At 50.3% G+C, this 276779-nt stretch overlaps 10 protein-coding genes, 2 long non-coding RNA genes, 3 other non-coding genes and 1 pseudogene across 35 annotated transcripts in view; 10 read left to right on the top strand and 6 right to left on the bottom strand.

Annotated features, from left to right (window-relative positions):
* TRUB2 (TruB pseudouridine synthase family member 2) overlaps positions 1-3408 on the bottom strand; it is a 9831-nt gene extending 6423 nt beyond the window's left edge. The window contains exons 1-3 of one of the 2 annotated variants that reach the window (XM_057724159.1): positions 3263-3408; positions 2753-2884; positions 935-1009 (exon numbers count right to left, since the gene is read on the bottom strand). In XM_057724159.1, the coding sequence (XP_057580142.1) occupies positions 935-1009; positions 2753-2884; positions 3263-3371 (316 nt within the window). In that variant the 5' untranslated portion in view covers positions 3372-3408. Of the gene's footprint in view, positions 1-110; positions 336-934; positions 1010-2752; positions 2885-3262 lie in introns of those variants that run through there. The other variant, XM_057724160.1, reaches the window with a different exon arrangement.
* Positions 3409-3499: 91 nt separating this feature from the next.
* On the top strand, positions 3500-14173 carry COQ4 (coenzyme Q4). Of its 2 annotated transcripts, XM_057724107.1 has the most exons (7): positions 3512-3907; positions 3991-4122; positions 5174-5270; positions 5788-5890; positions 10759-10888; positions 11514-11607; positions 12121-14173. In XM_057724107.1, exons 1-7 carry the CDS (start codon positions 3838-3840, stop codon positions 12290-12292), a joined length of 798 nt encoding a protein of 265 aa, XP_057580090.1. In that variant the 5' UTR covers positions 3512-3837; the 3' UTR covers positions 12293-14173. The 2 variants fall into 2 exon arrangements, with proteins under 2 accessions (XP_057580091.1, XP_057580090.1); XM_057724108.1 differs by lacking the exons at positions 5174-5270; positions 10759-10888; positions 11514-11607; positions 12121-14173 and having other exon boundaries at positions 3500-3907; positions 5788-5888.
* A 3082-nt stretch (positions 14174-17255) lies between these two features.
* On the bottom strand, positions 17256-17346 carry TRNAR-UCU (transfer RNA arginine (anticodon UCU)). The gene is given in 2 exon segments: positions 17256-17291; positions 17310-17346. It is a non-coding gene; the product is annotated as a tRNA-Arg (tRNA).
* A 486-nt stretch (positions 17347-17832) lies between these two features.
* Positions 17833-30911, top strand: SLC27A4 (solute carrier family 27 member 4). 3 transcript variants are annotated; one of them, XM_057721418.1, is made up of 14 exons: positions 17833-18006; positions 18247-18331; positions 19318-19484; positions 21043-21437; positions 22706-22864; positions 24424-24493; positions 24600-24691; positions 25506-25615; positions 25885-26094; positions 26230-26356; positions 26895-27032; positions 27172-27336; positions 27427-27573; positions 30056-30911. In XM_057721418.1, exons 3-14 carry the CDS (start codon positions 19324-19326, stop codon positions 30211-30213), a joined length of 1932 nt encoding a protein of 643 aa, XP_057577401.1. In that variant the 5' UTR covers positions 17833-18006; positions 18247-18331; positions 19318-19323; the 3' UTR covers positions 30214-30911. The 3 variants fall into 3 exon arrangements, with proteins under 3 accessions (XP_057577401.1, XP_057577400.1, XP_057577402.1); XM_057721417.1 differs by lacking the exon at positions 18247-18331; XM_057721419.1 differs by lacking the exons at positions 18247-18331; positions 19318-19484.
* On the bottom strand, positions 26290-37072 carry LOC130844967 (uncharacterized). 2 transcript variants are annotated; one of them, XR_009051298.1, is made up of 5 exons: positions 36436-37072; positions 30721-30851; positions 28804-28981; positions 26622-26792; positions 26290-26375 (listed from the first exon to the last, which is right to left on the bottom strand). It is a non-coding gene; the product is annotated as an uncharacterized LOC130844967 (long non-coding RNA). The 2 variants fall into 2 exon arrangements; XR_009051297.1 differs by having other exon boundaries at positions 26351-26792.
* Positions 37073-37150: 78 nt separating this feature from the next.
* On the top strand, positions 37151-53358 carry URM1 (ubiquitin related modifier 1). Of its 2 annotated transcripts, none has more exons than XM_057721421.1 (5): positions 37151-37339; positions 41418-41488; positions 50222-50303; positions 51818-51866; positions 52637-53358. In XM_057721421.1, the coding sequence occupies exons 1-5, from the start codon at positions 37305-37307 to the stop codon at positions 52646-52648; spliced, it is 249 nt and encodes an 82-aa protein (XP_057577404.1). In that variant the 5' UTR covers positions 37151-37304; the 3' UTR covers positions 52649-53358. The 2 variants fall into 2 exon arrangements, with proteins under 2 accessions (XP_057577404.1, XP_057577403.1); XM_057721420.1 differs by having other exon boundaries at positions 37226-37339; positions 52231-53358.
* Positions 53359-63926: 10568 nt separating this feature from the next.
* On the top strand, positions 63927-64137 carry LOC130847526 (small nucleolar RNA U3). The gene has a single exon (XR_009052281.1). It is a non-coding gene; the product is annotated as a small nucleolar RNA U3 (small nucleolar RNA).
* An 8217-nt stretch (positions 64138-72354) lies between these two features.
* On the top strand, positions 72355-83445 carry CERCAM (cerebral endothelial cell adhesion molecule). Of its 4 annotated transcripts, none has more exons than XM_057724356.1 (13): positions 72355-73483; positions 74921-75031; positions 75187-75304; positions 75863-75997; positions 76170-76374; positions 78435-78554; positions 78806-78882; positions 79949-80081; positions 80845-80918; positions 81562-81689; positions 81868-82071; positions 82433-82685; positions 82953-83283. In XM_057724356.1, exons 1-12 carry the CDS (start codon positions 73104-73106, stop codon positions 82683-82685), a joined length of 1938 nt encoding a protein of 645 aa, XP_057580339.1. In that variant the 5' UTR covers positions 72355-73103; the 3' UTR covers positions 82953-83283. The 4 variants fall into 4 exon arrangements, with proteins under 4 accessions (XP_057580339.1, XP_057580337.1, XP_057580338.1 ...); XM_057724355.1 differs by lacking the exon at positions 80845-80918 and adding an exon at positions 78974-79080 and having other exon boundaries at positions 72360-73483; positions 82948-83283; XM_057724353.1 differs by lacking the exon at positions 80845-80918 and adding an exon at positions 78974-79080 and having other exon boundaries at positions 72361-73483.
* Positions 83446-87756: 4311 nt separating this feature from the next.
* On the bottom strand, positions 87757-88776 carry LOC130845760 (heterogeneous nuclear ribonucleoprotein C-like; annotated as a pseudogene).
* A 6086-nt stretch (positions 88777-94862) lies between these two features.
* ODF2 (outer dense fiber of sperm tails 2) lies at positions 94863-125351 on the top strand. Of its 6 annotated transcripts, none has more exons than XM_057722518.1 (22): positions 94929-95026; positions 96072-96306; positions 97696-97786; positions 98635-98751; positions 99033-99101; positions 103500-103670; positions 104584-104744; positions 105546-105675; positions 106211-106342; positions 109699-109770; positions 110826-110897; positions 111022-111138; positions 111795-111980; positions 112485-112594; positions 114270-114405; positions 117137-117247; positions 117377-117481; positions 118499-118657; positions 119993-120093; positions 121582-121744; positions 122169-122294; positions 122737-125351. In XM_057722518.1, the coding sequence occupies exons 2-22, from the start codon at positions 96275-96277 to the stop codon at positions 122923-122925; spliced, it is 2550 nt and encodes an 849-aa protein (XP_057578501.1). In that variant the 5' UTR covers positions 94929-95026; positions 96072-96274; the 3' UTR covers positions 122926-125351. The 6 variants fall into 6 exon arrangements, with proteins under 6 accessions (XP_057578498.1, XP_057578497.1, XP_057578496.1 ...); XM_057722516.1 differs by having other exon boundaries at positions 99033-99158; XM_057722515.1 differs by lacking the exon at positions 96072-96306 and having other exon boundaries at positions 94863-95026.
* A 400-nt stretch (positions 125352-125751) lies between these two features.
* On the top strand, positions 125752-160145 carry GLE1 (GLE1 RNA export mediator). Its single transcript, XM_057723969.1, has 16 exons — positions 125752-125909; positions 132917-133138; positions 139537-139647; positions 141968-142116; positions 142374-142434; positions 142670-142924; positions 149806-150037; positions 150643-150755; positions 150912-150981; positions 154190-154332; positions 154435-154625; positions 155169-155298; positions 156065-156169; positions 157607-157689; positions 158512-158575; positions 159801-160145. The coding sequence occupies exons 1-16, from the start codon at positions 125811-125813 to the stop codon at positions 159867-159869; spliced, it is 2097 nt and encodes a 698-aa protein (XP_057579952.1). The 5' UTR covers positions 125752-125810; the 3' UTR covers positions 159870-160145.
* On the bottom strand, positions 159973-167922 carry LOC130846019 (uncharacterized). The gene is made up of 3 exons (XR_009051496.1): positions 167869-167922; positions 161751-161890; positions 159973-160098 (listed from the first exon to the last, which is right to left on the bottom strand). It is a non-coding gene; the product is annotated as an uncharacterized LOC130846019 (long non-coding RNA).
* A 1693-nt stretch (positions 167923-169615) lies between these two features.
* On the top strand, positions 169616-227291 carry SPTAN1 (spectrin alpha, non-erythrocytic 1). Of its 4 annotated transcripts, XM_057724682.1 has the most exons (56): positions 169616-169738; positions 179533-179772; positions 180779-180904; positions 184508-184648; positions 185017-185163; positions 186491-186624; positions 186758-186902; positions 186980-187134; positions 187971-188106; positions 189280-189381; positions 190248-190385; positions 190890-191000; positions 191566-191643; positions 191759-191914; positions 192146-192350; positions 192853-193034; positions 193392-193635; positions 193836-193958; positions 194518-194735; positions 195490-195582; positions 195885-196019; positions 197502-197650; positions 198734-198793; positions 199909-200107; positions 201255-201359; positions 201798-201821; positions 202735-202770; positions 204888-204935; positions 205657-205748; positions 206022-206166; positions 206258-206439; positions 206982-207081; positions 207203-207400; positions 207490-207636; positions 208347-208450; positions 208556-208718; positions 210776-210907; positions 211157-211294; positions 212227-212331; positions 214178-214386; positions 215437-215557; positions 215752-215873; positions 216165-216297; positions 217908-218006; positions 219510-219669; positions 220309-220385; positions 220983-221192; positions 221563-221859; positions 222247-222359; positions 222720-222737; positions 225158-225212; positions 225665-225861; positions 225995-226048; positions 226130-226276; positions 226360-226507; positions 226819-227291. In XM_057724682.1, the coding sequence occupies exons 2-56, from the start codon at positions 179536-179538 to the stop codon at positions 226942-226944; spliced, it is 7419 nt and encodes a 2472-aa protein (XP_057580665.1). In that variant the 5' UTR covers positions 169616-169738; positions 179533-179535; the 3' UTR covers positions 226945-227291. The 4 variants fall into 4 exon arrangements, with proteins under 4 accessions (XP_057580665.1, XP_057580667.1, XP_057580666.1 ...); XM_057724684.1 differs by lacking the exon at positions 198734-198793; XM_057724683.1 differs by lacking the exon at positions 222720-222737.
* DYNC2I2 (dynein 2 intermediate chain 2) lies at positions 227289-244921 on the bottom strand. Of its 3 annotated transcripts, none has more exons than XM_057724686.1 (9): positions 244722-244921; positions 235311-235559; positions 230708-230817; positions 230029-230186; positions 229359-229468; positions 228725-228940; positions 228325-228557; positions 227848-228005; positions 227289-227626 (listed from the first exon to the last, which is right to left on the bottom strand). In XM_057724686.1, exons 1-9 carry the CDS (start codon positions 244905-244907, stop codon positions 227388-227390), a joined length of 1659 nt encoding a protein of 552 aa, XP_057580669.1. In that variant the 5' UTR covers positions 244908-244921; the 3' UTR covers positions 227289-227387. The 3 variants fall into 3 exon arrangements, with proteins under 3 accessions (XP_057580669.1, XP_057580671.1, XP_057580670.1); XM_057724688.1 differs by having other exon boundaries at positions 228725-228892; XM_057724687.1 differs by having other exon boundaries at positions 235338-235559.
* Positions 241066-241137, top strand: TRNAE-UUC (transfer RNA glutamic acid (anticodon UUC)). Its single transcript has one exon. It is a non-coding gene; the product is annotated as a tRNA-Glu (tRNA).
* Positions 244922-263531: 18610 nt separating the features above from the next.
* Positions 263532-276498, top strand: SET (SET nuclear proto-oncogene). Of its 2 annotated transcripts, none has more exons than XM_057720935.1 (8): positions 263532-263706; positions 269929-269986; positions 270630-270772; positions 271127-271230; positions 271328-271441; positions 272023-272193; positions 272308-272454; positions 273661-276498. In XM_057720935.1, the coding sequence occupies exons 1-8, from the start codon at positions 263589-263591 to the stop codon at positions 273682-273684; spliced, it is 879 nt and encodes a 292-aa protein (XP_057576918.1). In that variant the 5' UTR covers positions 263532-263588; the 3' UTR covers positions 273685-276498. The 2 variants fall into 2 exon arrangements, with proteins under 2 accessions (XP_057576918.1, XP_057576919.1); XM_057720936.1 differs by lacking the exon at positions 263532-263706 and adding an exon at positions 267951-268389 and having other exon boundaries at positions 273661-276494.
* Positions 276499-276779: the final 281 nt, after the last annotated feature.

Raw genomic sequence — 276779 nt, 5'->3', positions numbered from 1 at the left:
TGTCACTCATGTTGGGGAGGGGGCCTAGGATCCTTGGCAAGCTCCCCAGGGGTCCCAATGCACTCAAAAGTAAGAGACCACTGGCCCCTCACACACATCTGCACTCACACCTGGGGTGGCTCTAAGCATGTCCTTGAAGCTCCCTGGGTCTCAGATCCCCATCAGGAAAACGGGGATAAAAATACTGTCTGCTCCCTGTGGGTGTTGTGGTGATCGGGGCAATGCACCGGAAGGAAGCAGTCGGCAAATCAACGGGGGCATTGTGGCCACTCCCTGCCTTTCCCTGGGTCTGTTTCTCCCTCTGGCTGAAGGAAAGAATGACCCTCCATTCACTCCTGGAGAGAGAGAATGGGGAGAGCGGCATGAGATCACGTCCGCCGGCCTGGGTCCCAGGAAGCAAGACAAGCTGCTGTGACTGTTGTGCATGGAGGATGTGGCCACTGCCTGACCCTGGGGACACAGATGGCTCATGACTCAGGGCTTTGTGTGTCCAGCTCCAGCGACATCCAGAGACTGGCCAGCGGAGCCAGGGTCACGCGCTTGGCTACCCCACGCAAGCGATGATGGTTTTCCCTCTCCGGTCCAGAGACATTCACTAGCCACGTGACCCAGCACAAGTTACCTATGCTCCTGGAGCCTTACTTTCGTCCTAAAATCATATGGTATCTGCCAAATAAGGTTGTTATGGTGAATGCATGTGCACAAAGGGTTTCAAACCACATGTCATGGGCAGGAATCACTTGATAAATGTGGGCGATCGTGACTTCCCCCTTTCTACCAGTCATCTCCCCAGAGGACCAGACTGGCAGGAATCAGGGGAGGAAGGCAGTAGGGGGAAGTGGCTGTCAGATTAGAAGTGGGCTGGGCTGCTCGAAGCTCCCTGATCCTCCCCCAAGCCTCTACCACTGCACCCCGGGCTCACCACACCACCTACCAAGCACCCCAGATGCCTGGGCATCCAGTCGGTGTCCCACGCCAACCTTCAGGCTGGTGAATGCTGGTCCGCGTACTGGAAAGAAACAAACAAGGTCCTCTTCCTCAACGAATCCAGCCTCCAGGATGGCTTTGGGCTGCATAGTGACCTCATTCTTAGACTGCAGCCTCATGAAGTCCCAACCAGCCTCAGGTTGGACTTTCAGGCTTCCCCACCATGGAATCTGAGGCCAAAAACTACTTCTTTAGTTTCATGGGCCCAGAGAAAGGGCAACCCAAGAGGCCTGTTAAGTCTGCCCATCACCACTCCCCCAGTGAGAGGCTGCGAGTGGACTGGAATCAAGACTGGGAGGATTCCCTATCCAGCTCCTGTAGAAGGAGAGTCCTGGACATTCTTCCAGGGCAAATACGGAGGCTGTGAGCTCCTCAGGGCAGGGCCTGGGTCTGTGTATTCACATTTGTGCCCCCAGAGCCCAGAACCCACTGACTGCTCGGGAAATAACCCATTTCCCCAAAGAATGAATGATCCATCAAATTAGTATACGTTAAGTATGTAGAGTTTTTTTGTATATCAGTTATACCTCCAGAAAGCTGTAAAAAAAAATAAAAAAAAAAAAAGAATGAATGCAGGAAGGCGCTAGATGCTTTTACACTTCTGTAGATCAAGAGGAACCTAGGAGAATGGTGCGGGGTGCTTAAGGGCCTACTGAATCCAGGCTACAGGACTAAACATTAGTCAACACTGAGCATCAGTTTCCTCATTTGTGAAATGGGAATAGGACCCACCTCACAGGATTCAGTGGGATGGTATCTGGGAAAGCTTAACACAGTACCCAGTACAGAGTAGGTCCTCAACACATCATACCTGTTACTGCTGTTATACTGTAGACTCGCTGATTATTTCTGTCCAAGGGGTTTTAGAGGTTTCTGGTCAAGCTCCTTAGCCTTCCTATAGCCTCCCCAACATATGCCTTAATCACATCTAATGACGGGGGCTCATTATCAGAACTAGTTTCACTGTTGGGCAACTTTGCTGACTATAGAAAGTCACTCTTCACAGACATAAAGAACACACTTGCGGTTGCCGAGGGGGAGTAGGGGAAGCTTGGATTGGGAGTTTGGGATTAGCAGATGCAAACTATTACATACAGAATGGTAAACAACAAGGTCCTATTGTGTACCACAGGGAACTATAGTCAACATCCTGTGATAAACCATAACGGAAAAGAATATGAGAAAGAATGTGCATATATGTATATCTGAATCACTTTGCTGTATACCAGAAACTAACACAACATTGTAAATCAACTATACTTCAGTAAAATAAATTAAAAAAAAAAAAAAAAGTCCCTTTTTCTGCAGGATCCCACAACTCCCTCCTTAGGACTCCTACCTGAGGGTCTCAATTGCTAGCTGAAATCCCAGAATAATAAAGGGGCCAGCAAACTACAGTCCACAGGTCAAATCCTCAGGCCTGTTTTAATAGTTTTTACATTTTTCAACAAATTATATGAAATTCAAATGTCAGCATCCACCAGTAAAGTTTCACTGGAACACATCCAGGCTCATTGCTCTCCCTACTGTCTATAGCTGCTGCTGCTTCCGCACTACAATGGCAGAAGTGAGCCTGCAAAGTCTAAAATACTGACTATCTGGCCCTTTCCAGAAATTTTTGCCAACCTCTGGTCAAATATTTCATCCCCACCGTGGCACTACACTGGTTTGGGACAGAAGGAATCTGAGCACCAGCTAGGACACTGACTCTGGGCAGGCACTTGCTGGGAAGTGACACCCAGGCCCCTTTATGAATGTGCTTTACCCAGCGGATGGTCGATGAGGGTGGGCACACTGGTGGCTGTGAGGGTCAGCTCCTTCTCTTGGCTGCCTTCCACGGGGCCCAGCAGGAAGCGAACACGCTGTTCAGGGGCAGGACGCTTCCCAGCATTGAGACCTGAGCACACACAAGTAAAGAACATCTTGTCGACTCTGTCTGAACACCTCCGGAGGGGGAGGGGGCGCGGGACAGGTAAGTGTGGAGATGTAGAAAACAGATGAAAGCCCATGGTGTAAAGAACAGCAGAAGTTAAGAAACAGACTCGAGTTCAAATCCTCACTTTACTACTTATTAACTATTTATGACAACGGACAATACTGAGTCAGTTTACCCATTTGATCACAGGGGAAAGCGAGGAGTGTGCAGAACCGTGGATTAAGAAACCGCTCTGCCCAGACTAGGTCACATGACTTTATTTTGCAGCAAGGATCAGAAACGGAGATAGACTCCCGGGAAAACGGGAGCGGGAGGGTGGGTCTCACTCGAGGCACTCACCTTTCAAAAGCTGCAGCTCCACGGTATCCCGCAGATGCTTCCATTTTAGCCCCGGAGGCTTGTAGACGGCGAAGAGCCCATGCAGCCGCCCCAGGCCGGCAGACGCCATGCCCGAAGCCAGCCGCCCGGGCTCGCCAAACAGCGGATCCCGGAAGGAAGTGCCCCATGGCCCCGCCCCCAAATGAGCCCCTTCCATTGGGCGCCGCCATGTTTCATAGCCGGAAGAGGTTCGTTGCTTATTGTCCTCGGAGAAAACGTGCTGCGGAGAAAGAAGTAGGGTCCGGAGCTGAACCCCCAAAGCTAGCGGGGCTTACTTGGAGACCCTTTTTGGGGTTAGGTGAAATGGGGAGAATTTTATATCCGTGGAAGTAGGTGGTAAACAGGTTGCCTGGGTCTCCTCGTACTAAGCGATAGAGACCTTTCCTGTCCGTGCTATCTTTCCCCGCAAAATGCCCTCCTCACCGCAGTAGGGATCGAGACCTTTTGACTTCTCCCGCGCGCCGTCGCCGGAGAAGTTTGGGGAGTCGGCCTTGCCCCGCCCATCCTCCCAGGGACATCCTACAGTGCCCGCTGCCATGGCGACGCTGCTGCGCGGGGTCCTGCGCCCGGTCCGTGCCTTCCAAGGCCGACCAGGGCCTGCTGCAGGCAAGTGGCGGGGGCGGGAAGGAGTGCTTGGGGGCCTTCCCCCGCTCCGCTCCTTTGACCTCGGCTTTTTTCTTGCCCCGTAGATGTGCCCCTCCGAGCCACGAGCCATGGCGCCGGCTTGCTTTATCCCGAACACATCCGCACCTCGCCGCTGCAGAAGGCGCTGCTGGCCGCTGGCTCTGCGGGCATGGCACTCTGTGACCCGTATCGCCACGGTAAGGCAGCCCGCGCCGGCGCTTTCTTGGGGCAGCTAGGGGTCCCGGCGCGCCCTTGCTTTGAAAGCCCGGGGAGGTCCCGTCCACTGCCAAAGCCTACGTTTGCTTTGAGTAACTGGAGACTAGACTAGGCCAGGGTACCCAAACCTGGCTGCACCTCGTAATCACCCGCAACATTGATAAAAATGCAGATCCCTGGGTCCCACCCTAAACTTACTCAATTCGAATCTGCGGGGAGTGGGGAGGGAAGGGAGGAAGGGGCGTGGAATCTGAGCTTCTGCCTTTTTAAACTGCTTCCCTGGAGATTCTGTCATCCCGCCACACTGAGAACCTCTGGACTAGATGATTTACGAGCGCCCATCAAATTATAACATCCCATTGGCATTTTAAATAGTGCATGACACGTAATAAATGCTCGATAAATGTTTGCTGTATGTTTTAATGGAGCGTTCTGGGATCCTACAGTACTTTTCTCATCCCCTCCAGAATTCTTAAGTCTGGAAAGTACTATTACGCCTTCTGGTAAAAACGATAGTGCTAACTGCTCACTGAGCCCTTATTTTGCTTGGTTCCTATGCTAAGTGTTTTATATGTGTGATGTTCTTGATTTTCGCATTAACCCTATAAGAAAGGTATTACCTGTACTTTATGAATTAGGACCCTGAGGGGTGGAAATGTGAAGCAGTTTGCATACAGTCACCTAGATAGTGATGGCACCGGTCCTCAGACACAGCGCTCTCTTATACCAAAGCCTATACCCATCCACGGAGACAGGATATTCTGTCATGATGATGGCTGTGAAAGTGATTTCTAAGGTCTTAGAGCACTGTGCTAACCAGAGCCACCCCATTAGACTAATAGCTTTAACAAAAAACTGTAGATACATTGAGCTTTTACTGCATGCCAGGTGATTCACTAAGTGTTTAACTTGAATCTTCATAGTTAAAAGGTTAATATCCTGTTTTATCATGTAGGAAATTAAGGCTCAGACTAGGTCCGGTAACTTACCTAAGATCATATCCTCCATTTGTCCCCATTTCTTTCCTTTCAGACATGGTTGCAGTTCTAGGGGAGACCACAGGACGCCGTACCCTGAAGGTCCTCAGGGACCAGATGAGGAGGGATCCAGAGGGTGCCCAGATCCTGCAGTAGGTCCCAGCTCTGTCTGGGGGATTGAGGGCATTCTTTGGGGATTCTGATCTCTCTGGAATCACATTATGTTCCTCTAGGGAGCTCTGTTTGATACCCTGGCCATGGATGGTTGCACAGGGTGGGCACTGCCCAGCCCTATGGGTGCCATTCACATAGACACTCTGATGGGCCCTGGGTATTGCAGTGTGGAGGCCTCAGCCCAGTTCCAGCAACAGGGCTCTTGCACCTTCACTAAGGTCCCGTAAAATGTGCTGCCGTTCCCTGCAGTGCCCTTTGTGAATACCCTGATCACTTCTGAGGCCTGTTTCCCTATGGCAGGAACCACGGATTTAGCTAGTGGTAGTCTCCTCAGTGCCTGCCACCCGCCTGGCCAGTAATAGGTGCTCTGTTAGGACTTGTGGCCCCATTGCTGTTCTCTGCTGCTTTACCTCTCACACCCTTGACCTAGCTGGACCTTCCACCTGCCTTTGCTGGTGCCTTCCCAACACCTGCGTCCTGCCTTCTGCCTCACAGGGAGCGTCCCCGGATCTCGCTGTCCACCCTCGACATGGGCAAGCTCCGGAGTCTGCCGGAGGGCTCCCTTGGCTGCGAGTATCTCCGATTCCTGGATGTGAATGTGAGTTTCCAGCTCCCATGCATTTGGCAGTCACCAGGGAGGGCAGAGGAGTGGCACGGCAGTAACGTCCTGAGGAGGGAGGACCCTGAGCTACCACCACGAGCAGCAGTGCCTTACAGTCTTTTGTGCCAAGGCTTTGTCGTTCTCTATGGTACAGACAAGCGGGCCGGCAACATTGCTCGGCTTATACTGGCAAGCACTGATTAACCTCTTCCTGCGTGCCAGATGCCAGGCTCATGCATGATCTCGCTGAGTCCTCCCAACAACTCTGCCAAGTATGTTCTATTATCAGCTGCTTTTAATAGATGAGGAAACTCAGGCCCAGAGCAGTTACACAACTTGCTGATTTCACAAGCCAGTATTAGTGAAGGCGGTATTCAAACCCAGATTACGTTCTCAACTGCCGCCTTGTGTCCCCTGTTCTACAGACAGTGTTTTCCCTGCATGTGACAAGTTGTGGCACTCTCCAACCTCAGGCAGAGAGGACAGAGACTGGGGGTGGAGTCCCAGCTACTTGAGGAACTTATTCATTTGTTCAGAATCAGCCATGTGCTATCCATTGTTTCAGGTGCTGGGGACACAGTGGCAAACTAGACAGACAAGGTCCTGCCCTCATGGAGCTCATATTCTAGGTGGGGAGGTAGACTGCAAAGCAGTAAAAGAAGAAAATCTTCATATAAAAATTCAGGCAAAATATTTATTTAGTACTTAGAACATACCAGACACTGTCCTCTTCAACTGGGATACAGTGAATTAAACCAGCAAAGAGCCTGCCCTCGTGGGGCTTCTGTTCTAACAGGTGGTGCTGTGAGGACAACTGTCATGTGATAGAGGACAGGGGCGGGGTGGGGGTGGCATGTGGCCACTTCTAACAGGTGGTCACAGGAGGCCCTGCTGAGGAGACTTGGAAGATGAGGAGGAGCCGGTTCTGAGGAGAGATGGAGGAGAGCATTCCAAGCAGAGGAACTGGCAAGTGCGAGGCTCTGGGCATTTAGAAAAAGGAAGACTGACCAATGTGGCCAGTGTGCCCTTAGAGGAGTGAGTTGAGGGGAGGCAGCCAGTGGGCTGGGAGGTCAGCCCAGCCCAGCCAGGCCCTGCCTGCTTCAGGAGGTGCTACCCAGAAACCGGGTTCAACTCTTGGTGGGTGTTGAGTCAAAAGATACAGCCGAGCCAAAGATCAGGGGAAAGAAGGATTTATTACTTGCAGCAAGTAAGGCGAACACCAGGAATCTTTCCCAAAGCAATGTCTGTAACAGCAAAATTGGGGAAGTTTTAAGCTAAGGGTATATGCATATTCATAAAGGGGCTTGAGCAGAGGAGAATTCAGCATAGAATGGGGGCAAAGGTCTACAGAGTCCAAGTCTTAGTTGATTGAAGTCAAGAGGGTCAGAAAAGGTCAACATCACCATTTCTTAGGTTCTGACTCATCTGGGATCTTAGCGTGTAGTTACCATCCTCCGCGTGGGTGGGGGCCTTAGTTCCTACAGAAAAGCTTAAAGATACATATCAGCTTGTTATGTATATTCTTTGAGGAGGAACTAGGACTCTTTTATCACTGAACTATTGTCTCTTGACTGGTTTTCCTCTATTCCTGCATTCTTTTATTCCTTTAAGATCATTAATTACCAAGACCGGTTCAAGGGCAAGCATTGTGTCTAGGCTTCAATCACAAAATGGCTTAGGCCAACATGGCTTCTCTAATGTCAAGAATGCCATGCCTGGTTCTCTTTCTCCAGGGATGCCCTACCCTATCTGCTTAGAGACAGAGTCTTTATTTTGTAATAGAAGCGATAGGAAACCACTGAGGTTTCAAGCAGGATAGTGTCATGATTTAATTTATAGAAGAACCTTAGGATACAGCAGGGCACCTTCCCTGTCGCTATCCCTCCCTGCCCCTCAACACGTACACATCCTATCAAAGCACCTCTGTCAAGTGGCTATCCAGTCCAGCTGCAGGAGCCAGCCAGGCTGGAGTGTCATGGTCCAAGAGCAGGTTGGAAAAGAATTTCCAGACACAAAGCATTTCAGAAGACAGTGAGTTTATTGAGAACAAAGAGCAGGGTTTAGTGAGGGACACTGTAAAGACAGCGGGACGACTTCCTGGCAGACCAGAGAGAGCTGACCCTCTCGTGGGCTTGCAGCCAATTTTTATAAATAACCCCAAGACAAGGAAAATTCCTGCTAAGAGTGTGGCGTTAATCGATTGGTCAGTGCACCATAAGGTGATAGGCCAGAGTCCTATATGGTGAATACCTTCCCTGATATGGGGTCCGGTGATCAGCTAGCCCAAGTCATGAGTCAGAGATTGCTATGGGGGGTCGAGATCACGCCAGCATTTTGCCTTGTATAATTTGGTATAGGGCTTCACGTGGAGAAGGTTGAAGGAGTGAGCAAAGGTTGCTCTAGAACTGGGCTTCTCAGCCTTGGCACTGCTGACTTTGGGGGCTGGGTAATCTTTGCTGTAGGGCTGCCCCGTGTGCTGTAAGATGTTTAGCAGCAGCCCTGGCCTCTACACACTAGATGCCGGTGGCACTTGCCCTGCTAAGTGGTAGCAACCATAAATGTCTCCAGACATTGCAGATGTCCCCTGGTAGACAGCTGAGAACCTCTGCTTTAGGAGATTATTGTCCCTGAGAAAATACTCTGCTCCCCATACTCTCCTAACAGTTGCCCCTGACCATTTTATACCATCACCCAGAGATTTCACCAAGATATACATTTATTTCATCAGTGGGAAACCGACCAGGGTGACCTGCTCCAAGTGCCACCCAGGAATGGAGAGTCTTCTCCTGAAGTCCCCCAGAGCCTTTAGTCCTGTTGTGGAGGGGACTGGGACTGCCAGGGCCTCCCTGGGCACCTTGCTCAGCCTCAGCCTCAGTTGTCATAACAGCTCTAGAGACTCTGACACTTCTAGAGCCTGGAAACCCGCAGCCCGTGAACTGTAAAGGAACACCTTTGTCCCAGCAGAGGTTCAGATCAAAGTTCAAGGTGAGGCCACCTTCCCTGAGGCTGACTGGTGGGGGGTGTGGTTGTCCTTGTGGCATCAAGATTAAGATCTTGGGCTCTGGAATTAAGAGTAGCCAGAGTTAGAATTCTGCCTTTCTTACCAGCTTTAAAGCCCTGGGCAAATCACTTGACCTCTGAGCCTCAGACTCCTTATCTGAGGTAAGGAAACCTCATGTTTATCTTCCAAGGCATTTATATGGCTGATTAATAGTGGATGTTAAGGCTTTTGGCTTTGGAATCCAGCAGGCTTTGTTTGGAATCCTGACTCAGCCACTTGATTAGTTAGCTGTGTGATCTTAGGCAAGTTACCTGATCTCTCTGAGCCTTATTTTTCATACCTGTATCTGAGGCTCATAAGAGTATCTACCCCCAGGTGGTCTTGAGGATGCAGCATGACACTGTGCAAAGTGCTGGCACATAGTAGGTACTCAGTAAATGTAGGCCGCCACTGACCACCTTCAGCGTCACACAGCAGGTAGAACTCTGGAGAAGAAATTAGGACCGGGGACCCAATGAAATTATAGACACAGACCATGGCACTGGGCCAGCAGCCCCAAGCAATAAAGGCATCAAATCCCTTGGCCTCTGGACAGGCTGAGGCCATGCTTTGGAACTAGGAAGACCAGGGTGTCCCTACTCCGCCTGGATGCTGCTGAGGCTCAGGCAGTGGGTGGGTAAAGGAGGACAGTTGCCATCCCGACCTGGGGTCAGAAAAGTGCCTGGGGCTTGCTTTTCACTCCTGCATTTAAGAGATGGTTATTCATCCAGGCCCTGGAGATAGAACAGTGAGCCCCACTCCTGTGCTGCTGACAGGCTGCTGTAACACAGTTCATAGCAGTAGCGTGCAGGCCACATAGGTGATTTAGAATGTGCTGCTCGCAGATAAATAACAGCAAGTAGAAACAGGTGGAATTCATTTCAGTAACATATTTTGTTTAATCCAGTGTACTAAAATGTCATTTCAACATGTAATCAATATTATAAAATTATTGAGATTTCACATTTTTCTCTTCATACCAAGCCTTCGAAATCCAGTGTGTTTTACATGTACAGCGCATCTCAGTTGGAATTTGTCACGTTTCAAGGCTCAGTGGCTGCTGTGATTGGCTGCTGTACTGGACAGTGCAGGTCTAGACAAGAGACATTAACAATGACATGCACTAAACATCACAGTACAAGCATGTTGAATGCCACAAACAGGTACAGGATGCTGCAAGAGACCATAACATGGATCTGATCTGTCTGAAGGCCAGGGACAGCCTCCCCGCAGAGGGCACACTTAAGCCAGGTTGTAAAGGATAGGTAGGCATTGTCAAGGTGAAGATGAGGGTGGCAGGAAAGAGCACCCTAGGCTGGGAGCAGCTCATCTGAAGAATTGGGAGCCTTGGGTGCTTCTTTTTTTCTCCCATTTTATTTCCAATTGTGGTTTAAAAATACATATATACACACACATATATATAAGATTTACTATCTTAACCATCTCTAAATGGGTGGTTCAACTGTGTTAAGTATTTAGTCACATTGTTGTGAAACCAATCTCCAGAGCCTTTTCATTTTGTAAAACTGAAACTATATCATTAAACAGCAACCCTCACTTCCCCTTACCCCCAGGGGTTTCTTTGCCCTGGATTCCAACAGGGTGTGTACATTCTGTGTGAGTTGGGATAGGCCAGAGGGGCGCCAGTTCACCATATTCCCTGCCGGAGGACTCCCCCGTCAGCAGGGATGGACAGAAACAAAGTCCCCAGAGATTTTTGGTGGGGTATGAATTTGGTGGGCATGATTAAGACTCAAGGAGAGGCTGGTAAATTGGACCCTGGGAACCATCCGGAAGGGGTCTAGGGGAGGTTCATGGTTGTCAGAGGGTCTCCCCAGACACCCGAGCACCCACCCGATTCGTGGACGATGAGGAGCTAGCGTACGTGATCCAGCGGTACCGGGAGGTGCACGACATGCTCCACACCCTGCTGGGGATGCCCACCAACATCCTGGGTGAGTGCCAGCCAGCCAGCTGCTGGGTGCATCCGGGGTGGGGGTGGGTGCTAGGTGTACCCAGAGTGGGGCATGAGCAGGGTGGGACGCTCCAGCCAGCCTGTCTCTGGGGTCTGTCTGCAGGGCCAGGGCAGGGCACACCTGTCTCAGCCACCCACCAATTAGCTGGCCCAGTGCCTCATTTTTTGCTTTACCTGAGCATCTTGGTGCATGTGCACCAGGCCTCGCCTGTCCTCCATCCCCACTGCTTCTTATGGCTCCTACACCAATGTAACAGCGTCCAAACACCAGGGCTCCCCTCCCTGTTCTGGTTGTTAGCTCTCTGCACTCTGAAACCCCCAGCAATTCCCTAAGGCCTGGACTCATCGGCCTGGCTTTTGGAGTCCTCTGCATTCTGACCCCAGGCTTCCTTCCCAGCCCTATTTCCTTCAGCTCTTTCTTGGACCCTCTCCCCAACCCCAAGCCAAGTGCCCCAGGGCCTAGCATAGGCCAGGACTGGGCACCACTGATCCCTGGTAGAGATCGGAGCAGAGCAGATGCCTCCCTGTGTCCTGCCCTGAGCATCCCTGGCCTCTCCTCCTGGCCCCTGCTCACCTGCCACCCTATTCCCCACCCTTCCTGCCAGGGGAGATCGTGGTGAAGTGGTTTGAGGCTGTTCAGACCGGCCTGCCCATGTGCATCCTGAGTGCACTCTTCGGACCCATCCGACTCAGTGCCCAGTAAGTTCTCAAGTGGTGAGGGGTTGGCGGAAGGCTCAGAGGGGCCAGGGCTCCAAGAAACAGGAAGAGCCTACAGGCTTTCTGAGCATCCCCAGTGGTTCTCAGGAAGCCAGAACGAGAAGAGTTGGGCAGAGAGGTGAAACTGGCCTGGCACAGGGGCTCCAGGATGAAGCCTAGACGTCTCAAGACTCTGGGGTCTCCTAGGCCAGGCCTCAGTACCACATGAGAACAGTAGAGTCAGGGACCTGGAGGGCCGGGGGGGATGCAATCTGGCATTAGTTTCTGGAGTGAGGTAGCCCTCGATTTAAAGCTGGACTTTGGCATGTTCAAAATGTGTGGCTTTGGGCACACGGCTTTACCTCACTGAGCTTCTGAAAAGTGGGGATGGTAACTACCTCCCTGGGGCTGTGTGAGGATTAACTGAGGAAATGCACGTCCACTGCAGGGCACATGGCGTGCCCAGCACTCAGGACCTTACATGTTTTGTCTTTGTCTTCCTCTGCTGCCCCACAGGAGCCTGCAAGTGCTGGTCTCGGAGCTGATCCCATGGGCAGTTCAGAATGGGCGCAGAGCCCCGTGTGTCCTCAACCTGTACTACGAGCGGCGCTGGGAGCAGCCCCTGAAGGCTCTGCGGCAGGAGCTGGGCATCACAGAGCCCCCCATGCGCGTCGAGGGCCTGGACTAGACCCCGAGCCGCTGAGCCCGAAGGGCCTGGCCTGGCTCCCAACCCCCAGCCTCACTTCCCTTGGGGGCAGAGCGCTCCTTTGCCATCACCTTTGTTCCTTTGCTTTGAACACTGACCCTTGGACATCACTAATCATAATTTATCATAAGCACTGCTGAGTGGCTTTGAGGGCCAACTCGGGAGGGAGCAGGCAGCGCACTGGAGCTCATAGGGGAGCCTGGAGCGGCCCAAAGAGAACCGCGTGTGAATCCCTGAACCCAGAGAATCAATCGTCTAGGCTCAGGCCAGGATGGCTCAGGTCCGCAACCTCTGTTCCCAACCCCTCCCTGCCAGCCAGGGTTCTCTGGGTGCCAGGCTGGGGGTCTTCACTGGAGGGAGGACTGTACCCAATTCCAAAGCCCTGAGAAGAGGGAGGCAGAAAGGGAGGCGAGTCTCTGCTGTCTGAATAAAAGCTCCCATCAGGTCAAGTCTGCTTCTCCTGCCTTCACCCGATGCTGCCCATGACCATGGCAGACTTGGGCCTTCGAGCACGAAGGGCAGACATTCCCTCCAGCCTGAGCTCTACTGCTTGTGCCTTCTCTGGTCTGAAGTCGGGCAGACTGGGATGCAAATTCCCCACTCCTCCTCTGCTTCTAGCAGAGGGACTTGGGGCAAGTCCCTTCCCCTCTGTGGGCCTGTTTCATCATCAGTAAAAGCAGGATGAAACAGCACCACCTCCTAGGGTTACTTGGGGGTTTGTGAGGTGATGCCCAGAGAAAGGGCCCAAGCAGGAGCTGTTTTATTCTTGCCGTGTTTGCAGGGGGAAGAGGCAGCTGTGAGGCTGTGGTTTGTCACTTCGGAGTGGCAACCAGGCATTTTCCTTGAGTTACAGCCAAGTGGGGACGGGCAGGGTGAAAAGTATTGTTGGAAGAGTAGGCGGCCCTGTCTTGGGATTTAGAGCCAGAAAGATTCCCAAGGTGGCAGAGCCTTTAGAGTTTCTGGAGGCCAGCTCCTCGCTGTGTGGGTAGGGCAGCTAAGGCCCAGAGCTGGGCAGGGAGTTGTCTGAAGTAACTAGAACACAGGCCACACAGCCTGGCTGGTTTTCCTATGCCTCAGTTTCCCTGTGGGTAATAAGGGCTACAGTTTATAGCTGTACCATGTGCCTAGGCATCTAGATGCATTATTACATCGACACTTCCAACAACCCAGGGATGGAGGTGGTACTATTACTTGTATTTTACTGAGGCTGTAGGAGCAGAGCTGGGGCTGGAATCAGGGATCGTCTGAAGACCTGTCTGGCACTGCTGCGCGGGTGCCTCGGCCTTCCTCGCACCCACCACATCCCAGTCCAGGGCTCCCCGCAGCAGAGGGAGAGTGTGGGAGGCTGGAGGCCTATGTTGGAGCTGTGGCCTTTTCAAGAGGGAAGCCTTGTCCTGAGCTCTTCCAGTTTCTGCAGAAAGAGGAGGGGGTTGGGGTGAGCTCCCTGTACCTCTCATCCATCTTTGTAGTATAGGTCACCTTTCCAGACCCGCCAGCTGTTTGCACAGCTTCCCAGGGTCCCGGGCACCTCTACCCTGAGGTCTGTAAAAGTCAACAGTGCCAAGGTCGTGGGGGAAGGTCAGACCCTCTGATGGACTTCTCTGCCCAGCTGGTGAGCTCACCTGCTCCAGCTACTCGGTGCCTGATGACCCTGGGCCTTTACAGCCCTCAAGAGATGGGTCCCTGGGCCTCAGGATCAGCTGGGGAGGGAGCCTGGTCTCCAGCTCACGATGGGAGAAAAGTCACAGTGGCAATAGCTACCCCTTACTGAGTTCCTACCACAGCCTGTGAGGCTCGCCAACTTCTGCCCAGAAACTTCATTCTTCATCTGAATAAACCATGTTGGTCTTCTTCCCACCTTTGGGGACACCATGTCCTAGGTCTTTACGTGGTCAGCTCCTTGCCATTCACACCTGTGCTCAAATGTCACCTTAGAGAGGCTTTCCTGGACCACCCTGTCTGAAGCAGTCCCCTCGCCCTCATGCCCTCGCATCACCTGACTTTCTTTGCAGTGCCTGCCACTCCCTGAAATCATCTTGTTTATTTATGAGTTCCCGGTGCTCCCAGAGGGCAGGGACCTTGTTCTTTCCCTTCACTGTTGGGGACAGTGCCTGGCGCACACTAGGGGCTTCCTGCTTTTGTGGCTGAAGGAATGGGTGCCAAGCCCCATGCTGAGCACCCTGCCTGCAAGATCTCCTTCGGTCCCCACAACGACCTCATTTCACAGTGAGGGGCTCAGGTTTGGTAGTGCCCTAGGGTCACACAGCTGGGGTGTGATGGAGCCTGTCCTGGGACACACAGGCCCTAGGTCCTCTCCCAATAGTCAAGGGGAGGCTCCCTTTCCCTCTGCACAGGGAGCACAGGCTCTTAAGGCAGAGAGACCTGGCCCTGCCACTGACCAGGCCTACACCCTTGCAGTAATCACATCACCCCTTCGAGCCTCTATTTTCTCATCTGTAAAATGGAGAGAGTATATATCTATCTCACAACAGAGCCATTGTGCAAGTGTCATGCTTTAGCACCAAGTAAGAATTTAGGAAATGGAAGCTGTCATTTACTGTGAAGGCCCTTCGAGGCCTCTGAAGTCACAGTGTACACAGACCAGCCAGAGGTATTTATTTTGCATACACCCAGAGTGGGAGGACTTATATAGCTCAGAGGTCCTAATGCCCAATGTAACTGAATATCTATTGGGTTAGCACCTACTTCAGTCCCCTGGGGAGATTTAACTCAAGTGAGTCCCAATGTCAGTCTCTGTTAAGTCTGAAGATTTAAGTGCTGACGATAGTTCCATAATGCAGAGCAGATGGGGGTCGTGTCAGTGGAAAGGAGCCCACTGTGAGGTCAGCCTCAGTTCAGCCGGTCCCACGAATGACAGCACCCAGCTTGCCCTTCTTAAGAACCCTCAGTGGCTCTTCACTGCCCCGGCATAAACCTCCTCAGCCAAGCACACCACGGCTTTTCCAATCACTCTTCCCACTATGTGGCCATCCCCTCTCCTCATAGTCTGGTGCACAAGCCCACTAGTCTTCAATCATGTCATCAAGATCTTCTAAGCGTTTGCCAAGTGCCGGGGTGCAGCCCCGGCCTCTTGGAGCTGAGCAGTTGTGGCAGCTGAGGGCCTTGGATGTGCCAGGCCTGTGCTGAAACCCTGGCGTGCATCATCTCACTGAATCCACGCTCAGCCCGAGGGAGGAGACAGGCAGAGACAGTGATGACTGTAGTCCCATTCTACTAACGAGGAGACTGAGGCTCCAGGGGGAGAGATTCACCCAACGTCTCACAGCAGGGGCTGGGAGGGCAACCCAGATGTGTCTGACTGGAAAGCAAAGAAGACAAATCACAGTAACACGTGGTGGGTGTTGACAGAAGTACAATGAGTGCTTGGTGACAGACAACCTATTCCAGTACCTTAATCTCCACCCACCCTCTTGCTGTGTCCAGTGAGGCTACAAGCAACTTGAAGGCAGGGTGTCTTGTTCCCTCTACGTCTGCTTGCATCTCCCCCTCAGGCCAGGTCCAGCGTCTGGTGGGGTACTGCTTTGGCTTCCCCATTATGTCCTGAGTAGAGGACAGCAGGAGGGCTGCTCACCACCACCTCTTCTTCCAAATTCTCACTCACCCACTTTGCGTAGGACCTCAGCAGTCAATGTGGCAATGATCATTGCTTATACCTATGGATCCTGGTGTGGGTAAAGTCAGGGCCTCCAGTTCACTCTCACTGTCATTTATTCAACAAGCATTTATTGAGCTTGTGTTACTTGCTAAGCCCTGGGGATACAATCAGGGATAATCTTCGTGCCTACACGTTGTACGTGCTTTGTAGTCAGTGAGCCTGTAAGCTCCAGTGATAAAAATGTCCAGTGCTGATTCAAATGCTCCCCGTGGCTCTCCATCCCAATGCTGTGCGGTAAACACTATTAGTATGTCCTCATTTTTTAAAAATTTAATTAATTAATTTATTTATTGACTGTGTTAGGTCTTTGTTGCTGCATGTGGGCTTTCTCTATTTGCAGCGAGAGGCGGCTTCTCTTTCTGCTGTGGTGTGCGGGCTTCTCATTGTGGTGGCTTCTCTTGTGGAGCATGGCCTCTAGGCGCTCAGGCTTCAGCAGTTGTGGCGCAGGGGCTTAGTTGCTCCACGGCATGTGGGATCTTCCCAGACCAGGGCTCGAACCCATGTCCCCTGCATTGGCAGGTGGATTCTTAACCACTGCACCACCAGGGAAGTTCCTGTCCTCATTTTTATGTATAAGAAATGGAGACTTTGAGAAGGCTCCATTTCAGCTGAGAAGTTGACCCAGGTCTGTTGGATGCCAATGCCTGTGCCCACAACCACTGCACCACACTGCCTCCCAAGTGTAATACCCACGGGGGAGGTAGTGCTTTCATTCACCTTGGTCCCCCAAAAGGACGCACCCTGTACTCTGAAATAAATAGGTCCAAGTACTTATCAGACCAAAGTTTCATTTTTATTTCCTGTAAATAGACCCTCCTCACTTTTAGGGACTCTAACTGGACTCAGGGACTAAGGGACCTATTTAAGGGCAAGTGGCAACCGTGGATGCCCAACATGTTTGGTTATCAAGGAACCCAGTGTTCAGAAGCCCAGACTGACACAGGGGTGGGAAGCTGCTAGATGGCCCAGGGCTGCGCAGGTGGCGTGGGAAACATGGACACAGGCTTCAGTGTCCAGACCGTGCAGAGCCCAAAGATATGTACAGGTCTCTAGATCCGTGCCCTTGGTACCACCAAGTATGCCTCGTTGCTTTCAAGATACCAAGGATGGAAAAGGGTTCCTACGCAGCAATCCCGACGCCAAGTTTATTGCTATCCCAGAAGCACCGGTGCCAGTCTGAGATCTGCAAGGAGCGTGCGGGTCTCCTGAACTACTAGAGGCCGTAAAATTTGCGAATGGAAGTGAAGGAGGAAGGCGACTGTTAAAACTCGACTCTGGTGGGACTCGAACCCACAACCTTTGAATAACCACACGCCGACCAGCTAGAAGTCCAATGCGCTATCCATTGCGCCACAGAGCCAGCTGTCGGGCCCTCCCCCCTCGGCTCACCTCTGGCTGAAACCGCCCTTTCAGCGCTCTTCAAGGTGTGGCGCTGGGCCTTTGCCGAACTCTGCCCGGGTCTGGGCGCGGACTCCGGACCCTCCGCCAACGGCGCGGTGGGGGTGCTCTCCCCCACGTCCGGACGCCCAGGGACTGGGGGGTCGGCGCCCCGTCAGAGCCCGCCTGCCTCCTCCCCGCCCCGGGGGCCTCTGCGGCCGGGCGGGGCGGCGCGGCGCGGACTACAACTCCCAGAGTGCCGCGCGGGTCGCCGCCCGAGGCCGTCGCGCGCGTAGGGTGGGCTGGGTCGGGCGGCGTCCTGCGCGCAGAGGCTGCGCGGCGCCGCCAGCTCTGCGGCTTGCTCGCCGTGGGCAAGACGCGGGAGGCGGTGTGGCCGGCAGGCGCAGCCGGTTTGGATTGCGGGAGGCGGGCGGGGGAGGAGCGCCGCGGGCGGGCGGGGCGGGGCCGGGCAGCGGGCGGGGCCGGCCGAGCGGCCGGGCCATGCAGGGCGCAGAGCCGGCGAAGCGCTGCTGAGACCCGGCTCTGCGCGCCCGGGAGCGGCTGATGCCCCCCGCGCTCCCCACTCTGCTACAGCAGCCGGGCCGCATCAGGACTGGGTGCCCCGCGGCGGGGCCTACGCCAGGTGAGCACAGGCCAGAACAATGGGTCCCCGGGCAGGAGAAGGTGCCCGGCCGAGTCCGGAGGAGGTGGCGGTACCGGCCTGGGGTGGCGGGGCGCTCCTTGCTGCTCTGTCTCCTTGCCGGGCGCTCTGCTGCCCTGGCTTTTTAGGGGCCAGGGCGGTCTGCAATGACCCGGGATTGGGGTCCGGGGGATCTGGGCATGCCATTCCCTCCTCGTTCCATTCCCCGGCCTTCTGGGACAGGTTCTTGCCTTCTGCACTGGCGGGCTGTGGGAGGCCAGAGGTCTGAGGACCTTGGAGACCCTTGGCATTGGAGTTGGAGGAACAGGTTGGATCCCCTCCCGGCTTTTGCTTTTCGTGTGGAGGAGGGAGAGATGGTCTAAGGGTTCCCTGTGGTCCCGACCATGTCTTCATTCTGGCCTGGAGAATCTCAGGCTACCTCATAGCCCTGACCTTCAGCCCCTCCCCAGGAACAGGAGAACCTGAAGGAAACCAGTCCCATCTGCTGCCCCTTGAGCAAGTCTGTAAAGCGGCAGGAATAGAGTCCAAGAGTCCTAATCTCAGCCCTGCCAGCCGTTCCTCTCTCCTTAAGCTCCAGCCCCCTAAGAATCACCTGAGTGGCTTGATGAGTATGTTTGTGGGGGTGCCTTCAAGGCCCTCTTTCTCTCCCTCAATCACCTTTCCCCTCTGAGCGGCCACCTCTCCCGTACCTCCAGGCTCTAACCTGTTTTCTTCATCGCCCTCTGTAGGCCAGCAGAGGCATGGCGCTGCCTGGGCCTGTGGGCAGGGACTGAGCTGGGGCCCTTCCCAAGAAGCTGCCCCTCTGGGTGTTGTGTTTTGGCCTGATCATGCACAGAAACTCCCTAGGTCTCTGGGTGGGGAGTCAAGCCAGAAGCACTTAAGTCAATACGCGCTTCAAGCCACTTTGGTTGGAATCCTGGATGTTGGGAGAGCGGACTGTCCTGTTTGGGTTGGAAGGGCCTCTGAGAGCAATTCTCATTACACCCATTGCACAGAGGGGAAGACTAAGGACTAAAGTGGGAAAAGGATTTGCCCAAGGTCATTCAGAGAGTCATAGGCAGAGATGGGACTAAGGGGCTGGAACCCAGCCTCTGACTCTCTGCCCAGGAACTCCTCACTTCAAGTCCCATGCCTCTAGTCTGACCCTTCCTGACAGCCCTGGAAAGGGACCCAGTCCTCAGCTACTCTCCTCAATATGGCCTCACTACAGGTTGATCCTTTGAGATTATAGTGGCCTGGCCAGGAGGTAGGGGATCCAGGCATTTGGGTCCACTGACTGCCCTGTGCCCACAGGCCACAATGCTGCTTGGGGCTTCTCTTGTGGGGGTGTTGCTGTTCTCCAAGCTGGTGCTAAAACTGCCTTGGACCCAAGTGGGGTTCTCTCTGCTGTTCCTCTACCTGGGATCTGGCGGCTGGCGCTTCGTCCGAATCTTCATTAAGACCATCAGGCGTGATGTCTTGTGAGTACCTGGTACAGCCCTTCCTGGGGTCTCCTACACTGTGCTGGGCTCCGAATTCCCCAAGTCTCCCCAGACCAGACCCTATGGCCTCTAGCAGCATAGGGCACCCAGGCCCCAAAGGAGCAGTCTCTGCTTCACACCCTTCCCCTTGCAGTAGTACATGATACCTCCATTGCCAAGGTCAAAGTCTCCTCCCAGAGAATCCTCTTAACTTGGTGTGCCTTAGCCTGGAGCAGACTTGGGGGGCCTGGGACATACATCGAACACCAGGCATGTTGAGGAGACATCTGTAAGAGGTCCTGAGAACATGCTGTAGCTCTTGAGAGGGTGAAGAGGAACCCTGTGGGGAAGGCCCTGTCCTCAGACTGGCATGAGTCTGAGAGGGCTCTGAGTTCTAGAGCAGGCCCTGCTTCCCAGAGAAAGTCAGGGATGGTCCATGGGGGCATCCTATACCAGAAATACCTGCTGCCACCTGCACCATGCCAGACGCTGGGCTGACTCTGGGGCCCGGGGAGGAACGAGGCATTCCCAGACCTGGGCCAAGCTCAGACTGGTCAGGGAGGCTGGAAGGGGACACAGAAAATCCCTAAACTGGCAGTGCCATGCGGGCAGAGACCCTGGCAGCCTTGTTCACAGTAGTGGCCCAGCCCCCAGCACCGTGACCCACACCCAGAACAGGCGGCTCAACATTTGTCAGTCTGAGGTGATTGCAGAAGGAGGTATCGAGCGGCCACTGTGGGAAGGGTGGTTGCAGCAGAGAGCTGTGGGAGCGTGGAGCAAAGAGAGATGGCTTCAGGCCTGGGCCCTGGGGAATCAGAGAAGGCCTCCTGGAGGAAAAGCAGTTGTACTTGAGAGTCACCTCAAGGAGGTGGGAGCAGGGGATTCCAGCCAGAGGGCCTGGCATCAGCAAAGGCGTAGAGGCTGGGGAGCTGGGAGAGTTCAGGGGTTAGAGGTGGCAGGGGTGGGGCAGGAAAGGGCAATGTTGCCAAGCGATTCCACACACTTATTGAACATCTACCCCATGCCTGGCACTGAGCAGGGCCCGGGGCAAGAAGGTGAACAGGACGGAGCCCCACCCTCGCTGGGTTCACAGGGAGGGAGACTGGGCACATGGCAAACTCATCCTTTTTCACTGCAGCAGTGAGGGGGAGAGGGACGATATGGGGCTCTGGGAGGTCCAGGACGAGGAGTTTGGACTTTGACTTGGAGCCCTGAAGCGTGGAAGGCCCTGATAGAGCAGCAGGCTCCAAGCAGAACTTAGAGGGTAGTAGGAGTTGAACTCTGGAGTGGGAGAGGACTGAGATGCACACGTCAGCACTGCCACGTTCCACTCGTGAAGCCCAGGGCAAGCCCCGGCGCCAGGGAGGGAGAGATCGCCGGGGTCCCTGGTGTCATCAGGTCCCTGATGTTATCATGCGGCACCGGTGAGGCGCATATGATGCCGCCCCACACACGGGTGCTGGGAAAGGGCTGTCACAAATGATTGGGTCAGGGTCTCAGGACCCCCACTCCCAAGCCCAGCAGTCGTGGCTCCCTTGCTCATCCCCCCTTCCCCCAGCGGCGGCATGGTGCTCCTGAAGGTGAAGGCCAAGGTTCAACGGTACCTGCGGGAGCGGCGCACGGTGCCCCTCTTGTTCGCCTCCACGGTCCAGCGCCACCCCGACAAGACAGCCCTGATCTTCGAGGGCACGGACACCCACTGGACCTTCCGCCAGCTGGATGACTACTCGAGCAGCGTGGCCAACTTCCTGCAGGCGCGGGGCCTGGCCTCGGGCGACGTGGCCGCCATCTTCATGGAGAACCGCAATGAGTTTGTGGGCCTGTGGCTGGGCATGGCCAAGCTGGGCGTGGAGGCAGCGCTTATCAACGTCAACCTCCGCCGGGATGCGCTGCGCCACTGCCTGGCCTCCTCCCATGCCCGGGCCCTCATCTTTGGCAGCGAGATGGCCCCAGGTGAGCCCCCAAAGGGACAGGGGACAGGCAGGGAGTCCCACGGGACCGCCACAACACCGCCCCCCCTGCAGCCCTGGGGGAGGCTGTGTGGCTCGGAGGTGAAGGGCCTGAGCCCTGGGGTCAGATGGCCTGGGCTCTGCCCCAGGGGGCTGGAGACCTGAGTGAGACCCTGTGCCTCAGTCTCCCTCGTGTCGTTTTCAGGGAGACAGCTTCACCTGAAGCATTAGCAAAGTGGCTGATGCTAGGTGAGCCCTCAGACATACTGGGAACCGTTCTTGTGACTCATTAGGTCTCATCTGCCTCACCTATAAAATGGGAACAAGACTCTCTTCCCTGCTCTCCTGCAGAGCTTATGTTTATTGGCTGCCACGTTGGGCACTAACCACGTGCTGAGCTTGGTGCTTTACAAAAGCAGCTCTAATCTTCACAAAGCCTGGTGAGGTGGACATTGTCATCTTGGCTGTACCGATGAGGAGACTGAGATTCCAAATGGTGTGAGGCATTCACCCAGAGCCACACAGCTGTTAAGTGACAGAACCAGGATTTGATCTTGGGCTTGACCACAGTGTCCCTGTTCTTTCTCCCCACGCTGCTGTGACTGTGGGATAATGTGCAGGAGAGGTTCTTAAGATGCTGGAAGGGGAAGAGGAAAGAGGCAGCAGAGGGAAGGGAGAGGGTTGGACAAAGCAAGAGGAAGCTGGAGGAAGTGTGGCCGAGTGGGCCAGACTGGCCTGTGCTCAGGGCGGGTCAGCATCTGGGCGTCTGTAGTGCACAGCGGAGCCGGAGAGAAGGTTCCCACCCTCTGAAGAGACTGGAGGGCTGCTGGGCTCTGACCCCCACGCCTCCCTCCAAACAGTCCCCCATAGACTAGCATAGTACAGTGGGTAGGGGCGTAGTAAGCCTTGGTGTGGGATAGAGCTCACTTTGAGTCCCAACTCCAGCACATTCTAGCTGTGCTAGAGTCCCTCGCATTCTCAGAGCCTCAATTTTCTCACCTGTAAAATGGGCTGTTGTGGGTACCTGTCTCCTGGGGTGTGTGAGCCAGAGCATGCATGTTAAGGGCCCGCAGCGTAGTCAGCCAGCAGCAAATGGAGAGCTGTTGCTCCTCTCAGCGTCTTCCTCATAATGAGGTCCCAAGTGCTTCACCCATCTCCCTGCCACACGGTGCCAGCCTTGCCTGACAGTGTGCTCAGCCCTGGCACGAGCAGAAGTCCTGGGAACACGGGGTGTCCTGGCCTTCCTGCTGAGCTATCTTGTTTCCCCCGCAGCTGTCCTTGAGATCCAAGCCAGCCTGGACCCCTCGCTTAGCCTCTTCTGCTCTGGTCCCTGGGAGCCCAGCGCGGTTCCCACTGGCACGGAGCACCTGGACCCCCTGCTGGAAGACGCCCCCAAGCACCTGCCCAGCCGCCCCAACAAGGGCTTCGTAGGTGAGTCCCCCACCCCCACAAAGGATTCTAAGACAGCCAAGGAGAGAGCAGTGGCCTCAGGGCCTGGGTTCTTCTGTAAATTTGCTGTGCAACCTGGAGTGTGTCATGTCGCCTCCCTTCTCCATCCGGGAAAATGAGGACAGCAACCCTAGGCTCCCTACGAAGGCTGTGTGAGCTGATGTGTGTGGAATGCAGTTCTTGAACAGCTTTCGTTGATGCCTGACATGTGCGGGATCACGTGGAGCCCAGGAGCCTGCCTTGCCTGAGTGTGGGCTGGGCTTGGACCAGGGGTGAGACCCTTTGTATAGTCACCCAGCACCTGTTCAGTGCAGGCTCCTGTGGGGCTGTGAACCCCTCTGTGCTCTAGGCTGTCTGCCCGCCTCCCAGTCCTCCACGCAGCCTCCTGTAGCCTCTCGCCTCTCTTCCTCCCCACTCCAGCCTGCCTTGTGGAGCCCACAGCTTGTGCATTACCTGGGGGTTCAGAGCCTGGGCCAAGTTCATATCCCAGCTCCACTGTTGCCTTTGTCTGACCCTGAACACCTGAGCTGCCCTCTGAGCGTGGGTTTCCAGAGCCATAAAATTGGGGATGGCAACAGAACCCATGTTTGAGGGTTGGAAAAGGTCCAGTGGAGGGCTAGGGAATGACCAGAAGTGCTCAGTAACTGGCCATCACCGTCATTATCATTTGACCTCTGCCATACGTGGATCTGGTCTGCTGGGTGCTTTTGTAAGCTCCTTGAGGGCAGGGACTCTGGCTGGTTGAGCCTGGTGCCCAAGCTAGGGCTGACATACCACAGGTGCCCCGAGAACATGAGGTAGTTACTGTATAACACACAGAGTCACCCCATGGCACTCCTGACCCCCTGGGACCTCCAGCGTGGTGGGGCTGAGCCTCACACAGAAACCATAACGTGGCAGTCCCTGGTCCCGGCTGTGGGGGGATAAAGAAATGGTCAGTAGTGCAAAAGCTACCTCTGCACCCCGCTTCCTGCAGCTAATGCCTCCTCACACAGTAGACATAACCTCCTTCAGATGCCTCCTCCTTTGAGAAGCCTTTCCTGGCACCACCTCCCCTCCCTGGAGCCTGGGTCAAGTGCTGCCACTGGGCTTTGGCAGGCCCTGTGCTTCCCAGCACTCTGTGCTCAGTATTGGAAATGCCTATTTCCTCATCCTCCTGTCCCACTTGGCTGTCACCTCCACCCAGGCAAGGCCTGTGCACATCTTAGTCACTGCTGCCTCCCTGGGCCTGGCACAGAGTGAGTTTGTTGAAGGAACTGGTGAAGCATTAGAGCAGAGAATGGTGTCTGGGGTCATCAGAGTAGGCTTCCTGGAGGAGGTGTGATGGGTTTTGTTTTTGGCTGCTCTGCGCTGCATGAGGGATCTTAGTTCCCTGATCAGGAATCGAGTCCACGCCCCCTGCCGTGGAAGCTCAGAGTCTTAACCACTGGACCTCCCGGGATGTGCCTGGGAGTCGGTGTTGAGTGATGCACTCTTTCTGACTCTGTGCCCAGCCCTGTGCCGCCCCCTCTCACAGCCATTCCTGTGTCTGTTTTCTTCAGATAAGCTCTTCTACATCTACACATCAGGCACCACAGGGCTGCCCAAAGCTGCCATTGTGGTGCACAGCAGGTAAGGGGAAGGTGCCCTGGGGGGGGCCTAGGAATGATGGGGCCTGGGAGCCGCTCCTCCTGCCTTTCCAGGGGCCCACAGAGCCCTTGGCCCTCTGCCCTCCCAGGTATTACCGCATGGCTGCCCTGGTGTACTACGGTTTCCGCATGCGGCCGGACGACATTGTCTACAACTGCCTCCCCCTCTACCACTCCGCAGGTATCCCGGGCCTGCCCCCTCAGCCTCCAGCACCCATAGAGCCTTGGGAACCCACCCGCCTTGGCAGGCAGCATGTTGCAATAGAAACATTTGAGCTTTGGAGTCAAATCTGGGTTCAAATTCAGACGTGGGTGTTGGTCTCTGAATGAAAGTGGCCACACCAGCATAACTGGTGTGTGTGGCTGTGTCCCGCAGGGCACCTGGGCTGGTCTGACCATTCAGTTCATTTCCACAGGTGTGCACAGCTTTGCTGCTTGGTCTTAGGGGCTTATAGAAAGACAGAGATGGAATAAACGTAGCTCCTGCCCTCAGGGTGCCTAGAGTTTGGGTGTGTGTGTTTGGGGCAGGATGAATGATGGGACCCTATCTTGACTCTAATAAAAGAAATGGTATTGAGTGTGGGGAGAGGCAGGCTGCAGGAGCTCAGCTCAAGGGAAGAGCCCAGTGATGAGCCGGAAGGCTTCCTGGAGGAGGTGCACCCAAGGCAGGCAGATGTGAGGTGCAGAAGCCAGGCAGGCTAGCTCAGTACCCCCGGGCTGAATGGCAGCGTTATGGGTGTGGGAGCACGAACTTGGGGCCAGCTCCAGAGGCCTCAGGGGACCGTCTAAGGAGTGTGCACTCCATCCCACAGGCACTGGGGAGCCATGGAAGGTGTCTGACTAGGGAGAGAGATATGACCAGTTAGTGTCGGAGGGACAGGACAGGAGAGAGAAAGGGAGAGGGCCTTTGAGGAGGTTGGGCTGTATGAGAGGAGGCTCTAGAGGGAAGGGTCCCCTGTCTCCCTGACCTCCGGGGCCCACCCCTCTGCCTTCAGGAAACATCGTGGGAGTCGGGCAGTGCCTGCTTCACGGCATGACGGTGGTGATCCGGAAGAAGTTCTCGGCTTCCCGCTTCTGGGACGATTGTATCAAGTACAACTGCACAGTGAGTGAGAGGGGAAGGGGATGAGCGTCCCTGTCCCCTCGTGACCCTCCTACCAAGTCTACCCAGGGACATCTGTCTTGCAGCTGAAGGCAGTCAGCCATTTATTTGTGGCAGCACTCCCATTGTTCAGATGGGGAGACTGAGGCCCAGAGAGGGAAGGGATTTCACAGCCAGCCTCTGGGGTAGTAGGGGTAGGAGCTTGGGGGGTTGGGGGGCAGTGAAGTAAGAGCAGCTTCAGGGGCCCAGACTCACGCCAAGTCCATCCCCAGATCGTGCAGTACATCGGTGAACTGTGCCGCTACCTCCTGAACCAGCCACCCCGGGAGGCGGAAAGCCAGCACCGGGTCCGCATGGCACTCGGCAACGGCCTCCGGCAGTCCATCTGGACTGACTTTTGTCGACGCTTCCACATCCCCCAGGTGGCCGAGTTCTACGGGGCCACTGAGTGCAACTGCAGCGTGGGCAACTTCGATGGCCAGGTGCGGCCCAGGTTGGGTGGCAGAGGGGAGGGCAGAGTTGCAGCATGGGAACGTGAGTGCTGGAGCCCGGTCCCCTAACGGTCCAGTTTCAGGCGCATGGTGGGAGCTCCCGGACCCAAGTCTTGGCCTTTGCAGGTGGGGGCCTGTGGCTTCAACAGCCGCATCCTGTCCTTCGTGTACCCCATCCGGCTGGTTCGTGTCAACGAGGACACCATGGAGCTGATCCGGGGGCCTGATGGCATTTGCCTTCCCTGCCAGCCAGGTCTGCCCTAGGGTTGCACCTGGGGGTCAGAGCGGGAGGCGCTGGCTCAGGAGGGAGGTGGGGCGGGTGAGCGGGTGGAGAGCCCTGTCCTCATCAGTGGCCAGAAGTCAGCTCTTCTCTTCAGGCTCCAGGGCATTTACTTCTTCATCCGTCCATCCATTCAGTCACCATCCCATCCACCCACCAGTCCATTCGTGCACGTTCCTGTTGTGGACCCTGGGCCCAGGCCGCCTCAGCCCCTCGGCTCTGTGCCCGCGTGCCTCACCTGCACGTGGTTGTGGTGTGGTACGGAACTAAAAACTCTCTGAGCAGAGCCAGGGCCTGGGGAGTGCTGCCTCTGGTGAGGCCGTCCGCGCAGAGCTTGACCACCTTTTCGTTTGTTTGTTCAACTTTCCATCTGTTCAGTGACCAGAGAAGCTCCCGGCCCTCCGGGCTCCTGGGCTGGGAGGGATGTGGGCGTGTTTATGGGCAGCCGCGGGGTGCATTTAGTGTGAACGAGACCCCGGGGCGGGCCTGACCCTGGCTGCCCTGCCCGCAGGAGAGCCGGGCCAGCTGGTGGGCACCATCATCCAAAAGGACCCCATGCGGCGCTTCGATGGCTACCTCAACCATGGCGCCAACAGCAAGAAGATCGCCCAGGACGTCTTCAAGAAGGGGGACCAGGCCTACCTCACCGGTGGGTGGGCACCCCCCCCAGGCCTTTGCAGCCCCTTGGGGAGGGGGAGGGGACTGAAGGGGCCTTTCCTCACCCTCAGAGAAGCCCTCCTCAGGACAGCCCCCGCCCCTGGGCCCCTCCTCACACAGCTCCTCTCTAGGTGACGTGCTGGTGATGGACGAGCTGGGCTACCTGTACTTTCGGGACCGCACGGGGGACACGTTCCGCTGGAAAGGCGAGAACGTGTCCACCACCGAGGTGGAGGGCACGCTCAGCCGCCTGCTGGCCATGGCCGACGTGGCTGTGTATGGCGTCGAGGTGCCAGGTACCTGGGGAGGCAGGAAGTGCTGGGCGTGTGTGCAGCGGGGCCTCAGGGGCCCTCGCCAGCCGCTCACCATGCACTCTGCGCCCCCAGGAACCGAGGGCCGGGCCGGCATGGCCGCCGTGGCCAGCCCCTCCAGCAGCTGTGACCTGGAGCGCTTAGCCCAGCTCCTGCCGAAGGAACTGCCCCTGTACGCCCGCCCCATCTTCCTGCGCTTCCTGCCGGAGCTGAACAAAACAGGTCTGTCCCCTCACCCCACCCCCGCAGCTCCAACTCATAGGTGCCAGCCCGAGGCCCCTATTTGGGTCCTTCTGGAGAGACCGGGGTGCTGTCGTTTTTCCTTCCTCCACAGCCTTGGGTGGTTGGTAACCTGACCTACCTGTGACCAGACCCAGCCTTCAGAGAGAGGGTGCATCCGTTCTGAGTGGAGCAAATACCGACCACGTGCCTAGTCTGCTCCAGGCACTGTGCTAGGCCCTGGGGATATAGGTGACAAATTCTGGCAGGACCTGTGCCCTCTGGGATCTTCCAGAGCCTCAGGGGAGGCAGCCTTAGGATAAGGAATTCCACAGATAAAGAGTGAATGCAGATCAGGCTGACAGGACAGTGAACGAGGGGGTTGGGGTGACCGGGAGGCTCCCCTGAGGAGGTCAGCGGTTCAGTGGAGACCTGAGTGAGGGTGAGGACTTTGTGGAGGTGGGAGGCATCCCGGGCTGTGGGAACAGCCAGTGCAGAGACCCTGAGGCAGGGAGGCGCTAGAGCAATGAAAGGAGGCCCCCGAAGCTGGAGCAGTGAGGGGTGGGCAGCGGCGAGAGGTGGGATGGCGAGGGCGGCGGGGGCCTTGTGGGCTGCCGGGGAGGGGGCAGTGGGGAGCCACAAGAGTGTTTGAGTGTCGTGACCTGGTCAGATTCGTGTCCTACAGAGCCCTCCGGCTGCTGGGGGAGGCTGGGGGAGGCTGCAGGTGGCCCGGGGGGAGGGGAGACGAGAGAGGGGAGGGCGAGTCACCGGTGCATGGCAGGGTGGTGCCGTCCTTCTGTCTGTCGGTCCTCTGCTGGCTCTCGGGCACTTGCTCTGGGCAGGAAGCTCTGAGGCTTGGACAGGAAGCTCTGAGGCTCGTGCCCCAACCTCCCCTCCGCCCTCCTCAGTCCTTGCTGCCTGTCCTGGCCTCCCCCCTGCTCAGCCTCTCCCTGGCTGCTCAGCCTGGGGCCAGTCCTGCCCAGCCGCCACCCCCAGGGGGTCATCGTGTCAGCCCTGCCTGGATGGAAGCCCTTCCCTGACCCATATGGCCCCCGGGTGCACCTGAGGCGGTGGGGAGGGTTGGATGGGGACACAGGTACTGTGCTCGTGACCGAGACTGGGAGCCCCCTGAGGACTGGACGGCTGTGACTTCTGCATCCAGGAGGGATGGGGAGCTGTCAGACCTCAGGCTTCAAACAGGCTTTGCCACAGAGCAAACCCCCCCCAACTTACTTAGGGCTCCAAACAGCCATTTTCTTCGCTCACAACTTGTGGGTCGGCAGTTTGGGGTTACGTTCATCTGCGTGTCCTGCCGGCCCTGCCTTGGGTCGAATAGTGCCGTCGGGTGTTGGAGGGCCTTACACGTGGGGCTCCCAGCTGGTGGGCTCCGCAGCGACGTCCACAGAACTGTCTGCGGGAATAGCGGTGTGAAACTGAACTTTAAATTTCGTTTCGTTTTAAAAAAGTAGTCACTGGCCATACATTTAATCACATATGGCCAGTGACTGCCCCATCGGACAGTGCCAGTCTAAGTGGCCCTTCCTGGGGTGGCTTGTCTTTGCTCCATGTGGCTTCGCATCCTTCAGAGGCTAGGCTGGTCTCAGCGCACCTGCAAGAGGGTGGGGATGGACGCTGCAAGGCCCCGTGAGGCCTAGACTCACTCAGACCGCCCGTAACATGGTTTCTGTCACCTTCTGTGAGTCAAAGCAAGTTGTAATTCTAGTCTGCATTCAAGTAGGTGTTGAGAAAGACTCCAGCTCTTGCTGGGAGAAATGCCAGTTCACGTGGCAGAGGAGATCAGGGGAGGAAGCTGTAGCCATTTCTGGCATCTGTCCCACCTGGGTTCAAATCCCAGCTCCACTGTTTACGAGCTGTGTGACATTGGCCCAGAGATGTGCCTCTCTGAGCATCATTTTCTCATCTGTATAGAGGGGCTAATACCATTGATTGAAAGATGCATAATTTACCTTACATTCTATTAAGGGGAAAAAACACTAATTGAGCTATTTCAGAGAGGTTGAAATCTGAAACCTTGTGCATCTTAGAATCCACAGAATACTTAGGTTCCACACCTGCCCCTGGGGTTGATGTGCAGATGACATGAAATCACATCTGTGCCTGGGGGGTGCTCAGATTAGAGGGAGTCATCAGGGGAGACCCACGTTCTGGTCCCCACTCTGCTGTCACTCAGCATGTGGCCCTGGACAAATAGCTTCCCTTCTTCGGGTCTCAGTTTCCCTGTCTGCAAAAAGGGGTGGGTAACGCGGCCCCCTCCCCTTTACCAGGACTGCTCTGAGGAGGAGTACACACTGTAATGGTTGGAGCCTTTGCAAACTGGGAAGGGCTGTGCTCCTCCTCCCACGCTTCCCCTTTCCAGTGTTCTCTCCAGCCCTCCTCCTCAGCCCTGGCAGGCAGGTTCCAGGAGCTCGGGCCCCTGCCCTGCACCCTCTAAGCCTTCTTCCCCCTTGTCTTCTCCCTCCCTCAGGGACCTTCAAGCTACAGAAGACAGACCTGCGGAAGGAGGGCTTTGACCCAACAGTTGTGAAAGACCCACTGTTCTACCTGGATGCCCGGAAGGGCCGCTATGTCCCACTGGACCGAGATGCCTACAGGCGCATCCAGGCAGGCGAGGAGAAGCTGTGATTTGCCCCGAGGCCTCTGAGGGCCAGAGGATGCTGGATCAGAGCCCGAGCTTCCACCCCAGAGGGGTCCTGGGCGAAGCCAGACCAAAGCAAGAAGAGCCCAGCACCACCACCCTGAGGTGCCAACCCCCACCCCTCAAAACTGCCAAGGGACTCACTGCCGCCTCCCCCTCCCCCCGAGGCTTTCTGTGAAAGCCTCATGTCCACGTTACATCTTCAAGGCCACACAGGGCCTCTGGGCCCCAGGCTGACACTGAGCCTGGGCCCCTCAGGATGGTGTCTTGGGGCAGCAGGACAGGGGGAGGTGGAGGGTCACCAAGCACTCCTCAGAAAACAGGCAGCTTGCAAACGGGACCAGGGCAGAAGCCCCCAGACTCAGGAAGCCAGCAGAGTGGGGAGGGGCAGCAGTGGCCGTCGGTCAGGTGTCTAAAGAGGATCCAGGCCCTGGAGCTGCTCAAGTGTCCCTCAGCCCTGCCGGTGCCTCCAGGAGGGCAGGAGGGGGACTGACCTGCAGCAGGCGGCCTGGCGGCACACCCCTCTCATCCTCCTCTGGGTGGCTGCCTGGCCGTCTCTCAGGCAGGGCCTTCTTGTCTTTGTGGATCTGTCCGTGTCACCTCCTCCATCTCCGTCCTGGCCTGGCTATGAGAGGAGAAGGGGTGGGGGGGCGCTCAGGGGCCAATAAACTCTGCCTTCCTGCCCTAGCCTGTGTGCCTGCCAGCTGAGCTCTCCCCAGCCTGCTCAGGCCCCCACTTCTGCCCCACTCACTCACTCACTCCACGCGTTCGTTCACTTGGCCTGAGGGATATGGCAGGGAAGTTGCTGCAGTCCCTGCCCGCAGCACGTTGTCTTAGATGGGGGGGGGTGGGGGGGGCAGTTCCCATCTGAGCCTGGCAAACTGTTTTGACAGCATGAGCTTGAAAGTCTAAACCAGCCATGTCACTTATGAGCTTGTGGCCTGGGGCAAGTGACTTAGTCTTCTCCGTGACCAGGGAATCATCAGGATTCTGAGCGCTAAAGGGACCCAGTCTGAGGATAGGGCTGCTCAGAGCCTTCTAGAGAGCAACCCTCACCCAGCGCGGGACCCCATCTCCAGACCCTTGCTCATGCTGTTCCTTCTGCCAGGGGTGCATTTCCCCAGGGGTGTGGGGGCTGTGCGAGGCAGAGCAGGGCTGCCTAACCAGCCCGGTGGTCTAGGGAAGCTTCCTGGAGCCGTCTTTCCAGAGCTGTAGAGTCAGCAGTGCCAGCGGAGGACCAGCTGTCCCCTAGGGTCCACCCCTGGAGTCACACCCAGGCTGGGAATGCGCAGCCCAATGGGAAGGGGGTCTGACCCGAGCCAGGGCAGCAGGCGGTGTGTGCGCCCCAGGGCTTATCTTCACTCTTGAACGCCCAGCACCGTCTGTCGCTTGACTGAGGTCACACAGCAAGTAGTGGGGACTGGAATGCCAGCGCCAGCCCCATGCCCTGCCCGCTGCTCCGCCGCCTCCTTGGTGCAGAAGGCAGCAGGAAAGCCAGATAAGCTTCCATTCCACTCATGCTTGTGGAGCCAACTGTGAGCCACACCCCAGGCCAGCAGTTGACTGGGTGGTGGGTAGCCAGGGTGAGACATCTGGGCAGCCTCCTCGGGGAGTGACCTTTGAAAGATAGCGGAGTCTGGTGCCACTCTTGGGAGAAGAGGGAGGCAGAGCTGGAGTTGGCCCTTGGAGAGCCTCGCCAATGCCAGATGGGGTTTGGGAGTGGCAGGCAAAGCTGCAGTGCCCTAGTGTGATCAGCAGAGGGCGCACAGGTCTTGCAGAATCCGGTCCAGCCCTTAGAGCTCAGCCAAGGGAAGCAGGAAGGAGGGGCTGTGAGTCCCCACTTCACCCCCAGGCGGGTACCCAGCCCAGAGGGCTCTGTGGTGGGCCTTTGATCAGGCTTCCAAGGGGCTGGACTTGGCTAACAGTGAAGCTTTGTGTCTTTTACCCTTAGCAGTGACTGCTCTCAGATGGGAAGGAACCCCCCAGGGGTCCTTGTTCCTTCCCCCAGGTTGAACAGTCACCCAGAGGCAGTATGGAGCGGTTGTTAAAAGCTCCTTCTCAGGAGCCAACTGGGCCTGCATTCAAGTCCATTTGCCAGACTGAGCCTCGGGTTCCTCTCCTATAAATGGAGTCTAGGAATCCCTACCTCTGGACAGCTGTGAACGTGTAATGAGATCGTGCTTGGAAATCTCTTAGCACGGGGTCTGGTGCTGATGTCTGTGCAGTACATGGTAGTTAAAAGAGAAAAGATGTGTTCAGGTATCAAGACCCCAGACTAGCCCTAAGTTTCCCATTTCTGCAGCAGCCCTGCCCCTCCCAGCCCCTCCCTGAAGGGGCGGGGCTGGGGGGGGCCTCAGCCTTGCAGCTCTCCTGTCTGTCACTGGTCATCCCAGACCATGGCTGTGTGAGTCATCTCCCAGGCCTGCAGTAGGTGCTCAGTACGTGCTTGTGAAGTTAATTAACAATAGCTACTGTTTATCAGGCATTTTCTGACATTAATATAGTGCTTCATGGTTTACAAAGCGCTGTAAGTAATCTACAGAGCAGATTCTAAAGGCCTTCTCTGTGCAGGTGGCAGGGAGCTGGGGGTGCCAGGCATGCTGAGTATGAGAGACCTGGACCCTAGATTTCTGCCCTCAGTGAGCCCACCATCTGGGGGCAGGGGAGAGGAGGCCGGCGAGTCAAGAAGCAAAGGGTGTGTGCTTAGCTGCACCCTAACCCAGTGCTCTCGTGGAGGTCAGGGTGGCGGAGTCATGTTTCAAGGTCACAGAGGCTTTTCAGGGAAGAGTCATCCAAGAATAAGGGGGAAGAATGGCCCAGACAGAAAGAGCAGCAAAACGTCAAGGCCTGGAGGTGAAGGGCGAGCAGGGCAGGTGAAAGAAGGACGGTGAGGCTGCAGGGGTGAGGCCAGGGGGGAGTGTCTGAGGCAAGGAATGCAAGGCGAATCCTTTGTGGGCACTTCTCTTTGCACACCTCCAGGGCTGGGAGCTCCACTAGGAAATCCTTGTATCAGGCCAAACCCGCTTCCTTCGACTTGCTAACAGCCACCACATGTGGAGCACTTCCTACGTGCAGGACGAGATGCCAAGCGCTTCGTGTGCGTTCTTAACACACAGCGGCTACTATCTTTATCCCCATTCCACAGATGAGGACTCTGAGGCTCAGAGAGGCAAAGTCCCTGCACAGATCACAGGGCCTGTGAATAGCAGGGCTGGGATCCACGCCCCCTTCCCAGAGCCTCAGTGTTCCCATCTGCAAGCTGGGCCTGGGAGGCTGGAAGGGGCCTGCCTTGAGCGTCCCCGGAGGTCCTACCGCCCTCAGACAGGCAAGTGGCCGCCCAGGCCAGGGCTTGGCATATCACTTTCAATTCCTGGGAAGAAGGTTAAATACCTCCGAGGGGCCTATTGAGGCGCTGGCGGCAAGGCAAGAGGCGACCGAGTGACTTTCAAAGGGGCCTGAATACGTGGCCAGCCCCTCCCCTGGGGGAGGGGGCCCTGCTTCCTCCTGGCCTAATGATATTCCAGACTCAGCCCTCGTCTTTGGCGGCAGTTTAACCCGAACCAGGGCGGATTTCTTTCTCACTGATCTCAGCTTGACACCCAATTAGCACAAGAATGGGAGGAGGAAGCCTGCGAGAGGCGCCTCCCAGCCTCCCGGGGCGCACGAGGGGAGCAGGCGGGGAGACAAAGGGCAGCGGGCAGGGGGGCACCCGCGCCCTCGTCTCCCCCGCAGACCCCGCCATTGTCTCCCAAGGAGCTTCAGAGAGGATGGAGGCCAACGCCCGGCTGGCTGGCCTGCTGGAGGGATGGGGCTGGGGCCCAAGCTCCTGGTCTGCGCAGATCCCAAGGGAAGGCACTTGGGTGAGCCAAGCCCAACAGGACGCAGTGAGGGTCAGGGATCCTGAAGGCACAACCTGGGTTGAGGCCTGACACACAGGGGCCCATGAACAAGTCACCAGTTCTCAGCCTCAGTTTTCACATTTGAAAAATGGAGCTAATAGTAGCCCCTGTGAGCAATCCCATGCATGTGAAGCACCTGGCAGGTGCAGTGGGGGGGGGGGGAGAGTAATTGAATATGCTGAATGAATATAATATGTTAAATGGTTATTGTTACTAATTAGGAGGTTGAGTAAGGTAGGCCTGGGGTCGCGAAAAAGGACTGAGAATGAGAGCCAGGTATCCTCAGAGTGGGCTGACTTACCCAGAAGTGAGCTCCCAGTCTCTGGGGCTTTGCCAGAAGCTGCTGAAATGTGGGAAGGGGTCCCACTCCTCTGGCCTCACGACATGCCCTCTCCTGCCCACCTCCACCTCCCACAATTCCTTGGGACTTGGGCTCAGATGTGACTTCCTGGGAAGCCTTGCCAGTGCCAGGGCTGGACTGGGACCTCCTCCAACTCCCATAGGCCCCCATGTTCCCCCTTCATAACACTGATTGCACCGTGTGGTCTATTTTCACATCTGTGTCTTTTCCAAAACATCGGCCCCGGGAAGGCAGGGACGCCTTGGGTTAGTTCACCATTGTGTTCCCAGCACCAGCACTGGACCTGGCATGTAATAGGTGCTCAATGTGGACTTCCCTGGTGGTCCAGTGGTTAAGATTCCGCACTTCCACTGCTGAAGGCATGGGTTCGATCCCTGGTGGAGGAACTAAGATCCCACATGCCACCCAGTGCAGCCCAAGAAAGGGGGGGGGGGGCAGGTTTCAATGAATGTTTGTCAAGTGGATGATGCTTTTCAAAAGCCCCTTAGCTGGTAGTAGCCCCAGCAGGCAGTGGTTCACAAGGTTAGAGGATATTCAATTCATGGAGGTGGGTTAGAGTCAGAGGCCTTTATCTTGTAGGCAAAGAGAAGCTATTAAATGACTTTGAGGAGGGAATTGATGTGTGTTCTCACTCATTCATTCATTAACTCATTCATCAAGCACTTACCAAACCCCTACAACGTATAAAGCTCCTCAGTATGAGCGAAGGCTCTAAGATGAATCAGGCAAGGTTTCTAGAGCTCAGCCCTGGAGGAGCCAGTGGAAATATCTTAGAATATTTTTGCTGAAAGGACCTTAAGAGATCATTTGGTCCCGAAGGTTTCTTTACCGACTGGGGAAACTGAGTTCCACATAGCACAGTGAATGTGGGGCCTTTCCATTTACCACAGGATTCTTTTGTGCTTTTCGAGGACCAGGGCGATGTCTCATTTGTCCTCATTTTGCCAGCGCCCTAGAACAGCGCCTGATACACTGAAGGTGCTCAGGGCTGTCTGTGGAGTTGAATTCTACAAGGAAGCCAAGGCCAGTGGGAGGGAGGGGGGAAGCAGGCAGGCCAGAGAAGCAGGTGCAGGTGAGAGGTGATGGGGGTGGCAGTGGTGGAAGAATGTGGGGTTGCAAACTCAGCAGGGAGACACATCCAAATGTGGTGACTGGATGGAGGATTAAGAACAAAGTCCAACGTTTCTTGCTTGGGTGTTCCCATGGATGGCGGTGGTATCCTTGAGATGGGGAACAAGGGAGTCTGTTATAGGAAACGAGATACTGTGCCAAGAACTCATTTAGTGCTCACTACAACCCTATGGGGGCTATTACCATCTTCATTTTACAGATGAGGAAACTGAGGCACAAAGATGTTAAGGGACTTAACCAAAGACACAGCTACGAAGTGGTGGGACCTGGATGTAAGAAGGAACTCCTGGCTCTTAACGATGACTACATCCTTACATCCACCCTCAACCATCAGGCTATACCACCTTACTCTACCGATGCTGAGCACAATTTTGGAGGTGTGGTTTAGATGCCCTGGGACAACCACTTCACTCCCTTTCTGCCCTGGGCTTTTGTAACAGGCTCCAGCAGTCTCCCTGTCTCCTTCTCTGTTCCCCCAAAACGTGTAGGAAGGATATTTTATTTATTTTAATATTTTTTGGCCATGCCTCACAGTATGCAGGATCTTAGTTCCCCCACCAGGGATAGAACCTGTGCCCCCTGCAGTGGCAGTGCAGTCTTAACCACTGGACCGCCAGGGAAGTCAGTCCCAGGAAGGATATTTTAAAACACAGTCCTAATAATGTCACTCACACACACATACACACACGCCCCACACACATCCCGCCCCAAAAATCCTTCCAAGGCCTACCATTGCTCTTAGAATAGAGACTGAAATTCTTACGTGGCTCACAAGGCATGACTTGACCCCTGCCCACCTTTCTAGCCTCATCTCTTACCTGGCCCTCTGCTCCCCAATTTCCACCTTCTTCTCTTGATGCTCCAGCACGTCCTCCCACCCAGAGCCTTTGCAGCTTCTGTTCTCGCTGGAGTGCTCCCAGAGGTTCTTCTCCCCTCACATCCACCCAGTTAGCTCTACTCAGATTTTAGAGCTCAGCCCAAGTCCAGTCCAGTCCATTTTCTTTCTGAAGTTGTTATAACTCCAGATCACTTTTCAGTTTGAGATTTTACATTTATTAGCATGACTCGTGTGTTTATCTGATTCGTTCCCTCCACTAGGCTGTGAGTGCCCTAGGCAGGAATCTTGCCTATCCCATTCACCACCGCATCTGTTAGCACCAACCCAAATGCGAGGCAGACGGAGGACGTGCAATAAATATCTGTTGAATGAGTGAAATCCAAATCGACAGTGACGGTTGGACTGCGAGTCGATGGCTCAGGAGAGGGATTTCTGGGCCGGAAACAAAGATTTGGGGGTCACTCATAATTCAAGATGACTGGACGGGCTTGCCCAAGCAGAGGGCGGACTGAAGAGAATTTGTAACCAATGCAAGATAAACCGTAACATGGCTCACAGTCACAGCGCAAAGATGCCAGGGCTCTCCTCCGCCTAGCTGTGGCTCATGCCAGTAGCTGCCCTCCCTGGCTGTTTGAGTCCCGTCCCTAAACGGCACAGGAGGACCAACTCCAAACTCAAAACAGAGCCCCCAGAAGAGCCCACGGTCCTCCAGCTTCTGCTCCCCAGGCCTCCTCCAATAGCGGAGGAGGAACTGTACCCGGGCCCCGCCTCTTCCGTCCGCGGCAACCGGAAACGAAGCTAGAGCGCCGGAAGTTGAGGGGAGTTTCCTGTGAGCTCGGCTTCCTCAACATGGCAGCGCCCTTGTCAGTGGAAGTGGAGTTCGGGTGAGTCACAGAGCTGGGGCGCCGTGGGGATGGATTGAAGTCGCCGGGCCCGGAACTCCCCTCCCTCTGCCTTGGGGCCTGTCACGACCGAATCGCCGGGGCTCCCGGCGACTTCCCTGAGCCACGCCACCCGCCTCGGAGAGCTTGAGAGGTTCGGTCTCCCTGGGCGACGAGGCCGTATGTCCGGGAATAGAGGCGCACGCCCGGGCGCGGAGGCGCGCTCTAGGTACTTCTCTGTGCCCTGCGCCCCACCGGGCTCAAAAGGCGTGACAGTTAGCAGGCGACCTCCCTACCTTCTTTGCCAACTCCGTTTTGGAGCAGCCCGTGTGTCTGGCATCTGAGCTCCTAGTTTCGAGAAGGACCCCCTTGACCCCCTGATATCTTCTTCCTGGCAGCAATTTCCTTTTACACGGTTCTTGGAGCCTTGTTTCTCGTGGGGTGTGTGGCCAAAATGAGATCCTTTTCTCCCTTTCCTAAGAGTTGGGGATGCTAAATAGACCTGACCTCTTTCAGTACATTCAGTGAAGTTGCTGGATGCCTTCTGCAGATCTCGAGTCAGGTGGGGATGCGGGGCTAAGTAAGGTAGCACAGTGGAGGAGACTAACCCTGACAGTACAGTATGCACAGGACGAAAAGTGCAGGATTGGGGCACACGCACCAATAACAGAAGAAGCGCAGGCCAGGGAGGAAGTCTCCTCAAGCCACTGTCTTCTGTCTCCTGCAAACAGAAGGTTTCTCATCTGATCTCAGCGCTGAGGGCAACTGCAGAGCTTAGAGAGGAGGCAAAGAAGCTGAGACCCTAAGAGATGGGTGGTATAATTTCCAGAGTCACATGGAAAAGCTGGGACTAGATTTGTCTGTGTGGGTGAAGATGAACAAGCCAAGGTTTATGTGAAAGGACAAGTCAGGGCTGGGAATCTAAACTCTCTGCCCATAAATGCCTTTCCTTCCATTGGATGCCCCCAGTTTCTTTCATGTTTTCCCTTCATTGCATAGTCCATTCACCAGTCATTTATTGAGTGCCTACCATGTGCCAGGCAGTGAGCCAGGCACAGAGGATACAGAGATAAATAGAACTTTGTCCGTGGCCATGCTGTCCAGTGTTCAGCGTTTCTGTCCCTTACAGGGGGGTAGTCTCATGAATGTTCACTGCATTTTAATTGATAATATTGTCTGGCCGCATGGGTCCAATTAGAACTATGCTGGTCTGGCCTCCTGACCATTTTGCTTTACTGACCCTTTGCCCAGCTATGCCCCTCATAGCCTGGGGGCTCTAGAAGGATCCCTGCTGCTTTGACAGGCCTGAGCAGAGCTGAAGAGGGAGACGCTGCAGGTTGCCAGTGTTAAGGCTTATCTTCAGCTGGCTTACCTCTCATGCTCACTGAGTCAGACATGCTACTTGTTTGTCAGAAATGTCTTCTGTCTGCCAGGAACTGTGCTGGCAGTAGTGGGGGAGTCACATGAGGAAGATACACTCCTTGCCCTCCAGACCTCACAGACTAGCTTGAGCACCGTTTTATGGTTTGACTATCTCGGTTTCCCTTACCCCCAAGAGCAGTAGTGAACCCTGGCAAGGTAAGACAGCATTCTCCACCCACTGCCACAGTGTCCCCTGAGAATTGCAGCTTCTCAGGAAGGAGGAATGCCCAATGCCCAATGCCAAATCCAGATTCCTTTCCTTTTTGTCTCTGTCTCAATGCATGTTTTTGCCCCTGGCCTTTCAATTTCTATGTCTCTTAGCAGACTTCCTCACCCTTGATTCTGAACCTAAGTAGATTTGCAGAGAAGCTGCCTTGCCCGTCATTCTCTCCCTTTTGTCTCCACGTGCCACCCCAATCCTTGAAGAGTCTGACTTAGGCCTTTGCCTCTTTCCCCTGAGCAGACGTGGTCCCCTCAGCCCCACCAGCTCTGACAGATGCTCTAGAAGACCTTGCCCACCTTTCTCCCTCTTGTCAGTGACCAGTTCTGCCATCCTTGTCCCGCTTCCTGAACAGAGCATTTTCTTAGGTCACAGAGGATGCAGGGTATGTAGTAGAGATGTGTTTTATGTCCCTGCAGCCCAGATGTGAGATGCCCTCTTCCTTTTCCCTTTTCCTGCTCCTTGAGTCCAGGAGGTATTGGCAAAGGGAGGGAATGCCATTGAGGTCAGAGAAGAAGTGTGGGAAATGGGCATTTTCATTCATTCAGCAAATATGTCTTGAGTGCCTGCTGTGTAACAGGCCCTGTTTTAGGCAGAACTTGCATTCTAGAAGGTAGAGGGGAAATAAAAATATATAAGATAAAAAGATGAAGATATACTAGAAAAAGTGAAGGCCATTTTGGGAATGTCTATACCAGTCACTGGTACTAACAGACACCTCCCGCCGAGAACTGGGGAGCGGAGGAAAGACAGGTATCTTAGGCTGTAATGCCTTGTGTTTGAATAGCAAATCCTGTAGAACAGAAGAGAGTCTGGCTTTGGTTCTCTTTTAGGTACCAAAACAGGCCCCTCCTGCCTCCCCGAGTCACTCTAGAGGTTGGGCATGCACGTTGCTCCCCTCCAGATGTGCTGGCAGCAGAAATGCCAGCCCCTCCCTTGAGGACTAGTGAACCCAGCCGTGACAGGTCACTCTCTGAGCCAGACTGGTTCTTTATCCCCTTGTGAAGGGAAAAACAGTCCTTGCCTCTGAGCCTGGCACCACCAGGTTTGGCCAGTCTGGGTTGTTTGCCTGGATCCCAGTGCTTCCAGTTCCCACTCCTCGGACCCCCCAACTCCTGTCGCCCCTTGCCTGTCGCCCTCCCCCACCCCAGCTGCTGCATGTGCCAGCCCCCACCCAGGAGAGAACGAGGCTCTTGGAAGGGGATAAATGGAGGCTCTGTGCGGGCTCGCAGCTGAAATGGCCCTGCGCACGGCCACAGATGGGCCTCCTCTCCCCCTCCACATTTCTGCATCAACAAAGCGTGACCTTGTTTGGATGACAGTCGCCCCATGTTTCCCCCATGACAATGCTTGCCTTGCCTTTGCCTCCCAGTGGACCATCTCAGGACATCTCTGTTCTCCGAAATTGGGAAAGGGTGGTGGGGTGGGAGGCGTCGCATCCGTCAAAAGTCTGTTAAGGCCTTCTCAGTTAAGACCCATGTGAAGTCTGAGACTGGAATCGAGAGACCCGGTGAGGGGAGAAGTGTGGGCCCTGAAAGAGCCCACGTGTCCGCATCGTGAGCTCTGGCTTCTGCACTTAGCTTTGGGCCTGTCTGCGGTCCCAGCCTTCCCTTAGCCAGGTGTTGGCACACAGAAGAGAACCAGATTCTGCCCTCAAGAAGCTTCCTGACCTTTTGGGGAGTCTTGGTTGTTTCTGCCAGAAATCAGTTAGAATTCAAATCCTAGTTGAGCCACCGCCTGTCTGGCCTTGGACAAATCATTTATCTTCTCCTGGCCCCAGTCTGCTTCTCCATTGGTTGGGGTTAATAATATCTGCCTCCCTCCCTCCTTCCCTGGGATTCCCTGGCGATGAAATGAAATGAAGACTGTTCTTGCAAATGGCAAGGTTATTGCTAAACCCAGTGGGGTCTCTTACCCTCCAGCACTGTGGTGTGCCCACCAGGCCAGCAGCGGGGGTGGGGATGGGGCACAGGCAGGGAAATTTCAAAGCGTCACCTGGCCAGGAGGAAACCTCTAGATACCTAAGGTCTCCAGTGTGCCACGTGGTAGCTTCTCAACATTTTTGCAGATGGAAAGACTGAGGTTTGAGAAGATGCAGTCACATGCCCAAGGTCTCGCTGTCAGGCACAGGTGGAGACTGATCTCCATCTCAGGGCCAACAATTCCAACTCCTGTGTTCTGGCCCTGTGTGCTAAGCTACTTCCTGAGAAAGCAGACAAGAGTCTGCAAATTTGGGTGCTTAATATTCGTACCAAGTGTTCCTGTCCTGTTTTACCACGTCAGGAGGCCACAGTTGAGAACTGATTGCTGGTACCCAAGGTATTCCTGAACCTTGGTCTCTGCATCTCCTGGGCCTCTGGTGCCAACCTCCACCTCAGTCTTCAATCTCTGAGGCACTGCAGGCGCTCACCCGGCTCTTTCTCTGGTCCTCCTTTGCAGAGGCGGTGCGGAGCTCCTATTTGACGGTGTGAAGAAACATCAGGTCACCTTGCCTGGACAGGAGGAGCCCTGTGAGTATGGGCTTTCCGAGCCCCTCTCTGGGGACCATTGGGCAGGAGCTGCTCCACAGGGTGACTCAGCCCTGTTCAAGTGACAGTGGGTGGATTTCACAGCCAGTGGGGAGGAAGGGGGAGAGATCACCAAGCTGTCTTCCCCATCCTCTCCGCGATCAGCCCACTTCGTAGGGAGGAGATGGCCTAGCTTAGTCCTTACGAGCACGAGTTCTATATTCAGACAGACTTGGGTTGTTGTTGTTGGCCACACCAGGCAGCTTGCGGGATCTCAGTTCCCTGACCAGTGATTGAACCCCGGGCCATGGCAATGAAAGCCCAAATCCTAACCACTAGGCCACGAGGGAACTCCCTGGACAGACTTGAGTTTGCATCCCCTTAGCACCTTAGGCCAATGACCTCGCCTTTCTGAGCTTTACTGTTCTTATCTGTGAAGTGGGGATAGTAATCGCTGTCTCCCAGGGTTGCTAAAAGGTGTCTGCCAGCTGTACCATACATCTCTACCATTACTGGATGGATGCAGCAGAGAGATGCCCTCATGAAGGAGGTACCCTTTGTCAAGAATGGAACGGTGCAGCTGGGCTTACCTGATGGTGACAGGATTTGAATGAGAAGAGAAGCATCCCGCCAAAAAGGAGGTTGGAGGAGGGAGGTTGACCAAGGGAGACAGAGAGGTTTTTCCATGTGTTCATTCAAATACCTGTTCACCTTTTCTTTAGCAAATGTACACTGAGCACCTCCCAAGCGGCAGACCATGTACCAGGCCCTGGGAGAACAGACCCTGCCTTCAGATTGGGGGGCTGGGGCGAGGAGTTGATTTCCAGAGGTCCAGCTGGGTAAACAGCAGTGAACCCTAGAGGCAGGGGCTGGACATTGCAACTGTGGAGGTGCTTTGCAGCCCTAGCAGTGGATCCTAGTTAGAGCAGAATGTTCAGGAACGGGAGCCCATCTGACCTAGGGCTGAGATACTCCTGGGAAGAAGAGGAAATCAGTGGTATGAGGAGGCAGGGGAATGAGGTCCTGGACGTGGGCAGTAGAACTCTGACCCTCCCTCGGGTTGGAGAGCAGTGGCATAGGGCGGGTCTGTGTGCCACATTCGGAGGCCGGGGTTCACTCACCAAGGGACAGGGCACTGCCTCCTGGAGCTGTGGGCGTGAGGATGGGGCTAAATGTCGGGACTGTGGGATTGTGTCCCTGCTGGAGGACCTAAGGTGATAAAAGTGATGGTTTCTTTTTTTTTTTTTTTTTAAGAACTTTTATTGAGATACAGTTAACAGACAATAAACTTCATATATTTAGAGTGTACAATTTGGTATCCCAATCTCCCAATTCATTCCCCCCAACCCTCCCCGCAAGGTGATGGTTTCTTAGTTTGACAGATGGCTTTGCAACCTTGGGAGGGGACAAGGGACTCTCAGAAGCCTTTCAAAGATTCAACCTTAAAGACTTGTCCAGGAAGTTATTAAAATATCACAGATATGATTTATTTCCCCCTGCTTTTGCTTGGCATGAAAGTCCCTGAGTTTAATAATTCCAGCCCTTTTCATTCATTCATTGGCTGAATGCTCACCAAGTGCCAGGAATGGAAGAAAGTACTTTATTCTTTCATGTAGTTGGCACATGCGTTTTGTTTTGTTTTTTGTTTTAGATTTTTTGTTTGTTTTTTTAGAAATTGCAGGGGGGTGGTTGTTTTGGTTTAGTTTGGTTTGGTTGGTTTTGGCTGTGTTGGGTCTCTGTTGCTGCACGCAGGCTTTCTTTAGTTGTGGCGAGCGGGGCTTACTCTTTGTTGCGGTGCGCAGGCTTCTCATTGCAATGATTTCTCTTGTTGCAGAACATGGGCTCTAGGCATGTGGGCTTCAGTAGTTGCAGCATGTGGGCTCAGTAGTTGTGGTTCATGGGCTCTAGAGCACAGGCTCAGTAATTGTGGCGCACGGGCTTAGTCGCTGCGCGGCACGTGGGATCTTCCCGGACCAGAGATCGAACCTGTGTCCCCTGTATTGGCAGGCGGATTCGCAACCACTGCACTACCAGGAAAGTCCAGCACACATGCTTTTGAATGTGCACATGTGTTTTCCTTTGTGCCAGGCACTGTGCTAGTTGCTGGGTATTTGATCATAAGCAAAACAGATATGGTTCTTGCCCTAATGGAGCTTACAGAGTAGTGGAAGTGGAGCCAGGCAGTGAAGAAGTGAACATGCAATGCGTAACTGCGCAAGTGTCATCACTGGCATGAGGAGAACAGAAGGGTGCTCTGAATGAGACAACAGGGTGGTAAGGGAAGGCCTCTTTAAAGAGGTATCTTTGAGGGAGTTCCCTGGTGGCCTAGTCGTTAGGATTCCGGGCTTTCACTGCCATGGCCCAGGTTTAATCCCTGGTTGGGGAACCGAGATCCCACAAGCCATGCAGCGTGGCCAAAAAAAAAACAAACAAACAAGAGGTGACTTTGAGGCTGAGGCCTGAGGAACGAAAAGAAGCCAGCCCTAGTAAATTGGAGGGAGAGCAGAGGTGCAGGGGGCCCACTCCAAGTACAGTGAAGCCCCTGGGCAGAAGGCCTTGGGGTGATGAAGGACCTGAAGGAAGGCCAGTGTTATAAGGGGCACAGGCTGAGTTTGGCATGGTAGGCAAAGCCCCAGTTGGTTGTACAAATAATTGTCACAGATTCTTAGGTGGTAGCTATCCTTATTATTCCCATTTTAAAAAGTGGAAGCCCAAACCCAGAGATGTCAGAGGTCTTACCCCAGGCCATACAGCTATTTAAATGGCAAAGCTGAGTAAGTCAGAAAGAGAAAGACAAATATTGTATGCTAACTCACATATACAGAATCTAGAAATGGTGCTGATGAACTCAGTGACAAGAACAAGGACGCAGGTGCAGAGAATGGACTGGAGAACTCGAGGTTTGGGAGGGGGGCGTGGGGTGAAGGGAAAGCTGAGACGAAGCGAGAGAGTAGCACAGACATATATATACTACCAACTGTAAAATAGATAGCCAGTGGGAAGTTGTTGTATAACAAAGGGAGTTCAACTCCAGGATGGAAGATGCCTTAGAGGACTGGGACGGGGAGGGTGGGGGGGACTCGAGGGAGGGTGGGGGGAGTCAAGGGAGGGAGGGAATACGGGGATATGTGTATAAAAACAGATGATTGAGCCTGGTGTACCCCCCAAAAAATAATAAATAAATAAATAAAATTTAAAAAAAAAATGGCAAAGCTGGGGTTCAGAAGTACATTAGGGTCGCCACCATCCTTACATGACACCTGAGAGGTTCCCTGAATCACATAACATCTCAAACTTGCAATATATTTTCCAGTTTTTACACTTTCTTTCATGCCTCCAACAGCTACTTATTTCCATTTTCATAATGACCCCAGTAGATATTCTCTATGGACAAGGAAACCAAACCTCACAGAGAGGGAGAAAGAGAGTGACCTGTCCGGAGTTAAGTAGGAAGTCTGGGCTAAGACCCAGGTTTGGGATCCCCGTCCCCCGTCTACTGCTTAGGGGACAGGTGGGGGCCTCTCCTCTCCACTCTGGGGTGAAAGACAAGGAAGCAGGGCACACAAGCGGAAATGGCCCGTGTGCTCAGTTTGGGGCCCTTGGCTGTGGGTCTCTACCTCTGGCTCCCATTCTTGCCCTTCCGTGCCCAGAGGTGCAGGTCACATCACAGCCACAGAGCTGCTTGGCAGCTGTCAGGGCTCACCCTGGCACACGGAGCCCAACAGGAGGGCAGGGACTGGTGCCACTGGGAGAGTAACACTCTTCCCCCAAGCCTGTGCCCAGATCTGCCGTCTGGCGGCCTTCCCAGCCCAGGGGCTGCTGCTTGGCCCAGCAGGTCCCGGAGGCTCCAGCAGAGAAAATAGCAGCCGTAAGACCGTGAATTGTGACAAGGCTCCCAAACAAGGGGACTCCAGGGCCCTGGGTCCTGGGCCAGGGGAGAGCTTCCAACCCGGCCGACTCAGGAGAGGACACTGGGCAAGGCCAAAGGGGGTGAGGTGGCGAGAGAGGAGCCCTGGCAGCGCGCAGTGGCAAATTCGTTATTTCTGCAGGCCTCTTTTTTCCCACCTGTAAAACGGGAGCTTGGGCTAGGTGTAGTCTGTATTGAGCTGGTTAGCTAAATATTTGACATCTGCAGTTTGGAAAAGTTGCTTCCAGATCTAAGTATATGGTTCTGGGAAGCAGGGTGCACTGATCCAGGGAGCAGTTGCCTGTGCAGGGTGGTGCGGGGGAGGTCTTAACAGCCGTCTCTGTGGAACAGGCCTTGAGTGGCCGTGTTGGGAGGCACCCAGCAAGCTTTGGGCACTGGCCTCTGGGAGCTGGCCTTTATGCGTTGAGAATCCCTTCAAGGCTCGCAGCCTATGGTTGGTCAGCGGCCTGGAGCAAACCCAAAACCTCGGCGGTCCCCGCGCACAGGCATTACCTGCCCTGGCCCCAGGAAGAGACTTGTCGGCCTCCCCTTTCCCTGCCCCTCTGCCCTACCATTGCATTAAAGGGGGCTGGCGCGGGAGGCCGGGGCGGCTGGGGAGCTCCCAGGCTCTTTAAACTGCTTAGCATGCATTTCACAGCCTCTCTGGGGCCAGCTGTTCCTTTCTCCGCTCTGGGGCCTGTTTGCTGATCCCCTCCCCAACCACCCTCCTCTCCCCGCCACCCCTCCTGGTCCCTGTGCAAAATTGCTTTTGAAAAGATCCACTTTCTGCTTAATTAAACAATGAGGAGCGTCCCCTCGCACATCTGTAAACCTCCTTCTGAGGCCCGTTTAGCCCACAAACTGCTCCATTCTTACCCCCATTCACTTGTAAATGGACCCTCTGATGTTCCCTCTACCCTCTCTTCTCTTTGACTCCCTCCCTTCGCAGCTCTTTCTTCTCCCTTTTCCACTGAGGCCTGGGGTGGGCTCCAAGAAGAGCCCTGTGCTGGAGCCTGGTGGACTTGGTGGGGACAGGAGCAGCTTAACCTGTGGAAGAGAAGACACAGGGGATCCGTCTCTCCCACGTCTGCACGGTGTGGGGAAGAGGGGCCTACACTGGTTGGCGTGGGCCGCAGGACGAGCCAGGCTCGGTGGGTGGGAGGGAAGGACGCTGGGTTTCTGGTTGGGAGAGAAGCTGTCCCTGGAGGCCTTCAAGAAGAGGCTGAGTGGGGGTCGGCTGTAGCCTGGGTGCAATGTCAGATGAGACCAGAAAGCTAGGCCACTGTTGGGGGCCCCGCCACGGTGGGTGGTCGTTGTCCCCAGACAAGGACAAATCCACTGGGGCACAGGATTCTGGGGGGAGCCTTTGTAGGTGTTAAGAGGGGCATGCGTGGTGCCCCTTTCCCAGCAGCCTTTAGGAGAACGTTCTGGCAGCCCCAGGATGAGGAATCCTGAGTCACGGCGGGCAAATGTGCATTTGTCTTGTCTGTTTGACACTGTGCTGGGCCTGCTGCTGGCATTAGGACTTCGGGTTATTATCCGCATTTGTCAGAGGATGACCCTGAGGCTGAGACAGGTAGGTGAAGCAACGTCCTACCCAGGGCCATTGAGCGCGCAGCCCAGGGCAGGGAGCTGAGCACCCTGCTGTAAGGCTTCCAGTGCAGGAAGCCTTGGGACCTGGCCTGCCCGCTGGGGGAAGAGTACGTGATGGGGGCTGCTGCTCCCACGGCAGAGGGGTTAAGAGTTCAGGTTCTGGGAGCTCAGGGCGGCAGGAGAGGTACAGGTTCTTCCTCTGGCTCATAGGAGAAGTACAGCATTGCCATGCCAGGCACAGTGCCAAGAGCTCTATGTGGATCATCTGATTTGAGCCTCACAGCAACACTGTTAGGCATTCTTACCATTCCCATTTTACAAACAAGGAAGCGCGTGAGAATTCCTTACCCAAGGTCATGTTACTAGGAAGGGACAGAGTAGAACTCAGACCCAGGGCTGAGACCTGTTCTTAACCTGTCAACCCCCCCCCACCCCGCTTCGTTCACTGCTGTCCACGTGCCCAGTAAATGTCTCAAGGGCGTTTTGTGCGTGAGGTTCCGTGCTGCACGCAGGGGCTCAAGCTGGGAAAATCCCCCTCAGGCTCCTGAGGAGGGAGAGGCCTCCTCCCAAGCAGGCCCTTCTCAAGGCCCACACGTGCCCTGCATAGTCCGGCCCTGGCGACCTCTCTGGCCTCATCTCCTGCTGATCCTCCGGCCTCCTCTCTTCTATTACCTTGAACCTGCCAATTCCAACCTGCCTCAGGTCTTCCCATATGTTCTTCTTTCTGCCTGGCACACGCCCCCATCCCACCCTACTCATCCTTCAGGCCTCAGCTTCAGTGTTAACATCCTCAGAAGAGCTTTTCCTGATCCTGCACAAAGGAGGGAGCATTTGTCACAACTAATTAAGTAATGTCGGCCTCCCCTGCTGGCCTGTCAGCTCCATGAGGGTAGGCTCTTCCACTTCCTGTCCACCTTCTTCCTGCCATCTCCCTGGCACCTGGCACATAGTAGCTGCTCAGTAAATATGTGTTTCGTGCGTTAGTGCATGGGATCCCATGAGGGAAGCCACCATCGGTAGCAATGGGAAGGCAGGAGGACACAGGGGGAAGGTGCAAGTGAGGTTCCCCAGAGCCACCCCCAAGCCACCAGCCCCTGACTCTGCTTAACCCTTCCTCCTCCCCTGGGCGCCTTTGGAAGCCGACCATCTGGCCTGGAGGCTATTTGCATATTGTCTGGGCCTCAGCAAGCCTAGCAAGATGTCCCTGGGGGTGTGTTTCAGGCCAGGCCAAGTGGCCCTTGCAGCCTGCAAAGGGAGCCGGGAGTTCCACCTCTCCCCACCCCCAAATCGAGGCATAGGGGAACAATACGGATGGTGATGCGGTGGCCTCACCATGGTAACAGGCTATCAAGAATGTGAGCGGGCTTGGGGGGCGCAGAGGAGGGAGGGAATGACCTCAGCAAAGAGGAGCATCATGATAAATGAACCAGCACCCGCACAGCCTCCCCCAGCCCACCCCTCGGGGACTCACGATGGTGCCATCACTTGGATGACCCCAACATGACCAGCAGTCCTCCCCACCGCCCCCAGCCTACGAGAGCAGAGCAGAAGTCCCCTCTTGGAGGGAGCCAGGGCTGTCACGCAACTGGGTCCTGGTTCTGAACAGGCCAGCGGGGGCTGTGGAGGTGCAGCGGGTGGCCCTCGGGCCAGGCACTGCCCAGTCCCTCAGTGCCTCCGCACGCACAGGCGCAGCCCCGCCTGCCGGGGCTGGGTGATGGATGTGTCAGACCCCGGCGGCTCTATCGAGCGGCCGCAAGATGTATGGGCTGGCGGCCCACCAGACAGTGCCAAGATGGAGGCCAAGGGGAACCCTCTGAAGCGCAGGCCTGTGGGAGGAGCCCAGCCAGGAGTCTGAATGGACGGCAGCTAGTTGGAGGCAGCACCCCCCACCCCCTGCCTGCTGCAGGGACCGTGAGGACTCCAATCTGCTTTGTGTAAAAGTAGGAATTAAAATTGAAAAGCAGTCTCAGCCTGTGGACACTTTGCCCAGGGCCCTGTGCTCTGCTGGCGTACAATCCAGGGAAGCTGGCACCGAGCAGAGTGAACCAGCCCTTCCAGGGTGCAGCCTGCCTGAGTGCCTTAAAACCCTGCCCAGGACTAGTGCTATGTGTGACACGTGCTTGGCCTGGACTGGGCAGAGCTGGGCCTCTGCTTATCTGGCAGTCTTTGCCTCGCCTGTGTGCCAGGAGTCCCCCTCACGGCAGGGAAACCAAGGCACTGCTTGGGCCCTTCTCCAGCTTAGCCCCTGAGCTTTGCCCAGGCACGGCGCAGGACAGAGACCCGTCTGAGACATTGACTCAGGATGGGGATGGCTGACCTCCCACCCCCGGCGGGCGGGCTTGAGCCTGTGTGTGCAGAGGCTGTCGTCTCAGGGAGAGAAGGAACTCCTGCAGCCTCAGGGATGCTCTGTTTTTTGAGGAGTGGATCGTTTAGAGCGGTAGCCTTTGAGTGGATAGAGCTAGCTTTCATTGTGCTGTGGCCTGGGACTGGCTCCCAGAAAAGGAAAGAAGACCCGGGAGACAGGTGGCTCTGAGCCTCCAGGTGATGTGCAGAGCTTGGTGGCTGTCCCAGGGCCACAGAGGCAGAGCTCAGTGTCCAGCTGAGCAGGAGAGGCCCCTTTGACCCTGAACCTCTTGCCTCTTCAGGGTGGCCACCCCTGGCCTGCAGGGCTCTGCAAAGGGGGCGCAGTGGGGCCGTGATTTGTCAGCGTCTCTGGCTGGTGAAGGATCCTTCTCTCCTGCCAGAGGAAATTAACTGATGTTATCGGCTCAGCAATTGTTTTTCTTCCCTCACAAAGGGAAATATATGCAGACCTTATACGAGCAAAGCCGAATGCTCCCCATCTGGGACTGGCTGGGGAGATAAAGGTGGAGGAGCTCTCCCAGAAGCCTACCTATGGCAGTTTCAGACCATCTTCTAGGATGGGTGGAGGTCTGTCTCTCAACCCTTTTGTATGTGACCATTCCTCCTGCTGTCTGCCTTGCGTCCCTATTGCCTCTGCTTCAAGGTTTCAGCAGTGCCAGGTGCCACTTTCTCTGAAGACCTCTCTGGCAGGTCACTGGCCTCTCCGAGTCCATTATCTCACCTTGGGAATCCACTCGTTCAGGGGCCATAATAGCCTGGTCTAACGGAGGCCTTCTGAGCCCCATGTTCCCTTCCTCCTGGTCCGGGCGAGGCCCTAAGGGCCAGGAATCATGTGGGTTTGACATCAGTTTGTTCTGTGTCTTCCTCTCCAGGGGACATCCGGAGCCTCCTTGTGTGGATCAAGAAGAATTTGCTAAAAGAGCGGCCTGAGTTGTTCATCCAGGGAGACAGCGTGTGAGTCCCTTCCTTCCTTCCCTGAGGAGGGCAGGTGGGCGGTGGGGAGGAGGTTTGAGCCCCTGGCCTTGGTTCAAACACAGCCTCTCCGGGTCCTGTTATCCCCTTTATCCTCCTCTTAGCCCTCCAAGGAAAGGGCTGCTTCTGTCCAGCTCTGTCGAAGTTTAATTTCAGTTTTCTTGTTACGACATTGGACTGTTGGGGATTTTTTTCAAAGCCCAGGTCAGGAGATTGGTAAACTTATCACAACACTTAGAGTCCACCTTCTGCTTGCCACAGACTTGCCACAGAACCTTGGCCAAGTTACCTCACTTCTCTGGGCCCCAGCTGTTCTCTCCGTATGGACAGTGCTGAGAAAGATGCTACCTAGGGTCTCTCTCATCTCTTGACAGCCTAGGACAGTGCTCTCCCATAGCACTTTCTGTGATGGTAGAAATGTTCTCTCTTGGTGCTGTCCAATGTGGCAGCTGCTAGGCCCGTGAGGATATTGAACCCTTGGAATGTGGCTAGTGTGACTGAGGAACTAAGTGTTCAGTTTTACTTACGTGGAATTTACATTTAAATGTGGCTCGTAGAAACCGGGCTGGACAGCGCAGGTCCAGGATTAGAGGGAGTCAGTGCACACCCATGTACACGTATGCATGTTCCTGCTCACTGGGGACACCCCCAGCCCAGCCCAAAGCTTCTATGTCTGTCCCAGGCCCGGCTTAGCCTCCTAGGAAAGGATCCAGGTTCCATGTGCCAAGAAGCCACTTTACTCCTACAACAAGATCAGCCTCATTTGTCACAGAAGTGGGCAGGGCACTGGTGGGACTTGTTCATCGGCCTCGAAGCAGAGATTCACCAGCAGGCCCTGGGGGCTAGGGCTGCCACCCAACCCGTGGCTCAGGTCGCGGTCCAGCAGTTGTGGAGGTCACCCCCAAGGACAGCAGTGCTCTTTGGGTCATTGCCCGCAGGAGCCAGGCTAAGGTACCTGTGCAGATATCAGCCTACCCTGCCTTCCTCCAGCCAGGGCTGCTTTCAGGCCTTCAGGAGCTCGGGGCCACTGGCAGGCTTCCCTGATTCAGAAAAGCCAAGATAGTCTCCTCTCCAGGACACACATGTGGGAGGCCTAGGACAGTGCGGTTAGACCCCTGGAAAGATAGGCTGCTACCAGTGGTTCCCGTACTAGGCCCTGGCAAGCAAGCACCTCACTTGCCTCATCCCACTTCATCCTCCCACAGAGCTTATGAGGGAGGCACTGTGATTTACCCTGTTTTCAGATGAAGAAACTGATGCTCAGGGAAACAAAATGACCTGCCTGAGGTCTGGGAGATGGCAGTGGAATCTGCACCTGTGTTCCATCTGGCCCTCAGACTTTTCTGTCTCCTCCACTCCCTGGGAGATCTTCACTGGGACCCTCCAGAGAAAAGGCTCCCCCCACACTCCTGCAGCTCAGACATCTAAGCCTCTGCCTCTGCTCCTGCCAGCTCCCGCCCTTCACGCCCTGCTACTCACCACCATCTTTCCCACAGGCGGCCGGGGATTCTGGTGCTGATTAATGATGCCGACTGGGAACTTCTGGTCAGTACCTCGGGGGACAGCCTTCCCTCAACCCCCTCCTCTCACTGCTTTGGTAGGAAAGCCTTGGGCCTCTCATCAGGCCCACATAGGGTGGCTGGGTAATCCTCTGTCCCAATCTGGCCTCCAGACGGAGTCCCCCACCCCGAGTGAGGAAGGAACGGGTAGCTGGGGGAAGTGGTGAGCTCTCTTCCATCCTGGAGGTTTGCTAGTGAATGTATAGGTTACCCATTTTTTTTTTTTTTTTTTTTGGTAGATTCTATCTTTCTCTCCCAGAACAGCGAGGTCCCCCCTCTTCCTCTCCTGACACCTGGGGAGAGACTGGAAAAGTACCCTTGACAGTTTTCTCATTTCTCTCCTGGACTAGGGTGAGCTGGACTACCAGCTTCAGGACCAGGACAGCATCCTCTTCATATCCACGCTGCACGGCGGCTAAGGGCCCCTCTCTGTGCCTGGGCCCCCTTGGGGTGGGGAGAGCAGAGCAAGCAGACATCCCCTTGGGCCCTGCTTCCAGAGCTCCCTGTCCCCCTTGGCTGCTTTCTTCCCTGCTCTGTCCCCTGAGCTCCCTCCAGGCAGGGAAAAGAGGCCAGGTGCTAAAAATGAGCCTTTCTCAGGCACGTGAGCAGGGGAAGGCGGGCGGGCGGGCAGGCGCCCGAGCCCAGCACTCCCTCTCCCAGCAGCTGAGGTGGGGGAGGGTGCCCCTGGGTTTGTCAGGAGTGGAGGGGGTCTGTGCAGCCAGGTGACCCAGCTGCTCTCCTTTCCTTGTATCTCAGTCTGAACACTGAGTGACCGCTAACAAGGCACTCCAGCTCCTGGGCCGCAGTGCCTTCCTGGGGAAGATGAATGAACCTGAAAAGCTGATGGTAGGCCCCTCCCTTCTCAGAGATTGGAGGGGTCTCCGCCTCAGTTTCCCCATCTGGACAGCAGAGGGCTCTGCCTGTCCCCCACTGATATCATTATGGAACCCCAGCTGGGGTCCCCTATTCAGTGCCGACCCCCCCCCACCACACACACAGCAGCTGCTCTTCCAACCACACCCCTCCTCCTGCTCCCCCATCCACAGACCTTGACCCTGGCTGGCCTCCCCCCACACAGGCCACCAGATGGGCTCCTGAGACCCTCCCCCTGGCAAAAGGCTGCCTGTGTACAGCTCATTCCACTTGGGGGCGGGGGGCTGGGGAGGGGGGGAAGGAGGGTGTAGGCTAAGCCTTGGACTGGCAAATAGAGGCCTGGGGTGAGGGGGGGTCAGTGTGCCTCAGTTTCCTCCTCCACAACAACTGAATTTTTATAGTATATGAAAACTGGGGAGATATGTGATGGCACAAATGTACACTTGAGCTCCTCTCCCACCTCCTGCAGGAAGCAGGATGGGGGCAGGCAGCACCTGGTAGGCAGGCTGGTTCACCCCTCCTCCCTCCATCCCTTCTGGAGGTCTTGGGGCCTCAGTGCCTGCAACAGCTGGCCTTGGGCAAATAAAAGACTAGGTTGTTTACTGGCCTTGCCTGGAACTTCATCCTTAGAAACCGGTGGCACCCCACATCCCCCCCAGCCATGGTCTCTGCTCCAGCTTCTCTGCCCTCAGCCTAGGGCTTTCAGAACTGCCCTTCACCCAAAAAAGAGAGAAGGGGTTGAAACCCAGACTCCAGACTCTCCAAGAAGAGATGATACGACAGGGCCATCTGGAGAAGGGGTGGCAGAGCCAGTCTGTGCTGACCAGTCTGGGTCCCAGGACACTTCCCTACCCGTCTGTCCGAGGCCAGGCTTTGTCCCACCAGCTGCAGCCAGTGGCCTCAGAATGGAGGAGGCATAGATAAGACTGCTGAGCCCCACTTCCCATAACTTGGAGAAAAAGCTTTGTTTGCTGGAGGGAGACCTCAAAAAAAAAAAAAAAAAAAAAAAATAGGGCATTAACATCATCCCGCCCCAAACGTCGCTTTTCATTAAATGTTAATAATTTAAGGTGGAATTTCTCTCACTCTGTGGAGGTGAAAGTGCCAAATAGTTGTCCTAGCAGTGTGGGGGGTGTGCACATCCTTCTCAAGGCTTTGCAGACAGACAGCCCCCTGGCTGGCGAGCTGCTCTCCAGCACTGCTGCAGGTGGGGGCCTTCTGGGTGTGGGGGGGGGGGTGGGGGCGGCCATGTTGAGGTTATGGGTGCAGGTGCTGTCTAGGGACAGGCTGTATGACCAGCCCACACTAGGTCCTGAGGTCAGGGTCTGCATGTTACAGAACAGGGCAAGGGACAGCCTCACTTTAAAGATCAACCTCTCCCAACTCTTATAACCTGGAAGTCCCTTTCTGCCTCCAGCCCAAGCTTCAGAGTGCCCCGTTCTCCTCACTCCACCCCCCCACCCCCCACCCTCCCCAAGGATTCCAAGTCCTGGAAACTGGGCAAGAGGAATCCTTTCCTGCCTGCACTGGGGAGAGGAGGGGTAGAAACGGGATATCCCTTCCTCTACAGCACCCCAGTTAATGCTGAGGAGTAGGGCAGGAGGATGCGCTGGGGAAACCAGGTTCTCCACGGCAACGAGGGAGGCCAGCATCACGGCTGAAATTGGCCAGGGCCACACTCCACAGCATTTTGGGTCATTTTCATCTTGAGCATGAAAGGGGTCAGGGATAGATGACCTGGGCTCAAACCCAACAACACCCAACTGTTCCCCCCCCCCCCCACAACTCCTGAACCCACTTTTGAGGAAATAAACAAATAAATAAACCCCACTATCTCCGAAGATTTGTCTTTAATGAAAAGGATTCGTTTGTCCAAGTTCTATTTCCGAAGCAGAGGCGATTGCCCGGCTGGAGCGCATCATTCCCGTCGCTTCTCCGACTCCAGCAGCCGCTGGAGGAGGCTCAGCCCATCGGTCGGTCTGGAGGGGCTGGCGGAAGGGGTCGGTTTGTTTGGGATTTAGGGGTCGGTTTAGGCTTGGTTGGGGGGGTATTGGTGGGGGAGGATAGGTTAGAATCAATTCAGAACGAGTTAGCAAGCGCCGTCCGCCGGCATCTTCTTTCGCCCCCGACTTTCTGCGGCTCGGGCCGAGGGCGAGCTCCCCGGACCACATTTGGGCCCCGCCGTAGCATGCCAGCTTCGTTCCCGGCCGAAATTTGAAAAAGGGAAAAACGACGCAATCGACTGGAGGACCCCGCCAGCCAGGACTGGTCACCCGCAGAGGAGGAGGAGAACGAGGACGACGACGAGGAAAGGAGGATGGCGGCGCTGGTGACAGGGACCGGCGTCCCTCGTTTGCGCGCCCGGCCGGGACCGCGATCCTCGTGCTGGGGCCAGCCAGCCGCCACCCCGAGGGGTCTCGCCCGCGCTGAGCTCGGTCCCTACGGCTCCCGCCCCTGTTGCGCCCGGAGCTCAGCCACAGATGTCCAGCCACAATTCTCGGTTGGCCGCAGACTCGTACAAGAATTGCGTTTGGACAATCAGTGGCGAAGCCCCTGAGTCCAGGGCCCCGGTCTCCTGCGGGGTTCCGCTTCGCTCCTTAAAAGCGCCGGACCAGATCTCCGGAGATGCGCGGACCTCGCGGATGCTCGGCAGTCGCGGCCCATCCCGCGGTAAGGTGGACGAGCAAGCACGCGGATCCCGACCCTGCGTGGGGATCCCCGTCGCCTCTGGTGTGTGTCTCCTTCGATCGCGGCCCGAGGTCCCTAGAGTAGCCCGCGTTGGGTCTCTGCGCCGCCCCAGGTCGGGGGAATCTCCTCTGTCAGGCCTGGGGAACCCCGACTCCCCTCTCCCCGCCCCCAGCCTTGGCTCCACGGGTTCGCCGGGAATCCGGAAAACAGGGGCCCGAGGCGGGGTCGCGTTTCCGAACCTGGGGTCCGGGCTGCTGGACTCATGGGTCTCCCGCCCCCGCCCAGCCCCGCGCACGCACCGGCTCGGGCGCTCTCCGCTTCCCTGTGGCTGTGTCGCGGCCGGGGCCCCGGCGGTAGCAGTGGCGGCCGTGGCTGGGACGGCGGGGAGCGCTGGAATGCGCCGCCGGGTCACCTGCAGCGCCCGGGGAGCCGGGCTGGGAGCCGGCGGGCTGGCGAGGCGCAGGGCTGAGCCCGAGCGGGCGCCTCTGGCGGCTCGGGGCCGGGGCGGGCTTTTAGTGGGCCGCTCCAACAATACGGGCCTGGCGCGGAGAAAGGGGCTCGGCTGCAATTGGTACTGGATTTGAATAACGCCACGGGGCCATCAATGGTCATTGTGTCGGCGGGTAATGAATCTCCGCTGTCTCTCGGGCTGGCCAGGCAGCTGCAACCTGCGCTCAGGCAGCTCTTAAAGACATAGCGTGCCCCTCCCCGGGGGCCGCCCCCCCCCCACCACCGCACCGCCGGACCCCTCGCCCTCCCACCCCCATCCTGCATCCTAGACTCCCAGTGCCTCGCCTGCTCCCTCGCCTGAACCCTTTGCCCATCGTCCCCTCCCTCCTCCTGGGCCAGGCACCCGCATCTCGGCCCTACACTTCCATAAACCCAACTTAGGCCCCTGGCCTTGGCTGAGCTCTCCAGGAGATCCCAGGGGACCCCAGAATCTTTTAAGGCTCAACCCTGGCCTCCCATCTGCCTCTAAACCTGAGGCCTCTGGAGCCCTCCTGCCTGCCTTAAGCTCCTTCCCCAGGGGCTTCTAGCTGCAGGGTGAGGGGGAACAGTCTAGAGGTCAGAGGGTCACCCCCTTAAAAGGCTGTGCTGCAGGATAAGGGAGGAGGGGATGCAGTCCCAGCCCCCAGGCTCAAGATGCCATCTCCAGAGACCACACCCCCACTGGGGGTCTGGAGACTGCCCTCTCCCCGGCCAAGGACAAGGGCTTATTCCCAGGATACCTCCTGCAGGCTCCTGGATAGCTCTAGCAGGGCTGTGGGGGTGGGGGAGCAGGAGGGTGTGAGAGGGGCGTGGAATCTATTAATTCTTGTCATTGTCTCTTCCACTGGACAGCCACCCTGGTCCAGAAGGGCAGAGGCTCTGTCTAGGTCTAAGATGCCCCCACCCCACCCCACCCAGGTCTGGCACAGAGAAGGTTCTCAGTCTCCTGGGGGATACCCAATTCCTCACCTGCAGAGCTCACTCAACCTATCTTTCCCAATGCATCTCACACCCTGAAGGGGACCTCGTGGCCATTCTTCCCATGCGTTCTGCTCTGCATTTACCCCAGGGTTCCCCAGGCACCTGAAGCATCCCTGCCCCTGCCCTGAAATCCTCTCCTCTCCTCACAGTCCATGGGCCACCGCCATGTGCCCCACTGAATTGTGATCATTGGTTGGTCTGTTTTCCTCCCTGGGACAGGAAGTGGGGCTGACTGATCTTCGTACGTGCAGAGCCTAGTACAGTGCCCTCCCCACAACCAATCATTGAAAAGCCATTGCGGACGTAAGAACGAGCCACATAAACTTCTTAGAGTTTCTTATGGAAGTTGAAAAAATAAGGCTTCTGAGGAGTAGTACTTGAAGTCGAGGTTTTATGGAGAGGGAGCCCTGCTCGCCAGGTCCTAACTCCTGGGAATGCGCTATCTGATAGTAATAACAACATTAACCGTGACAAGTGCCTTAAGTACCGAGCACTAAGCGCCTTAAAGGTAGAAGCCTGATGACTCCCCACAACAACCCTGGCAAGTAGGCACTATTATCAGCCCCATTTTACAGATGAAGAAACTGAGGCTGGTGGCAGTTACGTCCCTAGTCCCCAGCTGGCAGGTGATGGAGTCAGAGTCGGAACCCACCACACACTATAGATTCCCACCTTGATGTAGCAGATATGGAGGGGACTGGCGTAAATGCGCATCCAAAATGGTGAAACCCAGGAGACCCCCTGTGTCTGTTTATAAATTATAATCCAGTCCCAGCCCCACCCCAGCCTGGCAGAAACACAACCTTGACAGAGAGAAGGGTCAGTTCCCCTGACCCTCACCCTCAGGGGAACTGAGGAGCCTAGAAGGGTTCTCCCGCTAGTCATTGAAGAGATATCTACAGCATGCCTACTGTGTGCTAGTCGGGGACTCGGCCATGGGCATATGTCCCCAGAGGAGATGCACAGCAGCGGCAGAGCACCAGGGAAGGAGCGCGCCCGAGGAGAGGAGTGGCCAGCGAGGTGAAGGCGGGCGGGGTGCGGAGGCGGGCACCGTTCCAGGAGGAGGGAAGGGCACCTCCGCGGCTAACACACGAAAAAGAACTTGGTGAGTTCTGGGAAGGAAAGCGATCTGGCATGGCTGGAGCGTGCAGGGGAAGTGGAGTTGGAGCTGGGGTTGACCCCGCCGGGCCTTGTCCGGATGCTGGGAGGATTTGTGATTTTACCCTAAACGCGGTGGGAATCCTGAAAGGTCTGACAAGTTCAGATTTACATTTTTAAAGGTTTGCTGGCGCTGGCATGTAGCAAATGGGAGACAGGGGAGCGAGATAGGGCAAGCTGGTCAAGGATGGAGACCAATTAGGCTGCTGCTGGTTCGCAGGTGAGAGCTGATGGGGGCCTGGGCTTAGGTGATGCCAGAGCACAGTCCTCAGCTGTGTTCTTGACGGTCTTGTTACTAATGAGTAATACTTATTGAGCACCTGTGGTGTACTATGTGTACGCCGGAGCCTGGGGGGAGAGGGAAGGGAAAGATGAACAGACTGATGTTGCCTGTCCAGAAGTATCCAGCCAGTGGGCAGACAGACACACAGCGAAAGGAGCCAGTCCCAGTGAAAGGAGCAGAGCCCTGGGGAAACCCTTTAACTGAAGCATTAGCAGAATTCTCTGGGATTATGGAAGACTGAGTGATTCATTCCGTCAGGGAGGATGTGGGGAAATGGCTGGGAGAGGCAGCATTGCCTTGCACTTCCAGGTTGAACCTTAGTTATTGCCTCTGTGAAACGGGACCATCAGACATACCTGTCCTGCTTCCCTAGAGGTGGTTAGATTGTCATGGTGTTGGAAAGGTCCAAACACACCTTGCATTTGCTTGCAGTCAGGTTTTATTACTATCCTCCAACGTACACACACACATATGTACATGTCCCTTCTCCCTTGTTAAGAAAGACCAGCTCTCAGGAAGAAGGTGGCACAGTCACCCACACTGCCAATTAGGCATGCCCTTCCTACCAGGACTGGCATCTGACCAGGGACCAGACCAAACACAGTGCCCGGCACAAAGGATTTGCTCAGTAATCATCTGTTGAATGAATGGATAGATGTTTTAGAGGAGTCATAATTCAGTGAATGGGTGGACAGACAGACAGATAGGTGGGTGAAAAATCAGACATTAGGGCAGCTGAATGGAAGATAAAATGAATAAGGAATTGACTGTGGGTACAGAATATAGGCACTCGGCTGAGGTCCTAAGTGTGGAGCTGGAGGCTGCTGTGGAGGGCTCACTGAAGTGTGCTTCCTTCGTGCTGCAGCCTTGATTCTGAGCTTCGGGGCAGGCTCATGACCAGAGCGTGGCAGGCAGGTGCACAGGAAACAGCGGCGGCGACAGGTGGGTCAGGCTGCATCTCTGTTCCAGATATGCCCAACCCTGGGGTCTTGTCCCCCAGCGCTCCCATCAATCAGGTTTCACTGTGGCCTGGGAGAGAGGAAAGAGCCCTGCTGTGACTCAGTGTGTCTCCCTAGGCCAGGCCCCTGCCTGCTCGGGGCTCCCACTGCCCCATCCGAGCAGAGTTCTCTAAGGGCAGCCAGCGCCCTTACATGCTGACGAGCTGAGTGGCCTGCCTTGGAAATGAATCCACAACCTGACACATCCACAATCTCAGAAGATGACAAAGCCAGGCCACTGGCCCCACTCAGAGGAGATCCTAAGAACCCCTCCCCCCTGCATAGTATATTTCCATTTACAAAAGACATTCCTCTCCGAGATGAGTGAAGGCAGGGGCAGGGAAGCCTTCCTCCATGTGCCTGGGATGCTTCGTCCCATCACGCTGTTGTCTTTATTACACGCATCCCTCTCTAAAAGTCTGTTATTTACCCATTACCCCTAGAACGTAAGCCCTATGTGGGCAGGGATCATGTCCTGTTCGTTACTGTATCCCCAACACCTGGAATAATGCTTGACCCCAAGAAAGTGCTAACTTTTTTTAAATGCCTGGGCAAAGGGGTAAATAGATGGGTGGATGCGTGGGTCGTTGTAATCCAGTTCAAAACGACCGCATATTAAGTCTGGGCTAAGCACATCTCATGGGTCACGACAGCTTCGTGAGGAATGCTGTTACTGCTCCCATTGTACAGACCAGGAACCCGAAGCTCAGAAAGAGAAAGTGACTTCCCCCAGGTACAGAGCCCAGGTTTTAGATCCAAGTCTGCCTATCAGCAAAGGCCATGTTCATACCCAAGCCACCATGTAACACCTCTATTTCTCCAGCACCCGGTGATGTTGGAGCCATTGGAAGTTAAGAGTTGGGACTCAGACATGTTGTCTGATTCCAGTGATGGAAATATTCAGAATAGGCAAATCTATAGAGACAGAAAGCAAAAAGTGGTCGCCTAGGGATGGAGGGAAGAGAAGTTTGGGAGGGAATAGGGAATGAAAACTAATGGGTATGGGGTTTCTTTTTGGGGTGATGTAAAGATTTGAAAGTTGATTTTGAGGATGGTTGCACAACTCTGAATACACTGAAAACTGTTAATTTGTACATTGTAAACCAGAAAATTGTGTGGTATGTGGATTACATCTCAATAAAGCTAGGATTAAGAAAACGGTTGAGGCTCCAGAATCTCACCTCTGCCACTTACCTGCGAGGCACATCACATCACATCACATCTCTGAGCCTCAGTTTCCTAATCCGTAAAATGGGGAAAATAAACGTCTCATGGGGTTAATGTGAGCATTAAATGAGATAATACATGTTATTATTCCCATTGTATCACGGGGGACACTTAGGCCCAGAGAAGGGAAGTGACTTGGCCCAGGATGCACAGCTGGTGGGTGACAGGTGAGAGGCTCGGGCCTGGGCACTGCTGCTGCTTCTAGCGTTATGTGGACTGGGTCAACGTTTGTGCACCCACCCAGCCCACCACCACCACTCACTCCCATTTTCCCCCTTCTCTTGGGCTCTGAGGCCCTGTCTCCCCACTGCCCATGCCCAGGAGCAGACTGAGGTAGCAAGGTCCCCCCAGAGCATAAGACGTCCTCTCTCCCAGCCCCCACCCTGCGCCCTTCTGGGGCCATGATGCTGTCTTGCCTTTGCTTGTAATAAAGAAAATATCTCAGCTACCCTTCCATGGTTGCTTGGCAACCCCAAAGGGGGGTGGGGGGAGGGAAGGGGGGGAGGATTCTGGAGCCAATCTGGAGACAAAGAGTAGGATTTGGGTGACATGGAGCCTGTTCTTAGTGCTAACCTGGTCTGGCCGGGGCGACGGGTGGAGGCGGGGGCTTCCTCCCACCCCACTGTCTCACACCAATAAATATGGATTAGGGAAATGGGCAGAGTTTTTCCCACGGGCCTGAAAGGCCACATCTGACCTTTCTACCCCCTTTATGTACCAACGTGACAGTCAGAGAGAGCAAAGAGCAGGACCCCCTGAGATGCCTCCCCCGTGGCCTTCTGACTTTGGGGAAAAGTTGGGGAAACTTTTTACCCTCCTCCTTACCCGGGGCCCCAGACCAGGTTGCAGCTCCGCCTGGGCCCCGGCCCCAGGGCTGAGGCGGAAGCTGCTCTTCAGGTGGGAGTCAGGAGCTCCCAGCCTGGACGGGCGCAGAGCCCAGGTGTGAGGCCCTGGGTCAGCCTGTGAAGGCGCTCCCAGCCTCCCGTGCCAGTCCCCTGCCCCGTGGCTCAGGCTCTGCGCCCCCCTCCCCGCCCACCTCTGCCTGGGCCTCCTGCATTAGGAGCCCTGCTCTCCTGCCAGGCCCTCCTACAGCCCTGTCCCTCTTCTCTTCTTTCCTGACCTCACTTCACGTCCCTCTTCCCTCACCACCCTTGTCTCCTTTTGGCCTCCCTCTTTTCTTCTCCCCCCCCCCCGCCCCAGTCCCCCGACTTCTGCAGCCCCCCCAAAACCAGGACGCCCTTGAGGCTGACGTTCCGAAGTGAAGATGGCAGGAGGGGGTTGCAAAGGCGGGAGGGTGGGGTGGTGATCTCTCTCCCTGGTGCCCTGGCTCCCTGGCCACTGGCCTGGGGTGGAGAAAGGCCTCTCTGAATGGAGTCAGTGTGGAGACAGGAAAAGCAAACACCTCAGCATGGGCCATGCTGGCCTGCTGGGGCGGGGGCAGGAGGAGCAGGGGCCTGGACTCGTCTCAGCCTCCCCTCGTCAGCCCTCTCCTGGTTCCCAAGGGCCCGTGGCTTCCTGGACCCTCGGCCCACAGTGTCCAGAAAAGGAGGGAGTTTAGGGACTGGGGACAAGCCCTCCAGGAGACACCTTCACCCCAATCTTTCTCTGCCCCCCTGCCCAACCCCCAGCCAGTGCCCTTCCTGCCCGGCAGATGCCAGGAAAATCTGTGCCCGGGAAGGGTGAGCTGGCACCTGAGGGCCTGCCTGACCAGCCCTTCTCAGCAGCAGGAACTGGGTAGGGAAGTCACCTTGTGCCAGAGACGCCCCAACAGTGTCATCTGCCTCCCGGCCGAGGGGACCCCAAGATGCTCTGCCCAGGTGAGTGCCCCTCTGGCCCCACAGCCAGGCAATGAGGGAGCGGGAGGCTGTCCTTGTTGGGGCTCCTGGGAACCCCACCCGCCCTACGCATCCCCAGAAATCTGTGACATTTTCCATCGGACTGTCTTGCCCTCTGTCTGCGGTGCATGTGGCACTGGTAGTTAGGTGAAAGGAGCCAAAAGGATGATTAGAGGAGCTGGAGGTGGTCTAGGGATGAAGGGAGACAGAAGGGGCTGGAGTCTGGGGAGCAGGACTCCTGGATTCCAAGCTACCTTTTTGATTAAGACCTGTGGAATCACAGAGGCTCCCTTGATGGTTTCCTCTGAACACTTTGGATCGTAAAAGATTTTTGGAATGAGCTCAGAGAGGGGTAGAAACTCATCCTGGGTGACACAGCAAGTTGGTGGAACTGGAACTCAAAGCCACCAGGGCCCCTTACAGTGCCAAGGGCAGTACTGTCTGTGCTGTGGATGCCATGCTTGGCCACCTTGCCTTCCCTCTCCACATACAGTTTGGTCCCTCTGGATTTCAGGGGCAGTAGGGGGAGGGCAGACCCTACATAGCACCTCCCAGGGCCTCCTTCCCTTTCTGTCTTCTCTCCAGGCACCATGCCCAGGGCCAAGCAACCCCTGCCCAGGCATCAGAGAAGCCACAGACTCTTCTGACCATCCCTGGGAAGCCATGGTTTGGCCTTGGCCTTACAGATCCCGGAGAATGGGGCCCCCTTAGATCTCAGAGTCTAGCCATAACCCTTATGATATAATCAAAGCCCAGCCACTCCTTGGAAAGCAAGGCCAACAGCTGACTGCCTGCCACAGGGTCCCCAAAGTGCCCACCTTGAGGTGTCCTGGCCATGGGACCTTCCTGAATAGAAACAGGCAGCCCTCACTAAGTCAGGTGCTATTCTAAGGCCTTGCATGTACTTCACTGAATGGTCTCCACACTCCTATAAGGTGCATTCAATTTTGTGGATTAGAAAACTGAGGCAGAGAAAGTTGAAGTACCTCGTCCATGCACCTACTGCCAGGAGAAGTCAGAACTAGGATTCGAACTCACAGCCTGGCTCCAGCGCCCTGAGCCCTTAAGTTCGCCTATCCTGCCTCTAATTCCTAGGAGGTCTCCACTAGAGGTCGTGTCCAATGCCCTACATCTGGGTGTCTGCCCAGGCCAACCTCTGCTCACAGACAAGAATCAATCTAGTTTTTAAAGGCACCTGCTCCAAGGGTGGAATTCCCCCTGGGGGTAATCAGACATTTATTTATTCATAGCCTTCTGGCTCAGAGGAGAGGCCCTCCCACCCAGGATTCAGCAGGGTCCAGCTGCCCCGTTGTCCCTCTCTCCTTCCCATGCAGTATAATCTATAATCAGAAGAGAACCAGCCTGGCCTCATGTCTCGGCTCCATAACCTCCAAGCTGTGTGACCCTGGACAAGTGACCCAACTTCTCTGAGCCTTGATTATCAGCTGTAAACTAGGGTTAATGGTACACCTGCTTTATGAGGTTGGTGAGGATTAAATGATAAAAGGGGATGAAAAAATCTACTTTCAAGAATCACGTCTGTAGTTCATTACTAGAGAAGTTTCTCTGAGCATGTAGAGCACCGGAAAACCGTGAAGAGGAGGTACAGCGTTCTCTCCCGAGTGTGAAACCTGCTCTTGGTGTTGCTTCTGCAACTGCCATTTGCCATTGGTAATCATCCTTCTCTTCCTTTGGGAGAGAGGCAGAGGATGCTGCCTGAGCAGTCTCCATCATTTAAAAAAAAAAAGAGAGAGAGAAAGAAAAAGGGGGTGGTGGTTTAAGGCAGAAGGGGTCAGTGATCACAGTGCCTGGCATCCGTGACATGCCCAGAACGAAGTGGTAAATCTTTCTTATCGTCATCAGTGTTGTCATCACTGAGACCCTTCTGCCTGCAGGACCAGAGCCTCTTGCTTTCCGCCTTATAGATTTAGCCTCCTCATTACAGAGGGAGAAACTGAGGCCCAGAGTGGAGAAGGGCTTTCTCAGCAGGAAAGCTCTCAGGTCCCCTCATTCCCAGTTGGATCCCCCATGCCTTCCTGTCTCGAGTCCTGCCCTGGCTTTCCATGCCCAGGGTCGGGCCCTGGTACCCAGTCCTGCTCAGGCAGAGCCCAGGAGAGAAGTGAGCAGCGGTTGGAGGAGTAGGCGCAGAGGCCAGCGCGTTCTCATCCCTGGCTCTTTGTCTGCCGCTTTGTGATGGTAAGCGCTGCTCCTAAATCAGTTCTGTGACACTGTTATTGTTGCCCAGGGCGCAAAGAGTCTAAACTTTTCCCCTGAGGTCAAGAATGTGGCCGGTCCCCAAGCCGCCTGGAGCAGGGGCCTGGGTGGCTGGGGGTGGGGCTGGGGCCTCACCCCGAGCTGGGGCGAGATGTTGGGGGGAGGGGGTCAGCGGGAACAAAACGCTTTGAAATGCCTCCTCTCCATCACTGCCAACATTGTCCGCTGCCCGCGGGGGGCCTGGCACCGCCTTGCCGGGGCTCCGGCCCCCAGCCCTGGCCAGGCCCGGCCCGGCATCTGAAAATGGACAGAAGGTTATTGTCCCTCCTCGCAGCCCTTTGTCTGCCCCAGTTCCAGATGTCTAGGCTGGGACCAGGGAGCTGACCCATGGTGGGCAGGGGGGAGGGGACAGAGGGGGAGAGCACGGGTCACTGCATCCTGAGGGGTCGTTCCCAGACCCTGAGATCCCACCCAGCCACGGCCCAGTCACCTTCTGGGCTGTCTCAGCCCTGGAATTGTCCGTGTTCCCTTGTCTCTCCTCCCCTTCCCGACAGACCAGGTTCCAGCCTCAGGAAGCGTTAAGAGCAGGGAGCCTCGGGATTCCCACTGCTCTATCCGCATAACTGTGTGATCGGGATAAGCTGTGCCCCCTCTCGAAGCCTTTTATGCCCGTGTGGGTATCACTGGACCAGGGTGCATTCATTCACAAGAAATGACAGGGCCCTGCTATGTGCCAGCTCCGTGCTGGGCATGGGGATGCACTGGGGTGGGTGGGCCACTCGGATCCTTCCGGATTGTGGTTTTTAGTCGTAATAATAAGGGGTAACATTTCCCACTGACTCTCTCCGTGTTGGGTGCCCGCTAACCGCTTTACCTGCCTTATCTCACCCTTTACACAACAAAATCAAGGACACAGTGGATACTGTTCTTATATCCATTTCTCAGCTTTGGATACTGAGATTCCGAGAGGTAAAGTCCCTTCCCAAAGCCAGGCTGCCAGGAAGCAGCAAAGCTGGGATCTTAGCCCAGGCTGACCGCCGCCACCAAGAGGAATGATCTGCTAATGAATACTTGGAAGGTGCAGAGCGCAGAGCCTGGCACTGCTCTGGACTCAGCCCCCGGAGTGGGTGGTGGTGGGGATTCCACCCGTCAGCTTCCCAGTTCACAGATGGCGCTACTGAGGCCCAGACCAGGGAAAGAAAGCCTGGGGTGAGAAGCTCAGGGAAACTTCAATAGCAACACCAACAGGGATTCCGGGACCACCAAGGCCGGCTAGAGAGAGGCAGGCAGCCCGATTTTGGTTTCAAACGTCAATTCTGTGTGGCCTTGGGCAAGGGATTAATCTTCGCCATGCCTCCGTTTTCTCATCTATAAAATGAAGATATTCCCTACTTCACAGGGTTGTTGTGAAAACTAAGTTAGGTAATACATTTAAAGCACTTAGGGCCATGCCTGGCACACAGCAGACAGTTAATGATAGCTGTTACTGTTATGACTCTGAATGGGGTAACATTTATCCTTTTGAAACTTTCTCTCACCTGGGGTCACCTGAGGACAAGGCTCTGTTGAGGGGAGGGGCTGCGGGTTAGCAGTTGTTGAGTGGGGGTGGGGAGAGTAATGCTTGGTCTGCTTGGGGTCTCTGGAGGTGTTGCGACACGCTACTCTTGCAGGTCGGAGGAAGGCAGAGGGGCCAGGCCGGGAGGGGAAGGGGCTGCCTGGGCCCAGAGGGGTTAACAGCTCCCAGGCCCTGGCCCAGCGGGGCTGCCACGCTGCAGCCCAGCCGCAGCAACGCAGCAAGCAAGGATTTTAGCAGAGGAGCCAGGGCTGCTTCCTGATGGGCAAAACAGCTGGCTGCCTGGGGAAAACAGCTGGCCTGGCCCCAGCCTCCTGAGGACAGAGGCAGAGCCTCAGAGGAGGAAAGCTCCACATCTGGGCTCTTGGGAAAGGAGGGCATGGCCAAGAGCAAGAGGGTGGTCCTTTGGGGTGGGGTGGGTATTGGGTGGGACCCTTGGAGATGAGGGGGCCTGGGCAGATTCCTGGAGCAGAGGCCAAGATATGCTAGGTCTAAGCGGAGTGGTGACTCCAGCTGGGATTTGGGGGTCTCAGTCTCCCCTCAAATAGGAAAAATGAGGGGCAGGGGAGCAGATGGGGGGCAAGATTGCGGCGCTCAGCCCTGGGTCCACTTGGAACCGGGCTTGGAACTTGAGGTGGGATGGAGCCTGGTGGGGCTCCTGGACCCCCATCTGCCGAGCTGCACCAGGACCAGGAGGAGGGTCTGGACTCCTCCTCTGGCCAGGATCCTGGGCTCCCTTGGCCACAAAGCAGGACAGGGGCCCAGAGAGCCCCCAACCCAGGAGACGTGAAGCTAGCAGCTGGTAAGAGCTCCATCCATGCGTCCCCTCTGCTGTAGGCGCCCCCCCCACCCCCGTTCCCATCCTGATTGACTGCCAAGCTGTGAGGACCCCCAACCCTGGGGCTCTCTCTGGGCCCTGGGGTACCTCTAGGCAGCCCCCACCCATTGGCAGGGAAGCGGCACCTGAGACCTCGCCTTAGGTTGGGCAGGGAAGGCAGAGGGCTAAAGGGCTTGTGGCCAGAGTCCACTGGACCACAGCCACCTGCCAGGGCTCCTGACCCCCCAGTCCCACAGGCCAGACCCCCCAACTTGTCTCTTATCTTGGGGGCTCCTCTAGCCCACCTTCCTCACCTCCAGGAAGAGGGGGTTGGCCTTCACCTTGGTTGTGCCAGCCTCAGCGCCCCTCTCCCTGATGAAGGCCACTCTGCAGAGCCTTTACCAGTGGGCACTCCTTGGAGCTGAGGCTCCCAGGGGGAAGAAGAAGGTGCTGGGGAGGGGGACAGTTCTTCCAGGGTCTCTGTTTCTGGAAGCCAGAGTGGAGCCTGAGGCACTGGCGCCACCACCTGGCTTTGGCCAGAACTACAATGGCTGAGGATGGGCGAGAAGATGCTGTGAGGGGAGAAATCCAGAGCCCACTAGCTGTTGGTTGGTTCAGGGGGTCTGGGTTCTATTCAGCCAGATGGACGCAAAACAATCATTCTTTTCTAGGCATGTATCCTGCACGACTCCAAGAATGAGTCTTTAGGCCTCAGAGAATAGCAGCTTCCAACTTGAGCTGGCATCAGAATCACCTGAAAGGCTTGTTGGTTTGACTTCCACTCCCAGAGTCTCTGATTCATTAGATATGGGGAGGGGCCTAGGAATTTGCATTTCTAACAATTTTGAGGTGAGACTGATGCTGGCTGGTCTAGGGACCATGCTTTGAGAACCACTGCTTTAGAATTTCTGTGAGTTTGATGCAATATTACCTTTGCAGAGTATGTCATATTATTATAGCTGGGGACAAAAAAATGAGTGTAAGTAGGAGTACAGGTGCTTGATCAGCCCACCCTAGCCAGTGACCTCATAATATTTCTTTTTTTTTAAATTAAGTTTTATTGGCGTATAGTTGATTTACAATTTGTGTTAGTTTCTGCTGTACAGTAAAATGATTCAGTTATATGCTTACATATATCCACTCGTTTCTAGATTCTATTCCCATATAGGTCATTACAGAGTACTGAATAGAGTTCCCTGTGCTATGCAGTAGGTTCTTATAACCTCATCATATTTCTTTCTTTTTTTAAAAATAAATTTATTTGTTTATTTATTGGCTGCATTGGGTCTCTGTTGCTGAGCGCGGGCTTTCTCTAGTTGCGGTGAGCCGGGGCTACTCTTTGTTGCGTTTCTCAGGCTTCTCATTGCGGTGGCTTCTCTTGTTTTGAAGCATAGGCTCTAGGTGCACGGGCTTCAGTAATTGTGGCTCATGGGCTTCTAGAGCTCAGGCTCTGTAATTGTGGCACACGGGCTTAGTTGGCTCCGAGGCATGTGAGAGCTTCCCGGCCCAGGGATAGAACCCATGTCCCCTGCATTGGCAGGTGGATTCTTAACCACCGTGCCACCAGGGAAGTCCTTTATATAGATATATATATTATTTATTTATTTATTTGCTGTGTTGGATCTTCATTGCTGCATGCGGGCTTTCTCTAGTTGTGGCAAGTGGGGGCTAATTTTTGTTGTGGTGGGCAGCCTTCTCTTTGAAGTGGCTTCTCTTGTTGTGGAGCATGGGCTCTAGGTGTGCAGGCTTCAATAATTGTGGCTCTTGGACTCTAGAACGGAGGCTCAGTAGTTGTGGCGCACGGGCTTAATTGCTCCGCCGCATGTGGGATCTTCCTGGACCAGGGATCGAACTTGTGTCCCCTGCATTGGCAGGTGGATTCTTAACCACTGTGCCACCAGGGAAGTCCCAACCTCATCAATTTCTATTGAGAGTCCACCCAGTGCCCAGCTGGTCCTGCTCTAGGGCTGGGGATAAAATGGTGAAGGAGGCAGACAGGTCCCTGCCTCAGAACTCACAGCTGGGCAGGTGTGGCATGTGATTTTTCTACTTGCAAGTCTAAAAGGCGGCTCAGAATAAGGTCCAGTGCAGAACCTGATTTCACATGCTATCTGCTCCTTTTCAGATCTTCCCCACTCAGTACCTGGCCTACCATCCAGCCCACTTCAAACCCTGTGAGTCATCCTGACTCCTCACTCCATCTCTCACATCTAATCCCATAAGGCTGTGGGCTCTGCCTCTGCTATACATCTCAGCCCCCGCCCACTGTCATCTCTCCCGGTACCAGGCTTCCCAGGCTTTCATCCTTGCCCCCTGTGGTTCACCCTCTGAGCTGCAGCCAAAGCGATCTTTTTAGGACAAATCATGTCACTCCTCTGCTTACCCGCTCCAATGTCTTCCTATTGCACTTAAAAAAAAATCCAAAATCCTGCCATAGCTTTAAGGCCCCAAGTGGTCCTCACCTCTTACTATACTCCCCTTGCTCTTTTTACTGCAATAACCCTGGCCTCCTTGCTTGCTCCCGTCGCAGGGCCTTGGCCCCACCTGTTCCCTCCATCTGGAATACTCTGCCCCCAGATCAGCTCTTGGCTGGCTCCCCTTATGCTCTGAAATGTCTTCACTGACCCCTCTATTCAGTGTTGCCTCCCACCCTCAGTTACTCTCTGTTCTCATTAACTTGTTTTATTTTGTTCATAGCCTTTACTGTTCTTTGAAATTATCTATTAATTTATTGGTTTGCTTGTTTCCTGTCTGTCTTCCCTCATCAGAACGTGAGCACCTTAGGAACAGAGACTATCTGTACCTCTGTATCCCCAGTACCTAGAATTCTACCTGCATGTAGTGTGTGCTCAATAAGTATTTATTGAATGAATGGGATTATATAGGATTCCCTGTAGGAGTAGGTCCCCCAACATGACATTGGGGAAGGCTTTCCAGAGGGCCTGCAGGAGTTGGCCAGGAAGAGAAAGACCAGTTCAATCGGAGGAATTAAAAAAAAAAAAATGTGGGAACGTCTTAAGCATGGATTGTTCTGGAAACTATACATAGTCCAATTTGGCTGGAGCAGGAGATGGGGGAGGGGAGGTCAGAGGAGTTGGAGACGCATCAGGCAGGCCATGAAGGGCCTCCTTGTCCCTTGAGGGGTTTGAGCTCTATTCTGAGGGCAGTGGCAGCCCCCAAAGGATGAAACATCATGCAGTTTAGAAAGAACCAATGAGTGAAGAAGTTTCCAGGGAGAAAGCCTGGGGTCGGGGGGGTGAGTACTGGGAGGTGCAGTGGCCCAGGCGAGCGGCACTGATGCCCTGAGTCATGCAAGTGCCCACGTGCAGGAGATGTTGAGGTGGTCTGGCCAGGATGAGGGGGTGGAGTTCGCTGAGAAGAGACACTTGTCATCAAGTCCCAGTTTGAGGGAGGCCACTGGAGCTGGAGCAGGTTTAGGGGAAAAACTGGGGTTCTGTTTTAGACAGATGGAATGTGGGTCCAGGTGGGAAGCGGAGACACATCAGTTTTGCAGAAAGAGGGAGTGGTCTACGAGGTCAGCTGCTGGAGAGAGCCCTCTCGGATGAGGAGGAATGCCCACTGGGGGAGGGGCCAGGAAGATGCCAGTCTTGGCAGGAGCAGTTTGGCTGGAGCAGCCTTGGTGTGTATCAAGCAGTGAATGAAGGTAAGGAACTGAGACCGGGAGCAAGGCACACGTCAGATCCCCCTTGCCAGAGGTTTGCAGGGAGGGAGAGATAGGGCTGCAGCTGGGGGCTGGCAAGCAGCTGACTGTATTAATATTTTAAATTGAGGGAAGATTTAAGTGCTTTGGAATGTTTTTTGTTTTGTTTTGTTTTTTAATTTATTTGGTTGTGCCGCGTCCTAGTTGCGGCAAGTGGGCTCCTTAGTTGCGGTTCATCAGCTCCTTAGTTGTGGCATTCGAACTCTTAGTTGTGGCACGCATGTGGGATCTAGTTCCCTGACCAGTGATCGAACCAGGTCCTCTGCATTGGCAGTGCGGGGTGTGAACCACTGCGCCACCAGGGAAGTCCCAGTCCTTTGGGATGCTGAAGGAAGGATCCAGAAGAGAGGAATGTCGGCCATCCAGGATGGGCACGGGGATGGGTTTTGGAGTCCAAGGACGGTTCTGTTATGAGGAAGGGGTGCCTCTTCCATGGTAACAGGTGGTGAGCGCTGAGGCCGGCTTGGCGGCAGTGGGTGGAAGGTTTGGAGGCTGGAAATGAGAGCTCTCAGGTGATGGCTTCTCTTTTCTCCAAAAAGGGCAGGGAAATTTTCACTGGGGGAGGGGGAGTGGAGTGAGGACTTCAGAAGACCAGGCATGTGAGGAGTGGTGGCAGGAACACACGGAAACTGGATTGTTGGGCTCAATGCACGTCCAGTTGAGAATGGAGATCAGGAGTGTGCAGTAGCCCTAACCTGCCCCAGAGCAAGATGGTTATAGGGTTTTCCAGGCAGGAGTGACGGGAGACCCCGGGGCAAGAGAATCAGTGACAAGCTGGACTAGGGAGGGAGAGAGGTGAAGATGGGAGGGGTCAGTGCATTGGGAGGAGGAAGACTTGAAGTGAGGGAAGAATCTGGAAGCCCCCATGACTAATAGCATGGGCAGAAGCTCTGGGATGACCGTGGGGCGGGTGAAGTGGGGGACACTGCTTTGCTTTAGAAAGGGTATCCCTGGGATGTCCCTGGTGGTCCAGTGGTTGAGACTCTGCACTTCCACTGCAGGGGGCAGGGGTTCGATCCCTGGTCAGGGAACTAAGACTCCCCATGCTGCTCAGCATGGTCAAAAAAAAAAAAAAAAATGGTATCCTGTTTCTGGGGCTGGGAGTGCCTTCCAGCAAAGGCAGCCATGCAAGGGAAGGGACTCATATTTTCCCAGGATGCTTCCGGGTGCCTCAGGCCTTCCACTGCAGGGCACTGGCTGTTGGAGGCTTTGGAGGTGGGCTAGGGACCTGCACTCTGGGGTCTGATGCCTCCACATGATGACCCATCACTAGGCTGTTCCTTGCTGGGCCCCCACTCCTCTCCTCGCAGTGGAGATACTGTGCATAGGCTTAACCACCCTCCCTGACCCTGGGAAGAGCCTGAAGGGAGACCCAAAGGTGCCGTAGTAAAGGAGGTTCCCACGGGTGAGAGGCTGAATGAAAGGAGAGCCTGCCTTCCCCAGTTCTGTGTTCCAGCCCCAGGAACTCTTCCCGCCTGCCAGGCCCCACGCACAGAATTCAAGTACATTCACGCTCTCCAGGAATCCTTGCAAACCCTCCTATATGGGTGCTGTTAGCAGCCCATTCTACCCAGGAGGCGCTGCGGCTCCGGGAAAGCGGCCTGCCTGAGGTCGGTGGCAGGAAGGAGCAAGAGCCCATCCCTGGTGCCTCCAGGCCCCGCCCCTGCCCTGCCCTCTCCGAAGAGAGGCTGGAGACCCTTTTCCATCTCAGCAGGGGCCTCAGGACCCCGATTCTGACCAGACACTGGAGTCACCCTGCTTGTGGGGGGGGGACCGTGAGGGGCTGGGTGGCGCCCCTTGTTCTACACTCAGTCTGAGAGTAGGCTTTGCTCTCCTAAAGGGCCGGAGCAGTGCCGGTGCTGGCGACGGAGGCGAGGACGACGCCGCGCGAGGGACGCCAGGCTCGGACCGCGGCGGGACGCCGCGCGCAGGTCAGGGGGAGCCCCGCCCCTCCCGCCACGCCCGGCGCGCTCTCCGCCCACGCGGCGGCTCTCGGGTCTGCGAAGTTCCGTCTGGGTCCGCCAGAGGGCGCCCGCGGGCGGCGGAGGGGGCGGGAGCCTGGGAACCCGGGAGAGGCCGCGGCCGAGTGGGTCCCACCCCTCGGGGGCTGCGGCTCAGCTCCGAGGGTCGGGTAGATGGCCGGGGGATCCGGATTCAGGGGCGTCGGGCGCTCAGTGGAGCCGGGTTCCGGGGACTGCACGCCCAGGGATTCGTAGTCGAGCATTCTGAGATGCCCGGGCGGCTCGGATACCGCCCCCCCACCACCCTCCATCCGGGTGGGGGCTGCTCCTGGACCGCATCTGGGGCGGGTGTCCGGGCCCTGGCCCTGAGATGTCCCTGGCCGAGGAGAGGACACTTGAGAATCTATGAACAGATGTGGGGGGTGGGAGCCCATCTTTGGGGGGGTAGGTCCCCCCACACCCCATTCCGGCCCGCCTCGGCCCCGCCCCGGCCCCAGGCCCCGCCCTGGCCCGGCTGCACCGCCCACTCCCCTCTGCCCGGCCGGGAGCCCGGGGGCAGCCGCCGCCGCCGCCGCCCGAGCGCCCGCCATGCGCGCTGCCCCCGCCGCCCCGCTGCTCCAGCTGCTGCTCCTGCTGGGGCCGCGGCTCGAGGCTGCGGGCGTCGCAGAGCCGCCGCTGCCCGCCGTGGTCCTTGCCATCCTGGCCCGCAATGCCGAGCACTCACTGCCCCACTACCTGGGCGCGCTGGAGCGGCTGGACTACCCCCGGGCCAGGCTGGCCCTCTGGTGAGAGAGATCTGGGCATTGGCACCCACTGGGCATCTACCCCGAAACCCCACCGACAGTCCGGGCTCCAGATGGCCCCATCTGCTCCCTGCCCGGACACCACCCAGACAGGCCCCTCCCTCGCAGACAGGCCCTCCACAGCCTGAGTCCCCGGACAGGACCCCTTCCCCCCCGGCCCTGCAGACTGACCTCTGAGGACTTAGGTTGACACAGGGACACTGTTCCCTCATTCTGGCCCCTACTCCTCCTCTTGGGACCTCCTCTGGATGTAAGTTGGGCCCAGCCCCTCTTGCCCTAGCCTTCAGAGCTGAAACTCAACCCGTGGGACCTGTGGTCGGCCAGACTTGAGTGGAGCAGACAGGAGCAGCTGGCGTCCCCTGGGGCGCGATGTGGCAGAGATCAGCAGGCCTGGGGGTCCTGGGGAGCCCGTGGGGGTGCTGTCAGCGCTGGGCTGCATGCTGCTCTACGGGGGCGTCATACCGGCTCCCCCTTTCCCTGGGCTGGTTCCACCCTCTCTCAGGAGAGGGGCTGGGTCCTGCCAGCCAAGGGCAAAGCCCCCTTCCTGCAGTCTCTCCCCCTAGGCGTCCCCACAGGGCGCTGGAATCAGAGGCCACAGTCTGTGGAAGCCAGAACAGGGAGGAGTCCCAAGCCGAGGTTGGGGATAAACTGACAGAAATGACCAAACTACCCTCCCCAGCACACCAAAGTCGGGCTGGGGGTGGAGCTGTGGCCTGGGGAGGCCGCCCACAATTACCAGTTTGGAAGTTAGTTAGTTCCCACCCCTATAAGACTTGACACGTAGTTAATCTTCACTTCTGGGGAATTGACTTAAAGGGGCAGTATCACCTAAAACCTGGGCTCTTGGCTAAGCCCCCTGCACCCCCCTCTGTCATGAGAGACCCCTTGGAGAGGCTGTGGGTGGTGGCAGTGGAGCTTGGGCCCATCAGCACTTCTCAGGGACGCTCAGAGTGTGGTTTGGTCCTTATTACAACTTCCTGGTAGAGGGAAGCAGCAGCTCCAGCTCCTCTGTCCAGTCCTGACTCAGAGAGGGGAGGGGGGGTGACATGTAGTCACAAAGCAGGGAAGGAAGGTAACCAGGGAACGTGGCGGGTGTGTTCCTCAAAGTTGAGGTACTTTTCATCTTTCCAAATGCATTTGAGTTCTGTTATCTCAGCCCCTGAGCGTGCCAGGACAACTTAAAGTTACAGAGGAAGAAAGTGAAGCCCAGAGAGAGCCAGGATGTACCTGAGGTCACACAGTGGATCACAGAGCTGTGATTGGAACCTGGCTGCCTGCCTTCCTCTGGAGCACAGCTGCCTCCTCTGCTCCCAGGAGAGGCCAGCCCTGCAAGTGTTGGTGCTCCAGGGGTCAAGGCTGCCTCAGGGTTTGGTCCTTCGGTGGTTGTGCCCCCTCACCCTTCCTCCTCCTGTGTCCCAGGTGTGCCACGGACCACAACGTGGACAACACCACAGAGATGCTGCAGGAGTGGCTGGCTGCTGTGGGCGATGACTATGCCGCTGTGGTCTGGAGGCCCGAGGGGGAGCCCAGGTGGTGACCTCGGGGGAAAGTTCTGGGGAAGAGGGAGAAGAGCTGCAGCCCAGAGAGGGAAGGGGCTCCAGGCCAGGGCTCTGTCCACTGCCCTGCAGAGAGGGTGGCCATATGCACCTACCCCGTGGGGACACCTCAACTCTTTACCGCCTCAGGTCCTTCCCAGACGAGGAGGGTCCTAAGCACTGGACCAAAGAAAGGCACCAGTTTCTGATGGAGCTGAAACAGGAAGCCCTGACCTTTGCCAGGGACTGGGGGGCCGACTATATCCTGGTAAGAAAGCCTGGCCTACGATTGGGCTTCCCACAGTTCGTGGCACCTGTCCTGGACGGAACTCTTGGTGTGACCTAACCACCTGTAGGCTGGCTCCTTCAGCTAGCAACTTGGGTCAGGACCCAGATCAAATATTGAGCTTGGATCCCTATGCTTGGGTTCAGACTCGGTACTAAGCCTGGATCCCTGAGACAGAGCCCAGGGCACATACCGAGCCTCGATCCCTGGGCTAGAGCCCAGAGTATAAACTGAGCCTAGTTCCCAGGACTAGAGCTCAGAATAGGTCTTTGGATTTACTTCCTAAAACTTCAGATAAAATTCTTGGATCAGCAACTCAGGTGTAACCTCTGGACCCAACCCCCGAGCCAGTGCCCCAGACTAGCCCCTTGGTCCAGAAACGGATTTACTGGTTTATAGGTTAGACCTCTCTGAGGGAACCCCATTGGATCCTGGGAGTCATTCTGGGTCTCTGGAAATCTGGAGGGATCCCGCTCAGTGAATCCTTGCGGGGCTGCAGCCCAGACAAGGCTGGGGCCTGTGACATCCCCCTCCCCACAGTTTGCAGATACGGACAACATTCTGACCAACAATCAGACACTGCGGCTTCTGATGGAGCAGGAGCTGCCCGTGGTGGCCCCGATGCTGGACTCTCAGACCTACTACTCCAATTTCTGGTGTGGGATCACCCCCCAGGTAAGGCCCGGGACGGGGTGGGGGGGCCTCAGGAGGCTTGAGGTCTGGGAGGAGGGAGGCATGTGGAGAGCAGAGAGCCCGAAGGCCTTGGGGTCTGTGGGCCCCGGTAGGGGAGCGGTGTGCTGGGGATGGAGGAGCGCCCTCTCACAGCCCAGAGCCACGCCTTCCCCAGGGCTACTACCGCCGCACAGCCGACTACTTCCCTACCAAGAACCGCCAGCGCCGGGGCTGCTTCCGCGTCCCCATGGTCCACTCCACCTTCCTGGTATCCCTGCGGGCGAAGGGGACAGACCAGCTGGCCTTCTACCCCCCTCACCCCAACTACACCTGGCCCTTTGACGACATCATCGTCTTCGCCTACACCTGTCAGGCTGCTGGTGAGGACGGCTCTCCTCGGGCATTGCTTCGAGGCCTGTGGGCCTTTGCATGTGCTGTTGCCTCTGCTTGGCATGCCCTTCACCACTCCACAGTTCATCTTGTTAATTCCTGTTTGTCGTTCGGGTTGTAGCCTTTCTTGGGCCCACTGCCCCCCGTAGGTTAGATGTCCTTCTGGCTGTCCCCACCACGGCACTTTCATGCATTCCTTCATTAGGCAGATATTTATGGGACACCTCCCAGGTGCCAGGCACTGGGGAGACAGTGGTGAGTGAAGTCAGGCAGTCCCTGACCTCCTGGATCCTCCATCCAGTCAGTCAAAGGATCACACAAATCAATGTCCAGTCACAATGACAGGAAGAAGAGTTTTTTGATCATAGGTGTTCTGGGAGCTCAGACTAGAGTTGACCTGGTCAGGGAAGGCTTCCTGGAGGATGTAAACTTTGGGTCTGAGATCTAAAGTATGGGCAGGCATTAGCAAGCCAGACAGAGCAAGATAGCGCATTTCAAGCAACGGGACCAGCACATGCAAAGGCCCTGTGGTGTCAGGGGACACAAGAAGGCACAGTGAGCAAAGGGGGCATGATTCAGGCTGAGGCAGGAAAGACAGGCAGGCCCCAGCTTGTATGGACCTGACAGGCCAGCATCTGGTCTTTAGCCTGTGGGTGTCAGGCAGCTATCAGAGGATTACATGATTAGATTTGAATGCTGGAAAATATCATTTTGCTGTGGGAGTTATTTTTAAGATGAAAGTTACTAGAAAGTGTTTGGGTTTGGGGAATTCCCTAGTGGTCCAGTGGTTAGCACTCCCTGTACTTTCTCTGCCGAAGGCACCAGTTCAATCCCTGGCCAGGGAACGACAATCTTGCAAGCTACGTGGCGCAGTCAAAAAAAAAAAAAAGATGTTTGGGTTTGGATGGGATAAACCCAGTCCTGAGGAAGAGTTGAAGCTGAGGGTGAGACAGGGATACTGCTGTTGGAGGAAGGATCTTGAGAAGGCTACGGAGAATGTAGTTCACGGGGTGCACTCATGGGTGGCGAGGACATGAAGGTTGTCTGGTGGGTGGAGAACTTTGCTCCTGGTCGAGGTGAATTAGAAGTGATGATGTAATTGAGAAACGTTGAACCTGGGCAGGCAGTGTGTGAGGGGTGGCCAGGGAGAAGAGTGTCATCGTTTTTTCTGTGCACGAGATATTGGCAGTATCTGCAGTGCAGACATGCAGGAAGAAAACAAAATCTTATCAAGTGCAGAAAGTGAGTGAAGGCGAAACAAATACTTGGAGGAAAAATGAGAAGAAGCAAAAATATTTCCTTGTTTTTTCATTCCTGCCTCTACTTTGAGTATCAGCGGCCGTTTATTGGTCAGCGGTTTGAAGGAGTTTAGTGAACGGAGGTTTTGTCTCCATCACTCATGCTTCCAGCACCCGCAATGAACCAGACTCTGTGTGCCATGCTGGGCCTGGGGTTAACTTTTCAAGAGATACCATGTGCCTGCCCTGGAGGACTCACAGTCTACAGAAGACAGAGGCTAAATAAATGATTATAATAAAGATGGTAAACACTGAAGGAATAAAAAAAGGCTGCGCTGGTTGCCAGGTGGAGGAGAGCACCGCGGGGGCAGGAGAGGGCATGGGGTGAAGTGCAGGGATCTGGGCCAGAGGTGATGGTGCAGGATTGGGGGGAGGGGATGGGCAGAGCGGGGAGAGATTTAGGGGCTGGAGCAATGCCTGGTGGCGTCAGGTAGCCAGGTGGGAGTTTGCCTGCTCCTTCCTCACCTTCATCCCTCGAGGGCAGGGCCTGTCTGTCTCGCTCACCACCATCACCCCAGCACCCAGCTGGTGCTCTAGACACGTCTGTTGACTGAATAGACCATCTTGGCAGAAAGGTCCCTTAGATATTGTTTGAGCCAAGCTGTTTCTCCCTCCAACCCCACAGGTGGGGACCCCAGGTCCCAGAGAGGACTCACGCAGTGGGTCACTGGCAGGACTGGGCCTAGGACCTCTCAGCCAGGTTCCGAGAGCCCTAGCCTTGACTCCAGCACCCACCTGGCCTCTCTCTGCAGGGGTCTCGGCCCACGTGTGCAACGAGCACCGTTATGGGTACATGAACGTGCCTGTGAAATCCCACCAGGGGCTGGAGGATGAGAGAGTCAACTTCATCCACCTGATCTTGGAAGCGCTGGGTGAGGGCTGAGTGCCGGTGTGTCCCCCCCGGCCACTACTGCTGGGGTCGCAGCCTCCCTACAACTCATTCCCTGGCTCTGGGGGCAAGTCCCTTTTCCCGCTGGGCCTCCGTCTGCCCGTCCATACCGTGGAGGCAGGTGGATTCTGTGATCTCCTGCTGGGCATTCTGCCGAGGGGGGAGGAACGAGGAGGGATAGGACTCCAGGGTCGCCGCTAGGGATTCATGATGGGGGCGTGCTCTCCTCTGCAGTGGATGGGCCCCCCATGCGGGCCTCCGCTCATGTGTCCCGGCCCCCAAAGAGGCCCAGCAAGATGGGGTTTGCTGAGGTAAGTCCTCCCAGGCTGCAGGATCGGGGCAGGAGGTGGAGGGCCCTCCCCTGCCCTGCACCCGCTCGCCTGCCTCCCCTGCCTGCTGCAGGTGTTTGTCATTAGCCTGGCCCGCCGGCCGGACCGCCGTGAGCGCATGCTGGGTTCGCTCTGGGAGATGGAGATCTCCGGGCGGGTGGTGGACGCCGTGGACGGCCGGTGAGGCTTCCTGGGTGGGGACAGGGCCCTGTGCAGCCGGGGGGGACAGGGTGGGCCATCGGGGCTCCCTTGGGGTGGGAAAAGCAGACAATGGGTTGAATGGGTTTCCTGTTCCAGGAGGTGTTCAAACAGGGCCGGAGTAATTCTGTCTCAGGGAGTCCCGGGGCAGACAGAACAGGACAGGGCACCCTCCCTCAGCCCACCTGGGGGAGGAAAGTACAATGGTTAAGCTCCCAGGGTCTGGAGCTCCTGGGCCTGGTCACCCGCTGTGTTTTCTCCGGCAAGTCCTCCCATCTCTCAGTGCTACTGTGTAAACGGCGTGTAACTGCCTTCCTCTCAGGGGTTTGTAAGGCTTCAGTAAAGGTTTAGCCAGGGCCTGACGCACAGCAAGCATCCCTGAGGTGAATAATGTCTTCGTTATGCTTACCAGGGTTGTTCTTTTCCGTCCTGAACGTAGGTCCCCGATGGGTGGGGGTGGGTGCAGGCCAGTCGTGTCCCCCCCAGGAACCAGGGGTCGCACGGCCCCATGCGCCCACTGCTGTTTGCTGCACGTGTCCCAGCCCTGTGGACAGCAGGGTGTCCCTCCTTTGCTTGGGCCTCTGCCTAAGAAGCACCTGCCACGTTCCCCACTTTCACCCCGGGTGTGCCCCCCTCAGACTGCTGCCCCTCCCCTCAGGCTGCCCCTGCCCGCGGCGGCTGAGGCTCTCCAGGTCCAGTCCCTGATGGCTTCAGGCCACGCGAAGCAGTTACAAGGCTGAAGCCTGCGTCCAAGCGGACTCCGGTGTGACTGTCCCCAGCTTGCACAGGCCAGGTGCCCTGGACCGGGCCCTGGTGGGCTCCCCTGACCACATTGCACCGTCTCCCTCAGGGTGCTCAACAGCAGTGTCTTGAGGAGCCTCGGCGTGGACCTGCTCCCGGGCTACCAGGACCCCTACTCGGGCCGCACGCTCACCAAGGGCGAGGTGGGCTGCTTCCTCAGCCACTACTCCATCTGGGAGGAGGTGAGGACCCTGCACCCTGGCAGAAAGCGGGGACCCCCATCCACTGCTCTGCACCAGCACTCGTGTGACCGAGCACACTAACGAAGTCCTGGCCAGCTGCTTTCAGCCTCCTGTGGGCCCAACCCTATACCCTATTCACCCTGCGGTCTCCACTGAGCCCCTGCGGGGTGCTAGGAGAGCTTCTGCCCTGAGAACACAGATGTGAACCAGGAGAATGCAGCCCGGGTCCTCCTGGGGCAAAGGGACCAGAGCAGGACGTAGAAATCAAGAAAGAAGGAGGCTTGCCACGGAGGGGGTTGAACAGGCTGTTCGAGAGCGTGGACTGGCCCGGACTCCTGGCCTCGTGTGGGGTCAGGGTGGGCCTCACTGCGGAGGGGAAGGGAGAGGAGGCTTTTTGGCAGAGGAAGACAGGGGAGGCACAGGCACTGTGCGTTCTGTGTGGGAAGAAGAAAGGCCTAGGGCTGGGCCAGGCAGCCTCAGCCCAGGGCTGGGGTGTGAGTACCCGGGAGAGGTCACTGCCTGGACACAGCAGGAGAGGACCTGAGACTGGCCCTCCAAGCGGTGCCCCCTCCAGGAGATGGAGCACAGACTCTGTCCTTGTTTTTATTTTCTACTGGAGCCAGAAAATGTGCGTGTGAGCTGATATTTCTGTTTTTCTGCTGCCACTGAACAGATTGAAGGATGATGTACATTTCACTGTTTGCTGGGCTGATTTCATGCTCCTTTCACATTTCCAGAAGTTACAAAAAGTATTTTTTCTCAGGCATGTCAGGGGCTAGGGTCTTCCCCCACTTCGCACCCCAGCTTCATTCCTTGAGGAAAGCTCAGGAGGCAGAAGTAAGGAGCCAGGCCCTGGAGTCCCTCAGGTGTGGGTGTAGGTCCCAGTTCTGCCACTTCCTGGCTGTGTATCCTTGGACGAGTGGGTTCACCTCCCTGTGTCACCATGTCCATGCTGCAGTAGGGGAACATCATGCCTCCTGAGGGTCCCTGGAGATGAACACTGTGGCCCCTGGGATGCAGGAGCAGTGCTCAGTGACTGCAGCAGCAGGGGTTCTTTCTTTTTTTTGGCTGCACCATGCGGCTTGCGGGATCTTAGTTCCCCAACCAGGGATCGAACCTTTGCCCCCTGCAACAGAAGCACAGAGTCTTAACCACTGGACCACCGGGGAAGTTCCTGATTGCCATCGTGATCTGCTTGCAGAGCAAGACTCTGCCCCCTGGACCTGTCTTCCATCGGGAGAGACCACTCAGAGATGGGTCCCCTTCCCCGAAGGTCACATTGCACAAGGGCAGGGCCTGATTCAGGGCCTGGGGTGGAAGGAAGAAGAGAGGCCGCCCAGCCTTCAGCAGCTGAGTGACACAGCCAGGGATGAGCATTTGGCCTACAGCTGAGACCAGGAGCGTCTGTCAGTGTCATCCAGGTGGGAGGGGACAGCTCAAGTCTAAAGAGCCACCCCCATCCCCCCACCATGTACCACAGGTGGTTGCCCGGGGCCTGGCCCAGGTCGTGGTGTTTGAGGACGACGTGCGCTTTGAGAGCAATTTCAAGGGGCGGCTGGAGCGGCTGATGGAGGAGGTGGAGGCGGAGAAACTTCCTTGGGACCTGATGTAGGCAGCCCGTGCCCCCAGGGGCCAGGGAGAGGGGTGGGCCTCCGGGGGTCTGCCTCCTCCTGTGGGGAGCCCTGGCCAGCCCTCCCTTCCCCTGAGCCTGACCCTACAGATGGGGTTGGAGGAGGGGTCCTGGGACATCTACAGTGACTCCTGGGACCCCTGGTGTCACCTGCAGCTACCTCGGCCGGAAGCAGGTGAACCCTGAGGAGGAGGCAGCCGTGGAGGGGCTGCCGCACCTGGTGGTGGCCGGCTACTCCTACTGGACACTGGCGTATGTCCTGAGCCTGGCTGGCGCCCGCAAGCTGCTGGCCCCCCAGCCCCTGCGTCGAATGCTGCCTGTGGATGAGTTCCTGCCCATCATGTTTGACCAGCACCCCAAGTGAGCCTCAGATGGGGGCAGGGCAGGGTCAGCCCATCCTGAGAGCCCACCTCAGCAAGTAGTAAGTCCCCTCACTGGGCAGGCTTGCAGGGCTGAGTCCCTTCCGGTCACCAAGGACTAGCCCAGCTTAGCCTTGGAGTCAGACCAATCTGTGATGCCCTGCAGTTTTCAGTCAAACAGTTTTCCTGGTCTATGCCTCAGTTTCCCCATCCGGAAAATGGGGCTAAGAGAAATCCCGCCTCAGGGTTAGATGGGGAGGGTGGTCAGGTGCTTCGGGGTGAGGTACCTGGCTCGAGGCTGGCATGGGTCTGGGTGGAGCTCCCCTGAGCCAGCCCCTCTGAGCCAGCCTCCCGCATCCCAGCGAGCAGTACAAGGCACACTTCTGGCCACGAGACCTGCGGGCCTTCTCAGCCCGGCCCCTGCTCGCTGCTCCCACCCACTACGCGGGGGATGCCGAGTGGCTCAGTGACACAGAGACGTCTTCACCCTGGGATGATGACAGCGGCCGCCTCATCAGCTGGAGTGGCTCTCATAAGACCCTGCGCGACCCCCGCCTGGACCTGGCCGGCAGCAGCGGGCACAGCCTCCATCCCCACCCCCGGGATGAGCTCTAGGTGGGCCTCGGTCTTCTCTCCCCTTCAGCGGCTGACTCTCTGTGTTTGGGTCTCCTCTTCTCAGCGGTCTTCTCTCTCCCTCTCTCTGTCCCTGGCTTTCTCTCTCTCTCTCTCTCTCTGTGTCTGCACTTCTGTCCACCTCTGATGCGCCCCCATCTCTCTGTGTCTCTGACTACCTCCATGTCTGCTTCTGTGTCTGTCACTCACTGTCCAACTCAAGTTCTTTCTGATTCTCTCCTCTCACCTCGTCTGTCTCCCCAAGTCCAGGTGGTGACTCCAGAGACGCGCCCAGGAACAGGCCACAGCTGTCCAGGGAGCAGAGCAGGAGCTGCCAACAGGAACCACAGACCCAGTAGGGACCTGGCTGCCACCTTGGGCATGGCCACTCTGCCCTCTGGACCCGTCTTCCATTGGGAGAAACCACTCAGAGATGGGTCCCCTTCCCCGAAGGTCACGTAGCACGAGGACAAGGACTCGTAGGCCCTCTGACTTTGCCTGGCCTGATTCAGGGCCTGGAGTGGAGGGAAGAAGGGAGGTCCCCCGGCCTTCAGTTTCAAGCTGGGCAGACCCAGGAGCCCTGCGCCCCACTGAAGACCCAGCTGCTGGGCCCCTCTGCCCCCATCTACCTCCACCTCAGCTCCCTGCCCAGCTTGATGCCTGGGTCTCACCTCTTCCCTGGCCAGTGGGAAGTGCCAGGAGGTGGGAGGAGGACCCAGCACACAGGAGGCCATCAATAAAAGCTGGCTGGTGTTGCACTTTATACTTTTTAACTCTTGGCTGAGCCTCTTTGCGTGTCCTAAGGGCAGGGAGGGAGGCCTTCCCGATCTATGGATGAGCAGGTGGAGAGACAGAGAGGAGAGGGCAGCCTGGAGGAGGAGTTGGGCCACTGGCATCACCTCCTTCATCTGCTCATTGGCAGAGTGGAGGCGGGAGGAGAAGTATTGATATCTCACAGGTCATGTGGGGATAAAGTGGCCGGGCCGGGAGCCCAGCCCACGGTGAGTGCTTACCCACTGCTACTGTCATGGTCATCACCGGCTTCACCTTGCTGGCCAGGGTGAGCCCAGACCAGGCCCAGGGCTGCTGAGGCCTCCCTGCCTTTGGATCTTCACTTGTGCAGTTGGAAGCCCTCCCCTGGAAGTGGCTGGGGAGATCCGGGGCTCCCCTCCCGCCCTAACCAGTGTGGCCGCCAGAGGGCGCAACGGGGCAGAACCTGGACCTTGTGGGCCAGGGCGCCCTCTGCTGGTATGGGGCCGACAACGGGAAGGGCGTCTGGGGCACTTGGGATCTGCCCCCTGTTCACTGGGTACCTGCAGCAGCTTTACCTTCTGCTCCTGCTTGGGAACTGGCAGCCTTCCTCCCTCCCCGCCCCTGCAGGGCCCAGCAGCTGTCTCCAATCCCTGCACTCAGGCAGCCGGAGTGGGTGGGTGGGGAGGAGGCTCCTTGCCTTGGAGGTGGCTGCCGTGAGCAGCGCAGGACCTGCCATCTCCAGGTTTCTTTCTTCAGAGGAGCGCCTCCCCCATGCAGCCCCTTGACTTGGTTGTGTACGCACCTGGGTTCTGGCAGAGTCGGTCATGCACCCTCTGGGGCTGGGCTTTTCCCCCTTCCGTCCCAGAGATGAGGTCCCGCTGGCCTGGCTTTGGTTCCAGAGCCTGGCATGGCTCTGAGAAGCACTTTGGGCCAGAGCTGTGGGATTGGTACTCTGTTCATTCCAAGATCAAAAGCCATTGATTCTGGTTGGCTGCGACCTTGAGTGAGCCACTTCTCCTTTCCAGGCTCCAGGCATCCCTTTCATTCATTAAAATGAACGTTTATTGAGCATGCTCTATGGGCCACGTTTAGGTCCTAGGGATACAGTGGTGAATAAAACTGCCCCCCAAAAATCCTTGACCTCATGGAGCTGACATTGTAGTGAGGAAGACAGACAGAAACAGAGAAGTAAATATTGGAGGGTGGTAAGTCCTACGGAACAAAATGAGGGAAATATCAAGTATGATCTGAGAAGTTAACATCTGAACAAAGACTTGAAGGAAGTGAGGGGACAAGCTATGGGAACATGGGAAGGAAGTCCATTCTAGGGCAAGGGAGCAGCATATGCAAAGGTCCTGAGGCAGGAGCAGGACTGGTAGGTTCAAAAGACAGCAAAGAGGCCAGTGTGGCTGGAGCAGCATGAGCAAGGAGGAGCCAAGTCCTTGAGGACATGGAGCCAAGGTTGGGGCCAGAGCAGGGAGGGCCTCGGAGGTCATTTTGGCTTTTATTCTGAGACAAGGAGCCCCTGGAGGGTTTGAGGCAGAGAAATGAGACAATCTAATTTTTATTTTAACATGATTACCCTGGCTCCTGTAATGAACTGTAGTTGGATCCAGGGTAAAAATAGGGAGATGGGTTAGGCACCCATTGTGATAATCCAGGTGAGACATGATGGTGCCTCAGACCGGGGTGTTAACAGTGGGGGTGGTGAGAGCCAGCAGAATTTCAAGAGAAGAAATCGACACGCCACCGCTGGGAGCTGCTCCCTGCACTGCCTAGCCACGGTCAACTCTTCTGTGTTCTTCCACATTGTCGGCCAGCCCTTGGCCTGCATCTCCTTCAAGCTGTTTGCAGACAAAGTTCCAAAAACAGCAGAATACTTGCATGTTCTGAGCACTGGGGAGAAAGGATTTGGTTATGAGGGTCCTGCTTTCACAGAATTATTCCAGGATTTATGTGCCAGGGTGGTGACTTCACGTGCCATCGTGGCACTGGTGGTGTCCAGCTACAGGAGAGAAATTCGATGATGAGAATTTCACCCTGAAGCACACGGATCCTGGCATCTTGTCCGTGGCAAACGCTGGACCCAGTACAAGTGGTTCCCAGTTTCTCACCTGCACTGCCAAGACTGAGTGGCTGGATGGCAAGCATGTAGTCTTTGGCAAAGTGAAAAAGGGCATGAACAGTGTGGCAGCCATGGAGTGCTCTGGTCCCAGGAATGGCAAGACCAGCAAGAAGCTCCCCATCGCTGTCTGTGGACAACTCTAATAAATCTGACGCACGCTTTATCTTAAACTTTAGCCCATTCCCTCTGTAGCTTGGGAGAGTACCCCTCACCCTCATCTGCTCGTGACATCCTATAATCTTTGTGCTTTTGCTGCAGTTCTTTGGGTTTCATATTTTTCATTCCCCTCCAAGACTAGCTGGATTGCAGAGTTAAGTTTATGATTATGAAATAAAAGCTAAACAACAACAAAAGAGAGACAGAAATAGAGAGAGGATAATGTCAAAGTTTTGGACCCAGATTACTAGAAGAATGGAACTGCCATCAACTGAAATGGAGAAAACTGTAGAATGGGAGAGGAGGGCTGGATTGAGGGCAGGTCTGGGGATCATTTTTAGGCATGCTACATTTGAGATCCAGGGGCAGGTGTCAAGTAGGAGTTGGATACACAAGGGCTGGAGATAGAAGCTCGGCGTCCCCTGTCCTGACCCGAAAGTCCTGGCCCCAAACCACACACACACTCCATCACCAGTTACCTGGGGATCTGGTTGAAATGCAGATTTCTGCTCCCTACTAATTTCCCCCCACCACAGAGTTCTGATTCAGTAGGTTGTGGGTGAGGCCTGACTGTTTTTTGTTTGTTTGTTTGGTTGGTTGGTTTCTTTTTGGCTGCATTGGGTCTTAGTTGCGGCAGGCACGCGGGATCTCTGTTGAGGCATGTAGGATCTTTTTGTTGAGGCACGCGGGCTTCTCTCTACTTGTGATGTGTGGGTTTTCTCTTCTCTAGTTGTGTGGCGAGGGCTGCAGAACGTGTGGGTTCTGTAGTTTGCGGCACGCAGGCTCTCCAGTTGTGGCTTGCAGGCTTAGTTGCCCCGCTGCATGTGGGATCCTAGTTCCCTGATCAGGGATCTAACCCATGTTCCCCACATTGGAAGGCAGATTCTTTACCACTGGACCACCAGGGAAGTCCTGAGGCCTGTTTTTTCATTTGTTTGTTTGTTTTTAATTAATTAATTAATTTATTGGCTGCATTGGGTCTTCGATGCCGCACACGGGCTTTCTCTAGTTGTGGCGAGCAGGGTCTACTCTTTGTTGCGGAGCACGGGCTCTAGTTGCATGGGCTTCAGTAGTTGTGGCACACAGGCTCAATAGTTGTGGCACACAGGCTTCGTTGCTCCGAGGCATGTAGGATCCTCCTGGAGCAGGGATGGAACTGCGTCCCCTGCCTTGGCAGGCAGACTCTCAACCACTGCGCCACCTAGGAAGTCCCCTGACTGTTTTTGAACAAAACCTCCGCAGGTGATTCTGAGGAGCTGACATGTTCGGGAATTGCTGCTAAATCTACACACAGTAAACTTTACTTTTTTTTTTTTTCCAGTGAAAGAGTCTTTAAATTCTATAGTGCTTTACAATTTTCAAAAGTTGCACACACATGATTTCATGTAATTCCATAATAACCCCTTTTCCCCTTCCCCTGTATTGCCCCTCCCCCTTCTCTCTCCCCACTGGTAACCCCTATTTTTTTTTTTCTTTTTTTTCTCCGAATTCCTGGTTTAATAAGGACTTGTTTATTTTGAGAAAAAAAGGTCCCAAACATCAGGCTGTTCACAAAAAAACCCGACAGTATCAACTTGAGAAAACAAATCTTAAGACTATTACACTAACTATTTTTCTAGAGGATGCATTTGACAGGCCGACTCTCATTCAAAAAATACATTGTTACATTTGTGTTGAACAGCCCCACGTAGCACTCATATGTGGGGTATAACACACATACCTCGAACTCAAAGCTGCTCTCAGGTGCTACTCAACTAATGAGATTGCCTCTGCAGTTAGGGAAGCAATTATTGAACTCATGTATGAATGGAAAGAACTGTACTCCCTGCACACCAAGAGATTATTTTGGAGACAGTTGATAAAAACCATACATCCTTTTTATTGTTGTCATAAAGAGGTATCAAAATTAAAAGCAAAAATTACAGGGTAAGGCAACGTAACTACTAGGAGCATCAAAGGAAGGGAAAATGGGACTAGGTGCAGGGCAATATGGATGAATGAACATGGGAAGGACAAGGATGGGAAGAACAGTGAGCATGTGCTGAAGATACTAGGGGAGAGGATCTGGTGAAAATTTTGATCTTAGACAAGTGCCTAGGTAAAGAAATAATGGGACAAGATTTCTAAACCCCACTATGTGCTTAAGAGTCATCCTCGCCATTGGCGCTGTCTCTGTCATCCTCCCCTTCCTCAGCCTCTTTTTCATCATCCTTGGTCAACTCCAGCTGGTCATCCCCCCGATCTCCATTATCACCATCATCCAGTAGGTCCCCTTCCTCAGCAGAGTCATCTGCACCCCCCTGAGACACCATCTTCACGTTAGACTCATCTTTCTTCAGGGAGCTGCTGCTCTGCTCCTCTTCTGACTTATCCTTCTTCATCTCTACTCCTTGTTTGCTCTGTTCCTTTCCATTTGTTTCCAGGCTTTCCAGTAGAGAATCCACTTTTTGTTTTATCTGGGTCAATTCCTTCTTCATGGTCTGAAGGTCATCTCCTTTCCACTTTCCAGACTTAGAAGATGATCCTCGCTGTCCACTCTTTGAATTGAAGCCACTCTTGCCCCTTCGTGAAGTGTTTCCTGATACACGCTGGTGTTTTGAGGGCACTACAGCCCGAGCAATAGGAGGAGGAGGAACACGTGCTGGTTAACTGTACATCCTGTCATAATAATCCCGTTGAAAGTCATAGTCCAAGTCAAAAGAGGAGCTGAGGAGAGAGGACGGAGAAGGGTGTTCTGGTACTGACCCGTACATCTCTGCTGCAGATCGTTTCACACCTGCCTTTCCTCGGTTCACTTTTGGCTCTGTGGCCAGATTCATATCTAAAACCTGGCCAGCAATCATTCTGCCATCCTCTCCTGCCACAGCGGTCGGGGCATTTCTCTCATTAACACATCGAACGAAGGCAAAGCCCTTGTGAACAGAGCAAGCCACGATTTTGCCATACTTTGAGAAGATTGCCTCCATATCAGATTTCTTGACCACAAGAGTTTTGAGGTTCCCAATGAAAATGAGAGTTCATGCAGCGAGGATCCGTCTTGTTGGTAACATTGCCGGCCATTGTCTTTGATGATAAGGTGCCTCCCAAAGCTGAAACATGTAGCTGAAGATCAAAAAAAAAATCTCACTCAAGCAAGTTCCACCCACTTATATATTTCAAGTGATTTGTAACCAGGAGCGGGGGAGGGAGAAGAGATTCGATTCTGAATCTCCTGCTCCCGGGTTCTTCGTGGAGAAGCCGACTGCTGCTTGAGGTCAGCAGCGCGGCTGCAACCGCTCAGTCTTGGCCTCTTCACAAAATGGCCAACCCCTAGTTTTGTTCTCTATATCCGTGTCTGTTTCTTTTTTGTTTTGTTCACTAGTTTGTTGTATTTTTTTAGATCCCATGTATAAGTAATATCATACGGTATTTGTCTTTATACTTTGATGATTTTTGACAAATGTAAATAATGTCACCAGTACTACAATGAAGATGTGGCATATATACATTCCCCCCAAAAGCTCCCCTCTGCCTCTCTGTGGTCAATTCCCTTCTCCCCACCCAGTCCCTAGAAACCACTGATCTGCTTGCTGTCCCTATGATTTTGCCTTTTCCAAACTGCCACCTGGATGGAATCATACAGTACCTGGCTTTTTGTGTCTGTCTTATTTTATCCAGTATAATGTTTTATTTGGAAGGTTTTTGTCTTTTTTTTTTTTTTTTGGAAGTTGTACACAAAACTGAGCTTTGAAATCTTCCCTAATACTTTATACTACAGTTTCTAATCCTAATATATATTATGAAGAATGAATTATGGAATTTTCATCAAGACTTCCAAATGTCCCCCAGTACCCACCAGACTACTCAGATGCTGTGTAAATATTTTGGTTTTCTGTGTGTGCCCTGCTCTGAAAAAAGGCTGGGAAGCCTTGCCCCAAGGCATACCCACTACCTGGGGGAGGCATGGAGAACTGTGAGAAAGTGAGAGTTGGGATGGGGTTGGGGCAAGAACCGGGTCTCCTTCTCACTCCTGCTGGACCACTTCTAATCCACTCTGCCTACCCTACTCCCTACTGCCCCCCACCAAGACTGGTACAATTGTGTGCAAACCAAAAGACAAGGGACTTTGCTATGAGTAAATGGAAGTAGCTTTCGGGGATTGGCTGTTTGCCAACAGTTTCGCCTGCTTAGGGAGCTTTTTGTCTCCCTTCTGGTTTCTTAGCTGAATTGTAGATGCTGGAGAAGAGGGAATTCCCTGGCTGTCCAATGGTTAGGACTCTGCGCTCTCACTGCTGAGAGTCCTGGTTCAATCCCTGGTGGGGGAACTAAGATCCCTTAAACTGCAGGAGGGCCAAAAAAAAAATTAAGGGAAGCTGAAGAAGAGCCCTCCCTGCAAACCTGGCAGCCACAGCGTAGGCCCTGGGGGCAGAGGAAACTGGTTTGTATTGTCTTAGCCCTTTCTAGCTCTGTGATCACGGGCAGGTGTCCTGACCTCTCTAGGCTCAGTTTTCTGCTTTGTAAAATGGGGTTACACTCGAGCCAGCCTCAGCGGATGCGGTGGGGAGGCACTGAGTTCATGCAGGTGAGCGTGGTGCCTGGCACAGGGGGAGGGCTGCTCTGATGGTCACGGGTATCACAGTGTCCCTCCAGACAATGTCAGTGAGTCAGGATGGACTTGGGTGGTCTGCCTGAATCTGAGGAAAAATCAGATGGGGTGGGGATGGGGGCGTGTCTCTGGGAACAGGTAATCTAACTTCCAGTTTCACCTGTGCCACTTAATTATCTGAGTCCCTTGAGCCAGGTCCTTCACCTCTCTCTAAAATGCCTGTTTCCCTTTCATTAAAATGAAGGGGCGTGACCAGATTTGCCCTCCAAGTTCCCTCGCTGATGGTCTTCCGGAAAGAGGTTCTCAAACTTTAGAGTCCAAACTTTACAGCGCATCTGAATCACCTGGAGAACTTGTTAAAACACAGACTGCTGCTCCCCTCCCCCCCCCCCCCCCCCAGTTTTTGATTCAGTAAGTCTGGGGTGGAGTCTAAACAATGTGCACTTCTACTACGTTCCCTGGTGATGCTGATGCTGCTGGTACGGGGACCCCACTTTGAGAACCGCTACTTTGGGCCACCCTAGAACCAGGACTCACTTCTGGTTTTGTTTTTTAAATTAGTTAATTTATTTATTGGCTGCGCTGGGTCTTCATTGCTGTGCGCGGGCTTCTCATTGCGGTGGCTTCCCTTCTTGCAGAGCACAGGCTCTAGGCCCATGGGCTTCAGTAGTTGTGGTACGTGAGCTCAATAGTTGTGGCACGTGGGCTCAATAGTTGTGGCTAACAGGTTCCAGAGCACAGGCTCAGTAGTTGTGGTGCATGGGCTTAGTCGCTCCGAGGCATGTGGGATCTTCCCAGACCAGGGATTGAACCCATGTCCCCTGAATCGGCAGGTGGATTTTTTTAAAAATAAATTTATTAATTTATTCATTGGCTGCATTGGGTCTTCGTTGCTGCACACAGGCTTTCTGTAGTTGCAGAGAGCAGGGGTTACTCTTCACTGCAGTGTGCAGGCTTCTTATTGAGGTGGCTTCTCTTCTTACGGGCTTCTCTGGGCACACAGGTTTCAGTAGTTGCAGCACTTGAGCTCAGTAGTTATGGCTCTTGGGCTCTAGAGCACAGGCTCAGTAGTTGTGGCGCACAGGCTTAGCTGCTCTACGGCATGTGGGATCTTCCCAGACCAGGGCTTGAACCCATGTCCCCTGCAGTGGCAGGCAGATTCTTAACCACTGCGCCACCAGGGAAGTTCCCAGGACTCACTTCTCAGCTGAGCCTAAAGTCCATCCAGCTTCAGAGGCCCAGAGCCAATGAGGAGTAGGTCAAGGGTCCAAGAGGAGCCAAGCCTTGATAGGGCCTGGAAGAATTTTCTTACCCAGGACTTGAAATCTCTCAAGTTACCTTAAAACTAAAAAACAGACCTTGTTTGGAGCAAGGATTCCTTCTCCCCAGGGAGATGTGGCCGTTGCATCAGGGCCCTGGAGGAAGGGCTCCAGGTTGGAAACAACTGGGAATCAGGCCCTTGGGCAAATGGAGAGGCTGCTCCAGGGCCTGAGGCCTCGGGGCATCCCCACCCCCATGCCGGGAGCTGCACCCAGGGCTGGGCCAGCGCTGGAGCTGACAGCTCCTCCTTCACTTGTGTTTTTTTCCAGCGAACAAGAAAGGCCCGTGTTCACTGTTGAAATTTAGAGAAACAGAATGAGGAAACTAACATCGTCAGTGTTAGCATTTTGAGATAGTGTCTTCTGGCTAAAAAAATTGTTTTTAGTCTTTTATTACTTAAGCTGGGTGGTGGCTCCTTTAATGTAGTGTTTATTTTATTAGTTTTTTTTGCCGCACTGAGCAGCATGCAGGAATTACCTAGTTCCCCAACCAGGGATCGAGCCCATGTGCCCTGCTGTGGAAGGGTGGAGTCCTAACTATTGGATCACCAGGGAAGTCCCAATTTTATTATCCTTTTTTTTTTTTTAATTTATTTTTATTTTTTTGGCTGCATTGGGTCTTTGTTGCTATGCGTGAGCTTTTCTCTCTAGTTGTGGTGAGTGGGGGCTACTCTTCATTGCGGAGCGCAGGGCTCTAGGCTTGCGGGCTTAAGTAGTTGAGAAGTGTGGACTCAGTAGTTGTGGCTTGTGGGCTTTGTTGCTCCGTGGCATGTGGGATCTTTGCGGACCAGGAATCGAACCCGTGTCCCCTGCAATGGCAGGCGAACTCTTATCCACTGTGCCACCAGGAAAGCCCTGATTTCATTATACATTGATGAGGAAAAATTTGGAGTTCATAGCTTTATGCCTGCTCGCCTTTGTTTGGAAACCCTTTGCATGTAACCCCTAGCAACTCCTGCGCTCTGTAATCACCTGTAACCTATGGAAATTGAGTAGCCAATCAAATAATTCAATCAATTAATCCAATCAATTAATGCCAACTGTAGCCAATCAATTAATGCCAATTGTAGCTATGTGTTTTAACCTATATAAGGAGAGAATTCACCTAGAACGGTGCCCAGAATTTTTGGAGCGTTAGCCCGTCTGGGTCCGCTGGCTCAGTAAACCTTTCTCCAACCCTCCGAGTGTGGTGCTTCGTTTCTCATGGGATCAGTTTCTGCAACAACATCTTTAAATGGAACACATGCATTATGGTTGGGTTGAATTGTGTCCCCCAAAAGTTAATATGTTGAAGTCCTAACCCCCAGTAGTTGTTGTAGATGTAATTAGTTAGGATGAGGTCACACTGGAGAGGGATGGGCCCCTAATACCCACTACAGCTGATATCCTTATAAAAAGGGGAAATTTGGATGCAGACACACACACACACACACACACACAGACACACACACACACACACACACACACACACACACACACACATGGAGAAGGCCATTGGTAGACTAGAGTTCTGCTACCAAGGAGCTACCAAAAGCTAGAACCAAGGTCTGGACCAGATCCTTCCCAAGCACCTTCAGAGGGAGCATGGCCCTGCCAACACCTTGATCTCAGACTCCTAAGCTCCAGAACTGTTTAGTTCTGTTTAGCTTAGTTTCTGTCATTTCATTCACCCAGTCTCTGGTACTTTGTCAAGGCAGCCCTAGCAGAGAAATGCACTGGCAGAGAAAGACCCTCCTCAGGTGGTGGCTAGGGGACAAAACCACAGGCAAAATCCTTCAGTGGGTGGGAAGGGAAAGCTTCAGTTGTTTCATCAGGTTGGCTGTGTGCTCCTTGAAGACCGAGTGTGATGTGTTGGTTGGGTGTCCCTCGCCCTGGGCGTAGCACACAGCAGGGACTTAATAAACGTTGCTCATTGAATGTGGGAGCACTGAGAAATGATCAACAACTCTGTATTGGGGGTGGCAAGAGCCATCTTACAGAGATGTTTGACCTAGGCCTGGAAACAAGAAGATTACCTTGGGCAGCACAAAGGACATCACTTCCTCTGGGGTGGGGGAGTGGGGGAGGGGAGGATAAGGTGGGGGAAGTTAAAGGTGAGGGAGGGTGGGGAGAAGGTGGAAGGAATTCCACTGGATGGCTCTATTTTTCTCTGTGAAAAAGGAGAGCTGGCATATGGGATGAGGAAGTGGCAAAGGTTTGGAAAAGCCAATGTGGGGAGGCGGAGAGGTCTGGGGATAAATTAAACAACTGCTGGGCAGTGGTGAGGGCTCAGCTGAGGGTGAAGGAAATGATTTGTGTATTTGATCTTTGCAGAGACTCATTCAGGTGGTCGGATTACAATAGGGATTGGGGATACATCTTTCATTCAGCAGAGAGAAAAGGAACAGTGCAAGGGAGTGGAGGGCTCCCTAACACCAAGGCATGAATGCCAGAACCATTAGACAGTAGGTAGGAAGGCAGAAGAATGAGTTCTGTTGGGAGAGGGGGGAGCTGGAACTTGAGATTTCAGGTGGACCAGTTCTGTGACCCTGGGGGCCCATGACTGAGGTGCAGGACGGTCATGGAAATGAGGCTGTCAAGGAACTAAGGCCAGGCTGGCCCTGAGGATGTTAAAGTCTCCCAGAATCCAGGGCGGCTCCGTGAGCCACGTGACAGCCCCCCATGATTGGCTGACAGTGAAGCAGAGTTGAGAAGATGGCGACGAAGCGAGAACTTCAGCGGAGTAGGTCTGTACACACAGCGGCGTACAGTGTGCGGGAGGGCAGCGAGGAGCCAGGGGAACGTGGACCCTTCCTTTCGCCTAGACAAAGACAGGCGTGGGGGAAGCCTGAGTGGTGTGCAGAAGTGGGCTCCATCTCTGCACCAACAGGGGAGGAGAGACAGGGCTGTATCTCCAGAAGCAGCGTGCAGCTCCGGACCCTAACACGTTTCGAGACCCCTCTCTGAGCCCAGTGGCCTAATACGAATCCGAGGGAGCGGGCTAGAATTTGGGTGCTCCTTTGAGTTGGGGGAACCGAGGAGGACTGAAGGCAGGGTAAAAATGGCTTAGCGGGGAGAGCTAGGTCTTGAAAGGCAGACAAGCCCGGGCCAGGCCCTTCAGTGGCGTCGCGCATCTCCATGGCGACGCGACGCGTGGCCCGGAAGGGGGCGGAGCTTCGGCGGGGCGGGGCATCTCTGTGACGTCAGGGGCTGGGCCTAAATGGCGAAACCCGAGAGGCTCCCGGGGGGGTTTGAACTGGCCAATGGGCGAGCTGCCGACCGGGTGTCGGAAAAGGAGGCGGAAGCGGGGAGGCGTCGCCGCCAGAGCTGGGCTGCATCCGCCGCGGCGTCTCCATGGCACGACCCTGGCCTCCGACTTCAACGACTTCATAAGGAGACGTTTCTGGGCGCAACCGTGTCGCTCCTGGTGAGAGGCCGCCGGCAGGCGGGACCCAGGGCGTTCCGGGGCGTCCCGCGGCCGCCGCCGGGTCCGGTGCCCACGGGCTGGGTGGCCCCCGCCGAGGTCGCCGAGTCCCGCTGACCCCCCGGGCCGCCCGCGCCTGCACCCTCCGGCGCGCTCGGCCCGCTCCCGTCAGAATCTGGCCCTCTGCCCCGCCCACCGGCGCGGGCCTTCTCCTCCTCCCGCTAACGGGCGGGCCTCTCCTCACCTGGCCCCCGGCAGGACTCCGCTCCCTCCTCTGCTGCCCTCCGGCAGGGCTTCGCCCTTCTCTCTATGGGCAGAAACTGGTCCCCTGCTGCTCGCTGGTGCGTGGTCGTCCCTTGTCTCCGCCGACGGAGACCGGCCCCGCGCCCTCTTGCCCGCCGGTGGGCGTCGCCCCTTCCGCCTCGCCCGCCCTGAGGGCCTCGGCCCCGGCTCCTCGTAGGCAGCGCTGTCCCCGGGGACCGCCTCCGGGCCGCCCGACCCCTCTGGGCGGGTTCACCGGTCCGGCGGGCCTCCGGGGGATCCCGCCCCGCTCCCTGCACAACCCGGCGTCGAACCCGCTCTAACTTGGATACTAAATCCCAGCGGCTGCTGCTTCGCCCGGGAGGATTTTCCCTCCGCCGTCGGGGCACCCACTTGCTGCCTAGCACCCCTTTCCACCTGCAGCCTCCGCTCCTTCCTCCTTCAAATACTGTGGGTCTTCTCGGGTATCTTTTCTGCCGGGAACGCCCCTTCTCCTAGGAGACAGTTGCCCTGGCCCCGCCCCGACTATCCCTCCAGATCCCTGTGCGGGTTCCGGCCCTTTGGGGCCCACTTGGGGCCTAGCAGTTCTCTCTCGCCCTCCCCACGCGCGAGCCAGCCTCTCAGGTTTTCCCCCTGGTGGCCACCCACCTTCCCTCCCGCGTGGGGCCCGGGGACGGTGGTCCTTTCCCTCGAAGTCCCGCCCTCTGTCCCTCCTTGGGGAGGGGAGCTCTCATCGCCCCGCCCACCGGGTCGCTCAGCCTCTCCTGTCTCCCCCCCACTTTGGCAGGACAGTTGCTGTGCGACTTGGACAGTAGAGGAGCGCCTCCCAAGTTTTCATCCAACTGCCACCCCCAAAGCGTCCACCCTCCTCCCCTCAGAGAGGACGTTTGATGCCGGGCCCCTGAGATTCTCATTGACAAGCCCCTCTGGGTCCCCCTGAGCAGAGCCTGCTGACCCAATTGCCCACCTTTGCGGCTTTGATGCCTAGCCATGTCTGCCTCATCCTCAGGCGGCTCCCCCAGGTACTGCCATTGTGGGGGGCGCCTCCGCCGTAGGGCAGGGAAAAGTGGGCGGGGCTCCCAGGCCAGGCTCCCCGGAGGATTCTCTTTTTAGCTTCCCTGTTCTGTGCACTGAAAATCTGGACCAAAACATTTACAAATCATTTTTAAGAGGAAGGAGGAAAATGCACACGCATAATCCCAGCTCTGCTTCCCTCTGGCCCTCCCTCCTCAGGTGCCCCAGTTCCTGGTAGGAAATAGGATCACCATCGTTGTCATTGGAGTGCTAGGCTCAGATCTTTTCCCAGAGGAGGCTAGGTGTAAATAAATACCAACCATGTAAGAGGTGGATGCGGCAGTTAGCCAGATATTGGTGGAATCCAGGTAGTTTGATGGAAAGCCTGCTGAGGGTGAGAGCTTTCCCAAAGCTATTGGCTTTAAGTGAACAGAAATGTTCTAAGTGAGGAGGAAAAAAAAAAAAATCCTTCTGCTCCGATTTGGTATTTCTTGGCTAAGTGATTAGTAGGACTCAGTTTTTTTTTCTTCCTTATCAAGGTCCAATATATACATACAGCAAAATGTATGCTGACGCGCTTAAGGATTTTTATGTCGCATTTTTATGTTGCATTATATTTTCCAAAATAATGGAGGGCGAGGGCAAGGTCATATTTGGGGGGCTGTCATCAGGCAGTGGGATGGATCAAATGTACTTTCCAAGTCCCTTCCCATCCTGGAATTCTTGGATAGACCTCTGCCAAAGTTTGGAGGTGAAACTTTGGCTTTATTTGCAAATTTGGTGACAGGGCCGTTTCTATAGAAGTGAGATGAATTACACGTGGTATTAAAAAAAATCCATAAAAGCAAAAATAACCCTGCCTCTGAAGTGCTTAAAGGGTGGCAAGGGGAATATTTGGGGAACTAGTCATTTCTCATCCTCTTAGTTGAATATTTGCCTGTTAATTTTATGAAACTGTGTCACAGAGACTTTGTTCCTGAGCCTACGGCTCTGTCTTTTTCTAGCAGTCATTCACAGAGCATCGTTCCAGGCGGTGTCCTGGGCACTTCACCCTCTGCCAGGCTAGGATGTTGGTGGTTGCCCACATGCTGCCTGCTTTTTGTCTCCTGACAGGCAGGATGACAGCTGGGCTTTTCAGTAAAAGGTCACAATACGTGTGATGCGATGGCAGGTTAAAAGCCCAGCCCTGCAAATGCCCATCACCCCCTGTTTCCATCACCCTGCCGGGCACACCATGAATGTTTGGTGCCCATGTAAGGGAGCCAAGTGACTCCAGACTGATTCTCCTAGGCATGAACTCGTTAAGCCACCATATGTAGTATATAACTTCGGGAGAACTAAGAAATAGAAGAGTACCAGTTTTCTGCTTATAATCTGGTTCTTGTGCCTGGGTACAGGTTTCCATCGTGTGGGAAGAACGGAGTAACGAGTCTCACGCAGAAAAAGGTCTTGAGGACACCTTGTGGCGCACCCAGTGTGACTGTGACGGTAGGTGGACTGTGCCTGCGGCCCCACCAAAAAAAAAAACTGCTTCTGTGGCCAGGTGCTCTGTTAGGTGCCTTCATGCCTAACCTGCTGATTGGTTGGATTTTGGTTTTGCCTGTGATAAGACGGCCGGGTGTGAGGAGGTTGTCTTAACCTAATATCCTTCCGGACAAATTTCAAAAATCTTAAAATAGATTTTCCAAAAAAGAAAAAAGAGAAGGAAAAAAGAAAAAAGTAAAAAAAAAAAAAGTTAAAAAAAAAAGAATGGGGATTGATGGGAGCTGGTGGTGGGCGAGGGGTATGTGTTCGGCCCTGCTTGTGTGGTCTTTAGAATCCGTACAACCTTCTCATCTCGGCATTTCCTCCAGCTTTCTGCCTTCGTCGTCTTTTACCTGCCTGCTGCTCGATGTATTTTGCATCCTAAGCGTTCTGTGTGTGTCCCGTGCTAATCTGCATGCCTTGTTCAGATTCCAGTGTAGGAGGACTCACCTGCTTTCCAGTTGTGCTGCGCTGAGTCTCAGGAGGAGCTGTGCATTCCAGCAGGCTTGGAAAGAGATGCAGCTCTGAGGACCCCGGGGCCTGGGTCTGGGCTCTTTCGAAGAACTTGCGGGTCTCTCAGACCCTTCTCTTGAGCACGTCCCCGGTGGTCTTCAGCTGGGATCTCTGCGGGAGCCTGCTGAATGGCACGCTCGCCTCGCTTCCTGCCAGCATGCCAGTCGTGCTGGCCGCTGTCCTGCTCGCTTGGTGGCTAGGCTTTCGGTGGCCCCCAGAGGCTGTGAGCTCTGTTTTTCATGCCCAGTTTATTCATCCACAGATCAACCTTTTTTGTGTTGTCCTCCCCCGCCTGCCAGAAGCGAACCATGAAGGACCGCTCTTCAACTCCCCCCTTACATGTTCACGTGGATGAGAACACCCCTGTCCACGTCCACATAAAAAAACTCCCGAAAGCGTCAGCGACCAACAGCCAGGTAGGAGCCGGCCAGCGGGGCGAGGCCAAGGCTGTGGAGCGGGGCGCCCCCCTCCCAGCCGAGCCTCCTCACGCTTCTTACTGCAGAGGTTTGAGAGACAAACACACTTGCTTTCAGAGGTCAGTTGCCTGGTTGGAAAGTAGGCAGAACAGTCACCCAGAATTGGCAGCAGTAGCCTTAGTGAGAAGAGGCTCCCCTGCGGAGTTGGAAGCGGATGCCACCAGAGTGACGCCACGGCCAGCTGTGTGGGGAAGTGACCCTGGGTTTGTCCCTCTCCACAGAAATCTCATAAGCGCGGAATGAAAGGGGACACCGTGAATGTGCGGCGGAGTGTCCGGGTGAAAACCAAGGTACCTTGGATGCCCCCTGGAAAATCATCCGCCCGGCATGTGGGATGCAAGTGGGAGGTAGGCTCATTCTTGTTCAGGCTTTTCTTCGCGGGCTGACCAGGTTCTAGCAGGCCTCGCGCTCTGTATGGTTCAGGGTTGGCAGTAGCTCTCAGAGACATCCCAGTAGGTCCTGCTCACTGAGCGCCTTGCTAAATCGTGAAAGTGTGGGAATCTTCTTGAGTCCTTCCAACACTGTGGTGGGGTAGGTCCCACTCTCCCAAGGTGCAGATGAGGAAACCAGGGCTCAGAGAGGTGAAGTCTCAGAGAGAGAATGACAGAGGTGGAGTTAGGACTCAGGGGTGTCTCATTCTGGAGGCGGCACTTGTAGCCTCTCTGATTTGTATGTGGGGAGCTACCTGTCTTGCCCCACGTAACTGTGCTAGTGTCTGAAGCAGAATTTAAAAATATATACCAAAACGTACATATCCAAGAAAGCATCTTCTCCTTTGCGGTCACCCCCATAAGAGACCATGCATGTAGTCCATAGATGTCATCAAAACCACTGAAACAATCTCCTGGGGAATAACTGCCTTCAGTGCTAGGTGCTGGGGCTCCAAGAGAACTGTCCTCTTTTTTAGCCACTCCGCAACACGTTTTGCTTGTCCATCTATCCATCTGTGCCGTAATTCATGCATTTCTTGCAACACTGCTGCACACGGGTTGCAGCTGCAAACTGGCAGCTGTGCCCTCCTTAAGCTTGTATTCTAGTCAATGGCAAGGAAGAAACTCATGGATGAGACGAGGCCTATGCCTGTTTCAGACAAATATCTCATTATTGGGACAAGTAAAGGGCTTGACACTACAATTGGTCCTCCATATCCGCGGCTTCCACATCTGTGGATTCAACCAACCACAGATTTAAAAAGGAAAAACATCCAGAAAGTTCCAAAAAAGCAAAACTTGAATTTGCTGTGTGCCAGCAACTATTTACATAGCATTTACATTGTATTAAGTATTATAAGTAATCCAGAGATAATTTAAAATATACAGGAGAATGTGCCTAGGTTATGTGCAAATATTACACCGTTTTATACAAGGGACTCGAGCATCCTTGGATTTTGATGTCTGTGAGGGTCCTGGTGGAGACCAAGGGATGACTATACCTTAAGATGATGATGCCTGATCTAATTTGAAAGATTCTTTTTTTGATGAGAGCTTATTACTTTTAAAATTAGAAATAATAGTAATTACTCTGAAGTTGAAAAGTTCACGCTCTTGACTCCCTGATTTACCATTTTATCCCTAAGAGACAAAGGGAGTTTGGTATTCTAGGGAATAAATGAAAAGTGTTCTGACATATCTCTCTATATAACGTGCAAGGAAGATTGGAATTAAAATGCTTTCTTAGATTTTTTTACCTCACTAATAATCAGTGAAATGTAAATTAGACACAACTGCATTTTAGAAAAAACAAGCTGTCATTTTTATTGAGTGGAAAAAAGTTGAAAAGATTATGAATATCCTCTGTTGACAAGCATATGGGAGGTATCAATGAATCTTTTTAGACAGTCTTGTTGTGTTGTTTTTGGCCACGCAGTGTGGCATGTGGGATCTTAATTCCTTTACCAGGGAATGAACCCTCGCCCCCTGCAGTGTAAGTGCGGAGTCCTAACTACTGGACCACCAGGGAGGTCCCTGGACAGTTTTGAGTGGATTGTGAAACTGATTCAGCTGTTGTGGAGGCAGTTTGACAGCATCCATCCAAACACGGATTCTGTAGTTGGACACTTGGGAACTGATGCTGAAAGTCACAAAAGAGTACAGGGATCTGTGTATCAGGATGTTTGCTAAAGCATTGTTTGCAATAGAGAACAATTAGAAGCAACCTAAATGTCTGTCAGGAGGGTATTGGTTAAATTCTGGTGTATGCATACGATGGAATGCCATGCAACCACTACAGGCTCCAGGTGGATATTTCTACATGATAACAAAGCCCCCGAGCAGCACAGCACGCAGTTTGGCCCTGTTTGTGCAGAAAAGGGCATGTGTGTGTCCATGTGTGTATGGATATTTTTGTATATGAAACCTTTTTTGGGAAGGAAATACAAGAAGTGGTCAGCAGTGATTGCCTTTGGGTGTGGGAGGCTTTAATGCTTTTCTTTTTATGGTTTGCTTGAATTTCTTTATAACAAACATTTTATCATTTAAAATGCCTTTTTTTTTAAATGAAGAAACTTAGTAGTTTTCAAAGTATATATCAAAGTCATGCCTCTATGGAAATGGACTTCCTGTTGACATGGGTGGTTAGGAGCTATGGTCCCCTCTGGAGAGCTCAGTGTCCCTTCTAGTCCCGGGGCCACAGAATCCTAGAAACAGAGGGGCCCAGAGATGTGACTTACCATCTCTCAAGCATAGTTGTCTTTCATGCTGTCCTCTTGGTCCAGCACCTTTCCACTTTTCAGTGGCCTTTCATGTTCCCGAGAGGTCCCAGCCTGCCCTTTGCATTATAGACAAGAGAGAAAAGACCGTAGAAGAAGTTTGTGGTGGAGCTGGACATGGACCTCAGAAGCTGCTATATGCATTTGTGGGGATTTGTGTTTGATTTGTAAAACCCCTCCTGATACATAAGATAAGATCTTTGGGAGAAAGCAGGTCTGGGTTTTTCTCTATCCTATTATTAAGTAAATCATCTATTTTTGTGACAGAAAGTTGAGAATACAGAGAAACAGACAATCATCTGTGACTCTACTACTATAATCTGGCTATTAAGTTTTAAAAACTTTTTGTTGGAAAGTGCAGGATAGTACACACCTCAGAAGTGTGTCGATGAGTCTTTACAAAGACCCAGCTTAAGAAACAACATCACCAGCTTCCCCAGAAGCTCCTCTCTGGTCCTGTTCTTGTCACTACCACCCCCGAGGCTAACCGCTCTCCTGAAACTATTAATATTTTGGTACATTTATTATCGCTTTTTCCTACGCGGAGGTTTTTTTTTAAATTGTGATCATACTGTCTATATATTTTCCTATTGTCCTCCTTATATGTATTAAAATAACTTTTTTTCTTATAAAAGCAATGCACAATCATTGCTGAAAAATTAGAAAATCTAAATCAGCACAAGGAAGAAAGTAAAAAACACCTGTAATTCCACCACCCCGAGAAGACCCATGTAACCTCCAGGTGCAAGCCTTCCGGATCTTTTCATGTGAATAGACTCAGTCTTTTGATTTTTGTAACAATGGGACTATATTTTACTTATCAATGTAATGTTCTTTTTTCCACATGTTTTAACTGTATTTATATCGCACATTATTTTTTTATGGCATTATTCCACTGTGTACTGTTAAGTATTTAACCAATACTATCTGGTTGAACGTTTATCTGTATCCTAGCCTTGAATTTAAATATTGATTGACATTCTTGGAAAGGCTTCATAAATCCCTCCAAAGAGAACTGCTGGGACAAAGGGCACATACGTTTTTTAAATTGCGCCCGATGAGTTCTACTTGTTTGATGTAACCGTTACAGCCTTACACATCACTCCCTTTTATTCCTGATAGCCATCATCTCTCCTTGCAAATTGGCACAGAAGTTTAGCCACCTCAGCTTAAGAGAAGCAAAAACTGTGCAAGTAATGAGAAAGAGCAATTACTTAATGCACCGGAATAAGTGTATAGAATGAGAGAGTCAAGTTCAGTATATAAAAACCCATGGAAACACTGGCCCCTGGATTAGAATATCTTTCTGAAGTCTTAAAGGTCTTCTAACTTTGCATGAACTTTTCTGATGGGCACATGCATTTAAAAAATATTTTTTGTGCTGATGTATTTAAGTAAATATTTTCCAGAAATACCATTTTAACCCTAAATTATTCAGTACGCGTTTCTAATAACGTTTTTTCCATAACCAAAATAACAGTGATTAGTCCTGAAAACTTCATTTCTTAATCATATAACATCTGGTCAATATTCACATTTCTCCCCTGTCCTCAAAATACCTAGTATAGAAGACATGTGTGTCTTTGCAGCCATCCACTATCATGTATTCCTATTCATTTAGAAGACTTTTGACGTATTTCATGTCTACCCTAGGTGTATGAAAATATCTACTGCCCCCAACTTTTGCCAACTTTGGGAGTTACAGTTTTTGCCAATTTGTTATATCCTTCATTTTAAACTTGACACTGTAACACAGGCTTTTTATTTCTATGTTAGAAGAGCTTCAGAAACATCACTTAAACAAGGGTAGGTAATGAGGTCATGTTCCACCAAGAAGGTGGGTGTATCCTTCCCCTGGGGTCCCCCTGGTTGCCCTTTAGCAGCTTTAGCTCTTTCTGCCCAGTGGACAGCCGGGGATGGTGGGACCAATGGTTGTCATTCTGCCTTATGGGTTCCTGTGTCTCTCCCTCCTCTACGTCAGAATCCACCTCACTGTCTGGAGGTCACACCACCATCTTCAGAAAAGCTGGTCTCAGTGATGCGGTTAAGTGACCTCTCTACAGAAGATGACGACTCGGGTCATTGTAAAATGAACCGTTATGATAAGAAGATCGACAGTCTAATGAACGCGGTTGGTTGTCTCAAGTCTGAGGTGAGGGAGGTAGGGGGCTGACATGGCTAGTGTCTTGAGGATGCTCAGGACTGCCAGGTGGGTTCCTGGTGGACACCTCCTTCCAATGGCCTTTGCAGGCCTCCCAGGGTTTCAGATGCCACTGGGCAGGTAGCCAAGGCAACCTGGGGTCCCTTTCCATCATGCACTTAGCGCGAGCCTGGCCCTGACCATGCCTGCTGCTCTATATGGATGGCCTGGTTTGATTTTACAACAGTGAAACGAAGCCGGTGGTATCATTGTCCCTGTTTCGGAGGTGAAGTGACTGGGAGGGACATCGAGGCCTCTGTTTTGCATTTTATACAAAAGTTAAAAGAAAAGAAAAACAGAAAGCAATGCCCTAAAGAGGCAGGGGAAGTTTGTCCTCAATTGGTGGGCGGTGTCGTTGGGTGGGATGTGCAGTCGAATTGGAAACAACCTGGAAGTCCAAGTCCCCCAGCTAAGAAGTTGGCAGAGCTGCCATGGAGTCTAACTCGTGGCTGCTAACAGGGCCTGTGTCTTTAGTCCTCCCCTGTGCCTGGGGCCCAGGGCCCTCCTGGAGAACCTGGGTCTGGTGGCTGCCTGGCAACAGGCCCACCTTTCTCCACAGCCTGAGGGGCAGGGGCCTTTTTGTGACATCTCTCCTCCTGTGGTGTGCCTGCTGAATGACCATTTGTTTCTTGGCTCTGTCCCCAGCCAGAAGGTCACTCAGGCTCCCTGCACTCCGTTTCCTCAGTGACGAGGAGATGAGAGGAATAGTGTCTGCTGCAAGTCTTTGTGATGATTGACTAGCTTGCGCCCAAAGGACCTCAGTACCATAGAGCACTCAAGCAGAGGTGCCCTTTGCTTGGTCCAAAGCAACGGGCCTCAAGATGTGCCTCCCCTCAGTGGCCCCTGCCTGCCTGCTCCTACACAGGTCAAGATGCAGAAGGGAGAGCGCCAGATGGCCAAAAGATTCCTGGAGGAACGGAAGGAGGAGCTGGAGGAGGTGGCCCAAGAGCTGGCTGAGACCGAGCACGAGAACACGGTGCTACGGCACAACATCGAGCGCATCAAGGAGGAGAAGGACTTTACCATGTAAGGCGGCTCTGCTCTGGGCACCTTCCCTCCCGCAGGGCTGCCCGAGCACCAGCCTAGCCCAGGTTACAGCCTAGCCCTGTTACGGTGTTCAACAAAGTCACTACCACACTCGTGATTCCCAGTCAGGGAAGAGGACCCCACAGAGTGCAGTCGGGGAGGGCATCAGGGAGGCCTTTCTGGAAAAAATGGGCATCCTGCAGGATGGCTAGAAGCTAGGCAGGTGGGTGCAGGGGAAGAAAACACACCAGGTACTGGGAACATCTCGAGGGAAGGCCCCAAGGTGGGAGGAGTTTGTGACTGAGACATGAAAAGCGGGCCGGGGCGAGGGGAGAAGGTGGGCCGAGGACAAGGGAGGCCGTGGAGGTTGGCAGGAGCCGGCTCTGAGTGGTCTTTTTGAGGCATCTGCACCGATGGCGGTTGGGAGCCACAGAACTGTTTTTGAAGCAGGGAGTGGTGTGACCAGACGTGGCTCCAGTGGGGAGAGGAGAGGGGAGGGCTCAGAAGCGGATCTCAGAATGGTGTTTAGGTGGCCGTGGCAGTGGCTGGGGGCCAAGGTGACACTGGTTTTGGTCTGAGAGACTAGTAGGTGGCATAATGTCGCCTGGTGTGGAGGCCCTGCTCTGGTGACCAGGTGTCCTTTCAGAAGGCCACTCAGGCCGGAAGGGCCATTCCCGCCCCCTCCCCCACGGTTCCCTGACCAGGAGGTGAGCCTCACAGGGCATTGTGAGGTGAGCCTCGGAGCTCTGGGCGGGCAGGGGCCTGGGAGGGCTCACAGAGCCCTATTCTTTCTGGCCCCAGGCTTCAGAAGAAACACCTCCAGCAGGAGAAGGAGTGCCTCATGTCCAAGCTGGTGGAGGCTGAAATGGATGGGGCCGCCGCCGCCAAACAAGTCATGGCCCTGAAGGACACCATCGGGAAGCTGAAGACGGTGGGTGGCTGGGCCCAGAGAGGGGGCAGCTGCAGACCATGGCGGGGTCTTTACGCAGTCATCATGCTGACTTTATGACATCTTCAGGTCAGGGCAGGGCACACTTAACTCCTCAGCCCCCACTCCTCTTCTCACTTCTGGGGCCTGACCCTTGAGGATGACTTTTGGTAGCCAGGGCCTCTGAGATGTCATCATGGGTCTACTGGGATCACAGTGAATCAAGGCATGTGTCTGATTCCTGCAAGTCTCAGCCACCAAGTGTTGTCGTCCAGGAAGCGCACCTCCTCCAGGAAGCCCGCCCTGACTGCACTGGCCTGCATTGAGCTCTCCAGTCCTTTTCCCCACCTGGTGCCCTCAGCAGGCTCAGCACCTGCCTATCTTTCCAGGTCTACCTCTTCCAGGAAACCTGCCTTTGCCCAGCTCTTCTTGCCCAGGCTGCCTGGCACCAGTACCTCTTAAGTTTCCCATGGGGACTCCCTGTGCCACCTCTTCCCTTCTCCCCCTGTGCCTGGCAAGACTGCCTGCTATCTTGCAGGAGAAACAAATGACCTGCACGGACATCAACACCCTAACGAGGCAGAAGGAACTTCTCCTGCAGAAGCTGAGCACATTTGAGGAGACCAACCGCACCCTCCGAGAACTGCTAAGGGAACAGCACTGCAAAGAGGTGAGATGTGGTGCTGGCCCTACCCGGGTGCTCACGCGGAGCTCTCTGACACTGCAGGCTCCTGCCTGTAAAAAGAAAATATTCCTGTTGCCTGCCTGACCTGAGGGGGCGTAGAAAAGTTTGCTGAAATCATTCACATAAAATGCTGGGCATCTGGTAGACAGTGCTGTCTTTGTTGTTGAAGTGGGCCCGGTGGTACAGGAAGGACCTTGAAAGTCAGGAGAAGGGCAGCAGGGCATGAGGGAGTGCTTTAGCCCATCCGAGGGGTCATGTGGCAAAGCAGGGAGAAGACTAGATCTGAGTTTTGGTGAAGTAGGAGGCTTAATGGCTGGCGGACACATTGTATGGTATCACTTTTGTTTTTTGTTTTTTTTCACTTTGTTTTCTTAACAGATGGTCTCTGAAATGTATTTTATGTTGCAAATGATTCTGAAAAGACTGACAGTATAAACAGCTCTCTTCCTGTTTGGTTCAAACTGAAGGGATACCAAGACTCTCAAAATGCCTGTGCTGGGAATTCCCTGGCTGTCCAGTGGTTAGGACCTGGTGCCTTCACTGCTGTGGGCCCAGGTTCGATCCCTGCTTGGGGAACTAAGATCCTGCAAGCCACACGGCACAGCACGGCGCAGCCACACACACACAAAAGAAAGAAAGCACGTGTTGATATTTTTCTTAGTTTAACTTTTTTTTTTAAACAGTGTCAACTTCCTTTGTTTTTATTCTTTAAATTGATATTTAAAATAAGTAATAGTGTACCCACTATCCAGCTTTCCAAACAAAACCTTGTCCACATGGTTAAATCCCTCTTGGTGTCTCCTTTGGCAATAACCTCATCTCCCTCTCATCAGAGGGAACCTTTATCTAGAATCTGATAGTTTTTCGCTTATGTACGTATCCCTAAGCAACATATAGTATTGTTTAGCGTGTTTTCAAACTTTACATAAATGGTATTGTTCCACATGTATTCTTCTGAGTTTGCTTTTTTCAGTCAATATTTTTATGGGATCCATCCTTTTTTTTTTTTTTTTTTTAATTTATTTATTTTATTTTTTTATTGGCTACATTGGGTCTTCGTTGCTACACACGGGCTTTCTCTAGTTGCTGAGAGCAGGGGCTACGCTTCATTGTGGTGTGCGGGTTCCTTGTTGTAGTGGCTTCTTCTTGTTGTGGAGCACAGGCTCTAGGCACGTGGTCGACACATGCGCTCAATAGTTGTGGCTCACAGGCTGTAGAGCATAGCCTCAATAGTTGTGGCGCACGGGTTTAGTTGTCTGTGAAATGGGGGTGGTGGGAGTGCCTGGCTCCTTAGAGTGGGCGATTTGGTGCGATGGTGTGTTAGTTTGTGCAGAGTCTCCCAGAAGCACAGAGGGCATGGCCTATCAGGCTGTAAGAATAGCTTCTGGCTCTGGGTCCCTGGCCTAGGCTTTCTGGGCCTCCTCTTGTTTCTGGAGAAACCACAATGCTGTCTTCTTGCAGTTCCTAGGTCCCCAGGAAGCTTTGGGACCAGGGAGCCCTTTTCTCTTGGCCTGTGAAGGTGACCTGTGGGACTGAAAGGGAAAGGGGCGGTGAGCCTTCTTTTAGGGACACTGCTCAGGTGACTGGGGAGAATAGAGACGGTTCAGAGACAGCCCAGTGCGAAAGTGGGCAAGGGTGTGAGCAGGCAGTCCGGGAAAGGGAAAATTTAAATGGCTAATAAGCACGTGAGTAATTAGGGAAATGCAAATTAAAACAGCAGGATTTATGCTGGCAAGACTGGCAACAGGCAGAGGCCAGCTCCTGCCCTGTGCTCTCATATCCTGCTAGTGGCCCTGTGAGTCAGTGCAGGCATTTTGCAGGGCATTACAGCTGCCACAAATCACAAACTTTCCAGCCCAGCCATTCTTTCTCTTTGCATTATTCCTGGAGAGACACTTAGTACCTGCCCAACATATCCATTGCTGCAGTGTTTACAGTTGCAAAACCTGGGAACCACCTTATTGCTCAAAGGTTATGGGGAGAGGTTAAAAAATGCCACAGTGTATTAGAGACAGAAAGCAGGTTGGGGGTCAGGGAATTCCTTGGTGGTCCAGTGGTTAGGACTTGGCGCTTTCACTGCCGGGGCCCAATCCCTGGTCGGCTATCCCCAGCCAAAAAAAAAAGAAAAAGAAAAAAAAGCAGATTAGGGTTTGCTGGGAGTGGGGGAGGAAATGGAGACTGACCGACCACTTGACAAGTGTAGGTTTCCTTTTAGAGTGATGAAAAGATTCTGGAACTAGATAGCAGTGGTGGTTACACAATATTGTAAATGTACCATGTGCCACTGAATTTTACACTTAAAAATGGTGGCAAACCATTTTTTATATTTTTGTTATATTTTACCACAATTTTTAAAAAATCATAATGTAATATAACAAAAACCATTGAATTGTACATTTAAAAAAATTATTTTATTTTTGGCTACGTTGGGTCTTTGTTGCTGCACACAGGCTTTCTCTAGTTGTGGAGAGCTGGGGCTACTCTTTGTTGCAGTGCATGGGCTTCTCATTATTGTGGCTTCTCTCATTGAGGAGCATGGGCCCTAGGCAAGCAGGCTTCAGTAGTTGTGGCACACAGGCTCAGTAGTTGTGGCTCATGGGCTTAGTTGCTCTGTGGCATGTGGGATCTTCCTGGACCAGGGATCAAACCCATGTCCCCTGCATTGGCAGGTGGATTCTTAACCACTGCACCACCTGGGAAGTCCAAATTGTACATTTTAAATGGGTGACTTGTATCTGATTTATATGTCAATAAAGCTGTTTTTAAAAAATCCAGTTGTAGGGACTTCCTTGGTGGTCCAGTGGTTAAGACTTCGCCTTCCAATGCAGGGGGTGTGAGTTCGATCCCTGGTCGGGCAGCTAAGATCCCACATACCTCAAGGCGAAAATAACCCAAAACATAAACCAGAAGCAATATTGTAACAAATTCAATAAAGACTTTAAAAATGGTCCACATCAAAAAATAAAAAATTGTAAAAAAAAAAAAAAAATCCAGTTGTAGCACAAAAATACAGTATGATATAATTTTGGTAAAATTACACGTTAATCCTTTCCCATCCGTTACCCCCCAAAAGATACTTGTCTAGGTGTAGTTATGTGTAAATGCATAGAGAAAGGATGGGCAGGACAGTCACCAAACCCATAACAGTAGGGCTAGGTGTGGAGGTGGGGATGAGGGGGACTTTAGCTTTATCAGTGTTCATTAAATGTTTTATAAATGAGAATATAATTTGCTACTTCTATCATTAGAAATATAATTTTTGGAAAAGGAACAGGATCTAGAGGATGTAGACATCCCAGTTTATTACTTAATGAGTTGGCTTTTCCTGCCTTCCCTTGAAGGATTCTGAAAGGCTGATGGAGCAACAAGGAGCACTGTTGAAACGGCTGGCGGAGGCAGACTCCGAGAAAGCGGTAACACACGGCCCCCCTGCCTGCTCCAGGGGTATAGACGACGGCGTAGCGGTGCCTGAGTGGCAGCTGTAGGGCTAGAGCCCCGCTCCGACTTTTCTCTGGGTCTTAGTTTCATGATCTGTAAAATCATGAAACAGATATGCCCATCCCTTCTGCTCCACCGGGCTTGTCTAGTTGATCACTTGAGAGCTTGAACCACCAAGCTGGACAGATCCATGGTGATGGATTTGTAAATCATCAGAGTCAGTCACCTGAATTTTCTTGTTTGTATTATGGTGCAGACTTGTTGATGCAACAATTCCAATTCTCCCCAGGCAGCATGTTCCGAAGTCTGTTCCATGGGACCCTGAGTTCCTCAAGGTGTTAATGGTGCAAGAAAAAAAGGGGGTGGGGGGTGGGGTTGATCCACCGCCAAATAAATTTGGGAAACTGCTGCCCAGCCTGAATGACAAGCTAACAAGCTGCTTGACTACCAGACCTTTTGGAGCCTTTGATGTGTTAATGCCTGTTGTGAGTCTGGAAGGGAAAGAAAGGAATAGAGAGCACGGTTCACAAGGTTTGGCCCTTGGCCGGCCCTCGGTGCCTGGTGGAACATAGCTGTAGGAGATTGAGCGGCTGTGGCGATAATGCCAAACCTGCATTCCCAGCTCGAGAGCCTTGTCAGATTATGATACAACAGTAAATTGAAATATTAAGGTGCTTTTTCAAAATATATAGAAGATTTAATCACATTATGGTAAATGTGGTTATAGAGTAAAATGTATACATGACTTTTTAATGTGTTAACAGTGGTTATCTATGGGTGGGGGACTATGGGGCTTCCTTAGTGTTTTGTGTGTGTGTTTTCAGTGTTTCCCACAGTTAACATTATTTTAAATTGTTGTGAAAAATTGTGATACAGATGTTACGTGCTTCCTGCTAGGGTCTCTGTGACATGGGGCGATGTATTTGGGACTTGAGCCCGGTGGCCAGGCACTCATAGAAGTGTTTGTCCTCCCTGGGCTGGGCCTCTTCGTCCTACCCCGGGAGCTCATGACAGTGTGTGTTCTCTCCAGCGCCTGCTATTACTGCTGCAAGACAAAGACAAGGAGCTGGAAGAGCTCCTCCAGGAGATACAATGTGAGAAGGTACTGTCCCCCACAGTTGCTTCTCCGTGTGCTCCTCCAGTAGAGCTTAGTGGGTAGAGTGCGCTCTGGAATTAGAGAGCTGTGTTCAAATCCAGGCTCTACCACTTTCTCTGTCTCTCCAAAGGCTCAAGCAAAGACAGCATCTGAGCTTTCAAAATCCATGGAGACCATGCGTGGGCATTTGCAGGCACAGCTTCGGTGCAAAGAGGCAGAGAACAGTCGCCTGTGCATGCAGATCAAGGTACCTGCTGGCCCCACAGGAGGGGGCCGGGCCTTCCAATCCAAGGGCAGCGGCCTGGCCAAGGCGCTCGTGCTCAGGAAGGCTTTGCTGCAGAGGTTTATGGAGCCGCTGCGGCCAAAGCCCTCTGAGCCAGTGGCAAGAGCAGTGGACCCTGGGGGTCTTGGGTGCCCTTCCCAGCAGCGACCAGTTGGGTGCCGGGCCCCTGAACCAATCACGTAATCCCTTAGGCCTTCAGTTCTCCTAACTACCCATGGGGTGGGGGGTGGGCTCAAACAGCTGCTTGCATCTTTGAGCCAGGGACCTTCTGAGGTCACAGCTCTGCTGAGTGACTGAAGCGCATCTCTCACCACCATGCTGGGAGTTCAAGGAAGGATTCCAGAAGAGTTCTATCTTAACATTAAGACCCAGTGGGTTCAGTAATGGGAGAGGTGCTGTGGGGAGCGGGGAAGGGCCTCATCTCTGCTCTGCACTGCGGGAGCCCTAAGCCCCCACACAGTTGACGTGATTTCTCTCTCCCTCATTCCTTCTTTTTGCCGGTCTCCTCTTTCCCCTCTGCTCTCTTCCTCGCCCTTTCCTGCCTTCCTTGTCTCTCTCCTCCGTCTCTCGCTCACCCTCGTCTCTCTCCCTGCACCTGCCCCCGGGCCGTCTTCTTCCAGAACCTGGAGCGCAGCGGAAACCAGCACAAGGCGGAAGTGGAGGCCATCATGGAGCAGCTGAAGGAACTGAAGCAGAAGGGAGAGAGAGACAAGGAGTCCCTGAAGAGGGCCATCCGAGCCCAGAAGGAACGAGCCGAGAAGAGCGAGGAGTACGCTGAGCAGCTGCACGTGCAGCTTGCTGACAAGGTGGCCGGCCTCCCCGAGGAGGGCTGGCCGCTGGTGAAGGGAGGTGGCTGGGCTGATGGGTGGTTTGGGCGGGTGGAGGTGGAAAGCTGAAGAGAGGTGGCCGGGCGGGCGAACGGAGAGAAAGATGGCAATGGAAAGGGTGAGTGAGCCAGGAGGACGGATGGCTGGGTGGAGGGAGAGGCGGTGGGGGAGTAAATGGGTAAGCGGGTGATGACGGGGCGCGCAGCTGGCTGGAGACCTGCGGAGGGTTTGTGGGACGTTTTCGCCACATCCATGTTGTGGGTGGGAATGACGGTTAAGGAAGGATTTGCAGTCAGGGTGCATGTGAGGCTGGAAATTGGAAAGCAACAGCTGGGCTCCCGCTTCACTCTCAGTGCTTCTAGAAAGGAATCGCAGGAGTGAGGTTGAAGTAATCAGGGTGAGGGGTGACCCGGGGTGACCCCCAGCTGGATTGGCTTCAGCGCTGGTACCAGGCTGACGGGCCCTGCTGTCCCACGTTCCCAGGATCTTTATGTCGCTGAAGCTTTATCCACTCTGGAATCATGGAGGAGCCGCTACAACCAAGTTGTGAAGGACAAGGGGGACCTCGAGCTGGAAATTATTGTCTTGAACGAGTACGTCTGTGTTAGGAGAGGGCAGTGGGCCGATGGGAGGAGGGGGTGGGCGGTGCCGGTGCACAGCGCCAGGCAACCCGCGGCAGCTCCCGTCGCTCACACGGCTGCCTTCTGGTCTCCTGTGGTCAGGGGCTGCATTGGACTGAGCCGTGGGCAGCCCTGAGGTGGGCTTCTGGTTGGACCCTGGGTCCTGGCTCCAGCCCCCGCCCCAGGGTGCTACCCCCGGCAGGTACTATGCAGGGGCCTTCTCTGCTCACACCTGGGCCTGAGCTGGGCCCCAGTCTGCACAGCATGGGCAGTGGGCACGGGCACGCTGGTATCCTCATTTCTGTTCTTGGGGGAGGGGGCAGCTGGTAATGCCTCTGTCTTCTCTCAGTTGTTTTGTCCACCAGTCAGTAGGTCAGAGGTATGGCCTGGGAGTAGGGGGCAAAAGTGGCCTCAAGTTGAAAGTCACTGAACTCAAACCTTTCTTGCCACTAGTGAACTGTCGACAGTGACCATTCTCAGAGTCAGCTATAGTCATGTGTTCATTCATTTAAAGCTATTTATTGAGCATCTGCTATATATCAGGCTATGTGTTGGCCTTCAGGGTTACAGCAGTCAAAAAGCACATGCATTCCCTGCCCTGTAGAGTTAATCCTGTACTCTAGTAGAGGAGACAGGGCTACAGAGATCTGGACTCCCCGGGCTAAGGGGTCGCAGGGGAGCTAACTTAGTTTCCTGGTCAGGAAAGTCTTGCCTGTGGAATGTCTTGTGCTGTATTCAACTCAGTTTGGCAGACATATCCTGGCAACCTGCTATATGCTGGGCCCTGTGCCAGGTATTACCCTCAGGGGGTTCTCCATCTAGTGGGAGGAAATGGATAATTAAGGTAGAAGGATATATAGTACAAATGCAAGGAACCTGGGGAGACATGCCCTGAGGAGGGATATCTGAACTGGGTTTTTAAAGTTGAGTAGGAGTTCACCAGTGAACCAATGCAGTGTGTTTGCTTGGGTCTAGTCAGTAGTCACGAAACACTTGCTGAGTGGTGAACTGTAATTTATCAATACTGAGAGTATATCCTGTGTAAAGGTTCTGTGGTCAGTCTGCAGTCAAGAGCCCCAGTGCTCCCCTGAGGCCTCAGTCTCTGTTCTTGGATCATAGCTGAGGGCCTGAGGGTAGGGGAAGGGAGCCTGTGCCTTGCTACTGCTCATGGCACCTGCCCTTGCCTGGGGAGACAGAACAGCAGTGTGTTATGTGTCTGAGGGAGACGGATACCTGGGAGTATCCTTGACCACTGAGCCTGGGAGTTCTGTCCTAACTTCAATTCCTGAGGGGTTAAGAGATCCAGGGGGTGCTGTGGGGAGCTGGGAAGGGACTGCATCTCTGGTCCTGGTCTTCAGGGAGTGTCTCAGCTGCATGGGAGGATCAGAACAGAGGAGGCTTCTTGGAGGGGATGGTATGGGAGACAAATCTTAAAGGCTGTTATATGAAGTGGGATACCTGGGAATGCCACTGACGGCAGGGGCAGGGCAGCTGCTCCTCGGAGTAGAGACTGGGGAGCCGGCAGGGTGCCAAGAGGAGGGACATGGGTGACCTGGGTAGGAACACTTGGCCCCACTCCACACAAAGACCTGGGCTGCTCACAGCCTGTGGAATTGATTGTGTCTGCTTTCACTTTGTGACCTTCCAGCCGGGTGACAGATCTCGTAAACCAACAACAAACCTTGGAGGAGAAGATGCGGGAAGACCGGGACAGCCTAGTGGAAAGACTACACCGGCAGACTGCCGAGTATTCCGCATTCAAGCTAGAGAACGAGAGGTTGAAGGTCGGTAGTGAGAGCTGGGACTGAGACGGTCGGGTGGAGAGCAGCAGCTGGGCACTGCTTGTTGGGCCCCAGAGATGACCACCAGGGCCTTCAGAGGGTGTGGAGGCAGCAGCATGATAAGAGGGCTTGCTCTGGAGTCGGAAAGACCCGGATTCAAGTCCTGACTCTGCCTCTTAGAGCTGGAGGACCTGAATGGGACGTCTCCTCCTCTGTTGCTGCAATTTCCTTAGTGGGAGGAAACGAGGTCCTTGTGATAAGGTGGTGATGCATGTGAAGTGCTTAACGTGACACTTAGCCCATGCACGTGAGATGGATCTGACTTTGACGTTAACATTGACTCTCCTGGGGCCCTGCTGGGCACCTTCACATGCATTAATTCTCACTTTAACCTCCCATTAATGTGATTATTATCTCTATGGAATAAGGAAACTGAAGCTTAGAGAGAGTTTGTTTCTTGCCCAGATTTTGCCCTTGGAAGTGTTGGGGTTGGGATTTGAACTTCAGTCTGACTCTGGGGCTCTAACCACTAGCTCTTAACCACTCACGCTATACCCTCCCAGCATGCCGGGGGCGAGGGGCACCCAAAAAGAGGTTGATGTTGCAGAACCAGCTTTGATCTTGATTTTTTATTTTATTTTATTTTATTTTATTTATTTATTGGCTGTGTTGAGTCTTCGTTGCTGCACACGGGCTTTCTCTAGTTGATGGGAGCAGGGGCTACTCTTCATTGTGGTGCGCGGGCTCCTCATTGTAGTGGCTTCTCTTGTTGTGGAGCACGGGCCCTAGGTGCGTGGGCTTCAGTAGTTGCGGCACATGGGCTCAATAGTTGTGGCTCATGGGCTCTAGAGCACAGGCTCAATAGTTGTGGTGGATGGGCTTAGTTGCTCCATGGCATGTGGAATCTTCCCAGAGCAGGGCTCAAACCTGTGTCCCCTGCATTGGCAGGCGGATTCTTAACCACTGTGCCACCTAGGAAGTCCTTGGTTTTTAATTGATCTGGGCAATAACATCTAGATTTATTTATTTATTTATTTATTTATTTATTTATTTTACTGATTTTTATTTGTTAAGATTGACTTTAAGGAAGTATAATACAGAAAGGTACACAAAATGAACACACTTTGTCCATCAGCCACCCTGATCGAACCTTAAAGCCAGCACCCAGGTGACCTCGTGCTAGTTGCAAACTCCCCCTGCCAAGGGCACGGTTATCCTGACTTCTGTCACCACAGATTAGTTTGCCTGGTTTTGAACTTCGTGCCTGGTCTTTATGGCTTTTACTCAGCATTACGTTTGTGGAAGTTACCATGTCACGTGTGGCAGTTCATCCTTCGCAGTGCTGTGCAGTGCGCCATTGCGTGAATACACCACGATGTGTTTATCCATTCTACTCTCGGTGGACATTTGAGTTGTAGAACATCTTTGTACCTCTTTTGGTGCACATATTTGGTGTATTTTTACAGTTTCTATACCTTGAAGTAGAAATGCCAGGTCATCAGGTGGTCTACAAATTCAGCTTTGGTAGATGTTGCCAAACAATAAAGCAGTTGTGCAGGTTTCCACTCCCATCAGGGATTTGGGAGAGGTTTGCTCCATGCCTCCTCAACAACACTTGGTATTGTCCGTCTTTTTCATTTTAGCCACTCTGGTGGGAGTGTAGTATCACCTCCTTGGCATAGCGCAGCTGTTGGACACATGACAGACACCCCCCACGTCTAATGATTAGCTGGGGTATTGGTGGCAGTATGGTATGTCTTTGAGGTGAAATACAGTGTGGCTGTTCTAAATGATTGTAGAATTGTATTTTCCTAGATGTTATAATTGCAAAGGTAAATATGCTCATAGTGAAAGTCAAAAACATCACAGAAACATGATATAGAAGCGAAGGTCTCTGTTACCCGTAGATGTGTATTTTTCCAGCTTTTTCCCCCCGATATTATCATACACATTCAAACACATGCACATCCATTCATCCAGCCATTATTCTGTAGTTTGTTTTTCTCATTCAACCATATTTCATGGATATCTTTTTAGATCTTTTTTTTTTTTTTTTGCTTTATCTCTCTTTTAAATGACTGCTTATCCTTTTATCTAGATACCATGATTTATTTTGTCCCATCTGCTAGGGTGAGCATTTAGGTTGTAGGAGAACATTTATTGATGAAAGAAGTAGTTCCTAACATACTCGTGAATTGAAAAAGTTCTTTGCAAAGCAGTAAGTATATTATAATCCCATCCTTATTGGAAAAAATAAAATATCTACACAGTTATCAATATATAGCCATATACCAAGGCATCATGATTCTTCTTTTTGGTTTCATGATTCTCCATTTTCTTTAATGATAATGTATTGCTTTTTTTTTTTTTTTTTTTCTTTTCCTTTTGGCCAAGCCACAAGGCTTGCTGGATCTTAGTTCCCCAACCAGGGATTGGACCCAGGCCCCTGGCAGTGAGAGCAGCGAGTCCTAGCCACTGGACTGCCAGGGAATTCCCAATAATGTATTGCTTTTGTAATAAGAACAAAAAAACACAGGCGTCTCTTATTTGCATCTATATTCACTTCAGTTGGTCATATCAGGAACTGCCCTGGTGCCTGTCTGAGGAAAACTGCCAGCGTGGGTTTGTGTAGGTGGGGCTTCCCTTTGCTGGCCCCTCGGAGTAGGAGCTGGGGTTGGGATGGCGACCTGCCCCGGAACCTTCCTGCTGGTTACCTACGAGCCACCCCTTCTAGGCTAGCTTCGCCCCGATGGAGGAGAAACTCAACCAGGCGCACATCGAGGTTCAGCAGCTGAAGGCATCAGTTAAGAACTACGAGGGAATGATTGACAACTATAAGAGTCAGGTAGGCCTCTCAGGTGCCCTGGCCCTGCCAGGCCTGGAGGGAGGTTCACCACAAGGCCTCTCCCAGGAAGGTGTTTCTCTCCAAAGCTTGGCGCTGCCCAAGAGGGCCCGATGCTTTGTTGGCCCCCAGGTAATGAAGACCAGACTGGAGGCTGATGAAGTGGCTGCCCAGCTGGAGCGCTGTGACAAAGAGAACAAGATCCTGAAAGATGAGATGAACAAAGAGATTGAAGCGGTATAGCTCCCCTTCCTCGCCTTCCTTCCCTACCCAGGCCCATGTCTGTCCCTCTTGTTTGTCGTTGGCCCTCTGCCATGTGGACCACAGAGATAAATAAGGTTTCTTAGTGCTGGGCCAGTCCCCTCTACCGTGCATGTGCTCTCTCCCTCGTCTCGTCTCGTCTCTCTCTCTTGCTTCCTTGTTATTCCTTTCTCATCCTGGTTTCCTTCTTTCTTCATTTTCCTTAAAAAAAATTTTCCCGTGCTTGGAACATCCAAGTGGATTCAAATCCACAGATCTGCCAGGCCTTAGGTGTGCCTGTTTAAATCTGTGTGGTGTCTTTATTTTGTGCCAACCAAAAAAATGAGCCTCCTGTCCCCTTCCCCAAAGAGCCTTATTCTTCTAGAGATGGCTTGGCTCTCTAGAAGCAAAGGGATCGTCTTAAGTGTAACCTTGGAGGCGGTCTGAATCCAGGCTCAGCCATTAGCTTGTTGCATAACCTTGGCCAAGTCACTGCCCCTCTCTAGTCCTCAGGCCCCTTATTAATACAAGGATGGACTGAGACCACATAGGTCATAGCCTTCCCTCTGACCTAGAGCATCATGATTGCCTTCCTAGGGGCCGAGGTTAGAGTAGACTTGAATCCTGGCTCTACCTGTTTCTAGCTGAGTGACCTTGGGAAATAGTACTTTGACCCTAAGCATCCTTATATGGGAACAACAGCACCTACTTTATCGGTTGTTGTATGAGATCAGTGATTAATGCGTGGGTCCTGGAGTTGGCTACATGGTTGCCATTCTTCTTAAATGACTGAAGGAGCGGGAGGCTCAAGTGGCCAGTCAGGGCCAAGTGCGTCCCACCAGAGAACAGCTAGACACCCTCAATGGCCTGCAGGGAGGCTGCACTTCTGCCCATGGATCTTTCAGGATCCTTTCTGGGCACTGAGGGTGCCCCTGCCCTACGTCAAAGGACTCTGCCTTGGCCTCCTGAGCAACGAGGCCCTTCCCAACGGCAGGCTCTTCTCTCCCACTCCAGGCACGGAGGCAGTTCCAGTCCCAGCTGGCTGACCTGCAGCAGCTGCCCGATATTCTCAAGATCACAGAGGCTAAGCTGGCAGAGTGCCAAGACCAGCTGCAGGGCTATGAGAGGAAGAACATTGACCTCACAGCCATCATATCAGACCTGCGCAGCCGGGTAAGGGACTGGCAGAAAGGGTCCCACGAACTGGCCCGAGCAGGGGCCCGCTTACCGAGATGAGCTGCACGCCCCCCAAGGGAGAACCACTTCCTTTTTCTTGGCTGCCGCTTTCTGAAAGGAGTGAGCTATCATCAATGCTGTGAAATAAAAGTCTGGTGTGCCAAATGCCTTGTGTTTGCACAAAGTGATTGTAGTTATAGGAGCTGCCACTCGATCGGAGCTGCCGGGCCCTCCTGCTCTCGCCCCTCCCTGAGTGCTCCAAGTCACTGGCCTCTGCCCTTCATGCTCTGCTGCTGTCCTCAGCCACATGCCACCAGCAGACACCAAGCCGTAGGTTTTCTTTTTTCCCATCTTTCCCTTGCTTTAGCTGCCTTTCCCCAGTCTTAGCAGACCCCTTGCCTGAGCCTCTGTCCTGAAAGAGGACTTCCTTTCTCCCAGAAGCAGTCTGCCTCTCGGTTACTGGAACCAAGCCTACAGTGTCTAAGAAATGCTATGCCTCTCATCTGCACTGTGACCTTGGGCAAGACCCTTCTCCTCTCTTAACCTGCTTCCTTGTAGTACCAGTGAAAGTAGCTACCATTTTTTGAGCATATGCTCTGTGCTCTGGCATTCTCTCATTTAATTCTCCCAGGAATTTTGTAAGGGGCCTTATTTTCCCCATTTTATAGAAAGCAGCCCAGGGCATAGAGGGGAGAAGTCATTGCCTGAGGTCACAGATCTGATACTTGTCAACAGGGATTGGAAGCCAGCCAGCTATGTCTGGTTCCTAAGCCCCTGTTCTCAGTACTCTTAAATTACCGGCCTTCTCTTGAACTTGAGTGTTCTCAGGGCCTTTCAGGCCTGATGTCTGAGGCTTCTGCAGAAAGCAGACTTCTGGGTAACTTCTCAAACTTGCCCAGCTGAAGGACGCAATAGATTTCCTACAGCCTTGCCTACATTTGTCCCCAGTTAAGGAGGATGAAATCAGCGGTCCCAACGACATCCTTGATAAAACTCTGTGGCGTGGCGTGCGGGCCAGTTAGGCCTGCCATCTGCTTCTGCCTTCTCATGTCCACCAGGATCCCACTGAGTGGCCTCTCCTGATCAAGAAAGTGTCATCGTGGCTCTTCAGGATGGAAGCTGGCTTCTCTCGGCGTGGGAAAGCCTTCAGTCTCGGGGGTCGGGCCTAACCTGTCCCCGCTCTTCCCTCTCCTCCAGGTTGTGTGTTGAGACTCGGATGCCTGCCAAGAGCAGCGTGCCTCTCTCCTGGGTGTGGATGACAGGTCTCAGGGAGAAGGGAGGGCTGCACCGGCAAGTTCTTTCGTAAACCAGTCTGTGTTCCTGTCATTTTAGATCGAACATCAGGGGGACAAGCTGGAGATGGCGAGAGAGAAACATCAGGCTTCCCAGAAGGAAAATAAACAGCTGAGTCTGAAGGTGGATGAACTGGAGAGGTTAGAGGCACTTGGTCCCATCTCTGTCCTCTTCCTAGGACCTGAGACTTTCAGCCACTTAGCTGCTTTGGGCTTAGTGTGCGGAAGTGTTTGAGGGACTCAAGGCCCTGGAAGGTACTAGGCAGACCTCAGAGGAAAAGCTGCTTCCATTGCAGTGGTAAGCATTGTGGGAGAGAGGAAGGTGGTCTCCAGCCAGGGAGGATGCTCCGTAACAGCGTGATCAAGATCAGACCACCCATAGGCACTGCCTATCAGAAAGGCATGCTTCGTCCAAGCAAACCGGTGGGGCCAGGATGCTGCAGTGGGGAGCACGGCCCCCATTCTGCCCTTTGTTTCTGATCATCCTTCCCAAGTCCTTTCTGATCTGTTCTTCTCTGTTACTTACGGACTGTTGGAGGCATTCAGGTAAAGAGTACATGTTTTGGAATCAGAAGCTCAGGCCTTTGGTCCCAGCTTGGCCACTTAACCTGCATTGTCATCTTGAGCAAATCATTTCAGCCTTTTGGACCTCTGTTTACTCATCTTGAGAAAGGGACCAAGGTAGGGATAAAAATCCAGCTCGTGGGGTTATTGTGAGTCCTCCATGAAATAGTCCTCCCAGGGCTTACTTAGCACATTACCCGGCGTGCAGAAGTGCACCATATTGGTTTGTATATATGTGTTGGTATCATCTCAATTTTAAATATGAGGAAACAGCTCGGGGAGAGGCCGAGTGACTTGCCCAAGGTCACATAGCTGGTACTTGGCAAAGCTGTGACTTAGACTATCTTCCTCCAGAGCTTTTAGCATCTGTAAAATGAGGGCTGGAGCCATTGTTTCAGAGACGAGAAGTTTGGGGTCCCAGGAGGCTGTAACTGGCCCAGGTGGCTCACTCAGCCTCTTGGCAGGAACTTAAAGCAGGTGGTCTCCCCTGGGCTCCACCTCTACTCTGCTGGCCTCGAAGATGTAGCTGGATTCAGCAGGACTTGCAGAGCTCCTTAAATTGGAAGGTGCTGTGGAAGTGCAGCGGGGACCACGCGTGCACACGGGATGGTCACTGCTGCCCCGTGGCTGGTCATGTGGAGCGGTCTAGCTGAAGTCCCTTTGCCGAGGGAGGCAGCAGTGAACAGAAGTTGAGGGTGTGGGTTTTGGTGACAGACCTGCCAGCTGTGCTGACCTCGAGCCGATGACTTCACCTCTCTTTGGCTCAGTTTCTTCCTCTGTAAAGTGGGGATCATGATGGAACCCACCTTCCTGAGCTGCAAGTTGCCGTATCACACGTGATGACACACAGACTTAGCCCAGCCCGCGGTCAGTCTGTGCTTCGCCCACTCTTCATCCAGCTCCTGCCGCCTTGCTCATCAGCACATTTCTCTCACTTATTCTCTCGTTTATCTTGGAGATGCTCGGTGTGATGAGAACCCTGGTGCGGGGTGGCTGGCAGCCCCTGGCCGCGTGGAACAGGACAGGTAGGGGAGGAGCAGGATCTGATTGAGTGCTTTCACCTAGGAAACTGGAGGCGACCAGTGCCCAGAATATCGAGTTCCTACAGGTGATTGCCAAGAGGGAGGAGGCAATCCACCAGTCCCAGCTGCGACTGGAGGAGAAAACACGGGAATGTGGGACCCTCGCGAGGCAGTTGGAGAGTGCCATTGAAGATGCCAGGAGGCAGGTCAGTCTCAGTTCTCTTACTAACTAGCCCTGTGTCTTTGGGCGAACTGCCTAACCTCTCTAAGCTTATCTCCCCATCTGAAAAATGAGCATACAGTAGTAGCACCTGCCTCAGGAATTCATCATAAAAGGATCAAATGAGCAATTATTGTAAAGGACTTGGCACTTTATTCACAACTGCTCCTTTCACTGCTGCCTGAGTGGGCCTCCGACAGGTGTACCACATCCTAAGTGATGCCTCACAGAGCGTTGGCGAGGGGCAGGTAAAGCGGGGTTGCAAAAGTTGTCCCCATAGTTAGATCCTGCCCTGAGGCTCCAGAGAATTCTCCACAGCGAGACCAGTTAGTGGGAGGGGCCCAGCCTGCTCTTTACCAGGTGTTCCCAATGTCAGGTAAGTCAGTCCCACCTCTGTGCCTTTTGGGCAGGTGGAACAAACCAAGGAGCATGCAGCCTCCAAGGAGCGGGCAGCCCAGAACAAAATCCTGGACCTTGAGACCCAGCTGAGCAGGACCAAGACCGAACTCAGCCAGCTGCGGAGGAGCCGGGACGATGTGAGTCAGGCTGGGGGCAGGGATGAGGGGGTTGCGGGGGGGAGCAGACAAGAAGGGGGTGAGTTGAGATTTGAGCTTCCTGGGGCCTTGCAGGGCAAGGTGTTCTGTTGTTTTATGAATATGACATGGTTTTATTTTTCTCGCATCACTTTCCCATCCTTTCAGGATATCCCAGGCCGATCCCCTTTTGTTAAGACCACATTTACCATAAAATTCCCTCATTCAAATTGCACAATTCCGTGGTTTGCAGTATATTCACAGTTGTGCAATTATCACCACAATCCAGGTTTAGAATATTTTCAGAAAGAAAATTACCCATTAGTGGCTACTCCCATTCCCCTGCCCTCAACCCCTGGCAACCACTAATAAACTCTCTGTCGCCATGGGTTTGTCTGTTCTGGATGTTACACACCCTTGGCCCTCACCCCGTCCCTCCTTTTAGGCTGACCGCCGCTACCAGAGCCGACTGCAAGACCTGAAAGACCGCCTGGAGCAGTCGGAGAGCACCAACCGCAGCATGCAGAACTATGTCCAGTTCCTCAAGTCATCCTATGCCAACGTGTTTGGGGATGGTCCCTACACTTCCTACCTGACCAGCTCTCCCATCCGCTCCCGGTCTCCCCCTGCCTAAGCCGCCACTCTCAGGCTAGGCACTCGGATGGATGCCGTGGGAACTGAGGCGTTGCTAAGCCGCACCTGGAAAGCTTGTTGGTTTTCCTCTCTCTTCCCGTGATGAAATATGTTCAGGATCTTGTCTTAGCTCCTAGCTCTAGAAAAGTGCCTAAAGCAGCAGGGGATGAAGCAGAACCCACTTAGTTTTCTCCTCTCTGATAGCATCGCTTGATGAAAGTTTTTAATTACCCTGCCAGGCCTTAAATCTACTACAATTAGGGTCAGATTTAAACTCACCGTAACTTTGCTCATTCTTTTCCCAAGAGAATGTTTGCACTGGACTTTCCCTCCAGTCCCCTTGTTTTCAGGATTCTCTCTCTTGGGTTTTCCCAAGCCTGAACCAGCAGGAGCTGTTAGCCAGAGGCCCTCACCACTCCTCAGGTTCACTTGCTGTTTTCCTTATTTCATGGGTACGGTGTTTTCCCCAAGGTGCTCCCCTCCCAAGCCCAGTGGAAACCTCTTATGGCCAAGTTTTCTTGAGGCCACTTGCCCTCATGCACTTCCCAATAGATACTTGAGGGCTTATGTTCAGTTGGCCTTGTAAAAGTACAATGCCAATCTCATTGATTTTTTTCTTTGCCAGGTTTGTATCTGTGGAATGCATTTATTCTTGAAATATGTGTTTTGTTTTATGAAGTTGTTGCTTTTATAATCAATATTTAAGGCTCCATTGGATGATTTCCTTTACCTACCCCAGCCCTCTTCTAAAAATGATTCAGTAAAATGCTGCAGGAGAGCCAGTTGTTAAAGGACTTAGTGCATGGACCATTAGGCTCTTCATTTCACTTTGGCCAGGTTGGCTCTTTCACCTTTGTGTGCTTTCACTTACAATCCTGTGAAAGGACTGGAGGAGACACACTGGAAGGCACTGCTCAGTGTGTGTCGGCAGACTACTTTAGCTGTTAGGAAGATGGGATGTGTATGCATTACTATTGTTTAGATGTTAATTGCTTTCTGAATGATAAGATTATGGGCTATTTTTGTTCTCTTCAGATTTTCCCACATTTAAAAGAAAGAAGAACAAATTCTTCAGAGAGAACAAATTTGGTGTACTATGCTAAACCCTGACCTTTCCATTCTAGCTGATGTTGGCCTGTGGGTGCTCCAGTCTAGTCCTCTTTCAGCCACTTTAACCCAAGTCCGGAACTCTAGAGAATTCCCCCGTGTCTTCAAAAGCAATGGGTCCCACCCAGGCATCTGGATTTCACCACCAGAAACCCCACCCTGACCCCCCCCCCCACCCCTTTTTGGAGACATTTATAGTTTCTAGCTTTTAATGTTTTGTTTTGTTTTTTTATTTTTACATTTTATTTCCAGCTTTTAATTTTGCCAAGGAAGGTCCTTGAATTTACTACTACCAGCTACCATTGCCACAAAACCAACCCTGTTTTCACACCCTTAATGTAAACGGACTTGAACTTTCATAGAATGTATGAAAATCTTCCTTAAAAAACACTAGACAGTTTGTCAAACTAATGAAGACCTCCTCCGTGCAGGGTTCTGCTGTTTGTAATGCTGGTGTGGGAAACACCTCTCTTCGGGTCCATTGCTGGAATTCTCCCAAAAATATTGTTTTTCATTGTAAAATATTGTATTACAAAAAGTCCAGAGATTTTGTGAAAAATGAAAAATGTTTATATTGCTTCAAACTCGAGAGTTTTCCTTTCTGCCTCAAACTGAGGTCCAATGAAATGGACAAAAGGGTAAAAAGTTAAAGGCTCTTAGGTAAAGCTGGTGTCAGGCAATGGTGAACTTTTCATTTATTGAGATGTAATTCACATAAAATTCACTCTTTTAAAGTGTATAATTCAGTGGTTTTTAGTATAATCAAAGTTGTACCACCACCTTTATCTAATTCTCCCACATTTTCATCACACCCAAATGGAACCCATACCCATTAGCAGCGGCACTCCATTCCCCTCCGCCAGACCCTGGTGACCACTAATAAAGTCTCTTTGGCTTTGTCACTCTGGACATTTCACATAAATCATACGATGTTGTGACTCGCTTCTTTCACTCAGCACGATGTTTTCAAGGTTCGTGTTGTAGCATGTATTTGTACTTCATTTTTATGGCCCAATAATATTCCATTGTGTGGTTACACCGTATTTTATTGACTCCGGTTGATGGACACTTGGGTTTCCATCTTTTGGCTATTATAAGTACTGTTGCTACCAGTATAATACAAGTTTTTTGTGGACACATTTCTTTTAGGTATATATATACTTAGTAAAATTGCTGGATCAGTAGTAACTCTAACCTTTTCTTTTTGGCGGTACCAGGCAGCATGCAGGGGCCTTAATTGCCTGAGCAGGGATCAAACCCACGCCCCCTGCAGTGGTAGCGCGGGGTCTTTTTTTTTTTTTTTAAGAACTTTTATTGAGATACAACTGACATACAATAAACTGTATTTTTTAAAGTGTACAATTTGATACTTAATCACTTGACGACCAGAGAAGTTCCTCTTAACTGCCAGACTGTCTTCCACAGGAGTTGCCCCATTTTAGAGTCCCACTGGCAGTGTATGAGGATTCCAATCGCTCCGCATCCTCAGCAATACCTTCCTTTTCAGTCTTGCGTAACCCGGAAGGGCCAGCCTCCTGAAGCCCGCAGGTCTGAGCTCCCCGGCAACACAGAGAGCCTCAGGCCAAGCCCTGTGCACAGGCGCAGCGGTGGGCGGGCTCGGCGCCGGAGGTGGGCCTGTGCAGCCGTTAGGGGCGGGGTTGAGCTGCGCCTCTACGTGTGCGCCCCGGAAGCGGAAGCGAGCTCCTGTTTCCCGGCGGCGGATTCGAGGATTTGTTTTGTCCCAAGCGGCTCCTCCGGAGAGCTGTAGGCCGGCGGGTCATGCCGTCCGAGGGTCGCTGCTGGGAGACGTTGCAGGCGCTGCGCAGCTCCGACAAAGGTCGCCTCTGCTACCACCGCGATTGGCTGCTGCGGGGCGAGGTGAGCGGCGGCCCCAGAGGGGGCGGTGGTCCCTCCTGCGCCTCTCCTCGGGACTCGGGTCTTCCCTAGCCCTTGCCGTGTCCCGCGCCGGGGAACCCGTGCGTTCTTTTCACAACCCGCGTTCGCTTCTTGACTCGTGTGTGTGCATCACCCGGTCCTAGGGCTCTGCCATCTCTCGCCTGTCCTAGCTTTTCGGGGAGCTCGCCTTCAGAGGTGCTCTTCTCTGAGGGCTCCAGTGCTCCCCCAGCCAGAGTGAGGCGTCTCCGCCTATGTTGTCAAAGCAACCCTGGCCTCGCAGGGTCAGTTAATTTACCGCGCGTCTCGTGTGTTAGGAGATCCAGATGTAGCGGTGAACGGTTAACATGACCTAACCTATGGCTGCCAGTGAAATGAGCACATTTTCAGACGACATTGGACGGACCTGGAAACTTTAACCTGGGCGTGGTCACTGCATCTAAGGTTTGCAAAGCCCTGCACTAGACTGCGCAGGTGGGGGGATACAGAGACAGTTAAGGCATAGCCCCTCTTCCCGAGTTGCTGGTAATCTAGCTACAGATGTGATGTCTTGTCTCTTCAGACTTAAATGTGAAACACTTCTAAAGCATTTTTCCGTCTTTATGTCTTTGACAGTTTTAAAGAATACATACCTTTATTAATTCCATCATGAGTCTGGATGGTGTAGACTCAGGTTCTGCGTTCTTGGCAGGAATACCCCAGAAATGATGCTATGTTCTCAGTACGTCACATCAGTAACACATCGGTGCTTCAGCCCATCCCAATACTGGTGATGCTAGTCTAGATCACTTGGTCCCAGTGGTACCTGCCAGATATTTCCGCTTAAAATTCGTCATTTTCCCCTTTGTAACTAATTAGTGTTTTGTGGGGAGGTATTCCAGTGTTACACCAAAATATATTTTTTTCTTATCAAACTTCCTCCCTTAGCATTTATTGGTGATTTCTGCCTGAATCAGTCTTTTCTGTGATGTAGCCAAATGGTGTTTCTTTATAGCTACCATTCCTACCTTTGTTAGCTGGCATTCTATTGTAAGTAAGAGCTGTCTTTTCTGTTTAATTATTTACATCAGTATCCCCATGGGTTCCTACTGTGAGTTGTAGTCCACCACTTGTAATCATGTGTGTGTGCGTGTGTGTGTGTGTGTGTTTTCATTTTGTAGGTAGTGTGTCTTCAAGATAAACACCTAGAAATGAGATTGCTGGGTCAAAGATAAACATAGATGTAGCTTTGTCATATATTGCCAAATTCGCTTCATAATCGATGTGTTGATTTACCTTCCAGTTGGCAGTGCATGATTGTGCCTGTTTGCCCACAGCCTTGTCAACAGAATGTATTATTATACGTTTAATTTTTGCTTATCTGATAGGTAAGAATGAGATCTTGGTGTAGTTTTGCAATATATTTCTGTTTTGTTTGAGACTGAACATTTTTTCAGTATTCAGGAGCCAATTTTATATCTTTATTTCTGAATTGCCAGTTTATGTCTTTTGCTCATTTTTCTATTGGGGTTTTGCCAATATATGATAAGTTCTTTATGTATTAGGGATAATGCTATTCCTTTACCTGTGATATATATTGCGTATTTTTGTTCTAGTTTGTCAGTTGAAGTTGTTTTCTCTATATCTATGAGTTTATTTTTTACATTCGAAACTTTGCTCCTGGAATTTATTTTCGTGTAAAGAATGAGTAAAAAGTCTCAAGTTCAACATCCATTCACGATAAAAACTCTTACCAAAGTGAGGATAGAGGGAACATATCTCAACATAATAAAAGCTACTTTTGACAGACCCACAGCCAGCACAACACGCAACGTGGTGGAAAGCTGAAAGGCTTCCTGCTAAAATCTGGAGCAGGACAAGGATGCCCACTCTCACCACTTCTGTCCATTAAAGAATTAAAATCCTAGCCATAGCAATCAGACAAGGAAGATATATAAAAAAGTATCCAAATTGGAAGGAAAGGGGTAAAATTGTCTTTATATGCAGATTACATGATACTATCTATAGAAAATCCTAAAGACTCCACAGAAAACCTACTAGAACTGATAAATTTAGCAGGCTAGCAGGATACAAGGTTAACATACAGAAATCTGTTGCATTTCTTTACCCTACAATGAAATATTAGAAGGGGAAAGTAAAAAACAAACAAAAAACCCTTTTAAAGTCACATCAAAAAACAAAAAAACAAAACAAAATGGAAAAAAAAAAAAAACACCTTAGGAATAAACCTGACCAAGGAGGTAAAAGACTTATATGCTGAAAACTGTAAAACATTGATAAAGGAAAGGAAATTGAAGGTGATTCAAAGAAATGGAAAGAGGGACTTCCCTGGTGGCGCAGTGGTTAAGAATCCGCCTGCCAGTGCAGGGTACAAAGGTTCGATCCCTGGTCCTGGAAGATCCCACACGCCGTGGAGCAGCTAAGCCCGTGCGCTACAACTGCTGAGCCTGCGCCCTAGAGCCCTTGAGCCACAACTACTGAGCCCGAGTGCCACAACTGCTGAAGGCCATGCACCTAGAACCCATGCCCAGTGCAGCCAAAAATAAATAAATAAATAAATAAATAAATGTATAAAACAAACAACAAAGAAGACATACAGATGGCCAATAGGGACATGAAAAGATCCTCAGTGTCGCTAATTATCAGAGAAATGCAAATCAAAACTATGATGAGGTAACACCTCCCACCGGTCAGAATGGCCATCATTAGGAAGTCTGCAGATAATAAATGCTGCGGAGGATGTGGAGAAAAGGGAAGCCTCCTTTACTGTTGTTGGGAATGTAAATTGGTGTAGCCACTATGGAAAATAGTATGGAGGTTCCTTAAAAAACTAAAAATAGGGCTTCTCTGGTGGCACGGTGGTTAAGAATCCGCCTGCCAATGCAGGTGACACTAGTACGATCCCTGGTCGGGGAGGATCCCACATGCCACAGAGCAACTAAGCCCTGTGCTGCAACTACTGAAGCCCGCACACCTAGAGCCGGTGCTCCACAAGAGAAGCCACCACAGTAAGAAGCCCATGCACCACAAAGAGGAGTAGCCCCAGCTCTCCACAACTATAGAAAGCCTGCACATTCAGAAAGCCCGCGCGCAGAAACAAAGACCCAACGCAGCCAATAAATAAAAATAAATAAATAAATAAATATTTTTAAAAAGTTAAAAGCCAATTAAAAATAGAGTTGCCGTATGACCCAGCAGTCCCAGTCCTAACCATATATCCAGAAAAACTAATTTGAAAAGATACATGCACCCCAGTGTTCTTAGCAGCATTATTTACAATAGCCAAGACGTGAAAGAAACCTAAATGTCCATTGACAGATAAATAGATAAGGAAGGTGTGGCATATTTATACAGTGGAATATTACTCAGCCATAACAGGAATGAAATAATGCTGTTTGCAGCAACGTGGCTGGACCTAGAGTTTATCACACTAAGTGAAGTAAGTCAGAAAGAGAAAGACAAACACCATATATCACTTATATGTGGAATCTAAAATATGATACAAATGAACTTATTTACAAAACAGAAACAGACTCACAGACATAGAAAACAAACTTATGGTTAACAAAGGGGAAAGGGAGTGGAGGGAGGGAGAAATTAGGAGTTTGGGATTAGCAGACTACTATACATAAAATAGATAAACAATAAGGCCCTACTGTATAGCACAGGGAACTATATTCAATATCCTGTAATAAACCATAACGAAAAGAATATGAAAAAGTACACCCAGCCACACACACACACACACACACACACACACACACACACACAGGTATATATACTGAATCACTTTGCTGTATACCAGAAACTAACACAGCATTGTAAATCAACTGTACTTCAATTAAAAAAAAGTTGTCGTCTCAACATTATTTCTAATAAGTTTTTAAAATGAGCCTTGTCACTGTATAAAGTATGCACATAGCCTGTTTGCTTTTACGTCTAGATTATTCCCCATGGGTTGACTGTCTATTGTGTATACGATCCAGATCAGTATTTCTCAACTGCAGCATCATTGACATTTTGGGCTCAGCCGGATAAATCTTTGTTCTAGGGGCTGCTGTTACTGTATTGTGCATTATAGGATGTCAAACAGCATCCCTGGCCTCTACCCAGTAAATGCCAGTAGTACCTTCCCAGTTGTGACAACCAAAAATGTCTCCAGACATTACCCAGTGTCACCTGGGGAGTAAAATTGACGCTGCTGGAGAACCACTGATTTATGAAACATAGTAGCTTGCGATTTTTGAGTAGCTATTACGTGCCAGGTACTGTTCTGAGTCCTTTATATCTATTCCTCATTTAATTCTCCTCAAACATTTTTTGTTTTCTTAAAATTAATTAATTAATTAATTGGCTGCATTGGATATTCGTTGCTGCTGCTTGGACTTTCTCTAGTTGCAGTACACAGGCTTCTCATAGCCATGGCTTCTCTTGATGCGGAGGATGGGCTCCAGGTGCATGGGCTTCAGTAGTTGCGATGCGTGGGCTTCAGTAGTTGTGGCACGTGGGCTCAGTAGCTGTGGCTCATGGGCTCTAGAGCACAGGCTCAGTAGTTGTGGCTCACAGGCTTAGTTGCTCTGTGGCATGTGGGATCTTCCCGCACCAGGGCTGAAACCTGTGTCCCTTGCATTGGCAGGTGGATTCTTAACCACTGTGCCACCAGGGAAGCCCCTCCCCAAACATTTTGAGGTAGATCCCATATTATTCCGTTTCAGAAGAAATGAAGCTTAGGCACAGAAAGGTTAGGTGATTTGCCCATGGTGATTCAGGTAAGTGGAATACAGAGATGGAATTGAAACCAAGAAAGGCTGGTTCCAAACTCAAGGCTTTTTTTTGTTTGTTTTTTTGTTTTGTTTTTTGATGTGGACCATTTTTAAAGTCTTTTTTGAATTTGTTACAATGTTGCTTCCTTTTTTTATGAATTTGTTTATTTTTATTTATTTATTTATTTATTGGCTGCATTGGGTCTTCGTTGCTGCACACAGACTTTCTGTAGTTGTGGCGAGCGGGGGCTACTCTTCATTGTGGTGTTCGGACTTCTCATTGTGGTGGCTTCTCTTGTTGTGGAGCATGGGCTCTAGGTGCGCAGGCTTCAATAGTTGTGGCACACAGGCTCAATAGTTGTGGTTCACAGGCTCTAGAGCCCAGGCTCAATGGTTGTGGTGCACAGGCTTAGTTGCTCCGTGGCATGTGGGATCTTCTTGGAGCAGGGCTCGAACTCGTGTCCCCTGCATTGGCAGGTGGGTTCTTAACCACTGTGCCACGTAGGAAGTCACTGCTTCTGTTTTATGTTTTGTTTTTTTGGCCTCAAGGCATATGGGATCTTAGCTCCCCAACCAGGGATCGAACCCGCACCCCCTGCTTTGGAAGGCAAAGTCTTAACCACTGGACTGCCAGGGAATTCCCCCACACTCAAGGCTCTTAATCAAAATTACACTGTTTTTCCATGTTTCCTAGTAATATTTTCCTGATATTGAGTAAAGCTCTCAGCCAAAATTTGCTGTATACTTTCGTTACAATTAAGTGGTATACATTTCTTTGGTTTAGAGCACTGTACACCGAACATAAAGAGATAATAGATAACTGGTACAGTTGAACAAGTCCACACATGTTGGAGAGTGTCTAGGACTTGTTTTACGGTCTCTCTATTGTAAAATCCATTTTATTTAAGCCATTGGCTCTTACATCAGTAACCACTTTTTTATGCCTATTTTTGCTTGTTTATTTTCATTGTAAAAAGTATATAAATAAATAAAAAATTTTTTAAAAAAAGGGCTTCCCTGGTGGCACAGTGGTTAAGAATCTGCCTGCCAATGCAGGGGACACAGGTTTGAGCCCTGGTCTGGGAAGATTCCACATGCCGCAGAGCACCTAAGCCCGTGCGCCACAACTACTGACCTATGCTCCAGAGCCCTCAAGCCACAACTACTGAGCCCACGTGCCGCAACTACTGAAGCCCGCATGCCTAGAGCCCGTGTACCACAACAAGAAAAGCCACTGCAATAAGAGGCCTGCACACAGCAACGAAGACCGAATGCAGCCACTAAATAAAAATAAATACATAAATAATTTTTTAAAAAGTATAACATGTTCATTTAGAAATTAAATACAGAAAATTAGAATAAGGAGAAATATGTTACTCATAACCAAAGCTTAAACTTCTGGTGTATTTCCTTCAAATTTGTTAGGACATTTATTTATATTTATTTTATATCATTGTAGACATTTATTTATACTGTTGTTTTTTCACTTAAAATTGAATCTTGAGGGAGGAGGAAATGGAAGTAGGTAGTCAAAATATGGAAACTTCCAGTTATAAGGTAAATAAGTACTAGGGATGTAATATACATCTTGACTGTTAGCTAATACAGCTGTACCATATATAGAAAAGTTAAGAGAGTACATGCTGAGAGTTTTTTCTTTCTTTTGATTATATCTATGTGAGAAGGTGGATGTTGTTAGCTGAACCTATTTAATCATTTTACAATATATCTAAATCAAACCATCATGTTTTTGCCTTAAACTTTTATAGTGACGTATGTCAATTATTTTTCAATAAAACTGGAAAAAATTGAATCTTACATCGGATTTACAGTTGGCATTTTTAAATGACTAGTGTTTACTGAGTGTGTATACCATAGTTTACTTCAAAATTCCTTTGTGTTCTTTTCTGTTCCAGCATTTTAGATTGCTTTCGAATCTGCTTTAATGACCTCTTTCTGCATTGTTCCTTTCTTCGCAGTTAGGCTTATTTAGTCTGATACTCTAAAAGGATGGTAGTCAGGGTCATTATCAAGAAACTACTGTACTTTCTCTTCATCTCTGATTGTTGATACAATTACTTTGTGTCTTTGGTGTGTATGTATGTATGTATTTATTTAGGCCTTGTTTGTTTTCAGTAAAGCATGTAGTGGATTATGAGGAAAAAATTATTTTTGATTGCTGAGACCAGTTGACATGCAAACTGGGCTTAACCCTCCTTTTCTCTCTAGGCTGTTTTAGAAGAATGTATGTCCCTTCCCAAGCTGTCTTCTTACTCTGGATGGGTAGTAGATCATGTCCTACCTCATACGCAAGAGAACCCACCTCCCTCTGAGACTTCAACATCCCCTCGATCTACTTCAGCCCTCGACCAACCTTCATTTGTTCCCAAATCTCCTGTCAGAAACCCTGCCTTCTCACCAGCCTTCTCAGCAACACCAAATGGAACCAAGGTAAGGCTTTTTTTCAACTTAAGACAAAAGACAATGGTGGCTGCAAAGTGGAAGTGTTTAACATTGTCGTTCTACAGTGACCTTAGTCTGGAGAAAATAATGGTTGCTGCTGCTGCTTCTCGTTGCTGTTTATAGGGACAGTGTTTACCACATCACCCAGTGTTCTCCATATGAAGACCCAGAGAAATTCCTCTCTATTCTTAGTACCAAGAATAGTAATTAATTTCACGAGCATTTGGGTTGTTTTTTCTCAAGAGCATTGCATCTATTTAACTCATAAGGTCTCCCTTTTTTTGTTGGCTTCTGGAAGGCTTAGAGTACATTTTATACTTGCTCTTAGATTTACATACCTTATTGGTTCTGTGTGAGTTTTTACCTTCTTTTGGCTGTTTTCTTCCTGACTTTGTTTCTCCCACTTTGTTAAAAAAAAAGTGTTACTGGTGCTCTCCTGTGCTCTGATCTGCTCTTCTCTTTCTTTGTATTTCCAGAGGTAATTGTGTAAATACAAATATACAGGAACATATGTACTTCTTTTTCTTCCTTTTTAAACAAAGTTGCTGGAATATACTGTTGTATATCTTGTTTGTTTTCATCTGTTTTTGTTTTTTTTTTCACTTGACAGTATATCTTCGAGATCATCCCTTTTCTCTCTCTGTGTCTATCTCTATATATCTGCCTTGTTTTTTTTTAAGATTATTTATTTATTTATATTTGGCTGTGTCGGGTCCTCATTGCTGTGCACGGGCTTTCTCTGGTTGAGGTGAGCTAGGGCTACTCTTTGTTGTGGTGCATGGGCTTCTCATTGTGGTGGCTTCTCTTGTTGCGGAGCACGGGCTCTAGGCACGCAGGCTTGCGTAGTTGCATCACGTGGGCTCAGTAGTTGTGGTGCACGGGCTTAATTGCTTCACGACATCTGGCATCTTCCCAGACCAGGGCTTGAACCCATGTCCCCTGTGTTGGCAGGCGGATTCTTAACCACTGTGCCACCAGGGAAGTCCCCTCATTCTTTTTAATATGTTTTCTGACTGTTAATTTGTGTTTGTTGTTTTATTTTATGTTCCTTTATAAGCTGCACTAAATCCTTTCTGGATCAAAGTAAGATATAGGAAGTAGTATTTGGCCTAGAATGTAAAGAAAAAAAGCCTTCTACACCTCTAAGCATTACTGTGCTTTTTCAAGTTTTAGGTTTTTTGTGCCAGCAAAATAAGAATAGGCAACTCTTTAGAAAGGTAGAGATTACATTTTTCATGTTTAGCTTCCAAAAGACCAAGTTCTTTGTTCTTTCTGTTCATACTCAATGCAGATTTTTGTTTAGTGAAAACATATTATCATTTCATCAAAAGAAAAACGTTAACTCTCCCTATGATCTCATCATTTCAGTCAACAGCTACTGCTTTCCAGTCTCATGCCTGCATCCTTGTACCTTGACGTAATTAAATTGTATGTGCACTTTACTGTTCTACTTTTCCTTCCTAACTTTATTTTCTTTATGAACTATTTGAATTATTTGTTCATGTTATTTCCACCTTTGTAAATATCTGCTTAGAGGATATGTAATATCCTGTAATTTATTAAACTGCTCCTTTATTATTAGGCATTTATAATTTTCCATTGTATTGCTTTTAAAGATATTACATTGAGAAACTTTCTGCAGAGATTTTTCCCTTTTTAATCTTAAAATATATTTTCTAGCTAATACCTTAAATGCCCAAATGAGTGGCATCAGAGATAAAAGGGTGCAAACTTTTTGATTTTAAATCTTTTTTTTAAATTGTAGTAAAACATTCAGATATAAAATTTACCACTTGGGGCTTCCTAGGTGGCGCAGTGGTTAAGAATCCGCCTGCCAGTGCAGGGAACACAGGTTCCATCCCTGCTCCAGGAAGATCCCACATGCCGCGGAGCAACTAAGCCCATGTGTCCAAAAAAATAAAAAATAATAAAATTTACCACTTAACCATTTTTAAGAGTACACTTCAGGGACTTCCCTGGTGGTCCAGTGGTTAAGACTTCGCACTCCTAATTCACGAAGCCCGGGTCGGATCCCTGGTCAGGGAACTAGATTCCGTGTGGCAATTAAAGATCCGGCACATGGCAGTGAAGATCCCACATGCTGCAACTAAGACCCAATGCAGCCAGATAAATAAATATTAAAAAAAAAAAAAAAGAGTGCAATTCGGTGGCATTAAGTGCACTCAGTGTTATGTAACCATAACCACTATTTATCTCCAGAGCTTTCTCATCATCCCAAACTGAAAACGCTACCTGCGTTAGTCAGTAACTCCTGATTCCCCCCACCCCCAGTCCCTAGCAACCGCCTCTATGAATTTGACCATTCTAAGTATTTTATATAAGTGAAATCATATAATATTTGTTGTTTCGTTTTATCTCACTTAGCATAATGTCTTCAAGGTTTGTCCATGCTGAATACTATTCTACTGTATTCATCTGTCTCTGGACATTTGGATTGCTTCCACCTTTTGGCTATTGGTGACTAGTGCTGCTATGAACATGCATGTACATGTTGAGTACCTGTTTTCAATTCTTTGGGCTATGTACCCAGAAGTGGAGTTGATAGATCGTGTGGTAATTCTATGTTTAAATTTTTGAGGAACCATCATATTGTTTTCCACAGCTGCTGTACCATTTTGCATTCCTACTAGCAATGCACAAGGGTTTCTGTTTTGCCACATCTTTGCTAACATTTGCTATTTACTGTTTTTTTTCTTTTTCTTTTTTTTTTTTTTTTCCACAGTAGCAATCCTAGTGGGTATGAAGGTTATCTCATTGTGGGTTTTTTCATTTTTTGTTTAAATATTTATTTGTTTGTTTGTTTGTTTGTTTGTTTTGGGTGCGTCTGGTCTTAGTTGCAGCACGCAGGATCCTCATTGTGGTGCGAGGGCTCTTTGTTGTGGTGCGCGGGCTTAGTTGCCCTGCGGCATGTGGGATCCTAGTTCCCTGACTGGGGGTTGAACCTGTGTCCCCTGCATTGGAAGGAGGATTTTTAACCACTGGGCCACCAGGGGAGTCCCTTATTGGTTTTGATTTGCATTTCCCTAATGATTAGTGATGCTGAGCATCATTTCTTGTGCTTATTAGCCATTTGTATATCTTCTTTGGAGAAATGTCTGTGAGAGTTATTCACAATAAGTAAAAATTTATTGTACAGTAACTAATGATCCTAAAAACTAATATAGGACAGAGATGATTATTCATATTATGAAAGACTGCATGATTCCATACATAGAAGTTTACTTTTTAGTTTATATATCACACTTCATCTTTAAAAATATTAGTCGTTAAAAACCATTTCTAGCAATTGAACATCATAGGCACAAAAATGAACTTCAATCTAAACTTCACGACTCACATAAAAATTAACTCAGAATGTTCATGAACTTAATGTAAAACTACAGAACTTACGGCTAGGTGAAGAGTTTTTAGATTTGACACTAAAAACATAATCTGTGGGACTTCCCTGGTGGTCCAGTAGCAAAGAATCCTCCTTCCAATGCAGGGGATGTGGGTTCAATCCCTGGTCAGGGAACTAAGATCCCACATGCCTCGGGGCAAATAAGCCCTCACGCCACAACTACTGAGCTTGCGCACCTCAACTAGAGAACCTGTGTGCCGCAAACTACAGAGCCTACGCTCCCTGGAGCCTGCGCACCACAACTAGAGAAGAGAAAACCCACCTGCCACAACTAGAGAGAAGCCTGCGCCACAACTAGAGAGAAGCCTGCACCACAATGAGAGATCCAGTAAATTGGACCTCATCAAATGAAAGCCTTTGCTCTGTGAATGACGTTGGGAAGAGAAAGAGCAAACAAGCTACTGATTGGAAGAAAGTAGTTGCAAACCACATATCTGAAAAAGGTTTATGTATCTAGAATATATTTATTTAAAATATATATCTAGAATGTATATTTAGAATATATTTTTAAAACTCTCAAAACTCAAAGGTTAAATGAAAACTTTCTAATCTTCCATTAGAAAATGAGGAAAAGATATGAACAGACATTTCACCTATGACAGTATACACATGACAAAACAAATACATGAAAATATGTTCATCATTAGCCATTAAGGAAATGCAAATTAAAACCAGGACAAAGTAGCACTACACATCTATCAGAATGGTTAAAATAAAAAATAGTGATGACACCAGATGCTGACAATGATATGGAGAATGTGGACCACTCATATATTTTGGGTGGGAATGTGGAATGGTACAGACACTCTGGAAAACAGTTTAGCAGTTTCTTATAAAACTAAATATGTATTGGGTTGTCCAAAAGTTCTTATAGAAAAACCCGAACAAATTTTTGGACAACCCTATACTTAACCATATGACCTAGCAATTGCATTCTTGGGCATTTTCCCCAGAGAAATCAATGCTTATGTTCACATAAAAATCTGTATACTGATGATCATTGGAGCTTTATTTATCATGTCCCCAAACTGGAAACAACTAAATGTCTTTCAAAAGGTGGATTGGTAAATAAACTGGTACATCTATATTATGGAATACTACTGGTAAGAAAATGGAACAAATCCTTGATAATATGCAACAGCTTAGGATCTCAAAGGCATTGTATGAAGTGAAAAAAGTCAGTCTCAAAAGATTATGTGCTGTATGGTTCCATTTATTTAACATTCTTGAAATACTGTCATCATAGGGATGGAGAACAGGGTAGCAATGTAAAGGTGTAGCGCAAGGAAGCTGGATGGTGATGGAACAGTTCTGTACTTTGTGTTGGTGGTTACACATGATAAAATTGCATAAAACTATACACATACCAAAATGAATTCCTGTAAAAACTGGTGAAATCTGAACAAGTTTTGTGGCTTGAACCATCAATTTAGTTTTTTGATAACTTACCGTGTTTATGAAACGTTACTATTGGGAAAACTGAGTAAAGACTGCACGAGCCTCCCTGTACGTTTCTTGCAACTTCCTGTGAAGTATAATTATTTCAAAATTAAAAAAAAAATTAAGTATCTATGAGCATCATCTTAGAGGCAGCAGCTTCTAGTTCTGATCCTGCCAATATTGTGGCATGCCCTTGGGCAGGCATCTTTCCTTAGGCCTCAGTTTCTTCGTCTGTAAATCTGGTACTGGATGAAATTGCTGAGGTCCTGTCCAAGTGTAAAATTCCATAATTCTTAAGGTTTAAGTAAAGTTTTGGATGGCTTTATATAATGAATTGTATTATTTAGGAACTTTTGGTGTTTAAGTAACAGAAACCCAGCTTAAACTAGCTTAAGCCAAACGGGGGATCAGAGGAGAAATTAATTAGCTCATATAACCAGGAAGTCTAGAAGTGCATTTGGAATCAGTTAGATCTAGAGGATCTATTATTCCCTACTCGTCTCTCCTATTTCTTTCTTTTTTTCTTTTTCCTCTTTTTTTGGCTGCATTGGGTCTTTGTTGCTGCACGCGGGCTTTCTCTAGTTGTGGTGAGTGGGGGCTACTCTTCCTTGCGGTGCACCAGCTTCTCATTTTCCGTGGTTTCTCTTGTTGCGGAGCATGGGCTCTAGAGCACAGGCTCAGTAGTTGTGGCATGTGAGCTTAGTTGCTCCACAGCATGTGGAATCTTCCCACACAAGGGATTGAACCCGTGTCCCCTGCATTGGCAGGTGGATTCTTAACCACTGTGCCACCAGGGAAGTCCCTTGATATTATTTGTGACTTGATCCAGTGACTCAAACACAGGACTCCGCTTCTCCATCTCTTAATTCTAACTCTTCTTGGTTTCATCTTTCAGATAGACTCTGTGTGGCAGGTTGTCTGTTGGTAGCCCTAGACACATATCTTCTTAGGTTAGCATCCCCAGAAGAGAAAGCCCTCCCAAATAGCTCCATCAGAGAAGTTCCCCGATAAAAAAGAAATTAAAAAAAAAAAAGAAAGAAAATTTCAGAGATAGACTCTGGCTTAGATCATAAGCCTCATTCCTGAAGTAGGTACTGGGTACAGGGGGATAGAGTGCTTTGATTTCCAGGCTGGTCACATGCTTAGTGACCCCTGAGGTTAGAGGGTATGGAAGAATTGGGGAAGTGGGCTGGGTTTTCTCCATCCAAACCACCCCAGCAAAAATGGACACTCATTAGAAGAAAAGGGGGAGATGTGCTGGGCAAATCAAAACAAACAAGCAAGCAAACAAAATAAAATATCTCAGAAAACTGTCCAAAGCAACAACATCCACTTACTTTGTTAAAGGAAACAATTAGAATAAGGTCTATATCATGAAAAGCACACTGGTTCTAATCTAAATTGTTTTGTTGGTGGTGGTGGTGGTGGTGGTGGTTCATAAGCAGGGGTGTGATTTTTGTTCAGACTGAATAATACCAACTTTACCATCTTAAAAGCTTAATTTTTCCATCTTCTGTCTATCTAGGACAAGCATGAGTCTCAGCATACAGAACCTATGGTACTTCAGTCCTCCCGGGGGAACAAAGTGGAAGGCTGCATCCGAATGTATGAGCTGGTGCACAGAATGAAAGGAGCAGTAAGTAACCCGTGAAGTAAGGCAGGTTTGACCTTGACCCTAGGGAGTCACATTTAAGTGCACTTCCTCGGGGACTGTGAATGCCGTACCTACTAGTGGCTCCAATTCAGTTAGGGAGATAGTATAACATAACAGTCAAGAGTAAGGTCTCTGAAGTCAAATCTGGTTTCAGATCCTAGCTCTGCTATTTACATGTGACCTTAGGAAAATTACTTAGGCTTTCCTGGCTTCCGTTTACTTCTCCAAAATTTGAAGATGATCTGGGTTGTCAGATAAGGTTATATTGAGAAGATGGACCTTAACGGCCTCTTGAAAAAAAGAGTAGCACTATTTTAGGTAGTTTATTTGAGTTTATTTTTTTAATTAGAAAAACAGTACATGCTTTTGTAAAAATTTTTAAAGAGTACATGAGTTTATAAAGTGAAAAAGTCTTCTAGCATCTATCCTTATTCATTTATTCATGGGGTCACCAAATATTTATTGAGCAATTTTGTTCTAGGTCTAGATAAAACAGTGAGCAAAGGAGACACAGTCCATGTCCTTATAGAGTTTATATGCTGGAGGGAGAGAAATAAGTGAAATATAGTTAAAAGACTTTTTTTTTTCTAATTTTATTTATTTATTTATTGGCTGCGTTGGGTCTTTGTTGCTGTGCACAGGCTTTCTCTAGTTGCGCGGATCAGGGGCTACTCTTCATTGCTGTGCATGGGCTTCTCATCGTGGTGGCTTCTCTTGTTGCAGAGCATGGACTCTAGGCATGCAGGCTTCAGTAGTTGTGGCACATGGGCTCAATAGTTGTGGCTCACAGGCTTTAGAGCGCAGGCTCACTAGTTGTGGTGCATGGGCTTAGTTGCTCCGAGGCATGTGGGATCTTGTCGGACCAGGGCTCGAACCCATGTCCCCTGCATTGCCAGGCAGATTCTTAACCACTGTGCCACCAGGGAAGCCCTAGAAGAGTATTATAATCTAAGAGACAGCAACACTCATTGAAGCATTCACTTTGACACTGGAGAAAAAAGGATGATGGTTGCCTAGACTCAGAGGTGTAGCAATGGCGATGGTGAGAAATGGAGGGAGAGAGAGAGAGAGAGAGAGTGTGTGTGTGTCTGTCTGTCTGTCTGTCTCCTCCAGTTTTCTCAGCTCTGCTCTATCAATCATCACTCTTCCATGGACTTTCTGTCTTCTAGACGTAAGTAGAAATTTTTCCCCTTCTTATAATCTCTCTCATGTGCTCTCCGTTGTTGAGTCTTTGTTTCTTCCCAATTTTTAATTAAACAGTCTCAGAGGAGAGGGTATATATGCTTGTGTTCAATTTGCCTTCTTGTACTGGAAGTTTTAAAATGTTTTAAAATAGAATAGCTTAATATCTTAACAATATATTTTGACATATCTCCATATCAGTATATATAGCATGTCATTCTCTTTAAAGGCTGCAGAGTATTCTCTAGTATGACCTACTGTAATATATTTATTTCCCTGTTGATTTAAATTATTTCAGATTTATTGCCATTATCAACAGGGCTGTAATGAGCATCCTTGTACATATATCTTTGCACACATAGGTAAGTATTTCCTTAGGACAAATTCCTAAAATGGAAGGAGTGTCAAAGGATATGTACACTTTAAATATTGATAGTTAAAATGTCAAATTGCTCTTAAAAACCAAATGAGTGTACTCTATGAATAATAAATGGAATACCTGATACCCTTAGGTATAAAGGAAAAGGACTTTCCTAAGTGAAGATGGAGGGGAAGAATCTAGGCAGAAATAGTAACTTGAGGGGAGGAGTGAGATAGGAACGTGCATAGTGTGTTAATGGAGTTAGAATAAGGATTTCTTTAGATTTCCCTGAAGCCCTCATAAGAACACGCAGGGTGGAAATTCCCTGGTTGCCCAGTTGTTAGGACTCCTCACTTTCACTGCCAAGGGCGTGGGTTCTATCCCTAGTCCAGGAACTAAGAGTCCCACATGCCGCAGGGCGTGGCCCAAAAAGGGGAGGGGGGGTGGTACACAGGATGGAAGCTGAAAAGTGCAGGGCTATTTGATACTATGTTGGTAAATACCTGTTACCCGTCCATTCTTAACTTATACTGGAGTGACATAAACCATATGGTGCAAACTGGAAAAGCTTTCCACAACAGCTGAGTTTAAAGATCAACCCAAAGTGGAGAGGTGGCTCAAGCAAAGGTTTTAGTAAGCAGATGATTCCGTGCCCTGGAGTATCTTTGATGGAGTTGAGGACTGATGGGAGGGCATCTCACAGGGGTAGATGAGCAGGGTGTAATGGAGCTCCAGAGAGCAGGTGCTTACCCTTTGCAGGAGGGCTTGAGGCAATGGCAGGAGGAGCAGGAGAGGAAGGTGCGAGCCCTCTCTGAGATGGCATCTGAACAGCTGAAGCGGTTTGATGAACGGAAGGAACTGAAGCATCATAAAGAATTCCAGGACTTACGCGAAGTGATGGAGAAGAGGTGAGTCCCCTGAATCACGACTGGGAATGTTGGCATGGTCAGCCGAACTCTTTCCCAGCATAAAACCCAAAGGGAAGGAGTTGAGCTTCTGAATCCTTAAATATCAAAATAAAATGTCCAGAGAAGCTTATAACCTAAGAAAAATGTCCAACCTTGGAAAGGTGATCAATGCCACACAAAGAGAGGAGGCTTTTAGGAGAGGTAAAACAATTTTAGGAAGCATGCCTTGACTATTCCTCCCTCCATTTTTCATTCAGCTCCAGAGAAGCCCTGGGGCAGCAAGAGAAGCTGAAAGCTGAGCATCGTCACAGAGCGAAGGTCAGAGCCTGGAGAATCTGGGTGGGTGTTCAGTGTCTGGCAGTGGCCTGCCTGAGGAGTCAGGTTCCAGCATAGCCCCAGAGCACCCGGCCCCTGTCGTGCTGCAGTGCGGCTGACTTGGGGTGGTCCTTTTCTTGCTCTGGGCCCATCTGTGAAGATAGGTAGCCCACATAGGCTTGGAGGAATGTAGACAGAGAAGGCCCAGGAGCCCCTTAATTTGATGGCCTTTCTGTAGATTCTCAACCTGAAGCTGCGGGAGGCAGAGCAGCAGCGCCTGAAGCAAGTGGAGCAGGAGCGGCTCCGGAAGGAAGAAGGCCAGGTCCGCCTGCGGAACCTCTATGCCCTGCAGGAGGAGGTGCTGCACCTGAGCCAGCAGCTGGACTCCTCCGACCAGCAGAGAGACCTGCTGAAGGTCGACCTGTCTGCCTTCCGGACCCGAGGCAACCAGCTGTGTGGTCTCATCTCAGGGATCATCCGGGCCACTTCTGAGGTAAGAGGGCCTCAGGGAGATGCTGTCTTTGAATGAAGACCATTGAAAGCAGAATCGTTCTGTGCTTTAGAAGTAATACCTGCTTATTATCACTTGTCATCCTCTTACCTAGAGATAACCACTGTTAGCATTTTATATTTTTCTTCTGACTCTGTGTGTGTGTGTGTATGTGTGTGTGTGTGTGTGTGTGTGTGTGTGTGTGTGAGAGAGAGAGAGATTGGGCTAGTATAGATATAGAGTTTCTTAGGTTAAAAAAATATTTGTTTCTTCTAATTGCAAAATGTTTTAGTTCATTCATTAATATATATTGAATGCCTGCTATGCTTATGATAAAAATTAAAGCCTTACAGAAATATATGTTGTTTTTTTCAGTTAATATGGTACTTTGAACACATAATTACTATAATCATTACAAATATTTTGGTGTTTCTAAGGCAGTATTAGAAACTGCAAGTATTGCCTTGACATGTAATGTAACCATATCAAAATTTATTGAAAAAACATGCCTATTGTTGAATATTTAAGTTTCTGTATTTTCACTATCATGAATAACAATGTACTGATATCACTTTGTATATGTCTTATCTGTATTTTTGATTATTTCTTTGAGGTAAGTTCCTAGAAATGGAATTACTTGGTCAAAGAACTTTGAGATTCTTTTTTTTTTTTTTTTTTTTCTAATTTATTTATTTATTATTTTTGGGGGGGTACACCAAGTTCAATCATCTGTTCTTATGCACATATCCCTGTATTCCCTCCCTTCCTTGACTCCCCCCACCTCGAGTCCCCCCCACCCAGAACTTTGAGATTCTTGATTCACATCCCAAAGTTGTACCAGTTCCCACTTTAATGAATTGTATGGTTTTTTTTTTTTTTCTTAACTTTTTTTTTTCCTTTTAAAAAATTTTTGGCCATGCCACGTGGCTTGCGGGATCTTAGTTCCACAACCAGGTATCAAACCCACAACCTTGGCAGTGAAAGCATGGTGTCCTAACCACTGGACCGCCAGGGAATTCCTGAATTGTACGTTCTTTGCCCTTAGTTCATATCTCTACCAGAGTCTGTGTTTTGAAAAAGCAACTTATATGAGTTCTAAATATTAAGAACCTTAAGCATTTATCCTATTTCAGGCAGAAATTTATGGTTTATTGTTACCTTTCAATACTCCTTCTGGCTTTTGTTTACCCTTCTTTTTGTAAAATTTCAAACCTACACAGAAGTGGAGAGAACAGCATGGTGTACCTTTTGGCACCCATCCCCCAGCTCCCTCAAGAACCTGCACATGGCAGTCTCCTTTTGTCTATGCTGCCACCTGCACCCTTTCCCCCAGATGGTTTTACAATAAATCTCAGGCATATTCCTTCATCTGGAAAATAATTTAGTATGTATCTCTAAAAGATAAAATTATTATTACATAACCAAAACTCTAATATCATACCTAAAAAATAATTTATTTAATATGATCAAATATCTAGCTAGTGTTCAGATTTCTCCAGTTGTTGCAATGATTTTTTTTTTTTAACAATTGGTTGGAAAGTTAACATCCATACAAAGTTCAACTTTTTGGTTTGCTATGTCTTACTTAATTCTTTTACTCTCAAGACTCCCTTATTCCTCTCTTTTTTTCTTGCCATTGTTGAAGAATCTGGATCATTTGTTATATAAAATTTCCTGCATTCCAGAAAATTTCATTGCAATTGCTAACCCTGACCCTTTGATGTATTTTAATATGTTCTTTTATTCCCCATATTTCCTGTGAGCTGGTAGCTTTCTCTAGGGCAGTGCTGTCTAAGAGAATTTTCTGTGATGGTGGAAATATTCATACGTGTGCTATGCCGTACAGTAGCCAGTAGCCATGTGTGGTTATTGAGCACTTGAAATGTGACTGAAGAACTGAATTTTAATTTTTAAAAAGTTTTTAATTAATTTAAATGTAAAGAGCCACATGTGGCTACCTTACTGAACAGTGCAGTCTAGAGGCTTGAACAAATTCAGATTTGATTTTTTTCGCCCCGGCAACTGTACTTCATAGTTGGGAATGTGTATTTGGCTTTTTGTTGTTGTTGTTTAATATTTATTTATTTATTTGGTTGCACCAGGTCACAGTTGCAGCACGTGGGCTCCTTAGTTGTGGCATGCAAAGTCTTAGTTGCAGCATACAAAGTCTTAGTTGCAGCATGTATGTGGGATCTAGTTCCCTGACCAGGGATTGAACTCCGACTCCCTGCATTGGGAGCTCGATGTCTTATCCACTGCGCCACCAGGGAAATCCTGGGAGTGTATATTTGTTATTGCATCACGTCAGGAAGTGTAGAGTATCTGATGGTCTTTCCACTTGTGATGTTAAAATCAACCAGTGGCTTCAGATATTGTCGGGCTTATCTTCCATTTTAAAGATTCCTATGAGTCTTTAGCTAATGATTTAGTAACCATTGCGGATTATTACTTATATCTGTTATTTCATTGGGGGTAGTAAATTTTGAGTTTTTCTAATGCTATCATTTTTCTACATTTATTAGCTAGAATTCTACTGCAAAGAAGAAAATTTCCCCATAAACTATTTATCTTGGAGTGCAGTCTGTATAGGGAAGGAAGGACAAATGTTTGGTTTTTCCCTTTATCGGTTTTCAGAGTATTGAGTTGCTTTTCTAGCATTCTCCCACAATGACTTGAGGTTCTTTTTAACTATCATTAAGAACATATGAACTTTGAAGTGAGTCAGAAAGAGAAAAACAAATATCGTATATTAACACATATATGTGGACTATAGAAAAATGGTACAAATCAACCGGTTTGCAAGACAGAAATAGAGACACAGATGTAGAGAACAAACATATGGACACCAAGTGGGGAAAGCGGGGAGGGTTGGGGGGAAATGAATTGGGAGATTGGGATACCAAATTGTACACTCTAAATATATGCAGTTTATTGTAAAAAAAAAAAAAAAAAAAAAAAAGAACATATGAACTTTATATATTTTATGTAATATGTTTCAATCTATTATAGTTTTGTTTTTGTTGTTCAGCTTGTGCAATGGGAGCACCTTCACTTTGGCTCCTCTGTCCTTTGGACATGGCCCCAGTAGTATGTGTCGCAGCGGAAAGCAGGCAAGCTGTTTCTGCCTCATCCTGAACGTTTTCTTCTCCAGACCTAGAATCGGGCATTTCTTCACGAAGCCTTATGACTTGTTAGTAGGAAAAGGTATTAGAAAACACAGACTGGTTGTTAGGATTTGTCGTTTTTAGACCTTTTCAATGGACTAAACTAGGAAATGTGTGGGTTTGTTTTTTTTTAGGTGAAAATGCATCATTAATTCATGCTGACCTTTCCCATATGAGTATAAGGTTATAGCATTTATTTAACGTCTTTACTTTTATGTATGTATCATTTTTATCCCATATTGAAAATCTGTGTCTAAATTAATGAACATTACTTACTTACCTTACTTTACTATAAATAGTAAAATATAGGTGTGTATATATGTAATATATGTGTATAATTTCATAACATGTAATTTCAAAATAATAATACCATTACTAACAATATGATTGCTGATAACAGTTTAAGATTTGCAGTTCTTGGGACTTCCCTGGCAGTCCAGTGGTTAAGACTCCCCTTTCCAATGCAGGGGATACAGGTTCGATCCCTGGTCTGGGAACTAAGCTCCCACATGCCTCCCGCCAAGTGCCTCCCAGCCAAAAGATCCAAAACATAAATAACAAAAGCAATATTGTAGCAAATTAAGTAAAGACTTTGAAAATGGCCCACGTCAAAAAAAATCTTAAAAAAAAGAAAAAAAGATTTGCAGCTCTTTTTGCCTTCAGCTATATACTGCTAAGGGATGTACGATTAAATTACTGTTGCATTTCACTTGAAATAATTCTCCTTATTGTTAAGCCACCAACTTGATAAATAGTTGGGTTCAGTTGTTTCATTTTTGCTTTTAATTTTTTTGCATAAATTTTTGGGTTTTTTTTATTGGCTGTGTTGGGTCTTTGTTGCTATGCATGGGCTTTCTCTAGCTGGGCAAGCGGGGGCTCTTCTTGTTCTATCTGCCAGTGATCATTTCTGTTAGCAACTGGGTGTTGTGTCCATTCTTCAAAAACAGGGAATTCCCTGGCGGTCTAGTGGTTAGGACTCCATGCTTCCATTACAGGGGGCACGGGTTCAGTCCCTGGTTGACGAACTAAGATCCCACAAGCTGCGCAGCCCAAGAAAAAAAAAGCGTAAATGTGTGTGTGTGTGTGTGTGTGTGTGTGTGTGTGTGTGTGTGTGTGTGTCCCTTCCCAGGTAAAAGATAATTTACTATATACACTGTTCTGGACCCTGCTTTTTTGCACTCAACAGTTTATTGTGGAGATCACTGCTTTGAAACATGTAGTTTTCTTCATTTCTTTATGTACCTGCATAGCACTGCATTGTGTTGCAACCATAGTTTATGACATTTTTGATGTAAGAATGTTTGGGGGTTTTTCCCCTCACTTACTCCATCTGGAATTTATTTGATGATTGGTGGTAGATAAAGATCTTTATGCTGTAAAATATTCATACTATTTTACTACAACTTTCCCTCCTGATTTGTAAATATCTCTTATCACGCTAAATAGTATCGTAGGAGTTCTTTCTCAGTATTCTTTTTTTTTTTTAATTTTTAATTTTATATTGGAGTGGACTTGATTAACAATGTTGTATGCTAATGTTGCTTCAGGTGTACAGCAAAGTGGTTCAGTTATAAATATACATGTATCTATTCAATATTCTTTTCTGTTTCCTTGGTCATATGTTTTTATTCGTATACCAGGATCATTGTATTTTAATTGATGTAGCTTTATAATACATTTTAATACCTAACAGACAAAACTTATCATGAATTTTCTGTAGAATTTTTTTGTTGCTGTTGTTCTGCTATGTGGGACAAGTGGTTTAAAATAAGAGGAGTCAACATTGTAAATCAACTATACTCCAATAAAATTAAAATAAAAAATAAAATAAGAGGACTTCACAGATAAAGACAAATATATGATATCACTCATATGTGGAATCTAAAAAAATGATACAGATGAAGTTATTTACACAGCAGAAACAGACTCACAGATTTCAAAAACAAACTTATAGTTAGCAAAGGGGAAAGGTGGGGGAGGGATAAATTAGGAGTTTGGGATTAACATATATACACTAGTATATGTAAAATAGATAACCAACAAGGACCTACTGTATAGCACAAGGAACTCTACTCAATATTCTATAATAACCTATGCAGGAAAAGAATCTGAAAAAGAATGGATGTATGTATATGCATAACTGAATCACTTTGCTGTGTACCTGATACTAACAAAACATTGTAAGCCAATATACTCCAATATAAAATTAAAATTTTAAAAAGTGAAAAAAAAGAGGACTTCCATTCATAATGCATATACATCTGAAATTAGTATAATATTGTATGCAAATTATACTTCAGTAAAAAAATTTTTTTAGTAAAAACCAAGAGATCTTGGTGTTCTAAGTTTATTGTTTCTATCATTGCTTTTTTCCTTGAGGTATAATTGACAAATACCATTATATTAGTTTCAGGTGACAACATAGTGATTCAGTATTTGTAAACTCTGCAAAATGATCACAAGTCTAGTTATCTTCTGTCACCATAAAAAGTTATGAAAATTTGTTGTGATGAGAACTTTTAAAATTTACTCTCTTAGCACCTTTCAAATACACAGTACAGTAGAGGCCTTGTTGATTTAACAGGCAAAACTATGAAACGTGTTTATAGGACAGAACATAGAAAATGGTGCAGAGCTTCTCAGTTCATTTAAAAGCCTGATAGTCAAATTCTGACAAAATAGCATACTAAAAAAAATGTTGCATGTCAGTCTAACTTATATGTGAGCTCATTTATAAGCAGTTGTTCTAAATAAAAGGTAAAGAACTCAAATTTGTCAGTGCCTCAAAGGAATAATGCATTATAACCAAAGAGGTATCATTCTAAGAAAATGTAAAGCTGGTTCAGTTTTTATCTAGACTACTGCCACAAGCTTCTAAAAAATTATTCCAGCCAGGGTTGGTGAGAGCTTGAAAAATCTGTACTTTGATACCGTGGATGTGATGGTAAATCGGTATTACCTTTTTTTTTTGGATTAATTTTTATTGGAGTATAGTTGCTTTACAATGTTGTGTTAGTTTCTACTGTACAGCAAAATGAATCAGCCATACATATGCATATATCCCCTGCCTTTTGGACTTCTTTCCCACTCAGGTCACCACAGTGCACTAAGTAGAGTTCCCTGTGCTGCACAGTGTGTTCTCATTAGTTATCTATTTTATACATACTGTCAACAGTGTATATGCCTCAATCCTAATCTCCCAGTTCCTCCCACCCACCCCACTTTCCCCCTTGGTAGCCACACATTTGTTCTCTACGTCTGTGTTTCTATTTCAGCTTTGCAAATAGGATTACCTATACCATTTTTCTAGATTCCACATATATGTTAATATACAATATGTGTTTTTCTCTTTCTGACTTACTTCACTCTGTATGATAGTCTCTAGGTCCATCCACGTCTCTACAAATGACCCAATTTTATTCCTTTTTACAGCTGAGTAATATTCCATTGTATATGTGCACCACATCCTCTTTATCCATTCCTCTGTCGATGGACATTTAGGTTGCTTCCATGTCCTGCCTGTTGTAAATGGTGCTGCAGTGAACACTGGGGTGCGTGTGTCTTTTAAGAGAACACGGAAGCAGTAGGTGTCAACTTGCTGAATGTGGGGACTCCACTGGCATGATTCCAGTTTAGAAATTTATGGACTTGTGAGGTATGAGTCAGCACCTCAGGTACCTAGGAAATAACCACTAAGCTCTGCCTCTGTCACCTGGACAGAACGGCTTTCCCACAGCAGAGGACCAGGCTGTGGCTGAGAGAGCACTGCAGGAAATGCGGGACCTCCTTGCGAACCTGCAGCAGGAGATCGCCAGGGCCTGTGAGGACAAGAGGAGGCAGGATGAAGAGAAGGCCCAGATAAAGCGGCAAGAGTCACAGATGCAGCAGGGGCCAGAGGTCCACAAAGAGTCCCCAGCTTCCAGCCAGGGCCCAGGAGGGAAACCGAATGAAGGTGGGTCTTGGTGAGGAAACGGTCCTTTAACTTGATGTGTAAGTTGCAGAATGGGAAAAGAAACAAGAACGTGTTTTGAGTATTGGATTAAACTATAGGACAATTTACCAGAACTTTTATGTAATGTGAAATTCAGTACTTTTACTGAAATACATTCAGTTTTGGTTGATGTGGAACCTGGCTTCAGATTCCAACACTTGCCATGAGGACTTGAAATTCTACATAATTCTGTTAGATGTATCATTCCAAGTATTGCTGCTACTGCGTATTGCTGCTACATTCTGTATAAGTATATATGGAACATGTGTTTGTTGAATACATAGGAGAATCGGTATAGCATGATGGTTGAGAATGCTGCTGTTGGAGCCAGATCATTGGGAGTACAGTTTTTCTACTTCTTGGCAATATGACTTTGGCAAATTACTTACCCTTTCCATGCCCGTTTCCTTATCTATAAAATGAAGATAATAATAGAATCTACCTCCTAGGATTATTATGACAGTGAAAGCAGGTAATACATATATAAGGTGATTAGAACAGTACCTAGCTCACATTAAGTGTTCAGTAAGTTCTCCTATTATGAAAGCCTCTCTTTCATTCCTCAGACCTCCAGGTGAAGGTGCAAGACAGTACAATGCAGTGGTACCAGCAGCTGCAGGAGGCCTCCAGTCAGTGTGTGTTGGCCTTTGAGGGACTGAGCAACAGCAAAGACAGTCAGGTAGGAGGGTGGAAATTGGGAGTTCTCTGGGCCTCATGGTGCCCCCACAGCCTCATGTCCCAGAGGAATGCAGCTAGCGTGTCACATTCCCTAACCCTAGTGACGTCTACTCAGCTCTTCAAAACACTGTGCCTTCTCGCTGCTCTCTTCTGACAGGCCAAAAAGATCAAGATGGACCTCCAGAAGGCTGCCACCATCCCAGTGAGCCAGATCTCCACCATTGCAGGTTGGTCAGAGAAATTAAGAACACGGCCCTTCACTTCATGGTACAAGTATTTTTTGAGACTCCAAGTCCACTTATCTGTAAGGTTCCTATAAATAGAATGTCTGAACAAATGTTGACCATTGGATCAGGTACATAAGCTATATACCTCCTGTTTTACTCTCCTTTGTTTTCTCTCAGCATGTAGAAGGTAATCATTATGTGTTTGTTGGCACATTTTAAAAAAATAAGCTATATATTAATAATAAATTATTTAGGAAGGCTCTTACCTAAAGTTGGGAGTTACTTCCAAAGCACCCCTAAGGGAAGCTAGGATATGACTTGTGTTCTTTGCTTTCATTCTACAACATTAGCTTTTCCAAACTTGAAACCTGCTTGTTAATTAATACTTGAGAACGCCTTCCTTTTCTCTCCAGAGACTGCGATTTAGGGAGGAAGACCCAGACAGGGAAAGACCGTTCTTCCTCTTCTTTAGAAACAGAGGCTCATTTTCACAGAGCTCGGATGTGGAAGCTCCTCAGTACAGACAGTGCCGCCAGGTGGCTGGGGAGCGTTTGCAACTGGCAGGCTGCTCTGCCTTAGCCTGGGTCCTGGTCCCCTTGATTAACTTGTTGCCCAAAAAGCACAGGCAGTTGCAGTTCCTGCGCTTGAGTGGCTATATGACAGAACTTCCACATCACGTGGCTGCCTGGAATTCCTGCCGGAACAGGGCGAGGTCTAAATAAGTAAACGTCTCACTTTCTAGACTTGAAAGTGCCAATCCCTTCGATAGCCATGGCAACAGGGGCGAGATCGGCCTGACAGCCGCTCCGCACCCTCGCTGCTCTCCTCAGTCTCATCCTCAGTCTTTACGCCTCAGCAGACCACAGGCAGCCCTGACTCCTTCATCAGGAAAGTTGAGACGCCAGGTGTGAGTTCCTCACATATCCCACTTCCAGCAGTGCACAGCTGTACTTACCTCTTCATCGCCTGTTTCAAAGGATGCGGTACCCTGCCGGCCCGTGCTTACCCTTCTGTCTCAGCCTCGGACGAGCCTCCGGAGCCTTGTTCTCCTCCCCTCCCATCCCCTTCAAGAGACAGCTCTCCTGTTTTCTGCAAAATTACTCCCTTTTACAGGCTCCTTTCTCTTTAAACGTGCCTGTCACTCACATTCTAAAGCCTGTTTCCTTTGCTTTTCTAATCTTTGTGTTGCCTCCTGGCACCATTGATTATTCGCTTCTCAGCAACATTTATTTCCAGCTTCTCCTCCTCCCTCTCCTCCTTTGTGGTTTCCTCCGTCTCCTGCCCTGACCTCAGTGGTAGGTGTGTCCTCGTGATGTGCTCCGCCCTCAGCCGGCCCCCCACTTCTCATTCTGCAAGAGCCCCGTGGCTTTAAACTTCACCTCTGCGCACGTGACACCCAGGTCGGTCTCTGGGTCATTCCTTTCCTCTGAACTTTAGGTTGTTCCTTCACCCCAGCTACCCGGGGGGCAGCTCTGCCTAGATGTCTGTCAGCTTCGTCAGGCTTAGCGTGTTCCCATGTGAACTCATCTTCCTCTTGCCCACCTTTTCTCCTCTTTGCTCTAAGTAATCAATAGCACCTTATCTACTCGGTCACCTTAGTGGAAACCGGGGAGTCATCCCCCAACTGCTTCCTCTAGCTCATTGTCTCTATCTGATTAGGCTTTAGTTTTGTTGTGCTTCATCTTCCTCCCTGTTTCATAACTGTGTCCCTTTGTCTCCATCATTACTGTAAGCCCTTTAAGAGCTTACAGCATTCTCTAGAGCTAATGCTCAGAAAATGTTGAATGACTGAGAAAGAGGTGACCTAATTCCAGCCTCTTTAAAGGTGGATGCCCATGAGTGGTTAGATTTGGAGCAGAATTTAAAGAAGGTTATGGTGCCCTGCGGTGTGGCATATGGCATGTGGGAGGCCATGTCAGGAATAGGGTTGGGACCTGACTTTCCTAATTGGAGAGGCACGGAGAGGGGCTGGATGGGGATTTGGCCAAAAGGACCCTTTGAGACCATCAATAAAGGAGTAGTGGGGCATGACTTAGCAGGAGGGTGAGCTGAGTAAATTTGTATGGAAGTGTATATATTTTAATATCTCAGTAAGGTTAGAGTCTCTGTTTCTGTTTTTCTGGAATTATTAGCCTTGAGATTTCTGTGATAGCTCATTATTTAATTCTTGGTTTCTACCTGTTTCTCTTACTTCCTAAGAAATGTGCTGCCCCTCTCTCCCCTTTATTAATGGAACTGAATCAGTGGTTTAGGGAGGATATTTCTGATGTTTTTAAACATTTATTAAAGTGATTAGGAACTTGGCAGGGTATTTCTAAACTGCAGGTGCTGTATTTGTTCAAACACTGATTTTAAATAATGGAAACTAATTCAGATCTGCTTAAGCAGAAAAAGAAAAAGAAAAAGAGAAAGAGAAGAAAGAAGAAAGGAAAGAAGTGGGTGGGGTGGGGGGTTTGTCCTAAAGATAAAGCAGTTTCACAGAACCTATGGCAGGAATGGGGCTGGATCTCAGGAGCCAGAAATTTTAGGACCCTTTTCTCTCTTCTCTTGGCCTCCCTCTGTCCACCTCTGGTCTGATTTTGGAGACTGCTGTCCTTTGGTCCCCATGGCAGGGGCAGCCCCACTGCTTACATGTGTATGTGTCACAGGAGTGGCCACCACAGTGAATTGACTGTCAGCTGGCTGATTAGCTCAGCTTGACTAGTCCTGATCTAACTGGCCAGTGTGGAAGACAGGGCACACAGGATCTGTAACACAAATGTAGCTTCTGTGTTGCTGAGGATGGAGGAAGGCAGGTCCAAGAGAAGGTGGGGAAATCATTGTGACTTGGCAAGATGCTTTAGAAGGTTTTCTCTAGAGTTACAGTTGACTTCTCTAAGGACATCAGCCACACCCATGGCATCTGTAGCAGTTCAGCACCTATTTCTATACCGTTCATCTCACCAATGTGTCAGTTTCAGAATTAGTTCATTCTGCAAATAAGGAATTCCTTCGAAACTGTACCACACCTTATGTACTTTCCCATCCCCCCCAAAACATGTGTTTGATTGTCATATATTTTTCTGTATCTGTATTTTGGCTTTAGGCTCTGAACTTCTGTTAGGGCTGCACAGCTAGGTTTATATAGAGGCTCTGTTATTGCAATGATGCAAAAAATAGATTGACTGCAGTTGTGCCTTTTCACTAACTTTTTCTCTGTCATACCCAGGCTCAAAGCTGAAGGAGATCTTTGACAAGATCCACAGCTTACTCTCTGGAAAACCCGTTCAGTCCGGCGGGCGCTCTGTGTCCATCACACTTAACCCACAGGGCCTGGACTTTGTCCAGTACAAACTGGCAGAGAAATTTGTGGTGAGAAACTTTGTTGGCCAAAGGTGTGGGAAGAAGAGGCTGGTGCACAGCCTTTAAGCCTTTCTCAAGTATTAACTTAAAATCCCCCCCCTCTGCTCCTAGAAACAAGGGGAGGAGGAAGTGGCCTCCCATCATGAAGCAGCGTTCCCCATCGCAGTCGTGGCATCCGGGATCTGGGCACTCCACCCCAGAGTGGGGGACCTCATCCTTGCTCATCTGCACAAGAAGTGTCCTTACTCTGTTCCCTTCTATCCAGCTTTCAAAGAGGGAATGGCTTTGGAAGATTATCAGAGGTGAAGTTGTTCTTCTCCTTACTCACTATCCTTGGAGTGATGAATGAAGTAGAATTGGGATTCCTTTCCCCTCCTTAAAACATCTCTTGTGTATCTTGAACATTTGTGTCAGAGACTACAGTGTCTTCCATGCAAACTGGATGGCTTTTGAAATTTGTGGTTTTAGGTATCAGTAGTCAATGCAGTATAATGGAAAGAATACTGGATTTAGAATATTATCCCTGCTTTGTCTTTTAATAGATTTGCAAAGATGGGGAAATCATTTAACCTCTTTAAGCATTATTTTCATTATTTGTAAGTGGGGGTAACGATATCCATCACCTCCTGGGAATTTACCTCTCAGGGTCTGTATGATGCACAGATTTGATAATGGATGTGAGTGCTTTGTAAACAAAATGACGTTCTACCAATGTAGTAACGTGTAATAATGTATTAATAATAATGCTAAATGTAATAATAACATGCTGTTACTTTTAGCCATAAAAAGTTGATTGGTCACCCTCACTTTGGCCTTATCACATTGAATTTTTGCTTCCCACGTAGGATGCTTGGCTACCAAGTGAAGGATTCCAAAGTAGAACAGCAGGACAACTTTCTCAAACGCATGTCTGGGATGATCCGTCTCTACGCCGCCATCATCCAGCTCCGGTGGCCGTATGGAAACCGACAAGAGGTAGTAGAAGAGGCTTACTATTGATCATGAGAGGTCGGACCAGAGTCCATAGTAGTGTATCTTACCTGCAGGAAATACCAACCTTTCAGAGAGGCAGTCCAGTCACATGATGAGTTAAAGAGTATTGCTGCTTCATAGGTATTCTTTAGAGAAGTTGATTTAGATTATGAGGAAACTTTTGGATCATCAGAGTCATTTGTTCAGAGGCTACTGGTGCGTTGAGGCCATGTAGGTCACATACCTTGCTTCACAGATGGACAAATGGAGGCTTAGTAAGCTGTAGTGATACACACTTGTCAATGATGGCGCCACGGCTGGGGGCCAGGGCTTTGACCTGCCAGCCCAGTTCTTTTTTCAAGGAATGAAGATTAGAGAGATAGAGGAGTTAAGGGACTAGAGACCTGAAGAGAAAGGAATATAAGTTGATTGAATCCAAGAAGTTTTTATAGTGCACCTGCTATGTCCCAGGTTCTGTGCTAAAGGTACCAAGAATAATAAATCAGATCTCTATAAGAGTAACTGTGGAATCCCTGAAATGGAAGCTGACAGCCCTGTGTTGAAGGGATCCTGTGGAGAATGTGTGGGTACCAATGTGCTGCAATATTTAAAAACAGAATGGCTTGTGTTGTTTCTGCCCTGTGGCGTGTGCTTAGGTTAGGTGATCTGGGGGTTCATGTCCCCTTGGTGGTGGCTGGATGATAACGTTGGGAATTTGGATCTCTGAGAAAAATGAGAGTAAATCGTGACCGAGCCTCTCTCCTCCCAGACTCACCCTCATGGCTTAAATCATGGCTGGCGCTGGTTGGCACAGATCTTAAACATGGAGCCCCTGTCAGATGTGACGGCCACCCTCCTCTTTGACTTCTTGGAGGTACGTAATACAGTTATGACATGAGAGAGAGCCAGTGGTTGAAGCAGCCTTGGGCCACTGTGTGACATGACTAGGGAAGGAATATAGAAATAGAGACTAATGGGAGTCCTCTGGCGGTCCAGTGGTTAGGACTCTGCGCTTTCACTGCCAAGGGCTCAGGTTCAATCCCTGGTTGGGGAACTAAAAGCCCGCAAGCTGTGCAGCGTGGCCAAGAAAAAAGAAATAGAGACTAATGGCGAACAGCATTAAGGTCCAGTGTCATAAATTTTGTCCTGAGCCCCAGGACAAACCTAGCTTTTGATTTTTCTTCCCAGTGTCCTTTCCTTCTCTGTGTCGATGTCTTCTCATTGTAAAGAACAGAAAACTGTACATCCCAGTACAAGGGAAAAGGAATTTGTTTTGAGGATATAGAATTGACTCTTTCCCAGAATCTAGGGTAGGAGGTACGGTTGAATCTCCTCAGGGCCTGGAACCAGGAACTGGAATGTCACCGGGTACCGAGGCAGCCTCCCTCTGGGACAACTTGGTCTTTCATGAATGCTCTTCCTGCAGGTTGCCTCCTTCTCGCTCTGTAGAGCGACTGCCTCTAGTTGTCTGTGCACAGTGGGCAAGATGCCATCCTGGGCTATAGCCCTCAGCCAGTGTGGTCACCCAGAGTAGCGGGACTGGTGTCCCACCATTGTGATTGCTAATTCCCAGGAGAGAAAACATGATTAACCTGCTTGGGTCAGGTACCTCTCTCATCTAGAAGGCTCTGTACAGTCCTGTCTGCCTGTTAGGGACCCCCAATATAGGGTAAGTGTTTCTGTGGAAAGGAGACAGTTCTTAAGGAGCAAAGGCTTGGGACACATGCCGTAACAAATCTGGGACCGTTTGTCCTATAACACCAACAGTTTCTAGTCACCTTAAAGCTCCTAGTTACAGTACATGAAGGTTGATCCTGAATCATGAGAACCCAGGTGGTATTCTGTACACCCTGTGCACTAAGGCTGGGGTGTATGCCGTACCTTTAGAATCCATAGTAAATTAAATTTGATTCACGTTTTAATTTTTTAATTTTTATTGTGGTATATAGTTGGTTTACAATGTTGTGTTAGTTTCAGGTGTACAGCAAGTGAGCCTGTTATACATATGCATATATCCATGCTTTTTTTTTTTTTTCCTCTGTTTTTATTGGGGTATAGTTGTTTTACAATGTTGTGTTAGTTTTGATTCACGTTTTCCGAAACACCTAGCTACCTGGCAGTCTGGTTAAGTGGAGGTATTGCCATATACAAGAAGTGCGTCAGGGGAAAGTTAGATTTGAATTCCCTTGCTTAGCTGGCTGCATGGCATTGTGGCTGAAATTCTTGATAGGAATGAAGGGCAAAGGGCTGATTGTGCTTTATGGGTGAGTGTGAATTTTCATTCTCTGACGGTGCCCACCTTCCCCTCTAGGTGTGTGGGAATGCCCTCATGAAGCAGTACCAGGTCCAGTTCTGGAAGATGATACTTCTCATCAAAGAGGACTACTTCCCCAGGTATTAGGCTTGTTGAGTAGACACCAGGGGATTTGGTAGGTAAGAACTCATGACATCAGATACCTGTGGCTACTGTTACATGCTGTTTCTGACTCAGTTGAAAGCACCCGTGTTAAGTGTGACATCTTCTGCTCCCATCCTGCTCCTCTTTGCTGTTTGAACAAACGCTTTTGAACTCTAAGTCTCTCTTAAATATTGTCGACTAAATAAACTAATTAGGAAGACCTTGGATTCAGATACCTGACAGTTTTTAAACTCTCTTCTTTTCCTCACTCCCCCAGATAATCTGGGATGGTGATTACATGCAATCATGAATGAATCCAAGGAGCCAGCCCCCCTCAGTAAATCAGTTGGTGAAACTGGTCCACCAGTTGGCTTGACTCTTGTGGCTTTCACCTTCAATGACCCTTCTCCTTCCTCTCAACTCACTGGCCTTCCCAGTGGGGGAAGGGCATTGGCAACACCCATCCCACCTGATCACAAAGACCTTGGAAAGGAACAGTGCTCTCTCCACCTTTATCCCCTTGTTTGAAAAAAACCACTGACAGTCCAGTGGTTAAGAGTCCGCACTTCCACCGCAGGGGACCTGGGTTCGATCTCTGATCAGGGAAGTTCCCGCATGCTCTACAGCATGGCCAAAAAAAGAAAAAAGAGAAAAATGCTGAGACCATTTAGTAGAGCGACAGCATCCTTAGTCTAGAAGGCATCTCTGTGAGTCATTGGATCTGCCCCTTCCTCTAGATCAAGAGGTCCCTAACTCCTCTCCAAAAGATAGGTGTGGATCATAGGTGTGACTCCCGTGTCTTCTTTCTCTCCTCGTAGGATTGAAGCCATCACCAGCTCAGGACAGATGGGTTCCTTTATACGCCTCAAGCAGTTCTTGGAGGTAAGTTGCCCTTAGATAAGCACACCCCAGGCTGTTGTCAGCCTCCCGTGCACCTGTGTGTGACGTGTCTTGTACCTCCAGACTCTCACTGCAGTCTCTTCCTCTTGATTTTTCCGAACCCTCCTTTTTTGTCCATCATTCCCTCTTCACCTTCAGGGCTGCCATTTCATCATCTTCCTACATGTCATTGTCCATACTGCCTGTGGGGAAACTCTCCTAAGAGACGAATACAATATATTTAAAATATATTTAATGAATCTTATCTCACTGATACATTTTTTGGCATGTTGGCCAATGTTCTTTCCTCAGTCTCAGGTCTAGAGAACAGGTACGTGTGGTCACTTTTCTCCATGAGAGCAGACCGTACTTTGAGCCAGACTCCTCTCCTTTTTCCAAGTGCCAAAAAACATTACAAGGTGAATTTTGACAAATCATTGAGAACTCCATGGTACATCTGCCAAGACAGCCTACTGACTTCCAATTTCTCGTAGCCCAGTTGGGGAAATTGCAGTAGTGATAGGTGAGGCCAGGCTGTGGGAGATGAGAGTGGGACAGACATAACGATAGCCTAGCATTTGTCCTCTGCTGCAGTTCTTGCAGAAGAAGTCTTACACACAAGCTTTTCTCTTTTTTTAATTAAATTTTATTGGAGTATAGTCGATTTACAATGTTGTGTTAGTTTCTGCTGTACAGCACAGTGAATCAGTTGTACCTATACACACATCCACTCCTTTTTAGATTTTTCCATATAGGTCATTACAGAGTACCGAGTAGAGTTCCCTGTGCTACACAGCAGGTTCTTACTAGTGATCTGTTTTACATACAGTAGTGTGTACATGTCAGTCTCAATCTCCCAGTTTATCCCTCCCCCTCTTTCCCCCTTGGTGACCATAAGTTTGTTTTTCACATCTGTGACTCTATTTCTGTTTTGTAAATAAGTTCATTTGTACCATTTTTTTAGATTCCACATCTAAGTGATGTTATGTGGTATTTGTCTTTCTGTGTCTCATTCACTTCACTCAGTATGAGACTCTCTGGGTGCATCCATGTTGCTGCAAATGGCATTATTTTGTTCTTCTTTGTGGCTGACATTCCACTGTATATGTGTACCACATCTGTAGGACTTACTTCCACTTGCTGTCCCTCAAAGTTTCCTCCAACTGTTAAGTGTTGGAAGCAGTGTTATCCGAGAGTCATTCTGTTTTCTTTGTCTTTCCCTGGCCAGAAATGTTTGCAGCGCAAGGAGATTCCTGTCCCCAAGGGCTTTCTGACTTCCTCTTTCTGGCGTTCCTGATGTCACTCCATCGCCCACCGTCACCATTTTGTTGCAAAGGGGCCATAATAAAGCAACTGAAGACAGCGATATTTGGGAGAAGTCATGTCACTGTGTGTTTCGTGTATTTGTGCCTTGTGACTCGGAGAGGAGATTTTCACAGGTCACAAATCTAAGAGGTCCTTTAGTAGATCTGATAACTCCTTAAAGGAGTCCGCATGACAGTAAACAGAATTGGCCTTTCTCATTTCTGCAAAAAAATTGAAAAAAAAATTATGAGAAGAGTCTAGCACTTGATCTCACCCTTGATTTCCTTTGTCTCTGGTGTCTTCCAGAAAGTAGGTTCATACCTTGACGACTTCACTCTGAGCTGAAGTGACCCACCACTGGCACTCCACCGCCACACCCCAACCCCTCCCCACACGCTGCCCTTGTTCAGGAGAATTCCCAGAATGAGTAAAGACTCAGGGTCACCTTTAAAGTAGCGTTTAACAGTTGAGGCCCAAATCCTGACGTGCAGGACTGGGTTATGGTTGTTTTGCCCTAGTCAGCTTGTGAAGTAATTCTAAATTCAGAAGAAATGCCTGATGTAGACATGGGCTAAATCCCAAATTGCATCGGATTTAGCTTAGTGTCTGGGATTAGGACTGTTAACACGTGTTATATTGAACCAAGGAGCACTGTTTGTCCTCTTACTTTGGAATTTGGTTCCCAGATGCCTCGGGATGCGTGAACCAAACTTTGTTTTTCAGTTTGAATTTAGATGGGCTGAGATGGGGTTTGCACCATTATACGTGAGCTGAGCATACATAAGCAGTGAATTAGGGGTTTAATAAAGATGTTGGGGAAACGTTGAGAACTGCCGTATAATCTCTTACATGTCTGAGTAACGAATGGTGACAGATTTGCCTGACTAAAGCCACGACAAATATCCGGAGTCTGGCTGTTCAGATAAGAGTTGAGATTTGCGTTATGGAGAGACTCATCCTCTTTCATTCTGCAGCGGCAGAGGCTACGGATCTGTTCCTCTCTACTGAATGCTGTATGCGGGCTTGTGTTTGTGGGGGGGATGCCCTGGTAATCTTGAGTAGCTTGAAGCGACCCATTCTAAGAAGTGTTGACTATGGTGCCAACATATAAGTAATAAAGCTTGATTTTTAAAACCCCCTTGCTGGTGTCTCATTGGTTCAGTGTGACCAACTTCCTGAACCTGGAGCCGTGTACATTGTGAGGGGCATGCTGGTGCCCGAGTCTAGGCAGAGAGTGGTATGTTTTTCCCTTTTTTGTCTTCTTGACCTCCACCTTGGGAACACTGCTTTTTTCCTGTCATTTCTTTTTTGGAATGATATACCAATAACTGACCCTGTTGTATCTAGCAGATGGGGAAGTATTTAAGTCTTTTGATGTGGACACAATGGAATGAACACTGGGGAAGGAGTCCGGAGACTTGGGTTTAGCTCACTTTTAGGTTTGTGACCTTGAGTAGGTCATCCACCCTCTCTGAACCTCCATGTCCCCACCTGGGAAACACAAGAACTGGACGAGTCACCAGATGAGTAGTTTTCAAATTGTCCTCCGTAGCGGGGCCTCAGGACAGAGCTTCCCAGCTGGTATGTCATGGCACTTGGATCTCTCTAGCCCTGGGCCTGTGGCCGTTTGCACTTCCTCTCTCTGCCTGAGCTTTACAAGTGGCATCATTTCCTGTGCGTCATGGCAGAACAACTTGGGAAGCACTGACTTCAGGTTGTTGAGTGCATGGGGCTCGGCTGTGTAGTCAGTCAGCATTTGGACACTTTGTGCAAATTGCTTAAAGGCTTCCCTTCCTACTACTGCCATCTGCTGGAAAACTGTCCTATTAATAACTATGGAAATCAATACCAGAAGGTGAGCAGTGCCTCTTACCGGAGTTAAGCAGCTTACATTTGCACAGCCTTTAGTGGAACTCATGGGTCCGCATGGAACTCCGAGAGTCTCGCTGCCACAGCATTTTTGCTTTATGTGCCGTATATATTGGAGTTCTGTGTAAGAACGGGAAAGTTCTTCTGCCAAAAAAGAAATATCAAAAATCAATGGGGGCTTCCTAGGTGGCACGGTGGTTAAGAATCCGCCTGCCAATGCAGGGGACACGGGTTCAAGCCCTGCCCCAGGAAGATCCCACATGCCGCGGAGCAACTAAGCCCGTGCGCCACAATTATTGAGCCTGTGCTTTAGAGCCCATGAGCCACAACTATTGAGCCCATGTGCTGCAACTACTGAAGCCCATGCGCCTGGAGCCCATGCTCCACAACAAGAGAAGCCACGGCAATGAGGAGCCCGTGCACCACAACAAAGAGAGGCCCCCACTCACCGCAACTAAAAGAAAGCCCGCGCACAGCAGAAAAAAAGATCCAACACAGCCAATAAAAAAAAAAAATCATTGGACAAGGTGATTTCTAAGGTCTCTTCCACTTTGAATTTGTACCACTTCATAGAAGACACCTCTTAACAATATTTGAATCTTCTTTCTCTAGACATGTTTAACAGTCTTGCACATGTCATCTGATGCTTGGTATTCCTGTTGGGTTCTTGATGGTAAACCAAGAAAGGGGAGTGTCAGGGAGGCCAGGTTTTCGATACTGACTGATAACGTTGCCTCCAGAGGTAGAGATTGCTGGCCGATAGAGGCAACTCCTGGTGGCTAGTAGTATCAGGTTCCTTACAGTAGAATACCAAGGACTGCATTCCGGTTTTATTTATTTATTTGTTTGTTTGTTTTCCAGATCTTGAGTATAATTGCTTTACAGTGTTGTGCCAGTTTCTGCTGTACAACAAAGTGAATCAGAGCTGTATTTATACATGTATCCCCTTATCCCCACCCTCTTGAGCCCCCTTCCCACCCTCCCTTTCCCACCCCTCTAGGTCATCACCAGTCATCAAATTGACCTCCCTGTGTTATGCAGCATCTTCCCACGAGCTAGCTGTTTTATGTTTGGTAGTGTATATATGTCAGTGCTACTCTCTCACTTCATTTTGAAATTCAAGTGCTCACTTGTCTGCTTGCTTCCTTTCAAGTTTGACCTCATTTCTTAGGCTGAGTGCCCATATTTTTGTTTTATCATTGTCCTACATCACTTTAAAGCAAATTTGATGATGAAATGAAAATTCCAATGGGAGAGAAACCCAACTCATCCCTCGGATAGAAGAATGGAGTTCTGGAGATTTCCCGCCCAGGTGCTGGGAACTTTCCCCCACTTCCCAAGCTTCCTGGGGTGATAGCAGTGACATAATTAGGTGTGGATGTCTTCTCAGTGCCAGGAAAAGCAAAAGAGCCACAGAGCTTCCCACAGGTGCCTTATCAGGCCTGGCCATTCACTTCCCTTTTCTCCATGCCACCTAATGAATCCCTGATACTAGATTTCCTGTGGACCTGCAGAAAGCAGATGTGGGCCATGGTCTTACAGCTATGTGATGAACTTCCAGAAACATCCATCCTAAAGGAATTTATCCTCTAGTTTACAGCCAGGCTCCTTTTTTTAAAAAATAGTCTATACAGATGATATTTTCAAGAAATGTTTTTCTTTTAGCTCCTTCAGGATGTTTACATTAAATGTAGTACATGATCCTGGATTGGAACCTGGTCCAGAAAAAAAAAAGATCTGTGTGTTTGTCTTGTAAAGGATGTTGGGACAATTGCCAAGACTTGAATAAGGTCTGTACGTTAGTTAGATAGTAGTATTATGTCAATGTTCTTTCCTGACTTTCATCATTGTATTGTGTATAGAAATGAAGTGCTCTTAAAGTACTTGGGGGTAAGCGGGCATGTTGTCTGCAACTTATTCTTAAATGATTCAGGGGGAAAATAGGTATCTATACACGTGTGTGTATGTGTAGAATAATAGAGCAAATGTGGTCATATGTTAGCAAATTGGGGAATCTGGGTGAAGGGTGGTGTATGGGATTTTTTTCCTATTATTCTTGTAATTTTGTAGAAATTATTTACAAATTAAAAGATAATCCTACCCCCACTTAAAAAACAAACAGCAAGAAAAAATCAGGCCTTCAATTCTGACAAGGTGACAAATTCAAGCTCTAGAAACTACAACTCTGAAAACAGGACGGTAATGCCAAAGGTGACCTTGAAGTCATCAACCTGTAGCAGGAATGGAACGTTGACTCTAAACAGGTTTTGCAAAATGCTTCCTGCTTAAAGTGAAGTAGGTGATGTGGGGAGTGGAAATTTAACTCAATGGAGAATGTGATTAACATACTTGGAGTGCTTAATGGTTTGAGCTAAAAGTTACTATAGCACAGAAGATAGCTCCATTTCACTTAGGGAAGTTTTTTTCGGGAAGTTGTTCTGCAGGGTAAACTAGGTGAAGTACTAGATGAAATAAGAATGGCAGGATGTTGATAATTGTTGGAGCTAGGTGCTGGGCAGATGGAGGTTTATTGCACTATTCCATTTTCTAGGTTTATGTCTGAAATCGTGCATAATAAAATGTGTAGATTCTAAAGGAAAGAAAAAGGACTTTTCTTGCAGGACTTTTTGGTGCCTTAACTATGCTACTTTGAATTAACCTCCTTCCTGAACTTACCGTGGAACCCCTGAGCTTCTCTTGGGACTAGTATTTCTGGGAATATACTTTTTAAAATGCTTTACCTGGAGGTTAGGGTGGTCAAGAAAGTATCTGGAGATGGTATTTGATCCCGATACTTAAAACTACTCATAAATTTTTTAAAAGAGGGTAAAAAAGTCCAAAAGCCTTTTATTCTAGGTACGCACTGTATCTCTAGTCATCTCTGTGCATATATACGCGGGTATACAAATATAGCTCTTAAATAAATAGCTCTTAAATAACGTGCTGCCATGTTCAGTAACATATCAGATATTGTTCGTCAGTCAGTATGAACTATATCACTAGTATAGTCTTGAATTAATGAATCGTAATTAACCATTTTTCAGTTGGTGACTAGCTGCTTCTATTTTTTTTTCTTACGATTACTGACATTCTTAAATATATTTTCTACCTCCTCAGGTTGAATTCTTAAATATAACATTGCTGTGTCAAATGACATGCAAATTTCATATTCTGATCCATATCACCAAACTGCTCTTCCAGAAAGGTTCCACTTACAGAAACTCAAAATGGGTAAGATTTGTCAGAAACGAGGAGTTTGGGTGTCAGGAAAGAAGGACATTCTAATTTAAGGGGGAAAGTATGAACAAAAGCATGAACAAAAGCATGAAGTTGGAAAAATAAATAACCTGTTTAGGAAGGGGCTAAGCTCAGGCCTGGAGAAGAGCAGTATGAAATGATGCTGTGGAAAGGTATGCTGGCACAAGTTTGTGGAGGCTCCAGAATCTCTGTTAAAATAGTTCAGGTGATTCTGTAGGCAATGGGAAGCTAGTACAATTTTTTAAGAAGGTTTCACATGTTTATGAAGCTAATTCTGTGTGTTCAGGATGAATAGGAAAGAGAGAGACTGAAGGGGCTGAAAAGGTGGTCCCACAAGAGTACATACGGGAAATCAGCAACTGGATTAGGAAGATGTGCCAGGAGAGCAAGGGGTTCACCTCTCTGCTGTCACCTACAGTCCTGTTAAGCAAACCAGCCTGTCAAGTCCAGGCTTCCAGCAGCCATCAGGCCTCTTCTCTAATGTGCTCCTGATTTCAGAGGCAGTCGTTGTAAAGTAACATAACATTTACAGTTTAAAAGTTAATGTGATTTCCCTGGTGGCACAGTGGTTAAGAACCCACCTACCAATGCAGGGGGCACGGTTCAAGCCCTGGTGCAGGAAGATCCCACGTGCCTCAGAGCAACTAAGCCCGTGAGCCACAACTACTGAGCCCACTTGCCACAGTTACTGAATCCCAAGCGCCTAGAGCCCGTGCTCCACAACAACAGAAGCCACGACAATGAGAATCCAGTGCACCGCAAAGAAGAGTAGTCCCCACTCGCCGCAACTAGAGAAAGCCTGCGTGCAGCAACAAAGACCCAATGCAGTCAAAAATAAATAAATAAACTTTTAAAAAATAAAATTTAAAAATAAAAAATTTAAATAAAAATAAAATTTTAAATTTAGTTTAAACATTTTTTAAAATATTTGGTTGCTCTGGTTCTTAGTTGCAGCATGCAAGCTCCTTAGTTGTGGCACGTGAACTCCTAGTTGCAGCATGCCTGTGGGATCTAGTTCCCTGACCAGGGATCAAACCCGGCCCCCTGCCCTGAGAACATGGAGTCCTATCCACTGTACCACCAGGCAAGTCCAAAGTTTAAACATTTCTAAGTGTCTACGTGTATAGTTAGTTCTGTGACATCAAGCACACTCACACTGTATTAACCATCAACACCATCCATCTCCAGAACTTTCTCATCTTGCAAAACTTGCCACTCTGTAACCCTTAAAGACGAGCTCCCCCTTCTCCCTCCCCACAGGCCCTGGCAATCCCTGCTCCACTTTCTCTATGAATTCGACTATTCTAGGGTTGTCCTGGAAGTAGAATCATACAATATTTGCCCTTTTGTGTCTGGTTTATTCCACTTAGAATGTCTTCAGGGTTCTTCCTGTCCTTGTTTTGAAGATCTGTGCTTTTCCTTGCCAGCTCTGACACTGCAGAATCTCATCTGGGAAGAAGTACAGTGTACTTGCCAGCGTGACTTCCCAATTGGCTCCCTTCTTGGGGGGAAAAAAAGAGTAGTGCTTACCTGTTAACTTCCGTGTGTGTGTGTGTGTGTGTGTGTGTGTGTGTGTGTTAGGGAGTGTGTGCACGTTTGAGAGAGAGAAAGAGAAGAGGGAGGGAGGGAGAGATTCTTCCGTGTGTGTGTGTGTGTGTGTGTGTGTGTGTGTGTGTGTGTGTGTGTGTGTTAGGGAGTGTGTGCACGTTTGAGAGAGAGAAAGAGAAGAGGGAGGGAGGGAGAGATTCTTCCGTGTGTGTGTGTGTGTGTGTGTGTGTGTGTGTGTGTGTTAGGGAGTGTGTGCACGTTTGAGAGAGAGAAAGAGAAGAGGGAGGGAGGGAGAGATTCTTCCGTGTGTGTGTGTGTGTGTGTGTGTGTGTGTGTGTGTGTGTGTGTGTGTGTGTTAGGGAGTGTGTGCACGTTTGAGAGAGAGAAAGAGAAGAGGGAGGGAGGGAGAGATTCTCCCAGGGAGCCTGGGCAAGTAACTTGCCATGGCTGCATGCAGTATGTGAAAACATTACAGTTGGTGTGTTTCCCAATGGCTGACCTCTTGAATAACTTGAAAAGGTACTGGGACTAAATGCCTAATCCTAGGACTCATATCAAACCTTCCAAGAACTGTTAGAACAGAAAAAGGAGCTTGGGGGAGTTCCCTGGTGACCTACTGGTTAGGATTCTGGGCTTTCACTGCTGTGGCCCAGGTTCAATTCCTGGCCAGGGAACTAAGATCCAACAAACTGCACAGCGTGACCAAAACAAAAACAAAAAAGAGAAGAAAAAGGAGAGCTTGGAATTCAGTCCCTACCCCCAGCCCCCCTTTTCAAGAGGCTGGAATGGACCTGACTGGATTGGTTACAGAGCTGCTACTGCTGCCTTTTTTTGTTTTTGTTCTGAATGAGCATCTCTCAGAAAACAAAGAGGGCCAGTATCTGCTTTATCATCTCCCTCCCCACACCTAGCAGAGTGTCAGGCATATGGTGAAATTTGTGCAAGGTGAGGTAGGCAGACAATTGCTTTTTCATCGCCAGTGCCAGATGCCGAGGGGGTGGGTGAGAGAGCACCGCAGAGGGCTCGAGACACTAGGCTTTGGCCATGTCTCAGGTCAGACAAGGGGTCCACAAATAAGATTTCTGTTTCTGTATCAATACAGAAGCTCTTTCTTAAGGTCTCAAATCTATATTGCGTCTGGTAAAAGCAGCAAAACCCCCATTTCTCTAGGAGGCCAGACTGATTAAAAAGAAAAATCCCTCCTTTTTGCAGCTCCAGCCCATGACCTTGAGCCCCGTTCTTTGCTGCAGGAGAAGGTCTCAGAAATTTTGGAGAGCTATGAGTGTGTTAGCTATTTTGTACCCAGAGCCGAATACCTGGTTAAGCATTTTGCTGCTGCCCTCTGGAGAAGAGGCCGTGGACGCCATCATCTGTTCCCAGAAATGCACACCCCAGGGAGGAGTTACTGGGTCCTGTTTTCTCTGCATGGAGGATTGCAGGAAATGCCTCTCAACTCCTACGTTTTCCCTCCAGATTCTGTAAAGCTGCTTCTGGGGTGTGGCCACTCCTTTCCTTTTCTCTGCCCTCAGATGCAGTGAGGGAATAGGGACGTTTTTCCCCATTATCAGGCCTCAGGCGGGGCAGCTCAGAAACTGGATTGCAGATCCCAGGCACAGGGAAGAAGCCAAACTACTGAGGACCAAGAAGCTCAGGGCTGGGCCCGGGTCCAATTCTGCTGCAGTGCCTAGTGCCTTTATATTTATTCTAAGGGGAGGATGCTTGGGAACCAGGAGGCTGAGGCCTTCCTGAGCTGCAGAGCTCCTGGTCTGCCTGACTGCACAGGAATGATCTGGGTGTTACTTTCTATGGCTGTAACCCAGCTGTCACTGGAGTGGGGGTGGGGAAAGGGCTTCCTAACTGAGGGTTTCTAGTTTCAGAGCCAGGCCCTTAAACTGCTAAGGCTGTAAGGAACAGAAATTCCAGAAATCCTCTATTTTTCTTTTCTCGGCCCACCAGCATCCACCATCACAATGCCCCCCCTTTCCTACGGCAAGGCAGTATAGCACATTGTTTAAGTGCATGTTCTGATTGCCCGGATTCAAATTCTTGCTTTTCCTCTTGCTAGCTGCCTGACCCAGGGCAAGAGACCCAGCTTCCATGTCAGGGTGCTCTTTTGTAAGGTGGGGAAATAATACCTAAATCATAAAATTATTGCAAAAATATTTTTTTAAAAGGTAGCACACATAGCATAGTGCTTGGTACATAAGGAAAGGTCAGTTAATTGTGGCAAGGAGAATCTTAACGTCTCATTTATAAAATAAGACTAATGTATCCTATTCCACTGCCGATCTGTCAGAAAGCTTTCGATGTAAGAATGTAAAAAATCATTAACTCTTCAAATCTCAGAATGACAGACATAAACTCCAAATTAGTCGACTTTGTTTTTTTTGATCGGATTCGGCCTTTTCTTACCACCTTCACAAACCCGGAGCCCCAAACCAGCCTCGGTTTCTTGACTCCAACCCCCATCAGAGAAAGCTGACTTCGGTCCCCGGAGCCAGCCTTCTCCTAGGGAAAGGGGGCAGGAGAAAGAGAAGCACACGGGGGTGATCTCACCCTTCGGGACTGGGCGTTTTTCCGGCTGGGAGGCGCGGCATTCCCGGCCAGACTGCAGCGATGGCCCTGCCCCGCCCTTCGCTGCAGTCCTGGAAGGGCTCCCAGGGGCGGAGGGGTGGGGTGCCGAAGATTCTCTGCAGGGCGGGGAGGGGCAGGATTGGAGGATGCTAGCTGCGGGGAGGGCGGTGCGGCTGGAGCATCTCAGCCCGCCTGGGCGGAGGCAGCGACTCCACTGCACCATTAACCCCCACCCCTGGCGCGCGCACTCCTCCCCCCTCCTCTCGCTGCTCTCCCGGGGCTCGGCTCTGCCCCCCCATCGCCGCTTCGGCTCCTTCCGGGAGCGCTCGGCCTTTTCCGCCGGGTGATCGGGCGGCGAGCAGGCGGGAGCTCCGCCCCGTTTGTTCAGCCGGCGCTCGTCCCCGCCCCTCGCGCCGCGCTGGGGCCCTTCCCCCGCGCTCGCGCCCGCCCGCCGCCGGAACGCGCGTGGCCGCCTATAAAAGAGGCGGGGCGCGCGCGTCGCCGCCACTACCCGCTGCGGAGCGAACGAGGAGGAGCGGAGGCCGCCGAGCCCCGTCGGTTCCTCCAGCACCCCCGGCCCGACGCACCCACTGCCCTCACCCCCAGGAGCCGGTGAGAGGGGGAGCGGGCGAACTCGAGACGGGAGCGAGGCTTGAGGGCGCCGGGCGACCCCCGGGGCGGGGCGGGGCGGGGCCAGCGCGCGGACAGGTGAGCCCCGCCGGCCTCGCCGTTCCCTCCGTCGGGCGGGGAGCGGGGCGAGCCGCCTGCCACCCGCTGGTGGTGCGTGGGCTGCGGAGGAGCCGCCGGGCCGAGCCTGCGCACCGGCCGCTGGAATGTCATTGACTGGGCGGAGGGGCGGTGAGGCCTCAGGGTCCCTCCCCGCAGCCCCCCTCCCCGCTCAGCCTGGCTGCGACCCCGCCCTGCCCCATCCGGCTGCCGCAGGTGGGGCGGGGGCTTCCTAGTCCGGATCGCTTCTCCATCCCCCTCTCCGCAGAGCGCTCCCCCCACCGCCCCCGGTCCCTTCCTTCCGTGGGGAGCGACTTCTGCAGCTCCTTTTCCCAAATTCCCACCAGCAATGCTGGCCCAACCCTTGAAGGAGGAAGAGCCGGGAGTAAAGGGGTCTTTGACCTTAATTTCATCCTGTGTGGCGATTCTTGGCCTTCCCTACATGCAGAAAGGTCTGAGACTGGCCATCTCCGTTTCTTATCTGTAATAAATATATTTTTCTTCCCAAACCGTGATTTGCTTGTAAGCAGCAGGTAGATGCGGCTCTTGCTTTGTATGAGACCCAAATCAAATAACAGCTTAGGGTTCTTTTTTTTTTCCTTGCCCCGAGACCGGGTCTCTCCAATCGAGGACATATTATTTGTCAAAAATTCTACAGCCATGACGGTGTTGAATGATAGAGCAGCCTTTTGTCTGAAAGCCGTCGCTGCGAATTTGATTACATGCTTCCCAAAGAGAATTGCTTTTAAAAGTCTCTTTGATGTACTGGGATAAAATGTATTTTAAACAAAGGGCTTGTTAAGGTTAAGGGTGGAATATGTTGTAAATTAAAAGCTTAAATAGGCCAGAAAGCTGGGTTGAAATGATGCCTGAACTGCTGCAGCACCTTGTCAAATCTCTTTTATATAATGGATCCTACACTATGTAGGCCCTTTGTTCTGTCTTCTTCATGGTATTTGAGAAAAACTTAGCATGATGGCTGTTAGGGAAGAAGCAGAGAGAGACCATATGAAATATTTTCATAATGTGTTGAGAAATTGCGTCGTCATAGCAATTGGACTTAACTAAAACAGAATGTATCAAAGATGGAAGGGTGGGGGTGTCTGCAGCCAGGAAACAAGAGAATCTGAAGAACAGCAGTGGGAACCCTCAGCTGTATGAAGCCATCGAGCCAAGGTTCCAACTCCTCAAACTAGTCATGTATATTCCCTTTTGTTTGCAGCTAATGTCAGATTTCAAAAGGTCAAATTGAAGTCCAAGTTTTAAAAATGTGCTGCAGCAAGGGCCTCTGAGCAGGAAATTAACAATAAGCCTTTTTTAGTAACTGGGCCAGTATTACTCAAAGGGACCCTCAAAGTGTGTTAGCTGTTATCCAGGGAACTAGATGGAGAGCCAAGACTCAGAAGGCGGATTTGCTCCTTGCTGGACAGGTGTGAGGCAGGCCTGCAGTAAACCATCAGCTGGGTAACATTCTCCAATGTTTTTGGTCTTTGGCAGGGTGTTTGTAGTAATCTAATAATTAGAGCAACCTGATACGATACAGGCTCACAGTATGAGCTTGTCAGGCAATCTGATGAATGGGTTTAGGTGGGGAGAGCTGTTTTTTCAGTGTATCTTTTGGCTCCCTGGGTTAGAATTTCCTCTGCTTTCCCTTTACCTGCCTTCTTCCCTTGGCAGGGCGGGGCAGGCGACTGCAGATACTGAGAAGTGGGTGTCAGGAATAGTCCACAGTCCTGTCATTGCTGAACCTGCACTAAGGACAGTGGGCACGAGGCCGGCCTTGTAATCAATCCTCCGTGGGCTATGCGAGGACTCTGCTAGTCATGCAGCGGGTCTGCTGCAGACCATCAGCTGTGGTTGGAGTAGGTAGAAGAATGCAACGGCCTGATGGCAAATGCTGACTCCAGGAATGCAGAGGAGGCACGCAGAGCTGCTCGCTTGGGGGCAGTGGACCGGAGCAGCTGCGCTTGTACCTCCCTGCCACCTCTTTTGCATATTCCTCTGGTATGGGTTTTGAACAGGAAATAGTATTTTGTGAAGGAAGTGCCCCAGTAAGCTAGTCCCAGGTTAGATCTTTTTAGTTTGAGTTCTTTCTTGTTTCTGATGACTTCATGAAATTATGCTATTTTATTCCTGAATGGAAGGGGATACAGAAATCATCTGGTACTGGGAATCTCAGCTAATTTGTGGGAATGTGGGTTGGGGAAGGGCATGTGTAGTGTTAAAAAGGACATTCAGGGGCTTCCTAGGTGGCGCAGTGGTTAAGTAATCCGCCTGCCAATGCAGAGGTCACGGGTTCGATCCCAGCTCCAGGAAGATCCCACATGCCGCGGAGCAACTAAGCCCGTGTGCCAAATAAATAAATAAATAAATAATAAAAAAAAGGACATTCAGTGTTAGTCAGGATTACTTGAAAATTGGGAAACTGAGACCCAGGAGAGGGTATGGCTTGGCCAAGGCAGCACATCTGCTAAGACCAGAGAACCTTGGTTCTTTCTGCATTTTACATCCCTGGTGGAATTTAGAAGCTCTGTAGAATGAGAAAGGCGCTGGGAAAATATCTGAAATTTGATTTTTACCTGTCTTCATTTATTTTTAAGAGGATCTGTTTCTTGTGAAATTATTGTGTTCAGTTTGCCCTTAAAAGCTTGTTATCTTGCTCTCCCCGCCTCCCTTCAGACGCCACATTCCTCCATCATGTTGTCATCGTTTCGTAAACGCAGAGTCCAGGTATTTGACCAGCATGCAGGAAACGCGTTACCTCTTGAGTTTTGCCCGGCTTGCAGTGAAGACACTTATGTGTCAAAGAGGTTGAATGATCCAAAGAGAGGGGGAAATGCCCTGCCTGCATGACCTTTCTGTTACGCAAACTGGTTAGGGCTTGGGCTTTTGTTTGGTTTATTTTTGGTATTACGTGAACAAAAGTCTTAGTGGATTTATTCTGAAATTTCCAAAGCCTTTTGTTTTTTACATTCCTCTCTTTAAGGCATGAATTTATTAATTTCTTCTCACCCTACTGGTGTTTGCATGTAGTGTTTGCTTATTTTTTTAAATTGATGGTTACTTGGTTCTTAAGAACCAAGGGACTAACCACATTATCTTAGATATTTAGAGAAAAATAATCCAAAAACAAGTAAAAATAGTGTTTCTCAGTTTGACAAATACTGTAAACTTGGGTTTCTTTCCTGTTTCCACTGACTTAAGTTTTTTGCCACAATCCTTATCATGAAATGGAACTTGCGTTTTCTTGTTTAAAAAAAAAAGCTCACTATATGTGTTTTTATTTGTGTACCGTTTTTGAGTGTTTGCTAAATTGGTCCTTTTTCAAAAAGAAAAATGCTTAAAACTAATGGCTTGATATCCCATAAGCAGAAATATGAACTCTGCAAATTTCTAGTGATTGTGGGTGATAAATCCAAGGCAAGCCCTTTTATAAATCAGACTGGTTAATTATTTCAACAAGGTTTATAAAAATGGGCTCATGATACCTTTTTCCTTTTTCAATCTCAGTAACAGTGTTTTGCACTTAAATACCTTTCATCTGAATTTTACAGGTTATAAAAGGTAAGTAGCAGCAGGGTGGTGTTTGGGAGGCATTTAGAAGTAAGTTTTCTGAACCTTGCTCAGTGTTTCTGAATTTTGATGCAATGCAGTATGGATCTTTTGCTTCTTTAAGCTAAATCCCTGCTCACCTCTGCAGAATCCTGCTAACAAGTTTGAAAGGAATTAATCGATTTGAAGGCTGTTGTGCAGATCTACAATCCTGATTGGAATGTGGTTTAAACAAACATTTCTGGTTTTTCCATGGTTAGAATTCTTAATTTATGTATTATTTACCTCTCCGCTTACTCTCAGGTCTGCCGCTAAAATCTGCAGCTGAGCTGTTTTGAGTTAATTCACTTAATCTGAGAATCAATTAGCATCACATTTTGTGCCAATTCTTTGGCGCTTTGTTCTCCGGGAGCCCTTCCATATCCAGGGATGTAGTTCTCCTGCTTTGGAAATGTAAAATGTGCCGGCTTTCTAAGCCAGTGGAAAAGGGCATTATTGGTTCTGCACCTTTGGGCTCTGACTAAGCAACAAAAACAAAACTGATGGATGGTTCCTCTGACCTTTTGCTCTGGGTGATGTTTATGAATTTTTCCATAGAGCCAAGTGCTCTCCTCATCCTTTTAGTCCCCAAAATCCCTTTGCCTGCAAAACAGTATATCTGGTGTCCTGCCTGAGGTCTGAATTCCTCCTGCAGTGTTCCAGACGGCCCTGTCCACCACGTTCAGCTCACTAAGATGTCGGCCCTCCCAACCCTTTGTTTCCAAATAGGCACTCTGGTCTTCGCAACAATTTCACTCTCTTCTGAGGTTCCAGAGAGAAACTCTGATGACTGAATTCTTCCCCTCTCCAAGATCTGCGTTAGGGTGTCCTAAGCTCCTCACTCACTGCAGGTGCCAAGTGTGCAGAATGCAAAGCGTTTGACCTTTGGTTTGAAAGTGTGTGTCTCTGCAGTCTTTTCTGTTGCCTAACAGTTTCCTTCCCACCCACTGCCTCTCCCCACCCTCCAGAGACAGACACCTCCCCTTGCACAGTGGCCTTACAGCTTCTGTGGATTAGGGTAAGGCTTTAAAAAATTCCCTAAGTACACACCAAGAACGGCCTCAAAGAGCCGTCTTTTAGAAGACAAGGATATTAGTTAATGGCTAGCTTCTTTTGTAGGAATCATTTTCAGTTGATAATGTGTATAGGTTGGTGTTGGTTATGAGGAATCATTCTCATGCATGACTTTGGATTAAACTAGAACTTTCTAGGCAGGATTCTTATCTTTAGACATCCCCCCCTTTCTTCCCCGAGATTGAGCAGTATTGTAAGAACGCTGACAAGTTCTTTTTATTTATTACAATGGAGGACATAGTTGTAATTCCTGTTTTATCTCCTGTGCTCAGTTCACATTGCTGGCCGAATGATGCAGCTAGCATTTTGACTGCTGCATTGCAGTCTTCTCTAATAATTATTTGCTAAAATATGACCTTTTTTTCTTCGGTTACCTTAAATAGGAAGCTGTCCTTAAACAGAATACATTCAGCCCTTCATTTCCCCTCCTTCATTCACCACAAACATAGACCTGATTGACAGAATCAGAGTTGAGATTAGCAGTCAGTTGATTGCCATCCTGGTGGTTTTGGGGCAGTTAGTGGAGTAGATGGATAGGCTGGTATGGTCAGAGATAGTTGTTTGTGTTGTGTTTTTTTTTTTCATGGCACATTTCCCAAAGTCACCCTTTCTAGCTCTCAAGAGGTGTTAATCCCATTAAGGCTGGGAACAGCCCGGAGCATTCTCCGTGGAGTCCGCCCTGTCCATCAGCTGTGCATTTCTGGCTTGGGGTGGAGTTCTTGCCGTGTGCAGCAGCCTCAGGGAACATGGCGCACACAGGCAGCGTCCAGAAAATTCCACCGACTCTCAGAGTGTTGGGTGAGCGTTCATAGCGCCTTTGGGTGGCAATAGTTCTCTGGTGATATGAAGTTTTTTCTTGTGTTTAATGTAGTCTGTGGAAATGAACCTTTTAGGAGCAAAAGGAAACTGGAACTTGTATAGAGACAGCTCCCTATCAGGTGAAGGGGTGCGAGGAACTGCTGTTAACCTGTAATCTTTGGCTCCTGTAATCACGCACATGAGAACTGAGTGCCTACAACAGTGGGCGAGCACTGCTGACTTTCAGATGCCCAGCTCCCCGGAGACAGCCGGTTGTGACTTGGCCGAGCTCCCACCGACTGACATCAGCTGATCTACTGCAGGAAAGAAAAGTCCATTATTGCCTGACCAAAGCACTTGGTATAGAATTGACTCGTTCTACTTCACTGGGGTGACAAAGAGGGCCTTTTAGGTTGGTTCATTTCAGCAGGGCCTCGCTGGACTGTCTCCCTGGATTGGTAGGGTCAAATCAGCGAGCGGAACCCAGGCCAGGGGGCTTGCTCAGGGGAAACCTTTGCAGTATTATGTTGGGAATTCTTTTTTCCACATAAAGGGCTGCTTCCAAATGTGATCCTTTAGAGATTTCCATGGCAGCTAAAGGAAAGGCAGTGAATCCTGTGATCTGGGGAGGCAGGACAGACACCATAGACATTAATCTAAAGACTGAGACATCTTGTAGAAAGGCAGGTACTGTGGAGCTATTGTTACATGCATAACTAACTATACATTCCTTAGAAATTTTATAAGCAAGCAAATTAGACACGTAATTTCCTACTGTTTCTCCATCTTAACTGTTTCCAGAGAGATGAGAACAACGGAAGTATATAAATTATTCTTAACCCTAATTGTTTACTATAAGAAGACTCAATCTTAAAAAAATTAATTTTGATTTTTTTTAATGATTTATATATCCTCCTTCCTCCTTTTGCTCCCCCCCTCCAGTGGGGATACAAAAGGTAAGAGTTAGTATAAGGAATTAATAAATAACTGAACAGCCTTTAATAAAGAGTGTGTCAGCTCCCATCAAGTTAAGAAGCACTGATTTTAGTATGCTGGTCTGGGAACCAGAGCATCCTGTGTCACACTGGCTCTACGACCTGCTTATTAGATGACCCTTTGTCTCCTGACCACTTAATAATGAAGTAACAGCAGTTTCTCTGTTTCTAAGTTCAGAGTCTAATTGACTCTAAATGTGTGCCAGGTTCTGTGGTTAGAGAGTAAGATATGGTCTTTTTTATAATTCCTTGGGAGCTCTAAATTCCCTAAAGAACTTACAGAAACGCAGGGAGGAAACAGTGGTCACATGGCAGAATGTGACGTAATGGTGCTCTAAGAGGGGCAGAGAGGGAGTGAGGGCTTCTGATTCAGGGCTGCAGAGGGGACCGTGTAGTTGCTTTAGACTTGGAGGGGTTTGAATGGTATTAATGGTCGAGTTGGGAGTCAGGGAGAGACCATTTTGGACAGAGGGAACTTTCTCGTCTGGGAAGTGGACCTGCCCCAGGCCTGTAACTTGGTGAGGGAGTCTGATTAAGATGTGCCTGGAGCAGGTAACACAGGTGAATAAGTGAATCGTGTTTACATTTTTCTAGTAAATGTGACTGGAAACAGTAGTGATTCTTGTCAAGATCTTGTCGCAAATCAGCCTTCTCCCAGAGAGGCTGATGTATTGATACTAGGGCGGCAGCCTAAACCAGAACCACCCTCTTCTCAACAGACATTTAGTTTGTCAAGGTTACCATCAGTTTTTGGTTTTAAGGACTCTCTTGAAGCCCACTTGAAGAGTGGAAACTCTTTTTTTCAGACACAGCTATCTCCTGATGATACAAAACTGTGCCTTCTTGAACTTGATTTCCCTAAGGTCCCACCCTGCCAGCGTGAAAAGAGCAGCTATCCTGGGTGTGGGCCACTCCAGCTCAGTAATTCAGCTCTGGTTGTTAGGTCGACACCCCCTTGTGTAGCCTCAGTCAGCACATTCTAGCTGTTCATTCAGCCACTGAATCTAGCTGTTACCTGGCTAGAATTCCAGTTGATGACACGGAAATGAAACCAGGGTGGACTACTGAGCTAGCTCTCTCCACCCTTCACCAGTGAACTCAGGGCTGCTGCTCCAACACTCAACAGACATTTGTTACTGACCTGTGTCTGCTAGAAATCGGGACACAACAACAAAGATTGCGTTGCTCAGTCTAACTATACCGTGGGAAGTATGTGCAAGTGCTTTGTAAATCTACGGAGATGTGTGATTAAATCCGAGAAGGGGGAGGGAAGGATCCTTGAGTACAGCTTGGTAAGGAGGCAAGATCCTGCAGCTTCCCCACCTCAGCGCCTATTGCGACATGAATGGGAGTTATCCAGACAGAGGAGAGACACCATTCTGGGCAAAGGAAGCCTGAGCAACCGGCTGGGAGTCTTTGGAGAGAATCATGTGTTTGGCAGGAGGCTTTCTCTGTGGCAGGAGGGAGGGGTAGGGGGCATGGGTGAGATGTATCAGTCAGGTGTGTTGGGCCAGATTGGAAGGTCCAGCTAAAGAGGTGGATTCTTTGCTCTCCCAAAGGGAGCCTGGGAGGTTTTAAAGGATGGGAATGACGTGGCAGAGAATATGTTTCTGTTTATAGTCAAACAAATAAATCAATTGGACTTGGTGGGAGAAAAATAATAACAAAAACAACTGGTTAATATGTGGAACGTCATTTGGAAGGAATGGTGATAGGGCTAAAATCCCCTCATGTTCTCTCCCTGGGACGCTAGGTCTCTTTATAGAACAGTAGTCCTCAGAGTTGGTTAGGTGTCAACGAGGCTTTCCTTGACACCTCTGGAAGCTGTTTTAATCTCTGAAGAGCTGGAAACTTTGCCCGGAGCTCAGCAGCGTTGTTTACCTCACATCTGGATGGGGGCAGGGAGTGGGAGGCCACACAGCAGCCTCCAGGCCTAATCTTTAGCCCGGGTTCCCTTTCCCATCGGCCGGGCCAGGCGAACAGGATAACGGAAAGAGCTCGCAAATGTTTCCCGGGCAGCACAATTTTTATATATATTGTATAAGTTATGGAGCAATAGTTGGAGAGACCGTAAAGCTTATCTGGTCTGCTTTTTTTTTTTTTTTTTTTTTTTAACCAAGTCTCAGACTCTTCCTGTAGAAAGTGATTTTAAATTTAGAAGGGTCTTGGGACCATCTCATTTTTCACTGGCATTTTTAGTCATTCTGAGAAATTGAGGCACAGAGAGGGAAGGCAGCTCGTACAAGGTCACATGTCAACTGACAGATTTACATGCTTTTTGTCACATTAGTCTATACCTGTTTCCTACTGTGGGTCCTTCCTTGATTAGAGGATAAAATGGCTTATTCCTGAGAAGAGCAGGTAGCATTTTCTGGTTTCTCCCATAAATAGGCCAGATTTTCTTTTTGACATTAAAGTTTGGTGAAACTGTCCAGAAATATGAGAGTTTAAAGCTGGCGTAGATTGAGTGCTATGGGGAGGTACCGCCTACTCAGCCTGCGTGTGTGGTTAACTGGACCAGGTAAGAGTCAGGTAGGATAAATCTTTTGCCACACCTTTTTTTTTTTTTTTTTTTTTTTTTAAAGATATGCTGTGATTTTCTTTTCATTTAGTGCATTCAGATGAAGCAAAGGCTGTTCATTGCCCAGGCTCGCTGGCAGCCCGAAGCAGACTTGTAGGACGTACTTTTTGGGGTAACTGAGAAATCCAGTACCTTAGGTAAATTCTATTGGTTTTTGATGTTGAAGACTCAGTTACTTTATAATCATTCCCTTTTCTTACTGAATAACAGGCTGAGATCGAAAAAGATAGAAAAGCTGAATTCAAAGTAAATGTTTTCTAATCTCCACACCATGAAATGCACAGACCAGATGAAAGGACTGTTGCATGGCTTTCTCAGTAATTCTTTGAGCTCCACAGTTGGTGTTTCCTTTGAATTCTCAAAGCTCTGCAGAATTGACAGTGTAAACCATAGTTCTCCCCTTCACATCTCTCGCCTGGTCTCGCTGCAGTGTGGGTGAGGCGTCCTCTGGGGCACACGTGAACAGCCAGTTTTTACAAAGGAGTGAGGTCTGGGCTTCACTGGTAGCTACTGAGAAGGGACCACCTTCAGTTCATTTGTCTGCTCGGGCTTTCATAATGCTTTATTTCCTTCTAAGAGGCTAACACCATTAAACCTACTTTGGTGTCTTGTGCTTACCTCAGGGATTTCTGTCTTTTCAGAAAATGGACCCAAGTGGGGTCAAAGTGCTGGAGACAGCAGAGGACATCCAGGAGAGACGGCAGCAGGTCCTGGACAGATACCACCGCTTCAAGGAGCTCTCGACCCTGAGGCGCCAGAAGCTTGAAGATTCCTACCGATTCCAGTTCTTCCAAAGAGATGCAGAGGAACTGGAGAAATGGATTCAGGAGAAACTTCAGATCGCATCTGATGAGAATTATAAAGACCCAACCAACCTGCAGGTGCGTCTGACATGCCTGCCCAAACTCTAGAGCTCAAATGTCTTTGCCCAAAAGTTGTACCAAGAAAGATATTTAATTGTGACCTTGAGAGATTGAGCGGCAGCAAGAATGTAGATCGGACATAAGGAAGGACTGACTCACTATTCTTGAAAAGCCCTTAGTGATTGTATTAGCGTGAATATGGAATCCTGCAGATTTTGATTTATCTTTTGTGGATGCTTTAAGCTGATGGTTCTCAATCCACTGCCTTGCAACCATCAGTGATCCTTTAGCATTTTTCAGGGAAGGTCTGGGTTGACCTCTTGGAATATGTGTTTTTGAGAAAGGTATGCTAACTAACAGTGTTGTTGCTGGTGAAAATTTATAAAGCTGTTTAAAAAAAAGCCAAAGCCTTTCTTCTCGTTGATTTTGGTGAAAGACTTTTTTTTTTTGGAAGTGGAGCAGTGGTTGTACCCATGGTTCTTTTACTACACCAAAGTCATCTGAGAAGAGAAAATGACGAACGCTGGTTTAGGTGCAGGCCCTGCCCAGCTCAGCATGTGATTAAAGAGAGAGATTGAGAAATGGAATGTATCAAATCAAATCAGTCAAAGAGTACGGCTTCTAAAGCCAGCTAAAAAAAAGCGTCAGGTCATGCATGAATGTGAACGGATTCGTCAAGGGTGAGCACTGCATGCTAAGAACATTCCTAGTATGGTTCTCTGTTTCTAAAAGGGATGGAATGTCCATAAAGGCTAATTTCCTGATAGACAAGAAAATTAGGATATTTTGTACCATCTTGCTGTCTGCAGAGTTGTGATCCTGAACGGCCAGGCTCTCAAGGGGCAGGTGTAGGTGCGGGCAGAGCATTTGAGTAATTGAGCCAGTGGGGGGATGGGGGGGATGCCGAGTGAGGCGTCCATAGTGAGAGGCAGTGGGATGCAGGAGGGGAGGAATAATAGGGAGCTGGGGGCAGAATGACACGTGCTGAGGAGCGTGGAAGGCTCATTTCACGGTCCACCGACAGGGCAAGCTGCAGAAGCATCAAGCCTTTGAAGCCGAGGTACAGGCCAACTCGGGAGCCATTGTGAAGCTGGATGAAACTGGCAACCTGATGATCTCAGAAGGGCACTTTGCATCCGAAACCATCAGGGTGAGTACGAGCGGTGCCCTGTGTGGATGGCCTTCGTCTTTGTAGGTAGTAGAGGAATGTGGATTAATGCTTACGTGTGGGTTTGGGTTCCTACAAAGATAGATTTTTCTAGCTTTTTAAAGGAATTTGTGCAGTATCCTAATGGAGTTACCCAAGTTCTGCCTTTGTAATATGATTCAGTATGTCTATAAACAAGCGTTTGTGTACTCAGTGAGGAAATTAATGTTCTTTTTGTAGAACAAATTAGGATGCAATTAGACTTTAAAGAAGATTGCATATACTAAACTTTTAACATTTTCAGATGGTAATTGTATGGGAGAGCGTATTAGTGAAATTGGTGAATTTACGGATTAGGACACAAAGATAAATAGGATTAATCACAGACACTATAAAGTTCTCTGTCGGAAGGCTTGCTCTCTGGATCTTGGTGCCTTGCCCCAGGAGGGGTTCACTGAAGCCTGGTCAGCAAGCCTGTTAAAAGTCCAGCCGTGAGGAATGGTGTGTGGTACCTGTTGGTCGGTGACCATGGCAATAGTAACTGAGTTTGAAGCAGAAGTCCTCAGATGCTTGGTCTGGCTTGTTTGGGTGCCGTTCATTGGAGTTGGGGCAGTAATTGGTCTTTCTGTTTTGCTAAACATTTCCAACACCAGGGTATTAAGGGAAGACAAGCCTCTTCAGGATGAGGTGTGCGTGCTTAGTTTCTCATGACTGGATGCTCTCGTCTGTCTCTGATTTCCTTCTTATCTATCTCTGTGTTTTGTTCTTTGTTATGCAAAGTCTCGTTCCATTGAGGGACCAACCTCTTCAGTCCTTGAGCTGTCAAGGCAATCCCAAAGACTGAGATGAGAGCTACGTTCTTAAGCCCCAGCTAGAAATGCTTCATCGCACTGTCCCTGAGAGCCACAGGGGAGCATCCACAGGAATTTCATCCCCTTAGGATCCGGTCTAGTAAATACTTGTTGTCTCCCTTTTGCTCTAATATACTCTGCAGTCTTATGTTGAAGATTTGCAATTAGCCTTAAACTTATTATTAATAAACTACTAGTAGTAATGACTGTAAATAGGAAATAAAAGTAAATTCTAAATGCCATACGGCTATTTAATTACTACATTCAACCCATTTGGGCAATGTAACACGTCTCTGCAATTAAATACAAAGGTGTACCTGCCCACTTGCCCACTCTTTTGTATACAGTCTTACTGTAAATGAAATCACACAGAGTGGATGGGGCGGCTCTGTACTAGTTTAACCAGGTTACAGACAGGGAATATGAGAAATAGATAAAGTGTTTGGCTTTAGTCATTAATCTGGGGGAGGGCGACCCAAAGCTCACTTCATTCCCCTCTTCCCTGTTTAGAGATCTTAGTAAAGCAGCATTTGAAAGTACTATTTTGCTGTTTGTTGAGAAGCTGTTAGTAGCTATTTATGTGCGAACACTTTGCTAGGACTTTTACATACGTTATCTCGACTCTTCACAAGAAGCTTGCGAGGTAGCCGTCGTACAGAAGGGTGGAAGTGGAGGCTCAGAGAAGTGTGAGTAACGTGCCCAGATTCCCACAGCTAACAGGTGACAGGACCGGTGTTTCACTCCATTCCTTTCTCTCTCTGGTCACAGTTGTTCGCTTTATTTTCCCAGCCCGTTTCATTCCTATCGGATTCCTATTAGATTTCCCCCAACTGCTCCCCCGAAAGCCGCTGCTGCTTGCTCAGGCCCCTGTTGAGAAAGCCGCCTGAGTCAGCCAGGATCCTTCTCCGCCCTGCCAGCCGTCCGCGGGTTTCCCAAGTGCCCCTGCCTCTCTGCCCGCGCACGCTCTCAGACACCAGTAAGCTTGCGAAACTGGCCCCTGTCACACCTGCAGTAGTGACAAGATGAGACACACAGAGCGTGGGAAAGTTGTTCCAGTCCTGCAACAGGCCTGGCCCGGGTGCTTCCCTGGAGGGGGTGGAAAAGACATTTGTGAGAGACTGACAGCTGACTTGTAGGTGAGGATTTCCTTGAGCCTTCTGTGGCCCCATTTTAATTTGAGCAAAGGGAGGACTTCCCCGGCGGTCCAGTGGATAGGACTCAGTGCTTCCACTCCCGAGGGGGCAGGGTCCGTCCCTGGTCAGGGAACTAAGATCCCGCGTGCCATGTGGTGCGGCCGAAAAACTTAAAAAAAATTTGAGCAGAGAGTTCTCATTTAATCCCTGCGTTCGTGCTCCCAGGTCCCACAGTCATCCGGGCGTGGTAACTGACCTGGCCCGGTAACGCGGTAGCTCAGTTCGGCAGGCAGTGTCAGTGTGGAGGAAGGTGGGTGGGTGTGGAGACTGTGTGTGTCCTGGGTAACCTGTCTGTCACTGGTTTAGACTTTCACACCGTACCGGACGGCGTGGCGCCCCATAGTGACCGCCACCCACATTGGCGTCCACATCCGAGTAGGTGGAGTGTTGACGTGCTGTGGGTTGCCTGTCCCCCTTGCCTGGGAATGCCTTTCACTTCCTTCTCCGTGATGGACTCCAGTTTGAGCCGTCAGCGACGGAAGTGACTGTGGTGGTGGAAGTGAATTGTGTGAGCCTTTATTTTCCTCCCAGTGCTTTCTCCTTTCAAATGAACCACCTGGACTTGTTTCTGAGAGAATCCACCCATGTTGACTATCCCGTGGCTTTCAGCGTCTCAGTTTTCCGGGAGTGGCATCTCAACGATGGGTGGATCCCAGGCTTCTCTCCTGGTAGTGTTTGTGTTTGTGTCACTTGTTTCTGTCTGTGTTGTACAGAAACTCCCAGTATCTTGGGTAGGCATAACCGACACCTGGAGATTGGCTTAGAATACCAGCATGCATCGCCTACGCTTGAATTAAGGATAATCCCCCTGGTTCTTGAGTCCTCACAAGGGCTGTTCTGTCAGAACCCAAAATGCTGGGAAGTGACTCTCTGGGCCCGTGGCTGTCACGTGGACGCAGCTTGATGGAAACCTCACTTGGGATGTCCTGTACCGCAGGTTGTATCTTTTCGTGGAAGCACCGCAACGTCTTCTGCCGAGAAGCCTCTTTGGCAGCTGACTGTGTTTCAGGACCCCATCTTCTTACCTTTATGCTGAGGTTTTCCTCTTGTGCCTCATAATTATTTCTTTACATTTACGATGCCTGCAGGACCTCTTGTTCTCTCCCCTTTACCTCTGGGATTTCAGGACACACCCTTCAGTGATTCCTGCTGCAGTTCCACCATCATACCTCATCTTTCCTTTCCCAATAGTCTTCTGACCTAGAAATCCCACCTTAATAATTTAACAATTAATAATAACCAAAAACATTACCTAAATACCAGTCATATGATAGCAGTAATCATTGATGATTATAAAATAACAGTAAATTCCTTGGAGTAAACTAGAATACATCTACCTACAAAAGGTCCATTATTTTGTACTCTAAGACCTACCAAACCACGGCGAGATATGTGCATTTTCCTCTTGGTTAAATGTACAGCTTCCCCTCAGTGCAGGGATTATCTTTGTAAAAAGACGTGTACAGAGCTCCGTGAGGTTTCTAGCCTGTTGGACCTCTGTGGAGGCGCCAGGTCCCACGGAACCGGCTGTAACCTGTGGGGTTGGGCTCCTTAACCTCCAGACTCGTTTGACGGAGCTGCACCGCCAGTGGGAATTACTTCTAGAGAAGATGCGGGAGAAAGGAATCAAGCTGCTGCAGGCCCAGAAGCTGGTGCAGTACTTGCGAGAGTGTGAGGACGTGATGGACTGGATCAATGACAAGGTACGTTTGAGAAGGAAGGTGCGCTGGGGCGGCCGTGAGGAAGGAAGGGAAGAGACCCCCGCACGTCCGCAGCTGAGAGCCGGCGGAGCCGCAGTGCAGCCGCTTCAAGCAGAAGGCCTGGCGGGGGTGGGGGTCACTGCCTCTCCAGCTGCTCTTTGCATGTGTTCCCCTCGGTAACTGAAACGTGGAGCCTCTGAGCCGGAAATGCCGGGAGCGCGACCTCTTAACTAGGAGAGCAGCGCACAGAAAACTGTGTTCCCCGAAGCTGCCGCGGCCCCTCCCTAGTGCCCATTTCATGATGGGTTTCTGGGAGTCATTGTTACCGAGTGGTTTTTGGTGACTCTGGCTCTGTTGTGGTCCCTGAATAGGAAGCAATTGTGACTTCTGAGGAGCTGGGCCAGGACCTGGAGCATGTGGAGGTTTTACAGAAGAAATTTGAAGAGTTCCAAACAGACATGGCTGCCCACGAAGAAAGAGTTAATGAAGTGAACCAGTTTGCCGCCAAGCTCATCCAGGTGAGCAGGACACTGCTGTGTGCGTCTCACAGCGTCATGTTAACTCCCTGTAGCATTAATGTGATGTGATGTAACATCGTTCCATTAATTTTTCCAGAAGAAAAATTTTGATTGGGTCCCTGATTTCTGAGTGAGCAGGTTTGGGTAAAGCACATCTAAGAGTTCTGTTTAGATCTAAGGAAGGCAGCAGTACTGATCACTCCTAGGTTAGAAAATGCTTTTTAACTTGTGGCCGTGGGCAGGAAGGGCAGAGTTTGTTTGATCTGTTTCCTCCACCCACTTTCAGGTAGGGCTGGGTGAAGCTTTTATTGGGCTTCCGAAGCTGGGGGTCGGGGTTTCTCAGACTAGGGTGTGGTGGCGGAAGCGTCCCGGGCTTGGCAGACGTCCACCACTGCCTGACGGCTCTTCCCTTCCTGTTTGAATCGAAGCTTCCCTGGGCTCCCGGGAGCCTGGGGGCCTGTGATGAACGGCTCTCTACTGGGACCTCTGGAGCCAGGCAGCCCCTCCCAGTTGCACATGTGTGCGGTCCTCTCGCTGCTGCTGTATTCTCACCTGCTACCGCGTGGCTCCACAGACACCCAGCAGGAAGAACTTGGGAGTTTTTGGTTTAGGGGAAACTTGATTGGGGGGTGGTTCAAATCTTAAATATACAGATCCTTCAGGACTGGTGCTTGTTCCCTTTTGGTTCAGCGATGAAGGGAAAGGAGAGCCAGCGTTGCTCAGATGTACCCTCGCCCTCCCGTGTGACGGGTGAGCTGCCCCGGAATCCTGGGCTGCCCCAAGGTTGTGCTGAGGAGGGCAGGCCAAGCCTGAGATCGCACAGGTGGATCCCACAACCCAGGAGTGCTTCACCTTCTTACTTAAAACAAAACGTGGTTAGTGGGGAAGGATACTTTGAAAGGAGTATCTCCAGTCTGAAGTCAGGAACAAAGCCGGGAGAGCAGGTGTCTGGGCAGGAGTGCTTGCTAATAGCCTTGTGATGTCTGAGATACTGAACTTTGGAGCAGCTGGGGCGAGCGATGCATTGACAGGGCAGCCACAGAGGTGCAGCTGAAGGGTCTTAACAGGGGGTCTGGTGCTGATACACAGAACCACTCTAAAGGCTGGCCGCGCGGCTCCAGGGCCCAGAGAGTGGCTCTCCCCTTTCTGCAGAACAGCACACGGAAGCTCTTTTTGAGTGAGCTTCCCTTCATTCCGCACAAAAAGCCAGGATTTGTTCAGAACAGTGAGGTTTGCCGAGGCAGATGCGTTGGGGGCCGAGGCCGGGTGAGCGGTTGGTGGGGTCGGAGGTGCCGTCTTGAGCGCAGCCTCTGCCTTCCCGGCACAGGAGCAGCACCCCGAGGAGGAGCTGATCAAGACCAGGCAGGACGAGGTGAACGCCGCCTGGCAGCGGCTGAAGGGGCTGGCCCTCCAGAGGCAGGGGAAGCTGTTCGGGGCGGCCGAGGTTCAGCGCTTTAACAGGTACCAGGCCGGGTGGGCTTGCGGGCAGGGATCTCCCTGGGGGCAAGCGTAGGAAGATGCAGGGCTGTCTTGGCCCCGTGTGGCATCCCAGTCCCGGGTGGACGTCATAGCTGGGGGTACTTCTGTGCTGTAGGGACGTGGACGAGACCATCAGCTGGATTAAGGAGAAGGAACAGTTAATGGCCTCTGATGATTTTGGCCGGGACCTGGCCAGCGTCCAGGCTCTGCTTCGGAAACACGAGGGTTTGGAGAGAGATCTCGCTGCGCTGGAGGACAAGGTGGGTTCTGAAGGCAGCTTACTCTCTAATGAGTGAGCCGGGGTCTGGAGAGCAGCCCTGACAGAGTGTATCTCCAGGTCAGAGCCCTGTGCGCCGAGGCCGACCGCCTGCAGCAGTCCCACCCTCTGAGCGCCACCCAGATCCAGGTGAAGCGAGAGGAGCTGATCACCAACTGGGAGCAGATCCGTACCCTGGCCGCCGAGAGACACGCACGTCTCAACGATTCCTACAGGTAGGGATGCGCCTCCAGGCCCCGCAGCCCTTGCCGGGGGCTCTTGTGTTAGAGATGAGAGGAAGGCAGAGCTGATGGTCAGTTCCCTGCACTGAGGAACCTTCTGCGTAGCTTGACAGGTTTCCTCTAGGAAGACAATGCTGACGGCTTTTTCTTACTGTATTTGTTACCTGTGTTTATGTTTATATTAATATATTTGTCTATTATATATGTTTGAAGACTGGTAACTCTGTAGTATTTACGTATACACAAATGGTATTTATAACTTGATAAATATCTTTTTTCCATCCTGTATCGCTGAGTTAACCACCAATAGAAATGGAAATACGTCCTTACCAGTCTGAGTATCATGTGGAATAGCCTGTTAAAATTGAGTAAATCCAGGATTGAAGGGAAAGAATGTTTCTTACTAATAATTGGGGGTTGAACTTGGGAAAGACAAGGAAGTTGAAAATAAGAGACAGCTTGGGAAATAGAGTGCTGGACAGAACCTAAATTTTTTTTTTTTTTTTTTTTTTTGGCGCACGGGCTTAGTTGCTCCGTGGCATGTGGGATCTTCCTGGAGCAGGGATCGAACCCATGTCCCCTGCCTTGGCAGGCAGGTTCTCAACCACTGCGCCGCCTAGGAAGCCCCCAGAACGTAAATTTTTTAAGGCTTGATTTCAGCCTCCTTTGGCTTTCCTTTACAGTCTAATGGAACGAGTCCCATGTTTCCCAGGGCTAGCGTTTGTGTGGTTCATTAGACTGTTGAGAACATAGAATTCGGAGCTCTAGGGTGGCATCTTCCATCCGGGGCCCCCCCGGAGACCTCTGCTGACTGATACTTGGTTTCCCAGGCTTCAGCGCTTCCTTGCCGACTTCCGAGACCTCACCAGCTGGGTCACTGAGATGAAAGCCCTCATCAATGCCGATGAACTTGCCAACGATGTGGCGGGGGCCGAAGCCTTGCTGGATCGGCATCAGGAGCACAAGGTGAGGTTTCCAAGCGCTTCCAGAAGTAAAGGGGTGAGCTTACAGCGCGCCTGTTGCTTACAGCCGGGAGCAGCTGAAACCTTGCTCACAGGTAGCTCTCACCATAGGGTTGTGGCTGGTTTTGCCTTTGGAGACCTGCTTTACCTGCTTCGAATAGATGCTTAAGTGAGTTACATGTCAGGAGAATAACTGTGCTTCATAAAAGCAAAGGGCCAAGCTCTGGCAAGGTGGAGATGCTGCTGTTTTGTACATGTGTCCTGTACAGTCTTAAACCATGTCTTTGTTTAAATGCTGAATTTATAGTTGGTTGGAGTAAATTTAAATTGCATAATTTGCTATTTCCCCAAAGTATGTCCATGGAAAACTACTTTTATGAGATCTTAATAGGCTTTACCTTAAGAAGAAAGGGGTTTTCTATGGCTGAGTAGTTTTGGGAAACACCCTTAAAGAAGATTTTAAAAATGATTATTACTGTAAGTCTTCTGAGAGGTGCTAGATATAAAAAAATCAACATACAAAAAGTCAGATATGCCCCCCTGCACTAGCAACACTTAAAAGTATAATTTTTAAAAATACTGCTTACCATATCAGAAAATACGAGGTACTTGGGAATAAATCTAACAAAAGTTGTACAAGACATCTGTGGAGTAAGCTGTAAAGTTTTGATGAAAGAAAAGAAACACTGAATAAAGGGATGGGTGTGGATGGAATGATCTCTTGTAAAGGTGCAAATTCTCCCCAAGATTTATGCATTCAGTGCAATTCCAGGCAAAAGCCCAGAAGGCTTTTGTTTCTGGAATGAGACAAGCTGATTTTAAAATCAACTTGGAAGAAAAGAAATCAAAATTAGCTGAGACAATTATGAAGAACAGGGTACCTTCCACATTATTATAAAATCATAAATCCATCTGGCACAAGGAAGACCCAAAATAGACCAATGGAACAGAAGACAGACAGTTTGACAAGTGACACGAAAAGCCAGTAGGAAACAGACTTCTTAATAAGTGATGCTCTCGTGTTTGATGACCTCGGCTGAAATTAGGAGACCTGGCCTTATCTTTGATTTGTTCCTCATTCTAGATATGATTTTCCTGATTTGTAATGGTTATGTGAAGTTCAGCAACTTTTATTTTACAAGATGCTGGGCATAAATGGTCCTTTCTCCCCCGTTAGGGTGAAATCGACGCTCATGAAGACAGCTTTAAATCTGCAGACGAGTCTGGACAGTCCCTGCTTGCTGCTGGTCATTACGCCTCAGATGAAGTGAGGGAGAAGGTAAGAGAGGAGAAAGGTTCATTTACTAGAAGTCTCTGAAAGCTGTTACCCATCCTTAAATATCCAGACATTGCACTCGCCATAGTGTGTGAGAAAAAACTTACACAAGAGATTCCACCTGGCAGTTAAGGAGCAGCAACTCCAGAGGTGTAAGAAGATGCATCATGATTGATCAGGGAGAGAAAGTTCCATTTGTTTGGGACACATGCGACACATTTCCTACTTCAAGGGGACTTTGCAGGGGGCTGAGTCCTGCATTAGTGGTTGGTGTGAGAGGAAACAAATTTTTATTGAATTATGTGTATGTGTGTGTATAATTCCAGAGTTTCAAAGTATCTTTATAAAGATGCCTGAGGAACGTTAGATAATGATATATTTTTAATATTATGTAGGCCAAGAAGAGACATTTCAAAGACACACTTCATGTCATTAACTTTAGAGCATAGAAGTTAAGTCTCGGGCATCCATGGGTCTAATCAGCGTATTCTGGGCAGCACCCACTCGACTGACATCTCTCAGCTAAGAGCTCCTGCTCTGTTTATGCAGCCTCACTTTTTCTCCTACCTAGGGGCTTATCTTCCATTTTTACCTAACATTATTTGTGATGATGTAGCAATACGTTAATTCCAGATTCATTCAAACACAGCCACCTCTTAGGTTTAGCATAGACCTCTAGCAAGCTGCTCAGGATCTGTGATTTCTTGTGTCTTGGCTGACATACGCCAGTACATGTTCTCCTTCCCCTGTTGCAAATTGGAACACAGCCCCAAAGGTTAGCAGAGCATTAGAAATGCCAGGGCGGCCTCTGTGTCTGCCCGGTGGGCATCAGGACTGACGTTCCCTCTCCCACCCCCTCTTCCTCCCAGCTGACCGTCCTCTCCGAGGAGCGGGCCGCGCTCCTGGAGTTGTGGGAGCTGCGGAGGCAGCAGTACGAGCAGTGCATGGACCTGCAGCTCTTCTACCGCGACACCGAGCAGGTGGACAACTGGATGAGCAAACAGGAGGTGACTGGGGACGGGAAGCGGGCCGCCTGCGCTGTCGGCTGCTCAGTTAGTGTGTTCTGTGCGGGGACCACCACCAGCTCCAGTTCTGCGTCAGATGGAGGGGTTGCCTGCTTCTGTGGGACCTGCCAGCACTGTCCCTGCTGCCGACATTGAAAGGTCCTCAGAAAAGGCCCCAGTTTTTCAGATGAGCGATGGCATGAAGTTTTTTGTTGAGATTTTTTTCCTTGGCACATAGCATTATGCGTAATTCAAATCTAATAGAAACAACAGAAGCCCTTGGAAAAAAGTTGCAGTGGAATGTGGAACACAGATTTCATGCTTTTGTTGGATTAGTTTTAAGGGAATCTGAAAGGACTTCCAGCTTTCCAGGGGAGATTTGAAGGTTTAATAGCCATAGAATCTCTTTCCTTCTTTTTGTATTTTTGCCACAAGAGCCTTTGCTTTCCAGCCTTAGGAGGTGGAAGGAATGAGACATTATCTCAACACTTTGTTTCTTCTTGTAAGGCTTTCCTGTTGAATGAAGACTTGGGAGATTCCTTGGATAGTGTGGAAGCACTTCTCAAGAAGCACGAGGACTTTGAGAAGTCCCTCAGCGCCCAGGAGGAGAAGATTACAGTAAGATCCCTTCTTGTTATCAGTGCCTTCGAATGATCCTTAGAGCCAGCAGAGGTCTCTCCTTGTTGCCAAAGGTTTCTGAGCAGATTCAGTGAAGGCTCCAGGTGCTTAAAATGTCACGGTGATGATTAGACCACCCTTGTTAGAGACAGAATGCAACTTCTAGAATGAAATCATTTTCTTGATGTGATGTAAACCTCCAAGTTGAGATTATCTTCCTGTAAAAGTAGTTACGAATTAATATAAGAGGTATTTTTCCCATCAAACACTGATCTTAGAAGTAGGAATTGGAAGGCTGTTGACCATATCTGACCCCGTCACATCCTGCTGTGACGTTGGCTGCAGCTAATGTCTCCAGTCCTGAGTGAAGCTAGCGTAACGCTGTGCCCTCTATCAAGCAGAAACTCTACAGTTGAGGGATAAAGGTTGTCATAGCAAACCTCAGAGTGTTAACCATGACCTGTGTTCAGGTGTAGAGCATTCTGTGCCCTGTTCTGTACTTTCATTTGGGGGCCAAGCTGTGAAAGAGCCGCTCACCAGTGGAGAACTGTATTCTTCCTCCTAGGCCTTAGACGAATTTGCCACGAAGCTAATTCAGAACAATCACTACGCGATGGAAGACGTGGCTACTCGCCGAGATGCGGTAAGTGTGTGCCTTCTTACGTGCCTCCTTTCTGTCCGCAGGTGGCCCTTCTGAGCCGGGTATGTGGGGGAGGGAGGGTAAGAGCTGGAGAGTCACAGGGAGCCTTGCCTTGCAGCTGTTGAGCCGCCGCAACGCCCTTCATGAGAGAGCCATGTATCGCCGGGCCCAGCTGGCCGACTCCTTCCACTTGCAGCAGTTTTTCCGTGACTCTGACGAGCTCAAGAGCTGGGTCAATGAGAAGATGAAAACCGCCACGGATGAAGCTTATAAAGTAATGTCCTGTTAGCATTGTCATGTCGCAGTTGGTTAGTAAGCTAAACACAGAGCTCACAAATAAATTGTAGCTAAAGAAAGAAATCGGGAATTTCAAAAAACGCACTCTTTAATGTAAGCTGACCGTGTTATATGTACATCCCCCTGTAGAGATAAGTGTGAGGGTCATGCATCACAGCGTGACGTCCTCAGGTTCAAGGTAGAACCCCCTTCTTCCTTTCCTCGGCAGGACCCGTCCAACCTGCAGGGGAAGGTACAGAAGCATCAGGCTTTTGAAGCCGAGCTCTCGGCAAACCAGAGCCGCATTGACGCCCTGGAGAAAGCCGGGCAGAAGCTGATAGATGTCAACCACTACGCCAAGGACGAGGTGGCCGCTCGAATGAATGAGGTCATCAGTTTGTGGAAGAAACTGCTGGAGGCCACAGAGCTGAAAGGTGAGAGGAGGTGTGCACGGGGTAGTGGGAGGAGGTTTGCGGAATTAAATATTTCTCCCGGGTTCCGTGTTGTTAGAGACATGTGCCACCCAGGCAATTTGAGCTGGATGACCTGGGCGCTTGGGCTCACTTCCTGGGTAGGAGTCACGTGCTGTGGGTTCCCGATGCTTTGCTGATTTGGTGACTGGGGTTGGTGTGCTGGTCAGCGGGGGACCCTCAGTGAGAAGAGGATGATTTGGTCAGTGGGCCTGGCTGCATTGGGCCTCATCACTGAAAGTCAGAGTTCAGCCCCGAGCCAAGGGCACTTAACCATTTTCGGCTCTTGTAATTCGACATCTAAATGGTAGAGCAGAGGTTGCAGTTTTTCTTTACCTTCCTGATAGAATTGAAGCTGTAACTAAGATCCTGCCCCGCGGTCCTTCTGTGAGGTGCCGTTGTTTACGAGCAGTACTGGCAGAAGGATAACGTTAACTAACGAAGTCAAACTTGCCTCCTCGACTAGGAATAAAGCTCCGCGAGGCTAACCAGCAGCAGCAGTTTAATCGCAACGTTGAGGACATCGAACTCTGGCTGTACGAAGTGGAAGGTCACCTGGCTTCAGATGATTACGGCAAAGACCTTACCAACGTCCAGAACCTCCAGAAGAAGCACGCCTTGCTGGAGGCCGACGTGGCAGCACACCAGGTATGGTGGCCAGGGTGCAGCTGTTGGGCTGGTGAGCGCAAGGGTGAGCGTGGCCAGTCAGCCAGGACCAGCTGGTGTGGGGAGGGATGAAGGATGTTGATTTTCTAAGAGAAGCACATGTGCGCCACGTGCTTGTGTTTGAATTAGACTGCCTTCCCTCGGACTTTTCTGGGATCCCAAAATGAGGGGACACGATGGCAGAAAAAATACTCTTGTGTGTGGGAAGAGAACCGTGTTCTATTTTCTCAGTATATGAGCAGACCACACCTGACGTAATAAAGTCAGCCTAGAAACGTCCAGAACATAGTTGCCCAGCAGTGGGCCAGGCTTGCAAGACTCTGTCCTTCCCGTTCTCAGGATCGAATCGACGGCATCACCATCCAGGCCCGCCAGTTCCAGGATGCTGGCCACTTTGATGCTGAAAACATCAAGAAGAAGCAGGAAGCCTTGGTGGCTCGCTACGAGGCTCTCAAGGAGCCCATGGTTGCCCGGAAGCAGAAGCTGGCTGACTCCCTGCGTCTGCAGCAGCTCTTCCGTGACGTTGAGGATGAGGAGACGTGGATTCGAGAGAAAGAACCCATTGCTGCGTCCACCAACAGAGGTCAGCCTGCCTCCATCAGATAGGAATCCAGTTGGGAAAGGGCTCTACCTTTAGGGCAGGAAGGGGACCAGTGTCAGAATAAGCAAGGTCAAGTTTAAGTTGAACTGGGAGTTCGGTAAACCGTGGTGGAAGCGAAGAGCGACAGTTACACTGCCTTTTCTCTTGATGGCTTGGTGACTCGAGAGTGGCTTCTGTTTCAGGCAAAGATTTAATTGGAGTCCAGAACCTGCTAAAGAAACACCAAGCCCTACAAGCAGAAATTGCTGGCCACGAGCCCCGCATCAAAGCTGTTACACAGAAGGGGAACGCCATGGTGGAGGAAGGTGAGTGTCAGGGGGGAAAGGGGCTTCGCCTTCATTCCTCACGGCGCGCATCTTGGAAGCCAAGCCTAAGCCTTGGGCTGTGGGGATGAAGGCCGTCCCCACTCTCTCCTGGCTATGACTTTGACTTGGCCGTAACCTCTCTGAGCCTGAACTTCCTCGTGGGGTGGGGATGACAACACCTGCTCCCACAGGCGTGAGGATTAAATGAGGTCCGATTCTGAGAGGCTGAGACAGTGTCCGGCATGTGTGAGTCTCCCTGACTGAGAGCTGGGGTGGGGGCTGTTATTTTTATTGTTTCTTTATGATGACATCACTGATGCCAACCAGGGCTGTCTGATTCTTAGAGTCTAGACAGACATCATGGTTTGAGGAGGCAGAAAACAAGCAGATCTGTTAAAGGGTTGGAACCCGGGCCTCTCATAAAACTGGGACTATGAAGGGGCCTGGCCCCCCACGATGTTGTGTCACAGGTGCCGTGAGCGCACCGAGGACCTTTTTTGTCTTGCTGCAACACGTCCACGAGCTTCTCGTTGTCCTCCCTCCCCTGCCCACCTCGCAGGCCATTTCGCTGCAGAGGACGTGAAGGCCAAGCTCCATGAGCTGAACCAGAAGTGGGAGTCGTTGAAATCCAAGGCCTCTCAGCGGCGGCAGGACCTGGAGGACTCGCTGCAGGCCCAGCAGTACTTCGCCGACGCCAACGAGGCCGAGTCGTGGATGCGGGAGAAGGAGCCCATCGTGGGCAGCACCGACTACGGGAAGGACGAGGACTCGGCTGAGGTGACGCACGCCGGGGCCGCGGGGCTCGGGCTGGGAACGTGACCGCGCCTGGAGGGTGCGGCCGCGTGGTCGCGCTGTGTGAGGTGTTTCAGCCTCTCTTCTCTTCTCACTGTGAAAATTCAGCCATACTTGAAGAGAGGAGACGGCCTTTCACCGTCAGCCGTGACCCCTTCTCCGTTCTCGTTTTGTTTTTTCTCCCCTGTCTGCGTACATATATCTACATAAACACGGTTCTTTGTTAGTCATCTTTTTTGAGAGGAACCCTTAAATTTTATTCATAGAGCTCTAGGTGTGGCTCTGTGCCTACCTCTTCTCTAGCCAGGCTTCACAAAAACCGCAGTGAGCGCAATGTAGACACAACCTGAGATGGTTTTGGGAAGTGGTGGTAGAGGAACGTGGAGAAGCACCGTGTGGCGGCAACGGGCTCCTTGGAGGAGGAAGCTGCCGCTTGCCGGGAGGGCTTAGGTCTCAGGGTGGGGGAGGGTCCCCTGTACGCGTGATGCTGTTCTTCATGGCTCTCCGTGTGTTCCAGGGGTTGCATAGCTGAGAATGTAAAGGCAGGGTGAAAAGATTATGATAGCAATCACAGCATTTCCTCCAAATTAAAAGTTTGTCAAAAAGGGGGAGAGAGTGGAGAGGGGATCAGGTCACCAGGTAACTAAACAGGTTTCAGAGGCAGGTGGCGGGTCGGGGAGGCGGCGGCGGACATCTCTGGCTCCTTGCTCAGGGTTGCTGGGGGTGGTTTCCGTTTCAGGCTCTGCTGAAGAAACACGAGGCCTTGATGTCGGACCTCAGCGCCTATGGCAGCAGCATCCAGGCTCTGCGAGAGCAGGCCCAGTCGTGCCGGGTAAGCATGGCTTCCGTTCAGCAGCCGCGTGTTCCCTGGGGCTGGGGGCTGGGGGGGCCGAGAAGCTGAAGGGACCCAGGTGCGGCCAGCAGCTGTCATGGTCGTAGGTGACGTTCTTGTGACCTTAAAGATCTCAGATGCCTGAACTTCCTGAATCAGGTTGTGTTGGTAGCTTCAGAGAAGAACTCTCACAAGTGTGTGTGGTAAATTCGGAACAGCTGTTGAAGCTGGGATCCGCCGTGGGCTTAGATCACACACCGGGGACATCCTTTAACCGTGTTTGCCTTCCTTTGGGTTTTTAGCAACAAGTGGCCCCCATGGATGACGAGACCGGGAAGGAGCTGGTCTTGGCGCTCTACGACTATCAGGAGAAGAGTCCTCGAGAGGTCACCATGAGGAAAGGGGACATCCTCACCTTACTCAACAGCACCAACAAGGCAAGCACAGAAGGCGGCCGCGTGTTGGTCTCCATCAGCACCGCCAGTTTCGCTCAGTTGGGTGTCTGGGGAGCGTGTCTCTCCAGGATGCGGCTGGTTTAGAATTTGATGAGTTACTGGAGCTTCCTGGTCAATCTCTCACTTCCTGTGGGTTTATCCTGTTTTTCCTGTGATCAAGATGACCAGTCTGTTTCCGTGAATACCTGAAAGCTAGCGCAGCAACTCACACTCTCCAGGCTAGCTTTTCTGTTTTTAAACTATTGACCATCTCCAAGTGGAATTTTTTTCTCTTGAGTCAGAGTCTGCTTCTCTGTGGCTCGTACCTGTTGGGTCTAGACTGTGCAGCTGCAGCAGATGGTTGAAAGGCGCCAGCGTCACTGCAGAGGCTCCGACTTCTCGAAGTTGAAAGCTGCCTGCTTCGTCAGCCTTTCTCCCTTGACACGTTGTTTTTGGCAGTGGCCTTGGAGTGAGGCAGTGATCCTCCCCATGTCATCTGCCGGATCCCCACAGAGCTTCCCTCCCGTCTTGGCTTAGGCTGGAGGAGTGTCCTCGGCCATTGTGACGAGCCTCCTATTCCCACACCCTCAGCTTACCCCAGTCATGGGAGTTTGAGAAAACCTGACTCTAACCCTAAAGTGACCGTCGGGTCTGACTCTGATTTACTCGGGAGCAGCAGCATCCAGTAGAATTTTCCTTGACGGTGGATGTTTTGTGTCTGTGTTGACCCCACAGTAGCTACTGGCCACAGGTGATTGTGAAGCACTTCAAATGTGGCAAGTGCAGCTGAGTTTTGTTTTTGTTTTTTTATAAATTTGTTTATTTTATTTATTTATTGGCTGCTTTGGGTCTTCGTTGCTGCACACGGGCTTTCTCTAGTTGCTGCGAGCAGGGGCTACTCTTCATTGTGGTGTGCAGGCTCCTCATTGTAGTGGCTTCTCTTGTTGTGGAGCACAGGCCCTAGGCGCATGGGCTTCAATAGTTGCAGCACATGGGCTCAGTAGTTGTGGTTCACGGGCTTTAGAGCACAGGCTCAATAGTTGTGGCGCACGGGCTTAATTGCTCCCTGGCATGTGGAATCTTGCCAGGGCAGGGCTCGAACCCGTGTCCCTTGCATTGGCCCGCGGATTCTTTACCACTGTGCCACCAGGGAAGTCCAGCTGAGTTTTTATTTAATTTCACTTCACTCACTAATATGGCTTGCGGCTGCGGCGTGAGCACAGTTCTAGGGCATCCACACGAAGAGAAGGCTGGCCTTCCTGCCCCGGGTCATTGCTGCTTCACTCTTGACCCTCCCCGTACTGGGCAGGTCACGAGGGGACCAAAATTTCAGTCCTTGCGCCAGGTGACTTCGGCACTGTCACGCGATCCTCTTGACGTGATTAGAGCTCTGCTCTGTGTGTACCTGTGCGCGCGCACAGGCCTCCTTGGATGCTCCCTTTCTCAGGAGGAATTTGCTTTCAAGTCTCGTTTTTCCCCCCTTAGGACTGGTGGAAAGTGGAAGTGAACGATCGTCAGGGTTTCGTGCCAGCCGCGTACGTGAAGAAGCTGGACCCTGCGCAGTCGGCCTCCCGGGAGAACCTCCTGGAGGAGCAGGGCAGCATCGCCCTGCGGCAGGAGCAGATCGACAACCAGTAAGGGCCTCGCGGTCGGTTCGCGCAGGGCCTGGCGCCGCTCGGGGCTTAGTCCGCGTCACACGTGGGCTGAGGTGTAGGTCGTGTCCTGGGGCTCCGGAGCAAACGCTCTTCTGGTGCCTGTCTGTGCTCGAGGACACACTCTTGCTGCCTTTCCCAAGTCGCTTCTAACCCACACAGCCCTGTTGGAACCTAAAATCCCTGACCCATACCTTTCTTTTCCTTTGTTTTGTTGTTTTCCCCTGCCTTTGCGAGTTTCTCTTCCTAGACAACATTTGCTGATTATTACCATCTTAGTCTTTGTCCTGCGGGTCAGGAGGAACTCTCTGAAACTGGGTTTTTAGCTGCTCCACACCCTCCAGCTCTGCCCTTTGTAAAAGGCTGCGTAGAGAGCTGCTCTCTCTACCATGGCTCTGTGCTCTGAGAATGGAGTGTATTCTTTGTGAAACAGCTCTGCCCTCTTTCCTGAGCTAAGCCCCCATAAACACCTGTGTGCCTGTTTTAGGGCAGATCTTACTCCACTGATGAAATCAAGAGCTTTGTACACTTGGGAAATATCCAGAAAGTACATTCTCACTAGAGTTTAGAGTAATAGAACTTTTCTCACCCTGATGAGCCCTGCAAGGTCAGTTATTTGTACACTTGACAGACATTTTCTGTTACTGTTAAGACAAGAATGAGAGGTTTTGGTCTGGATCATAACAATGAGAGCAAGAAAGTGGACCAGATATTTGCCTACAGTTGCGCGTTAGCCCTTCCCTGGGGCGGTCACTGTATCCCCTGGCCTGGCTCTCTGAAGGTGGCCACTGTTTCTAGCACAGGAACATTTGCTGCCTTAAGCGTGGCAGACATCAGGAAAATGAAGGTGAACTAACCCCCTAATTTAATTTGATTTGATTTTCCTGCTCTTTCCTTACTGCAATTTCACTCCCGGCCTGGCCTGCTTCCAAGAGCTCTTGAGTGACCCCCTGATTTCCCCACTCGAAGCCTCCGCCGTCACGGCACCCGTCAGAGCCACCGCCTTCCATCCCCGTGGATTAACCCACTAATCCGTGCGTGCTTTTGCTGTGCCCCTCTGTGCAGGACGCGCGTAACTAAGGAGGCCGGCAGCGTGTCTCTGCGTATGAAACAGGTGGAAGAACTGTGAGTAGGCCAGCACGGAAGCCCTGCCGAGCAGCGCCCGGGCTCCCGTCAGCCCTCCCTCTGCCGCTTCTCTTGAAGGCACTCGTGGGCCCAGGAGGGCGAGGTGGCAGGAGGGGCCCGTCTGCGGCAGCAGCTTTGGCTCACGAGGGAAGGGGTGTGGGTGACGCTGTGTCAGCTGTGGCCGCTTCTCTCGTTGGTTGCTTCTGTGCAGCTGTGCGTTCAGAGTGTTTTCGGATCCCCCGCTGGTGGCTCTTGTGCCGGACCAGCCTCTCTCAGCAGACCTGGAGGCCGAGGATGCCATAGTGCTCCTCGGTAGGCAGGAGACCATGTGCCTCTTAAAGTGCTCTGGTTCTTGTAGTTCATTCCTTTTTTTTTTTTTTCACTTTTGGAAACTTAGACTGGATTCTAGACTTTTTTTTTTTTTTACTTTTAACTCAGTTGTACTGTTTGTCATTTTTACATCTCAAAAGATACTAGGAGTTCAGCCTTTTGTATTTTAGTTGTCAAAGGGTAGAGTGTTGTTTGATTCTTCATAAGAAATCATCAACTAATGAATGTGACTTAAGCGATTTCTGCATCTGAAGTGGCCAAAACTTTCTGAGAAAGAAGTGTATTATTCTAGAAACAGTAGAAATTGCCTACTGTTGCGGAGATACTGACATTCTACATGAGGCTGTTTTGAAGCTCAGCGTACCTTCCCCCACCGCCCGGGGGCTGCTGGCAGAATCACACGACAGGAGAACAAGCCCTCTGTATCATTACAGCAGCAAAGCTGTCTCTCATCTCGCAGCTGTAGTCGCATGGAGCCTGTGTTGCGCTGAACGCTTGGTTTTGGTCATTTGTGGTGGTGATGTTGTTGCACACGTGGCTGGGGGATGGGTGTGCCGGGCCACCCCAGCCGCCCGGATGTGAACAGTGCAATGTGTGCTTGTCCCTGAGGCCGCGGGTCCTTGGGGTCTTCATCCTCATCTGCCTCCCGATACTTTATCACCAGGGCATCATCATTCTCGCCTCACAGCCTGGGACCCGCGTCTTGGAGACAGCTGGTCGTTGGCCTCTGTAGGAAGCTAACGGCCTCCCCCGCCCCCTCTTGTCACCCTCTTGAATGCCGGCAGGTACCGCTCCCTGCTGGAGCTGGGGGAGAGGCGTAAAGGCATGTTGGAGAAGAGCTGTAAGAAGTTTATGCTGTTCCGCGAGGCGAGTGAGCTGCAGCAGTGGATCAACGAGAAGGAAGCGGCCCTGACGAGCGAGGAGGTGGGCGCGGACTTGGAGCAGGTCGAGGTGCTGCAGAAGAAGTTCGACGACTTCCAGAAGGTACGGGAAATCGTTCAGAGGCTTGTCTCTTGGTTTTTGACTGCGGATTACTGGAACGAAAATGACAGAGACTGTATTCCTCCATCTGTGTAGCCATTTTTAAACGAGTTTAATCAGAACTTTTCTTACACCCGTTTAGCTTTGAGGAAATACGTTGCAGTTTCCTCTACATGTTGTTTTAAGAACTTTTCTAAACCTAACATACAAAAATGTGTAAAAGTAGCTTTTCTGAAAACTGTATGTTACAGTCTTTCTAATCGGGGTTAAATTAGCGTAACATACAGCTAGCCGTTTTAAAGGGCACAGTTCAGAAGCATTTAGTTCGTTCACAGTGTCGTTCAGCCGTCGCCTCTGTCTGGTCCCACAACATTTTTTATCACCTCCAGAGGAGACCACAGACCCATGAAGCAGCCACTCCTTAGCCCCCGGCCCCCCATCCTGGCACCTGGCAGCCACCGAGCCGCTGCTTGTCTCTGGGTTTGTGTGTTCTGGACATTTCCTATAAATGGAATCATGGATTACGTAACTTTATGACTAACAGCTTTCACGGAGCATAACGTTTTCAAGTTCGTCCTTGTAGGTGGACCCGTGGTCCGTTGCTGTGCACGGCTAACCCTCCATGCAGTGCACCTGCCGCGTCCTGTCTGTCCATTCCTCAGTTTAGAAGTGTTCTTATGACCAGTTCACATGGGTGGGGGGCTTCATCTCCCATAGTGGCTAGCATTAAAATCTCATCACTTTTTTTTGAATCTCTGCTCCCCAGCCAGGGATTGAACCCGGACCCCGGCAGGGAAAGCCCGGAACCCTCACCACTGGGCAACCAGGGAACTCCCTCATCACATTTTTAACATCTGTCCTCTCCCTCACAGAGAAAGGTTTTTAAAAATCTCCAACCAGAGTAATGGTTCATAAAGTACAGTTAGTTCGGTAAATATGAGACAGACCATTTCCAGTGCTGTGCTGTTTTCTTACTTCCTTGATAGTGACAGTCAGGATGTTCTGATCCAGGTCACTGTCGCGGAGTAGAAAAACTATAGGCGGCCTATTGGACAGAAGTTTATAGATTCAAACCACAGTTTGTGGGTATCTGTTGCCCTTTTTTGAATTGCTCTTGCGGTTTTTAGTTATTGTGTCTTTTTCTTTGAAGGATCTCAAGGCCAATGAGTCGCGGCTGAAGGACATTAACAAGGTGGCCGAAGACCTGGAGTCCGAAGGTCTGATGGCCGAGGAGGTGCAGGCAGTGCAGCAGCAGGTGGGCAGCTCGCTCCTGCCTGGAGGCTGGTAGGGAAGCAGCTCGGCTCCGCCTTCATCCCGCGTAGCCCAGCGTGCGTGCTCGGTAGCGCAGGGTGTGGCCAGGGTGCAGGTTCTCTGTGTGACCTGCACTGTCTTATTTACCTTTGAGGGAGGGAAAAACAGCTCTCCTCCTTATGCCCATTAAATACCGTGGAAGTTGTCAAATGTTTTTTTAGCCCTTAACTAGTAATAAATTCACGCAGTTGCTTAAAGGAGAGGTTTTACATAGAAACACGTGGTCTCTCTGTAGACTTTCGAAAGTTCCTCTGGCCAGTCGGGCTGCCTGTCTTTTAGCAGTTCTCTCCCGTGTCTCCAGGTTTGACATGACAGTGATGAGTGTTACTTAGGAGTGTGCATTTCCTCTAATAATAAAACTGGTTTTCTTCTCTGCTTGTAGGAGGTGTATGGCGCAATGCCCAGGGTAAGTGTCAGGTGCTCCATGTGGAACTTGAACTTGAGGATCAGGTCTTGGAAGGGTATAGTCAAGAGCCTGTTAAGGGTTCTATTCTTAAATCTCAAGAGGTGCCTTTTGTGTGTAAAAATCTGGAAAAGAAATAGCAGAAGTTGGCTTCTATTTGCCATTCTCCAAAGACCAAAAAAAAAGTTTCTCTCTGTTGAGTTTCCTAGAATTTTTACATAGCAGTTATTTAGATTTGTTTATCCCTTTGCAAAGAATCCTATGAATATGATGTAAAGAAAAGATGGTAATTTTCTTATTAAATTTCCTCATTCTCTTCCTTTCTTCTATTGCACTTAAAAAAAAAAGTTTTTCTTTCCTATTTGTTTGCTTCTTTTCCCTCAGGCAGCCTTGCAGTTTGCTGCCAGCCAGTGATAAGTTCTTTTTTTGTTGTTTTTATTTTGTTGTTTAATAAATGGTATCATACAGTACGTCAACTTTTGAGGCTGGCTTTTTTAATTTGTTTTTTAATTTGTTTATTTTTTGGTCACGTTGGGTCTTCATTGCTGCGCTCAGGCTTTCTGTAGTTGCGGCAAGTGGGGGCTACTCTTTTTTAGAGTGCACGGGCTTCTTATTGCCGTGGCTTCTCTTGTTGCAGAGCGCGGGATCAGTAGTTGTGGCCCACAGGCTTAGTGACTCCGTGGCATGTGGGATCTTCCCAGACCAGGGATTGAGCCTGTGTCGCCTGCATTGGCAGGCGGATTCTTAGCCACTGCACCACCAGGGAAGTCCCCAGTGATAAGTTCTGAGTCACAGAGGAAATTGCTGTTCTGGCTGATTTCTCTGTGAACTTCCCGTCATTCAGAGGAAGGGCTGGTGCTGCTTTGTCTTGTGCTCAGTTGCGTGGCTGTCTAAACACCTCCTTTTCTTTGAATAGGATGAAACTGATTCTAAGACAGCCTCCCCATGGAAGGTAAGAACTTCTTTGCAAATTATTTCCAAAGGTTTTCTAGGAACAGAAATACTTTATGTCTTTTTCTGGTGTGCCTGTTTCTGAGTAGTTAGGCTTGTCTGAGCCTGTAGTCGTTTCTGGACTTGTGTGGCCTGGTGTGTTCCTGACCCTGGCATTGTATTCTTAAAATGTGATGCTTAATACACAGAAGCAAAATGTCTCCCTGCAGATGCTCAGCGTAAGTTCAGTGAAGTCGCTGTTTATCACGCACTGTCGCTGTCAGAGTATACATTTGGCCCTCCATATCCATGGACCCATATCCTTGGATTCAACCAATCACCAGTTGAAAATACTAGCATTTGATCCCTGATTAGTTGAATCCAAGGATGCAGAACCTACATGTACCAGCTCTCAGGGACTTGAGCATCCGTGGGTTTTAGTAGCTCAGAGGGCCCTGGGACCATCGCCCCTCGGGTACCAAGGATACGGGGTGACTGCCCTCTGCAGAGGTCACACTGCATAGTCAGGCATGGTCCCACCAATAGGACTGCAGCACAGAAGGAAATAACGTGAGGATGAAAAGCAGAGTAAACTTTGTACTTGTCGTCTGCCTGACCGCTTTCTCCTGTGGCCTAAGGAAGGCTCAGTAGAACGTCCAGATCCTGAGGAAAGATGTAATGGGGGGCACCAGAGGTTTACCAGCCGCAGTAGACGTTATTCCAGACAGGTCCAGGGGTGGTGCTTGACCAGGGTGAGCGTGACTGACCAGGAGGACAGGGGAAGCTTTCTCACGTGAAGCGTCTACAGCTATGGTTATGGAAGTAATTGCCTAAACGCCAATTCTAGCATCTTTCCTCCTGGCCCAGCTCTTCGGGAATGTGATACTTGAGTTGTAGACAAGCTAGAAAGAGCAGATTTCTACTTTATGAAAGTACACTTTCCTAAAATAGGAAGAAAGCATGAAAACTTAAGAACAAAAAGGCTCCCCACACCGGCCCCTGGGTTGGTACTTCTCAGCCCTGTCATGTGGTCTCACGTGTCGTGAGGACCTAGGCTGAAGGGAGTTTGTTTCTTTGGCCTCCTTACCCCTCCAGGCTCTGACCACCCTGCTTATTAAATAGGCTCCAAATTGGCAGGAAGGGTCCTTTTTTTCCTCTGACTCGGCTTTCTGTCCCTTTCCTCAATCTTAATTTTCACTCCAAAGCGAAACTCAATCGTTGGAGATGTGGACAAGCAGCACCCTTGCCTGTCTGACCTCCTGGTGGAGTTTGCCAGAGTGTTTCTGGTAACAGGTGTTTTTTTTTCAGGAATGTGTTTCAGATGACTTTACAAACACCATTATCTCCTGTTTCTGAAAAGGACTGGAAACAATGGGTGTCTGCTTTCTGAACCCTGTACACACCCACAGTGGTTGCAAATGTCACCTGAGTGTGTCACAGGAACATCCTAGGAGCCTAACTTCCCTGCATCCAAGCTCAGCTCCTCCTTTTCTTTACATGCTTGAAGATTACGGGCATCACAGTGCCTGCTAAGTGGGGTTTCCTTGTGATAGAACTCGGTGGGCTCTGAGATCCCAAGGGGCTTTAGATTTTTTGGAAGTGACTACATTGATGAGAAGGGAGCTAACTCGCCAGTGTGTTTTCTTTTTCATCTGGTAAGGCTGTTGCCCTTATTTCAAGGGGACACTGTTAGAGAGAACAACAGTCCAGTAACCATGAATAGAAACGAAATCATTGGAGTACTTGACTGTTTAAAACAAGAGTCTCAGCGGCCAGCATTTGTTCAACTGAGGGTGTTTTCTGGACTGTTCTCCTGCAGTAGGGACAAGAAAAAGATACCGATCAGTAGTCTTTGAGCCGTTTAATTTTCTTTCCCACCAGCTGTTTTAATTGTGGCCCCCACTGCTCTTTGCACTCTTCGAGTCAAATGAATCGTGGGGTTGGGTGTGATGCGCTTGGGTTTCTGCCTGCCTTCCTAGCTGTTGATACTTTTCTGCTCTGCTAAGAAATTTGACAACATCCTTTTCCAATCATTTTGGTGGACGGTTGGGACCTAATTAATGGCACTTGCATCTCAGATTTCTCTCTTAATCAGCAGACACTTGATTGGTTTGCTCTTCTGCTTTCCTCCCCACATAGTCCGCTCGCCTGATGGTTCACACCGTGGCCACCTTTAATTCCATCAAGGTAAGACACCGCGGCAGCTTCCCTTGTCTGCCCCAGTCTCCTTCACTGTCGCCTCCTGTCTGCAGCAAGGCTCTTGTCCTAGTTAGTTGTGGGAGCTGTGGCGCTTGTCACTCTCCTGGGCCCAAGGGTGTCCTGGCCAGTATTATTCTGTTGGTGCTGCAGAGGGCTGAGCTGGGCTTGCCCGGTCCTGTGGGTAGACTTAGCCTTCCCTCACCCCTACGAGGACCTGGAGCTGCGAGGAGCGTGTGGTCCAGAAGGCGGTGATTGCCTTTCTTGCCTCCTTTCTGGACTCCAAGCTGGGTCGTCTCCCCAGTACAAGGGCCTCAGGCCGCTGCCGCCTGGCGATGGGGCGAGCCCGGTGTCGGGAGCAGTGGACCCGGGGGCTCTTCCACTCCGCAGTTGCTACGAAGCAGTGGCTGGGAGGCGGGCACCAGCCTAGGTGCTGAGAGGGAGGGTGGGTCAGCGGCATCTCTCCCGCTGCTCCCGAGGCAGTTCCGAGTCAGGTGTCGGCGTGCTCACGTCCGTGGCGTCCGGTGAGCTGTGTCAGGGGCTGGCTTTCTGGACTGTCGCTGTCGTGGCGTGCTCATCGACTGAACTAGGAAGGTTGGAGACAGGAAGTCATCGGTGCCCCAGCCTTTCCTTTCACACTAAGCCACCAGTCCTCTGGTTCTGGCCCTTTGCCCAGAGTCCGGTGTGGGCTAACGCCCCGCTGTCCCCGCAGGAGCTGAACGAGCGCTGGCGGTCCCTGCAGCAGCTGGCCGAGGAGCGGAGCCAGCTCCTGGGCAGCGCCCACGAAGTGCAGAGGTTCCACAGGTGAGGACGGCCCGGGCTGGCGGGGGGGCAGCAGGCGGCCGTCGGGTCCACGTCGACAGCAGCAGCTGCATCCTGTCGACGTTTGTGCTCTGGCGCCTGGCAGGTGCTCAGTCAGGGCTGCTGAGCGGGTCCGCGGGTGTCCCTTGCTGTGTAGAGCTCTTGGGGGGCCGCCGACGCACGTGCTGGTGCCAGGAGATGACGTTTTCCTGCTTGACTTAAATTAGGGCGGCCACACTCAGCACCCGTTAACCCGAACGTGTGTCTCACCGACAGAGATGCTGACGAAACCAAGGAGTGGATCGAAGAGAAGAATCAGGCTCTAAACACAGACAACTATGGCCACGACCTGGCCAGTGTCCAGGCCCTGCAGCGCAAGCACGAGGGCTTTGAGAGGGACCTCGCGGCCCTCGGCGACAAGGTGAGGGGACGGCGGTGCGGAGCGGTCTGCCCGCGATTCTGCCCGAGGCCGAGCGCCCTCCGTGCCTGCTGCTCACCGCCTCTCTCCCCAGGTGAATTCCCTCGGGGAGACGGCCGAGCGCCTGATCCAGTCGCACCCCGAGTCGGCAGAGGACCTGCAGGGGAAGTGCACCGAGCTGAACCAGGCGTGGGGCAGCCTGGGCAAGCGTGCCGACGCGCGCAAGGCCAAGCTGGGCGACTCGCACGACCTGCAGCGCTTCCTCAGCGACTTCCGGTGCGGAGCCTGTGCGCCAGCCTCGGGCCAGGGTGGTTCCAGCTGCATCGAGTGCATGCATAGACCCGGCACTTCCAAGGCTTAGTCCTGGGACTCCCCTGGCAATCCCGTGGTTAGGAGTCGGTGCTTTCACTGCTTGGAGCCTGGGTTCCTTCCCCAGTCGGGGAACTGAAATCCCATGAGACACGCAGCGCTGCCAAAACAAAAACTTCATCCTACAGATAGGCGTTTGCGTTTGGAGCTGTAGAAAACTTAGCCACAGCTACTGTCTCTGTTAGAACCTGTTATTCTGTAGGGTGAAAAGATCTTAGTTATAAACACATTCATTTGTCCTCTGAGGAATTCTTGATTTTTTATTATTTCAATAAGACAAACAAGAGGCTTTGAAATACTTTGCCTGGGGCTCTAGCCCCATTCAATAGATTAACTAGATCAACCCCCAATAACCTTCTGAGTCAAGAATTAGGTAGTTCTCTTTTCCTGGGCAGAAGGCCTGCCTGCCAGGTAGTATAATAGCCGTTCCTTGTGGATCTGGTTGCCAGGGACCTCATGTCTTGGATCAATGGAATCCGAGGGTTGGTGTCCTCGGACGAGCTAGCCAAGGATGTCACCGGAGCCGAGGCCCTGCTGGAGCGACACCAGGTGGGTGGGCCTGCGGAGCAGGGGAGGCGCGGTTGCCCTGCCAGGCCGGGAGGACCTTCGTGGTTCACTTGAGAGTGGGCAGCTCCTGCCAGTTACCTAATCCCTTTCCTCCTTTTGGCAGGAACACCGGACAGAAATTGATGCCAGAGCTGGCACTTTCCAGGCATTCGAGCAGTTTGGGCAGCAGCTGTTGGCTCACGGGCACTACGCCAGCCCCGAGATCAAGGAGAAGCTGCAGATTCTAGATCAGGAGCGTGCAGACCTGGAGAAGGCCTGGGCCCAGCGCAGGATGATGTTGGATCAGTGCCTTGAGTTGCAGGTGCACGTGCTAGACAGTAGCTTCCTCTTTGCTGCAGGTATCTCGTTACCAAAGGCCCTGTCTTCTCACCTGCCTCTCCCCTTCTTTAGCTGTTCCACCGGGACTGTGAGCAGGCTGAGAACTGGATGGCTGCCCGGGAGGCCTTCCTGAATACTGAAGACAAAGGGGACTCACTGGACAGCGTGGAGGCTCTGATCAAAAAACACGAGGACTTTGACAAAGCAATTAATGTCCAGGTGAGGCCTTTGTACATTTCCAGACTGACATCTTCTCCTTCTGAGGGCATATCCTCCTTTCCCCTCTCAGTGACGAGAACAAAAAGTAGTTACTGTTTGCTTAAGTCAGCTGGAGAGTTTTGGCATCTACCTTGAGTTACAGTACTGGGTGTGGACCACACAGGAAGGCAGTGTGGTCCCCGTTGCATCCAGTGCAGACCTGTGCAGTCTAGGAAAAGTGACACGCATTAATAGTTTTTTAAACTTTACATATAAATTCTGGCATTTCTGAGGCTTTAATAACGGAGATGCCATAACAGAGGGGAAAAATTTTACAGCGAAAGGAAAGAAAAAGAAATTTATGGGTAGGTAAGTGAATACACGAATGTAAACCAGAAAGATGCAAAACTCTTTGGCTTATAAACAGTTTTGTTGAAATTCTGGCATCTTTTTCCTGTGAAGCCTAATCTTGTATGTGACGTCTGCCGGTGCTTAAGCCTCAGCCCCACCCCAGCGTGACCTGGAACCTTCTTGAGTTAAACTGTACTCTAATAATGATTGAAATCAAGCTTTCCTCTGGCTTCGTACACTCCTGCTTCTAAAGTGTCGGTGTATTCTGATCCCGTCACCAGCTGGTCACCCAAAATACCCATTCTCTTCTCAAGACCTGCAGTCCAGGTGAGGCAGAGCTGTCTTGCCCGCCTTGACCTCACGCCTCCGTTTGCCAACAGGAGGAGAAGATTGCCGCCCTGCAGTCCTTTGCCGACCAGCTCATTGCCGGCGGCCACTACGCCAAAGGTGACATCTCCAGCCGGCGCAATGAGGTTCTGGACAGGTGGGTGGTCTGTGCAGCCGAGGGGTCTCACCACCCTTGTGTGAGCGACCCGGCCCCTCTGGTTCTGTGCAGTGCTCACCTTTGCTCTCGGTTTCACTTTCTCAGGTGGCGACGTCTGAAAGCCCAGATGATTGAGAAGAGGTCAAAGCTGGGAGAATCGCAGACCCTCCAGCAGTTCAGCCGGGATGTGGATGAGATTGAGGCTTGGATCAGCGAAAAATTACAGACGGCAAGTGATGAGTCGTATAAGGATCCCACCAACATCCAGGTGAGCTGAACAGATGAGCTGCACGCCTCTGAAGTAGCCTGTGTTATTGAGGAGTTTTCGTTAAATAAGGCATCTTTGAAAGGGGGAGATACCGCTGAGACAGTTTCCTCGTACCCACAGTGATGCCAAGAAAAAGTATTTGAATAAGCTGAGCTGGTGGGAAAGCCTCATTTAAGTGGTCAGAAGCTGCTTTCCTCATTTGTTTTTGTTGAAACCGTGTTTGCTATTAAAGAGTCTGTAGGAAAGGCCTCCTTGTATTTGCTGTTGCTGAATGCTGACCCTCCCAGGGGAGGTATGACGGCAAAATGAGTTTCTGTTGAATAGCTGACATGCATATTCGCATCCGTGTACTGAACTCTTGTTGTTTTAATCTATTTTTGTAGCTTTCCAAGCTGCTGGTAAGTTTTATGTTTTATTTTTAAGAGTTTTAGTTCAACGAGCTCCAGTGTCTGTGCTCTTGTGTTTAGATTCTCGTAATCGTGGTCACACAGTCTGGTGTCTCATCCATGCTTTTCGTTTCTAATCATCCATCACACTCCATTCAAGTGTCCCCGTGGGATGTGGCTTTCTCTGTTGTAATTAGCCTGCAACCCTTCACTTGCCCCCTCCCCTCCCAATTTATCACTTAGGCAAGCTCTGTACAATGTTTGATTTGGGGGCAGTATTTGACTGCTTTCTTTGCAGAGGTGTGCTTCTTTTAAAAAATGCAATCTCTTTTTCTGTGTAAACTGGGCTCTTTTTGCCATGGGCTCGTGGCTTTTGGTGGACTAGGGCAGGGCCAGGTGTGAGAGTTTCGTCACCCACCTAGTCTGGCATCCAGAAGTGCTGGTCCCTGGAGAGGGACAGCTAGAGACCCACAGAGTGGCAGGTGACCTGCTTCCAAATCTAAGGGGATCCAGGGGTGAGAGGTGAAGATAAAAGTGGACATTACCCAAGGGACAGTGAAAGAGACTTTCCAGTCAAAATGTAGCTTAGAAACTGCTTAATCGGATGGAAGAAATGAAATAGAATGGATGGGAACAGAGCCAAAGAGCGATCAGAACAAGAAACAGAAGGAGGGGCTGTTGTCAGGATGTGTGGGCACTTGAGACCCTTTTTTACTCTGTAGCTGGGCTCAGGGTAGGTGGTGAGGACGCTTCACATTGCTGCTGCGTTTCACCAGCCATGTGGTCTGTCTTTTGACAGTTGCTGCCCCTGAAATGAAACATTGGATGCAGAACCCTTCCCAGTCGTACTGCTTTTTTCCTTTTAGTTCTTTTCTCCCCAGATGACACCTGAGACCCTGCATTCCTCACCCAGAGCCGCCCCGCAGCTGCGTCCTCGCGCTTGTCTCCTGTGGTGCCCCCGCAGTTTGCATCTTGGCAGGGTCTTAAGCGCCCTGTCAGGCCCCAGCCTCAGGCGCCCATCACTCTCCCGGCCCTCTCTTCTCCGAGCAAAAAGAGATTCTTCCTACAGTCAGGCCTGGATTTTGACACATCCAGCAGCTGTTGTTGACGACAGCGGCTAGATGAGGAGCCCCGAAGCCAGGGTCTGCGGCAGCCGTGGGCTTCTCCTCTGTCGCCCGAGGGGAGGCTGACCCTGAGATACCTTGTTTCCGAGTGCCTGCCGCCTTTGGTGACGAGAGGGCTATATGTGTGCTATTCCTTAGAGCTTCTGTCCACTAAAGAGAAAGCTGTGGATGGAAATTGATGCACAAGTAGATTCAAAGCTACAGTTGGCCATTGCCGTCTCCTACAAAGTGTTAGAAAGTGTGTGATTCTAGGATTTCACTCCCACGTGGCTAGTCCAGCTGATTTAGGAGTTGACTCAGTTCACCTGCTCCTGGGCTGGTGCATTTCCTTTCTCCCGGCTCGGACCGTCTGCTGAACTCCCATCAGGCTGACCCCTAAAGTATTGCACACACATCCTGTGGTTGCCTTCTGTAAAAATGTTGACACTTCCCCCTAGGTCTTTAAGTTTGCGACCACTCCCTCCCTTCTGAGAACCCCTTCTCCCTGAAGAGAGCCTCGTGGGACCTGGTTTTGAAAGGTTGTGGGGGGTTTCTTTGGTGTTTTCAGAGCAAGCACCAGAAGCACCAGGCCTTCGAGGCGGAGCTGCACGCCAACGCGGACCGGATCCGCGGGGTCGTCGACATGGGCAACTCCCTCATCGACCGCGGGGCCTGCGCCGGCAGCGAGGACGCCGTCAAGGTGCGGGCCCCTGCTCCCCGCCCCCTGGCCCGGGAAGACGCGGGACTGCATTTGACTGTCAGCCTTACCGTCACCCAGTGACGACTCTGGCATGCAGCCTTAGGGAGATAAGCAGGAGCCGAGGGGGTGCTAGTGAGGGTGGCTCTTGTGAGCATCTTCCGTCCTCCTCTCTGAGGGGCATCAGGTGGGCTTCCGGAGGGGCGCCGACCGTGGAGTTGGCCATCTCCAGCGGCTGCCCTCCCTCCGCAGGCCCGGCTGGCCGCCCTAGCTGACCAGTGGCAGTTCCTGGTGCAGAAGTCGGCCGAGAAGAGCCAGAAGCTGAAAGAAGCCAACAAGCAGCAGAACTTCAACACCGGCATCAAGGACTTCGACTTCTGGCTCTCTGAGGTGAGGCTGCGGGGCTTCCCTTCCCACCGCAGGGTTCGTGGAGAGGCAGGGCTCTCCCGATGCCCCGTTAAACAGAAGTCTTCCTGAGGTGTGCGCTGTGTGCTCTGAGGGGTTCACGAGCAGAGGGAGGGAGTGTTCCGCGAAGAGAGAGCTTACCTCTGGTGGGACATGGGTCGCTTGTCTTCACGGGGAATATGAATAGGAGGCGGTGGTGGGGTCTGTGCCCAGGTGGAAACCAGAACAGCAAAGAGCCAGGAGGCCAGTCAGTCCCGCAGTCTCTGTGTACAGTTCAGAGAGTATAGAACGTATAAAGAAGTAGGAGTTCTAGAGACCACTGTTCTGTATTTACATGGCCTACACGTGTTTCCATGACTTTTTGTGTAGCTGTGTTTTTATGTGTATTTGAGCTCGTGATGTAGTTTTTCACGGGTAAGTATTGGTAGTGTTATTTTGAGTCATGAAAAACTCTACCTCAACATCTGATAACTGCCTTAGACCATCACAGAATTAGGCCATAGTTGAACCATTCCCGTAGCGTGGACACGCTGGTGCTCCCAGCTTGGTGAGATGCGTTTCGCTGCAGTGAACATCTCTGTACAGCGATCTTTGCCCGCCCTGCGGACTCTCTGCCCGGGGGAGGTTCCCAGAAGTGGGGCTGCTGTGGGTTTTGTCCCCGCACCACAGTGAAGGCCCGGTGCCCCTGCCTTTCGCTGGAGTGTTTGCACTCACAGGCTTTTGAGTCTGTGCTTGACTGACAGAGGGGGAGGGCACGGGCCGGGGGGCCGATCCTCACCGAGTTGGCACAACAGCGTGTGGTGGTGAAGTCTGCTGCTGTCCCGACGAGGGCCTGGGGGGCCAGTGGGCATCCTGGGTTTGCTCGGACACGGAACGTGCTCCAGACAGTAGCCTTCGCTTTCGTGTTTCGTTGCCAGGTGGAAGCCCTGCTGGCCTCTGAGGATTATGGCAAAGACCTGGCTTCTGTGAACAACTTGCTGAAAAAACATCAACTACTGGAGGCGGATATCTCTGCCCATGAGGTGAGCAGAGGCGGCGCCAGGCCGGGCTCTGGGACACAGCCGCGCGTGACTCTGAGGAGACCCGGCGCATTCGGGGAGGACAGGAACATTCCCTCCCTCTCCTCCATCCCCTAAAGCCAAGGTGCTCACACGCCGTGGTCTCGGGGCCGTTTTACACCCTGAACTCTCACGAGAGCCCCTAGGAGGGTTGGGTTATGTAGGTTTTATGTATCAGTATTTGTCATTTCCAAAAATTAAATAAATTTTTAGAGTTAAAATTTTATTTTTGACTTCAGAAGGTTTACCTAGTTTCATTTATATGACATTCTCAAAGTGACAGATTATAGAGGTGGAGAACAGATTAGTGGTGGCCAGGAATTAGGGACAGAGTCGGGGTACAGCTGTAAAGGTTACAAGGAAGTTCCTTTGTGCTTGCAGAACAAGTTCTGTGTCTTGATTCTGGTGGTAGTTATGCACACCTACACATAGGCTAGAACTGCATGGAACTCCGTGCACATACATATACATGCACATCTAAAAACTGGCGAAATCTAAATAAGGTCTATGAATTATAGCAATGTAAGGTAACTCAGAACATGTATTAATTCATTGAAAATAATAAACCCATCACAAGTTAACATAAGAAACATTTTTTATGTATGATATCTCTGTATTTCCAGAAACAAAAATAGAGCAAGAAGAGTGACATCGGTTATTTTTTTTGCAAATCTTTTTAATGTCCAGCTTATTAGAAGACAGCTGGGTTCTCATAGCTGCTTCTGAATTCAGTTTGTTGCGGTGTGTTGTATAGGATGAAAATACAGCCTCACACAGGTAGAGGAGGGAGTGGTAGTGTAGTTCAGATAATTGTGGCTACTCTTTGATACTATATCGGACCCTGTCAGGCAGCTTTGCACACTGTGTATGTTTAAATCCACTGGTCCGTCTTGAGCTTTGAAAGAATCTCTTACTCCTTCCTGAGGTTACAGAGTCATTTGGGAAATACTGATTCGCAGAGTTTTGTAGATCTTCTAAATGTTGACACATTTCCGTGTTCCGTATCAAACATCACGTGCCGTTAACATCACAGCCAGTCTCAACGGAAAGCTCTTCATGTGTCGGGAAGCCGTCAGGCTCGTGGAGGTGGATGCCAGTTTTCCAAGATTCTAATTTTCTCATGAAAGTTTGAATTTTATCATTAGCACCAAACTCAGTTTTCCTGAAAGTGACGGGTTCACTTTATTATTCTCAACAAAGTACTTGTCAGCTCTCAGAGTCAGAATGACCATAGTTTGTCTGTTGGCTGTTCTTACAAGTGACAATGATGGTCCACGAAAGAAGTGGCCAGTTCAGCTCAGGACACGGGCTTCTCCTTGGCACAGTCATTGAACTTGAGCGCCTGGCGGAAGTGCTTTGTGTTCATTGCCTGTTTTAGCAGAAAGGATATTAAAATGACGTACTCAAAAATGGATACTTAATAAAATGAACAACTTGGCTGCTTTTTTGAAGATGTTCTTAAGTGAAACAGCGGTTTTTATTGGGAGTGTGTGGCAGCGAAGAATGGGATTTCTGCTCGCAGTTTGCCACTGCCTTGAGCTGCGCCACCCGCACCATGGATTTGCACCATCAGTGCAAATGTTCACACAGTGTTAAAAAAAAAAAAAAAAAAAAAGCAGAGAATGTTTTCATATTGTTATGAGAGGAGTTTTGATCTCTTAGAACCCCAAGGGTCCACATACCACACTTTTAGGGTGACCTGAATAAATCTTAAACCAACCTGTCAGTGAAGAAGTCTGAGTTCTGATTTACAAGCAGATGTTCGTGGGCGACCCAGATTTCTGACCCTCCGTCATGTCCCCCGCTCCAGGATCGCCTGAAGGACCTGAACAGCCAGGCAGACAGCCTGATGACCAGCAGTGCCTTCGACACCTCCCAAGTGAAGGACAAGCGGGACACCATCAATGGCCGTTTCCAGAAAATCAAGAGCATGGCGGCCTCCCGGCGAGCCAGGCTGAATGAGTCCCACCGCCTGCACCAGTTCTTCCGGGACATGGACGATGAGGAGTCCTGGATCAAGTACGTGCTCCCGCTCCCTCTGGTCCCCTTGGTGCCCCCGGGGCCTTTAACGATGGCCATTAGGGACCCTGGGGTTTATTCTCTTCTAGACTGTGGTGGTGACACGGGAAGCGGGTCCGAAACGGCACGGGCTCAGCAGCCGTGCCTAGCAGGTCCCAGCCTCACCGCACAGCTGTGGTGGGACACCTCGGTGTCTCCTCCTGGTGTCCGGGTACGCGGTGACAGTGATCACCCACGGCCCCCACGTGCTGTGTGTGTGATGGCACCCAGGGCTTGTGTAGACCCTGCCCTCAGGTCACTGGCCACATCAGTGAGTTCTCATCTGGGGAAGACAGTCTGATCTCCTGGGGAAGATTGATGCTCGGAGGAAGGAAAGTTTGTTTTGTTTTTATCCCCCCTTCCCCAGAATTTGTCTCCCTTTTCCAGATGATGTAGCCTGTAAACAGACCTTTTTTTTTTTAATATTTATTTATTTGATTGCACCAGGTCTTAGTTGTGGCAGGCGGGCTCCTTAGTTGCAGCTCACTGGCTCCTTAATTGTGGCATGTGAACTCTTAGTTGCAGTATGTGGGATCTAGTTCCCTGACCGTGGATCGAACCTGGGCCCCCTGCATTGGGAGCGCAGTCTTAACCACTGTGCCACCAAGGAAGTCCCCAGACCATTTTTAAGTAAAAGATCCTCTGAATTCCTCACTTCCTTAAAAAGCTGTTTACATCAGCATCTTCACGTGTTACCATGTGTGACGTGTGTATTTGATAAGGTAGGATTGACAGAGTGACAGCAGTGGCACCTCCTTGTTCTTCAGTGTGCCCCGACCCCCTGCAGGGTCAGACACAGGAGGTGCTCCTAGAGACGTATGTGGACACTGTTCATTTGGGAAATAGAGGCTTTTTTCCCCAGAAGACTGGCAAGGAGTCTCCTGGAGAGATGGGTAGATGCAGGTGAAGGACATCATGGGCTCTATGAACTTCACAGCCCTTTGACTACATGTTTCCCTGCTGCTGAAAACACGGAGGTGCAGAGGCTGACTGCCTGCCTGTGTTTTCCAGGGAGAAGAAGCTGCTGGTGAGCTCGGAGGACTACGGCCGCGACCTAACGGGCGTTCAGAACCTGAGGAAGAAGCACAAACGGCTGGAGGCAGAACTGGCCGCCCACGAGCCGGCGATCCAGGTGAGGAGGGCCCCTCCTGGCCCGGCGGGCAGCGGGGGTTGAATCCAAGTGAGCTCGTCCCTGAGGTCCCGACGGTGTCAACGGCCTCTCGTCCCAAAACAGGGGGAGCAGGTCTGCGTTAGACGTTGGGGCCCTGCCCTGGAGGCATCTGGAAGCAGGCGAGCGCTGTTGATCCAATCCTTCCTGTTCCTCAGGGTGTCCTGGACACTGGAAAGAAGCTGTCCGATGACAACACCATCGGGAAGGAGGAGATTCAGCAGCGCCTGGCGCAGTTTGTGGAGCACTGGAAGGAGCTGAAGCAGCTGGCGGCCGCCCGGTGAGCGGCTCCAGGGCCTGCCTGCCTGTCCACGGCCATCCCGTCGGGTGTGCAGGTGGCACAGCTGGCTTGCTGCAGAGCCGCCTCTTACAGGCCCGTGCAAGCTGGTGCTGTTCTGTGAATCTGGACCGAGCGTGTGGGTCCAGAATTTCATGTTTGACCAGCACTCTCTGTTTTGTGTTAGGAAGAGAGCGTGAATGAACCATTTATATCTCACACTCATCATTCATATTTTCTAAGCATCAAACTTAGAGAAGATTCTGGCTGACTTTATATTGTCCCCCGTGATAGGGGCCAGCGGCTAGAAGAATCCTTGGAATATCAGCAGTTCGTGGCCAACGTGGAGGAGGAGGAAGCCTGGATCCATGAGAAGATGACCCTGGTAGCCAGTGAAGATTACGGAGACACTCTTGCTGCCATTCAGGTCAGAGAGACGAGGTGCTGCTTGTTTACTCCCTCTTCGCAGCCGCCTGCCCCGCCCCTTTCCTGCCAGTTGGCTCCCTGGCTGGTTTCATTCCTCAGAATCCCACACGAGAGACCCTGCTCCTCCGCAGAGAAACCTGGGGTGACTGTCCGCCCCGGTGCACGGAGCCCCGCTGTTAGCCCAGCAGTGCGTTTGGTATCATTACTGCCGGTTACTAGTACCCTGTTCGTTTCCCGTGGCTGCCTTAACAAAGTACCACAAGCTGGGTGGCTGTAAAACAACAGAAACTTGTTCTGTCTTAGTTTTGGGAACTAGAGGTCTGTGCTGAGGGTGTCGACCGGGCCTTGCTCTCTCTGAAGCTTCTAGGGGAGGAGCCTTCTTGCCAATTCCAGCTTCTGGTTGCTGGGCTTACGGCAGCGTGACTCCAGCCTCTGCTTTCACATGGTCTGCCCTCGTCTGTGTCTTCCCGTGGCGTTCTCTCCGGGCCTGTCTGTGCAGGACATGAGTGGTACTGGACTAGGGCCCACCCTGATGACCTGTCTTAACTTGATTGCATCTTCAGAGACCTCATTTCCACATTCATAGGTGCTAAGGGTTGGACTTGCTATCTTTTAGGGGACACAGGTCAACCCATAGCATACCTCCTAAATACACTGGTTACCCATTGCTGCATCACAGCCCTAAGAACAACAGTTTAGTTCCCACGATTCTGACTTGATGGGCATTTTCTCTGCTTTCTCACGGGGACCCCCTCACACAGCTGCAGTGAGGCAGAGGGTCGCTGGGCTGAGCGGTCCATGGTGATGTCACTCATGTGGCTCTGGCTGGGACGTCTCAGTCCCCTCCACGTGGCTTCCCACCGTCCGGCAGGCTTAGATCAGCTTCTTCAGGCAGTGTTCAGAGAGGGGAAGGCAAGGCTGTCTTAAGGCCTAGCCTGTGGGACAGAGCAGCTCCCCCCGGGGGTGAGTGGACTTCACTCTTCATAGGAGGAGCTGCAGGTTGTGGTCGAATGTTCCTCGGTCTGTGCCACCAGCTGTGGACACAGAGCCTGCATTCCTGAGAATCAGGTAGCCCCTGAGCTCCTACTGGCGGGAACCCTGTCCAGCTGGTCGGGGGCTGCAGGTGGAAGGCAGATGCAGTCAGAGGTTTCGCGTCCCCTGCATTGCTGAGTTCCCCGGGAGCACCACAGGGGCGTTGTCTCCAGCGCTTGAACTGTACGGAGGGAAAAATGAGGCTTGGAGGGCTCCTCAGGAGATGCGCTCACGTTAAGCCTTAGGCTGGGCGTCACAGTTCGGTTGATGCTTGACTTAAGGCTGCTCGGTGTCCATTCTGTGGCCTCCTACAGGGAAGAGGGGCCTGTGCAGGTTGACTGGCAAGAGCTTCATCCCTCCAGAAAGGCCTTCCCCAGCCCACCCACCTCCGATTACGCTCACGGGGTCCCCGTTTTACTGCTTTATGACTTCCTGTCTGTTCCGTGTCCGCCTGTTGTCTCAGCCCCAGCTGGACTGGGGCGCGCGTGAGGGCACCTTCCAGGCCTGCTTCTCTGTCCCGGGACCTGGCCCCCCACACCTGCCAGGCTCTCAGTAGCCTCCTTGCCGCTTCCACCGCAGGGCTTACTGAAGAAACACGAAGCCTTCGAGACAGACTTCACTGTCCACAAGGACCGGGTGAATGATGTCTGCACGAACGGACAAGACCTCATTAAGAAGGTGAGCCTGGCCCGCTCCGGGTCCCCGCGTGCTGGGACCACAGCTGCCCGCAGAGCTCCTCCGCTGGGATGTTCACCAAGCAGAGGCCTGCGTGGGGAGCAGCAGCCCCGCTGCCGGGTTCCCTGATGAACTGGATGTTCCGCCCCGCCCCCCCCCCGCAGCCAGTTAGTGAAGCTAGTCCGCAGCACTTGTTTTTTTCTGCCTAATCAGGCAAAGAAACACCGCTGCTGGTCACTCTGTGACGCTGGCACTCCACGTGGTTGCTTTCCTACTTTACTTCTCCAGCAGCACGAGCTCTTTACAGAGGTGGTAGGAAACGCAAGGGGGCCAATCAGAACGGTCACCCCGGGAGCCACTGCCAGAGATGACCGCAGTGAGACCTCCATGCCCGACCCTCCAGACTCCGTGCGTGCAGAGCCGCCCCCTAGGCTAAACGGCACGCGCTGGACTGGTGAACATGGCTGTGTGAAACCTGGCCGCCCTCCAGGGTGTTTCACACGTGCATCTGTTAAAATCACAAGGTTCATCTCATTCAAACAGCCTTTCAGGGAGAAAGCAAAAAATAAGGGATCTTGATGCTTTCTCAGCAGCAGTGAAGTCGAGTCCCTCCCAGGTTGAAATCCAGACTAAACATGGTGCCCTCTGTCCCAAGTTCCACCAGACGTTTAGTTCCTCAAGGCAGATGGCTTCTATCAACTCTGATTTCCTGTCACACGAGTAAATAAAATTCCCCGTCACAGAATTTGCTCTGGTGGTGAGGCCTTAAGACTAGAGATTTGGTCCATAGAGGGTAATGGTTGTAAAGTCCGTGTTCACTCAGCTTTTCTCCTCACCCTTATGGGCAGGTAACCTAGCGGAGACTAATTTCAGGTACAGACCATGTCCACGTAGACGAGGCCTGTGTAGGACTCGCCGCACACACGCGCGCGCGCACACACACACGCCAGCGTCCTCTGCTCTTTAAACCTGTGAGGTGACAGCTTGCAAATGTTCTTCAGCCACGTGGCAGAGAGCCCGGTGCTCTGTTCCCAGAAACAGTCTTCGTCTCCTTCTTGAGTTTCTTTTCACATTTTATGCTGACTCATGGTTTGTGTTTTCACTACAATTTTAACCAAGACTACATCACAGTGTTTGGGGCTTAATGGTTTTCAATCTCCACAGTGAAAACATTGCTCTGAGCCCTTGTGTTTATTGCATATGTATATTAGCTATAGAGTCATAATTATTTAGCCTTTTTCTCATTTTTTGCCATCAAAAATACTACTAATGAATACATCATTGTGACTTGCCATTTTATCACATCCCTCGCTATTGCTTGTGGGAGTAGAATTGCCAGTGTCCATCTCTTTAAGACTATAGGAAACCTTCCCCCGTCCTGCTGGCCGTGAGCGGGGTGGGGGGCGTGGCCCATCTCGGAGGCTGCGAGCCTGCCGGGCAGGGAGGGTGCAGATGGCGTAACCACAGCAGGGGTGCGGCTGACGGGGTGCTTTCTCCATGGCCTAGAACAATCACCACGAGGAGAACATCTCTTCAAAGATGAAGGGCCTGAATGGGAAAGTATCAGACTTGGAGAAAGCTGCCGCCCAGAGGAAGGCAAAGCTCGACGAGAATTCAGCCTTCCTTCAGTTCAACTGGAAGGCTGATGTGGTGGAGTCCTGGATCGGTAAGCCTGAGCCTCTTACCCTCTCAGACTGGGGAGGTTGTTCAGAACCACAGCGTGTCTGCTGCCTATGCAGCTGGTTTTCTTCTGCGGAGAAGAAACTGCTGGAATGTGGGCATATCAGAGAACCCCGCCGCCAGGCAGACCACTGGTGGCAGCAGGAGACAGGATATCGAGGCAGAGAGCCGAGCCTCAGGTGCCCCTGGGCCAGCAGAGGGTTGACAAAACAAAAGTCCTGTAACGCTGGAAGAAGCAGCGGGCACCAGAGCACAAACGGGCCACGCCACGGGCCCAGCCCGCACCAGCACTGCCCCCAGCTACACGGGTGAACCAGCCCCTGGCAAGGGGGAGCGGCACTGGTGTCAGGACCCACATGACCTTGGTAGTTGCTGTCACATAAGTAGCGACTGAACCGCATCTAGGACAGGCTGGAGGGGCCTCTTCAGGACACAGACGTCGGACGGGGGCCTGGGTGCGGGGAGGCGCCAGCTCATGTAGGTTCAGAGACTGCTGTCAGTAGTGTTGGAATTTAAATGTAAGCAGAATAATAGGTGTTTGGTTTTCTTTTTTCTTTTTTTTTTTTTGTAATTCACCTCGTTACATTGAGAAGGGATGGTTGATTTCCCACGCTCGGTTTTCTAGGTGAAAAGGAGAACAGCTTGAAGACGGATGATTATGGTCGAGATCTGTCTTCTGTCCAGACTCTCCTTACCAAACAGGTCAGTCCTGGAAACTTACTCACATAGTATTTCCTGGTGGATGCAAGATGGTCAGCATCTTTTATTGAGACACTTGACTATTTTATGTTAGGCCCTAGGGACCAGCAGTGACTGAGATACAGCCCTGGTCCTCAGGAAGCCCTCAGACTAGGTCTCTGAGCTGCAGCCTGACAGGTGCTAACAGGGCTGAGCACAGCAGGAGGTGGACTTTACTCGAGAGGTGTCCGACTCAGTTTCCAACAGGCAAGGGTTGACAGGAAAGTCTCCCCAGAGGAGACGACACCTAAGCTAGATCACAGAGGGTGAACTGGAAGTGGTTAGGGGAGAGCCAGGCGGGCGTTTTTGGCAGAGGTAGTGGCGAGAGCCCTGAAAGCAGGGCCTGGGAGGAGCTGCCGCCATGACCTGTGGTCTGGAGGAGATGCAGAAACGTGGCCAGGTGTGACCAAGTGTCAGGAGAAGGTGGGGACTCGAGGCTGACCGTCTGGCCTGGGCAGCTGGCCGGACAGGTGTAGGTGCTGTCCGAGCAGAGGCGCCGGAAATAGCGCCATCTCGTCTCCGTGTGGTCCCTGCACGCTGTCTTCTCGTTCCTCGTTCCAGGAAACCTTCGATGCAGGCCTGCAGGCCTTCCAGCAGGAGGGCATCGCCAACATCACTGCCCTCAAAGACCAGCTGCTGGCCGCCAAGCACATCCAGTCAAAGGCCATCGAGGCCCGGCATGCCGCCCTCATGAAGAGGTGGAGCCAGCTTCTGGCCAACTCGGCCACCCGGAAGAAGAAGCTGCTGGAGGCTCAGAGTCACTTCCGCAAGGTGAGCGTGGCCCTGGCCAAGCTAGGCCAGCTCGGCGCCCAGGGGAGACAAACCCACCTCCCGGGGCAGCGGCTCTGCACGGGGCATGGAGTCAGCGTCAGCCAAGGCACACGGGACCCTCGGTTGCTTTCATGAGCCTGCTGTGCGGAAACATCCAGGACAGGCCGAGCTGGTGTGGCCCCCGGAGAGAGGAGCGAGGGGACAGTGTGGGGGGGGGGGCTTTCAGAGGTCGGAGCCGGCAGGGGCAGCAAGCCGAGCCAGCCCCTGACGCCCTGGGGAGCCCCCTGCTCCTGGTCCCCACACCACTGCCCACCAGGGATGGTCCATCCGGTGCCCGCAGCTGTGCTAACTCAGCCTCCTCTGCTTGTAGGTGGAGGACCTCTTCCTGACCTTTGCCAAAAAGGCTTCTGCCTTCAACAGCTGGTTTGAAAATGCAGAGGAGGACTTAACAGACCCGGTGCGCTGCAACTCCCTGGAAGAGATCAAGGCCTTGCGCGAGGCCCACGACGCCTTCCGCTCTTCGCTTAGCTCGGCCCAGGCCGACTTCAACCAGCTGGCCGAGCTGGATCGCCAGATCAAGAGCTTCCGCGTGGCCTCCAACCCCTACACCTGGTTCACCATGGAGGCCCTGGAGGAGACCTGGAGGAACCTGCAGAAGATCATCAAGGTGCCGTTCCCCGCTGGGCCGGGCTGGGCCCTGGGCAGGGAAGCCCTTCTAGCTCAAGAGTGAGGAGACGGGAGGACGCGCAGTTTCGTTAATCACAGGTCACCGCATGTGGGTCCTGCATCCCCAGTGGCTGTGATGGTGCCCCCCTCCCCCCATGTCTTGCAGTCTCGGGGGACGTGCGCTAGAGATGCCTTCTGTGCCATCTGTGGGTTGAGGTGAACAGCGGGTCCTCCCTGACCCCCCGAGTGCGGGTGTCTTGTGTCCGGCTTCAGAAAACAACTCCCTGCTCCTCTTCTCCAGCGTTAAGACCAGATGGTCAGTTGCCGATCCTGGAGCCTGTCCGTGAGGGGGCGGGGGTGACGCGCGTCTCTCTCCCTTGGTCCTTAGGAGCGGGAGCTGGAGCTGCAGAAGGAGCAGCGCCGGCAGGAGGAGAACGACAAGCTGCGCCAGGAGTTCGCCCAGCACGCCAACGCCTTCCACCAGTGGATCCAGGAGACCAGGTGCGGCCCGGGCCGGGGGGGCTGACTGCCCAGGCCTCGGGCTCCAGAGACTGGAAGGAAGGGCTAGGAGTGCGGCCTGGTCTGGCTGGAGCCACAGGGGTGGGCAGAGTTGGGGTGTTCTCGGGGGAGCTTTCCTAACGATGGAGTGGCTGGGTGTCCGGGATTGGGTGGGACCGAGCGCAGCCCGCGGTCGCCCCGCGCAGCGACAGTGACAGAGGTTATAGGCTTGCGTGCAGCGCAGGTACTAATGACCTTGGTTTTGTTTTTCTTCTCTCTTGTGTCTGCCTCTGTCCCCACCCCGCGACTGCCGCTGTCCGGACTCCACCTTGTCTTGTGGCTGCTTGGACCCCACCTCCACAGAACGTATCTCCTCGATGGGTTAATATTGACTTCTTATTTCTCCGGGCTCGTGGTGTGGTGGTGTCTCGTGTGCTTGTCCCTCTGCCCTTTGTCCCCGTGTGGCCTGGCTTGCAGAGGATCCCAGGATGAGCCTTCCTGCCCGGGGCGGGCTCCACGTCCCCCGCCCCCTTCCCTGGCACGCATGGCTCCCTGTCCCTGACGGCCTGCGGTCTGGGGAGGGGAGCCACTCCCACCTTCCTGTTCAGATTCCAAGGGTTCTCCAGGGAGTGAGACCAGAGCTGGAGTCCAGAGCCTCTGAGAACCCCCACCCTTGTTCAGCCATTGGGATTATACTGGACTCATTTCTGCCTTTTCCCCCCATGTGTCTGACGGGACCATATTTAGTCTCTAGGAGGTCATGGGCATGAAACAGGCTGACACTGTGGAGGGGGCTCCAGCTGGTGCACCAAGTCCCCATCGGTGCACTGACCCCTCCTCCCCTAGTGCCCCCACTGAGGGCTGAGGCTGCCTTTTCCCTTAATAGGAAGTGTAAGTGCCCAGGGCTTGGGAGGAGCCCCGAGAGGAGCAGGGCCATCCTGCCCAGTCTGGGTGGGGCCTCCCCCCAGATCGGGCACCTTTGCGTCCTCTCCTGGGACCACATGGCTTCGACTAGCGCTCCCGAGGCCCTGCAGGCAGGTCCATCAGGCGTTAAAGGAGGCAGCGGGAGAGGTGTGCCCACACTGCTTCGAGCACGTGCTGAAGGCAGAGTGGGGCGGGATTTAGGGATCGCAGGTTCAGCTTCAGCTCATAAGCTGCCCTGGTGTCCGCTCTCCTCCCCAGTGCCCGTGGCTGTGTCTGCTGGTCTTGGTCTTGTCTCCACGAGGTGCCATGCTCCCCTTACTGTGTGGCTCCTCCCAGCCCTGTCCCATCTAGCCTGGTCCCCATGTGAGCCGCCCAAGGCTGCCTGCCCTCCCAGGCCGGCCGTCGGCTCGGCCTCCGCCAGGTCCCTGCCTGGGCACCAGGCGGCCCTGCCTGTGCACTGCCAGCTTGGGCCTGTGGTGTGTGTCTGTCTCGGTATGCTCTGGCCTCCCCTTCCTCTGGTGTATTCATTTGGTTTCTTTTCTTTGAATAGCATAGCGTATCGTCGGGTCATTCGTGTCTATCAGTATGAAGTTGGGGATGATCTGTCCGGAAGGTTTTTCTCCTCTTATTTCTCTTCTTACCTCACTGTGGTTTTACCAATGCACTCTCGACGTCCCCAGGCGGCTCTGCTTTCTGACTAACCCACCGCCCGCGGCCGCATGGGAAGGAGGGGTCTGTCCTCCTCCCACTGCACCGGCACCCAGCCTCCTGCCCCCAGGTCCCGGGGGTGTGCTTTTCCCCGGGGGGACATGGCGTGACTGTGAGTCTGATCTGCTGGGGTAGGAGGAAGCCTGGTGCCTTGCCTTGCTAGAGCACTTTGAACTTGGGATGATTTCAGAGCTAACACTGGCTCGCTGGGTGTTAAAAGGGTAGGTTGGGGCAAATGTGGGTACAGGGGAGGCCGGGCTAAAACCCCACCAAGGACACGTGCACAGTGTGAGTCGTCCCTGCACGTAACCTCATCTGTCTTCGTTCACTGGTGGCCTCTGTGACCTCCCACTGTGTTATGTCGGGAAGATAGAGGCTCCCCAGAAGCCCCTCCACTCCTCAGAATTTGGCCCTGGAAGGAGCCTCTGGCGCTGTGTCAGTAGAAAATAGAACCTGACTCTGGGGCTTAGATATAAGTTGCCCTCCTTTAGGCAGAATTAGAACCACTTTCAAAACCCAACCCTGGTCATGATCGCCTTCGCACCCCAGTTTCCATGTCGAGGGGTCCTCTGACTGCATCACCCTCTACTGCTGTGGCTTACCATAGTGTGGCTCCCCTCCTGCAGGAGATGCTGCGACTTCTAGGGGGTGGCTCTCAGCTCGCCAGCCTCCCCTCAGGTCTCCTGTCTGTTGGGTGGCAGGGTTGCACAGGCGTCCTCCTCCCCCGTGGTTGCAGAGGAAGTGTGCTGCCAGGCCTGCAGCCCTTCTCTGTTCCCATGGGGGAACTTAAACTTGGTTCCGAGGACCTTTTGAGGGCCTAGCTTGTCACAGGCACCATGTCACAGTCTGGCTGGGCCTGAGGAGCCAGCCACAGGAAAAAGGGTCCCAGCCAGGGAGCAGGGAGTGGGCTGGGTGGGGCTCAGCCCGGGCTTACCTGTTGGCCTTACCAGGTAGCACGCCCCATCGGGCAACAGCTTCCCAGCCGCGAAACTGGAGAAGTGTTACCTGCCCTCCCTGGCTCCCGGGGCTGCTTAAGAGAAGATAGCCAATAGCAGATAGGTTTTGTTTCCTTAATAAAAAGAATTCGAGACGGCAGGCACTTTTATCTGAGGGAAGGTAATTTCAAGCTTGCGACCAGGCCTCTTGCCTCACTGTGCTTCTGTGTTTAGGTCCTGCATGGTGGAAGAATCCGGGACCCTCGAATCCCAGCTTGAAGCTACCAAAGTAAGTGCCTCCGGTGTTTCTGTCCCAGCTAGAACCCTTCACCCCACCACTGCCAGCAGGCCTACCTGGCTTCAGTTGAAATCAGGTACCCCCATTTCCCTTGGCTTAAGGCAGCCCAGGACCTCTGTCATTTTAAAGAGTCTTCTGGGTGACAGCTGCTACTTGGAGCCCTACTTGGAAAGGAAGAGCCTACTCGGACCTCAGTATATGCTCGTCCCCTGGCAGGTCAACTCACTGACTTGTGACTCTCCCACTGAAGCCCCTTCCACTGTTGAGGCTGTTGGATTTCTTCAGTTTCACTCCATCCCCACCCCGCTGTCCCCGTGCAGGCAGCCCTGCCGGTCTCAGGCTGGGGGCACCGAACCTGAGGGGGGCTGTAAAGCAGGCTCTCAGGCCTGGTAACCGCGGCGAGAGCTCCCGTCCCATGCGTCTCTGCTCCCTCACCCCTGCAGCGCAAGCACCAGGAGATTCGGGCCATGAGAAGTCAGCTCAAGAAGATTGAGGACCTGGGGGCAGCCATGGAGGAAGCCTTGATCCTGGACAACAAGTACACGGAGCACAGCACGGTGGGCCTGGCCCAGCAGTGGGACCAGCTCGACCAGCTGGGCATGCGCATGCAGCACAACCTGGAGCAGCAGATCCAGGCCAGGTGCCCGCAGCTTCCCCGGGGGCCTGGGGCGCAAGGTCCCCCCCGCGTCCAGCAGCTTACTGGGAGAGAACAGAGTGTGTCACCAGCTGTATGGGGTGGAGGATCCGGTCCCTAATTCTCTTCTTTCTTCCAGGAACACAACAGGGGTGACTGAGGAGGCCCTCAAAGAATTCAGCATGATGTTTAAGTGAGTACACCCTGCACCCTCCCTGCCGGGGGGGTGGCCTCAGCAGCGGGACCTGTGCTGAGCCTCAGCTTTGTGCCACAGACACTTCGACAAGGACAAGTCCGGCCGGCTGAACCACCAGGAGTTCAAGTCCTGCCTGCGTTCCCTGGGCTATGACCTGCCCATGGTGGAGGAAGGGGAGCCCGACCCTGAGTTCGAGGCCATCCTGGACACTGTGGACCCAAACAGGTGAGCATCAGGGAACGTGGCGGAAGCGGCTCTGCCTGCAGCTTCTACTGCACCCTTCCCGCTCACGGCACCTTCACCCCCAGGGACGGCCACGTCTCCCTGCAAGAGTACATGGCCTTCATGATCAGCCGTGAGACTGAGAATGTCAAGTCCAGCGAGGAGATTGAAAGTGCTTTCCGGGCCCTGAGCTCCGAAGGGAAGCCTTACGTGACCAAGGAGGAGCTGTACCAGGTCTGGGGCTCTGCTTCCGTAGTCTAGGGGTGGGGGTGGGGTTGCTCTGAAAAGTAAAGCCCAGGCAAGGTTGCACCCTGGGTTAGGGGCAGAGCTGAGTCAAAAGTAACACCCTGATTTTGAGCCTTATTAGCTGCTGGGTGCGAGCATTTTATCCCCATTTTCAAGTGAAACTCACTCGAGGCCAAAGGCTGTAGCAGCAGAGGTCCTGAAGCTTGGGCACTTAATGGTTTTGAAGTCTTGCCTCGCCCCCTGCCTCAGCCAGTGTGGCTGGTGGGGGCTTGGCTGACAGGTGACGCCTTCCCCTCCAGAATCTGACTCGGGAACAAGCCGACTACTGCGTCTCCCACATGAAGCCCTATGTGGACGGCAAAGGCCGCGAACTCCCCACTGCTTTCGACTACGTCGAGTTCACCCGCTCGCTGTTCGTGAATTGATCCTCTGCTCCTAGGTTAGCCTGGCCCACACTGGCCGTCGCCTTGCTGCATGTCAACTCATCTCTGTGCTCTTAAGAAAAATACTCCAGACAGTGTTGCTTTCCAATTGTAACCTTAACCTGCTTAGCTTGGGATAAGACTTAGTAGAAAAAGGTGCTTCAATCAACTGCTTCTGGTCCAGCTGCCATTGCCAAGTTGCTGTGGGGACCCAATTCCTGTCTCGAAGCCAGCTGCCCCATTCCGACTGCAGAAAAATCTAAGCAGCTGGCTACTTCCCCTCTTGTTCTCCCTCTCCCAATTTTCTGTTTCCACGTAAAACACAAATAAATGACTTGACTCCCCCAAAAGCTTGTCTTCATTCAGCTTCCATCACAGATGTACACAGATGTACACAGCACAGGTGTAGCCTCCCCCAACCTGCCTCTACTCGGGACTCCCCCTCCTCAGGTGGCCACCTCCGCTGCCAGCTGGTCCAAGTCCTCTGTTTCCCGGGGTCCTTGTTCCGAGAACTCACTGCTCAGCTGCCACACCTTTACTGTGCCCTTGGCATCGCCAGCAGCCAGGAGCTGAGTCTGCTGGTGATTGAATTCAAGACAGTAGACAGGGCTTTCATCCTGGGTTTGCTTGATTGAAACTGTGGGTTTCTGGGAGCTTTTCTGGAGATCAAACAGCTGCACATCACCTTCAGGGAGAGAGATTCGTGGGGTAAGCAAGGCCCAGAGCAGTAGCCTCTGAGCCTCTTCACAGTTCCCTGTGCACAGACGAGGCTGTTACCTCAGTTCAGCTCTCCACCCCCGGGAAGAGCGTCACCCTCACCCCACATACAGTCCCAAACCCAGAGTCCCGGGCACAGGCTGGGCTCATGTCACTTCAGTGGGTCCAAGCCTGGTGTCTCCTTCCTACCTTCCCCAGAAGCAGCTGCAAACACCAGGGGGCGCACTGGGGACCACCGCACAGCAAACAGGTACTTGTGGGACAGCTGCAGGGAGGTCAGGGGCTGGGCCTGCAGCATGGAGTACAGGTGCACGTGGCCGTCGGTCCCTGCGCTCAGGAAGAGATTCCTAGACGAGATGCAGAGCAAACAGTCGGGATGAGCACTGGGGGTCCAGGTGCAGCTGGGGCCTTCCTGCCAGACTACTCATGGGCTGTCAGGCTCCTGAAAGGCCTCCCTAGACCCCGCCAACCTGGGCTCCTCCTTGGAAGTGGGGGCCGATTCCCTGAAGCCGACCACAGGCGCTCTGGATCCTGGGGCTCAAATGGGGAAGACCTGGACCCAGGGCAGCCTGCAGGTCCTTTAAGCAGTTCTAGGTGTGGCCTTGTGGGACTCCCTCACCCTCCCTGTGCAGAGGCCCTGTGGCTGACAGAGGGGGGCCTCCCTACCTGTGGAAGGGGGAGCAGCTCACAGAGTAGACCGGGCCGCCGTGGGGAGAGAAGGTGAACTGTGCTGGGGCCCGCAGGGGCACAGAGCTGGGCATCCGCGTGAGGGCAGCCTCCTCCGCTGCCAGGGAGCACTTGAGTGGGAAGCCGCCCTCCGTGCCCAGAACGAAAAGGCTGGGGTCAAAGCTGGAGAAAGCCACCGCCGTGGCACCCACCTCGGTCTCTCCCCGGGGAGGCTGTGAGAAAAGAACAATAGGGCAGAGCGAGGGCATCGCTCACGGTGTCCCCAAGGAGCCAGGCACGTGCGTGGACACGGTGGCCCTCATGGCTCCCGCCTGCCCGCCCCCGAAGCTCACTGACTCTAGGGTCCCATTTCCAGGGCGGCAGCCTCACCCCCGCGTACCTTCTTCAGTTTGGTGTTCCGGGGGAGCTGCTGCACGGCCAGGGCAAAGCCTGCACTGAGCTGCAGCCGGCCGGCCCCCACTCCCTGCCAGAGCAGCACCTTCCCGTCAGCGGCCACGCTCAGCACCTGGAAGCGGTGGCTGTGCCGGGGCTCCGGGAGCCAAACCACCTGGACAGGAGGGCGCGGGGCCACGCTGAGAAAGGACGCCTGCCCCACCTCCCAGCAAGACCAGATGTCACTCTCCACCCCCCTCCCCTTCTCTTCCAGGAAAAAAAAAAAAAAGACTTCTGAGGGGGGCTTGGGAGCCTCCTGACCCACCAGGAGGCAGACCCAGAAGGTTCCAAGGTCCCTTCTAGTCCCAGCAGAAAGCCAGGACGGCGGGGACTGCGGCTCCAGTGGAGGAGGCTGGGAAGGGCCAGGGCCCGGGGGCTCCCTGGGGCGGGTGTGATTCATGGCCTGGGAGCTCCGAGAATGCGAGAGGCAGCTGTCCAACCGCCAACTCCCTGGTGACCTTCTTCCTTGGCCGTGGCAAGCAGACGCCCCCTCTCCTGCTCCGTGTCACGCCACAGGCCCACGGCAGCAAGACCCAACACAGGAGGCGGCGCCCCCACCCGCCCGGCAGACCTGCTCTGACCTGGTACACGGGGTCCGTGTGCGTGTCATCCGTCAGGCCCGTGCGCCAGAGCAGTGGGTCCTCGGGGCGGCTCACATCCCACACCAGCACCTCACCACTGTACAGCCCGCCTGCGGGACCAAGCAGGACTGGGCGGGCGCAGACCCTCACCCAGCAGTCCCGCTTCCTGGCCGAGCACCCACCCCTCTCACCCACTGAGCCAGGACGTGGGGCCACGTTCTCAGAAACAGTCCCGAGGAAGAAACATCCTGGTCCCCAGGCCTCAGGCTCTAGCCTGCTGTGCCCCAGCCCAGGACGCTCCTCCCACTGCCAGGCTGCCTTCCCTGCCCAGCACCGCATTCCCTCCACTTCACCTGCCGCCTCTCCCAACATGCACAACTCATCACCGCTGTCAGCTCCCGGTGGTGCCTGCTTCGTCCTGCCTCTTGTCCCGACCAGGCCGCTCCTCTGCACAGCCCGCACCCCCTCAAGACTCAGCTAGGGACCTGCCTCCTGTCCCAAGCCCTGCACCCTCAGCATCTTCACCTGAGTCCAGGGGTCAGGGCCACCTGTGCTTTCTGCTTCCCCCACAGATCTGCCCTGGCATGATCAGGGGCTGAGGACCCAGTGGAGGGCTCTGGCCACCCTCTGCAGGGTGAGAAGCAGAGGCAACATAGATTGGACGGCTCACCTGCAATGTGGGACGGCTGTGTGGGGTGGAAGGCCAGGCACATGACGGCACTGGGCACCTCCACCACCGCCGATGGCCGCTGGGGGTTCAGGCCTCGCCGGTCCAGATTCCAGGTGCACACGAAGGACTTGAGCGTGCTCCAGTCCCCATCGTCCAGCCTGCATGGATGTGCCTGCACTAGCTCTGCCCCCAGGCCTGGGCTTCATCCCAACCCACCATACCCCACCTTGCTCCTATCACCTGACTCACCTCAGCCCCTACTCCCCCAAACAGATGAGCCTCAGTGTCCCCATCACACACACACACTGTGCTGGGTACCGAAATGGCACGGGCTCCTCTATGGCACCCCAAGGGCACGACTTTCTCTGGGAGAGGGTTCCAGGCACCAAGGATGGGGCCACATGACGGCAGGGTGGAGGAACCTGGGCCCATCAGGAGACAGCTCTCGGAGTAGGTGAGGCAGGCCCGGGGCTCACTGCCCAGTGCTGGCAGGTGGGCACTGGGAGTCTCTTCCCTGCTCTTTTCCTGCCAACCCAATGTCCAGGCAGCCTTGAGAAGGAAGACTCCGAGAAAGGCCAAACTCTGAGCCAACCCCTCACTGCGCAGACGGGGAGACAGAGGCTCAGACGAGGGTCTGAGGGCCTCCAATTGCCCCACACCCACCCCTGCTGCCACTCACCGGCCATAGGCACAGGCCACCACAGAGCCAGTGGTGTTCCAGGAGACCCCAGTCACATGCAGACCCTGTCCCTGGGCTGGGGGGTAGCCCAGGGTGTGCAGGCAGGTCACCTGCAAGAGACAGACCATCCCCAACCCTGAGCCTTAAAGCCACCCAGCAGTGTAACAAAAAGCACACACAGACTTGGTCTTCCCAGTTTCTACAAGTGATTCAAGTCCAGCGCCCAGCCCCAGGGGAAAGCGTGGCACCCTCACCCCAACATCGCCCCTAACAGGATGCTCCAAGAAACCCAGAGGAAGGGCCCTGGGAATGGAGACACCAGGCTCCAGATCAGTGCTGGACCCTGGACTCACCTCCGTTCTACACACAATTTCAAAAACTCTGGCTTCTAGAGCTGGATGGTGGTGAGGGTTGCACAACAATGTGAATATACTCAATGCCACATAACTGTACAGTTAAAAATGGTTAAAATGGTATCTTTTATGTTATGTGTATTTAAACACACACACACGTTTTTTTATAGCTCTGGCACCCGCTGCTCAGCCCATCGCTGGCCAGCAGCAGTTGATGAGAAGGCCAGTAGTGCGGGCCATGGAGAGGAACTGGCACACTTTCCAGGAGGTAATCTGCACCACAGACCAACACTCCTGTGAAAAGTTTCACACTTTTTGAGCTTATAACCCCATATAAAGAAACTGTCCAATGGAAAGAATCCAAAATCTGTAAGAAGCTGCACTGTGCGCTGCTAGTGAGGACGCAGAATGGCGCATCTGCCGTGGAAAACAGCCCAGCAATTTCTCAAATGTTAGAGTTACCACATGGACCAGCAATTCCATGAGAACTGGAAACAAACATGTTTACCCAAACACCTGCACACAAATGCTCACAGCATTATGCATAACAGCCAAAACATCCATCGACTGGACAAGTGTGGTATATCCCTACAGCAGAGCACGGCTCAGCCGTAAACATGATGTACTGAAAGATGCTCTAACACGAGGACCCTCGGTAACACTCTGCTAAGTAGCAGCAGCCAATCACAAAGACCACTTGCTATATGATTCCATTTACATGAAAAGTCCAGAAGACACAAACCTACAGAGACAGAAGGTGGATTAGCAGTTGCCAAGAGTTGCGGGGGAGATGGGGAGTGACTGCTAATGGATACGGAATCTCTGTTCTGGGAGGTGGTGAAAACCCTCTAAGAGTGACTGTGCCAATGGTCACACACCTCTGGACTACATTAAAACTGCACACTTTAAACGGGTGAATAATATGGGATATAAAATTATACCTCAATAAAACTGTTATTTTAAAACAAAGCTATATAGTGGGGCCAGGAGGTAGAGGGGGCATGAGAAAAACCTTTGCGGGTCTGGTGACATTCTATTTCTTGATCTGGATTCTGGGTTCACAAACGTTTCCACTGTGTGAAAAGTATGGACCTGAACATTTGCACTTATTTGTGCATGTGTTTAAGTTTTATAAATTCAATAAAAATTCATGTTAGAAGTAAACTATATACATTAGGAATCATAACCCCATTTATAATTGCAATGATCAGTACAATTTAAAATCTAAAGGTACGAATACAGAGGGACGGAAAGATGGGCTGTTCTGTACCTTTACTGATGGGTGTGTGTTTGCCAAGACTCAACACAGCACACAGGATGAATTTACCTGTATACATGGAAAATAGACCTCAACAAACCTGACTCAGAAAAAAACATTTAGGACTTCCTAGGTGGCGCAGTGATTCATAATTCGCCTGCCAATGCAGGGGACGTGAGTTCGAGCCCTGCTCTGGGAAGATTCCACGTGCCACGGAGCAACTAAGCCAAAAAAAAAAAAAAAAAAAGGAAAAGAAAAACAAGAAACAAACATTTATGATGAAACATCACGTAGCCTTTAAAAAGGACATAGATCTATAATGGAAAAGTGGTTCCCTGGTGGTCCAGTGGTTAGGACTCCGTGCTTCTACTGCAGGGGGCACAGGCTCAATCCCTGGTCGGGGAACTAAGTTCCAGAATGCCACACGGTGCGGCCAAATAAATAAATTTTAAAATTAAACAAATTTTTAAAAAATGGAAAATATAATGGAAAAGAATCTGAAAAAGAATATGTATAAAAAACTGAATCACTGCACTGTACACCTGAAGCTAACACAACATTGTAAGTTAACTATACTTCAATTTAAAAACCAGTAATAGGGACCTCCCTGGCAGCCCAGTGGTTAAAACTCCACACTTCCAATGCAGGGGCCATGGGTTTGACCCTGGTCAGGGAACTAAGATCCCAAATGCCATGCGGCACAGCCAAAAAAATAAAAAAAATAAAATTTTGTAAAAAATGGTAATAAAAAATAAATAAAAATAAAAATTAAAAGGACACAGGTGAAGTCTGTGTAGCAATGTGACACACAGAACGGGCTTTGCTTCTGAAGAGAAAAGACCCCAAGAATGGTCACAGTGCCTCAAAACAGCTGTCAGTCACACATACATGGAAACAAGAGGCAGGACATGACACAGCAAAGAGGTCAAAGGTTCCAGGGGGTGCCCCTGGGTGACCTCTTCCTCGTCTCTAATTCTGAAGTGTTGAGCCATGCTGTCACTGATTTTAGAATTGTGAAGTTACAGTTCCTCATTAAGAGAAGCATCTCAGCCTTTCTGGGGCTCCTACAGCCAAGGACAAAAGTGAAATGTCAAGGCCAACACCTAGACAGCTGAGGCAGAGACCGAACAACCCGATGCGTCAGCCAAAATAGGAGTTCCACCAAGGAGAGATCAAAAAATGGATGCAAAAGAAAAGCAAAGCGAGACAGAGACTCACTTCAGCTCCGTTATGTAACAGCAAACTCTGAAAGCACTACCCCTGCTCAGTATTCAGAAAGGCAAGAAACTTTAGGGCCATGAGGGGACCTCACGCCACACAGCCACCCAGAGGGTGCTGCCCAGCCTGCTGCCTGCTCATGCGTTCCCAGTGGATACATTTCTAGACCTGAACCTGCTGCTGGGAGGCCCACCAACAGGGGACTCAAGAAAGGCTGGCGTGTCTGTGCGCTGGGACATGAGTTCTGGGGGACCAGGGTGCCTCTACAGGAACTGACGTGGAAAGCTCTGGTGAGTGAGAAAGGTCACACACAAAATGTACAGTGCTTCCCATTTTTGTTTACGATGCTCTTAATGACACAGTAGCAGCAGTAAAGTAATGCTATGTGTCAGTGCAGCATGGGAAAGGCCTCTGAAGCAGTGTTCCCGCTCACTGTCTATGCATTACACGCTCTGTATTTCTGCCATGACTCAATTTATTATAATGAATATGTAAGGCTTTTGTAATCAGAAAAGAATATTTTGGGGGACTTCCCTGGTGGCTAAGTGGTTAAGAATCTGCCTGCCAATGCAGGGGACACGGGTCCGAGCCCTGGTCCAGGAAGATCCCACATGCCGTGGAGCAACTAAGCCCATGCGCTACACTCTAGAGCCTGAGAGCCACAACTACTGAGCCCACGTGCCACAACTACTGAACCCTGTGCACCTACAACCCGTACTCTGCCACAAGACAAGTCACCGCAATGAGAAGCCTGTGCACTGCAACAAAGAGTAGCCCCGCTTGCTGCAACTAGAGAAAGCCTGCGTGCCGTAATGAAGACCCAACACAGCCAATAAATAAAAATAATCAAAATATATATATATACACAATGACTCCACACTTTGGTGTGGGCTTGGCAACTATTTTTCAGAGGGATTTTGAAGATTTCTCTCAAATAAATCACCTCTCCCATACCTATCAACGATTTGGTGGGAACAGGGCAGCTGTATATCTGGAAATACATGGAAGGAAGATACAAGAAGAGGAAGAAAGGAGAGAAGAGCTTATGACCTCTGAACACAGAATTACTCATCTCCATTTCTAAAGGAAGAAAACATTGTGTAAGAAATTACTGCTCACTCAGCAGCCTCTCCACAGGCAACACCAGGGTGGAGCAAAAGTCAAGGGGCCCTCCTTCATTCAGAGGCTCCCTTATCTCAAAGCAGAGTGTGTATCCAACTGGACATTTGAGTTTACAGGGTGACCGCTCTGAGCTATGCCTCAAGATCAGAAAGACTTGGCGATGCTGAAGTCACTAGAGTATGGTAGTGAAACCAGACAGACTAGGACTCAAATTCCAGCTCAGCCAGTTACAGCTGTGTGACAGTGGACAAGTCCCTTAGCCTCTCTGAATCTCATCTATAAAATGGAGATCAGGACAGCACTACCTCATACAGCTGTCCTGAGGGATAGATGAGTTGGCACAGAGAGTACCTGGAGAAACACAGCTGAGTGGTCATGAAAATGAGATCCAGAGTCAGACTGTCCAGGTTCAAATCCTACCTCTACCACTTACCAGCAGTAAAATGCAGATAACAAGGGCACCGACTTCAAGGGCAGCAGGGAAGGCCCAATGGTATCTTAACTTAGCTTAGTACCTGGCAAAAGTTAGAGCTCGGTGAATGCTGTTATTATTATTATTGGTGTTATTATTATTTGGGTGGCACAAGAAGGACTTAAAACAGGGTACAGCCTCAGCCTGAGGCATCCCAGGCCCGCGCCAGCCCATCCCTACCGTCTGCTGTTGCTCGGCCCAGTTCACCTCGAAGCCGTCAAACGCGTGGCTCTGCCAATTTTTGTTCAGCTCTCGGGTAACCATGGCCTCCACTCTCCGGAGAAAGGCTGCAAGCCGAGGGCCGTCATACCGGGGCACCGACGGCAGGCTGACCGGCTCAGGGACCTCGGTCTGCACCTCAGCATCTGCATGCTTCCTGGTCTGGGCAGACGCTTCAGCGGTGGCAATGCTGGCCGTCTGGCAACTTTTCTGGAGAAGGAGATTGAAACACAGTCACCAGCCAGCTGCCCTCCCCACAACACCCGCCCAGGGCACGCCCCCTCCCCAAGGATAAGTAACAATGGACCGCTGTTCACTCTGTCTGCCCAACGTCTGTCCCCTTCCTCTAGTAACTAGCCCACCTTCCTTCATGGTGTGTGTGGGGACGACTCACTGAGAGGGACACGTGACCTCTTAACTAGCCAATCAGAGCACTCAGCCCCTCCTTCAGCCACAGTGACTGGCTTGAGGTGACCCAGTGAAAGCCTGATGCAGGACTTTCGGTGACACTATTTGGAGAGACCAGGGGAGTACCCGTTCTGAAAATATGAACAACAAGAAGAATTAGGTCATCTCAGAGCCAGCAGTGGCTGTCTTAGCCGGCGCTGAAGAACCTCAGACCCAGCCACCAGCAGAACATCCCTCTTCTCCCACCCTTGGCAACCGGTAGGGTACCCTCCAAAGCGCCCCTGCCATCAAAGGACGCACGTGTGTCCAGGATGAGCTCACTGGGAGAAGGCAGGCCACGCCGCAGCTGCCACTTCTCTCCACCCTGCCACCAGTTCCTTGTCCCCTGCTTAGCTGGGCAGAGGGACATCAGATCAGGGAAGGAGATGCAGTCTCCCTTTCTTGAGGATGTGACCAATCCTTACCAAACGAGAGCCCCGTATCCCTGGGATTACTGTCATCCACGAGAGGCTCTCCTCATGGGGCCACTCACCAGGCACGTGCACCCACAGGACAGTGACGAGGCCTGGACCCCCGTGCTCTCTGCTCAGGCTTGGGCACCAGGCCAGTTTTAGTGAGCCCGGAGGAAGGGGGCTGGCCCCACACAGGGGCAGCTCTTGTTAGAATCTGGAGCACTCAGCACTCGTCCCCATGCTCCTCTTCACATTCAACTTAATTCTCTCTTTGCTTGTCCATCTCCCATTAAACTCTGAGCTCCACCAGCATAAGAACCCTGTATGATCTATCTTTACATCCCCAGCATTTTGCATGGTATTTGACAGGCAGTGTAAGTTCATTTATACTGTGCACACACACACATTTTATTTCCCTATGTAGCATCTACTTGCCAGGCACTGTCAGGCTATTATGGGTCTAGCAGAAAACAAATGTGCAAGATTCCTGTGCCCGAGGCGCTTACTTGGGGGTTGGGGGCAGGCAAATAAACACACAAGAAAAACACGATGGAACACAAATGGCGCCAGGTGGACGCAGAGGTGTGGGAGAGAACGGAGCAGCTCGGGAGGTGACTGGGATGGGATGGCGAGGGAAGCCTCTGGGGTGTCAGCATTTGAGCTGAGGTGTGAAGGACAAGTGGAAAGCTGCAGGAAAAGGGGTCCCAGGCCGGGGTGGGGGTGAGGGTGGGGGGTGGGGAAGACCAGAGCAAAACCTTACAAAAGAAAAGGCCCCGTGCTCAGAGGCTGGGCAGCAGGCAGCGTACCTGGGAGCAGAGAGTGAGGGAGGGCGGCCGTGGGAAGTCTGTGAGCCGGGACAAAGGGATTCCTTTGTGGTGTGAGCCACAGGACCATGATGAGAACTGCGGGATGGGGTGTCCCTGAACTGAGTGTGAGGGCAAATCCCAGGAGAAGAGAACACAGAAGGCTTCCTGTTAGACCCCCTTCAGACTGCCTCTCAGACATCCACATGGAGGCATCGAGGATTTCTGAGACAGGTCGCGAGGCATGAGGCTCCGGAAAGCATCCAACCAGAGATGTGACTTGAAGCCACAAGATGAGGAGTCCACTGAGGGAGCGTGCACACTGAGAAATTAATGGATGGGCACAGGAATCAGAAAGGAAACATGCTGAGCCAAAACGTTAAGAGACTGTGGATGAATCTCAAACTTCCTGGGAGCCTCAAAGATGGTAATAGTACCAGTTATTAAGTGCTAACTCAGGCACTGTCCCCACAGCTCTACCTGTATCATCTTATTCATCCTCACGACCACCCTATAAAGTAAATCCCATTTCTGCATTTCTAATGTTGGCCCTGAGACACAGAGAAGTTAAGTAGCTCACCCAAGGTCACACAGCAAAGAGGCAATCACAATGGAGCTTGAACCCAGGCATTCTGACCCATGACACTAAATTATCTCTCAGTCAAGGTGTTTTCTCTCAGACTAAAATCCTAGCCATGAGACTTTCCTGGTGGTACAGTGGGTTTCATCCCTACCCAGGGAACCAGATCCCATATGCATGCCACAACTAAGGAGCCTGCCTGCCACAACTAAGATCTGGTGCAACCAAATAAATAAATATTTTAAAAATTAAAAAATAAAATAAAATAAAATCCTGGCCATGGGACTTCCCTGGTGGTCCAGTGGTTAAGACTTCACCTTCCAATGCAGGGTGTGCAGGTTCGATCTCTGGTCAGGGAGCTAAGATCCCACAAGCCTCGTGGCCAAAAAACCAAAGCATAAAACAGAAACAATATGGTAACAAATTCAATAAAGACTTTAAAAATGGTCCACGTCAAAAAAAAAAAAAATCTTTAAAAAAATAAAAGTAAAATAAAATAAAATAAAATCCTGGCCACTAATCACATCAGATGAACTCAAAACAATGTTTCTAAGAGAATGTTACCTGAATGTCTTAATGTAAAAATTAATGCAAAGTCACAACCACAAGCAGAAATGTCCAAAGAGACAGCAAGTTCTTAACTTTTCAGGTATTTCTATAGTGTTCCTTTGCTGCCTGCTTATTCAGGCAAATAATAGATACCAAAACATGAAGGAAAATTTATGGAGAGAAAAAAAACTAAAAAACTTAAAAACAATGACACTGCATTGGTTTTAACTTTTTCCTGTTAACTGGTTAAGAAGCCACCATGATTCTCTCTTCACTCTGGGACACCTAAGTCAGCTCCCCAGGTTCGAGATACACATAACTGACCGGACCCTGACCCATCTAGGGATGAGGCCCTGAGGCTCTGGGCGGAAGGGCTTGCCCACGGCCGCCACAGATAGGGTGGTGCCTTCCATGCCAGGCAGCATGTGGCTGTTGCCAGGGCTTCGCTCCCGTAATGAGCCCTCTGAGAAGTCAGAGGAAGAATTCGGGGTGAGCAGGATCCTTGGTCCCTGGGCAGCAGAGCGCCGTGGATGCCGGGCCTGCGCCTGCCTCCCGCACCTCAGAGGCACCACAGGGGAAAACGGGGGACTCAGCCAGACGTTGATTACACGGGGACATGTGGCCGAGAAACCGGAAAACAATTCCCAAACCAAGATCCTCAAGCTCCATGCAGACCTCAGCAAAGCAGGAAGCTGGCGGGACTCAGGGGGCAGAGTCCAGGTGGCAGCCCTGCTCTCCTGTCCCAAGAGAGCCTTCAGGCACCCAGAATGTCAGGACTCCTGTGTCTTGCTGATGAGGGAAACCTAGGCCCAAAATGGTAAGGAAATACTTTCTAAAGAATATGCCCTCCCCACAAGGACCCGTTTTTCCAAAAACCTCCTACCCATGATGCAGGCTGGACCCTAACACCAGGCTTGTAGCTACGGACTGGACAAGAAGCAGAGACGAACCAGGCCAGGCCAACCGAGTTCTCTCAGGGAAATTCAGACCCGAGACAAAGACTCAACAAGATAAATAGCACGTGCCTGGAACTGAAACACGGACACTCAGTGCCAACGATCGGCCAGTGCCACAGTGCAGACAGGGGATGCGCAGAGACAGGCCTCAGGGGGTGTGTGGTGACAGGAGGGCTGAGACATGGAGCAAGGGCCCCCAAAGCCACCTAGATTCTGGTTCCTTCCCAACCTCAGGACCAGCTACACCTCCATGCTGAGCCCAGAAGACACCTCTGCATCCTAAAGAAAAGTGTCTGACAGGAGCTGGTTTGGCTGGTTTCTGTTACTCACTACCAGAGTCCTAAACCATACCCAGGAGGGCTCCGACTCCCACACCACCACCCTACAAAGCCTCACTTCTGAAATAAGAAGTTTCTACTGGCGTCGAGGACTGATCGATCAATTTCAGGAACACTTGTCATGACAGAGGAAATGGCCCTCATGGGCCAGGCGACCAGCCACTCGCCAGCAATAGGTGGCAACAGTGGCCTGGAGGGGCATTCTGTGAGAGGACTGGACTCTTCCTCACCTTCAGCCCCAAAGGTTAAAAGACGCCAGTATCCACACTGCATGAGTCAGTCATTCAGAAACTGTCCAGCTAGAGAAACCCATTCACACGGCGTCAACATGCAGCGGACAAACTTCAAGGTCATGAGTAGAATACAGTCACTTTCTTTTTTTATTTTTTTTAGTTTTTAAAAGCTAATTAATTAATTTGGCTGTGCTGGGTCTTAGTTGCAGCTCATGGCTTTTTGCAGTTGTGCCGTGTGAACTCTTAGTTGCAGCATGCACATGGGATCTCGTTCCCTGACCAGGGATCAAACCCGGGCCCCCTGCGCTGGAACCTTGGAGTCTTAACCACTGCGCCACCAGGGAAGTCCCTACAGTCACTTTCTTATTAAAAATATACCTTCTAGATCTCCTTGACTATCGACTGTAAAACATACCAATTATTTAGTAATAGCTCTTTAGGAAGAAACTACATTAAATATACACATCAGTTGTGAGACATACCTCTTTGTAATATCTGTTAAAATGGGGGTTGGGGGCATGTGCCCTAAATTGAGGAAATACAGAACCACAGAGAATGGGCAGAGGCCTGGGACGCTGAGCAGCTTAAGGCCAAGCCCCCTCACTCCCCGGGGCAGTAACCCCCACCAGCAACTATGGAGCACAAAGCCTCTCGTTCCACCCTCGCAACCCATCTGAGCCGCACACCTGACTCCAGAGTAGAACGAGGCCTCAGAGACCATTCTAGAGTCTTCAATGAGCAGGGCCCCAGAATCACCTGGAGGCTCACTGACAAACTGTCGCCTCCTCCCTCCTCCCCCTACACTGAGTTTCCAGTTCAGCAGGTTTAGGATGGGGCCCTAGATTTTGCTTTGCTAACAAGCCCCCAGGTGATGCCATGGGGAGGGCACTCAGACCCCAGATGTGGGACTCGCCCCCCATCTGTATGCTTCCCGTGGCCACGCCTCAGGTCTGAGCCCATCATCTCTGCCCTTACAGAGCAGACAATGCTCACATCACCCCCACTTCCCTTACTCTGAGGACCTGGGTTTCACCTAGGGTAGGATGGGGTGAGACAGGGCTCCTCCCCAGGGGCTGAGAAATGCTGCCAATGTGAATACAGCTCCCACTGTCACCTGCCCCTCCCATTCAGGCTCACTGCTGCTCCCCCTCCCTCCCAGATTTCCCTTCTCCTCAGGTTCCCTTTCCAGCTCTCCCCTCCATGCCCTTTCCTGTCCGAGTCCTGTACACACACCTGATGACACTCGGGTGTGATGGGAGCTAGGATGACTCCTGACCTAATTCAGCGGCTCTTTATCAGAACACCAACAAAATTTGTCCCAGGTGTGAAATACATTTTGCTGTTACCCAGCAGAAACTATACAATGGGAATATCTCGGATACAAAGTTGATGGGAATTCCCTGGCGGTCCAATGGTTAGGACTTGGCACTTTCACTGCCAGGGCCCAGGTTCAATCCCTGGTCAGGGAACTAAGATCCTGCAAGCCTCACAGCACAGCCAAACAAACAAGTTAAGCTGAGTGGATTTTGTGACGCAACACTGACACACACTATCTCTTGTCTCACTGGCATGAGACCTCCAAGAGTGGGGGTAACTGAACCCAGAACCAACATCAAGGTACTTCAAGGTATGACCCCCTGTTTACTTGAACTTGCCTCTTGAGTATATCAAAGCAGCAAAGAGCTACTCAAAGAATGACTTGGAGCTGAGAGTTAACCAATGCAAACAGCAATGATCAACATTTTCATGGAAGCTGGGACACCCTGTTATGCCACCCCACCTTTGAGTTACAACTATTGCAGGCTATTCTGGTGCTGTCTTCACATGCGTTTTGGGGGGGGGGGGGAATCTAGTATCAAAACTTTTAGCAAACTCCAAAAGGTTGAGAACCACAAATCTAATTCGTGAAAACCTATAAGAGGCCAAACCCCAGGTTAAAAACAAACACCCTCCAGCAGGGGGTGCCATGTGCTACAGAACCCACCAAGGCAAAGCAGCAGTGGCAGGTCCAGGAAGGGAGAGGAGCACACAGGTAGGCAGCTAAGGCGAATTCAAAGCAGGAGGGGAGAAATGCAGCGGAATCATGCCCATAGATGACAGGACACAAGAAAAGTATTCTATTCAGCATTTCCTGGAGGCAAAAGCACACGAAGACCCACTCCCTGCCCTCTGGGAGCTCAGAGTCCAAAGGAGACAAGCAGGAATGCCCAAAATGCATCTGCCAATAAAACAGTTCTAGGACTTTCCTGGAGGCCCAGTGGTTAAGAATCCACGCTTCTAGTGCAGGGGGCACAGGTTTGATCCCTGGAGAGGGAACTAGGATCCCACAAGCCATGCGGTGCGGCTAAAAAAAAAGTTCTAGAACTAGATGGTAGTGATGGTTGCACATCATGAATGTACTTAATATCACTGAATTGTTCACTTTAATATGGTAAATTTTATATGTATCTTACCACAAAAAAGGGAAAATGCACCCTACATTTTGACAGGATCAGAACGGGCTTCATAAAGGTAACTGCTGGAAAATAGGATGGATTAAATTAGTGGTTCTCAAGTTCTGCCATGCGTTAGAATAACCTGGGGAGTTAGGATAAAACCAGATCCCCAGGTCACACCACATACTGATTAAACCAGAGTCGCTGGAGGTAGGAACCAGACATTCATATTTGTCAAGACTCTCCAGCACATTCCAGTGTCGGCCAAGTGTGAGAAAGCAGATGAGCAAGGTCAAGGCCATTAGGAGCCCTTCATCTCAAACAGTTGGCCTGGTCGACTGGCCACTGAGACTCATGATCCCCCCTCACCTGAACAGCACTGGGCTCTCAAACTGTTTTCTTAGCAGAATCTCATTTAATCCCACAGAAGTATTCTAACAAGACCCACTTTGCACAAGACATCACACGACTAGCCCAAGACCAAGCCCCCAAAGAGTCCGTGCACTCAAACCCAGGTCTCAACCCAGAGTCAAGGGCTCTGTTCCTCTATGAACAAATCGAGATATGACAAAAGTCAAATCAGCCCGAAGATCATTGATACTTAAAAAAAAAAAAAATCCATCACTGGAATGTAAAAGTACATTTCAATATTGCACCACTACATGGGCTAAGCAAAGAACAATATTTGGCTTTTCCAAAAGAACTTACAAAAAAAAGCTGCATAAAAATTTAGCTAAAACACTCATCACTGGGTTTATTGATAAGAGAAAAATGGAAACAGTACATCAAAAGGGACTAGTTAAATAAAATGAGGTTACAAAAAAATTTCAAACACAAAAGAATATTCAGGGTGCACTGAATGAAAAAAGTGGGTCTACAAAATATTATGTACAGTGTGATTCCATTTTTGTAAAAATTAAAAAAAATGTGGGGGGAAAACAGACAAAACTGAGATGGGGCAGGTATAAACCAAATGCCTGGGGAATGAGATTATGGGGTGGTTTTTATTTCCAGTTTCTGCTTCTCCAGATTTTTTTTAAATTTTGAACACAGAAACTTTTATAAAGAGAAACAAGTTAATCTGGAAAAAGCAATTTACCACTTTCCTATGTCCCCTGCAACAATTTTACAACTTAAACAATCTCCTTCAATAAGACAGGAGAGACTGGTTCAGGTGAACTGCCTGAGGTGAAAGCCTTTACACTCCAAGAATTAGAATCAGTTCTTAGAGCCCTGCAGGATAAAACTAGAGCTACAAGAAAATCAACAAGCCTCAATTTCATTCTTTGTTTAAAAAAAAATTAAAAAATTAGATTGAGTCAATGGTTCCTAACCTGGAATCTTTTAAAATCTGAGTCTTCAGCAAGCAAGAACTATTTCAAGTATTTTTTTTTAAAGCTAGTGAATGTGAATTACACATTTACCTTCAATAAAGATGGACAGATATAACTAAAATATTCACTGCGTTTGCTTTTAACTAGAACCATTTCTATGCAGCATGGTGAAGTGGGAAGTGCTTTGAAGCCAGATCAAATCTGGCTTGAGACCTGCAGACTGTTAGCCTGAGGCAAGAAACATGTCCTCAAGAGTAAGACATCATAGAAACCTCATAGGGACTGGTGTCAGGGAGGACGGGGTCTCTGCAGGTTCTAACACCTGTGTGGTAAGCTAAGCCTCAGTTTCCTTTGCTCGGAAATATGCAGCCCCCTTGCAATGCTCATTTTCACTGAGGAAAAGCCAACATCCTTAAATGATCTGCAAGTCCTAAACTTGACCAGCCTCTCCTTACCCTCTTTGACCTCACCTGGGACTATTCTCCCCTTCTTGTTCCTCGCCAGCCCCACCTGGCCCATCACACACAGCAGATTTGCCTCAACCCCAGGGCCTTTGCATTTGAAGTCTGCTTTGCTTGGACTGTCTATCTCAGGTGTCCATTTGGCTAACTCTCTCACTCCTCCAAGTCTTTGCTCAAACATCACCCTCTCAATGAGGCCCGTCCTGAAACCCAGCCTCTCACCCCCCAACCCAGGAGTTTCTAATCCCTCACCCTTTTTCTTTGGTCCATGGCACTGTTCCCCTCTAACACACTATATACTTATTTATTAGGTACATCGTTGGTTTTCTGCCCCCTGCACACAAGCACCCTATGCAAGCTCCGGGAGGAAGCTCACCCAGTGATGCCTGAGGAATGCCCAGCGACACAGCATGGGCTCCAAGTCTACACACAGACCCCTCAGAAGCCCTGGCACCCGGGAGCCCTGCCCTCATCTCAGACCACATTGTGCGCTTCAGATTAAACTACGTACTAGAAAGCGGGCGCACCTCGACCTGAAGATGCAGTCTGGTCATTTTTTTAAGTGAAAGTTAGTTTGAAATGCATAAAACCCGCAGTTCACACAAAAGCCTTCAAAACGCGGGGTGTTTAGAGGTTTTAAAGAAAAACCGTTTTTGTAGCTATTCAAAGCCTGGGGAAATTGAGACGACAGTATTCCAAGGGTTAGTTTCTGTGGGTTAAAATATAAAAATAAAGCGGTGGGACCTCAGAACCTGGCCCGGCAGCCGCGCGAGGCCCCTCGCCCTCCCGCCCGCGTCGCCCGGAGCCGGGCCCGCGCCCTCACCGTCTCCCCGCGGATGCCCTGGACGCCCCTCCACTGCGAGGGCACGGACGCCACGCCCAGGGTCTCGTCCTGCAGCGGCCCGGGCCGCTCGGGCCCCTCGGTGCTCGCAGCCCCGCCTGAAGCCAGCGCCTTAGCACCCGCGCTTCCCGCCGGGCCCAGCTGCCTGGGCGGCGCGTGAGTTGCCATGGAGACGGCTCCGCCTGTCCGACCCCCACCCCCACCCCGCCTCGCGCCGGCGCACTCGGACGCGACCTTCGCCCCCGCGCCTCCCGAGCGGAAAGCTGGGGAGGCGAGGCTATCGGCGCCATTTTTGAATTTGTCAGAGCGGCCCTTCCAAGACCCGAGAAGAAGAGAGAAATTATTCTTTTCCGACGATGCGACAAGCAGTACCAGCTGTGGATTCGCCAGACGCAGAGGGAGCGCGCTGTGGGCACGCGCGGCTCCTCTGGGCGGGGAGAGAAGCGCGGAAGCGAGGCGCGCGTGCCAGGTTCAAAGATGGCGCTGAGCGGCGGCGCGCAGAGGCGAGGGCGGGAGGCCGCGGCCGGGGCGGGCTGGGGAGTTGCGGGCCCTGGGGGTGCAGCGCTGGCGCAGCGGCCGGGCGCTCCAGCAGGGTTCCGCTTGGCGGCCACCTCGAAGCCCAGTGCTCGCGCTCTGATCCTCAGTTCCTGCCTCAGTAGAACGGCGATTTTAAATACCCATATGCGGACCCAGCGTGTGGTTGAGTAGTCGGAAGGCCCAGATGAGGTCGAATGTAGACAAATGCTTGTTAAACCGGAATTAAAGACCCGAACAACTACCAGTTATTGAGTGTCCACCGCGTGTCAGGTAGAACCCAGAGCTTTCTGTACGTCGATCTTAATAAATCCTTAAAATAACTCTGTGAGGAATCAACTGTTACATGTCGCTTGAGGGTGCTGAGTGTCCCCAAAATAACTGCCCCAGGTCACACATGAAGCCTCCGTCACATTTTCCCAAGACCCCCCGGACGGCTGCTTGGCCCTAAAGCCCGCTTCTGAGCCTCTTGGCACGAATCCTCCGGCCAGGTCCTCTGGGCCTCTCTCCACCTATCCCTGAACTCTCAGAGGGATGGAAACCTGCCCAATAAGAGGCCTCTCTGCACCGCCGCACGACTGAGTCCTCATTAGGACCCTGTTCCAGCCAAGCCCATGAGGGCCGATTCGATTAGCAACACTGGAGAGAATGGAATGCAATAGAAATTTCTTCCTAGAAAGAAAGTAGAGCCAGACAAAATTCTCCTTGTGAGGCCTTCTTAACTCTAGAAACAGTTGCAAACGTCAAGGATTCCAAAAATCACATTCAAAAAGAAGCTCAAGGCTGTGGGAGTCAGGAGGCCTGGATATAAAGCCTGAGCAGTGCTATGTCCTCTTTGATACCTCTCTAGGCCTTGGTTTCCCAGCTGTGAAAATGAGGCTAATAAGGCGAGGCTAGTAGGACCTGCTTTACCTGAAGAAGGAAGGAGAATATTTCAAGAAGAGAAGGGTGGTCCAAGGTATCAAATGTCCCAAACAATTTCAGGAGAGTAGTGGGAACAAAAGCCAGCCTGCAGAGGGTTTAGGAAGGAAAGGAAAAAGTAGAGAAATAATGGATACTATTGGGAAGCTCAACACAGGAAGTAGGTGTGAGTGTAAATTGATAAAACCTAATTGGAGGGTAATTTGACAGGGTGCCTCCTCTTTAGTCTAGAAATCCTGCCTCTGCGAATTTTTCCTGAATCAACAATTAGAGATTCACACAGGTGTTGAGACCCAAGGATATTCAGCAAGTATTCATTTACAGTAGCATCACTATGATAATAGCAGGATCCTGCAGTGAGCCTAAATTTCCAAGCAAAGTCGTTTTACACAGCAAATATTCACTAAATATTTGAGAAAGAATGGACAGTAAGCCTTTGGTTGAGTATTTATGATATATGCTATAGAATCTCAGGTGGCTATTAAGAGTGTCCGTTATATTGCTATTTAAATGTGGCAAAATGTTTGCAGCATATTAAAGTTTTTTATAAAATGCAACCTGTATACACTGTATCCTGTTTTTGTGTTTTTTTTTAATTAATTTATTTAATTGACTGTGTTGGGTCTTTTTTTTTGCTGTGTGCAGGCTTTCTTTGGTTGAGGTGAGTGGGGGCTACTCTTTGTTGTGGTGCCCGGGCTCCTCATTGCTGTGGCTTCTCTTGTTGCAGAGCACAGGCTATAGGCGTGTTGGCTTCAGTAGTTGCAGCACATGGGCTCAATAGTTGTGGCTCATGGGCTCTAAAGCTCAGGTTCAATAGTTGTGGCACACGGGCTTAGTTGCTCCATGGCATGTGGGATCTTCCTGGAGCAGGGATTGAACCTGTGTCCCCTGCATTGGCAGGCGGATTCTTAACCACTGCACCACCTAGGAAGTCCCTATCATATCCTGTTTTTATAAAATATATGTTTCTAACAAAACCCAGAAGTATATATCCAAATGTAGATAAACAGTTGCCTCTGGGTAATTTAAGTCTTTCTCTCTTTGTAGTGTTCAAGTTCTATGTGGTTTATTTGTGAAAAGAAAGGAGGGAATAAATGAATAGAGAAATGCTTAGCTGTGCTAGAGAGAGCATTATACCTTGGGTGGGCAGGACAGTTTGCAAAATATTTCCAGGGTAGGAGAGTCTTGAGCAGGCACATGTGCCAGAAAGGAGGAGGCTGGAAGGGAGAACACGACTCACTGGAGGAGGAAGAGAAGATGCAGAAGGGGCAGTTGGGCAGCAAGTGATCCTGTGGTGTTTCTCCAGTCCTCTTTCTCCCATCCTGAAGCCACAGGCACTCTGGCTGTTCCCTTTTACCCCGACAGCAATTCAGACTCCTCCACCGGACCTCTGGCATCCACGTACCTTCCCTCTATCTGAAGCACTCCTCCCTGCTCTCCTGTTTACTACAGGACCAGATCCCAAGCCCATTGTTGGCTCTCAGGGGACTGAGTTTCTCTTCTCTGGAGCACTCCTCAAAATTGTAATTTAGTGACAAGGTAGTAATGCCTATCTTTGCCCCAGTGGGTCAGCTCCTCCAACATGGGGACCATAGCTGTCCCCAGAGCCCAGAACTGTGCCTGAAACACAGTAAAGACTAATTGAATGAATGTCTAGCCATCAGTAAGAAGAGTTTCCAGCCTTACACGTAGGACAGAGCCACCTCCCCCCTCCTTTTTTTTCTTTTTTTCCTTTTGGCCCCACCTCGAGGGACCTGGATGCTCAGAAGTGAGAGCATGGAGTCCTAACCACTGTACCACCAGGGAATTCCTGAGGACAGAGCCCCCTTTAAATCTCAACTGGGCCTCATCCCGCCTACCAGGTCGTTTCCAGGATCCCTCATGCTTCCTACCTCTACTTCTTGCTGCAAAAAAAGTTCCATAAATGTGCGTCCAGAGAATGCTCGAATGCAATCAAGGAGGCAGGCAAAGAGTCGGAAAAGAAGGCATCCCCACTTTAAAACCCTGGTGGCAGTTCTTTTAGAAACATTCAGTTCTATTTAGTACACAACTGAACGTTTGAATGTCTATACCATGCTCCAAGGATGAAACAACTAAATATATAATCATAACACTTCTTGGAGTATGGAGTTCTCAACATGTGCTAAGCACTTTGCCTGAATTCTCACAACATCCTGGTAGGTCAGGTATTATTACAACCCACATTTCAGAGATATGGGATCTTAGTTCTCGGACCAGCGATTGAACCTGCGCCCTCAGCACTGAATGCACAGAGTCCCAACCGCCTACTGCCAGGGAATTCCCCCATGCTCCTTTCCTTAAGTCACTCCATGCCTCAGTTTTCTTATTTATCAAATTGGGATGCTAAGCCTATCCTATTGGCTTGTAATAGCACTGAATGAGTTAATACTTGGAAAGCAAGCATTCAAAGCAGTGCCTAGTATGTTATCAGTACTTATCAGTACTTTTTTAATTATTAACATTATTATTACCACCAAGCCATAAGAAGGGATCAGAGACCATGCAAAGGGAGGCTGGGCCTTAAAGGATAAGAAAAATTAGTTCTGAGTTACACAGAGAGAGACAGCTGCAAAACCCTGCATCAGCTCTGGGTGATGGCCAGGGATATGTGGCCAGCAGAGGGCCCTCTGTAGTTGGGGATCAGGAAGGGCCTCAGAGAGAAGAGGGCTTCTAGGCTGAGGTCTGAAGAAGAAGTCAGCCTGGTAAAGACCACTTGAAGGTGAAATAGTAGAAAGAGGGGAAGAGTCTTCCAAGTAAAAGGAAGAGCTCTCCAAAGTAGTCCCCAAGGCGACAGAGAACCTGATACCTTGATGCTACAGGTAGACAGGGGCCAGATCATGAAGATGCAGAGTTTGGACTTTATCACTAGATCACCAGGAAACCAGTGATGGGTTTTCAGCAAGGGAGTGACTTCATTGGATTTATGTCTCTTAAGAACATGCCTGGCTGAACAGCTAGATTCCCTTAGCCCAGGACAGCCCCACTAATTCATTATCTCTAAGGTGGGCTCTGGGATTTCCCTGGTCATTCTTTTGTGTTCTGATGTTTAAGGGCCACTTATTCAAGAGGAATTCCAGAACTGTTCGGAGTAAGCGTGGTATCAGTGAAATAAGAGCCTCTCGGAAGAGGAAAATCCCATGGAGTTCTGGGTAATAGGCATTACCTCAAAGTGATGAGGGCAGGCTTCCCAGCTCAGCCCTGGGAGGCCTTTACCAGCCCAGGTAAGGGCTTCATTCATTCATTCACTCACTAATTCATTCATTTATTCGTTCAGCAAATGATTATCCTACACCCCCTACGTGACAGACATTGTGCTCAGGAACAGCCAACACCACCAAGCAGTCCTGCTCTCCTGGAACTTACACTCTGAGCATTCACACATAAGTAATTACAGGGTGAAAAGTGCTTAGAAGAAGCCTAAGGTCATTACTACTGGGGAGATGGAGGGTGGGGTGGGAAGGAAGTGGTGATAAAAGGTCCAACTCCACGCCTCTCACATGGAAGGACACAAATAACTGTTTTTTTCAACAAATACTAATTGAATGCGTACTGTAAGCCAAAGACCAGAAGAAAAACAAAGCAGGGGAAGGGAACAGAGAAGGATCAGGGTGCATCTGGGAACTATTTCATCCAGTGCAGACAAGGAAGGCCTCTAGGAGGAGGTGACATTTGAGAAGTAAATTCAATCCCTCCAGGCCTCAAGATTCCCTGATGGCCTGCCCTCTTTCTGCCCCTTAGCCTTTGCTTCCGTCCAGCACAGGCTCCATCCCACCCCCACCCGGAAAGGCCCCTGCTCAAAGGTGGACTAAGACAAAGGCTTAATAAACTCATTAAAACAGAGCTGGAGTCAGAGACCGGGAAGGAAGGGAAGGACAATGGCGTAGAACTCCCGCCCTTTCACTGGCAGGGGCCTAAGGATGATAAATCCTCCCCGCACTCACAGGCATTGCCGTAGGTTCAGCCCCAGCCTTGAGCAGCCATCCGTCCACGCAGGATCAAACAAGGGACCTGCTGTGTGTGAGCCCCCTCGAGAGCCGGATTAATGATGGTTATTAGAATGTCACAGAAGGAAAGAAAAAGAAAAGAATGTCATGGAGGGGAGTTTGGCACCTGGAATTAGGGTTTCAAATCTTGGCTTATTCTGCAGTCACCATGTGACTTCGTGCCCTTTCCTATCCCTCTCTGAGCTTCAGTTTCCTTTACCTGGAATGTTTGTCTCCCAGCTCTGCAAGGTGCTGGCTCCTTTTTTTAAAAAAAATTTTTCTAATTTACATTTTTTAAATTTGGCAGCGCCCCAAGGCGTCCAGGATCTTAATTCCCTGAGCAGAGATCGAACCCAGGCCCATGGCAGTGAAAGCACTGAGTCCTAACTACTGGACTGCCAGGGAATTCCTTCCTTTTCATTTTTTAAGCCTGAGATTGAAGATTTTCCTTCTTAGACCAACCTTCCCTGAAGACTTGATTGAAAGAGGCTTTCCTTGTTATTCTCCATTGCAACCCTGCCTTCTTGGCAGCCTCCTTAACCTGGTATTACACATTCACTGTTTCCTGCTTTGCAGTGTGTGTCTCCCCACTTTACCATGTGCTGGCACCATTGTCTCCTTGGCTTCAAGTTTACCCGTGCCAGGCCAGTGCTCACCCATGGTACATAGGTCATCAATAAATATGTGCCCACTTTGAGTACTTACCACACCTGGTCATCGTGAGATTCAGTGCATCTGGCACCAGAAAGAACTTAATAAAAGGTAGCCATGGGACTTCCCTGGTGGCACAGTTGTTAAGAATCCACCTGCCAATGCAGGGGACACGGGTTCGATCCCTGCTCCAGGAAGATCCCACATGTCTTGGAGCAACTAAGCCCGTGTGCCACAACTACTGAGCCTGCGTGATGCAACTACTGAAGCCCGCGCGCCTAGATCCCGTGCTGCACAAGAGAAGCCAACGCAATGAGAAGCCCAGGCACCATAATGAAGAGTAGCACCTACTCACCACAACTAGAGCAGCAACAAAGACCCAATGCAGCCAAAAATAAATAAATAAATCCTTAAATAAATAAATCCTTAAATAAATAAATAAATAAATAAATAAAAGGTAGCCATAATTAAAGTACCTGTTCTGCACATGCTTTTTGTGTTTTGGGGCTGGTGTGGCCCTACAAAGGGAGAGTGGAGGGAAAGCAAGTGGATATTTACGATTCCAACTGTTATAGTCCCCATTATACAGATTACAGACAAACAACTGAGGTTCAGAAAGGAAGAATGACTCGCAGCTGAGTGTATGTATATATTTTGTTTTGTTTTTAGGAAGCAAACTGGAACTTAATATATGAAGAAAACCTTCAATAAGTTACTTTGTAAGGTTACAATGTATATATTTATTCTGGGGCTATAGTTTATTTTTATTTTTTTAACTACTTATTTTATTTTATATTATATTTTATTTTTTGGCCAAGCTGCAAGGTATGTGGGGTCTTATTCCCAGACCAGAGATTGAACCCGTGCCTCCTCCAGTGGAAGCACAGCGTCTTAACCACTGGACCACCAGGGAAGTCCTGGGGCTATAATTTAATTCTATGTGATACCAACTTCTGGAACAACATTTTTAGTCTGAGAAATGCCCAAGAAATTTCCTAAAACTGAAGAATAATGAAAGAAGCCAGGTTCACTACATATTAAGAAACAGATAAAGTAAAGCCAGATGTAAAAGATGACATCTTGTATGATTCCATTTACATGAAATGTCCAGAAAAGGCAAACTTATAGAAACACAAAGTAGATTAGTTGTTGGCTGGGACTGGGGTTGGGAATGGGCATGAGGTTTTTTTGGGAGGTGATGGAAATGTTCTAAAATCAGATTGTGGTGATGGTTATACAGCTTTGTAAGTTTACCAAGAGTCATTGAATCTTATGCTTCAAATGAATGAACTATATGGCATGTAAATTATACCTAAATGAAGGTGTTAAAAAAAGAGAGAGAGAGAAATAGTCCAAGTAAAATAATAATATAGAATATGGGATTGGTACTGGAATATAGATATCAGTTCAACTGAACAGCAAGTCCAGAAACAAACTTAAGTACATTTTTTAAAATAAATTTATTTATTTATTGTCTGTGTTGAGTCTTCATTGCTGTGCGCAGGCTTTCTCAGTTGCAGTGGGGAGGGGCTACTCTTCGCTGCGGTGCACGGGCTTCTCATTGTGGTGGCTTCTCTTACTGCGGAGCACTGGCTCTAGGCGTACAGGCTTCAGTAGTTGTGGCTCACAGGCTCTAGTGCACAGGGTCAGTAGTTGTGGTGCAGGGGTCTAGCTGCTCCACGGCATGTGGGATCTTCCAGGACCAGGGCTTGGACCTGTGTCCCCTGCATTGGCAGGCGGACTCTTTTTTTTTTTTTTTTTTAATTCATTGCTGCACACGGGCTTTCTCTTGTTGCAGCGAGTGGGGGCTACTCTTCATTGTGGTGCACAGGCTTCTGATTGTGGTGGCTTTTCTTGTTGCAGAGCACAGGCTCCAGGTGCTCGGGCTTCAGTAGTTGTGGCACACAAGCTCAATAGTTGTGGCTCACAGGCTCTACAGCACAGGCTCAATAATTGTGGCACATGGGCCTAGTTGCTCTGAGGCATGTGGGATCCTCCCCCACCGGGGATCAAACCCATCTCCCCTGCATTGGCAGGTGGATTCCCAACCACTGCGCCACCTAGGAAGTCCCAGCAGGCAGATTCTTAACCACTGTGTCACCAGGGAAGTCCCAAGTATGGGACTGTAATGTATGTCAAAGGTGACATTTCAGAGCAGAACAGAATACTTAAATCGCTCAATAAACAGTGTTGCGCTCAAATGCCTGCGGGCACACACACTCCACTAGTGTATGAGATTTGAATGATGGGGCTATATCGTTTTCATTTGTGCAATCCTAAGGCCTACCTCAGTGCCTGGCAACATATAATATCCATTCCACAAAAGGCTGAGCTGTCAATTCCCTGCAATTTTCAAAGTCTCAGACAAGGGAATTCTCATCTTTTAAAGAGAAAATTCCTTGCAAATACTCTCCCAAACCAAAGCTTAAACCTTACCTTCTCTGATTTCCACTGGTAGATTTATTTGTTTCATTTTCTCTAGTCCTATAGAATTTTGTTCAGATCTATTACAGTTTTTGATGTGAACTATGATCTCATTCAGGATACAGGCATGTCTTAATCAGCTGTGAATTCTGTATGCTCAATATAGAAAAATATAGAGACCCTATTATAGCCCACAGGTCCTACAAGACCAGCGCCTCCAACACTCCTTGAGCTCATCTCCCATCATGCACCCCATTCCAATGACCTGACCTCCTTGCTTCTCCTGGAACATGTTCCTGCCTTAGGGCTTAGTCCTTCTTGTTTCTCTGTCTAGAACGTTCTTTCCCTGATGGTCACATGACTGCTCCTCACTTCTTTGAGGTCTCGCCCCAAATGCCAGCTTATTAGGAAGGCCTTACCGTATTATCTGTATTTCGTTCAAAGAACTTATCATAATCATTGCTTCCTGGCATGTATTAGACACTCAATGAATATTGACTGATTGAATGAGTGAATATGGGTCTATGTGAGCACATTTTCTTCTAAATATGTAAATTCCAGTATTTCCTTTGTCAACATTATGAATTGCAGCACCAATTGTATTGAAAAAATGTGATATCTAAACAGTTCTTGGGGTAAAATTAAACCTTATGAACCTCCGAGTTATTCAGTGAGAGATGCCTTGTGTTCCATCCACGCTTACATTTGCCATCACTTTTAACTGGAGCTTTCTCATAAAGAGACTTAATCAGTATACATTGACCCAAAAAAATGTATTGGATAAACTGACCAATCATTTGGAAAAAATTCCAATTATAGCCCTGCCTCACATCATACTCCACAATGAAATCAACTGGCTTATAACATGTAAGGTTAAAAAGGAAGATATACCAATACAATAAGACAGCACAGATTATTTACATCATCTGTGGGATGGAGGAGTTCTCTCTAAGCACCCGAAAGGCAGAAACCATTAAAAAGAAAGGAAGGAAGGAAGGAAGGAAGGAAGGAAGGAAGGAAGGAAGGAAGAAAAGACTGAGAGCTTTGCTTATATGAAAATAAAATAGTGAGTCTCCAAAAAAATTTTTAAATCACTAAAAATACAACACAGGAACTTCCCTGCTGGAGCAATGGTTAAGAATCCACCTGCCAATGCAGAGGACACGGGTTCAATCCCTGGTCCAGGAAGATCCCACATGCTGAGGAGCAACTAAGCCCATGAGCCACAACTACTGAAGCCTGTGCACCTGGAGCCCGTGCTCCACAACAAGAGAAGCCATCGCAATGAGGAGCCTGTGCACCACAATGAAGAGTAGCCCCTGCTTGCCACAACTAGAGAAAGCCCCTGTGTAGCAACGAAGACCTCCAACACAGCCAACAGATAGATAAAGAAAGAAAGAAAGAAAGAAAAAGAAAGAAAGAAAGAAAGAAAGAAAGAAAGAAAGAAAGAAAGAAAGAAAGAAAGAAGGAAACAAAAAATACAATGCAAAGCAAATAACCTAGGGAAAATATTTTGCAATATATAAAAAAGAAGGCTTGGGATTTCCCTGGTGGTCCAGTGGGTAAGACTCCATGCTCCCAATGCAGGGGGCACGAGTTTGATCCCTGGTCAGGGAACTAGATCTCACATGGCCGCAACCAAGACCCGGTGCAGCCAAAATAAATAAGTAAATAATAAATAAGTAAATATTTTTAGATAAATAAATAAATAAGAAGGCTTATATGCCTCATATATAAAATACACTTATGAATTAATGAAGAAAAGAGATATAATAGGAAATTGGGCAAATTGATATGAATGCGCAATTTACAAAAGAAGAAATGCCATTTTCAAGAAGCATAAGAAAAACTGTTCTAATAGAAATCAAAACTACAACGAGGTACCACCTCACACAGGCCAGAATCATCATCATTAAAAAGTCTACAAATAACAAATGCTAGCGAGGGTGTGGAGAAAAGGGAACCTTCCTACACTGTTAGTGGGAATGTAAATTGGTGCAGCCATTATGGAAAACAGTATGGAGGTTCCTCAAAAAAATAAAAGTAGAGTTGCCATATGATCTAGCAATCCCACTTCTGGGCACATATATCCAGACAAAACTATAATTCGAAAAGATGTATGTATCCCTATGCTCACAGCAGAACTATTTACAATAGCCAAGACATGGAAGTAACCTAAATGTCCATCGATAGATGACTATATAAAAAAGATGTGGTCCATCTATACAATGGAATATTACCCAGCCATTAAACAAGAATGAAATAATGCCATTGTAGCAACCTGGATGGACCTAGAGATTATCATACTAAGTGAAGTAAGTCAGAAAGAGAAAGACAAATATCATATGACATCACTTATATGTGGAATCTAAAATATGGCACAGGGAATTCCCTGCTGGTCCCAGGGGTTAGGACTCAGCTCTTTCACTACCAGGCGGCAGCGCCAGGTTTGATCCCTGGGCAGATAACTAAGATCCTGTAAGCCGAGCAGCGAGGCCAAAAAATAAAAATTAAATAATTAATTAAAAATAAATAAAATAGAGTGTTTCGTCTTGTGGAACTGAAAACCACAGCCACAGAAAGACAGAGAAAATGAAAAAGCAGAGGACTTTGTACCAGATGAAGGGACAGGATAAAACCCCAGAAAGACAACTAAATGAAGAGGAGATAGGCACCCTTACAGAAAAAGAATTCAGAATAATGATAGTGAAGATGATCCAGATGATCTTTTGAAAAAAGACTGGATGCAAAGATCGAAAAGTTTACCAAAGACCTAGAAGAATTAAAGAGCAAACAAACAGAGATATGCAACACAATAACTGAAATGAAAAATACACTAGAAGGAACCAATAGCACATTAACTGAGGCAGAAGGGCGAATAAGGGACCTGGAAGACAGAATGGTGATAATCACTGATGCGGAAAAGATTAAGGAAAAAAGAATGAAAAGAACTGAAGAAAGCCTAAGAGACCTCTGGGACAATGTTAAACGCACCAACATTCGCATTATAGGGGTCCCAGAAGGAGACGAGAGTGAGAAAGGACCCGAGAAAATACTGGAAGAGATTATAGTTGAAAACTTCCTTAACATGGGAAAGGAAATAGCTACCCAAGTGCAGGAAGCGCAGAGAGTCCCAGGCAGGATAAACCCAAGGAGAAACACGCCAAGACGTATAGTAGTCAAATTGACAAAAATTAAAGAGAGAGAAAAGTTATTAAAAGCAACAAGGGAAAAACAACAAATAACATACAAGGGAACTCCCATAAGGGTGACAGCTGATTTCTCAGCAGAAACTCTGCAAGCCAGAAGGGAGTGGCATGACATATTTCAAGTGATGAAAGGGAAGAATCTACAACCAAGAATACTCTATCCAGCAAGGATCTCATTCAGATTCGATGGAGAAATCAAAAGCTTTACAGACAAGCAACAGCTAAGAGAATTCAGCACCACCAAACCAGCCCTACCACAAATGCTAAAGGAACTTCTCTAAGCGGGAAACATAAGAGAAGGACCTACAGAAATAACAAGAAAACAATTAAGTAGGAACATACATATTGATAATGACCTTGAATGTAAATGGACTAAATGCACCAACCAAAAGACACAGACTGGCTGAATGGATACAAAAACAAGACCCATATATATGCTGTCTACAAGAGACCCACTTCAGACCTAGGCATACATACAGACTGAAAGTGAGGGGATGGAAAAAAATATTCCATGCAAATGGAAATCAAAAGAAAGCTGGAGTAGCAATACTCATATCAGATAAAATAGACTTTAAAATAAAAAATGTTACAAGAGACCAGGACATTACATAAAGATCAAGGGATCAATCCAAGAAGAGATAATAATTATAAATAAATATGTACCCAATATCGGAGCACCTCAATACAGAAGGCAAATGCTAACAACTATGAAAGAGGAAATGCAAGGCAGAAATAGAGACACAGGTGTAGAGAACAAACACATGGACACCAAGTGGGGAAAGCAGGGAGGGTTGGGGGGGAATAAATTGGGAGATTGGGATACCAAAATAAATAAATAAATTAATTAATTAATTAAATTAAATATAACAGAAATGAACTTATTCACAAAACAGACTCACAGACATAGAGAACAGACTTGTGGTTGCCAAGGGGGAGGGAGGGTGGGAGAGAGATGGATTGAGAGTTTGGGATTAGTGGGTGCAAAGTATTATATATAGGATGGACAAACAACAAGGTCCTACTGCATAACACAGGGAACTATATTCAATATCTGTAATATGCCATAATGGAAAAAAATATATAGGGTCTTCCCTGCCGACCAGTGATTAAGACTTCAGGGGCACAGATTTGATCCCAGTTCAGGGAACTAAGATCCTGTGTGCCATGCAGTGTGGTCAAAAAAAAAAAAACACCCCCCCCCCCAAAAAAAAAGAATATATATATATATATATATATATATGTATATATGTTATGTATAACTGAATCACTTTGCTGCATACCAGAAACTAACACAACATTGTAAATCAACTATACTTCAATAAAAAATAAATCAAAGAAAAAAAAAGAAAAACTGCTCTCAGTAGTAATACTAACTCTGAGATAAAATTTTCCACCTACCAAATATGAACTTCGGAGAATGAGGCAGGTTTCGGTGAAATATACACAAACACTGCAGGGGAACAGCTGGACAAAACGTTAGAGACCCTTAATATTTTACATACTTTCCCACCCAACAATTGCAGTTCTAGGAATGTATTCTAGTGAAATAATCATACGCGCTAAGATTGAGTTGCCAGGATGTTTACCACAACATTGCTTATAATAACAAAATAGTAGGAACATCTTAAGTTTCTACTGTCAAGTTTTGGTTAAATAAATTATAGCACACTTACCCAACAGAAAACAGCATAGTAATGAAAAATGTTGTCACAGAAGAATATAGAATGGCATGAAAAAATGTTAAAGAAGAGTTACTAATGGAAAAAAATAGACTAAAAACCAGCTTTGTACTATATTCCTCTTTTAAGTGCAACGCACAAATTCATATTATAGGACATACGTGTTATATTAGTAGTCCCTATCTCTTGATGGTGCGATACCGGTATCATTTTTTGCTTTATATTAATTTTCTAAGTTTTAATAAAAATATTATTATTAACTTTTTAAAAAATTTTTGGCCTCACCTCGCAGCTTGCAGGATCTTAGTTCCCTGCGCAGGGATCAAACCCATCCCCTCCCCTCCCAGGCCCCCCGACCCCTGCCCAGATCTCTGGCAGTGAAAGCACCCAGTGCTAACCATTGCACAACCAGGGAATTCCCTATTATTTCCCTATTATTAACTTTTTAATAAGTACTAAGGAGCCAGAGCACGGTGTGAGGGCAATGAAAGAGGCACCAAATGACCTTTAGGCCCTGGCACCCATTTGAGACAAAATGTTGTCTTTATCCTGGTGCCTCCTCTGTGCTGAGAAGTATGACAGAAAATGCAGCAGGAGATGACCAGAGATGATTGTCTGGGGTTCTACCAGCCTCACAGACAAAACTAAGGTGTGTTCTGGGCTCACCTGGCCATCAGGCTTGGGGCAGTAACCCGTCTGCATCACATTAAGGCCAGAAGTGGTGCAGAGGAATCAGAAAGACACCAGCTTGTTTATTTATTTATTTATTGGCCATGCAGCGCAGCATATGGGATCTTAGTTCCCCGACAAGTTTAGAACCCATTCCTCTTGCTTTGGAACCACTGGACCACCAGGGAAGTCCAGAAAGACACCGCTTTGAATCCTGACTCTTCTAACCCTATCTGTTGGACAAGATTCTTTGAGTATCAATTTTTCATTTGGTTTGATTCTCCCATCTATAAAATAAGGATATAATACTATCCTGGAAAAGTTGATGGGAGGGTTTAAAAGGATAATGCTATTGAAATCCTCTCAGACAGCTATGGGAATTTGGGATGTTTTGGAAAATTCTGGTTTCCAGAGGGAGCCTGGTCTCAGGGTTATGGAACATCCTGATCCTGTCAACTTTTGGGTGGGGTGGAGGAAGGCCATTTGCCTTGCCCCCACCTTGTCTGCAGCCAGTTCTGGAATGGAGCAGAGTTGCACAGTTGCCTAGTAACTTCTCTGGGAATCCAGGAAGTTCGAGTTTTGGAAGCTGTGGAGGCAAGGAAAGGTGGGGTCTTGCATGTCTGAATTTAAGCTGACATGTACCAAGTAGGTGCTGTTCTCAGGTGATCTAAGCGACACTAAGTACTAGAGCTTAGGTAATCTTTGTTTTGTTTTAATGCAATATATATACAAGGTTCAAAATTCAAAATGTACAACAGGGTAAAGAAAGATCTTCCAGTATCTCCATCCTTTAATTTCTCAGCACCCAGTCCCCTCCGCAGGGATGGCTGAGTTATCACCTTCACAGGAGACCTTTAAGAGAGTTGTGTTACATGTATCAGGCAAATAACATGTATTTTTTTCTACCCTGCCTTTTACACAAATGGTAACATACTACCTACTTGGTAGGACTGTGCTTATTTCACTTCACTATGGCTCTGATTCCCTATTTGATTTGATGGTTGCAGCACATTCCATTGTATGGGTTATACTCTTCAGATCCCCAAAGCCTAAAGAAGTTGTTAGGTTGTTTCCAATCTTTCACTTTTATGCCATGAATTGCCTTGCATAGGTGCCATCTCATTTATCTGTAGGATAACTACCTAGAAGAGAATTTCTGGGTCAAGGGTGTGTACTTTTGCACTTTTTTGGCCACGCTTGCATGGCACGTGGGATCTTAGTTCCCCAACCTGGGATCGAACCAACGCCCCCTGCATTGGAAGGCGGAGTCTTAACCACTGGACCGCCAGGGAAGTCCTACTTTTGCACTTTTGATAGATACTCTGATGGTTACACTGCCCTCCCAAGGGGCTGTATCCATCCAAGGTGCCCTCTTCCAGGTAGGGTGTCTCTAAACTTTTGGATCTCAGGTTGGCGGGTAAAACAAAAAGGAATCTCAAAATAGTTGGGATTTGTATAGGTCTCACGAAGCTCCTCTTGCTACTCCTCATTGACCCCCTTCTCCTTTGATTCTAGGAACTGAGCCAGTGCAGCATCCTGTTAGTTCACCCCCTTCTGGCTGCTACAAACAAGGGACCTGGGGTTTGCCCCTCAGCTTCCGGAAGTGTCCTTTGCTGATACTCCCAGAAATCTGTAGCTAGGGTGTCTGTCCTTTCTTCCTGCACACATCCTGTTCCTTCTCCACAGCTCTGGCCATCAAGCCACCTTTCCTGTGATTTGGGGTTTAGCTGACTTCCAGTTTCAACAAAAGAGAGTTTTCATTTTTGTTTTCCATACTGTTTTTTTGGAGAATTTCTTTGGTAAAAACAGGGAAAAGATGACTGTTTGTCCTTAAATTGAAAATCCTAAAACAAAGAGGCAGGTATTAGGATTATCCATTTTACAGGTGTGAACACTGACACTTAAGCTGGTTAGAAAGTGCATCCCTCTGATAAAGTGACCCCAGAACTGTGGTTCTAGCTATAACTCAGTTATTCTCCTCATAACCTTAGGTAAATCACTTCTCTCAGGTCTCATCTTGCTCAGCTGTGAAACCAACACATTTGTGACTTTCAAAATGCCTTAGAAGAAGCCCCAAATCCCGCAGAAGCTGTCAGAGAATGGAGGGATGGAAGGGAGCAAGAGATGGTGGTGGTGTGTGGTCTTCCACCAGAAAAAGGTCAGCTTTTTATCGGTATTGACATCATTGACATATGCCTTAGATTTATTTTATTAAGAGGGTAATGAATGGGAAAAAACAAACAGAAAAAAAAGAAGAAAATCACTGCACTATCTCAGAGGTTGCAAACTCATGGCTCATAGGCTGAAAGTGGCCTGATAACATGCTTTATTTGGTCCATAAAGTGTGTGTGTGTGTGTGTGTGTGTGTGTGTTTAAATTTGTTTACTTATTTATTTATTTATTGGCTGTGTTGGGTCTTCGTTGCTGCGCATGGCCTTTCTCTAGTTGCAGTGAGTGGGGGCTACTCTTCACTGTGGTGCGCAGGTTTCTCATTTTGGTGGCATCTCTTGTTGTGGAGCATGGGCTCTAGGCGTGAGGGCTTCAGTAGTTGTGGCACATGGGCTCAACAGTTGTGGCTCACAGGCTCTAGAGCGCAGCCTCAGTATTTGTGGCGCACGGGCTTAGTTGCTCCACGGCATGTGGGATCTTCCCAGACCAGGGCTCGAACTTGTGTCTCCTGCATTGGCAGGTGGATTCTTAACCACTGTGCCACCAGGGAAGTCCCAAAGTGTGTTTTAATTAGTTGCTAACTTTAAAAAATCCAGAGATTTTATTTTAAAAATATGTATCTCTGGCTGCTCTTTAGAAAAATCAAAGATATGGCAGCTTGGGGTTTGCAAACCAAACACACTGGTGTAGCAAACCCCAGACCCAGAAACTGGGCATCACCAGAAAGGACTCTATAAGGCCCTTAAGCCACCTCAGATGATGCCCTCCCCAAGACGCAGGTAACCACACTCTGGACTTCTAACAGCATAGATCAGTTTTTTTTTTCTTCAATAAATTTATTTATTTTTATTGGCTGCGTTGGGTCTTTGTTGCTGTGTGCAGGCTTTCCCTAGTTGCAGCGAGTGGGGGCTACACTTCATTGTGGTGCGCGGGCTTCTTATTGCCGTGGCTTCTCCTGTTGTGGAGCACCGGCTCTAGTCGCGAGGGCTTTAGTAGCTGTGGCATGCAGGCTCAGTAGTTGTGGCACATGGGCTTAGTCAGCATAGATCAGTGTTGTCCATTTTTGTACTTCATACAAGTGGAATCACACAGCCTGTCCTAGTTTGTGTCTGTGTCTTTCACTCAACATTATGTTTGCAGGCTGCATTCCCCTCACGGCACATAGCTGTAGTTCATTTGTTTTCATCATTTTATTATGTTCCATTGTATAAATATCTCACATCCTATTCATTCGGCTGTTGGTAAACATCTGTATTGTTTTTAGATTTTGGCTATTAGGAACCTCGCTGCTGTGCAAATTCTTGTCCACATTTCTCACGTATATTGGTGCACACAGGTATGCATTTCTGTTGGGCACGTAGCCAGGAGTGGAGCTGCTGGGTAACAGAGTAGCTCAGCACAGGCTCTGCTTTGGTAGAGCCAGCACATGGTTATCCAGAGTGGTTGCACCAACCCACCTTCCTCCAGCTGTTATGAATTCCAGTTGCTTGCCTTACTCACAGTTATTACCTGACAGGCCCCGAAAGGCATTGGGTTTTGGGACCCCCCCCAGACAAGATGGCTTCTATAGGTTCTTTGAACTAAAAAAAAATTTTTTTTTAAATTTTTATTTATTTATTGGCTGTGTTGGGTCTCCATTGCTGCGCGCGTGCTTTCTCTATTTGTGGAGAGCAGGGGCTTCTCTTCATTGTGGTGCGCGGGCTTCTCATCGCATTGGCTTCTCTTGTTGCAGCATGCAGACTCAGTAGTTGTGGCTCGAGGGCTCTAGAGCACAGGCTTAGTAGTTGTGGTGCACGGGCTTAGTTGCTCTGAGGCACGTGGGATCTTCCCCGACCAGGAATCAAACCTGGGTCCCCTGCATTGGCAGACGGATTCTAACCACTGCACCATCAGGGAAGTCCCAGGTTCTTAACCTAGTCCCAGAACTCTTAACCGTCAAATGCTACCCTAAATGAGAGAAGAATGAATGGCTGCCCCCAAGTCCTCTCAAGGGCACCTGCTTTTCCTCTTCTTTTGTAATACTTGACTGGGATTCCTTTATTTTAACATTCATTTATCCCTCCAAGCTGAGACCTGGAGGTTGGAAAGGCGTTATCCAGATGGGGCAGTGGGAGTGGAGAGACTGAAGAATGTTCCTGGCTGAGGTGAGGCAACAGCACGTTTAAATCTTCCAGAGGCCAGAGGAAAAAAGAAGACGACAAGTTCTCAATGTGGGCAGTGCTGCCTTCAGAGAGTTGAGAAAGGACTGGGGGAGGGGCCACTGGTGTTTCAAGTCAAGACCAGGAGGGTCCCGGAAAGCACAGAACTGCTCCCCGCCCAAGGAAAACACCTCCCCCACCCACCCACGGCCCAGAAAGCCCTTAGAGAGAAAAAGCAAAGAGCAAGTAAAAGAAGTTGATCTTGATTGGAGGGTGGGTAGGAGGTTGAGGCTGGGGGAGGGGGAATGGGGTGTGTCCCACTGTCATGTAAATATCCCCTCCGGGCGGCTCCAGAGCTTATTTAAACCTCTGTCACCTGGGGCAGCCTTAGTTCTCAGAGCTCCAAGTACGAACTTCTTCCCCTGTGTGGATTTTTGGCTTTTCTCCGAGCATGGCCCCCAAACACCAGTCTACACTTCCACCCCAAGCGAAGAAACCGAAGAAACCGAGACTGGCTCCTGCCTCCGGGTCAGAGGCAATGTCTGCTTCTCCGAACTTGCCGAAGGAAGGTAAGTCCTGATACTAAGTTTTATTGGAGCTTGAAGGGATTTGCAAGGACTGACTTTTAGGTGACTTTTTTCCCCAAAACCTTTTGAGATGTGACTGCAAAGTCCCCTGCAGGGTTTTAAGCATGGGGTGCCTGGATTAGGTTTATATGAAGAAAGAACCAGAAGAAGTGAAAGTGGGAGGCCTGGAGCACATGTGAGCTCGGTGTTGGCCCCAACCCCACACCTACGCTCCCAGCCCCCAAACTCGTTCCTTTTGTCTTGGGTAAGTGGCAACAGTAGCCAGCATATGGCGGAGGGAAACGTAGGTGACCCCTCTCCTCTCCTCCACTCTCCGTGCTATCAGATCCTTGAGTCCTGGTGGTTTCTTAACACTTCATATCCGTCCACCTCTCTTTCGTGCTACTGCCGCCGGCCCATAACTCTGGCCCGGATTACTGCCACCTCCTCCTCATCTCGCTTCCGGCTTCCTCCTCCTCCCTTCCAGCCGGGCAAAGCCAATCACGTGACTCCCTGGTTTAAAACCTTTCTAAGTCTTCCCATGGCCCTCGAGGTACAGGTTGAGAGGCTTTCGGGACACTGCGCACCTGGTCCCTGCCGACCTCTTCAGGTTCAGGCTCCCTCCAGCACCTTTAACCTCGCTTCACCTCCCGGGGCTCCATTCTCTCACCTCGGGGCCAGGAAGCCCGTTTGTCCTCTGCCTGGTTCCTCCCCTCTTCCTACCTGTGCCTGCCGTCTCGTTCTGCAGCTTCCTGCTGAAACGTCACTTCTTGCAAGTATTCTCCTTTAAGCCACAGCTGCTCGGTGTTAAGAGCCCCCTTCTGCCCTTGCAGCACCCAGAGTCCCCCCCAGCCTGGCCTTTACCTTGTAACTGTTGGTTTCATGTCTGCCTCACCCCCCGTTAACCCTTCTCTTGGAAGTAAGGGCTGTGTTTTGCAGACACACTGCTTGGAGTTGAGCACAAAGTGCACTGTTCTGGTGATTAGGCCTCCCTGATACATTGGGGGTGTGGTGGGGCCTTCGCAGGGGATGGGGGTGGGGGGTTGGATAGATCCTGGAAGGCAGGAAAGCATCGCCCCAGGAAGTGAGAGTAGGCTGGCTCAGCGCAGAGGGGAGAGGGCTCGGAGCCCATGAATCTTCCTAATTTGCTGCCTTGGCTGAGTTCCAGCTTTGCCTGTGGAAGGAGCACTGGATGAGGAGCTCTCATTGCAGAGCTCCTGTGGATCTGTTGGGTGATGTGGCAAGTTTAAGTTTAATTGGTCTCAGTCCATCCCCTTCCAAATGACATGCAAAGATTTCCTGCCGAGCTGATTCCCGGATGTGGTAAAGTTGGACAGCCAGGGCTTGAAACCTGGCTGCATCCAGCTGTGTGACCTTGTTGGGCAAGTGACATAACCTGTGCTTCTTTCCTCTTCTGTAAAACGGGCTCAGCAGTATCTGTTAGGCTTGCTGTGAGGCTTAAGTGGAAGTGAAACACAAGACAGCAACTGGCTCATAATCAGTGCTCTTGAGACATAGTAAATTCCTTTCCACTTGTGAGTAGCAAAATGTGGATGAGTCCTTCTGGTTGCCTTCTGTTTAGCTTCTTTGGAGAATTAACAGGACCAGAATGGATGGCAAGGTACAACCACAGCCCCTCCAAGGTGGTTCATCCTGGGACACTGCTGCATTTTAGAGAATGCCAACATCTCTGTTCCAATCTTTAAGCTGTGGGATTGTCCTCCTTCAAAGGAAGCTGGGAAGGAGAGGAGAGAGGAGTTTTGAGAGGGAGGTGAGAGGCCAAGGAGAGAACGCAGAGCTCCTAATGTTGGAGGGGGAGAGAGACCACAGAGAATAATTCAGTGGGCGAATTATCTCTTGGTGTGTCCGTGCCACTCCCTTGTTTACCGAAACGCTTGCCCTTTTTGCTTTCTTTTTCTCTTCCACTTCCTAGTGTGTGAATTTATCTTGAGAAGTGCTGTGGGAAAGGTCAGGAAGAACAGGATGGTCCTAAGGGCTGGGCTGGGAGCCTTGAACCCCAATGCCTAATCGGAAGGCATCAGAAGGCTCCCTGGAGCCCCTGCAGATACATGGGAAACACGAGTAGATTGGGCACTTAGGAGATGCTCTGGGTCACTGGTACCACCTGGTGAGCAGGCTGTGTTTTGTGTATGAAAGCAGCAGCCTTCAGCACAATGTTTATCAGACCGTTTCATCCCATTTGTGGGTCATGAAATCATTTCAGTGGAGAGTGACCTGCATTTAAAGAAAATAAAATAGAAGATTAAGAGTCATCACACTCTGAGGATAAGCATTGTTTTGTGTGTAGGTGTGTACTGGGTCTTAATGTCAAATGTACCTCTTACTGTAGTTCATGTCAAAAAAGGGAAAAAACTGTGTCCTTAGGGCAGGGGCTTTATTATCCGTTAGCCTTGGTTCTGCCACTTGGATCAAGAAAAGTTGAGTTTATCTGTGACATGAGGGTATTAATACCTGTCTTGTATTTCTTGAGGATTGAAGGAGAGGGAAATGTGTGTACTTATCACAGCCTGTGGCCGGTGCTGCATGCTTCAGCAGTGCACTGGAGCCTGGTATTTCTTTCCAGCTCTGTTCAGTGACATCAAAGTGGTAGCAGGAAATTTGCCATGGTGAGAGTATTTATACACCACTGAAATCAGCAGATGCTACAAATCAGAGGTTTTGGTGTGTTTTTTTCCTCTTCTGGGAGTTGGTTGTCAAACAGGTCCCAGCTTCTCATTGGTGCTAATGATTCTTCCCTTAAAAAGCCTGTCCAATTGGGATAGGTATGGATTGAGCTGGACTCAGTTGAGAATAATAAGGTTTGGAGGGGAAAGATTAATTTTTGGGTTTTGGGAAAGTCCCAAGAAGACTTCTGTATTCTGTGCCTATGAACTCTCTGCCATTTAATATTTATCCATCACCCACCAATGGACTATCTTGAACATTAAAGACACTGTTTGAGCTTTAAGAGCTGATAGTAAAATGTGAGTCCTGGAAGGCAAATAATCCAATCCCTGGTTTTGGTTACAAACACCCAAGGAGAGATTTCAGGCTTTTTACGGTCCATGTCTTGGGGGTCCTGCAGGAGGAAGTAGAGCAGTGAGTGGAACATTTGCATTACTCGGAAAGCATAGTTTAAACAGAAGTGCCTTGGCCTTTGTGTTTCAAGACTTGGCCTCTAAAGCAGGCCTTGTTGGTCCTCTCTGACACAGCGAAATGAAATTAACACCGCCGACCCCACCTTACAGCTGTGTGGCCTCAGTGCGATGCAGGCGCGCAGTTGCTGGGACTGGCGCTTAGCACTCTGTACAGATCCTTGCAAACTCCTTGAATTAGGCACTGAGTGGCGCCGAAAGGACCTGCAGGTGAACGTGGCACCTCCTTGCCTTCAGAGGACTTCCACTTTAGTGCGGCTCTGCTTAAACGTCACCACCGACACAACGGTCCATTTGTCAGCCCTTTTTTTTTTTTTTTTTTTTTTTTTCCTTTGCGTCGGCCGGTATGCGGAATCTTAGTTCGCTGACCAGGAATGGAACCCGTGCGGAAGTCCACTGTCAGCCTTATTTGAATTTTATAACTTCTTAACATTAATAGGTCCATAGAGGGAAAATGACTTGTCCAAGTGCACACAACCTGCAGAGCAGAGCTTCGACTAAGAGCCAGGAAAAGATCTGTGAGTGGACTGGGCAGCTTCGGGCTTTGCAAACACGCCTGAGTCCGAAGGCAGCTTCCCATCAGGGAAATAGGATGGAGGTGCCTCCTTCTTTCCCCACGAGGAGGGGCGCCCCAGTAGTGTCCCACAGTGCAGAACCCGGGGTGGGTCTATTTCTGGGCTCCGATGTACCGAAGCCTGGCTACGCCGAGGCCTGCGCTTCTGGGGGGCTGCGGACACCCCTCTCCCCCGCGCCACCCGGCGGAGAGGGGAAGCCGCTCTGCCACCACGTGATGCACCCGCCTGGGAGCCTGCGCGCAGCCTGGCGAGGCCCCGCCCCTCGGGCCGCCGCGCGCCCGTAGCGCGCAAATGTCCCGGGTCGGGCTGGAGAAGGGGAAAGCGGGGGAGGGGAGCGCGGCGCGGGGGGCCGGCCCCGTACGTCGCGGCGTTCCTTCCTCCCGCCTCTTCGCCAGGCCCTGTGTCTCCTCGCCGCGGCTCCGCCCCCTGGTCCCGGCGCCCTGGCCAATGGTGAGGCGGCGCGAGCCTCTCCGGCCGGAGGCGGGGCGTGCGCGCGGGGCCTGGCGCGCCTGCGCCCTGCCGCCCGCCCCTCGCCGTGAGGAGGAGGTGGAGGAGGAGGCGGCTCGGGGAGATCGAGCAGCGAGCTGGAGCGCGGAGCGTGAGTGAGGGAGCCGAGCCGCCTGCCCGCTCGCCGCCGCCGCCTCCCCTCCGTAAGCAGGAGCCCGGGCCGGGGCCCGGCACGCCGCCGCAGCTCCTCCCTCGTCGCCAGGCCGCGAGGGCAGCGCGCGCGAGCCAGGGGGAGGGAGAGCGAGCGAGCGCCGGGAGGAGGCGGCCGGACCGAGCGAGCGCCCGCGCGTGTGGCGTGAGGGGAAGCCGCTGCCCGCCCCCTTCGCCTTCCCTTCGCTCCCCCTCCCCGCTCCCCCCCCGACCGCGGAGCAGCACCATGTCGGCGCCGGCGGCCAAAGTCAGTAAAAAGGAGCTCAACTCCAACCACGACGGGGCCGACGAGACCTCAGGTGAGGAGCGGGCGAGGCGGGGGCCGGCCCGCGCCGCCATCTTCGCCGCCCGCCCGGCCGCAGGCCGCCGGCGGGGCGCGGGGGGCGCCGGGCGGAAGGGCCGGCGCGCGCCTCGGCGCCCTTTTTTGTGCGCGCGGGGCCGGGGCCGGGTGGCGCCGCGGCGGCGGACGGCGCCGCGAGGCGGGGGCCCTGCGGCCTGCTCGGCGCGGGCGGAGGAGACCCCCCCTTCCTCTCCCCCCTCCCTCGCTCTCCTCCCCCTCCCTCCCTCCCGAGAAGCCTCTCTTTATTGTGCTCCGCCATGATGCCTCGCTCCCATCAGCCGCCGCCGCCGCCACATGGTGCGGCCGGACGCGGCCCCGCGCCCGGGCCTCGGCGCGGCTCCCCCTTCGCGCCCGGGCCGCGGGCGGCACCCCCGCCCGGAGGCCGGCCCCGGCGCGGCCCTCTGCCGCGGGCTGGGGCGGGGTGGGGGCGCGGGGAAGCACGCGGCCGCGGCGCGGCCCGGGCCGCTCGGAGGATGCTCTGGCCGGCCCCGGGCGGTCCCCACGTGGGATGGCCACCCTGTCGCGGCAGCGCGCCGAGAAGCCGGGCGCGGCGGCCGGGGTGCCGGAGGGTCGTTTTACCAGGGCTTGGAGCAACTCCGCTGGCCTTGTGCGTGCAGGCTTTCGCGGCAGGGGGCTGCACCACCGGGGCTGGTTGCCGGAAATGAACCGCGCGATCCGGCCCCTTCACGCCCACTTGGCTTTGTAGGTTTTGCGGTCTTTACCGGACAAAAGGGCACCTTTCCCGTAGCACACCCCCTTTCCCTCCTCTCTCTGCTGTGGCTCATAGTTTCTGACTGCATGCTTGCTCTGTGTAAGTGCGCTCCAGAATCGTTTGGGACCGCCTCTGAGATCAGCCCGCTTGAAATTGGGTTGGAGGGGTGAGAAAGGTCAGATTTGAAGCCGGGGTTTCACATTCTTAGAAGGTAATGCCGAGCGTTTACTGGTGGGGTAGTTCCCAGGGCCTTCCTTGTCTTTGTAGGCGTGTCTGATGTCTTAACAGTAATCGATACGGAGCAATATTTCCAACTTTGTACAAAAGGTGATTCCACCATGGACATAGGTGGTGTTCTAATTTTTGTTGTTGTCGTGGGTTAGTTTCCGTATTCTAGTTAATAGATAGTGCTGCTGTATTGTAGGTGTATAATGTGATTTTTTTTTTTCTTTAAAGAGAACATTAGGATTTCTGAAAGGCGTTTGTTCTCTGTCTCATAATAGAAACTTTAATAATTGGTCTCGTAATGGAACTCGTAAAAGCGTGACAAACATTTTGAGTAGTCTAACATAGCATGATTTGTGAATAGCCTTTTAATTGAAAAGTGGTTTGTCAACTACACACATGAACACGTGGAGAGCGTGCCTTGTGGTAGGCAAGTTTTTCTTCTCTTAACAGCTTTATTGATACAACTCACATCACAGACTGTTAACAGTAGGAAGGAAAACTGGTTAAATTTATTTTCAAGTTAGTTAGTATTGAGTCTCATGCACCTTTTTCTTGCAGAAAAAGAACAGCAAGAAGCAATTGAACATATTGATGAAGTACAAAATGAAATAGACAGGTAAAGTTTTTCTCAATTTACTTTGTTTTCTGACATGCATCTTATGTTTCAGTAATCATTGAGACTAAGGCCAAATACATCTGTATCTACTGGCTAAGTGAAGATGATTATAACTGAGTTGGAAATATTAATATTAGAGGATTCAGTGTTATTTTTCTGTGAAATATTTGTACAGTCACAAGAAAGTTTCTGTGTGAAGATTGGGTTTGCTTTCATAGGCTACAAGTTGTGTGAGTTGCAGTGTGTGGATGTCTGATAGTTCAGTGATATGGCATCAGTGTTGCTCTGAGTTGTCTTATAACTTTGTTACTTGATTAGCATTTCTTCTTCTTTCTTCCTGATCTGCCTCAGGGAAACAATTGAAGTTAGCCTGGTAGTGGAGTAGATAAATAACATAATTTTATCAAAATGCTCTTTGGGCACTTTAAGAACTGTCAATTATTGAGTGCCTGTTGGTAAAGCAGATCAAATTGCCATCTCAATTTTGACTTGAGTCTCTGGGAACAAAAATCTAGGTGATTTGGTTGTTATAAATATGTACTTCCACATTGTTCTAAAGCTAACAGTGAATATTCTGTAATCTCAGCAGTTTTTGTATTTGCTAAGTACCATCCTTGTCAACATGTCTTTTCATTTGCTTCAGACTTAATGAACAAGCCAGTGAGGAGATTTTGAAAGTAGAACAGAAATATAACAAACTCCGCCAACCATATTTTCAGAAGAGGTCGGAATTGATCGCCAAAATCCCAAATTTTTGGGTAACAACATTTGTTAACCATCCACAAGGTATGTTATGGCAGAGCAGTGTTAAAGGCTATATAGGCTTTCCACTTGTTAAAGAGTGAAGTGACCCTGTCCACTTGTTAAAGAGTAAGGACTTGGTCCAGCATGTTGATTACATGCAGAGGTTGAAACAGAGAGGGAGAGGCTTGCAATTAATGCTTTCTATTTAGAAGAGATCCTATTCTAATTTGGGATTCTGTTTAATTACTTGATAAAAGATAATGACAGCTCTGATATTGAGCCATTTGGTTTTCAATTAATAATGGATTATGAAACCAAATTTGGGAAATTTTTAAAGGGATTGCTTGAGTTTGTTAATGTTTGTTTAATAATCATTTCGTCTGTTTGCTGGTCTAGTGTCTGCACTGCTTGGGGAGGAGGATGAAGAGGCGCTGCATTATTTGACAAGAGTTGAAGTGACAGAATTTGAAGATATTAAATCAGGTTACAGAATAGATTTTGTAAGTATCAGTAACTTGTTTGTCCCTGTGGAAATTAACCTGAGCTTTGGTTGGAAGTGCTGTTTTATATTGATTTCTCATTCTCTAATTGTTGTAGTATTTTGATGAAAACCCTTACTTCGAAAATAAAGTTCTCGCCAAAGAATTTCATCTGAATGAGAGTGGTGATCCATCTTCAAAGTCCACTGAAATCAAATGGAAATCCGGAAAGGTATTTGAGGGGTTGTTGGGCACTAATGTTTTGTGTAGTTTGATTTTAGTTGAACCATTTAAGTAAATGCTTAGTGTTTTGATGATGTGTTAAATGTAGATCCTTAAAAGATAAAAACGTCCATTGTATTAAAGCCAAATACAGTAGTTTATGGTCTTATTATAAATTATAGAGCAAGTTTTTGTAGAGTGGACTAAATCATTTTGGTTTCTACATTGGTGACTTGTGGCTTCCCAAAACCATTTCTGTCTGCATTTAAGTAGTAAACATATTTTAAATTATACTGTGTTAAGATACTGGTTGTTGAAGTGAAACTAATTTTATTTAAAAAAGAGCCAAGTCTAGATGGTAACTTTCAAGAGAAGCTTGACATACAAATTTGACAGCGTTCTTTGCAGGCCTAAAATCCTAGGGCTTCTGTTTCTTTTCATTAGCTGTACTTTTTATAGCTTCTTTTAGATAAGAATAATAATGTAGATAATACAGGGTCCATTTTTTGCTCTGCTTTTGGGTTAAAAACTTAAATTGTAGGGGCTTGAGGTGTAGAGAGCTTATATCAAAGTTCTTCCATCTTCATTTAGGATTTGACGAAACGTTCAAGTCAAACACAGAATAAAGCCAGCAGGAAGAGACAGCATGAGGAACCAGAAAGCTTCTTCACCTGGTTTACTGATCATTCTGATGCAGGTGCAGATGAGTTAGGAGAGGTCATCAAAGATGATATTTGGCCAAATCCATTACAGTACTACTTGGTGAGTTGAGAATGTTCTTTTATTCAAGGTTGCACTTGTTTCATTTGTCTGAAAATGAGTTCTTAAGGTAACTCTTGGTTTTTGCGTTTTTGTTTTTGGTTTTTTCCCCTCTAGGTTCCGGACATGGATGATGAGGAAGGGGAAGGAGAAGAAGATGATGATGATGATGAAGAGGAAGAAGGACTGGAAGATATTGATGAAGAAGGGGATGAGGATGAAGGTGAAGAAGATGAAGATGATGATGAGGGGGAGGAAGGAGAGGTAAAAAGATTTGGTTAAATCCAAGAAGATAATCTTCAAAGAATTCACCTTGTTACTTTGGAGATTATATATATTGTGTAGTGGAACTGACTCAATGGATTGTTGGAAGATTTGTAGAAAAGATAAACTGTTTTGTCCAAGATTGAAGGAAATTTTGATAAGCTCATTGTATCAATGATTCAATTAGTTCTGCTTTTGTGGTTGGTTTTTATGACTATTCAATTATGTCATTCCCTAGCCAGTACTTAATGAAAGTGCTGTGGAGAATGCAGCTGCTCAAATTCTGAGAAACCTCCCAAATAACAAAAATAGGCATGTTTTGGACAGGCCATAAAATTCTTATAGTCAGATTGGGATAGATTGGGTTTTGGTTTGTGTTACTTGGTCTGAAGGATGTCTGATTTGGTTAGTGCTTAAAAGTTAATTTATCTGAAACATCACCGTATCTTTCAAGATTCAGATTGGGATGCAGATTGGGGAACTCCCTTGGTCGTCCAGTGGGTAGGACTCAGGACTCAGGTGCTTTCACTTTGTGGGGCCAGGTTTGATCCCTGGTGGGGAACTAAGATTCCATAAGCTGCATGGCTGGGGGGAAGAAAGGAATTCATGTAAACTGATATAGTTGGCCTTTTTCATATCTGTGGGTTCCCATTCTTCAGATTTTTTTTCTTTTAATTCCAGAAAGTTCCAAAAAGCAGAACTTGAATTTGCTGAGTGCTTGCAACTATTTACATTGCATTCACAACTATTTACATTGTATTAGTTATAAGTAATCTGAAATAATTTAAAGTGTATGTGAGGATGTGGGTAGGTTGCATGCAAGTACTGTGCCACTTTATTTAAGGGACTTTTTTAGCACACTGAGATTTTTGTTTGTTTTTTTAATTTTTAAAAGTTTATTTATTGGCTGTGCCAAGCGTTATGTGGGATCTTAGTTCCCTGACCAGGGATTGAACTACTGCCTGCAGTGGAAGCATGGAGTCTTAACCACTGGACTGCCAGGGAAGTCCCCCCGCTGAGGACTTTTGTATGTGGATGGGGTTCTAAAACATCCCTCACACATACCAAGTGACCACTGTGGAGGTCCATAAAATTAATTTCGCTTGTCACGAAATTAGGTTCTTTGGAGTCTGTCATGGTCCATATGAATATTGGGGACTGACTTAGAATTAACCTAAAGAGTAACTGTCTGGTTTTTTCTTACAGGAAGATGAAGGAGAAGATGACTAATGGAACACTGATGGATTCCAACCTTCCTTTTTTAATTTTCTCCAGTCCCTGGGAGCAAGTTGCAGTCTTTTTTTTTTTTTTTTTTTTTTTGTCTTTTTTTTTGTCTTTTTTTTTTCCTCCTCTTGTGCTCAGTCGCCCTGTTTTTGAGGTCTCTTTTCTCTTTATACCATGGTTCACAACCTATTTTGGGGGGAAATACCTTGAGCAGAATTGAGTGGGAAAAGAATCTCTACCCCTTTCTGTTCCAAATTCATTTTTATCCCTTCCTGTCTCAACAAAAACTTTATGGAATCAACACCACCATGCTCTGTGGGAAAAAAGAAAAACCTTCTGCTCCCTTAGCTCTGCTGGAAGCTGGAGGGTGCTAGGCCCCTGTGTAGTAGTGCATAGAATTCTAGCTTTTTTCCTCCTTTCTCTGTATATTGGGCTCAGAGATTACACTGTGTCTCTATGTGAATATGGACAGTTAGCATTTACCAACATGTATCTGTCTACTTTCTCTTGTTTAAAAAAAGAAAAAAAAACTTAAAAAAATGGGGTTATAGAAGGTCAGCAAAGGGTGGGTTTGAGATGTTTGGGTGGGTTAAGTGGGCATTTTGACAACATGGCTTCTCCTTTGGCATGTTTAATTGTGATGTTTAACGGACATCCTTGCAGTTTAAGATGACACTTTTAAAATAAAATTCTCTCCTAATGATGACTTGAGCCCTGCCACTCGATGGGAGAATCAGCAGAACCTGTAGGATCTTATTTGCAATTGACATTCTCTATTGTAATTTTGTTCCTGTTTATTTTTAAATTTTTCTTTTTGTTTCACTGGAAAGGAAAGATGATGCTCAGTTTTAAACGTTAAAAGTGTACAAGTTGCTTTGTTACAATAAAACTAAATGTGTACACAAAGGATTTGATGCTTTTCTCTTAGAACAGATATACTTAGTATGACTTTCCAAGTTTGACTTGTATAAGATTGTTGTCAAACTTTGTCACCGTAACTTCGTAGTTTTTGATACGCACTTTGCAGGGTGACCTCAGGGCTATGTTGATTGAGTAAAGGGATTTGAATCAATGTATTAATGTCTCCATAGCTGGGAACCCATCATGGGTACAATTTGCCATCAGTTTCTGAATTTTTTCACATCATTGGGGATACCAGATTGCTGAAAACTCAGTTCTGAATATGTTGTACCCTTGATTTGTATCTCAAATTGGCATTTCCAAATACGGGCTTTTATTTACCTGGATATAATAATAGTGCCTGCCACCACCATCAGACAGACCTGGTGCTCTACTGCCAAGTTAACACACAGGGCAATTGTTGGCATGTCTTCACTGGCACTGTAAGATGTGGCCGAGAAGACAGGCTTTCAGAGTAAGAAGTCCGTATTGGTGGTAAGAAACTCAGGTTAGGAGTACTTTTGTCTCAAAGTACCAGCTCTTTAGCATATAGCTCTCAAATGAGACCTGTCTGTGAATCTGGGGGAGATGACGGACTGCTCTGTCTGCTAAATGCCGTTGTGCATAAATCACATTTTGAGAAACTACCTAATGCACAAGCTTTTTAATGCTGTAAAATATAGTAGCTAAAATTAAATGCCACTTAGCTTTTTCAAAGATGAATTAATGGACAGCCTGGTCAGATTCAAAGCTTTTTGATGTATAAAAACTTTATAAATGGAACTACTCCATCCATAGGCAAAGTGTAACAAAAACCTGTCTAGATGGATAGTATGTAATTTCTGCACAGGTCTCTGTAGCAAATACATCACTGTATACCGGTCAGGAATCTTGCTCCAATAAAGGAACATAAAGATTTTTTTGACTGGGGTCATTCTCCTTGTTTTATAGGGAAATGTTACTATTTGCTTTTGGATTTTAGATGATGAGCTAGTTTTTTTGCTTTGTGTTTTGGTCGGTATTTGTGTTTGTAGTGACGGGGAAACGGGGAGAGCTGCCCTTCAGATAGTTGAGTAAGTATAGCATTGCTACATCTACATGGAAGGGTATATTTGGAAGTCATGGAGAAATAAAAAAATTACTTGGAATGTAGTAGATTCCTGAGGGGCTTTAGTATTTTGATTTTGAAGTCTCAACATTTAAGGGACTTTTCCCTGGGGGAAGAAAAACAATATTCACTTGAAATGATACTCAGGAAGTAAGCCTGTGATTTTTGCTTCACAGAGTGACAGCTTACCAAAACTGGCTTTCATGTGCTGGCGAAGTTGTAGCACTGTTAGGTTATTTAATCAAACTACAGTGTTTATTTTGGGGAATATGGCAAAAAAAATAAAAATAGGAGCCCCTAATGTTAATTTCCTCCCAATCACTGAGACAACCCTTTAGCTTCCGAAATCTCAGGAAGGTTGTGCTAGGCTGTGAGAAGGCAGAAGGGGCACCCTTAGTGTATTGGAAAATGGCTACAAAGTAGTGTGCACTGTTCCCAGCTGCAAGAGTTCTTGGGCTGGCCCTGAGGCAAGTATGTTTTCGAAAGTGCCAGGTGAGTGGCTCAAAGCTTAAAGAGAAAATAGTGGCTGTTAAGGCCGTTTCTCTGGGACATCCTCTTCAGAAACTGCTTATGAGGGGACCTCAGTAACTACGTGAATTGGGACATAGAGGACAGTAGGTTGTAATGTGTCTACACTTACCTTAGTTTCAAAACTTTTAAGGAATGTTCTGCAATCAGGTTGTCTCTCCGATGATACACTGATTTTCAAGATTTTAGTCTGTGCTCTGACCTCCATGACAGGCCCTTACTATTTCAACCAACGCTGGCTCTAAAATGTAGCGTTTAAATGTCCATGGAGTACCTGAATGTCTTGGGCTGACAGATTTGCTTAACATCTGGCCTGCTTCACCTGTGTTAGCTGATGGGGTGCTAAAAAGTATGAGTCTTATACTTGATGGATTCTTGGGAGTTTGGGGGCTTCAGAGGACTGTGTAATTGTGTCTCTGGATTAATTTGGTAATCTTTATCATTACTGCTTTGTAACAACTGATTTCATGGTTTCCTTTGGTCCCATAAACAGATTTGGGTTTTCTGCCTTTTTTGTTCGATTTTGCTATGAACCCTTTCTCACTATTGCAAGAAAGGAATTCTG

The sequence above is a fragment of the Hippopotamus amphibius genome, chromosome 2, assembly GCF_030028045.1.
Source record: "Hippopotamus amphibius kiboko isolate mHipAmp2 chromosome 2, mHipAmp2.hap2, whole genome shotgun sequence".
In the NCBI taxonomy this organism is placed as follows: Eukaryota; Metazoa; Chordata; class Mammalia; order Artiodactyla; family Hippopotamidae; genus Hippopotamus; species Hippopotamus amphibius.
This window is presented reverse-complemented; position numbering and strand designations above follow the sequence as displayed.

Coding starts and splice junctions, on each gene's coding strand:
- COQ4 (XM_057724107.1), top strand. CDS start 3,838: ATGGCGACGCTGCTGCGCGGGGTCCTGCGCCCGGTCCGTGCCTTCCAA. Junction 5,271..5,787: donor GAGGGTGCCCAGATCCTGCA/GTAGGTCCCAGC, acceptor TCTGCCTCACAG/GGAGCGTCCCCGGATCTCGC. Junction 10,889..11,513: donor GATGCCCACCAACATCCTGG/GTGAGTGCCAGC, acceptor CCTTCCTGCCAG/GGGAGATCGTGGTGAAGTGG.
- SLC27A4 (XM_057721417.1), top strand. CDS start 19,324: ATGCTGCTTGGGGCTTCTCTTGTGGGGGTGTTGCTGTTCTCCAAGCTG. Junction 19,485..21,042: donor ACCATCAGGCGTGATGTCTT/GTGAGTACCTGG, acceptor CCCTTCCCCCAG/CGGCGGCATGGTGCTCCTGA. Junction 26,095..26,229: donor TGGGCAACTTCGATGGCCAG/GTGCGGCCCAGG, acceptor TGGCCTTTGCAG/GTGGGGGCCTGTGGCTTCAA.
- URM1 (XM_057721420.1), top strand. CDS start 37,305: ATGGCAGCGCCCTTGTCAGTGGAAGTGGAGTTCGG. Junction 37,340..41,417: donor TCAGTGGAAGTGGAGTTCGG/GTGAGTCACAGA, acceptor CCTCCTTTGCAG/AGGCGGTGCGGAGCTCCTAT. Junction 50,304..51,817: donor TTCATCCAGGGAGACAGCGT/GTGAGTCCCTTC, acceptor TCTTTCCCACAG/GCGGCCGGGGATTCTGGTGC.
- CERCAM (XM_057724354.1), top strand. CDS start 73,104: ATGAACAGATGTGGGGGGTGGGAGCCCATCTTTGGGGGGGTAGGTCCC. Junction 78,555..78,805: donor CCTGATCTTGGAAGCGCTGG/GTGAGGGCTGAG, acceptor TCTCCTCTGCAG/TGGATGGGCCCCCCATGCGG. Junction 80,082..81,561: donor ACTACTCCATCTGGGAGGAG/GTGAGGACCCTG, acceptor CATGTACCACAG/GTGGTTGCCCGGGGCCTGGC.
- ODF2 (XM_057722513.1), top strand. CDS start 94,863: ATGGGCGAGCTGCCGACCGGGTGTCGGAAAAGGAGGCGGAAGCGGGGA. Junction 110,898..111,021: donor AGGAGATACAATGTGAGAAG/GTACTGTCCCCC, acceptor GTCTCTCCAAAG/GCTCAAGCAAAGACAGCATC. Junction 121,745..122,168: donor TTGAAGATGCCAGGAGGCAG/GTCAGTCTCAGT, acceptor CCTTTTGGGCAG/GTGGAACAAACCAAGGAGCA.
- GLE1 (XM_057723969.1), top strand. CDS start 125,811: ATGCCGTCCGAGGGTCGCTGCTGGGAGACGTTGCAGGCGCTGCGCAGC. Junction 139,648..141,967: donor TGCACAGAATGAAAGGAGCA/GTAAGTAACCCG, acceptor TACCCTTTGCAG/GAGGGCTTGAGGCAATGGCA. Junction 154,626..155,168: donor GCTTTGGAAGATTATCAGAG/GTGAAGTTGTTC, acceptor CTTCCCACGTAG/GATGCTTGGCTACCAAGTGA.
- SPTAN1 (XM_057724682.1), top strand. CDS start 179,536: ATGGACCCAAGTGGGGTCAAAGTGCTGGAGACAGCAGAGGACATCCAG. Junction 191,644..191,758: donor TGGCTACTCGCCGAGATGCG/GTAAGTGTGTGC, acceptor CTTGCCTTGCAG/CTGTTGAGCCGCCGCAACGC. Junction 215,558..215,751: donor CCCACGAGCCGGCGATCCAG/GTGAGGAGGGCC, acceptor CCTGTTCCTCAG/GGTGTCCTGGACACTGGAAA.
- DYNC2I2 (XM_057724686.1), bottom strand. CDS start 244,907: ATGGCAACTCACGCGCCGCCCAGGCAGCTGGGCCCGGCGGGAAGCGCG. Junction 228,941..229,358: donor ACACGGACCCCGTGTACCAG/GTCAGAGCAGGT, acceptor TCTTGCTGGGAG/GTGGGGCAGGCGTCCTTTCT. Junction 227,627..227,847: donor TGCAGCTGCTTCTGGGGAAG/GTAGGAAGGAGA, acceptor CTCTCCCTGAAG/GTGATGTGCAGCTGTTTGAT.
- SET (XM_057720935.1), top strand. CDS start 263,589: ATGGCCCCCAAACACCAGTCTACACTTCCACCCCAAGCGAAGAAACCG. Junction 271,231..271,327: donor CAGGTTACAGAATAGATTTT/GTAAGTATCAGT, acceptor TAATTGTTGTAG/TATTTTGATGAAAACCCTTA. Junction 271,442..272,022: donor TCAAATGGAAATCCGGAAAG/GTATTTGAGGGG, acceptor ATCTTCATTTAG/GATTTGACGAAACGTTCAAG.